General features: G+C 40.0%; 2 protein-coding genes across 2 annotated transcripts; both read right to left on the bottom strand.

The window, feature by feature from the left end:
- Positions 1-24,252: 24,252 nt before the first annotated feature.
- On the bottom strand, positions 24,253-179,701 carry mdga1 (MAM domain containing glycosylphosphatidylinositol anchor 1). The gene is made up of 17 exons (XM_079217279.1): positions 179,617-179,701; positions 136,574-136,713; positions 115,108-115,282; positions 83,792-83,988; positions 82,417-82,549; positions 70,827-71,096; positions 68,307-68,636; positions 67,390-67,689; positions 60,964-61,230; positions 60,645-60,793; positions 52,311-52,491; positions 52,185-52,208; positions 50,210-50,362; positions 49,892-50,053; positions 44,540-44,670; positions 30,437-30,554; positions 24,253-24,345 (listed from the first exon to the last, which is right to left on the bottom strand). Exons 1-17 carry the CDS (start codon positions 179,681-179,683, stop codon positions 24,260-24,262), a joined length of 2,883 nt encoding a protein of 960 aa, XP_079073405.1. The 5' UTR covers positions 179,684-179,701; the 3' UTR covers positions 24,253-24,259.
- A 30,657-nt stretch (positions 179,702-210,358) lies between these two features.
- Positions 210,359-223,657, bottom strand: LOC306735551 (AN1-type zinc finger protein 3 homolog; the record flags this gene model as incomplete). Its single annotated transcript, XM_079217035.1, has 6 exons — positions 210,359-210,513; positions 212,971-213,186; positions 215,009-215,074; positions 217,863-218,051; positions 218,437-218,477; positions 223,575-223,657. The coding sequence occupies 6 exons, from the start codon at positions 223,655-223,657 to the stop codon at positions 210,359-210,361; spliced, it is 750 nt and encodes a 249-aa protein (XP_079073161.1).
- Positions 223,658-234,427: the final 10,770 nt, after the last annotated feature.

The raw sequence follows: 234,427 nt of genomic DNA, 5'->3' as shown, positions 1-234,427 counted from the left end.
TACTTCATTATAATACACACCCTTCAGTGTTTTCATTAGTAATCAAACCTATCTGTAATAATGTAGGATGTATGTGAGAGATGGCAACTATCATGTATATACTCAAACACAACAGTAACAAAAACAGACACTGCAGGGTTTCCATAATTTAAAAGAGTTTCAGACATTTGAGATGAATTTAACATTTGTACAGTGTGATGTCTAATTACTCTTGATATCATCTAATGTCATTACTCTTGTAATGTCCAGTGAACACTCCCTTGCACACTGCTCTGTTTATTTTTCATTTACTTGTTTTGCTCTCTATCATGAGTGTATTATACTGCCACTCTCAAGAATTCATGGTGAAGATAGTAGGGGGAGGATATTCTTACTAACTCCCCTATTCCCAACTTGGTTTAGACGTTAACAGAGTGTGCCTGAGACTGAGTGGGTTTGTGTGTGACTGCTCTATCAGCTCAGGCTACAGTGAGACACAATACCATTACTCAGTTAAGTCCACAGCTCTCAGCCTGAAACAACCAACCCACCAGGAATTATTCCAATCCTTCTGATAACCGCTCTGTCATTGCTGATCATTACATCCTGCACTAACATCCTGTCCCAACAGGAAATACATATAGAAAGAAAACATCGTAGTGCCTTTAACTGTTCTCAGTGTGATCAAGCTAGTTATTGTTCAGCTCATGATGTTCAATGTATGTGAGAAGTTCATGTAACTTGCCATAGAATATCTTTCCAGTATCTATTTTACCAACAATTGTCTCTGACGGTGTTGAGCACTGAAAAGCTAATATTTATATAGCATGAAGCCTTTACCTCAAAACAAACTGTGATTGCTTCATATTATTCTAATCACCAAGACATGACATCACCACATATGTGTTTGTTTAGAGAGTAGATATCATAATTGAAGAAATAAAAGAAAACAGGGAAAATGTGATATTATTTAAACAAAACAATGCACATTTGCTGATCACTATAACCTCATTGTGGTTGAAAAACATGAAGATGAAGTTCAGAAATAAGCTGAATTGACTTTGTATCATACATTCCATGATTCTTAAACATGGTTTTGAGCCTGAATGGACTATGTGCTACTTTATCTCCCCAAAAATGAGCTACCTCGACCAACTGTTTTTTTCTGATTTTAGACCTGCAATGTAGTTCCTCTGACTCTCTGAGGAGGTACGCAAGCCTTTGATATCAGACAAACATATTGATTGATTGATTGACTTGTGTATTGATAACTGTTGCCTGACCTGACTGAATGAAGCACTAAGTGTAGAGTAAATACAGACCCATTGGGTATCCTATCTGCTGGATCATGAGCCCAAATGGGATCTGATGCTTGTCAATGCCAGCAAGCAGCAGTATGACTGCAGGGAACAGGGTGAGAGTTCTCCTTCACTTGGGCTCCAGGCAAAAAATGATGAATCCATTCCTATGTACAGTACCCCACAGTACCAGACATGTTTTAGAGCAAGAGAATAGCATGTTGAGTACAGAGAAAAAAACGAAAAAATATTGTCAGAACAAATCAAATTGCATGCATGCAGCCACACCGGGTACACTAGTACTTTGTTATTGTTTCTTTAGCTTTTACTTGTCTGTAAATCGTTCAAACAAAAATCTCATTTATAGTCCAGCAGTGGCATGCTGGTCCGGGCCTCGCTGTGTAGAGATGGCTTTGCTTTCCGTGCGGCACTCACGTCAAGGCTCTGCTTTAGTTGCAGTCGTGTTTCTCGGTGGATGACACCATTTCCAATTCATTAAGCCACGCTTTGTTTGAGAGGGCCTACAAATTAAAGTACCAGGTTTAGTTTTTTTCACCCTCTCGCTACCCTCCATCTCTTCCACAGCAGAGTGCTGACGCGAGCATGACTTTGTCTCTGATCCTTTAATATACAGCCAGGGTCCTCTGTGCTCACCACTGTGTGTGTGTGTGTTTGTGTTCTGTTGGCGTCCTCGCCGCTCTGCCACAGAAACGCAGCCCAACTGAGTTCTTTCAATTTATTAGCTCCCCACCAATGTACCCTGCTAAAACAAGCAGAAGCGGCATTCCCTGACAATACACAACAGACTTAATAAACAATCTGATTTCGCACAAAGTATTTTATCTTTGATATCCTGCATGTGCTGCACACCTTATGAATTGGTTATTAAAGCAATGGAGTCAGATAGGACAATTTCTGACGGAATTGTGTTTTTGTCTTTCTCTTCCATAATCCTGTTTTCATTCTATATTACTATTTCAGAACAGCTTCTAATTTTCAGATTTGTCGAGCTAACTATTGTATAGCATTTGAACATTTAAAACATGGCATTTAGGATATTAAGATATTTGTGACTCAGAGTATGTTTCAAGTTACTGTATAATTAACAAGACTAAGTCATGATATTAGTGCCGTACTAATGTACCTGTTAACATGCTGATGTTTAGCAGGCATAGTGGTTATCATGTTCACCATTTTATTTTAAGTGTATTAGCATACTAGCGTTTGTTCATCATCACTTAACACAAAGTAGCCTAAAGCTGAATGTTTTTGCATGAATTTGGTAAAAAAAAAACATTTTTGGGAAATGCAATGCAATATAGTAGATGTTGAGATATTTCACTGGATGAGTGCCTATTGTTGGCACAAGAGGACAAGCCACGGCATTTCCAACCTCGGAATGCGCTTCATCCTCTGATGGAAATGTTTGCATTTTGTTGCATGACACGCTATCCAATAGTCATTGATATTTTATGTATGCATGTTAGTCCATAGTATATTTTGATTAATGTCACAGGGAAATCCAAAATAAATAATCTTGTTTCCACTTTTCAGACAGAGATCTAGAGCATATTGAATGATTTATTGCTTTTTCCAAATGTTTTACAGCATGGCCCTGAGCTACAGGTAAGAATAATCTTTTTAATATCACCTCCAGCTCTTTTCACCACCCCACCATTTCCCTCAATAAAGTTGTACAAACCACTCAATTCAGAAACTCAAACAATATTGTTCAAAGTTCCACAGAGAAAGGGTAGGCAATATAATAGGAACATTAACTCAGCTATGTTTGTTTTACACTCTGTCTACAAAAACGTTTTTATCTCCATCCAAAAAGAGTCACAAAGTCTTGCTAAGCACAGAGTGAGTAACACACAGATCATTTTACCAATGCAATGATGCAGTGGTATCCACTAACCCAAACTCTGGGGTCTTGTTAGGGATCCAATTCCTCATCAGCCTTTAGCATCTTCACCATCTCCAATGTTTCACTCGTTGCCATTGATGGAATTGTGTTGCTGTAGTTCAACAGTAGAGGCGGAAGCAGACAGCGTTTTAGTGAAGTGGACACAGAGGTGATACCACAATGCCTCTCTATGAAATGCACGTCAGGTCTAGCCAGTGTTGTGCTCTGGCAGAGGACATCTCACCTAATAAAGTTCTGATAAAGGAAGACATGAAAGACAGAGAGGGAGAGAGAAACAGAGAAAGCATGAGGCCGAGAGAGAAAGCATGATGCCGAGAGAGAGAAAGCATGACGCCGAGAGAGAGAGAGGCCGAGAGAGAGAAAGCATGAGGCCGAGAGAGAGAGAGGCACACAGGGAAAGAGCGAAACAAAAAAAATAGAGTTTGGGTTTCGTCCAGAAAGGCTATTTTGTATCATGCTGTTTTTCTGAAATTTTATGATTTTATTGTATGAGCATTTTTACTTGAATGTTGTATTCTCTGCTGTTGACTTTCTGGTGATCACAAACGCAACAGCTTAGCTGTCAAACTTTTCCAACAACTTTTCAATGACAGCTGAAAGATAAGAAAGTCACATTGTTGATTGTATTAACTGTTATCTAGCTGTTAGCACCATTGGAGAGCAAACATACTTAGTGCAATGTTCTCTATCTGGTCTATGCTGATTTTGACTACACAGTTTATACTGATTGTGCGTGTGTGTGCGTGTGTGTGTGTGTGTGTGTGTGTAGGGGGGGGGGGGAGGGGGGGCATGAGCACATTTACGCAGAGAGTGTACAAACACAGGAACAGATAAGCTGGCAATTCAGTGAGAGTGGGTATAAGACTAATTGGCCAGTAATAAAACCACTGGCTTAATTACTCACATATATTTAGCTTGTCTTCAGCAGAAATCAGAGTATTGGAAACATCTGTACAAGGTCAGCCATGTAGCAACTCTGCAGTTTGACTACATCTAACCTCCATCCGTCTTCCTATCTTTCCATCTGTCGGTATATCTATCCATTTGTTGTTAAAGCTGCATTAGTCTATTTTCGAGCCACTTATAGACAGCACACCACAACAAGGTACAAACAACATGTTTGACATATTTTGGACTTGTAAGGTTAATATGGGTGATCCCTCAGAAATGTGACAATATCAGCTTTCATTTGAGGCCAACTTTCACTATCCTTTAAACTATGTTTTGGTGTGGTTCTTTAGTTGCTCTATGGTCCGGTGTGTCCCGAGTCCGGTTTGTATCTGTGATTTTGGGCTACATTAAATAAACTGAATAGGACAGTCACTGCTTAATCTTTCCCTCAGTCATCTTTTACCATTTTAAAAAACTATTTCTGCTGGATATTCTCGAGATGACCCAATCGCATAAAGCCAAAAGCCTAAAAGGATTCTTCATCTCAAAAAATAACTTGCCCTTGCTTATGAAGAATTTGTCATTGAACAATTTGCTGAGATAAATAAAGGTTAATAAAGAATAAACTAGTACTGCAGCCATCTCAAGCTGCTTATATATTCTCTGAGTACATTACAAATTACTTTACATTACAAAGTAAGTACTTCACAGTGAATTAACACAGCATGTGATCAGGAGTTGTTTTTCCTCTCATTAAAAGAACATTCAATATCCTGCCTGCTGAGAATACGTACAATTTAGAAACTTGCTTTTATAGTGCATCTCAGAGAATCTATAATAGTTTTTAAACTATTTCAAATTAATTTGTAATCACTAATATTCTCTCGTCTGGAGTGGCTACAGGCCACATAAAGGGCAGACTGGATAAAAGGAAATAGAACTGAGTAAAAAATATGAAGCATTAGGTGGCTTTAAAAAAAGAAAAACTGGATTAATGTGTCATTCAGTGCCTGTCCTGGTTTTCTACGGCTTTATTCAACAGGGAAAATGTAGTTTTGGGAATTTGGGATGAGCCAATAAAGACACCTCTGGGAATAGATGTGCTCCACGGCCTCCAACCTCTGGCTGTCTCACCACATCCTCTTAAACACACACACAAACAGTAAACATAATGATCAACAGACCATTCAAAGATCACGTGATATCAGATACATGTGATGATGGTCTATGCACCATTACTTTGCACGGAGCTCAATAGGTCAACTGTCATATAAGTAAACAGCACAAATAATCCAAAACAAGTTTTAGTATAATACCATTTTAAAATATATATTTAAAATATCTGGAAATTCGAACAAACTTGAAAATGTGATGTGACTCGAAGGTTTCAAAAGAAAGTAACAACCTTTACAATTATTTCTGAGTCAATCAGATGAACAACTTCTTCCTTTTCGCACCAGGACTGAATGCTTCTTTGCCCCTTGGGAGAGGCCACTATGGGAAACTAGACTCATATTTCATATGTTGGAGATCCTTTATCCTAATGTTGGTATAAATTAATGGATTTATGGATGCAATGTTTAGTGAATTGAAATCAGGATTGCTCAACAGCAACCTTGGTTTCCTGTTGACCGTGAGCAGTCTTGTCGATTTTTGTGAAATTTAAGATGTCTAATATTCACAGACTGCAGCGCTCAGGGAATTTAAAATGTCTGTATACATTCCAAAACATAACACTAATATAAATAAAAAATGGATTGGTATTGTCTTGTAAATTCAAATATGGTTAAACCTACTTCCTGTACTGCATCCATTTTTGTCTCTGTTGTTCTTAGTCGGAGAGTTCACGCTTGACCTTGCCCAAGCGGACGGACTAATCGATAGCTGCTATTATTACAGCAATGTGAGTCACTTTAATTCCAGCTAGATGCCTAGGAGAATCAGTATTCAGGACAGCATGGCATTTTCCAATTTCAAATAAAATTGTGCTAAATTATCAAACCCTTTCTATCTATCTACCCTTCTGTCTGTTTGTCACTCGACAACGACTGATGTTCATACAATAAACAGTTTGAACACACAATAACAATTGTCACATAATAACACAATGGCTCCAACTGTCAGTTTTAGACCTAACGCAGTTGTCATTTTCACGTCCAGTGCCCCTGTTGTCTAAGTAGTAAATGTAATTGTTACCATCTGTGCAACCATATGTGCATTACTATCTTGAGACAGCAGAAAATCTTTCCTGCTATTTGAAGGGCCCATTACTCAGATAGTAAGATGCAAGGAGTCAATGCCTCCAGCAACAACGTGGTGTACACTGCTTGTTACACACACAAGGATGTGCTTTCCTCAATTAAACAGGTTATTGGTACATTTGCTCATATGCAGTCAAATGGAGTTGTTGGTGGGACAGAGGATTGGAAGACGGCGGAGGCAGAGAGTCCACTAGCCAAGGACCATATACCTGTCCCTTCTGCCTTAGTTTGATATGACACAGTAAATGTGTCAATGTAAATTGACAAATTTACATTGACTCAAGTAGATTTTTTTACTACTTTTGGTCCCAGTCTAAATAGAGTAAAATCTACATGATGATAATTTGGATTCAACTCATATATATATATATATATATATATATATATATATTCATTCAAGTCTACATATAATTGGAGTGGTCCTTACTGGCTTGACCCTGGAGACGTGGAAGGTAGGGTGGGCCCGCATGGCTCTGGGGAGTCTTAACCGGACTGCCGCAGGGTTGATTACCCTGGAGATAGGAAAGGGACCAACAAACCTGGGCATAAGCTTGCGTGACTCCCCACAAAGGGGAAGATCCTTTGTGGACAGCCAGACCCTCTGTCCCACCCGGTAGCGAGGAGCTGGGGTACGGTGTCTATCGGCTGCCCTCTTGTAGTTGTCCGACGTCCGAAGCAGCGCCGCTCTCGCCCTCCTCCATGTACGATGACATCGCTGCACCAGCGCCTGTGCGGATGGAACCGCAATCTCTCCCTCGAGGTCTGGAAACAAAGGGGGTAAGTACCCATAAACACATTGGAATGGGGAGAGACCTGTGGCAGAGACTGGAAGAGAATTATGGGCGTACTCCACCCAGCCTAGTTGTTGGCTCCAGGAGGTGGGATTCTGAGAGGCCATACAACGGAGTCCTGTCTCCATCTCCTGGTTGTACTGCTCGGTCTGGCCATTAGACTGGGGATGGAACCCGGAAGAGAGGCTGGCAGTAGCCCCCATCTTGCGGCAGAACTCCCTCCAGAACCCGGCCGAGAACTGGGGCCCACTGTCGGAGACTACATCCTGTGGGAGACCATGAAGGCGAAAAACCTGGGAGAGCATGATCTCTGCTGTTTGTTTGGCAGAGGGGAGCTTGGGCAGGGGAACAAAGTGAGCCATCTTGGAGAACCGGTCAACAATGGTGACAATGACAGAGTTACCTTCGGATGGGGACAGGCCGGTGACGAAGTCCAGAGATACGTGAGACCAAGGTCGCCGTGGCACAGGAAGAGGGTGTAGGAGCCCTGATGGGCGCTGGCGGGAGGTCTTATTCTGGGCGCAGACCTGACAGGCGGCCACAAACTCCCCGGTATCCACCAGTGATGGCCACCAGAACCGTTGCCTGAGGAAGCTGACCGTCCGCCTCACACCAGGGTGGCAGCTGAGTCTGGAGGAATGTCCCCACTGCAGGACCTTAGAGCGGAGGTTTGCAGGGACAAAGAGGCGGTTCGGAGGGCAGTCGTTAGGAGGCTGTGCCCCGTTGGTGGCTCGTCTTACCTCGCTCTCAACGACCCAGGTCACCGCACCCACCACACAGGAAGGGGGTAGAATGGAAGTAGGGTCCCTGAGGGCATCCTCGGGCTCGAACTGGTGGGAGAGAGCATCCGGCTTCACGTTCCTAGAGCCTGGACGGTAAGACAAGGTGAAGTCAAAACAGTTAAAGAACAGTGCCCACCTGGCCTGTCTGGAGTTCAGCCTCTTTGCTGTCCTGATGTACTCCAGGTTATTGTGGTCGGTCCACGCTAGGAACGGTTGTCCAGCCCCCTCCAACCAGTGTCTCCACTCCTCTAGCACCAGCTTGAGGGCCAACAGCTCCCGGTTGCCCACATCGTAGTTCCTCTCTGCTGGGGACAACCTCCTTGAGAAGAAGGCACATGGGTGGACCTTGTTGTCCTTGGGGGAGCGCTACGAGAGGACCCCTCCTACCCTCACATCGGAGGAGTCAACCTCGACGATGAACTGGAGTTCAGGGTCAGGCAGTGCGAGGATGGGGGCAGAGGTGAACCGCTTCTTGAGGGCTTGGAATGCCTCTCCTGCTTGAGGGTTCCACAGGAACGTGGTGCCTGGAGAGGTGAGAGCATGGAGGGGGGCTGCCACAGAACTATAGCTCCTAATAAAGCGTCTGTAGAAGTTGGCAAATCCCAAAAACCTCTGTAGCTGCTTTCGGTCCGATGGGACTGGCCAGTCAGAAACTGCACTAACCTTGGCCCCCTCCATCTGGATACTCCCTGGTGCCACAATGAAGCCTAGGAAGGGGACGGAGCGTTGGTGGAACTTGCACTTCTCCGCCTTGACAAACAGCTTATTTTCTAGCAGCCGCTGTAAAACCCTCCGGACATGCTGTTCATGTTCCTTCTTATCCTTGGAAAAAAAAAAATCAAAATGTCATCCAGGTACACAAACACATTCAACATGTCCCTAAGGACATCATTGACCAGGGCCTGAAACACGGCTGGGGCGTTAGTGAGCCCAAAAGGCATGACAAGGTACTCATAATGGCCGCTGGGGGTATTGAACGCCGTCTTCCACTCATCCCCCTCCCTGATTCTGACAAGGTGATAGGCGTTTCTTAAATCGAGCTTCGTAAAGATGGTAGCTCCTTGCAACAGTTCGAAAGCAGAGGAAATGAGTGGGAAGGGGTACCTATTCTTGACAGTGATGTTGTTGAGGCCTCGGCAGTCGATGCAGGGGCGTAGTGACTTGTCTTTCTTGCTCACAAAGAAGAAACCAGCACCTGCTGGGGAAGAGGATGGACGAATGATACCCGCAGCCATGGAGCTCTTGATGTACTGGCTCATCGCCTCCGTCTCCGGGGCAGATAGAGTAAAGGCGTCCCTTGGGGGCCCCTGCGAGAAGGTCGATGGCGCAGTCGTAGGGACGGTGAGGGGGGAGGTGGGTGGCATGGGTCTTGTCAAACACCTCCCTGAGGTCTTGGTATATGGGGGGAACCCAAGAGACGTCCGCTGCATCTGTAACGGGGCCCGAAGGCTTGGAAGAAGTATTAGGAGAGGCAGATCGGAGACAAGATGAGTGACAATGGGTGCTCCACCCCACTATGGACCCTGTAAGCCAGTCAATGTTTGGGTTATGTTCCACTAACCAGGGGTAACCAAGAATGACGGGTGACAGAGGCGAGTCAATGACATGGAAGATGTGCTGTTCAGAGTGGTTACCTGACATGAGGAGGCCTAGGGGTGGAGTATGGTGAGCCACACGACAAAGCAGACTGCCGTCCAAGGCGTTGGCATGCAGGGGAGCCTCAAGGGGTTCCAACCGTAGCTGGAGTTGTTCTGCCAGCCCCCGGTCGATGAAGCTCTCGTCTGCGCCGGAATCGATGAATACCGCCAGTTCCAGGGAAACAGCAGGAGACGACAGGAGAGCGTGCGTCAGGGATCTGGAGGTAGGTGGGGAGGAAGGGATTTGGCTCACCAGTAACCCTCCTTCTACTGGCGAGCCCGGCCTTTTGCTGGACACTTTGCCAAGAGGTGTCCCGACCTCCCGCAGAAGAAGCACCTCCCCTCCACTAATCGGCGCTGGCGCTCCTCTGGAGAGAGGTGAGTGCGGCCCAGCTGCATGGGCTCCTCCCCTCCACTATGGGGTGCTGAGGAGCTGGCGTGGCGGTTCCAACCGGGGCTCGGGTGTAGGTCTGGCTGATGTGGTGGAGAAAACTGCCTGCAGGAACTGGGAGGTCCCCCCTCGGCCTGGCGTCTCTCCCTCCTTCTCTCGTGCAGCCGGTTATCAATCTTGGTCGCCAAAGCAACCAAAGCCTCGAGGTCTGTGGGTAGGTCGAGAGGTGCCAACTGGTCCTTAATCTCCTCAGAAAGCCCCCCAAAAAAGGCATCTGAGAGAGAGGGATCCTTCCACTGACTGTCCACTGCTAGGGTGCGGAAGCGGATTGCATAATCAGCCACCCGACTGCTCCCCTGCCGGAGAGTCAGAAGTTCCCGGGCCGCCTCTCTGCCCGGGGTCCGGTGGTCGAACACCCTTCTTAGGGCCCCGGAAAAGTCCAAAACAGAGTGGCAAATAACTGACTGATGATCCCACTCAGCTGTGGCCCACTGCCGTGCCCTCCCTGTGAGGTTGGTAATGATGAACGCCACTCTGGACCGTTCAGTGGGGTAGGACGAGGGTTGGAGGTCAAAGGTGAGGGAGCATAGTGAGAGAAAGAAGCAACACGTTGCAGCGTCGCACCTCTCAATTTGTGGGACTCTGGGCTCCGGGTGCGAGTTGGGTGAAGGCCCCGGGGCCAGCGGGACCGGTGGACCAGACGGGGCTGGTACCGCTGGAGGTGGAGAACCGAGGCTGGAGAGCACCTGCTGCATCTGGAGGCCTAGAGCCTGCAGCTGGCCTGTCATATCATCCTGAAACGAACCTTGGCGAGTGTGAAGTTCCCGGAGCCCGCCCTCCAAACCAGAGAGCAACTGTTCATGGTTGTACAACCGTTCTCCTTGCTTCCGGAGAGCTGAATGCATGGGGCTCTCCTCTGCTGAGTCAGTCATGGTCGGTTTGTCCTGTCACGCCCCGGGTGTGTGGTGCGGAGACTCAGGTGCAAAGGAAGAGACCGGAAGCAGGTTTGAGGGAGGGGAAAAATCCAAAACGTTCTTTACTTCAAAAAAAGTCGAAAACAAAACTAGGAAAAGGTGGCACAGGACGTGGAGCACATGAACACACGTGAACAAAGAAACAAAGACAAACCGACAGGGGACAAGGGAAGGTGGGGGAGTATATATAGGGGAGGGGAAACACAGGTGAAGGGAATGATAATTAGGGGACACCCATGAGTGGCTGAGGGCAGGTGAAGGGAATGACAATCAGGAGACACACAAACACACCCACACACAATCAACCAGGTGTTACATATATAGACTACTTTAATTCTATATAGACTTGGATTACATTCAATATAGAATTCTGTTTTACTCCAATAGATTTTATTCTGAATATTTGCTCCTACTCTACTGGCTACGGCTAGTAATTACGCTCCAAAATGATGAAATATTACTCTTTTAGAGGAAAATAATAGTAAATCCAGAAAAATTACTCCCCCGTTTTTTTTCTGTGTAGCAAAGCCAGTTGGGCACAGTCATGGGACCATTCTTATTGTGTGTCTATGTTGAGCTCAATTTACATTTTGTCACAGCAACAATAATTCAGCACTCCCGTCAAATGACAGCAACCAATGGAGTGCCCTCATAATCATTACGTCTATGGCTGTCCCGAATAGTTGGAAGCTTTGAACCTTCATGCATAACATTGCTATGTTCATTTGTTTGAATGCTGTGCAGCTTTTTTTGACATGCCTATTGATTCTGTTTAAACCTAGTATCTCTGCACACTAGTCGATAAAGATCAGGCAACACTAATATTATTAGCAATATCCTATTAAAAGTACAACTGAAGCTGAGAGGAACATCATTAGCTTCTGAGCAGGCATGAATGTCTGTACCAAATTTCACACTAATCAATCCGATAGCCGAGACCCATTACATTTCAATTTAAGTGGTGATGTTTCAGGAAAAAATCACAAAAAAACAAAGTCATCATAGACTGGGAGCCGTAAATGTTTGCACAACACTTAAGGAGATGTTAATATAATGACTGGATGAGGGACATCCTTGACCTGATAATGGCACTATTTGAAATGTCAGGGGATCACCGAAGTTGTAGAAGGAAGGATCAGGCCATCAACCTCGGGATGTTAAATGTACAGTTTGGAAAATTAACATTTTTAAGATTGTAGAGCGTCAGCACAAATATTTCCGCTCACAACGGAAAGTCGACACTTGCTATCTTGCGTGATGGGTTTGTCGGATTACAATCTTCCTCCTCCTAATTAAGCCTCAACCATGTTGGATAACCACAATTATATTGCTTTTGTCTAATATTTGAACCGATATTTGATCATGACTATGATTTATGGCTGCAATTTGTAGAAATCGGTGGTTAAATGTGTGATGATCAGACTTTACAAGGTCAGTTATGAGTTTTTAAAGCTAGGCGTTTCCAGCTTTTACAAGTATAGACAGACATACTGTTCAACTGTTGAGGCAGTAAGCTGTTACTGTTCAATAACACAAATCCTTATCAATCCTGCAAATTGCGACCTTTTCTCAGTTCAGGAGGTTATGAAAAAAAGTGCAGTGCAGTAAGAACAACACTGACACTCTTTGTCCTCAAACTAAACGCTCATATTTTCAAGGAGCTCCTCTGATCCCATCTACACTGCATAACATACCCTTTGTTGGCTTTGCTGTAATTGCTCTCAGAACATCCCAAACTCTCTCTAATTTGTCTCTTACAGTAATTAATTTAAGATCATAAACTTCAAAGGAAATTCCACCTCTTGCAAACATAAATAAGGCGCAAATAATATGTAACACCCGTCCCATGTATCTATATAATATTATCTGAATCGGCTCTGTGTTGTAGTACTATGGGCGGGGTCCTGGGTACAGTTTTAAATATGGCGCTATTACCTGTTTTTTATAAATTAATATTATGGTTCCTACAACCGTTACTCTCTAATTATGAAAACTGAATTAACTGGCGGTGCCTCCAATAGAATTTAGATAGTAAAATAAAAGGTCTGTGTCTCTTATTTAGTCCTTTAATCTGGTGTTGAAATTGCATTTTATCCCTTTGTAAACAGTTGTGGATATTAAATTAATTAATTAATTACAAGCATCTTTAAACATGTTAAACTCTCTCTCTCTCTCTCTCTCTCTTTCTCTCTTTCTCTCTCTCTCTCTCTCTCACTCACTCACTCACTCACTCACTCACTCACACACACACACACACACACACACACACACACACACACACACACACACACACAATAACAAAACCCCTGTTGCAGGCCTGAGTCGTAGCTTGGGAGCGTAGAGGCCTAAAACGATAATGGCCGCTTCACTTGTCCACACAAGCATTAAACAAAAAGGGCACGTGCACGGTTTGTTATTACTCACGAATCCAAGGAGTATTATGAGGGGGAGGTGAGGAAAGCGGGGTGATGGTCAGCAGCAGAGCGCAGAAGAAACAGCAGCAACAGTCTACAGCAGCACACGCGGGAAACAGTTATATAGCATAGTGGTCCACAAGAGCTTTCCCGATCCTTCCTCTTAGTCACAAACGTCCGTCTCCTTGTGTAGATCACATAAGTGCAAACCATGGGATAACTGGTCGTCAGCCATTAAGTTATGAACATTATGTTCTCATACAACACTTCCAGGTTCACTCAACGGTGGTAATTAGCTTCTGCCGTCCACTATCATGCGATACCTCTAAATCCGCTTAAGTCCCACCCCTCTATCTGAGACGTAGATTGGATTGGCTGTTAGTCTCAGGATAACTCAATAAACACACAGAAAAACAAAGATTGACAGATCATTTTGTAAAACAAGTCAGGATGTTAGAAAGCACATGCTGAATCATGTACACATCATATGAACTATGCTCATTTGCATGAACTCTAACTTTTGAACTGTAAAGATCCCTCACAAATTATTGCTATGCTTATCTACTTTTAACTTAATGTTTTAGAAAACTATTTACATCCTGATGTCTAAATGATATTTCTAGACATGGCTACAAATAGACACATACAAACATACATGCATAGATATATGCTGTACATACATACAGTACAAAATATACTGCAAAAACATTATCTGCTTTTTATTTTCAGTTTGGAATGATACTCATAAAAGCTCATAGTGCTCAACACAACCGCTGCTATGCAGAGTACTCCTCATCTTGTTAATTACTTTTTTGTTGTTGCTCCGACATTGAGATGATGGTTACTGCGTATTCAGTTGACTGTCCATCCAGTCTGTGTGTTTCCATAGTGATACCCAGCTTTCTCTTTATTTAGATGGGGAGATTTATGAGCAGGATATGTTGAGCTGTTTTTCAAATCGGATTTTACTCTAAATACAGTTTCTATAGTTCTCCATTACATAAAATACCGTAAGCAATCAAACACAGTCAAAAAACTGTTGTAATAGGAAGAAGTGGAAGATGTGACCTTTGTTGGATATGCAGGTCGTTCAGAGTCCTTTATAGTAAATTGTTCTCGTGAGACCCTTAAACATTTATCTGAACAATTCAACATTTTACCTTCAGATTTATGCCACTGAGGAAGCATTTTAAGAAGCCACAGAAGAACAGTGTTTGATGAATAATGTAAAGAGGACAGTTGTAAGGATGCAACATTTTTCCTTCCTTCTATACTCAGAGCGTCTAAGATAAAGCACAGAAGATCTCCAGTGACTGAATATGAAACAAATGGAATTCACTCTTCAAGCATAACAGAACGTTTTCTTTTTTTTTCACTAAGTTTGTCACTCCTTTGAGAGCAATGCGCGTGTTAAGGTGTGTGTTTAACACAAAGCTCTCATCCATGAGATGCTTTGGCATTCTCTGGAGTAAAAGAAGGATGGAGGTAAGGAGAAACAGAGAAGGGAAGGAAGACTCTTTTAAGTTGGTAACTGACCCCATATTTCCACATATAAGTATATGTCTAAATGTGGGGCTAGATGATGATGGACAAGACAATATCTATTTTTATCTTATGGACTGTGCATCCACAATTAAGGTATATAGAAATGTATTGAAATTATTGAAAAATGCTGTAGTAACTACTAGTTGATATTGTATTGCAATATCAGATAGTTTGGCAGTGAAACCAATAAATTACATTGTGAATGAAAATGTTGCTGATATGCTCAGTATCACCATTTTGGGACTTGCTAGATATATTAATTAACAACAGTTCCTCATTATTTAACTGACGGTAATCCATGCAGCATTATATGTTCTTGACAATCTATTTGCAAATTAGTTGTATATAAATGTAATGTTCTGTAGACAGGAACAATGTAAACGTGGAGTGTTCGGGGCACTTGCTGAAAGAGACGATTCTGTTCTAGGTAGGACCGTCTCAGTATTTAAATGTTATTAACAGAAAATGCCCTCAAGAACGTGCTTTATTAGAATCAAAACTTTACTTGGGTATACCAGCTAAGTTGCTTTGTGCACATGGATGTATTTTGATTCTGGGTAAGCATCTAAACGTTATAGAGATTTCTCAAAAGCAAAGCTTGGGCCTATCAGTAATGAACCTGGAGTAATCTTTGAATCAACAGGCGCAGCAGCAAATCCCTTCTCCCCTCTTTGTACAAGTGTGAGACAACTGGAGTCACAGGCTCAATAAGAAATCCCACCTCCCCAGTGTCAAAGACAACAAATGAAGGAGAACAGCGCAGCTCTGAGCCATTCAGCCCAAACCCCTCCACACTGCACTCCACTAAGAGGCGTCTCAGAGTAGAAAGCACACATTAATTAGACTTCTATCTGTACATCTCTGCTTCGCTGAATTGAGAGAGAGGAGAGAGTGAGAGTGTGAAAAGAGAGGAGATGGGAAGGGTGAAAGAGGAAAAGAGCTGGGTATAAGCACGTCTCTCACGTCTGATACTGCATGTAAGCCAATAGGCACTTATTTATTTTTTTCTCCTATTTTTCCATTTTCTCTGATTTAGCTATGCCTTGTGAGAAAGACTTAAAAGAGAAAAATGTAATATATAAAACAATATATATATATATATATATATATATATATATATATATATATATATACATATATATATATATATATATATATATTGTTTTTATGTATACATTACATACATGTATTTTGTGTTTTTGTTTTATATATTACATTTAAAAAAATAATGATATATATATATATATATATATATATATATATATATATATATATATATATATATATATATATATATGAAGACATAGAGAGCAGAGTCTTAGCTAGACTTTTGAGAGAGGAGAAAGCTCTCTTGTGATAAGTCAAAACTCACAACAACAAACTTGAGCAATATATAGTTGAAAACTATACACTCTCCAGCTCTCTAGACTGAAGTAAGCAAGCTATATAGGCACAGCCTGTTACAAGAAGGTCAAAACCAGACAGGTTATTTATACTTACTGTATCTACTTTAGTTGTGATGGAACAGAAATGGGAGATGGTGAAGAAAAAATAAACGTGAGAAACAGAAAGCAATTGCTAAACACATTTAGAGACAGTGATCATGTCAACACAAGTGAGAAGATAATCACACGCCCTTGGAGTGTAAATGAATTCCGATTACTGTATTCGTTGTGATGGTATGACTTTGTGGTGACATCTTACGCTGAGGTGCTGAGAGATGTGAGAAAGCCATTGGTGTGAGTTAATTTACATACAGCTTACAAATTAGACATGCATGAGCTGGCAGCCTTGGCAGTAAAGTCATTAACCAGCAAGTGCTGAAATTAGTTTAGCAATGTATTCATTCCTGAGGATTCTCATTAGTTGTTGTGGATGTTGCATCTACGACATGTGCGATTTATCATGTCCACTCTGAACCCAAAGCACTGTCCAGTCAGGACAGTGCCTTTTTTTCATGAGAAATGTGTTTTTTCAAAACTAAAACTCTGCTATCTCATCATCTACAGTTCCGATCTAATTCATTTAAATTGCTAAAGTGTTGTAACCCTTGTGAGAAGATACGTGGTGGTTTACATTAAACAAAACATTTTAATAATTCCTTAAGCTCCTCGGCATGACTAAGCAATTGTAACGTTTTACTAAAACACTCATAAGTACCGCTAACAACGGCAGATTTCACTCAAAGTATTAATCACATACCATGTGTGATAAAGTCTGTGTAGTAATTCCTATCTTTAGGAACCTGAACACTTCTGTAGTCAACCCCCTGCTGTTGTGATGCATTTTCTAGTAATACAGGTTGCACCAGGCAGAGTACAAGCACTGATGTGAAACACTTTGCCAGTAGTAAATCATACATTCCCAAGAGCTACTTAATCTTTCTATGTGATTCAATTCAACCATGAGATGGTCTTTCTGGCTAAAAGGTACTTGAAACAACTACTTGAACTCCATTTCAAAGCCAAGACTAGGATCCACCATTGCAGCCTGTGACTCGATCTGAAGTCTTTAAGATGTGACATTAGCATCACAGGTTTTGGTTTTTTAACCTGTTGAATGCACTATCATTTACAGTGAGCAGCAAGCAGCCAGGTAGCTTGAAGTCTGCACTTAGGGGAAAACCCTTGGCTGGCTCTGTTTGAGGATCGCAAACTTGGCCTACCAGCAACTCTTTCAGTGAGCTCAATGACGTTAATGTGTGTAATAGAGACTTATCAAGAGTTTGAAAAGGAAACATGTCAAGTGTGTGTGTGTGTATTTATCTTTTTCTCTTTTTTTTTACGTATATACATACTTTTAATTGGATTATTGTCCACTGATTGATTAGTTTTTCTGCAAATGTTGTGTGCTTCTTGTTTTTATATTTTTTTTGTTGTTATATTTTTTATAAATTATGTTAGCTTAGTTTCCTTTTTTCATTATCATTTATTTCTTAGTCTTAAGTGTGTGCAAATAAAATAAAATGAAATATTTCTGGATGAAGACAATATTACAGAAATGTACCACAACCGGCCAATCAATTGTCCCACACAACCTTCCATAAAGCAGCATTTTGTGTTTTTACAATTTGTGTTTTTACACATTTTACACAAATTTGTTTACATAACACATTTATTAGTGAGCAGAGGTGCTGAGTTGCTGGTAGGCCAATTTTGCCATATATATACAGTAAGGCCAGCTGTTTATCTTGTCTCCAGTTTAAATGAATCCTCAGAGTAGCTTCATACATAGTGTACAGACACAAGAGTGGTATTGCTCTTCTCATTTATCTCTTTGCCAGAGAAGGAATACATGTATTACCCAAAAGTATATTCCCTTTTCTTACAAGAGCAACTGCTACAACAAACGATAATAACTAAACTTTTTTGTTTCATTAATGTTTATTTATACCTTTCAGAGTCATATTTCAAATATATTTTCTTCTAAAATACTTTAGTACATGGCAGAGATATACAACACTCAGCACTGTTTGATAACTCTCTCCCTTTTCTTCCCATTAAAGGTGAATTTCACATATTTTGAGTATGCTGTAAAACCTTAGTCAGTACTATCACTGTGACCAATACACTGTTTCCCAAAACGTCATCAATCTGTAGACAATGCTAGTCACAGTGAGTTACAATCCTAAAAAGTTATTCACTTTTAATCCCACAAAACATGCAGAGAAACATTGTCATGTGTGTTCTTCATATGTCAAAAAGTCCACTGGAGCATTCAGTTACTTGACTTGCAACATGAGTGCCACACATTAATCAAAAGGGAGTATTTACTTCTTTTGTTTACTCAATCTAGAATCCTATTGAAATACGTTTTAGTGGAATCAGGACAAGGGTCACAGCGTTTTGTGGAAAAAGTAATTCCTGCCTGTAAACCAAGACTGTAATACCCTCATAAGGGTTTAAGTAACATTACAGAAAGCATTACGGTTACCAGCACTTAGACACTGACTGTTACACATTGTCTTATTTCCCATGAAAAAAAATACTTTTGAACATGTACCTCCTTTTATTACTGTTGTATGGAGAGAACAGAGGCGGAGGAGTACCAGACAGTCTCTTGCAGGTCAACTCAATATGTTTAAGACAGTGAAGAAGACAGTATACAGTGTGTGGACAATTAACAGTCAGTTTGTCATTCCAGCAGTGGCGGGCAATCAGGGCCTGCTAAGCCTTCTCTGCTGGCCTGAACAGAATCACAAAGTTATAGTTATTTTATAATTAAAATTTTAATTTATTTATTTTTATAATTAAAAGTTATATCTAATTTATATATATTTTTTTTCTTCTTACAAATACAGTACATGTATTATAATTATTTTTCCCTATTAGCTTATGTTCTCATTGACCAGCTCCTGTCTTGTCTGTTTTTCCTGCATTGTCTGTCTGCTTCTGGCCAGCGCGCTGGTGCAGCTTGGTGCTACTTAAGCGCTCTGCTTAACGCTCTTGTCCAATTACATTTCACCTCTGTTTCTCTCTATGATAGAGAAGCCGGTTAATCTACATGGTGACAGCCAGCTAGATGGGTTCTCACACTCCGGTACAGCAGCTAGCGCAGGTAGAAAATCCACGACCCGCCACTGCATTCTAGTCATTGTTATCTATATGTATTGTATGTGTTTAGGTCCAACACGATCTCATGGACGTTTGTGAAATAGTCACGAAATGCGATCTATTGGTTTCGTAAAGAGTTATACGAATAATCACCCGGGATGACATTATGCTCGAAAACAAGACAAGAAAAGAAAGCAAGACAACTCATAATAGTTGGGCTTAAAATAACTGCTTACATTTAGGTTTAGGCAACACAATTAATGTTAGGTTTAGGCACCGAAATCACATAGTTAGGTTCTGGAAAAACTTCACCAATGCGTCAATTCACTACAACACTTTGGGACACACAGTGCTGAACACCGGTCGTGTGATTGTAAGTCCTGTGTTTGTTGGACCCATCCACTGATCCGCCTGCCCACCGTAAGTGGTCCTACTAATTTTCTAAATCTAGCTCGGACTGTTGCATTGTTATGTTTAATTTGTGTGTCCACCACGTAAAAGGATCCCAATTGATAGTGAATTGTTTTCGTGCTGAGCTACATAGAAAAAAAGCTTTTTTACTTTTTAGTATGACACCACAGAGCCCTGATGTTTTACTGACTTAACCTACCTTAGAGAATTCCAACTGAAATAGATAGGCCTAAATATAACATTATGGAATAGACTCATCTTTAGATAATAAGTAGATTTCTGCTGGCCTGAACTGATAACTGTTAAGGTAATTTTCATGACTAATTTATGTGGTAAACTTTTAAGTAGTTGTCTTGTCTTTGGTTTGTCTTCATTAACATAATTTGAAACTGGATTGAAAATCATATAAATGAAATCTGGAGGCGCTTTCATAGAACCAATGTACAGCAAGGTTTTTTTTAATTTTCTTTCCCTTTGGACGATCCATTGCATTACAGAATGGTTATTGGTTAGGAAAGGATTTTTACTTTTTTTGTTTAATCAGTGTGTTTTGATGGACCTTCAACCTCCTTTTACACTCAAAAGTATCAGTCAGATTCGATACATTTCTGTTGTATGCTAACTGACAGTTGTGATCTACACGTCTAAGATATTTGTTTGTTTGCCACCAAAAGCACGTCACCTAAGAAATATATTCTTAATATTGACCATAGCTTTTAATTTATTGGATTTTTGTTTTATTCACAGATGTTATTTGAAACAAATGAAGCACATGATTCTTTTTTCTTTTTTTTACTGAAATAACACATAGCAATTGAATTATAAGTGATGCCTTCAGCATGGGATTTTACTATGAAAGATATATGCAAACCTCACTTTTGTCCAAGTTACGGCACAAGCAAAATGAAGTGTTGCTACAGGTGTGATTACACTTTAAATATTGTAAAATGGCAAATACAAAAAACATATTTAAAATGGTTTGTAGCAAAAAAACTGAAAATGACAATTCGCTTGATCTACGTTCTCTTGAATAGTCCATTAGGACGGTCATACTGGGACTCAAGCACCGCTGTTACTCTGTCATGTAGGAGTCAATGGATACATGACTAGTTACTTTCCCGCCATGCAATATTGCCACATATGTTAATACTCATTGGTAAATAAAAAAAATAAAAAGGACAATGTGTTGCTTAAACAGTCAACACAATGGTAATAGGAAAGCTTAGCAATGGGTTGGTGTATGTTATGCTTTGATATTCTGTTCTTGCGTTGGTGAAATAATGCAATGTCTTTCATTATGAACTTGAGCTATAAATTGTCATACAAAGCCAAAACCCAACCAAAGTGTGTTTGCGTGTCATTTTGGGAAATAGAACAAAGGTTACAGAAAATGCATCTCAAGATTTCCACAGTATTCTGTCTGTTGATTTGCAGCTGTCACATGTCCAAGTGCAAGGATTACAATGGTAGGTTTGTACTGCCATTGAAATATGGGGCAATATGAGGGATGGTTTGACAATAAGCACAATGAAATGCCTTACACATTAATGCTTCATGATATTTCTGAAATGTATTTATTACGACATGGCACCCACAGTGTGCTGCTTTAGAGCTGAATAATGCGTATGATACTGTACAACTTAAGCTGATATAAATACCACATGTAGCCAATTCCCTGTAGCCAAATAAGCAGGTGGGATTGGAGGTGTTGCAAGGAATGCCTAAACACACTTTTTGCAGAGTTGTGTTTTTAGGGAATGACAGGCATTTTGATGATATTATAAAAAAGCTGAAAATATGTTCAGCTTTAGAGTAGATGATTGCAGACCAAGCTACATTACAGGAAAGCATGTCACTCAAATTGTGAAAACTTCTAAAATAGTTTGTATCATTCAGGTACAACCGGTCATCAGGTGCACTCGTCGTGCCAAAGCAAATTTATGATGACAGAGATAAAGCGAAGATACAGGAATATGGAGAGTTGGCCTTCAGTAGGCTTTAAATGGCTTCCATATTATTATACTACACTACTGTCAGTGGAGCTTAAGAGATTTGTCCAACATGCCTTACACAGCTTCGTGTGAACTAATAGCTGGCAACGATATGGTATGATGTTCTACACACACAATAGTAAACATCAGTGCCAGCTTAACATAGAAATTGCCACTCATAGCCGACTGGGAAAGTCAAATAGGCACATTATTTCTGCATGTTATGTACTATTTATAATTATAAAATCAATAATACAATTTGTACCGACCACAATGAAGAAACAAAAATAACCCCCAAAAATAAGTGCAATGAACAAATCAACTTGACATGACAAAAGTACATAAGGTGTTCACATAATTCACATGTAATGCACATGGTAATAAAGCAGATTATTATACACAAGTTACTGGAGCAGGGTGACTGGTGAATGGGGAGCTTTCTAGAGATGCGTTGACGCATGATGCAGCAAAATGCAAACATGCTATCTACCAACTGAATGACGAAAATAGCTACAGCTTTAATTTATATTAATAAGAAAACAAAACTGACAAATGTGGAGAAATACCCATTACAATGTGCTTTGGACAAGATGGTGTTTTTGCCGACTGAACTGCCATCTTAAACGTAATCATAAACTATAGATCTCTAGATATGAGTATTGTTTAACTTTAACAATCATATCTATATGATTATGAAAACAAGGTTACACTATAGACATTCAACGCTAAATAAACAATGACAGAGAAACTGATATGAAATCCACGCTGCACACCCGCCAGATACTGACAATCTTTTCCATCTTTCACTCATGTGAAAGAAGTTTATGGGAATTTCATACATGACATTCAATCGCCTGTGGAGAAAGAAGTATTCGAATGAACTCCCTCTAGGCTCTTTTCTGTACCACACCATGTGTTTCTCTTTATTAGAGACATGTCCAGCTACTCTGGTGTGGTTGATCAATCCGAGTCATGATGTCCAGTGATGAGAAGTTTGTGGCAAGGGAGCAGAAATGTGAAAGTTGCATCTACCATTCATGGTTTTTCTTATAAATGTGTCATTCACAGGCGAGACATGTATTTGACGCAGCGGCTGATCTGAGGGCTGTGATGTCAGCAAGGAAAACTGTGTGTTCATACGTGTGTGTGTGTGTGTGTGTGTGTGTGTGTGTGTGTGTGTGTGTGTGTGTGTGTGTGTGTGTGTGTCTGTGTGTGTGTTCAGTTTCTATCCAGGTGGTTTGGGTCATCATCCCCTTTCTCTCCTCAATTCTTGCTCAATTCAGGTTCTGGATCACAAATCATCTTCTCTCCTTCTCATAAATATTAATATAATACTTTATTACCCATTGCCGTTGACCCTTAAACAAAACAAGAAAGCAAAATATAAAAAACATTGAATAGGTCTCACAAATTGCAACATCACATATTAAGTAGAATAAAACCAAAAGGAACAGCAGAGGTTGTATAAACGTTGTGCTTCTTTAATTTCACTTTGTAAAGTCCTCCACTGTCCTAGTTGTATTTTAGTTTAAACTTTGTTATATTTATTATATATAGAGATAAATGTACACGTATATTCCGTACTGAGGTTTGTCTCTTGTGGCAAGCAGAGGGCAAGCAGAGAGGCTACCAGGAGCACCCTTCTTTTTCCTCTGTTTCTGGTTCGTCCTTTACTCAGAATTCATTTGTTTATTCATTCATTCATTGAACAGTTCTTCTTAGTGTGTCTCTTTGTCATTCAGTTGCTCCCATGGTCCCAAAGGTCGGGACGGAAGGGAGACGGTCTTTGTGACAAAGAAGGATTTTACCCACTCTCTCTCTCTCTCTGTCTCTCTCTCTCTCTCTTTTACTTTCTTCCTGGAATCCCTGTTCCCTCGTTTTATTCCCTCAGGTCCTTTGTCATCTTTGGTTGAGTGTCCGACACTTTGGTGTGTCTGGGGAATAGGGTGGTGGGGACGTTGGGGATTGCGGTTCGAGGGAGCGGCGATACACGAGAGGGTCCTTATATAAATGAAGGTTGACGAAGGAGAGGAAAAGGTGACAAAGTGAGACGCTGACATGGATCATGTGAATCTAATCAAATTGAGAGAGATTGTGAATTTCTACTGTAAAGATCACTAAGTATGTTCACCTTAAATACATTATGCGCGTCAGTTGGTTATACTGAGTGTCTGGGGTGAAATGTTGAAAGAAAGCAGAGGAGAAGACACTAGACGAAAACTTTGTGTGACCACTTATCTAAGCAAGAAGGATGAAATGGATGCCAGGACAGAAATACATTGAGTTGAGAAGGACAGACAGGGATACAAGTGAGTAGAGGTACAGACAGGGAGAAAGGGAGAGAGAGAAGTATAAGGGCGCGAGTAAGGGCAGTGTCTGTCACTTTAGACAGGTGGTGTTGCAGGAAGTGCTCATCATCTGTAGAGTAGCGACACGACACAGGAGAGGCCAACGGTCAGCCAGCTGGCCAATGGGAGCGAGTGTGATCCACCGATCAGAACTATGGAAACAGACACAAAAAAAGTACAGAGTTGTCTTGTTATTTTCCACACATAAATACTTACAGACACCTTGTTGCCAGGCAATGCTTTGTATTCATGACTGTAAAATGCTTTATACCAAAGTTCCTGCAGAACAGTGAAGATGGCTCACCGGACAACTATCACCCCTATCATACTGCATCACTGCACTATAAAACCCACTGTATAACCAAACAATAAAATGTATGAACAAAGGTCATCAACGAAGGTCCTCTATTTGACATTTAGCAGGAAACAACTATTTTCTATGTAAAGACCTAGTGGCGTAATGTAACTATAGTGCACAAAAAACTGAGGAAAAAACTCAGCAGAAAACTGAGCAGAAAAGGAAGTCGCTCTCCCTCTGGGTGTGTTGTAATCCGAGCTTCTCTGTGCATTTGTCCGTGAATGCTTGTAAGTGCATATTTGTGCATGTGAGCGTGTCTGACTGACTCGCTAATAGCTGCCGTTCTGCACTGCACTAATGCGGTGGTTACAGCTAATAACGCCACACCGATCAACAGCGTTGTGGAGAAACTGAGATCCCACTTCTCAGGTAAACACTGTTACCTCTGTCAGCACTTCTGCTGTTGTTTGAAATGCTAGAGTTGTTAGCACCGTAAGCCACTGCCATGTTGAGAGTCGTGGGGAAGCAATTCCTTTGCTCTGAATATCGATAACTTAAAAGCTTATTTTAAAATGTCTACATGGGGCTTTGCAAGACACCAACACACTAAATGGTAACTGTTGCATTGCATTATCAGCCTGTTACGGAGCACCGTTAATGCTTTTAATTGAGAGATAAAATGATTGCTTAAAGAGAACCAACATTGTTCTCCTGCCTATAACCCAGTAGATATCCGTATTGTGTATGTTTTGTATGTGTTTGTGGATGAATTTCCTTTTCTAGTGAGATGGTTGCAGACTGCAACCAAATTAATACCTCTTTGCTCACTCCTCTCTTTCCAAGACTGTGATAATAAGTGCAACACTGTGGTAATGCTGTTCCTTATAGCTGAAAGGCCATATTCATCATATTAACACTAGTTTGGGGCAAAATGACCTCACACAGTGGCTGTCAATATCACGGTTTTGCACTCTGCAGCTCCCGTTACCACAGTTTCTCAAGTTTTCCAGAAAACTACAGTGGCAAGTATCGCAAACACACAGACGATTCTCTCAGAGCCAGTGTTTGGTTTGTCTGTTTTGGGCTACAGTAGATACAAAGCGATGCTACACATCAGGCTCTGTAAAAGGACCCGCTTTATATGTAGTTATGCAGGGTTCATTCTAATCTAATGAAATATTCCAATTCTGCTAAAATAAACTCAGAAATGCTACACACTGACACAGTTACCTTTTTGTAAAGCCTCCTGTAGACAGGTGTTAGCAAGAAATTCATTCACATTTCTAAAATATGTGGACATTTAATATAATTGTTTTGACCAATTGTCTAACAATAAAAATAATGTAACATACATACGAATCATCAAAGTAAAAATTACTTTGTTCCCCTTATGAAATACACTCAAATTAAAAGGTGTAAATGTTACATGTCATTTTTTTTGTAAACTGTCATAAATAACCGGCTAACCTTGACATTACATTAACCACAGGCTAAGTAGATAACTGCATGAATACATTTATCACTTTGGTCTACGGCTGAGACATGTGCAATGAAAAAGCCCTGGTGTGTAGAAAAATGTAGCGTTATTTTTGTGTGAAGAAAGCACGAGAAGGATTGTAGAAAAATGGATCTGTGTTTTATGATTTACGTGGAGGAAAGTGAGAGATTGTCAGGGAAGAAAGAAAGAGTTGAGTGGAAATGGAAATACGTGGAGGGAGACAGAACCACGAATGAGGGGGCGGATGAGTAAACAAGAAAGAGAAACAGAGATTCACCATTGAGATCTTACACCATGACAGCTTTGAGATTTTAATGAGAAAAATAAGTTACAATTGATGTCATCATCTCCAATATGTGATGGATTGTTTTTCTTCGATTTTTCCCCCAGCAGGTTGTTATTATTTATGCACCGTTATAAGATGCAGTACACACATCTTCAATGTGGTGTGATTGTATTTGTTCAGAACCTTTTTACTGATAAGACTAACCTGCCAGTTAGACGCATGAGACCATCAAAGATTTCCTATTTATTTTCATTTGTTATAATCTTACTCTCACGCACAAAAGCAAAAATACATTCTCTTCTTTTGCATACAATGCTCATTTATACACAGCAGCATTACATTGCAAAACATGCAGCAACAAAATATACATGCATACTGCTCAAAGACATAATTTCATAAATAAAAAGTAGGTATTGTATAAAAAAGATCAATATGATTGCATATCAAGGGTCCGTCCTCCAGGCAGGAAATCAATATTTATAATAAAGCTTTGATCCGCAGGTAGCCCCCCCCGCCCCCCACACACCTTCCAATAGTATATTTCGTGCCAACAGATTGAATTGTGACCTGGTGTTTTACATCTCTGTCTTTCCTTCTCACACAAGGTCTTGAAAAAGAGCAGGCATGTGTATTTCAGTCATTGTGTGGAAATGATCATGGTCTATACATTATACATCTATGTGATCTGTCAGGAAATTTAAATGGCGTTACAAAGATAATGGATTACTGTGGGAGTATCCAATGTATTTGTGTACAGCAGAGGCATTTTAATCCACTCACATAAATCTGAGCCTATAAACCTGCTTCTTTTGTTCTTCAACCATCAAAAAGGTTACCAATATCCAAACAATCACAGGTAGCAATACATTTAAAATGACTACCCAAACTGTCAATGTAAATGCCCACAAGATCTCGCTGAGCTACATCCTGGTGTCAACTTGAACTGTTCATGTGTAAACAAAGACAGGAAGCAAGTTAATTTGAATTAGTTCTGGTTTTGCACAATTCCCACATGTCCACAATATGATGCAGGGAATCCATGTTATAGAAGAGCAATACAGAGATGAGAAGGGAACTCCTTAAATGGTCAAAAGAAAATACAGTAGAAAGTTAAACTGTAAGAGACAAGCTAACTTTCCACCATCTCCTCTCTGAAAACACACAACCGAGCCAGGTAGATCTCTGTAATTTATGCAGGCGGAGTTGCACCAAACATGTCAGAGGCAATCATCCTTCATCTGTGGAGGACCGTAGGATAACAGTCCCCTATGCGTGCATATAGTTAACCTGAAGCAAATGTGTGTGAGAATGAGTCGTCAAATGTGTGTATTTGTGAGCATCCCCGTGCCCGCGGTTGGGTAGAAACTGGTTCCATGTAATTGGGATTTCAAAAAATAATGTACTATAATCTGCCCTGATGTGCAATCATACTGTATTACATTTCTGATGTCTGTAAATGCTGAATATACAAAATGCAGACAAAGAGAACCCATCGGCTATCGGTCTGACGAGAAATAAGCCTCTGGGGGCAAGGGGCTATATTTCTGGGTTCTGTTGTAGCCAGCAGATATCCGGCCCAACATTTCCTTTTATTTTGTGTTGGCTGCTCATTGTTTACATGTACAATTTGATTGTGTCACAAGTAGCCAGTTTACAAGGTAATTTAAACCAATAAAAAGTTTTGAGAAGGCATTCCGGGATACTTATCTGCATTCAACCAAAGCCTGCTCAAACGTGATTGTTTACAAATCTCAGATTACTAATAGAAACCAGTATGCTTCCAGAACCAACATATTCTTTCTTTGTCTAAATCTATATGCATATGAATACAGAATCAGTTTTTAAAGATTTATTTTGAAGATTAGATTAGATTTTTTTATTTTTTTATTCAATGGATTACTTTACTAATTGCAAAAATTGCAATGTACTTTGTATTCAGTAACCTACCCAACCTGAGTTAAATGTAATCTTTCTCCAATCCTTATTATACTGCACGTCTGTAATCTGTACTCAAGACACATGCATTTGTGTTTCTTTCAGTGGCAAAGACTCTTCAGTCGCTTGCCTGATTATTATTACCCATCTGCCACTGTATGTGTTTGCCTGCACAAAACCTGCGGGACACACATATGCGCATACTCTGAGAGCTGCGCTCGAGAGCTTTCCTCTTCCTGTTTACACCTTCATTCATTATTCACCCCATCCGCCAATGGCTTTACAGGCGCACATGTGCACGATTGCACACATAGGCAGACGTATCACAACTGGGGGTTTGAGAAGGTAAAAGCAGGATGTTAATAATTCACTCTCTCATTTGTTGCTGTTTTGTGGTGTTTCCACTCTAATGTCTTCCTTGTAGTCGGTCTGAATAACAGAAAAAGTGAACAAGACCATTCAGGTTCCCACCACATGTTGCTGCATAAAATCCTTCTTATCGTACTAAAATTGTGTTCATACATCTATTGCATGTCTGCTATTTCTAGAAGTGGGTCCCTCCTACCCAAATTGAGGGTGTTGTATGCTGTTCATATACAGTAGTCAAGTCTTTTCAGGGATTTGTCATGTTGGGATGTATGAACAAAACATTGAAATTGTTTGATTAAAACTACAATTACTCAAACTAATACTAAGAATACTTTTCAGTCAAACTAAGTACAGTATACAGTTACGAATGCTCAAATAACATGAAGTTAAATTAATTGTTATGACAACAATTAAAAGATCAGTTGTGTTTTCTACCATAGTAATGAACATGACTTAAAGTACACACATTCTGATTCTTGATGAGAGTGTCCCTATTTCACCGAAGAGCAATGGCAGAGTGCAATAAGAGAACGGTGCAAACTAGCTGTTGTGTTGCAAGTCTGTAGACAGAGAGAATGCAATGAAGGCTATTATGAGAATTTAATGATGTTTATGTGCCTGTGTGTGTGCGTGCGTGCGTGCGTGTGTGCGTGTGTGTGTGTGTGTGTGTGTGTGCGTGCGTGTTTGCATTTGTGTCTTGGCAGCTCTTACTGCAGCTAAACTGCTGGCAGGTTTTAGTTTCATATTCTCTTTCTTCTTTTAGTTCTTGGACCAGTTTCTCTCTCCCCCCACACCCCTCTCGCTCACACACACACACACACACACACACACACACACACACACACACACACACACACACACACACTCACACTCACATCTACTTTTGGTCACTCTCTGTCTTTGACCTTTTCTCTGCCTCCATCTCCTCTCCACACCCTTACCCTTTAGGCTATTTGAGTCTCTCTCCACACGCTTACATGGACATGCACTCATTCCCTGTAACGGACTTGTTATTCTCTCTCACCCTTAAGGCAGAGCCGACCAACAATATTTATAAGTCGCAACGTTATATTTTGCTATTCTATTTATGGGCAGATCGCTTGGTTTGACTTGTCGAGCATGTCAGCATGAGGGGTGTGGAGAAATTGTGGTCAGTTTATGGAGTGAAACAACTCTCCTGGTGGACTGATGCTTAGCCACTGTCTGATCCAGGGGTTTCATTATTTCCCTCACTGCACAGAGATTCCTGTCTATCTCATTCTCCTTCCCTCATGCTCATTTTCTCTCAAAATCTGTATCATAACACACTTTTCTCTAAGTAACAGAACATGTCAACGATCAAAAGCAATGAGAGGTATACGGATGATGAAGGGTAGATGGCTTATAGAAAACATAAGGTAAGAGGGAAAGACACAGGAGATAATAATGCTGGGTGAGGAGGAGACAGCGGGCGGTGGTGTGGAAACTTACAGGATGGAAAGTAAAGGGGAATGTGAAGTAAATAGAGCCATAGAGGCAGAGGAGGGAAAGCAAATGATGACGAGGCTTCCATGCTGGTGCCCTGTGATGTCCACTTGTCATCGTACAGCCCCCACATCAACAACAGTTTCTCTCTGCGCCAAATTCCCACACCTCCCGAACACTAAAGATGAAGTTCAGTTCTCTTTCTCTTGTTCCTTTGGAAACCATGTCTCTACATTAATTCCCTTCTCTGCTGATCTTTTAGACAAAAAAAAATCATGTTGCCTTCCTTATTAAATTCCGAATGCAACTGCATTCACAAAAAATGTGTGTGGATGGCGGCAGTTAATCACATTTGCTTCTTTGGGTTTCTCTGGGTTTTTATGTCTATCTTACCTGTCTTACCTGCGCTGGCGACAGTGTTCTCCTGCTTGCACTTCCCAATGGTGATGGACACGTCATCAATGGCAATATCCCCCTCGAAACTCGGGCCTCGAATTCCTTCAAACACAATCTGTTTTTTCGGGTAAAAGACAAATAGACAGACGGGTGCTGGGTGAGTAGACCGTTTATGACATACAGCATATCTAGTGAGTCGAAAACACAGGCAGGGCCATGCTCGAACAAACTTGACTTAAATTAATATGTAGTGAGTTTTTTTTTTAAGTAATAAATACATTGTTTTTTTCACTGTTTGTTTTTTCTAAATATCTAAATAAGAAGTGTGATGATGAAACATACATTGAACATATAAGAGCTCAAACTGTTCAAATTAATGCATTATATGGCACTAGCTTTGAAAAAGGACAAACAGAGTAAATAAGCAGTGCAGATAACAATATGCAGGTAGAAGAATCCATCAGTATGAAGTATTTACAAGTTGCATTCGTATCCCATTATCATTTATGGACCCACAACAACAAAACCATCTGAAAACTTTCCAGGCCCCATCTTAGCCACCAGCCATCTGGTTTTGACTGACAGCCTAATTACAGTGGTGTACCAAGGCACCCAGCTAATCAAAAACCAAGCGTATTCTGTGTGGAATACGAGGAGGAAAAGAGCAAACAAACAATGGAAGTTTCCAGCACCAAAATAACAACAAAAACAACTCTCACGACTGACCTTGTTATTGGTTTAACTGCAGACTTTGGCACTGTTTCATTTTAAATATGATATTCAAAATGCTTGCAGTGTAATAATTTTTTGGGGGATTTCCACTGCAACATTAATAAGGGATCATTTGATCTGTTTAGTGTTTTTTATTTCTTTTACAGAAATGTGCTCCATGCACAAATTGTTGGATGGGCTCACAAATATAGCAATATTCACCACAACATCTACCATCTAGCCCCTGAGCAAGGCACTGCACCCTCAAGGTTATTCCAGTCACGTTCAGGATCAGGTGTGAATGTGTGTTTGAATTTGATGCTGATGGAAATACTGCCTGCATATACTGTATACCCGTATAGATACTTGTACAATATAGCTAGCAGGTGCATACATAGAGGGGTGCCAAATATGCATGAGTGGCCGCACTTCCAGACCTCCATCTGTTAACACCAATGAGCTGGGCTACAGTATCAACAGAGTATTTAACGTGATAAACAGGCAGAGCAGGCCTGCTGTTAACTTGTGTGTAAATATACCAAGCAGAAAAGCCTGACCCAACCCCATATATGTTCCAAGTAAATAAAACGTGGGGAATGCTGCATTCTCACACTGCTGGGGCATTCCATTACCTGTGTTTTAATCTGGAAGTGTTGCAGCAAACAGCGCCATCAGTTTGAAGTATCAAACAGAAATTCATGAGGCAGATACCAATAACCTATTCATTGCCACGGACAAGGAGAAGCATGACTGTGTGCATGTGAAGTAATATCTCCAGTTCATCCGTGCAGTGTTATCACGAAAAGTCAAGTTCAAGGTGAAAGAAGACAGACAGTGGAAATTGATGATTCCTTAAATGTCCGTCACCTAGTTGGCTCGGTTATTGTAGCTCTTACTCAAGAATCCATGGAAGTGTGTATAAAAGAAACCAAAATAATTTTCCCACTGTTTCTCTCTTTGCGTCTTGCAATTTCCTCCAAATAGAGAGCTCAATCAATTACATTCATAAAGGGGAGGGAAACACAAGAGCAACACCACCTCTTTCCCACTTGCTTTCCAATTTACTCCCTGAGCGAGAGATCTTCTTTGAATGTATAAATAAAAATAATTAGGAGAACCTTGAAACTGATTGGGCTGTGTGGACGGAGAAAGAAAAGAAGTGCAGCAGCACAGGCTGGATGGGTTTGGCTGGTCGGCTCATTTGTGCAAAAAGGCTTATTTATTCACTCGGCAGAAGGTAGCTGTGAGGGAAACTACGGGGTAGTAGAGGGAAGAGGATAATTGGTCAAAAGGCCATGGTCATCTAATTTATAACTGGCTGTGTCTGTGGTTAACACTTTGTTTTATTTATGTACTTTCTTCCTCAAGTCCTGTTTTTTATGTAAACAAATAGAACCAGCCGAGCAAACTGCCTGCCTCTGCGCACCTGTAAGCACGTCTGCACTAAACGGGTTGTAGCAGAGGCACCAGATTGTTGTATTATCACAAGATGAGAAAGATAATTGGGAGAGGGAAGCCAAGAGACTAACACCGGCATTGACACATATGCAGAGAACAACAGCATAAATAACCATTCTACCATAAGACAACGCTGCACAATCATTTTCTCCATGTCAAACTGAATGGCACGGAACAAGGCGATGCCATCAAGTGTATATGGGACTATAATCATTATGTATTATCTTAACTTCACTTAAAAGTAGCCAAGTGAGGCTTTTCTAAAATAAACTTGATAACTTGGACAACTCTGGAATTGGGTGATGAGATTATGGAATGCAAAAATGGGTTCATGGGCCATAAAAGGCTGCTGCTATATCTAGTGTGCCTGATATTTAACTTTGACATTTACCAAATACTCAAGAATCATCACACCGTTTACGAAAAGTAGACTGTACAATCTCTTCTTAAAAAAAGTAGAATCCTCTAAATTCCCATTTCTTGTCATAACAGTGCTCTCTGAAGAACCCAAAGTGAGATAGACAGCTTGTGTGTGTGTGTGTGTGTGTGTGTGTGTGTGTGTGTGTGTGTGTGTGTGTGTGTGTGTGTGCGTATGTAACTGCAGGATCAAAGAGTGTCAGGTTGGAGTTGTGAATGTGTCGTTTTGTCGAGCCTTGTAACCTCTAATGTTCCCATTGACGTGCTGTTCATATACCAGAGGGGACAGAGAGAGAGCGAGAGAGAGAGAGAGCGAGAGAGAGAGAGCGAGAGAGAGAGAGCGAGATAGAGAGAGCGAGAGAAAGAGAGAGATATGTACAGAGCTAGCTTTGAAATACCGCTGCAGAAGAGAGTCCGTGCAATGTGAGGCACACAAATGTGGGTTGGCCTGGTTTCCAAAAAGCCATCCAGGTACCAAACACTGCAAGGAACACAGATGGCCTCTGGGTAATCCACAGAGGAGTGAGTGGGGACACAAATAATCTACAACAACATGTTACCTCTTTTTTTGTAACTCGATTGATTTTATGGGTACATGTAGTTTGTGCTTTAAACATCTCAGTGAACAACCAACTTCAAGGCCAATTCACTCTTGTTATTTTAGATTTGAAAAAGGAACGGGATTGGCAAGCTTGCCCAAGTGAGACAGACGGCGGTTCCATGGAACAATAAAAACATTCAGCAACAGCAATCGCTACAGACATAATGATTGACAATGTAATTCTGAAAATGCTTTTTGTGTATGGGCGGCTCAAACAACAATGTTTTGTTTCTTAAATATTCAATGAACCCAAATCAAGACCAGAGAAGCTCATACAGTGGCAGTTGGCATTTCACGAGTTCACAACTTGAATATACACAGAGAGTAATCATGGCCAGCAGGCAGTAAACTATATCAATTATAATGCTTCCTTATCGGTTGACTTTTTTTGTAAATATTTATCACTGTACAGTCAAAGCCTTGTATTAATGCAAGCCATTGGCTAGGGTACAACTCTTTTACAGAGGCAGGAAGGGAAGCAGTTCTCAAAGACATCCTTACTTTTGTTGGACGGAGGACAAAGAGAGCGGAAATGCAGAGACGAGTGGCAGCACCTCAAAGGCCTTCGGTGTATGCAGTCAGTGAGCTGTGCACCGGACTAGAAAGTTTTTGTTCTTCATGGACATGCTCTCAACATGAAGCAGAAATTAAACAAGCATAAATATGCAGCCACTCCTGCACTCTGTGGAACAAAATGACATTTGTTTCACATAGCAATCTCCTGAGAATTCAACAGAATTAGAAAATCAGAAGAATATTGTTCAAAGGCAAAATTTGAGACAATAGACACAACAAGGCTATCACTCTTTGTGTCTTTCTTGTTAATTAAAGGTAATGGTTTCTATAAATGTAGACAAAAAGAAAAACATTAAACTGTAAAGCACGGTACTCAATCTCTGGAGTATTCAGCTCAGGGCCAGTTAATAGTGGCTGATTCGGCAAATTGCATCCAATTAATGTGATCACATTGCAGTAAACCCTATTTTAGTCGATCTGAACACATGTCACCCATATGTGGCAACCAGACGTGACAAAAGAGTCTGGTACAACTAAACGCAATAAGATTCTTTTAGGCAACCAAAATGGTTACAATTAAACTTTATTAACTGAAAACACACTGTGAAAGGGTTAAAGATGTCAGACGAAAACACCAGACAACTTCATGATAGCGGCCTATCAATCAGAAGGTAGCCACGCCCTAAAGCACAACCTGCTCTATCGACCTATTTTATTATAATGAACATCATGCTGTATTGAAGAAGACTTGAAACTAGCGGTTGAGACCATGAACTCGTGTTAAGAATGTTTATTGTAATAAATCAGGTGAGAAGGGCCATTTTCTCATAGACTTCTATACAATTTTCTTTTTGCAAACAGAGAAGTCAACTATCAGAAAGAATGCCAGTTTAAGGCACTTTCACATTGGCTTCACTTTTCAGACCTGGAGGTTGCTGCCTGGATACCCAACCAGGACTCACAGACCTCCTCTGGACCCTGGTAAAGACAGTAGACAAATTTGACAAACAGGCCTTTGACATGAGAAATTAATGTAATATAACTTCCTAACTTCTATGCAAAAGATCTAAAAAGGAAACATTAAGGCAGATTTAGCATGTAGAGTGGGTGAAACTCGCCAAATGATACTGCTATTTCACTGATCAAAGGGAGAACCACTACCTGTGAAAGTTGATGTATTGTCTTCTGTGGTTCTGGAGTGGAACTTTGTTTAGCCTGAGAAAAAAACCTCTGATGATGTCATAAGTGGTACTGTATGTTGGCTTGGACGCAACAAAAGCTTGTCATAAAAAGCTGAGGCATAGAATTCAATTCACAGGTGTTTACCAGGCAGGGAGGGGGTAATCAAAGATACAATTGAGCTGCATTATAAGAAATGTAGGATCCAATGTTTTTGTAGCTTGAACTATGCTCGGGTAAGGTCATCTCTGCTGAAAGCTTCTGCTACATTGATTTTGGCCTATTTTCTGGTATATCTTTTGCTAGTTTCCTAACGTTATGAAATTGCAATACTATCATCCTATTTCTATTGTATTATAATGTATGTAAAAAAGCAATGCAAATTGAAAATGTTCAGATGTTGCAAAAGCATTGTCAAAAGTACCAAGCCTTGCATCATTTACTTGGGAAAACACAGCAATGACTAACCCAATCCTAAACCTCCCAGCAGCCAAATCCCTGGTCCTCTTGAACAGGCATCTCATCCTCCATAAACATCACTACCAAGAGGCACAGCAATTGACAAAATAAACCGAATATAACCATTCTTTGCAATTTCAACTTGTAGAAAAGAAGCTAAACAGCAACAACAACAAGTGTGTCAGGTTATTCCCATTGTCAACAGCAGACAGCTCAATCATTATTATTGATTGAGAGGAAACCAGCCCTCACCGGAGACAGAGAGAAGAGAGGGGAAGAGTGAGAGACAGATAGAAAATGGGGGCGCTGGATGAACAACAGCAACAAAGGGTGATGGTGGAGAGGCAGCGAAGACAGTTGAAAAAGAGTGAGGACGACGGGTCGAGGGAGAAAACTCAAGAGAGATAGACAGGTATATAGTACATAGATAAATGGGGGTTCATCCTCCTTATTTTATTTTGTAAAGCCCTCAGAGAGCTCTATTCATAACATAAAGTAGTAAGAAAGAAGGAAAAGTCAAAGGAGGGGGAGAGAAAGAGAGTAACAAAGAATGTTTATCAGCTCCTCTCCTCTGGCTGATGCTGGGATCAAGGCTGTATGTTCTCTACATTATTTAACTCCATTTGTTACACAGCAGCGGTGTGTGTGTGTGTGTGTGTGTGTGTGTGTGTGTGTGTGTGTGTGTGTGTGTGTGTCTGTGTGTGTGTGTGTGTGTGAGAGAGAGAGAGAGAGAGAGTGAGAGAGAGAGAGAGATGGAGTGTTAAACAGATAGAGCAAACTGAAGAACTGAAATACCTCTGAAAGTTGTTGTGTAAAAAACATGAATTAATTTCAATGACTAAACCTAAAGTACATTTAATGAATTTAATGATCTCAGTGTGTTACCTAAACTCTGGAAGATTATCTTTTATATATGTTCTGTCATTGGATCATATATGTTAAGGGTGGTGTAGGTTGATAAGAAAGAAGAGGGTAAAATGATGTTGTAACAAACAATTGTAAACCAAATCTGAACAAAGTATGTTCTAAACATATTTGCTGAGTATATGACAATACTGTTGGCATGCTGAGATCCAGTTTACTTAATACTGTGATTTCCATACGGCCCTTAGTGGTTTTAAATATTGTGCCATCATAACAAGATAATAAAGGTTGACTTGCAAGAGCAGGAAAAGCACAGGTGATACACACATTGTTAACTATTCCTCTATGGATAGTGGGGTATGGTTCATCCATTCATATGGAATTTTATAACATAGCTTTTGAAATTAATAAGCTAGCACGGCACTGGACAATTTATGAATCTAGTCCTGGGTAAAGATAAAGGGGCTACTGGCACCGCCATCTCAGGTTATGGACTCGTTACCACAAAAACACATAACAAAACCGATAGAGCAAATACATATTTTACAACACTCTCAGTGGGCATGGGTAAGAGCATATAACATTCTGGTGATTTCTCAATATAAGCAAAGCCTTCATTTGGAATGACATTCTCATCTGTTTAGGTAAAAAAATATGTTCATGGCAAAAAAGGAAAACATCAAGTCAAAGATCCCTACAGAGATGATTCATTTATGTAATTCAAGGACCATCCTAAATGTTTCCCGTACCCTACACACTGCCTCAATATTCCACAGAAAAATGCCAAATATTCAAACTGGAACGTGCGAAGGCCGGGGACTGATATGGCAACAAGATCTTGGCAATGAGATTAGGATGTATGCTTGGATTTAAGGGAATGCAAGAAGCAAGTTTATCCATTACAAAATAGGCTTAATGCAGGATAATGTATGTTGGAAATGTAACAAATAAATGGTCACTTTTCTCCACACTCTTTTTGGAAGGTGAAGAACCTAGAAGTCAATATAACAAGATTGAAAACTTCTATATTATATAATACAGAAGACAAATTTCCTGGACAAACTTGGTCAAGGACACACAAATATGTTATGAACATATGATTTATATAATACATATATTAAACGTACAGTATGTCTGCACAAATCTGAGAGAGGAGGAGAATCATAAAAAAACACACTCATACACCCCTGTGATGGAGTGGACAAACGGGACAGTTTGCATGCAGACATGATAAAGACCACACAAAAGAGAGAGAGAGATATGTGAATAACAGTCATGTATAAAGTAACTGTCAGTTGCCAAGGAGACAACCCCTCTCTTGCATGCGTCCTTCCTCATTTATCCGTCATGCCACTCCTGTCTTTACCCAAGTCACGATACAACCAGGGAGATGAATATTTAAGATGCATTAAGTGCTTTATTGATGAGACAACACAACCTCACATGGCTCATTCCCTAAAGCTCACACCCTATCTTTGTGTGTCTCTAAAACACCTCCTACTTTGCTCACAGAAAACATGTGCAGCACACAGTTCTCTTTGCTGTAGTCTTCTCGACTGTATAATTTATATCTATTACCAGCAGATTGTGATATCTGGACCAATTAGGCTGCCTGCTTTGACACTGCATAGCTACACCGTGGAAAGGACGCGGCTCTCCCTGGCGTCTGCCTCCCCTGGCACAGTATGTGCATAAAGTACACTGCATGTCTGTTGTAAGTGGTGTTTCTGATTCTATTTTCATCCGTGTCATGTGTGCGTCTATCAGCACATATGTTCACTCTGCTGTGTTGAGCGAAAGGTTCTGATTCTCGCTCTCAGAGGCGATACCTTCAGACCGGCCGTGGTTTATGCACATTTTTCCCATTTGGTTCCAAATTGATTTGTTTTCTCGGACGGATAAAGTGCACCTTGTGGTAGAGAAAGCTGACAGATGCATAGAGGTTATGATGCATTCAAGTTCAGGTCAATTCAGTTGACATTTGATATGTTTAAGTTACTAACAAATAACTAGCATCGATAAGCATATGATATGTGTACATGGTGAAAGGATTTTGCAGTAACTAAGAAACTACAATAATGTTATCATTACTGTATGTTCTGCTTTATTAGCCACCATACTGATGTTAGCTATGTGTACTCTTAAATTACTGACAACTGGGTTCATATGCTGCCCTCAATTAAGTGCTATCCTGTCAAACTAGAGCTTTCGTGTACATCGGAGGATGTATCTATGATGCCACTCTAAGGCAGTCTGAAGTGTTTATAAAGTATATGTGGTCAGGTTATGTCTGTGGGGGAGAGATGGTGGTGTGTGAAATGGGGGACTGAGTCACCAGAGAAGACCGCCGTCAGTAAAGGTTCAAATGCAGGTTAAGTAGTAGACTAGTGGCGGCACAAAACAGATGTAGGGCTCTGGCAGGCCTTAAATCACACATACGAACACACACAATGTTGCATTATTTCATCCACCAGCATTGCTATTTATCTGAAATATGATTTTCTTTTCTACCTGGGCTGCCCACTCCGTAGATAAACCGCATGTCCACGGTTATAAATGCAATCCACGCAGCACTGGTGTGTGTGGACGTAGAGACACTGAGGAAGTGGGCGGAGCCAGTTGATCTGCATGACATGCATAGCTGCTTCTGCCTGGCTGTCGGGCTCACGCAGCAGGAGTAGCTAACAACACTACACCAAAACGGTACGGTATAAAGTGAAGGACAGTCTCACAACCACACTGCCACAAGATTTCAGAACTACTGGTTTATCGACTAATGCAGATGAGAGCAGGGACCACACAAAACACAATGCCCCATCCCACATGGTCAGCGTTAGCCATATGTGCAGGAGAACAAAGATTGTACTGTATGTGTGTGTGCAGCACCTTAAGACTTTTGTCTAAGAGACTCCTTAACATGCAAATACGATAACATCTGCACTATCCTACATCACAGAGGAGCCCTAAAACACACAGTAGGCCCACTGTTTCCGACTTAATTTTCCCTTTAATGGTGAGAGGAACATGGTGTTCCAGAGGCATAGTTAATGAAGAGCAAATGCAGCCCCTAGCTAAGGCCTTCAGCCCACATTCATCATGGATTCAATTTCCCCCATGCACGTACAGAGAGTATCTGGAATCATTACAACACAACTAGCAGGCATCCCCTGCTCATAAATAAGCATGTTAATTGACCTGTCATAGATAATTGCTGCAGGGGATAGGAGACTAGTGTAAGTGTGTTTAAAAAAAAAAGTGTTTGGCTGAATGTGTGCATGTGTTTGGATCTATCAGTGTTTATGCATGTTTAAAATAAGGTAGACAGATATATTGAAAGAGCAAGTGTGTGTGTAGGGGTGAATGTTGGGTGTGTTTCAGAGCTATTAGTCTTCAGTCTTGAGAGAGCTGTGTGTGTGTGTGTGTGTGTGTGTGTGTGTGTGTGTGTGTGTGTGTGTGCGCGCGCGCGCGAAGTGGACCAGGGCAAGAATCGACCCAACTGGTCCTCCTGTCCCAGCACAGGGGTCCAGAGAGAAAAATAAGCAGAGAGAGAAAAAAACAGAAGCAGAAAGAGATCGAGAAACACACACAAGAGGATAGAGGCACGCAAAACAAAACCCATCATCATTTTTTGCCCTCATTTTTTAGCCCCCTCTGTTGGGTTGTAAACTCACTGAAGTACACACACACACACACACACACACGCACACACACACACGCACACACACACACACACACACACACACCCACACACACACACACACACACACACACACACACATACAAATAGACACAGTGGATAATAAAATGAGTGAGAGAGGAAGCATCTTGCCCATTCAGAAAGGAGGACTGAGTCATAAAGTTTACTCGGCCACATCCCAACAGGGAAGAGCTAACTGCAAGCGCAGCTGCCATAGAGCCGAAGGGACCTCAATGATGTGTCAACAGACACTGCTCAAATACAGGCGTCGCCTCTGTTATTTCTCTCAGATCATCTTCTTCCACTATTGACTAAAAGTGTACAGTGAACCTAAACTACAGGTGAACTTAAACAAGGAAAACTTCCAGTTCAGCTCAAACTAGGGAAGGTTGTGCCCCATAAGCTTGATATGAACTTGGTCAGAATGCTATGGATCAGTTCCAAATCCCATGAAACTCTTTGAAGGGAGCAACATAAGTAATACCATATCCTTGCTGTCCTAATTATCTTGTTGTTCAATCAAAAACATTTTCTTACAGTACATTGGGTCCCTGTATTCATAGCAAAATGTAGTTTAACCTACGGAATCCCTTTTATCCCTCCCGGCAGTGATTCTGATACTAAACTCAAATTCATCGATACAGAGTATATATCTGATACTAGTGCCCTCTTTTTCTTTTCACTTGAAAACCTGTATACTTCTCTGAGTGGACATAACTGGGATCATTCTTTCTTTTTGTCAGGTAATGCTGTAATTAAACATCTCTTTTTAAAAAACAACTTAACACCCCTGTTCATCTTCCTTCATACATTATTTGATATTACTATTATATTACATTTTCATGACTGTATAGCTACAGATGCATGCTATTTGGATCTTTCAAATCGGTGTGAAACCTTGTATTATGCCCTGAGATCAGCACATTCTTGATGAAGCGAATAATCCTCTGGTTACCATGTGGATAGGCTTGCTGCTGACATTCAGCAGAAAATGAGCTGAATGTTCACTCAGAGGCTCTTATTTATCAATACTCCCCTCAGTACTAAAATGTTGAAATGCTGTACCCACATTTATTCAATAAAAAAATATGCACCCAAGCCTCTCATTTAAAAGCTTGCGTTTAATTTATATGCATCATATTTTGCAATGCATTCATTCGTGTTACTATTTTCACAAATTTGTATGGCTTAATAAATACTAATTAATTCAAGTGGGGAAACTCTCTCATTGCTCACATCCTGAGACTCAGGCGTTGGCAGGGTCACAAATGGGGAAGATGCTCACCAACAAATTATTTGAGTATCTTTTCAATATGATAATTGATCAATATTGTGATGAAATCATATATCGAGAATTCCATAGTCTGTATTGATACATTCTTAATTAAATGAGAAATTACTCAGTACTTTGCATTTTTAAAGTATTTAATTTACACAAGCGGATCCAGAGGTATGTGGTTAATTCATGTACCGGTAGTGTACATGTTTAAGACACCAAGCGCAAGAAGCCCCCCGCGCCTATTATCGGACAAAAAAACCCTGTTTCCTTATTTATGTCCAGAACCACATCGTTGTTTAACTTCATTTAAATTGCTTCAATACCACAACCCTTTTGGAGACTTGTCGTGTAAAAAATAATTAAAGTAACCGTTAAGTTTAACCTTTTAAGCCCCGAATGGACCTATTTAGGTCCTTTTTTAAAATTTTAATTAAACTGTGTAAAACATTACAATAATCATGAACAAATATATTGATGCTACACATCAAATTAAACAAGAGAACCTGGGCTACAATAATCAGTCAGCCATTTCAACACAACTCAAACACCAACTAAAATAATTATTAAAATAAAATAGTTATAATTTTGTCACAAGTCAGCCCACTCTGCATGTTTCCGGAACTAGCAGCCCGTAGCTTGGTGCTATCAGAAAAAGACAAATAGCAAAAAAAGCAAGACAATTCCACACAGATTCCAAATCTATTCACCAAATCCCTCTGCTGCAAAGCATCACCGAGATACGAACCAAAGAACACAGCAACATAAATCGCTGAGTCAGCACATTTTGAATTTTTTTTTGTTGTTGAAAAAATGCATTTCCCCCAGTAAATCCACACTGATACAAGTTTATTTAACACCATAAGTCACATGAAAGTGAAATATAAGGTTTGCTACATGAAAAAATTAAAATGTCACAGATGCGCGAAAATATGCGCAAATGTGCCGAAATGCAAATTTTGGAAACCTCGCCTGAATTCTCTCTGTACTTTACCCAATCTGACTTTGTTCTGCTTCACTTTTTCAAGTGAAAACAGTGCAGAGAGACTGTTCACATATTGTGCGATGATTTGGGAGAGCTTCAGGGCTTAGTGAAGCATCATTTCAAGGAGATAATCATCCTGAAAGTGCTTTTTTCTATAGGCGGACCTGGAACTTCTATTTGTTCTGTGTTTCAATCTTTATTTACTTTTAGCCAGCAACATATATACTAATATTTACACATCTGACCAAAAGCTCACAAGGGTTGCCTTTATTATAACACCAAAATTATTCAAATAGCTCTTGTGGTTGCAGAGATACACCCTTTTTAGTTTGGGTATACTATTTCGAGCTAAATCCTAAAAAATGCCTTGGGGCTCCGTCAGCTCCGTCAACTTCTACGGCGGACCGTAAGGTTTTACTAAATCCTTAATAAGTACCCCTTATAACATTGGATTTCACTAACAAACACATCTCCGTGACCCTACGGGCTTGTGGGAGTCTAAAAATAAAATATAAGCATTCATCCACGCCTGAAAAATCACAACACGGCCAGAGTATTTTCTTTTCTTCCTGCGTCTCACGTTTCCTCGCCCTCAAGGCTTCCTGTTGTGCTCACGCTCCTAAAACCACGTCATACAGCAAGTGCGGAAGCAGACGGAAATTTGAAGTCCCAGCATGCACCATTTAGACAACGTTTTGGTATAAAATAAGTACTTTTTCAATTTTTTTACTGAACGACACAGTTTTTTTGGGTCTTCTTTGGGTCCTAATCTTTCCAAAAAGGTGTCTTGTTAGTATGTGGAATGTTGTTAAGGCCCTGAACCATACAGTTCGGTGACCGCTCGAGAAGTCATTTTTGGGAAATCTGGCTCATATCATGCTGGAAGATCATATATGTTATACAAGTTATTTTTTGAAAAAAACAAAAATTTTCACAAATAAATTCTGAAAAAGATTATATACGACTTGTATCATAAGTCATACGACTACTTGAACTACTTGAACACGAGAAAAAAGAGGTACAGACCCCCATGGGGGTCTACGGTCTATGATTAACCAGAAAACTGCTATATCATGATATGCATACTGTTATTGTAATAGGAAACTACCGATATCGTAATAAAGTATGTGGCTATGTCCCAGTTCTACATTCACTGAGGAACAGAAAAGAGATGTTGGATGTGCTAACTTTGACATTGTTGTAAATATTAGGTGGGAATAATTCTGGGGGCTCAAACATAAATCTAAATGTGATGGCTGTATCTGGCTCTTTAGAGTTTCAAATGTCACTGTGGAGAATTTCCTGTGAAAAATTAATCAAATTACAACCAGCGTTCCAAGCCTAATTCTACTGGAATTCCCTTGATTCATGAAAGCCACCCGAGTATAAAACCCTGCCCTGTTCTATCTCAGCTGCAGTGGAGGCTTTCCTCTTCGGGAAAGAAGCAGTATAGGAAATGTCTTGGAGATAAGAGATAAATACAGTGAATATATAATCATATAATTCTATTTTGTTTCTTCTTCTTAGAGAAAGACAAAGCAGACCTGACAATGCTGTCGGCACGTGGTGGAAATTAACCCTCAAGAGGCGAGCGCTGGAGGCTGATTTCAATTCAGAGGTTGAGTTCTTTCAACATCAAGCAAACAGTTGTCAACTGCCAACAGTTGACCGAGTCTTATGCCTTTAAGCCAAATTATACAATATATATATCAGCTGCTTAGTGCAAGTGTGCTTCTTTAAGAAGCACAAGCTCTTAGGTTTCATCCTCTGGTCTGTTTTACGCATACTTTTCTTTATAACGAAAGACATATTCATAAAATATTATTCTGCTGGTTTACTGTATTCTGCAGTGAAGTACAAGTACAAGTACTTCACTGCTATTTCATTGTTTTTATGATTGTCTTTGTTGGGAAGAAAAGTAATTGCCAAGTCATTACCTGGAAGGGTCCACTGGGGCTGATGTCGAAGAATGCTTTCCTCCAGTCCGGGCCCTGATGACCAGACTTCGACCACACTACCGAGTCCACAGAGGCAATGCTCCGCACTCTAAGAAGCACATTGAGAGTGCCTGTGAAAACACATACACACACACACAGAGAGAGAGAGCAGATCATTAGAAACTGCGGGTGAACTGTCAATGAGCAAAGACTGAACACTGCGTTGGGTATGGCTGGGAACACAACTTGTATCGCAAATAGGCTGTGATCTGAGTTGTGTCTGATCAATTCAAATGCCACAATCCGAACAGCAAATGGCCTAACAATCATGTGTGCCCACCACTTTATCCGCTGGATTAAGACAAGTGATCACCTAAAGATAGCTTCCACCGTACCTACAATTAATGTAACTGATAATTTACGGTCACGCGAGCAATGGAAGGTAGTTGGTTGTCACCACTGCTTTCATCCCAGAGAAACTGATTCATGTCCTACAGCCCTGCAAGCTCTGTTCTGTCATCGTCATTTGCATACATTCAAACAACGTCACCAAATATCTAGCTGCTGTCAAGTTGTCACCATTAAATGACTGAAAACAATTTGAGAATTTATTTTCCACAAAATCTAAGAGACAAACTCTAAGCAACAAAACACACAGCTAGACTTATGTTTGAGCTCCATATATTTTAACTTGCATACTTCTATGAGCAAAAACATAGTTGTGATGTGTACCACACCTAATTTATATAGGAAGTGTAAACAACTGTGTTGCAAAGTGCATATGCTAGGGGGAAGCTCGAAGGTCAGGTGTCAGTGGATGACATTTAGGTGGAAATTAAATGTGTGAGGCTCCTTGGATGAGTGGTGATATGTATTGAAATCTACATCGACAGTCTAAGGGAAAGTTTTATTTTGCACAATGGAGCAAAAAGACAGCAGCGAAGAGGGAGGAATATAGAAAGTCAGACAGAGGTAATGATGGAGAGAGGTTGAGGAAAATAATGTTTCCTTTAATCTAAAGTATTTACATAGCTGCCACAGGACGTTTGGTTTAAATACAAAAATTATAAATAAAACAACATTGTAAAGCACTGTGGAAACAAATCAATTGTCCTAAATCCTGAAAAAAATAAGCTGGAGAGAATTACATCATTGAGGCCATAAGGAAGTGATCCAAATAGTCAGTCTCTCTCTCTCTCTCTCTCTCTCTCTCTCTCTCTCTCTCTCTCTCTCTGGTCTCTAAGGTGTGAGAGAGCCATTTATCTTCTTAACGATCCTCAGCCAGCCCCTAATTGGAACATTAACCAACCACCAGTCTCTTAAACAAATACGCAGGCAGGGGGCACGGTGTCCATGTGTTATACACTGTTTGTGTGTGTAGATGTATCCTTGCGTATGAAATGTTTGTCATTCTGTTGTGTGTGTGTGTGTGTGTGTGTGTGTGTGTGTGTGTGTGTGTGTGTGTGTGTGTGTGTGTGTTTTTGAGCTCACATTCTTCAAACTTTGAAATAAGCAGCAGGCTGGCACTAATTAACTTCCTGCTCTGTCCTTTAAAAGGTGTGGGGTCAAACAGGGAAGTTATATAACATGTAGGGGGTATCTGTATGTGGTGAAGAGAAAGAAGCAGTGTGAAGCAAACTGTTGATTCAGTTATGAACATTCATCTTAATTAGCGTTTGACCATTTATATATTCACAAAGAAAAAGTTTCACACTTCTGATTTCCAATGTAAATGCACACTGGTTTATTGAAACATCAAATACATTTATCAATTGAAAGATGTGCAGCTAAATGTATCAATTGAAAGATATGCTTGGATCTAAATCAGATTTGTCAAAATCAATGGATTTCAGGTTATTTTTTCTATTGCGATCGACACTGTGGGAAATACACTCTTTCACGTCTTTACTGAGAGTTGTAGGTCTGCTGAATAGCATTTGGGGCTCTTGTATATCACTATGAGGTTGCCAACCAACAAAGCCTCCAGGAAGTCAGTCTGCCTGGCCAAGAAATAGTCCTGTACATATTTTCTTGTAAACCCAGATATAATGAGTTAATTATTGTTGATTACAGGTTCTGGTCTGTGGATTTAGTTACAAACGCAGGTAAGCTGTTTCTCATTGTTCCCAGTCTATATGCTGAGCTATGTGAACTGATACAGATACATGAGATTTGGATTGATCTCATCTAACTCTCCGGAAGAAGCAAATACACGTGTTTCCCCAAAATGTCAGACCATGGCTTTAACAGCAGGATTATTTTTGTAAGATTGTCCACTTTTCGGGTCATGCAAGTACAAATAAAAGAATGCTTGTGGTAAAAAATGATGCACTAATATTGCTGCTGGAATAGCCACATAAAAGCGTCACATGCAACTAACTGTTCAGCACATTCAATTTGAAAGGACACTGTAGTTATATAATGGAGAGAAACATTGGCTAATGCTGGTGTAGCCCACTTTCACCTGTTCAGCCCACTCTCTCATTCTATCTCCACAAATCTGAGCCTTGTTGTCTCTTTCCTCACTCACCATCCATTTTCACTCTTCTCCTATCTCTGTTGCACCCTCACCACCTACACACGCACACACGCACGCACGCTCGCACACACACACACGCAGCAGAGGGAAGAGGACTCTGATAAGCAGTCTATTGATTGGATGTAAAGCTGAGTGTGTTGGTAGGAGTGACACAGAGGCAGAGGAGAAGGCACAGGTTTATCAAGGCTACTTGTCTGTAGAATTGTGAGTTGAATTTTTTCCCGAAAAGATTCGAAAGAGGAGATAATAAAAACCTAGTAGGAAGACACTTCTCAAAGAGTAGGTAGCATCAACAAAACTAACTGGTCACATAAGCACAACATTCCTCTTCCACACAGACCTGTAAATACCCATATCCATTTATATATATATATATATATATATATATATATATATATATATATATATATATATATATATATATATATATATATATTTACTGTGTGTGTATATATAAATATACACACAGTAAATACATATTATAGTCTGTTCCAACACTCTGAACTGAAAATAATCCAGTCATTCCAAGTAAGCTTGCCAGTGGCACTCTGCAAACCTGAGCTCGTCTAAAATACTACCCAATGCCAAGCAAAACTAATTAAATGTTGTTTATTGTTGCTGCCAGCAAGCCCAAAGAGAAACACATTAAGGTGAACAACACAGCACATCACATGGGAAGGTCTTCATTTGCACACCTAAAATCCAAACAAGTTGACGAGCTTTGTGCTTCTTTCCTCAGTTTGCAAAAATCCTCAAAAGATACTTTAATGTTTCATATTCACGTAACCTCATGATTATAAAACAGCTAGTGGACTATATATGTGGGTCGGAAAAGAGCAACATTTCAACAGCATTTCTTTGTGTCAAAGTATCTAAATGCTTTCAGCATATAAAGCCCCTTTAACACTTTACAGTACTTTAACACTATACGGTTGAGTACATTGAAACTAGCTAGAGTGCTTCAGCATAAAGTACTACTACCTCTTGCATCCTCTCACTACTTCTGAACATTAACAAGTTGATGGCCTCTCTTGCAGCTCTCTGTTCTAGTCTCTTTTTTCAACCTCCTTTATTCTTCCTCTCATCATACTGTTTGCTTGCACTTCCTTTCAGTCCGTCTCTTTTTCCTACTATTCTCTTTGCTCTCTCTCTATTCATTGAGCCTCCCTTTTTCTTTCCAAGGCTGGCCCATCCTCCCCTCACTCTCCCTGTTTCATCTCGGCTCTCACTGACCCCCTCTGCCTTATCCTTATCTCGTCTCTTTTCGTCATTAAGAGCCACATTGTGTCTCCCTTGCAGGAGTGTGAGCTCTGCCAAGGTAAAGCAATTAAAGTGACAACAGATTGGAACAGACTGGGACAACAGCAGAGTAAATTGAGGGGGGGCTTGTAGCAAAGCTGGGCATGACTGGTAGCAGAATGTGCTAATCGTAAGCAAGCACTGTGTGACTGATGTATTCTATCATTGTTTTGCTATGAAACAACAACAAAATATGGTATACCAAAGGTTACATAGCCATCCATCCATCCATTATCTGTCACCGCTTATCCTATTCAGGGGGCTGGAGTCAATCCCAGCTGACATTGGGCTAAGGCAAGGTACACCATGGATAGGTCACCAGGCTATCACAGCTGACATAGAGTCATGACCATTCACGCTCACACCTACAGGGAATTTAGACTCATCAATTAAGCTAAGCCTCATGTGTGTGGACTGTTGGAAAAATGGAGAACCTGAAACAGAAAGAACTCGGCCTTCAGCTGCAAACTCAACACTGAAAGCCAGCCAGCCCAGAATTGAACCCACACCCTTCTTGCAGCAGTGAGGGGTGCCACTAACGTAGTGGTTAGTACCGCCATCCTATGACATACATACACAGTAGAGCCATACAGCCTCTATTCAACCCTTTAGGGGTGGCTGTAGCTCAGGGGGACGAGTGGTCGTCCAGCAACCACAAGGTAGCCGGCTCGATTCCCAGTCCCCCCCATAGCCCACATGTCGAAGTGTCCCTGAGCAAGACACTGAACCCCTCCTTAACCAAGGATGGGTCAAATGCAGAGAAGAATTTCCCCAAGGGGATAAGCAAAGGATAATTTCTTCTTTCTTTAGTTGTTAGAATCTATCATCTAGGGACCTGTGATATATATACTGTAAAGTATATATGTAAATATAATGGTAATTCATCTAGTAGTTGTCCAGATAAGCATGTGTGGATAAAATGTGTGTGTGTGCCTTTGTGTATTTGTAACTTTTACTATGTTTTTTTGTGTGGGAATCCAGGCATGTGTATACAGTATGCATGTGTGTGTGTGTGTGTGTGTGTGTGTGTTAAGGTTTGTGTGCAGGTGTGTGGACAAGATGTATGCATTCTGGTTGTGTGATAGAGCATATTATGATGAACAGCTCCCCCAAATGACTGATTGTGTCGTGCCACTGCCATAAATCACACACCCACTGCCCCCTTCAGCCACCTCCAAACACACACTAAGGCACAAGGAGAAACATACAAACAGAACTTTGATAACACCCCACCTTCTATGTCTCACTCTCTCACACACACACACACACACACACACACACACACACACACACACACACACACACACACAATGTTGTGTCCGACAAGCTCTACAGGCGAGGGTCAAACACAGAGTTCAGCTTTTGAAAGAAGCCCAGCAACATGAGAATCTCGACAGTATCGAGTGCGAGCATGCTCTCTACTGTATATCCATGTGTGTCATTTTGTTTCTATAGACTCATTAGGGAGATGAAATTGTTTCTTTATGAGTAATATTCTCTGCTGGAGTACTCACCAATATGTTTGCCTTTCATGTGGTAGAAGAAAGAGACACAATATGGGACTCTGCCGGAGCCCTTGGGGCCCCTCACTGAGGTCACATTAAAAAGTGGAGAAAGCAGACGCGACTTGTCCCCCGGAACACGCGGCCGCGATGCTTCAATGTACATGTAGTACCCTGAAACAACAACACTCTATTGTCATGAATGCAACACATCAAAAAATTGATTATGATGTTGTGCAAATGTGTATTCTACAATATACACTGCAATGCTATGACTACCATACACAGAACTGAACCTGGACATAAAATGATTCCTCAGGATTTCCTCACCTTCCTTGGTTCCACTGCGGTCAGTCTCGGGGCCGGTGTTGGCAGATCGCTTGGGATTCTGCGTCAGGTGATTCTGTCTCGTCCAATCAAAGATATCACTCCGGTCTTGAGAGAAACCACAAATCCTGTTATCCTCAAAACCACACACATGGTCTAGAATGTGTGTGTGTTGGGAGAAAAAAAAGAGAGGACAAGAGAAATGTCAGGCAGCTGACGTTACAAACTACAGGTGACTATTTTTTTTACCCCCTTTTACTGGAAAATGAATGGCGACAATATAGCTGTATGACAGCCTCTGCAATATGCACTTCAAATGTGAAGATCAGACAGTCGGGCAATTACTGACAAAGTGATAGGCACAATGTAGGAGGCAGGGTGTATAATGTGAAACTTTAAGTGGATTTAACATACAGTATTATGCATATTCTTATGCATGACTCCCACATGCAGAACATTTTAAGGGTATCAATGATTAGGTCAGGCTGTGTCAAATGGAAAAAAGAGAACAAAGTATTTAAAAAAACACTTTTCACCAAAGGTTTCACTGACTTCTGAAAAAGCAAGGCTCAATGCCTGGATATATTTTGGTGAACAGAAATACACAGTGGAGCACAAGTATCAGGGGAAGAGCTGAAGACCTACTGAACCCTGGTTTACACTATAGGTTGTTTCTTAGCCTTTTTTGACACTTTTCAGGAAGTAAGAAAAATACTACTACTACCGCTGATAAAGACACAAGAGTTTTACAACTTATCCAAACAGGGACATTAGGGCTTACATGGGTATGTACGGGAGGTGTATGAATCTTGTATGGTGTATCTCTTTTCAAGAAGCATTTGTGAGAAACCCATCAAAAAGTGAGACATCTGAAGTCTGAGAACATTTTTCCTGAATGAACCTCTTCAGAATGAGAGCGCTGAGACTTATCTTTACAGTTGTAGAGGAAGGTGTCTCAACTAGCTGTTGAATATTTGTGCATCATTCTCACAACAAAGCTTTGATTAAATGCAGCCTCACACGACAAAACATTTTCCCCCATCCATGCTGCCGTCCCCTTCATTAGCCCATCAGGAGGACATCGTTATCAGAGGCGCAACAAACAAAGGAAAACTTGAGGCAAGCTAATACAGCCACAGCTATCGAAAGCCATCCAAGCTGACAGATTCTGCGAAAGCTTCCTGGACACTCACACACTCCGCTGCAGATTCATATGGCTCACGCTACCCATGAGGATGTTGTGTGTGTGCTTCGTTGTTTCAGGGAGCTAATCTATTACTATTCACACCCTGCTCCACTACATGCGCTCCTTTCAATTTGCACTGTTGTTCTCGCAGTCTGTTCCAATCTGGTGTTGTTTTAATTGCCTCACCCTGGCGGAGCCAACTGCCACTCCTGCCAGAAAAATGCAGCGTGTCTGTTAATGAAGAAAATAGACAAGATGCAATTGACTGAGAAAGAGAGGAATGGAGAGAGCAGGAGGTAGTACAAGAGAGTGAGACAAAGAGATGTAGGGCTAATGGAGAGAAAAAGGAGGCACATATTTAAGGTGATATATTGATGGTAAAGAAGTATTAATATAGTGTCCTCAAGTGACTTTCAAATATTTGCCCATAAACCCTAAAACTGATCCCATTTGATGAACCAGTTTCATGTCCTCAAATCATGGGCACTCTTTGACGCAATTTAAAATGTCATGGACCTGCCCCCAGCCTTCACTTGCATTCTCTCATCCTACTGCTACCCCTCTCTCATTCCGAGCAATAAGATTTAATCAAGGCCAAGGCTGGTTCACGACAAACTTTGCCTTGACAAGCTTGTGCTGACATGGCTTGCAGTGTACAAGCTGCAATTAGCTCACATCAAAATTCAACGGGCCTTCCAACCTCCAGCACCCTGTCATCAATATCAGGTCACAACACTGTAAAATGTAGAAATGTTGAAGAGCAGAGGAAGGTAGTTAAAAGAGATGTCTCACCTGAAGGCCTTGGATATGTATAGGCTGTAAGACAAGAATGTTGATACACTCAGATGTGCACAATCCACTTATACATCTTTTGTACAATGTTCTGAATATGTTTGATACATTTGAAATAAGACTCACGTTCTGAGTACTGTATGATGCGACTGACGTAGTCCCCAGTGCTGTAGGTGGTGATAGGGGCCAGTCGGACCTCGTAGGACAAAGGGATTTTCAGGTCTGATATAGCGTGGGATATCAGCACACCCTTCTCTGGCTCCTTGCCTTTGAGGTTGATCTGCTTCGACAGCACATTCTGATTGTTCTAGATTGGCACAGGTGAACACACACAAAAGCAGGGAACATGACATGTTCAATTGTATACTCACAGATATACATAAACTTACTAAAAAAATAGATACAGTACACAACAAAAAGATGATCACTACCAGAAAAAGCTGAACATCTGCCAAGAGGGTACACATGGTATTGTCATCTTTTCTCCTTTCTTTATATCATCCACAACCTCATCTTTATGCTCAGGTATTAAAACTCAGTAACAGTGAGGCACTGAGGCTGGATGTTTTTGCTTTTATTTGAATGGCCAAGATCATATATATATAATAGTTATTACCAACATGTTACACTAATTTACAGGCATTGGCCACTAATAAATATCATAATTTCCCAAGCAAAAAATACAGTCTGCTTAGATTTGGAAAGCATGTACTAAACCACTGATCACAGATATTTGTTTTGTGTTGTAGAAGCAACAATAATTGCTTTACACACAGCCTATTAAGCACTATATCATCATATACATTTACGTTTTCATATCTGTGCAAGTTTCCATTGTCAATATAATTTATCTTTGGCATAGTTCTGGGCGTATAGCCAGTCAACCTCAAGACTGGGATTGTACCTTTCTTGGACTGCATGCATTGCCAATCTCATCTTTTATCCAAAGCTACACAGCTGTCAAAAGAATAATTTCCACCCATCTCTTTTCAGGAAATACCTCAAAGGCAAGCATAGGCTCTGTTAGTCTCAATACAAAGGTGGTGTCCACTCTTATTGTTCAGTGTTATTGTGCTCATAACACTGGACAAGTTGGACCAGTGCCCATTGTACTAAGTAAGTCGTGTTTGTAAGTCATTTACAACACAATGTATCATTGCCCACCAGTACCGCAACACAGACTCAAGTATTATTGTAATTGTAGAAATTAAATTAAATTAAACCTATTTATTTCACTGCACAACCCATTGAATTTGTGAAAAGTGACTTTGAAATACATGTAAATGCTGTGAATTATAGGAACTAATTTAAAATGAAATTGCTTATGATGTTAATCTAGTCCAATTTTTCTATTATTCTTAAATGTTGTGTATGAACATCAGATTATTTCACAGAACAGAAAGCTAGCTGACCATGATGAGATAGTTGCTGAATTTGACAAAAAGTGTATTTCATTCAAATTGCTTACTGCACCTTTAAGTTAGTTTTTTGTTAGCACCATTTTTAATAGAGCTATTGCTGTGTTATTCCACCCACGGAGAGAAGGATCCATTAGCTGTGTATCTGCCTCTGATCCCAGCTACTTAAAGACCTGACAGTGAGCTCAATCTAATGCATTAGGTCAGCCACTCCAGAATAACACCTTAGTACACCCACAGCATGCCATTATCAGGTAATGCATGCAGCAGAAGTGTACTGTGTGTGTGTGTGTGTGTGTGTGTGTGTGTGTGTGTGTGTGTGTGTGTGTGTGTGTGTGTGTGTGTGTGTGTGTGTGTGTGTGTGTGTGTGAGTGAGAGAGACACACTGAAACAGAGGGAATGCAGTGTCTGCCAGCTTGTGTGTGTGGTAAATGTCTACAGCACAGTGAAAGTTGAATACAAAAGCTACAAAATTAAATATTGGCCCAAAACAATTTGTCTGTTCCAATTTTGTAGGATAAGTATTATAGAAACTAACAAAACGATGTATATGAGGCTCAAATGTGCATGCTTGATGTTCTGTGCTTGATACTCTGAGTCTGGCAGTCCCGTTAGTCATAGAGGAATATGCATTAGTCAATGCATCCCATCACCAATGCATCCCATCATTTTCCCTAGAATTGCTTCAGTACTGTATGCTCTCACATCACCTCGGTGAAATCTGTTTTTCCTTCTCTCTTGTGACACTCAAGTTGAGGTGTGCTATTCCCATTGTATTTATACTAATTACCAGAAATTCACACTCAGCTAGACTGAGCTGATCATTTCTATTGACAAAACCATGGTAACTTCTGCCCGGGCTGCAAAGAATTTGGTATGACTCCAATTATTGTGCGAGTCCCATATGGCAGGCAGCCACAGCCTGATCCCTGTAAGTTTTTGCTGGGCAACATACTTGGAATCAAATATTTCCTTCCTTCACTTCCTATGCCACTAATCGCTGGTGCATCTTCTTTTCTCAGTGCCATTCTATCTGTTTCCATTTTTCAGTTTCTCCAACTTTTCACCCTCTCTTGCGAGTCATGGAACATCCTTTTCACGGCTTGCACAACAGCAGGTACCTTTCAATGCAGGCAAAATTATCTGGAAAAGTTTGGTCAATCTAGTATTGCACCAACTGAATGATTACTCTGGTTAGGGTCATCAGGTAACTCGGAGTCCAGAGAGAAGAGACTCATTAAAGGACTTTGTGTCAGCGTGTTGTATAACAGGATACTGCATCTTTCAATGAAAAGGCAGCAAATCGACCTTTTGGTTTAAGAGACCATCGCTTCAAGAAAAGGTCACAGGTTTCGATTTCTCCAACAGCAATGTGTCTTGATGAGTAAGGTCCTGGACCCCTAACTGGTAAATTGTTAAAGGTCCTGATAATGTTTTTAGTTACATGTGTAGTATTCGTGGAAAATTGAGCTTTTGAACAAATAACAATTTGGGTGGAATAGTATTCACTCTAACCCGGTTAGAGCTAGTTTAAAGACTGTGGACACACACACACACACACACACACACACACACACACACACACACACACACACACACACACACATTAGGGCCTACTTTGTAGAAGTTGTAAAACTTTGTAGAAGTGGTAAAACATTCTTTTTTATTTGAAAGCTTCCTGCTTTTCATTTTCATCTTAGTGTTTAGGTAATTTCAGGTTAATGAAACGAATGCTTCCAGTGTATCTGCATTGTAAGACATTAGCTAAGATATTTGCTCAGTGTTGACCTTAACTGACGACATAAACTTAGACACTATCATATGGTGTATAATATTGTGCATGTATCGTGCCCTTTTAACACCCATTTACGCTCACATTCATCCATATAAACATTTGCACACTGCTTGTACAGCATATGCATAATTATGTGAAATATAGCAAAAAAGAAGAGCCATGCTCATGTAATATGTATTGAGTGTGTGTTAGCAGGGAGAGACAAGTTAATATTGCTGAAGAGCCAGAGCTTTAGATGCAAGCAGAATGAGAGAGAATGGGATTCTTCATGAGTGGACAGGGTCTGCGAACACACACACACACACACACACGCACACACGCACACACGCACACACTTGCTCTGGTCGTGGTTACAGTGTGTGATATATAATCGATCGACTGAAAGCATACACAAACACACAATGTGTTGTGGACCCCAAAACACACTGGATAATTGAGGTGCTGAAGTGTGACAATGAGATAGTCAAAAGTGACCGGGGTGAGTGAGTGACATAATTTAAGAGGCAAAAAGGTGGTTGATAGACTGATCTGGTAGTCCATATGCCTCTCTCGCTGTGCGTGTCTGTGCCATACGCTTTCAATAATTTCTGTGTTTTCAGGTGTCTCCATCAGTCAACAAAGAGACACCAAAACAATGAATGTGTGAAAGAGGGTGAGAGCAAAGGAGCAGCCGTGAGATAGAAACACAGAGTGATGCGTGTGCGTGAAATCTGGACCAACAGTGTGTGAGCGGGCGGCCTCATAAAACACGTTCATTATCCTCTAATAATGGACCTTTTATGACTGATCCACAATTCCCTGATATTGGGTGTGTGCATGTTAACAAGTCATGTTGCACTGTGTCTGTAGGTACGAGTATCTATGCTTGCATAAGCTTATGTGCTCTCTTTGTGGATAAACAAGTATATATGCATAGTGGCGGTGGTTATGTACATCAATTATTCATACATTTGATTTAATGTACAACTCTAATTCATCATGAATATTTTTTAATTTCTCATATATATGATAATGGCGATGTGTGTTTGCAGAGGAGTGTGTGTGACTGTGTCGCAGTACAGAAAGAACCTTGGCGTTCAGATCTGTAGCTAAGACCTGAAGCCAGGTCAGCTGTCTGCCACACGACTTCAGTGATATACTAAATACACAACACCATGGCTGCAGGCAGACGAGCGGTCGATATAGTGATGAGGTAGAAAGATTGAGAGACGGGAGGAGAAAGGTGTGCAAAAGCAATAAGGATGGCACAATACAGAAGAAGAAGAATACAAACTGCAGAAGCGATATGAAATTTGGGATTAAAAGAAACACAAATGTATACTGTATGTATATTGTGGCATGGTAGTTCTCTGATATGAGTGTCTCTGCAGTATTTAAGTACATAATGTGTATGCTATGGTACATGCTGTGTGTGTCTAATGTTTATAACCATTCATTTCAAATGCAGTATATTGTAGAGAATGAAAAGATTAGAAACCTCTAATGAGAAAATGTCAAAGCATTCACCAAAGCCACAATATGGATATCAATTACTCATAAAATGATGATAAATGTTTTATACATACAATTGTTAAATAAATCCTGTCGGGGTCATTAAACAGACAGGCTCAGATGGTACACAAGGTGAATTTTAGTGTCGGTGAGATTGCATGAAAAATGAAAGGAAAGATGTGATTAGGTGCAAATTCGCCCAGTGAAGGATGCATAGATAAAAAACAAAAACATATTGTGCTTAAACCAGGGCTTTATTAATCTCCTTTATAACTCTAAAGAGGCAAAATATGGAGGAAAAATAATAAATAAAAAGTCACAGGCTGAACTGACACACACGGATAAACACACGCTCAGACACAGTGCATTCTTTACTAGCCAGAGATCATTTGTACAGTTGGTATTCTGGCTGTTTGGGGGAAATCAACAAGGACTGCACAAACAGCCTGGCAGTCAAATCCGCGCAGATGATGTGAGGCGACAATTCTGCCACGCACTCACACCTTCATAAAATTATATCAGATTTATTATTGGCTACTGCACACTTTTTACTTTCAAGCTGCTGTCTTTTTTGTGTTTGAACGGATACATTTAAGGCTAACTGGTCCACTGTTTGGTGTTGGTCTGATGTTAACATGTTTTCTATTCCAGACAGGTTATCTAAATTCCATCCTTCCTATACACAACCTTCATTGTGTCTAGGGAATAGGGTTGTGTATAGGGTTTGAGTAAAAGAGCCCAATCTGCATATATTTTTTAGAGCAGCATTTATAAATGCATATGCATGAGATAAGTGCACTGGATGAATACATTAGGTGCAACTCTAAAGACAGATAACTTCCTATGACAGGGCACCTATGTCATAGAAAGAAAAGGGTGTAAAATGACCAACAAAAGGCCGAGAAAATCTGTCTCTTTTGTTGCAAAAAGGTAAAATCAACACTTGCTAATTATCTCTCATGAATCAAAGTTCTCGTTTGAGAAACCGTAGCGGTAGAAGTTGGGGGTGAAGAAAAGGGGTGTGAGGACAGCTTGATGAAACAAAGAGGGCCTGCCAACGTTGTTAATTCCGACACAGGGAAACCCCCTGCAGGGAGAACAAAACTAAATGAAGAAGTGTAAATGGGGATTTCACAGCCTGGCAATGAGTCATGGAGCAAATCATGTAGTCTGTCAAGCCCGCACACACACACACACACAAACACACACACACACACACACACGCACACACACACACACACACACACACACACACACACACACACAAACACACACACACACACACACACGCACACACACACACACACACACACACACACACACACACACACACACACACAAACACACACACACACACACACACGCACACACACACACACACACACACACACACACACACACACACACGCACACGCACACGCACACACACACACACACACACACACACACACACACACACACACACACACACATAAATTAGCATATGCTCTACACATAGGTGAATACAAATTAGAGACCATCATATATATGTACAGACTCAAAGCCCCATTAGTATACACTAGGATATTAGAAACACACCCATTTACACAGCAATTAAAAGCAAATTAACTCACTTTCTGCATTGAGCAAAAGCCATAGGCATGTACAATGAGGAACACTGCTCTACATGAACTGATCTGTCTCCTTTATTCCCCTCTGTGTCTGCATGTCTCTCCCGAGACCCTCTACATTATTTCGTAGGTGCTAAAAAGATGGCGTTGAGGCGTTAAGAGGATGAGCTAGAGAGGGTGTTGCAGAAATAGATGGGTTGTGAAATTGAGATGGTATTACATTTGAATGTTCTCATACTCTCTTTAATAGTCGAGAGGACCAGTGAGATTCACTGTTTTTGTTTAATTTGCATCTCATTTCTTAAGTCCTTGCTCTCACCTTTTGCTTTTCCTTTGGTTTTCATACTCCTTTTTTGTCTACATTTGAGCTGCTCTGTAACGCATTCATAAACATATGCAGGTAAAAAACCTTGAAATTAAATTAAAGTTTAACAACATTTAAGAAGTCCTAAACGGCCACTTATTGCAATTCATTATTTGAACACTGTCAGCATTACAACTCGCAGCGGCTATTTATCAGCGCTATTTCAATTGCCACGGTTGACCCAACATTAAATGCCATTAAGTCTGCACTCATAACACAATTACTCAGTGCGGGAAAAACTAAAAGGAGCGAGGGGAAGCGAGAGAGAGATGAGCACAAATGGAATCAAGAAATACTTGGAAAGGGAAAGAAAGATGAAGAAATAGGGAAGGAGGGGACAAGATGCTGTGTGTGAAAGATACTGGACAGAGAGCTGAGGCATGCAATCAAATGTGCTTCTTAGGAAGGCCGGTGCTAATTTTCTGTCTCCCTGCAGTCTTATTTAATGAGGTAAGCAGCCAAGTCTTAAAGTAGGAGGGGAGTTAGCTATTCATCCACACAAAAGCAAGCTGGCAGACACTGCATTCCCTCTGTTTCAGTGTGTCTCTCTCACTCACACACACACACAACACACACACACACACACACACACACACACACACACACACACACACACACACACGCCAGTTGTGTATCATTCACTATTATCCTTCCTGTCTTCTGACTTAAAGCCAGTAATCTATGAATAGATGTTTTAAAAAAACAAGAGGTTGGCCTGAGGTTGCTCTCCTACTGTGGACAAAGGTTTCCAACTTCATTCAGGGACGCACTGAAAGAGCTCCAAAACTGTTAATAGGGCAGGTTTGGTTGGAGAAACCACTAAAGCCTTCGGTTTTCTGGAACCTATAAATCTGTCATAATATTGGTCATTACTGATAGTAGTAGTCTGTAGATTTTTAGACAATGTATTTATTTTTTAATGGAATAACCATCAGTGCATGGTATTTGTTACAAATGTACTATATCCCCCAGAGCATATATTCTATCTCCAGATTTTTTTTTGCAAGGTAAAGCCAGAATAATTTGTAAAAAGTCACCATCATATCCTATTAGACATTTGTGTGAAATTGTCATAATTAGCATGTACTCATGAGTTATGGCCAAAAACAGGTTTTGTGAGGTCAAAGGGACTTTGACCTTTCAAAAGTAAGGGTCTCTGGACTGAATTCTGGGTAAAGTGAGAGATGTTGGCAGGTTGGCACATCATTGTCTGTGTGGCACTGAAAAGCTAGAATCCTGGAGTGAGAGTAAAGTAATCATAAGAAGACAGTTAGAAATGAGGGTTAAGCATTGTAACCTTAGTTATGTGAACAAAGATGCAACCCCCTTTTTGGAGCTGACCACTCAAATTTCTATCCATTTTGTTTAATTGAAAGCATTTTGAGATGTGCACGCTGCAAGAGGACTTTGTTTACCGTGAACAGCGATCCTCTTTCAAATGCATGGGAACAAGAAATCTGGGTAGGAATTGCACCAGAGATATCTGTTTATCTAAAGAAACTGGGTTATTTTTTTAGTAAAAACAGGTAATGAACCAAAATGATGAGCCACACAAATGGTGAGAGGAGAGGAGAGGAGAGGCTGTGACATTGTTGTAATTCAGTCCAGGTCTCCATTGACTGACTTCACACATCCCATTTTACTGAGCATATACACGTCTACCTGCCTGTTGAGATCAAGTACAGTACATGAAAGTGTGTATGCATATACATGTGTGCAATGTGCATGTGCTGATGGGGTGTGGAATGCATTCTTTCAAATAATTGTGCAGTATTAGCATACCTTTCGGACATTAACCCAGTAGCCTATGATACGATCCGTGGTCTCCGGATCTCTCTGTGTCCACTGCAGGTTGTAGGAATAGTTGTTTCCTTTTAGAATTCGCACTGGATTGGGTGTGTCGAAGTAGAACTCTGCATTGTAAGGTTGTGCTGTGAGATGGGGGAGGAGACAGAGAGCAAAATGTCACTGGTAAGTGATACCGAAGGGGAGATAACTGCCTGTGTTGAAAATGACTATAAGTTTGATAAATGGTTGAATAATAGATGAATGCCTTTCCACAAATAGATTACAAAGCATAGTCTCCAGTTTGTTCTCTCACCAGAGACATTAAATGTGCATGTTGATGTCCCTGCACTATTGCTGACTCTGCACTCATAAGAGCCATTGTTGGTGGGTTCCAGCTTAAACTTCAGCTCCGGCGTCTCCTTCAAGTCTGGCATGGGCATGCGGACGAACTCGCCGTTACGGAACCAGCGGATGTCTGTTAGGCGTGGCGGGTTTGACCGGATGATGGTACACCTTAGGGTCACCATCTGATAGTTCCTTGAACGTGCATCTTGGAAGACTGGATCCAGTATGGGAGGATCTGTGGACACAACAGATTTGAGCACAAGCCCATTTAAAATACTTGTTAATTTAAGTTGTTAGATATTGTTTAGCATGCCATGACAATTCAAATAATGTTATGAGGTGCAGAGGAAAATCATGTCAGTTGGAACTGGTTTCAGCTCGTAATCTATTTTGTACTTTAGGACCACCAGCGTTGTGCCGTCAGAGCCTGCTAAGCCTTCACTGCTGGCCTAAACAGAATAACAAAGTTATAGCTATTTTATAATTTAATTGTTTTTCACAAATACACTACATGTATTATAATTATTGTTCCCTATCAGCTTATTTCCTCATTGCACAGCTCCTTGTCTTCCTCTGTTGCACTGCCTGCAGCCTTCAGCCTGCAGGCAGTGCAGCTTGTTTTAAGGAGAAGCTTTCATCCAATCACATGTTTTCTCTCCTGTGTCTCTATGTCAGCAAAGCAGTTTAAGCAGGCCTTTGCAGATTAAAGTACACAGAGAGTGGACGTTTTGGTTGATTGTCATGGACTTCAACAAATCAGATATTTAGTTTGACAAGCGATTATTTGGACAACATGCATTGTTGTTGACCCGACGGGGTTGGGCTGTTTTTTTTTTCAGATTGGGGGGCGCGGGTGCGCGCCGTGCCAGCTGTTTATTATCTGATAGAGTGATTTGAAGGCGGAGGTCTGAAAACCAAAGACCACTATGCCTTTTCTCCCATGATCATATATACTGACTGTACAGCATAGTTGGGACACCTACTCTGTGATTAAGCATAGTGATGAGGTGTAACCATGTATAAGCCATTATCCATTAATTGTTTTCCATTTTAAAATCTATTTCCATCATAAAGGAGGACATGGAGATAAACTGAACATTTTGAGAAAGATAATTCAGTTTAGAGATGTGGACAATGAAAAATGGACTGCAATACTGCAATGGTGTAAGTATATTACCACCATCCATGTCTAATTTCCCTTGCATTATCGTTTTGTTCTCTGCAGTGTAAATTTATTCACAGCATCAGAAAACACAAGTTCTGACAAATAATCTGACACAGAGCAACTGTAAGTGCCACAAGGGACGAGGAATTTATACGAGGCACAGTCCCATCCCTGCTGCTAACCCACCCTAAGCAGCTGTAATTAACCTGCCAGCAGCAGTGTGTTGCTCTGCAGCTAATGACTGACTAGCTGTTGTTGCCCCGGGGTCAGCCAGGACACAAGACAGCCAAATGACTCTGCCACAAATCACCAGCCAGCTAGTCCACCCCTGGCTAATCATGTAGATAATAGACAAGATGCTAATGGTGGTATTGCCGTACTAACAGTGATGAGATCGGGTGTTTAGGATCCTGGAGGTGAGGCAGCGCGACTAGAGTCCCTTATGAATCAAGTTTATCACACACAGATGTGTAATTACAGTCTAATCTGTGTTATGCTTGTAATTTAGATGGGCAGGCCCACATATGAGCTATAGTCAGGAGGAGAGAAAGAAACACAGACAGACAGAAAGATAACACAAGGAGCAGGGAAGAACACTGCAACTGAGTGACTGGATTGTAACCATACCAGGAGCAATGGCAGTAAAAGACAGAAAGACATTCAACTAAAGACAAAAGCGTTGATATCTTTAAACATAAATATAAAATCTACCACTTTAGCGCTGCTTTTTGTAAAAATGTTGTATGCCCCTTATATTATATATACATACACATTTATTGTATTATAAAATCAGCGTATCACTCTTTGAAGCCCTTTCAATTGCAATAGGCTATATGAAAGACACTTCACAAATTAAATTGAATTGACTGATTATCATCCTTCTCTTTATATATTCATTCATCTTAAAAAAACAAAACAACAACAAAAATGTTTGGCTTCCATAAATAATTAATAAAAACCCAACAACTGTAACTCATAACATACTACTTAACACAGCAGGCATTGAATCTCCTTTGACATCAAAAGCTCATCTGTTCTCTCTTTCAGTAAGGCTTATTATTATTTTTCATATATTTTTTGCAATAGGTATAGGTATACACTGCCAAACTTGTTTGAATTCATGGTTTACCATTCTGTGCTGGCACTGCAGTCAGAGGAACATGAGTAAGCACCTGCATGCTAAAAAGAAACCACCAGACTTCTCAGCTTCTGTGTTGTTTTTAGTCTCGACTCGAAACATATGGATGCGCCATACTTGCAGCTTCCAACTTTCTTAATTTGTAGAACGTGAATTGAAATTTACCCCTCTGTGCCCCATCATTAGCATGTCTCCTGTCCTGCAGATACTTTCTGCACTTATCACAGAATCATGTGATAGAGCTGAGGAACGGGTGAGCGGTCAAAGGTCATATCGCAATTCTATGGACTGATTAGTGTATGGTCACAAACCCTGCTCCTGTTTATAGACACACTTATGCATTATACCTGTCTGACTTTGGAAACAGGTGTCAAGGGTAAAGAAGAGCACGTAAACTGTGGAGCGATGGTGATAGAGAAGTAGGTAGGAGGGATGGAAAGAGGAGGAGGTGTGTTGTGAGCTGGTTTGTGAGCAGTTTATAAATCATTCCATCCCCAGTACAATTTGGTAATTATTACAATCCCCTCACCTGACCTCAAGTATTAATTTTAATAATTAAGTAAGTTTCATAGCAGTGGGGTTACTGTCTTCCTCTGTTGCACTGCCTGCAGCCTTCAGCCTGCAGGCACCAGCATTTAAAAATCTCTGGATTATTGTTTTTGCATTTATTTGCTACTCGTTTGGGACCCACAGCACCACACTGCAATGTTTCATACTCAGAAGACCATAATCCATGTAAACACAACATCGCTATCTGTCTTATCGAATGCAAAATGGATTCCATCCAGGAATGCAACACTGACCAAGCCAAACATTTACAGTCCACAAAGAGAAAATCAATTTACATGAGACTGAGAGAGGGATGAGGTGAACGTGGGAGTAAAGTGGGATGAAGGGGAAGAAAACAGCACTTAAAAGCAGAAGACAATGAGGAAGACAAATGATAAGGAAAGTGTGATGTGAAAGTGAGAGAAGCTGATGATTGAGTATGAGAGCTTGGGAGAGAATGAGAGAATGCAGGATGCAGAAAGGGAATGACAAGACAGAGAGAGGTCCTCTCTCATGGCCAGTGGTTAGCTGATTGATGACGATGAGAATGGTAGTAAGGAAGAACAGCTACCTCTCTTGGAGGGAAAGTGGGCAAATAAAGAAGCGGTGCAAGGCAAAAAGAGGAAGTGGAAGGGTGTGTGTGTGTCAAGAATCTGCATATCCTCTTAATAATGTCCGCCATAATAAATGATGGTATCCTTCCCTCACATTGATCAACAGTGCTAAATGGTAGGAAGCTAAACAAGCAAAGTGAAATGTGAGTGGGGCAAAAAGAGGGACAGTGGAAGAAGAAGAGAGGAAAGATCTGTTTTAACACACGTTTTGGGCTGGTGCTAAACATTCTTTTATGCTGTCTCTCTTTCTGCCAATTTTTTTCCATCTCCCAATCGCACCATTTTTTTCTTAGCACCTTGCCATCCCTAACCTTGTTTCAAGCTCTCTCTTAACCCTTCTCTCTCTTCTCTCGGTCCTGCTCGTGTATCTGTCTCATCTCTCTGTTTCCAGAGTGGGGTGGCCACCTGGTCCATTAATCAGACTTGGCCAGTGTGGACGGCAGAGCTCACAGAGTGTTGCCCTTCCGCCCCGCCTGCATTAGCAAGTCCTGTAAATCCTTCTGAAGAGACGGGGAGGAGAGGAGACTGATTCGGGTGAGTTTTCATCAAGTACGTCAAAAGAGTGGTAGGGAAATTGGTCCTACTGTGCCAAGTACTCTCGGACAAACAAATTGTTGATTCTGCTTTTAAGCAAAGATTTTTCTTAAAAGTCAATGAAAAAGTCAGATTGTTGTACATGTAAAGGCACAGGCCTTTCATTTTTTTTCTCTTTTGAGTCTTCAGATCTATTGCTCTTTCTTTTTGTATCCTCTTGTTTTTCTGATCTCTTGAACAGTTCATAACTTTAATTAATGGTGCCTTTTACCTTGACCTATTATACAGAGCACAAAGGAGGTTGCTGAAGGTGATTTACACACTGAATTCTTATTCACAAAACATTTCTGAATTAAACCGAGCACTTACTAATGCCACGATACACTGCTGTTCAAAGGAGTAGACTTCAACCTATAAAGTACATTATAGACTCATATAATAACATTTTAAACTAATTAATTATGTATGTTCATTATTAAATCTGCTAAAAATGTTGTTTTTCTTTGAAGTTATTAAAAAAACATGGGCCCACAACAACAGATAGACGTCCTTCAATTGCTCAGAACTAATAAAAGCTTCCTAATTCAGCTTCCATACTTCAATTTTTGTTTCCTTAATTGTTCAGAGTAAGATGATGGTGTCATGGTGAAGTTCAGCTTCAATCAATTACCCTGTAAGGATTATTTTCAGTCATTTATTATGTTGGATTTTACCCATTGGTTACGATGCTAAATGGAGCACATCCATTTTAAAGATGGGTCAAAGTACACACTTGTAACCTCTAGCTATGCAATTATACACCGCTTTTCTGGAAGCATTGGGATTTTGTTATAAAATACATATTATAATGTTATAAAAAACGATTTAAAGCTGGAAAAAACAGCTACTGGACTGCATGCACATGCATCTTTGTGTGACAAGTGTATGGTTTGATATAGATGGTAAATGATATCCATATAAATTGATAGTTTCCAGAAAAGTCTAAATCAAAAATCTTCGCTATCTCAACAGTCAAAAGGGCCACTGCTTGGAAACGATGAATGCTGGCACAATTCAAGAATTGTAAAAGTGAGTACAAGTGTGTAACCTCTTGGGATGTGAGAAGGTGTTGAAATGATGTGTTATTTTATCGAGAAAGATCCTCCTCCTTCCTCCAGGAGATTTATAAAGACAGTCCCCACTGGATTGCTCACAAATGGGAATGGGTAGGTATAGAAAACAGCCTTTTAGCCAGAGAGGTGCGTCTTCATTTTTTTTCTTTTGCTCTCCTTTTTACACTCTTTACATTACCATACATTTCCTTATCTGTCTTTAGGGTCCACAATATTGAGCAAAGTGTGAAGTTAATGGCATTATTTTGTGTGGGGCAAACGGAGCACAGTGGTTTAATAGATCTCTGATATTACCATAGTAGGAAGACAAATTGTTTTTTGTGGCCTATGGAGGTTTTCGCACAAGACTGTATTTAAAGACTGAACACCATCACACAGAGTGTTTAAACGTTCATGGAGAATGATGTCTACCGAATATTTTCTCTCTACTAAAACTACCACTGTGACTGTTATATCCTTTACTTTTTACTACTTTATTTTAAACATCGCTACTGAACATATTCTAGTTCTGGAGCTGTATTTTGGATATTGCAGACATTATTACAAGTAATTCCGTTTGCGGCTACCCCAGGGATCATTACAGTTTCATATCATCCTGTCTTATCTTGACAAGATGGACCAATAAAAGTATGTGAATGTGGTCATAACAAATCTGGATTTTTTTTTTTACACCAAACAGCACCACGAGAGAAATATTTTAACAAGTTACCTCAACCTCCTGCTGCCTAATCTAATCTAATCTAAGCAAGAAGGACCGTTACAGGAGAACATTCCTGCCGACAGCTATACGGCTTTACAACAAGTCACCGCTTGCTAGTTCCTCCGTGGATTAGTTCATCACTGTACCATATATACTTTGCATTTTGCACTTCGCACTATCTGTTTATCTAATTTACTTATTTACTTAATTAATGAATACACTCTTCAGCTGTAAATATAAATATATTTCATTCCAGTTAGTTGTATTCTATTCTATTGTATTGTGTGTACATATATATATATATATATATATATATATATATATATATATATATATATATATATATATATATATATATATATATTACTTTATTTTAATTTGTATATATCTTTCATCCCTGTTGCTTCTTTATATATTTTATCTTTTATCTTGTGTGTTTGTATTTCAAGTGTTAAGGCGCTACTGATGACGACAAAAAAATTTCCCCTTGGGGATTAATAAAGTATATATTCATTCATTCAATGATGTTACACGTTGTTGTAGTTTGGTTTCTTGGGGGGAAATCATCTCATCTACACTTACACTGCACATTGAGTTGGACCTGTGCCTCCCTTCGTTTGATGTTAAGCCCGTTGTATGGAGCAGTCTGGCACCGGTACGCCCCCATCATGTCCCGACTGACGTTCTTCAGTCTCAAGCGGCCATCAGGGGTCTCCATTATGGTCCTCCCTGATGGCATTAGCAGGTCCTTTTCTACCCGTGACCAGAGGATAGGCGGGCGTGGTTTGCCATCTACCACCAAGCACACCAGGTCAACGTTAGCTCCCTCTCGCGCATTGATCACCTGACCTCCTGGTGGAACCGACAGCACTGGAGGAGAGACTGGAGGGAAGGAGAGAAGGTGAGAAGAAAAGGAATAGAAAGAATATGTTTAAGTGTAGTATCTTACCTCCACATACATGGACACAAACATGAATAATGTGTTTGAAATTGTTTTACTTTCTTTACAATGGTACAAACTGCTGCAATAGGAAAACAATAATCATACAATTTTCATTACATTGGTCGCGTCACAAAAAAGCGAAAAGAAAATTGTTATATTGAAGCATGTAAGTATCTACTGGCTATGTGGATAAACATAGTATAATTTCAGAATGAACAATATAGAGTACAAACTAGTACAACGGAATGGAAAAGAAGGGGGATTTGTTATATAATACTAGAGGACATGACTTTAAAATTACAGATGGTGGGAACAGAAAAACTGGATAACAGAGACAGGAGGAGGAGAATAACATCGGAACATTAGAAAAGATAACTGCTAAGGAATTAAGTGCTAATAGTAGAGTTACAAAGTCCTAAAACTTGACATATTGTTTCTTAAACAATCAGCTTCTAACAAACCTCTAATCAGTATTTTTGCAACCAAATAGACTGTACATGCACATGCATATTTGTCAGAGATATAAAATTAAAAAGATTAAAAGGCAAAACCTCACCACTGTTCTGAGTGATGTTGACATCCACACGGAGCTCCAGACCCCTGCTGCCTAGGAAGTTGGCCACACAGCTGTAGGTAGCCAAGTCTCTGAACTTCATGTCCACAATCTCCAAGCTACTGGTGCCGGGTGCCATGTCGGGGTCACTGCGCAGCAAGATCAGGCTATCCGAGTTGAAGACAGGTGCACCGTTCTTGTACCAGGTGTAGTTCACCTTGTCCTGTGGGGTGGCATCAACGTGGCACGACAGCTTGAGGTCCCGACCCATCTGGATGGTCTCGCTGTCCTTGTTTGAGTCTGGTGTAATCTGGAAGGTCAGGTTGCTCATTGCTGTGTGGTTTTGGTAGGTTGAAGAATAAAGACAACATTTAAAAAGGGTTAAATAGGAGGTACAGAGTCAGATTAACTGTGGTGCAGTCTTGAAAACAGTGAATGGGGAGGGACTTTTTTCAAATACTCACAAAGAAATGCCAGAACCCCCACAACTATATTTTCTTCTCCTGATATTTAGGCCTTGTCTCTTTAATCTTTCACTTTCAGCCTGAATTAAATGTTACAAATGAAGCATCTCATGGTTTTTACTCAAATTCACTCACTCACTGTGAGTGAATTTGTTTCACAAGTTCTACACACAACCGCTGCTAACTGTTGAGTCGCTATTGTTAGTATACAGTTAGGCTATTACAATCAACAAATAACATATATACTGTACATGCATTTGTAAAATGAATGTACAAGTATACAAAAGGGGTCATCTGTTGTGCGTTTTATTGCCATTATAAAAATGTATAAACAAACCAACACATAAAAAAAAGAATTAAAAAAAAAGAAAGCATCTTGCCAAATTCTTAATACATAAATGAACCGGTAACTCATGCAGTGGTGCACTTAAACATTGATTATGTATGAGTAATGCTTGGCATTGATGAACATATGTGTCAATTAATGTCATAGCAATAAACTTTTAAAAATGTTTTATTTGTTGAATATAAATCCCATTTAATGAATGGAGGAGGCAGAAAATAGCTGATGCAAGCTTTGAATAAGTAACCTCCTCAGAAATCCAGTTTGTGGTGTGTATGGTGCTAATGTTTTTTTATGTTTGTATAATTTTGTATAATTCTGTATTTCTTACTTGTTTGTGCTATGTATGCCTCTACTGTGGAGTAGAACGTCATCCCCCAGGACAAATAATACACTATCTGTCTATCTAATATGTAACGGTAGACAAGTTTGCGACGAGTGTGAAAAGAAACCAAAGGGAAAAGTAAATTGAAGAAGAAGAGAGAGAGAGAGAGAGAGAGAGAGAGAAAGAGAGCGAGAGAGAGAGCGAGAGAGAGAGAGAGAGAGAGAGAGGCAAATTGTGAAGGATAAGAATAAGAAGGGGATAAGGAGGGGGGGAAACAAAATCAAGGACAAAGAGTAACTCTCACACTGTCACATTTAATTTTCCATTTCAAAGGCTGTGTTTCCCCAACAGATTTCCATGTTGAATACAAAACAGCTCTCTGTTTCTCCACTAACAGGAGAGACAGGCGGCAGGGAGGAGAGTAGAGCTTGGTTTAAACTCATTTCGAGCTTGTTAACAAGATGCTTGGGTGGAGCCATGTGTTTGAAGCAGTGACCATATGTTCATCATGCTCCTGCAACTATACCTGGTGAGTGTGGAGGCAATGTTGTGTGTGCATGTGATGTGGGAGTCTGTGGCTGTGCATCCATGTACATTTTCAACTTGGTTGCCTCCCTACCAGACCTCTATCTCCCTGCACTTTCATTGATCTTGCGAGAGAGAGAGAGTGTGTGTGTGTGTGTGTGTGTGTGTGTGTGTGTGTGTGTGTGTCATGTTCACCATCTTGCCACCTGTGCTCGTGTGACGATGCGTTCAAGCCCATTAAGCTGACAAGATAAACCCATCCAGCATACGTTCTCTACAGTGTTAACTAACAGAAGAGACTGTTGCTAATTGCCTGCACTCCAGTCTAACTAATTGGAGTGAATAAAGATGATTAAAGGGGCTAAAAATAGCCGGTGGCGAAGGAGATTGGAAGGCTTGTTTTAACACCAGGAAAAAGCGCAATACTTAGTCTGCCTACTCTGACAAGATTTACATCAGCTCTCTCTAATGATGGATTCACTGCAGGTGTGTCACACTCAACACAGAAACCTACAGTGCACACAAATTAATACATTTTCACACAATCACACACTACAGTCAAATAATAAAGCTAACGAGGACTGGACAGATGGCACTTTTTATTTTCAGTCAGGGAAAATATTTCAAATTTAAAGAGATGAAAAGTAAAAAATAAAAAATTTAGTTAATTCATATTTTCAAAAATACTAATATTTTTCAGGTGTGCGGTTTTGCTTGTTGAAAAACAACTCAGTTGTATACTATTCCCTCAGCTATTCCCAAAGCTATCACTTGATAGTTTCAAAGCTTGTAAATACGGAACATCGTTGCTGGATGAATGAACACATGAATCATGTCAAGTAAGGACCAAGCACCCACATACTTACTCCTGACAACAAGATTGACGTTCTTGCGTGCGGGGTTGCCCACATTGTTGACAGCCGTGCAGTTGTAGAAACCTGCATCAGCCGGGGTGACAGCACGCAGAATCAGCGTTGGCCCTCGAACTTGGGCGCTGAGGGGCAGTGGGCTGGGGTAACGTGACCACACCACAGTGGGGAGGGGAAAACCGGCTATCACCTCACAAGTTAGGAGCACATCCTGCCCGGGATCCACCACCACCGTGTCGTTCACTGACAGCCGGATCATTGGGGGAGCTGAGGGAGGAAAGAGTAGAAAAGATAACAGGGAGAGAAAATCACTTCTTGTGATTTGCAATTGTTGTACAAGATTGATAGTTTATTGACATCTAGATATTGTAAATAATGATAACACTTCTGCACCTGCAATAGGCTACATAGTTTCAAATGAAGGTAGGATTGCAGGATGGTTACAGGGTTTTGCATGTAGGTGATGACATCAAGCAAGATTCTCCGTCTCACATATCTCGAAAACCGTTCATTCAATCTACTTCATACTGGGTGGGTGTATCGATGGGGACCCAAGGATATGCAGTGTTAAAGTTAGTTCAATAATCAATATGGACAGGCAACACACACTATTATCAATAAATAATAAACAAACAAGCAATATCGCTCTGTGAAGCAGCAGGGGGCTTAAGGGCTCTGCAGGCTGTGGAGCATGTTGTCTGCAGCGAGCCTTTACAGGCTGCTGCAGCTCATTGACTAAAGTTCACCTTTTCTGCTGGATGCTTGATATACACTAGCGTTATAAACAAACTCTTGACTTCCCTGGTGTCAATGAGCGAGGAGCGGTTGTCGACAACGCTTTAAGCAGCAAATACCGGGAGCCAAGAAATCAGGTCATATCATGCATGCCCACCTAAAGCCTCGTTTATACTTTCTGCAAGAACGGTTGCGGTAAACAGACATTCTCAAAGCTCCTTAAAGTTCTCCATGTTCTCCGCCCATATGCGTCTGCTTACTTAGAAAGTGTTGGATGTGCACGGACAGGTGAAAACCTGCCACACGGAACCCCGCTAAGGGGCCGAGTGGCCATCACAGATCCGGCAAAATAAATCACGTCACGGCACTGCACAAGCTTTTTAAAAGTGAAAATGGGAGTATGTGTTCTGTAATTCTGTGAGTGTGTGCATATATCATAATGTACATAACATTATCTTAAAAGGATCAATGATTCTTTCAACTCCTTGAAGGCTCTGCTCCTCAAAAGCAAATTCTATGAATTTGTGGTTTGGCATACTGGTCTTTATATACCTCAGTAACTGTTATTCAATTTATCAGCAGGTTACTGGAAATCCATTTCCTTGGTATCAAACTCAAGCCTTGCTTTATTGGCTAAAGTAAAAATCTGGAAGAACTGGTACCTGTGGACCGGACATACACTTGTATAAATAAATCTTGAGCAGCAATTGACTCCCAAAACCTGACCTCCAACCAGATCAGCAAACAGCTGTTTGTACATTTGCATAAATATGTGCCTGAGTGTATTTGTTGTTATTTATTTTATTTATTTTTTTGTGTGTGTGTGTCTGTGAGCCATTGTGCATTATGTAACAGTGTGTGAGTTTCCAGCCCTTCGTCAGTATTCACCAATCAGTAAAACAAACTTAATTAATGTCTTGTTCCCATAATAGCATATTGCCCAAATCTTCCCCAAGCCATTGACTGACCTAACAGGAAAAATAAGGGATGACCCAAAATGCAACTGCAGTGGGGGAAATCCTGTTGCCAGACAGAGATCGATTGGACCCCAGCAGTTTCAAAATACCAAAAAAGGGCAGAGCAGCAGGAGCACACACGACAAGGTACAGTACTGAACAACTGACGAGGAGGAAGAGAATAAATGGCAGGATGAAGCAGCAGAGGGCTAAAAAAAAGAGGGACCTACAGTGAAAGTGAATGAAAATGTACACACACACACACAAACACACACCTTGATAACTAAATGGCATCCTCTCGTGTATATTATCTGCACAATTACCAAATAGTAGTAAAATGCAGAGATAATTTTGATAATAGTATACTCATAAGACAGTTTTTCAAGAGATCCACTGATAGTACAGTGCATATACATATAAGAGTATAGTGCCTAAAAAAAAAGGACATAACTTTGGTAATCTTAACACATACCAAATGTGCCAACTGATGGCTCAGTGGCGTCAATTAGGCTAAGGATGCCACAGGTTGTTCCTATCTGCGCAAGTACTTTTTCATTGGGTTTATGAAATCCACTGCTGATACTGTGTGGAAGCTTGTATCTACATCTTATCTGCCAAGTGTAAAACAGTGTGTGTTTGAGTCCCCTTGTCATAAATCCAGCAGTGTAGTGTTATTGACTCTCAGGCTTTCTCTCTCAGCAGGTAATGTCACTGGTGGTTTTGTGTGTGTGTGTGTGTGTGTGTGTAACTGTGCCAGCTGGTGAGAGATGTGCACAGCATAGGTTGTCCTGCACAACTGTGGCAAACGACTCATGGAATCCATGGAATTGTTATCAATTGGAGCAAGTGCATATAACGTATTCAGTGCTAAGCTGGTCATATAAAGCTTGTGCAATCAGCAAACAAGCTATCTTGTCGTTAAAATAAGTTAATCATTCCTCCATGCAACACATATTATAATAATAATATAACATAATTATCATCTTCTAATAAAATACATTTGTGTGCATGGACTTTATCTGTGGTTATGGAAACCACATGCTCTTGGTTCAAGGCTCTGGTTTCGCTGCCCGCTTCTTCTCTGACTCACGTACTATTCCGACTGTTCGGCTCTCCAATGTGTTTATATCTATATATATATATATATATATATATATATATATATATATATATATATATATATATATATATATATATATATATATATATATATATATGTGTGTAATAGACATCGCGTGATAGGATTTACAAATGCAATTGGTCATTGTGTTTCTTGGACCGCTGAACGATAGCCGTAAATGCTGGAAAAGCTGGTTAAAATAGAAGCGCTCCGTCAAAATTGAATAATTCTCACTTATTTATCCGTTATAAGTCCGGCGTCTGGGTAGTAGTAGTGACCTCTGGCATACAGTAACTTTAGCCTGTCTGTCCTTTGGTTTCTGAGTTATTCTGCCCCTAGTGGCCCAAAATCAGGCAGGCTAATGCAGCAGGTTCTGTTTGGTAAAAGAAGAAAACAACATGGGTATCATGAGAAGACACAAGTTGAAGGTTGATCCAATTAAATAGTTTATTATTGTTTTCTTTTTTAAACTGACTGACATTGATTAACTCAATTGCAGGGCTTTTGCAGCAAACACATGTTGTCTATTTGTTTGCTTCCACGGAATAAATGGTCTCTAGCAAGTGGCAGCGGGGAGTTGTGGTTTTGTTCATGCAAAACCACTAAATCGTTGTTTAGTGACTACTTTGTACATGTTCATTTCAGCAAATTGTGTATGCTGTCAAAAACTCTTTGTAAAATTAAATCAAATCAAAATGTATATAATTGCACTTTATATAAGAGTGTCAAACAGGGTTTCCTACATCCTAGCATTGGCAAAACCCGTGTTTCATGTGGTTAATCTAAAACTGACCACTTTATAAAGCATTCCAAATGCTCTACATCACGTAGGTGACAGTCCTGTCTGCAACATCTTGCGAATGATCTTTGCATATCTCGCCACAGGGTGTAAATGGGGTGACAGCAGGCAAACGTTGAGGCAAATGAGCTTGTGACCAAAATGTCACCTGTTTAAATCCCTCGAGTGGCTACGAAATGTTTTGATGGAGTAATATAAAAAGGTCTCCTCCTCCCCTTATCAACAGCAGTAAAAACTCCCTGGGGCGAAGCAGTCAGGTCCCAATGTACTGGAGCTGCTTCACTGGCCACAAGTTACTAATCTGTGCTGGTGCAGTTGAGATCTCTGGTGTGACTTTGTGTCTGTGCGTGTAACTCTGCCTCTCTGTGTGAGTATTTAGCAGCAAAAAAAAGAAGAAAAACAAGGTCATTGTATTCTGTTTAAAATCTGCTCAGTCAACCTGTCTCTTTAATTTATGTATGTATTCTCTATTAAGCTGCCATGTCACATGGGATGATAATGTTTGTGTTTCTATAGCGCCCTGTAAGACATCATGCAGCAGGGGATAACTGTATTGATTCACATAGGGAGGCATAATCATGCATTACTCTAAGGAAATGTTTCCTGGTTCCTTTTGGAGCCAGCAAAACACTTGGTCACTGAACTTGTTGCATACATTTATCCCAATTACTTTGTATATGAATACATTTGCTTAATATAAAACTAAAGCAGTCACAAATTATGTGTGTGGGTCCTAAAATATCTAAGTCTTGGATCAATGGTTTGAGTACCCCTGTAGTCAGCAGATAGGCCGGACGCTCAAAGGTCAATTGCTGATCCTTCATAAAAACAGGTGTGAGATCATCATAGAGGCATTTATCCATCAACACATATTTGTCTCAATTCTACCTGACCACATTTTTTAAGGTCCACAATATTTTTATTTGAGCATTTTATTGGAGTGCACTCCAGACGGGTCTTCTAAATGGCAAGATGGAGGAGAATCCAGGCTTATCGAGCTGAGAGAGAGTTAATCCTCAGTGAGAGTGAGACCGACCCCACAGAGCACAGGAAGCAATTCATTCCTCTAATAGACTTTATGCAGTACATCCTCTCATCTAATCTCTTTTTTAACAGATTGCAATCGCCGTAATGAAAGAGGTGCACGGAGGCTCAACAAACTAGTTTACCGACGGATGTTTCTAGTATTACAAGAACACACGCATGCCGTGCACACACACAGACGGGTTTGTAGACTCTGGGAGACATGGGTGACAAAAAAGTGCATGCAAAATCACACACTAATGGGACTTCTCTCAAAAGTGATGGTCCTCAAACTGACAAGACATTTCACTGGTGTAACAACTGCAATCAGCACATAAATAGCACTGTCCACTTCCATTGTATCAAATCACAACACTAAGAAAGTAAACGCCTGCGAGCCTGAAGAGCCTTTCAAGTATTCCATGAACCTCCGTGGAAACTGTTTGTACAGTTACAGTATAATGGAGTATCAGCGCAATTGGGGATATATATATATATATTACTGTGTGTTGTCAGTATTGATTATACTGGCATGTTAAGGTTGAATAGTCAAATAGTTTATCTATGCTGCTCATGTGGTTTCCCTCTGAGTGCATTGCTGCCCTGCATGAATTTAAAAGATGTGCAAGTCAGGTTTATGGACTATAAATGAGCTCTAGGTAAACGTTAATGTAAACTAGTGTTACCAATTAACAAATTGCTGAACAAATGAAAAGAACAGATACAATGCCATAGTATTGCTCACAAAAGTCTGAGAAGAAGACAAAATGAGAGAGAACACTATGCGAAGGAAGGAGGGAGGAAGTGAGGATTTGAGAATTATAGCTTCAATTTCCTGGGGATGCGTGGGTGACAGCAAGGGTGGGATCAGCCTGCGCTCTTCCCAAAGTAATGGGATTTATGTGCAGCACAGCGGTTTACAACCAGGTAACAAATGCCTCTCTCTACCGCGTTCACACTATCCAACTCCCTCTCTCGCCTTTTCCCTCTATCAGTTTTTCACTTCTGTATCTTCAATATCGGTCGCTTTACTTTCCCTTGTCTCTAAACCTGGTTCTCATTCTTTCTGCATTGTTTGTTCCCTGTATTCTCTCCATGACTTGCTGTCTAACTCACTGCCACGATTTGGAGGATTTAATGAGTTTACGAGGTAAATGCAGGTGGGTTCTTGGGGGCCAAATCAGCTGGAAATAGAAGCTTAAAGGTTTGAGGTGTATGCTGATAAGTGCTGTATGTGTGTGTTTTGTACCTGAGAACAGTGGGTGACATCTTTACGTCAGTCAAAAATATTGTGAGGCGCCATAACGAAAAGGTCTATCTTGATCCCCGGTGCCAAGAAAGAGGAAATGTTCCAGGTGTGTGTTTGGGAAATGGAGAATCGGCGGTTATTACCTCCATACAGATAAAATACTCTGAAGCAAGGTGAGAAAATAAACCCAGAGTATTTTAATGGTGACCAACCCCAATCATACCCTTAAAGTATTATATTTATCTAGGAATGATATGTTGTTTATGATCATTAGAAAATGTAGGACATTGTTCGTAACCTTTTAAGCCCTAACTTAAAAAAACAAAAACATACTCTAATACCATCACTCAAAACCAATTTCACCCTTAATCCTACCCCACCAGCAGCCAGGTGGACTCTGAGAGGTTAACTTTTAGGAAATAATTTAAAGATTCGGACCAGAATGTTGCCATTTTAAGTTCCAACACTGCAATTGATATCTTACATTTGAAGAGTGTACTGTAGGTCATGGGTGTGAGCATGAGTGTGAAGCAGAGCACTGTTGAAAGGAGGCTGCATGCTAACTTGTATAATTAAAGCAATATTTTTTGAAAATGGAAAGGTCAAACAAAGAGGGAACATAACATAAATTCTGAGATTCTTAAAGCCCTCTCCAGTAACTTCACAAAAAAATATGAGAGCAGCCTTCCAAGCAGATTGATTCAGCCATATATATATATATATAGTCCAAAGCACCAGACACACATGATCTGTTAGACATATAGCGATATACGTTTGTATCAAAATAAACAAATCAAAAGTATAAACAAAGAGGAATTATTGTACCATCTGACCACTTTAAATACATAAACCCGTTAAGATTATGTCAAAAGTGTACTTTTTTTCTTCTCCCTCTCATTTTTCTATTATTTTCCTGATTATCTCTCTCTTCCACATGAACACTCTCAGACATGGATTATGGACTCTCATAAAACTGACTGCACGGATGCAGTACATTGTCCTCTCGCAGAGGTTTTACAGTACTAAGGGTTATTGCAGATTGCCCATCGATCCTTAACTTTTCAAGGGGGAATTTATACACAACAGGATTTGCCACCTATTGATCTCACACACTTGCACGACTGTCATTTTATTGTGAAGGTATATTGTAGTAAGAGTTACAGTAATCAATTAAAGACTGAATCAACTCTCCCATCGTTTAGATTTACAGTCCGCACAGAGGTTGGTAACAGCAGTGTGTACGTGTGTTTCTTTCTTCCGTCCAACACATGCAACAACATGTGGAGCTGAAAAGTGACGCCAATGAGGTAGTGCCTTGAACTTGCATTCTTTCTAATAGCCAGCATCTCCTCTGGTAGCAAAAATAAGTTGGATTGTGTAGAAGTCTATGACAAATGTACATAAACTTACATTTTGTTTATTATCTTAGTACACATTGTAAACATTGAACACACATTCATAACCTCAATTACTAGTTTCAAGTCTTGAAACATGGTGTTCATTTAGTAAATTATGATCCCATTGAGGGTAAAATGTACGATAAAGCAGGGTATGCTTTAGGGCTGGTGATTAGCAGGTCACTACCATGGTGTTATCCTGTCTGTAAATTGTCTGCGTTTTTTGTAAAAAAAAAAATTGCATCACTATTTCTTTTCTGTGATTGGGCATTTTGTCAAACAGTACAGGATGACTATTCCACTGCAGTGACTATACTTAAACATGTATTTCCCAGACACCTGACTTCTTTATAATTTTGCTATTATTATACATAGACCTCCACAGGTGCTCATTACTAGAAAACATGTCAGGTCAGATTAATAATTTACCTTATGGTGGAAATTGGTAAAATAAATGATTGCCATCTTCTTTCTATTTGTTCTGTTCTACAATTGTTTCACATTAGCTACTTTTAAAAATTGCAGGCCATATGCGGTGGTGGTAGTCAGTGTGAAAGCGGGAAAATTAATCATGTGCTTGGTGGCTGATGTTCTTTAAGAACTTTTAAATATGCTGTAGTAGTTTGTGCCATTGCAACTGATTGGTTAAGTTGTGACTTTTCTTTACTTCTCTCTATTTATTTTAAACAAACAATATGTGACAAAATAAAAAATTCACATTCAGTTATGGTGAAAATCAATCTAATACAATCTACTGTCTTGCTCCATCCCTCCACATGTCCAGGCCTTGTTCCATTACCCCCTTCACCCCTTTTCTACATCACTTTAAATAACATGACGAGCACCGGTGCATTGCCCCTGTGTTCTTTTTATGAGAGGCAAGGGAAGAGGATTTACCCGCTGTCAGCAGTTGCTGGAGGGCAGAAGCCCCGTACTCAAATCCCAGGCTGGGATTATGATATAAAAATCAATCAATCCCCTTGTCCCAGCGCAGTGAATCAGCGGTGATGGCTTGACCTAGTTGGATAAATCTAATCTAAGCAGTGACTGACGCCACAAGGACAAAAAGGAGCTCAGCGGGGAATAACAAAATACGCTCATTAGATAAATATTATAGAGGATAAAAAACAAAACCGCAAGTCGCTGTTTGTTTTCCTCTTTTACAATCTCTCTTTGTCATATGCCCTTCTGTCTGTCTATCTCTCTCCAACTCTTTGCCCTCTGTGTATCTATTTTATTATCTCTGCTCTCTATTTGTAATTTTTTCTGTCCTGTGTTTCCCCCTTTGTCTCTCTTGTTGTTTCAGTTATTTTGGAGATCCAAATTGAAATTTTCTGAGATAATATTAATATGTTTATTGTCATTTGTCTTCTGTAGGTGGAGCAATTATAAACTGGACAACTTTTGCCTATTTTTCATTTTAGTGCGTTTATTGTAATGATAACATTCTATGTGAGGTCTCGGGCAATGGGTGTAAGGTTGTGGAAACATCTTAATGAAGTTGGGAGGGACTTATTTGGGGATTTATTTTAAGAAATGTGTCTCAGACGTGCACATTCCTTATCATAGACTCAAAACGATAGCAAAAAACTGTTTAACCAATACATTGTATTTTCCAGAAATGCAGCCACTCACACACACACACACGCACACGCACGCACACAAACACTAAGCAGTGTGTTTTCTGTCACTCTGTGAGACTGTGAGGCCCAGACAGATTGGCTGTTTTGTCAGGCTTTTGCCACCTTATGCCAGCACCAGGCAGATATTTATTGTTATGTTGGCTACACATTGATATGAGGGCTAATTAACCAACAATCTGCAAGGGATAGCACCACTGACTGCCCAATTCTTATACCTTTTGAGTAGTATTTAAAACAAATATTTGTACAATCAAAAGCTATTCATGTGTTCAACTAAATCAGAACCATGACACAGTAAATCTGCCTTAATCTTTATTCAGACTTAACGTCCGAAAATGTATTAAAATCTTGATTATTGAAACATTATATATTTAATTATGTCACAATTTTTGTATGTGATTGTTTGAGATCTTTTATTTTGTTTTTGTTCTGTAGCAGCCTTTTTGACCAGGTTGTCATTGTGAATGAGAAATGGTTCTCAAATGACTTATCTGGTTAAATAAGGTAAAATAAATTAAAATAATTGTTTCATTTTGGTCACTCTGTTTTCTCTTTTATTATAATCCATAATTTATCATCTCTGGTCCTATGTGTTGTCTACTATAATGGATGGCATGTCTCACTCACCGGAGGCTGATTCATTAATATCACTCTGTTTTTCCGGAGCATTTCAGCAAGCCACGTCCATCTGTCATTTTCTGTCTGATTCACTCTCAGTCCTTCATTTCCTCCTTTTTCTCCAACTCTTTTCTCACACACAGTCTTAAACAGAGACTCTGTTTTCTTACCTCTTAACTTCATCATAGAGTTTTAAAAAAAAATCTTTCCCACCTTAAGCTCACTTTAGGAGACTCCTGGGAACATTTATCTCTTATCTGAAAGAGGCCTTATTGCTCAATTGATAAACTCTCCTTCAGAGCAAAGTCTGTAAACAAAAAGTAAAAAATCATGGAGACTAGTGGCCATCATAAAAACGTAGCAAAAAGACACCTTCTTCTCTTTACTCTTCATTGTGAAACATTTTCTTTCAACCATATTTAATTAAAGCAACATTCATATTCGATACAGATGAGAGGTACGATTAATAAATTATGGTTTTACAGATCTATTGCCGGACATCTTTGCCGTTTCTTTTTCAGACCTTCTGAAAAAAAAAAATATCTACTCATTTGCCTTTTTTCTGCATCACATTCAGCTATTATTCCCAACACGAGAACTGAACAGCACAGAGCATCAACTATCTTCTAAACAGGTGTGGTTTACTGTCTTGCTCAAGAGCAATTTGATACTTTTTCTAACAGACACAATTATTTGATTTCTTGCAGACAGCTATCATACATAGACAACGTGTTGATTTAAAATGTAAAATTATTGCATTAAGAGAGTATCAATCTTTCATTTTTTTCAAGTTTGGAGATTTTAGGAGTATGTTTTGGTCAAAAGGCTGCTTTTCTAACACTTTCAGTTGAAGAAAACACTACAACTTTGCTATATCCACATTTTCAGTGCATATCTATTCAGGCCCTCTGACTGGATTAAGATAAGAAGCCTTGAACAGTCTTCAAATATATCTTCAAATGGCTCTTGAGCATGTGGGATGCATTTGAACAATTTGACAACAAAATGCATCTGAATGAAAACAGGAAAGTGATCCTCAAGGCACTCCAAAATAGAAGGAACTATTAAATAGCCTTTATTATAGTGGTTGAATCATCAAAAGAGCCAAAACGTCTCAGCCACTAGGCCTTTGTCAGGGCATTTAACAAATATACAATGAAGTTCAATTAAATGCCCTGACAAAATCCGAGAGACATGTTGGCTCTTTTCATGATAAGGCCACTATAATAAAGGCTATTTAATAGTTCTTTCTTCATTTGTTAAAATATTGTGGCATCCCTGCTTTGCTTTCCTGTTTATCCTGAGTTTTCCCCCCACGTTTTTCAAGAGCCCCCAACACATTTTGATTTACGGTTGAATACATAGAGCAACCAGTACTTAACCTATATAAAACAGTATACCAAATTGTATGCAAGATTTGCCAAAAGACTGTCTGACATTTAGAAAACAAGGTCAGAAAAAAGGGAGAGAAGAAGATAAAATAAACACAACAGAAAAAGAAAGGGGATTTTCCTTTGTTCTGTATCAGTGTGACAAACATGACAGGGTTGTCAACGTCAACAATGTTGTCGTAAGTAACAGAGTTGCCGAGCGGTGGCGTGGAGATGGACAGAGCAGTGTAGAGTGAATTGGAGATAACAGGGAGGGTGACAACTGAATTACAGCTGACGGCCCTGAGATGAGCTCTCAGCAACAGAGCAACAAGACAGATGGGCAATATGGCACATTGGGAGGCAGGCGACGAGGTAGAGGGACTCGAAAAATGTGAGAGCCAAAGGGTAAAACTCAGGGGAGAGAGAGATAGAGAGAGATTAAAGTACGTAGGAAAATGAGAGGGCGAAAGGAGAATACTTTACACATAAAGATGGGGGACATTGTAACAATGAGAGTGAGAGAAACAGACAGCAAAAGAGACAACGAGCAGCCAGTGCAAAAATCAAAGCATGAAATTGAAAGCGGAGGAGAACATCTTTGTGAAGGCATGTACAAGGCACGGACGTTAATTTGTCTTCAAAGTGTTTTCCAAAGAAACAATAAAAAAACTTACATGTGGCATTTGTGAGCCTGAAGGTGACCGACTTGTCCTCGATGTTGCACACATTGCGGACAGACACCTGGCACGCGTAATCGGCAAAGTCCTTGGGTCTGAGGTTTTTCAGCTTCAGCACCTTGGTCTCACCCTAGATGGGATGAAGCAAACACACAAAACAACAACACGTATATAAACATGGAGCTAAAGATAAATTGAATATTACCACATTTATATTATAACACACAACATTACATCAATGAGAAAGCTCAGGTTTTCTAAACTGGGCTATAATCTTGTGTAAAAGTCACTTAAATTTTTGATGAGCCGCACTGTAATAAACAGGGTCAAAGACACACTTAGATAAACACACACACACACACACACACACACACACACACACACACACACACACACACACACACACTGTGTTTCTATGACATGCCCTGATTATCAACTGAAGCGTCTCAAATCTACATACAGAGTAATATGAAGGATGAACTTCTAACGGCTTTCACAAGGGACCACTAGGGAAATGAAAATGATCTGATTGTCAGTGCAAAAATAAAAAATAAAACCATCCATCCACTCCCCGACCATTCTTAAAACAATATCACTCACTGCTCCAGTAGATCTCTTTGTACCACTCATGTAGACACACACACACACACACACACACACACACACACACACACACACACACACACACACACACACACACACACTCACTTGGACACACAGAAGCAATCACACATCTCTTTTAACATCACTGATCATTTTTCAGATCAAGAAGCTGTGTGGGATACTGTATAACTGTCTCTCTGCTCCAGTGGGTGATGGGCCAACATTGTCTGAGGCAGCCCCGGGAACAGCTCTGCTGGCTGGCTAATTGAACTAGAGGGGCACTGCTTTGTGGCAGACTGATGCTTTGATAAGTGGAGAAAAAGGCAGCAGTTGTGCTAACGATTGATACAGATTAGCCCTTTTTGTATTTTCAAGCATTACGTTTCACTTTTAACATCACAACAGAAAAGGTTTTTAGGATGAGTACTATGTGTTTGGATGGACATAGCATAATATCAAATAGCGAGTTTGGCTGAGGTTGATAGACTTGCACAATCGAATAAATATCAGTGCTAATGTTACCCTAACTCTGACTTAGCATCTACACAGTGGTGAAGCACTACACAGACGATGGATGTGTCTACTGAACAGGCCTTTTTCTAAAAGTTAACTGGTCACAAGCCAACCACAGTGTGTGTACACCATTAATGTTAGAAAGTTGGAGGAAGAGAGAGATTTAGGGAGAATGACCTGAGGGCTGAGAGGAGAGCGGAAAGCAGGACGTGAAGTTAAACCCGGCCGTGTGTCTCTGCACTGTGTCCGCATGTACCTGAGTGTAAAGCGGTTCGTAGATGTCCACTCCGTTGTCCTTGCTCTGTTCAATGAGCATGCTCCCACGTTTCCAGATGAATCGGGCGGGAGGGTTGGAATTGACGGTGCAGCGCAGGAACACCGTCTTCTCCTGGTAGTAACTGCCACGCACATCGCTGATGGTCTGGTGCACCGTCAGAACAGGTATGTCAAGGTCTGCGAAACACAGCAAAGGAGCAAAAGATAAAGTCGTGAGGAGTCATGCATTGTTACAAGGGCTACAGATTATTGGTTATTTCACACCAGAAGCGTGTTCATTAAGGCCTTTTTGTGCCACACAGAAAAATCAAAAGCAACCTGGTTCGTTATATGAAATCACAAGTTCTTCAGCGTTTGCACAGTTAAAATAACCTTCAGCTTTTATGCTGCTGTCGCCTTTGCTGTGCAAAACATTGACCATTTTTTGTGAGGCAGGGATGAGATTGGGTAACTGGGACACTACTGTAAATAAGGGCAAACAAGTTATGTTTGTTGGCTGAATTGTCCACCCACACTGACCAAAAAGCATCCAAACAGTTGCCTATTGATCATGGCTTCTAACGAGCACGAATGCCTAAACAATCTGTGTTTTGCCATTTCCCTCTCCGGCTGTGACGCTCTCACACATTATTTGTATATATATTTATTTTGCCATTTTTATCTCTTTCTCCCCACTTGCCTCGTTTCCCTGTGCATTTCCTTCATGGGAGTGTCATCTCCCTTTTCCTCCAGTGAATAGGATTTCAGCTGCTGTCACAAGCATGTAGGCTGCTCTCCCCTGGTTTCTGCCATCTCTCCAAAAGTCACTGCCACTTTCACTCCTCATCACTATCCCTCCCTCTCTATCCCCTCCTCCTCGCTCCTTGCCTCTATCTCTTACAGGGCAGAGTTTGTGTGTGTGTGTGTGTGTGTGTGTGTGTGTGTGTGTGTGTGTGTGTGTGTGTGTGTGTGTGTGTGTGTGTGTGTGTGTGTGTGTAATCCTGATTCTTTGCAGCCCAATTGGAATGTTGCGGACTTCAAACATCATGGAAACAATTTCTGCCAACAGCAGGGTAGCCTTTTCCCCACTTTTCCTGCCTTTCTATTTTACCGCTCTCCTTCCCATGTTTCTCTTCTCTGCCCCTGTCCTTTACTTCCTTTCTCCTGTGTCAACCATGCTGCACCCTATCAAGAAGGTATGATGCAAGCTATAGAAAAGAGGTGAGCTGGTAGTACAGCTATTATGTCCAGCCGGGTCCCACGTGATCCAGGAAGGAGGGAAGTATTTGTCTTTAACACATATTTGGTTGCGACGTTTGAGAGGTTTGTGTGGATAAGAATGCTTGATTTTTTAGTTCCGTTGAAAAGGGCACAGCTGTCAAACGAGGGCTGTGTAACATACACAGGCACATGCATACACACACACACACACATTCACATCTGGACCTCCATGTAAGTGTGTGTGTGTGAAGCCTCAGCACAGCATCAGAGCATTGTGGTAGAAGGTGAAAGCTCCGGGTAAAAAAACTTGAACTCGTTCAGGTGATTTTTGTGACTTCAGCTTTCTTTCTCTAATAAAAGGTGAGTCACAAGGGCATGGCAAGACTGTCACATTCTTGCATGCCTTAAAGCTAGGTACAATGTGCAGAAACGTTGCCTAAATGTGACGGGAACGAAGCGTGAGCCAGAATGGGTACGACACTGAAGCTATCATGTGAACATTTGCGTCTACAGATGTTTTTATCAAATCATCTTCACAATAGTTTAACAAAAAAAAATCAAAGCTGCACAATTTTCTGAAGGGCTTTCACGTTATATTTGTTATGTATTCTTTGCATTTGAGTATTCTGACTGTGTTTGCTGCGATACCTGAGCTCAGAACTAAGCAATATATGATGTATATGCAATTTCAAACATATTAGACCTTCAATGACCTGCATCAGAAACTGATGGTTTTAGAATTCCATTACAATGTTAGATATTAAATGTGGCTAACATTTTACATCTTTACCTTTTAAAAGAAGTTGTAAAATAGAACAAAATGCATGCTACAGTCATTATTCAGTATTTCAGCATTTGAAAAACATCAAATTTGAGCTTTCTATACTGCGTCTGACCTGGCTAAGCTGCTTACTCTAATGCACTGAAGCATTTGTGCGCCTCTGTTATTAGATATTTTCTCAGTGATTCATTGCTCTGCTTTGTGAAGTGCTCACCTGCTTCCATTCCTTTCATCTCCCCGTGGACACCCTCATATATAAGACTACAAACCACAGAATGAGACAAAGGACCCAGCAGGAAACTTAACGCTGAGCAACCACCAGCCTCTATAAAAGCCAGCTCTGCGAGCAACAGGCCATCAAATCTGGGCAGCTGTCAAAGATATCTGCCTCTTGATATCGACCACGTGTTCACATGTGTGAAAGAGATCTGGCAAAAGAGCAAGCACCTTGCTTCAATTTGTGAATATGTGCGTGTTTGTTTGTGAGTATTTGTCCAAGACATAAACAGGATTTCTGTCTGATTTTCACAGATCATTTGCAGCGCATGGGGAATCATAGCTGACTAATGCCCCGATAGGATGTGTGTGTGTGTGTGTGTGTCAGAGTGAGCGAGAGTGACTGTCTGCTGTCATTCTGTCTGTTTCCTGACACTACGAATGTGAAGAATGTGGAGAAAGGGGAAAAGTGACAGATTGACACAGACAGAAGCGGATACAGACAAGTAGATTTCCAAGCACATCACTTAACTTTAAATGGACAAACACCTTTGTGTCCCTCAGTCCACATTGTGTAATCATAAACGGCAAAAATAGTGTATTATTAGCAAACATTGAAAAACATAATTTATTCATACTGTTAGTATCAACTCAATTCATACAGTATATGTGCAGTGCAGAAACTAAACTAATATTAAAAGATTCCCATTGGAACACACACACACACACACATTCACAAATTCCTCCTGCTGCCGTGATATTAAAATGGTCAAGGATAAAACGAAGACGAGCCCTCGACAGCCTTATTTTCACATGACAATTGTGTTGTTTCACAATCCGAGCTCCCAGGGTAAGTCTAACTTTACTCAGGTTGGGCCCTTAAGTAAATAGAGACGCAAGATGAAACTGCAAGTGTACAGAAACAGAATATGAAACTTTAATGAAGCTTCTGATTTCCCCAATGTTCTGCCTTTGCAAACAGCTTAGATCAGTTGCACTATGCTGCTTTTGTCTGCCCCAGCTTTTAATGTACTGCACATCCAAGCGTCCAAATATCAGGCTGCAATGAGGGTCTGGCATTGTTTTCCACATAGACACCACACAGTGGAGCTGACACAAAGACATGTTAGTTCCTTTGGAGTGTGGCCCTTAGCTTCGACGAATACATGTGGAGAGAGCACAAAATCAAATGTATTTTATAAAGGGAATACTGTGTGATTAGAAGTGACCTCAGCCCTCTTCAACCCAATGATAGCTACTAGGAATATATGATCATTTCTTATTCATGTTTGTCCTCCCAGACACGCCATTACATGTTTGCTCTGCTTTATATCATCGTTTTAAAATCTGTTGATTTGGGGTATTCAGGGGGACATGTCTTAATAAAAAAATATCTTCACGCTACTTTTCTTGCTAAATTATCTATGACTAAAATATTCATTGAACAATGTTTGTGTTGTATTTTTTACAGAAATACACAGTTTCTTTTCCACTACAAACAGCAACTTATTCGCAGGAACTGACCAGTAGTATCTTCAGTTATTTCTGATTTTTTTACACAATAGTGTGCAGCATTTGAACATATTTTCCTTTCACGGTTCTTGTGCTTTATTGTATTGCTGTTTACATTAGGAGAGACTGGAAGGATGTGAAATAAAAACAATACTGTATTACACAACGAAAGACTCAGAGTGGACTCAAATCTACAAGGTCACCTGAGTTACCTAAGTTACTTGGATCTTTGGGTGTTATTTTCAACATATGGTCAGACAGCAGCTAGAAACTGGAACACTGTACCGGTTGTCATTTTACCTCTCTAACACTGTTAATAATGGCAATCACACAAACTTCATGAATGTTTTTGACTGCTTCATTTATTTATGTTTTATACATATAAGAAAAAGGTATATCTCCAGCATGGTGTCTTATCTGACTGACAACACATATATTCAAACGGGGAAACACTGTGTTTCATACAGTCTTGATCAGGCAACCAGATCAGCTGCCTCTTGAAATGAAATCCCTTAATCATAAGAGATAAACACTGTCAAGTATAATACTTGCATTTGCTTAGAATATAATGAGGTCTCAGTTCATCTCAATTATATAAAAAGTATATAATATAAACAGATGCCGCAAACCTCTTATGGCAGCAAGTGCTCCAAAATTACCAGTTATTCCCTGAATGGTTAGACAGAGTGCAATTTTGATCAGGTATTCCAATTGTTTGCTCTTGAAAATGATGTATGTTGCTTTGATGCAAACTTCAAGGCACACTGACTAGCAGAAACTCTCGTCCAGACGTTGTTTGCTTGTTATCTGAGGAATCAGATGATCAGAATTGTGATCAGACTTACAAACTCTGGATGTGTAGTGACTACGCCGCTAGTGAATGCAATTAGTGAGAATGCATGGCAAAAGGAACAAAAAAATGTCATAACCCTGTTTATTTCATAACCCTATTCCAAACATCTAAACCCTGATGTGTAGATTCAATCTTGACTGACAATGTGAAGGAATTAAAAAAGCTGATGATTTAATATATATATATATATATATATATATATATATATATATATATATATATATATATATATATATATATAGACATACATATATATGTAAATATATTACATATATATATATATATGTATATTTTTATTTTTATATATACAGTATATTTTATAGACTCCCGGTATTATGACTGCATGCCATCAGTTCCTTCAAAATCATTCTTCAAAAATTGCTCCGAAATAACCAGAGTAACTATGGTGAGGCTGGAAACAGATTTACTCAGAAGCAATCCATCTGAGCGGTCAGGGTTGACCGAGTGTGTTTTTGTAACAAGTTGACCTCTGCTGGGTGCTTTCCCCGGCAGTAGGACGCCCTGGTCTCCAAATCCTCTTTGATTTCCAATAACATGTCCTGTACTCTAATAGCTCTCTACGAGTATACGGCCATTAGGGGACCAACGAGAAGATGACAGGTTCAATTGAGTGTGAGTGTGCAATGGAGGAGAATAAGGTGTGGTGGTCCGCGTGTGTGTGGACGGTTGGGTGGGGAGATGTGAGTGAGGATTGCTTTGTTTCGTAAATTCTGATACGAAACAGGTATTATGGTTCCCATGTTTATTAATCTACCAAGATAGCCAGCTAACATTTGCCAATTAGCACAGACCCACAAAGTACAGCTAGGGTTTTGGAAGTATTTGGTCATAAACCAAAATATTGGACAAATTGTGAGTTTGACATGACGATGGCACGAGATAAAAAGTCAAGTTTGACATCAGCCAAAATTCATGAGAAATCCAGACTGTAGGCAGGGCCACCAATGACCTCAATACATCTTTTATTTAGTATCCATTGTCAGGGACTGACTTCAAATAATAACATGTCCAAATCTATCCAAAGCACCTATTTTTCTTCACTGCTAGATTAGAATGATATTCTCAGTCTAGGTAGGATATATAGATATGTAGATTTGTTGCCACTGTATTGTTATTATCAGCATGTTTGAACACGGATGGCCAAAAACAACAGCTGACTGATGTTAAATACATTTGTAAAAAGCATTAAAGATAAATCCATAGCTTTTGTGACAGGGACAATAAAGGAAATGTATTCTGATGGATAGTTTGGACGAAATAAAAACGGGTGCTAAACAGCTCTACAATTATTGAGTTCATCATTTAGAAAGCAGCTGAAAATCTGTTTCTACAGACAAGTCCAAACATATTTCATGTCTGCAGTAATAAGCGATCATCACACCAACTACAGGAAAAAAACAACCAACTCTTTCTCGCTTCTTTTTTATGCACGCACGCACACGCACACACACACACACACACACACACACACACACACACACACACACACACACACACACACACACACAGAGTTGTCTTATAGGCTATCCACCACACAAACACGCATGCGTGCACAAAGCCACACGCACAGAGAACAGCATGTGCACACAGAGAGGCACAAACAGAAGCAGACTTTCCGTTTGATCCAGCTTCGCGTCTCGTCAATTATTCAGCATTCTGCTCATAGACATCCCCTTAAAGAGGACATAAAACATGCACAAGGCCCACATTTGGAAATAATGAGAACATTGCCTGTATTTAACATGCAATGTTGAGAAGTAAAGATTGATTTTGGCAGATTCTCTGCTCTGTGTTTTTTAACTACAATATGTATTTATATAGCTTTTTTATATTTTGAACTCCTGCTAATCATGGGTCGCGAAATTCTAAAATTTGAAATTAGCCCAAAACTCAGCATTATTACTATATTTGGAACTATCAGAGATAGATTATAGTGAAGAAGAAAAAAAGCTGAATAGAGTAATAAATAAAAGCAGAATATCAAGAGAAGAATATGTACAATTATAAAGGAATTCATAAGAAACATTGTAGACACAAGTGTTGACATGAAATAACAGACAGAAAACATAGAGAAGACTGAAAAAAATAGTTGGTGACATGATGTTTGCAAAAAATAAATACAATCAGTGTCTTTATTGTAGAGTTGAAAACCTTTCTTGAGCAATATGACTTTATTTTGGCTATCGTCCTTTAATTTCCTTGACAATTACAAAGAATATGAACATCATTCCCCCTATGAATTCACGGTCACATCTTGTGCTACACCCTGCATTGTTAGGTTTAACAGCAAGACACGGCAGCCTGTGTGAAGAAGAATTACACGGTAAGTCATTCCCGAAACTCACATTCGTGAATTTGCTGAAAATGGCGCATTTTCGTTGAGCCAGCGCATTATGTACAAGCCTTAATTATGCTTTTGTCAGCAAAGAGCCTGGGAAAAGGTATTAAACATTCATGATGGTGTGACTATTATTTTAGGCCATAAAAAGACTAATTTGGGTATGGCTATTTAGTGTGACAGTGTAGCTGCACAGCGCTGGTGACAGCAAAGAGGGTGTTAAGGGACAAAGAGGCATAGTTCACTCGCTCAGCCTGTGGGCTAAAATAACACATATACACAAACGCAAAGCACACATGAAAAACGTGCACTTTGTTATGCAATAATATAGGCGCATGCATCCAGGCATGCAGATGCCTACACACAAGTATGCGCTCCCTGACAAACACAAACAACACACTCCTCTCGGCCAAAATAACACATGAATCTCAGCAGCCCCAGAGGGCAAAAACAAGAAAGTCCTTCCGTGTCCCTGTAAGTGCCTTCTGAAGTGATCTATGGGCAGCAGAGTGGATAAAGGATACCCTTCTTACTTCTTCTGTGGTCATATGGACGCCTGGGTCATAGGGTAACAGCTGGGATCCATGCATCATCAGTGTGAACACTTTTTTGATGCCAGATTTAAGAAACACAGCATGATGATGTCAAGAGTCATGGGTGGCTGCCCCTTTAAAGGTGGCAAAAGAAACACACAATATATTTTACACTTAAATCAGCGCTTACTCTCTCTCTCACACACACACACACACACACACACACACACACACACACACACACACACGCACACACAGACAGACAGACAGACAGACAGACACACACACACACACACACCACAGATTTGGGGGCACAACCAGATGACGCACGTACAATTTGAAATATTAAAATAGGCTTCAAATAAGCCCATTTGGCTTTTCGTCTCTTCCTGCACTATGATATTATTTTTCTGTTATGATTGTTTATTTGACTGTTTAAATTTTGCAAAATGAATAAATAAATAGTGCCCAACCCATTGGCTTGCTGTGTATTTATTTTGAGGCATGCAGGGCACTGTGGACCACAGCAAAAGAGCATTTTGAAAACACAACTAGATACACATGCAGTGGTATTAAAACCACGGTAGACCATTTATGTTGATTTCTGCTCAGATACTGAAGTTTATTCTGGCACAACATCACATTCATTGTCTGCTGGTTAACAAGAGACAGTGTGCATAAACAAACAAGAGCTTGGTAACTCCCAAAAGAGCAACAGGCTGGAAAACACAGAATGCACCAATCTGATCACTGGCCTCAGTGAGAAGTTTTAATTTGTTTTCTTTTAGTCGTTACAAACTGTAACTAAATTAAACTTTACAGTCATGCTGAAGTATTTTTGTGGGTAGATATATGGTAGAAGAACATCACATTGCTTTAAAAATCTGCCAGAACTCATTTGTACAGTACATTTATACAACATTTGTGATCGCATTCCCTTGGGTATTGAACAAGTATAAGAGGAAATATGATCACCTTCAAACACTATTGATCATCTGTACTCTCAGAGAGTCAATGTGAATTTCATAAGCAGAGTTTCTTGTGGTATTTTCTTTACCAGAGCTATAAATTGGCTGTACAAGGGCACCAAAATGTAACCATCCATTTACTAATTTTCCATCATTTATATCCATTTTCTCATTTTCAGTGAAGTAGTGTCCCAAAACATGTTTATATTGTTTATGGTTTTAGATCTGTTTGCCAGATCTCATGTCATGTCTTTCTAATTCTGTTTATTTTCTATTTCCATGCACAAAAGCCCATTGATTAACCGTCAGATGTTAAATTAGGAAGATTGTTTCTAGGAGGAGTTTAATAGTCAAAAGTGACATTTGAAACATTGTGTATAAAAAGAAAAATGGCCACAGCTTCACTCTGATGGAAATGTTTCCAAAATAATATTATCATTTGAGTTGTGAAACTCGGTTAAATTCCAGCCAATCCAGTATCATGACACAGTGGTAATTGTAGAATAGAATGACAGGTCAGTGGAGGTCAGTCAATATCACCTACATAGCTGGTGGACACAAATACTATTGGAGTTGTGCTAATAAAAAGAGACACCACCGTTACACATGTGGTAATACTGGGCAGCAACCATTGCTATAAATATAACTCAATGACCAATACTGTCATCCGTTCACAATTAGAGCTTCCAGACCTCGAGCAACAGTATTACCCACTATCTTTACCATCTCATAACCGGAAGGTCAAAGGTTCAGCCGCTCTCAGTGGCAGCTAATAACGAATCTGACCAAAATGCCCTTGAGCACAACACTGTTAACCCAGCTGCTTACTCGATAATTGTAAAGATAACACTGGAATTTTTTAGACAACAGGGATAAAGCAGTATTAACTTTAAAAAATATCATATATCTACCTTTTTTCTACTCTAAAAAACAAAAAATAGAGTAAATAACATTTCAGGAGAAATCCGAGGTCATGTTATATGATATTTGTGACCTGAGTCGTCGAGTTGTCATTAGGGAGAGAGGAAGCAACACTAACGGTTTATGTATTCTGGACATAAGAGGATTCGACACATGGCCCTTCTGACCATCACAATGCTTCATTGGGTCAAAGATCGCAGGGAAGTCTGAGTTTCTCAATGTAATACAATATTCTGACGTCAGCAGCGGATGCTTGTGTCAGAGTACAATTCAATTTACTTGACAAATACCTGTGAAATATTGTATATAAATTGGTGCAATATACAACAAGGACACTCATAGCTGGATGAGTAAATAAACAAATATCATTACATTTGATGAAACGATGACATTAAAAGCTACTGAAACACCCATCATAACTCATCATACACACACACATACGTGCACGCGCACACACACACACACACATGATCTTTTGTATTTCCAGTTCTATTGTTCACGCTTTTGTCTTTGTACATGTCTGCTCGAAATTAAAACACAATACGCTAATTTTACGATTACACCTTGACTGGTGTCTGGGGTCCTTATTGTCGAGGATAAAAAAGTTAAGATAGGACAGCACTCCAATTTAACTTTTTAACATAGCTTAATTACCAGAATACACTCAGAAGCAGGGCGTCCTGCCCGGAATGTCCCTGTGGCAATATAAAATATTCAGACCTTTAACAAGGAGTGCTCTCCTAGTCCTTCCTCTTTGTTACTTGTCTGTAAGTCAATGTTCACAAATGCTATAGCTTGAATTGTTTTTCTTTTGTGATAGAGTCCAGCTTGCCCATATTTTTTTACATAATGATATGAGTCAAGACATGTGTTTGTCCAACCAGGTAAGAGCACAAATACAAAGGACAGAGTTTTGGAGGATCTAAGTGTGAGCTGACAGAAGCCAATCCATGAAGGATGTACTCACAGCCTAAATATGACATTTCAGACCTCCAACAGTCCTTCAAGTGTCACTTTGGAAACTGCCCACAGGGCAGAGCTAACGCTTTGAGAGATTAAGCCCACCTGCCTGTGGCTGTGGTGGTTATTGCCTTCTCTGCAGACTGATTTGTGTGGTACTCGCCACCACCAGCTCTGCCAGCGCTCACAAAATGCTGAGCGAGCTCCCTTTGAACACACTTTGACACTTTGGATTATTGGTAGTGTACCCACCGGATATCCTTTCAGATTTTTTCTGGTTTTATTTTCTGGTTTATTTTTCTAGCTTTCTTTACATTTCTATCTGTTAGAGTATCTTCCAGTTGTTCTGTCCTTCCCCATGTTTTTCTACAGACACTGAGATTAATTTCAGACTGGAGCTTTACTGGTTTGTTTAGAACAGATTTGAGGTGAGGGAGTAAAAGTGTTGTGTCATTCATTTAGTTTGGACTAAGGTTAAAAGCTTTATTTTATTGTGTTTTATTGTGCATCATAAAACACATTGCTGCATTATACAGAATAATATGTTTGTTAGTTTAATTTAAAAAGGCATGTTGCATTTTCAGTAGATTATCACATTCAGTACAATAATTTGACTGCGTGTTTCGGTGCAGTTTACGACATACGACGTAGTGCAGGTGTATCAAGTGAAGTGCTTTACACTGCCATAAACAAAGACCAGTGAGTAGCCCTTTCACAGACAACTCCCCTTTCCCAACCAACTCACTATACATTATTCTCTGTATCCCAGTTCTTTTATTTCTTTTAAGTTTCCTTGCTTTCTTTCCCCTCTTCACTTCTAATAGATGAGGCACAAAGGCGGTCACATAAGGAAAAACATTCACAAACCAGCTATGACTTTCTTCCTGTAATATTTTTCATATGTTTCTAATCTTGGATCTTTTCTATGTTTCATGGCAGTTGTTGGAGGGAATTGTTTATGTAATCACAGAGCTACACATTAATTATAGGAAGATGCTTTATCCACAGCGGGGTAGAAGAAGGGGTAAAATCTCAGAGAACAACAGCCGAGCCACAGCTGCAATAACACGCAGGCCGCTTACGTAACCGAAATGGTCCCCTCTGAGCACCATACTTGGTTTTGGCAAAAACTAAGCCGATCTGGAAAAGTTACTGCAGGCCTGGATAACATCAGGCACTAACAACTGGGAGTTGAGTGGAGGAATATAGTCAACAACAGGATGAGAGGTTGGGGGCCACAGGTCACGTTGCAAGAAAACGTTAGTTAGTAAGTGATCAGGCATTGGTCATGTTGTTAGAGGAAAGACAGTTGGTTCTGGCTCAAGTGTCAAGGAGGGACTGATGACGCACAATTGGGTGATTATGACTAGGTGATTTCGGGGAGCACGAGTCAGTTGGGGCATTGCAGAACGATGGGGAACCTATACTCTTTTTATCTGTTGCCAGCCAGAAACAACCGTTTGTTCATAAACTTGCTGTTTGTGAATAAATTGACGTGGAACACTTCATCGACCTGTCTCTGTTCGTCTTTGAGTCCTGGGGATTTCCTGAGTGAGCCATCTGTAATCTGAGACCTGGTAGTTACTCAGATTTGAGAGCGTTACACACACCGGCCGGGTGGGGCCTTTTATCAGCAAAATAGACATTTAATTAACTACTTCACAGTCTAATCCTCTAGTCTCTGTTTCCATCCTCGTCCTATTTCTATGTGCCCATACACAGGCTGTGAGCCTGCCTGGAGGCACCTCCCATACTTTATAACACTGCCTTCATTACCCAGCCGCTGTAGCCAGTCATAAATGAAAAACTGGAGATGTGGGAGGAGGGAAGTAAAGGAGAGGAATGGGTCAAATGCACAGGATGAGTCAATTGTGAAAGAGATAGTAAAGGTAGAAATGGCACATGAGAGACTGAGAGAGTGAGCATGAGAAAAAGCAAGGTACAGTATTCAGAGAAAAAAAGTGAGGAAGAGTACAGCCATGAAATCGAACTTGGAAGTTATTGGAGACTGGCTGGGAAAAAATACCACCGCCATAAAATAATATTACAATTTGTCTGGCCGTATGGCATTAATGAATACAGATGCTGCCCAGTGGGCTGTTTGTCCTGGGAGAGGCTAATTTGAACAGCCATCCCACCTGAGAGGGCAGTAAAAATTATATGAAAGGTTTACCCTCAGTGGTTTATTTTATAGATCCACATTTCCATCTCATAGCAGGTTACAGGTGTCAGAGAGACATCCCACTTGCTACTGTAATAGCCACCAGCGGGGGAGTTAGCTATATGTGCAGGATTTACTGTTAATTTCCCTAAAATGAACTATAACCCAGAGTAGAAATAGACCTGCTGCAGCTTTAAACAAATAAAACGCATGACAAGAATTCAAACCTGCTATCATCCTTGCTACTGAAATCAGAGCTTGTTTTACCCTCATTCCAACACATCGGCAATAATCGGCCCGAAGGGGCCGTGGGTGCGGACAAATTTATGACAGCTGAGTGCAAAGGGACTAGCTAAAATTCGGATGAGCTTTATTGACTGGATGATTGTTAAAAAAAATTGCTAGACGTCTTAATCACTGCAACGTCATGGAAATGCCACATTTGAATATGATTTAATGAAGGCCATCAGCAAACCGTGAGGTCCTTTTAATAACAGGGGAAGTGAGTCATACAGAAATATTCTCTTAATGCCTCTTAACAAAGATCAAGGGTACAATCTCTGCAGAGATGACGAAAATTAATAAATTATGAGATGTAGTTGATTTGATTCTTATGAATTTGCACTATTATTGTTATGCCAGGCATATAATAAAAATACAGATGTGCAATGTTTACAATCTACAACTGACTACTAATACTACAGCACATACTAATGTAAAATGTCTCCAGTCTTACACATCTTCCCTTCACTTCCTTTCTTTTACGTTGCCAGCCCAACAGTACACCCACCATCAGACACTTGAGTTATGCCCCATTCCAGTGTAATGGTTATTTTCCCTGAAAAAATATCATTGTGTACTACAGGGGCCTGTGGTAAGGTCAAGATAATTTCAAGCCTACACTGCCTGGTGTAACCTTCATAGAAGAGAGAGTCAATAAATAAGGGATGAAAAAACTAAGCTGAAGGGAGAGAGCGAAAAGAAAAACACTTTAGATAACTTAAGATAAAGCTGACCAAACGATGGCGACATGTGGAGTGGTCGTATCTCCTCATGGACTATAGGACAGCCTATAACCAAACCACACTCCCACCTATTGTGTATGTGTTCATGTGTGCACTCTCTCCGGGCCTCGTATGATGGTCCTGCTACTAAATGCTTCAATCCCCTTTCAGTGACACAAATTCAGAACAGATTATTTATGAGGCAAATAAAAGGAAAAATAGATTTAAGATATGAAAAAAAAAATCCAAGATTCCAATAATGTTCTTGTGGATTTAATACATTTCCACAGTGTCAGAATATCTCTTCCACATATATTCTTTTAAATCCCCCTCTCTCTATCAATGTCTGACAGTCAGCCTTTTTGATCAGTACAAAAGTTTTCTTTTCTCGCAAAATTATATAAAAGCCTCACCTTACTTGACTATGTATGAGACATTGGAAAATTGCCAAATAAATCCACATTTCTTGGCCAATTTTAATGTCACTATGGTGTGTTTATGTAACATCATAATTGCTGTAAATTATTATTATTATTATTATTTTACCTCTTCGCAACTATGCTTTACATTTATTTCACTGTTTTGCTGGGCTTCCTGTCCTTTCTCTTCTCCTCTTCATTTATACAACCTCTCTTCCTTCTCTCCTCTTCCTCTCTTTCCTTCCGTACTCGCTGTTTTACGTCTCTCCGACTTCACACTGTACTTTTTGTCTTTGTCAAACACACTTTATGTTGAACAAATCAAAGTAGCTCTGCTTTTAAAGGGGTTAGCCGTGATGTATTACCTCTGTGTGGAGGGGTGAGGACATAGGTGACCCCAAACTGTCATGAAAACCCATGTCAGATGATATCAGTGACTCACCACACACTCAACCGCTCACTGGGAACTCTGGGTAAGGAAACTTGCAGTGGGAAACACACATTGGTGTCTTAGTATGCATATATACACAGTCACTTAAACTCATTCTATCAAAACCTCATAAGTTTACACATTCATGTAGGGAGGCAAATACACACACACAAGATACAAAGACACACACACACACACACACACACACACACACACACACACACACACACACACACACACACACACACACACACAGTGACTGCAGGTCACCCATATACTATACTCACAAAGCAACCGTCTTGCCTCTGTTCTAATTTCAAGGGTGCAGTCCTTTGGAGTTGTATTTGTGGACGGGTAGATTTTGACAAGAATCTCTAAGGTATTTTAGGAAAAAAACATAATTTGTATGTTGATCCACTTCTGAGCATGCTCCACGAAAGGAGGCTCTAAGTCTGCACCAAGAGGATGGGGAAAATATAGCTATCACACAGCAATGATTGGACAAAAGGGAAACCTCTATGAGCATGGCTTCTGTCAGGGTATGAATATAGCTTTCTGCGTCATTGATAGTATCACATATATTAACTGCTTTTTGTTTGAAAATAAATAACATCCAAACAATGCCCCCAATGAGATTATGTGACTCTGGTTCAGGGTTTCTGTAACAGTGGAAATTGAATGCGCTTATGATCGTGGATGGTTTAAGCAGATATGTGTGGTGTTTTTTAAAACGTAAAGCAGGAAAATCTTTGAGACATTTCACAGACTGTGATTACAATTCTTAAACTGCACTTAAGAGAGGCTGGTAAAGCGATCAAAACGATATCTTAAACTTGTATCTGTTAGATACTGCTGTGTCAAAGCAATCTGACACAGCTAGATGGTGGCTGATGTATTTGGATGAATGAGGCTCTGTTGTGACAGTGAACTTGTAACAAATCATATAAAGCATATGTCTGGGAAGTAATGGCAGGCTGATTGTGGTCTGTGCTCATCACCTCCATCTGCTCATCCTTCTGTCTTTACAAATACAGCTTATGTAAACTATGACACTTTTCAAGTCGCACTAATTGGTGACCTTTGATAAGGCTGTGTTAAAATGGCCTAATTAATTATGTGACACAATGCTGATTGTCAATAGTCACATCGTAGCGAACCTTTTTTTAAATAAATGCCTACTTTAATGAACCTGCACTGCTTATTTTGATAACTCTGCAGTAGTAACATCCCATAGGTTCAATGTGATGGCCCTCTAAAACAGCTTCTAGACAAACTTAAATCAACTAGGATCAGATTTCTATCGCAGCTGTGCCTCAAATTGCCTGACGCAAGTGAATGTTTTTGTGCATGCAGTAGAATAACCAGTCGAAACACTGGTATCTCTTGTGACACTTTCACCCAGGAGCTGATGCAAACCTTAATGATCGTAATGGGAGATAGTGATACTGTAAACACTTTACGTCAGCCATTTTATTGAGGAAATGGCACCAAGTTAATTACAATAGCGTCTGCATGCCTGTCACGGGCTGATTTTAAGCTGCTCACACCCACCCTGTCAGAGGTGAATCAATACAGATCAATACACACAAGAGTTATATATAACCTCGGCTAAAGTGACAATAAAAGGTATCTTAGAGCAGTAGCTGTCAATATTTAAATCTTTAAAACTATGAAAACATATGGCCATCTGCTGCTTTCAAAATGGTGTTTACGATTCAAGCGGAAAATGTTGTTTTGGATCATTTGAACTATTAACTCCTCCCCAAAACCAATACAATTAACCCAATCTCAAACATTCCAGCACACAATTCAGAAAAACACCTGCCAGGTGTGGTAGCTGCGCCCCTGGTACTTCTCATCCTGTCTATTCCTCACTAAAGCCCTGTGTGACTTACTGCTGTATAATTGTCCCAGCTGAATGGTTCTCTGGGGAAACCAAATGACCTCTCACAATAGAAAGAGATGAGGGCTAGAGCAGGAGAGAGGACGTCATTCCTGCATAATGAACTAAGTAATTGGTCCAGAGCAACAGCACTGATGTGTAAGTAACGAAGACAGATGTTAGATACACTTTGGGTCAATGGGATGACATTTTTCTCAGTGCTTGTTCATTTGAAGCACTTCACCTGGGAGACCAATTCTTTAAAATGACTCTAAGACATTTCATCTGGTTATGAAACAATCTCATTCTGATAATGATGACTAAATCTCCTACATATGTTAACGAGACTATCAGCGAGGAGATCTGACATTTCTATATAGATATTCTTAATGCGTGTAATTGGTGCCACTGGGTCGGATTCAACGCAAAGTCAGATGACATCCTGTAGGGCCTCTGGAAGCGACCAGCCAGTCATGGACAGACCCAGAAACAGCATCCCTGCCACCTTCGACCTGCAGTCGGAAGCTCCAGTGGAAGTAGAGTCCAGGAGCAAAGCTTCACCTTGGTGCCAACACAGACTCCACGGTCGAGGAGGCCCAGACTGTTTTGCACGGGAGAACCAGAACCACGACTGAGTAGGGCTGACTATCAGAACCTGACAGAAAAAGGTTTTCTAAAGGGATCTGGTACTCGGAAACACTACAGTTTTTGACCTTTTCATCGTTTGATAAATGTGAAACCTATGAAGGCCAACAGCACTTCAGTTTAAGTTACTAAATGCATATATCTTGGACACTTATAAAACGGTGGCACTGCCTCCTGGTATTTTATTTAGTGCAGTACAAAAAGTGAGATACACATCCACTACTTAGCAAGTTCAGGGCTTAATGGGCTGGCTTTAAAATATGCATCAGTACTAAATAATGCCGAAAGATAATTAACAAACAAGAGTGTTTGTTGCAATTGAAGAGAATCAAGCCCATTTTGAGAGATTAGAGAAGCCCCCATGGAAATGAAATCGACAGTGTACCTTGAAAGGTCAGACTTATAACAGCCCATTATGTAAATCAGTGTGATTTGTAAACATAGCTTTATGCAAGTAGCAGGTTTTATGATAGCCACATTACACTGTAAGAATTAGTGCCTTTAAAAGATGAACAAGTCTGACCTGTAATTATATCACACCTATCAGACAAATTACTATATATAAAATGCATCATTTCATAAAAAAATAAGTTTGACATGTGGAGTATCATCGGAGCTATCACATTTGACGCATAGTGACATTCTTCGCCTTATGTGGGACTATTACTGATGAATAATACAACTATGAATTTTAAAAAAAATTGAAAGCATTGCAAATAGAAGGTGCAATATTTGCAGCATAATGGCTGAGGACTTCTCACCCGTGTACGAATGTTTCTCAAGGCTGACGGTGGTTTTATTATGTGAGTGAGAGCTTCCTCTTTCACAGACATCTTTGATGAATATTTGATCTCAAAAGCATTTAGTTAAACGTTGCTCTCGAGAGGAACTTATAGTAAAATAACTTATTTCTTTTTTTTGTAAGTGTCACAAACTGTAACACGACACAAAATGACAGTACTAATGTGATACAATGAGCAAGACAAAATATCTCACACAAGATCAGACCTTGTGAGGTTATAAAAAGCAGAGAGGATTAAAAAAGAAAAATCTGTTCTCTTTGCTGATCAAAAGATTTGTGGGATTCATTAAGTGCTTTTTGCTGTTTGATTTGATCCATATCCCCTCTAAGACACAGAAAACTATTATCTGCAGATGTGGCTTCCTTGATATCTCAGTATGTTCCTGCATCAAGGTGACACCAACTGACTTGAAGAAGATGTCAGGTTGTAAAAGATGTTTTTTGGTTGAAGTCAATGGCTAATAATCAATCCATCTCTCTTTCTCTCTCTCTCTCTCTCTCTTTCTCTCTCTCTCTCTCTCTCTCTCTCTTTCTCTCTCGCTCACTCTCTTTCCCCCTCCCCCCTTCTCTCGTACTGTACTACATGCACACACAGTGCCTGGCAGCAGAAGAAAATAATTAGGCCAGGGTGGCTGTCTGAAGCATAAATATTCATTAGTAACAGAGCTTATACATTACATGCTGTCTTTACAAAGGTAACTGGGGACTGATGAGTAGGGTAAAGAGAAACCATAGATCTCAGGAGGAACGTGCTCCTCTTTCACCTACAATGTATTTACAGCAGTTAGCGAACATAGAGGACCGCTAGCAGCGTCAATACATGTTGGCATGCATACAGCACAAATGGAAGTAGTTTTTTGAAGAAAAGGATGGCTTCCCTTTTAAAGACTCACCAGTTTCTACATATGGTGCGCCCACACCTGCTAACAATTACCAAGAATGACTGAATCAGGGTGCATTTTCGAGGTGGCTAAACTGAAATTCAAAAACAATTTATCAGCTATATATTTCCACTGGCAATTTCAACATTGTACACTGAAAATGAAACACAAAAAAACTGAAAACTGAAAAGTTATGTTTTCCCCCTTACCGGTCAATGTTCACCATCTTACAACAACACTGGAATTTGTACTAATTTGTATTTTTATAGAAAAACATCCTGGCTTTTAAAGATAAATCCCTGAAAACATTTCAAATTAATCATATTGAATTATATGTTGAAACAGGATTATGGTCAATGTGTCACATGCAGTTATAACAGAGAAATGTATGTTTTAAATTTAAAAAACACCACCACAATCCATGGTCGCAGTAATATCAAAATTACATTATTTCATATTTAGTTTCATTAGGAGACAAACTATTTTTGAGGGAACTGTAAACATTGTAATTACTATTCACAACGGTTTAAAACTACTTAAAGAAAAGCCAAAAAAAATAACTCATGCTATACTTTTTCCCAATGTTAAAATGTACAATCAGTAATTTATATATACTGTAATGCTAGTAGTGTAACTATATACATTATTTGTAATCAAGCTGTTCTCATAATTGAACCCAACATCGTGCAATCCAATCTACCCACACAGTGCAACCGTGTGACTGCATGCACACATAAACAGAACCGTGCAAAACAAAATGGAATGGATATTCTTATTATAAACACACCTAGGAGAGGGCTGCCTTTGCCTTGTGAGCACTGAAAATAACTCCAAGGTCAGTGAGCTTCCATTAGGGATTTATACCATAGCAAATTGCTAATTAATTAGGCCTAATGTGAGACAATGGTCGGATTTTTGGCTTGCTCCCTTGGAGATACAATGCAATGCACTGCTGGTCTTTTAGAGGCTATTTCAGATTAAGGGAAAGCCTGTTTTTGCCTCAATTTAGCCGGCAAGCTTTGTCAACTACGCATGCTTCTTCAGCAATGCTCTAATACACGTGGCCAGCTCAGCCACATTAGCACTGAGCAGCTTTTCTGAAGAGCTTTCCTAAAGTGCCTCACACAGCTGTCTGATAAGAAAAGTTGGTGTTGTAATACACACTTGTGACACTGGCAACAGAAGGTAACTGGCAATACCACGGCTGTAACAATGCCGCTGACATTTTGCTTTATAGGCTCCTGTCATATTCTCAGGTGAAGAACGAATTCTTGGGAAATGAAAGAATTCCGTAATTATCAAAACACATCCACAGCAGACACAACATAAAATGCTTTGTATGACAACAGAACAAAGACTGGAATCTAGTACAGCTCGATGAAGAGAATTATGATATGTGATCATTACACAGATACCATTTGACAGCTGGTCCATTAAAAGGACTAAGGATATGTTCATTTACTATGAATCGCAAGTGCTTCGCAACAAACATTTTCAGATCATGGTACAGTCTTTATGTTTTTGTATGTGTTTTATCTATCTTCTATTGGTTTTCATAGATTTCTGTACAGTACGGAGATACAGATATATAAGATTGAACAACATCCCTGCTTTTATATTACATCATTGTTGTGTGGCTGTCCAATCACTAGGGAAAAATGTTGGTACGTTTCTAAAAACCACGGATATGTTGTGTGGGATGTTTTTGCCCGATAAGAGGCATGTGGAAGGGCAGGTGGATGGCTCAAAGAAACACAAGACTTTCAACCAGGAAACTGTTGTTGGTTTCCCATGTAAAACCAAAAGTAACCTTCAGTTTACTCTTATTACAAAAGTATGCTATGGACATTTGTTATGTATTGATGAACACAAACAATTACCTTGTTTATAACCTTAACCAAGTAGATGTGTTGCCTAAATCTAAGTTATAGTCCCACAATGTTAAACAAGGGCTTTTTTGCAACTGGATATGAGATTAATATGAAATGTATTTTTGATTCAGAAACGCATATTTTCAATGTTTCCGTGGTTTGCAGAAATGCAACATGTTTGTGTTACACATACTAATGCATAAGCAAAATATTAACTTAACTTTGACTAAAATAAAGGAATACACTTGGTTGATAACCTCACTGGGTCTAATCGTCACACTCCTCACATATTTCTTAAACATTTCCTATTATGCATTCTATGTCAAGGAAATTGATATATTACTCTACACACTATATTAAGTCTCTCCTGATTGATGGAAATGATTGTAACACAGCTCCCTGGAAAGCAGGTTAACACATTCACAATTCTCAAAGACTATATCTTGCTTTGGAAAACCAACAGCTGTATGAAAAAAGCAATTAAAGCAAATCAACAAGTGTTGTATTTTAGGATATTGAAACATAATTAATATGCATTCTCCATATATAGACTATAGGGCTGGGTGATATGTCCAAAATATTCTATCCTGATACATGCAATTGTGTATCTTGAAAACGATATATATCATGATATAGCATTTTTCTGGTAATTATATCAATAAATAGTTAAATGAAATAATCACACGTTTTGTATACTCGTGTGAAACATAGTACTGACTGTATTCTCATATAATTAAGAATGTTAAGTGCAAAATAATCGGATTTTCTGAGAATTTGGCATTACGCTATCTCAATATATGATTTCATCAGGATATGATTACATTGAAAGACAATACATGATCATATGGAAATATGGACTAGCCCTAGTAGAATAATATAAAATATTATAATAATGTGTGGGCAAAGATCAGAACAAAGTACAGAAAACAAAAACTAAACCAGTGTAATTATAGATCTATCATATGATTGGTATGAATTGGTATACTGTGCACTGCACCATCATGTTGACACAAGGGGCAAAACAGATAAACAGTGAGCTAAATAATTAACTTCCTCATAAAGCAGATATGAGAGACCTTGAAGCTGAATGCTGCATGGGAACAAAACCTCTCTCCTTCAGTTTTATCCAAAGGACTTTAGATATCAGATGAACTTAATCAAAAATAGGTTTTCATGAGGAACAGGACAATAGTTTCCTCACCTTTCATATCTCCCTGCTGCCCTATATCTATGGAACATCTTTTAGCTGTTCAGTCATAAAAATATGATGCACTGTGGGACTAAATTAGATTGTATAGAAAGAGAGGTGTATTATTTTCTCCTGTTGCTGCTTTGCATACACACGTCAGGCACATATTTTAAACACACTCACTTGAACACATTGTACTAATTCATTTTTCTCTGAAATACACACAGCCTCCTTTTTCTCATAAAACACACAAAGATGCACACAAACATACACATTCAGCATCTTCAAGTCCGTTCATCTGAAAGAGACTGTATATGTGAGTGTTAATGGAATCCACCTTCGTATTCCATCATATTCATTCTGAACTGGACCCAACAATGGTATGATAATAATCTGGTAACAGTGGAGATGATAATAATCATATTATCTCTTTACGAAGATCAAATGAGAACTCAGAGAAGCTGGCTCCACATATGGTGCAGGTATTTTTTTTTAAGTCATATTGTGAGTCAAATGATCTCATTTACATATTTGACTGGAGGTGAGATAGTAGTAATGAGAAAATGTTAGATGCACAGAGTGAGGAAAGAACATGACCGATAGGCCTCTCTATTCCGGTGCATATTCTACCACTTAATGTAGAATACATTGCACAGCTCTCCCTTGAATGTTGCTACCTTTACTTTTCTATCAACTCGTTACCTTCCTAAAATAATGGCCCAAGTCATTTTTTCTGTTTTTTTTTAGAAAAGACAACAAAATTGGCCAAATGTAATAGGGGTGCACAAGCTGCCTCTAGACACTGCACAACAGGCATACTGTAATATCGGTCAAATTATGTTATGATTACTAATATTATGTTCGAGTGAGATTTTCATTGACAAAAATGCTCGCAAAAATGTTAATTACGTTGCTAGCTTAAATGCTAGCTTCAAAAAGTCAGATTGTCTTTTGACTTAGGAAAAATAAAATGGCCTAAGTCAGACTCTTGACATATAATAGGCCGTTATACGACAGGGATAGAATCGCATGATCTGTTCAACTGAGGATGTAGGCAATTGTACCAGAGGTGGCCAGTATCATGAGAAGATGATTTAGGCAAGAACATCATTTTTGTCAAAAAATGACATAGGCCATTATTTTAGGAAGGTGACGAACTGCTATCTGGGGTTCATGGGAACTTCATGGACAACTATCAGTATATTTTTAAAATAACAATAGTAAGGAGACATGAGTAAAACCAGTGTTCAGTGACATTCAGTAGTCAGTTTACTGAGCTGCCATACAATGCCATACAATCTTTTCTGAAGGAGAGAGCCTTGACGAAGCGATGCTGGTGTATGATAAGTGTAACAAATCTACGCTGAGTCGTGAACCTCAAAGTTCAAGTAAAACAGTTGTGTGTGTGTGTGTGTGTGTGTGTGTGTGTGTGTGTGTGTGTGTGTGTGTGTGTGTGTGTGTGTGTGTGTGTGTGTTGCAAGCAAGTGGTGTTCAGGTGAAGAACATTGTTTTGTGCTTCTGTTTATTGACAATGCTTCTTTTACTTTTAGGCTCAAGTACATTGGAGCAGGATACAGTTGCAACAGAGGTATTTACCATGGGCGTTTAAAAAGGATCATCTAGTATTTCTAAAAGTCACATAATTTGTGCTTCAACAGTGTGTCAATGTAACACTAGCACCTCCCCTCCTGCAGAAAGCAAAACTAGATGTATGTCATGTTACTACCCCACCCAGTGGGACCTAAACCCCTATCCATGACAATGTGCACCATATTAAACTCACTGAGCTCCAGTACAGCAGCACCATAATTATCACTCAAGTGGAGCATTTTTACTTTTAAGCATCTAGCCTTTGGAACTGACTGCCCCAGATAGCTACTGACAGCCCCACAATGCGTGTGTATGCTCTAAAGCTGGGATTTGTTTATTTCAGAACAACTCTGTCTTCTACAGAAAAACATTTCCATACAACTATACTGCATTCTTGTACTGTACTATAGTATTGGACAATACATATTCAATATCTATTACCTTTTATGCTCTTCTGTATTCTCAAGAGGTCACCCAGAGACAACTTTTCTTTGGAGTTTAAAGACACGTTGTCATTATTTCTTCATGCCATAAAACATGCAATCAATAATTTTAAGGTTGTCTTTTTCAAACATTATCACTGTCCTTACACTCTGTTCTCTTTCACGTCAGCTCCATCAAATTGCTACGGTAGATTGTATTTATCACTGAAGAAACTTGTACCAAATGCAAACTTATCCTGCTAAACTAACACGTAGACAAACATAGTGTCCAATTCTCCTGTGTTCTTCAGTGGGAGGACATCCAAATGACCATGGGCAGAACATAAGGGCTCCAGCTGGGTTCAGATACAGCCTTCTTACTGTGAGGTGCTAACCCCTGAGCCAATGTGCCATCTTAATCCATTTGACACTGTTATGAAATTATCATGGTTTACTTAAGTTTTTCCTTCTGTTAAAGGCAACAACAATAATGGAGGAGAGAGAAAGATGAAACTTGGCAGGGTTTTTTTTTAGGGGAAAGATAGTTTACAAGTTGGACTAGAAAACAGCTGTTATTTCCTACTCATTGTGTGTAGCAGCATGTGCCCACACTAGACTTCCAGGTAATGGAGGTGAGTGTGATGAGATCTTGAAAAGAAATGTTCACTCTCTATTCCAAGCCCACTTATCAAATGCAATACATTTGATAAGGCTTATACTATTATATTTGAAAGATGTCACAGATGAATGTCAGACGTTTTACATGGCAAGGGTTTTCATAGACAAGGCAAGCTTTTTGTTCTTCTCTTGTTGGAAGCATAACATCAAACACTCCTTTGGGATTCCTCTGATGTAGATCAATACATGAGATCACTCAAGCAGCTATTACACACAATTGCTGCCACAAAGCTGACTAATGAAAATGCTCTGGGTTTTTTCTTATATGTTCTGAAATAAGAGTAATTCATATGTCCATTTTACTGTCACTATACTATGGAGTCATAAGAGTATATACTCCCTGTGATTCTATCAATACATACATACCTCTATATTCATGCAGACACACACACACACACACACACACACACACACACACACACACACACACACACACACAACATATCAGACAGAGTTTGTCTGGGAGTAGCATGAAATAACATAGTGTCATGGCAGAGCAGAGCAGCCGATAAAACAGGACACACTGTTGAAGGCAAGCGTCACAACACTTTATCTTACATACTAGAGTGAAGAAATGCGGGTTTCTCTCCTTAATGATGGAAAATATTTACCTTAATGGTTATTATATAGCTAATGTAATCATACAATGCACACCATGTCTAGTGAGTCAATAATGTGAAGTCAGATTTGGTTGGGAGTAAATTAATAAAAGACTACATCTAATGTAGGACCAGATATATTAAAAGTACAAACCACATTTGTTTTATTTTTCCAATAAATCTATGTTGCATTATTACATTAACTAACACACACTACAATAGTTATTCCAATAATGACTAGTTCATGAAAGGTTATTAAAACATTTTAAACATCTATCCTGCTGCACATACTGTTGTTTTCTGGATTTCCTCCAGCAAAAATAGAAGTTTGTTTCTAATAAAGTGGATGTTCAGTATCAATGATGACCACAGCGATTAAACAGACAAAACAAAGGGAGATTCTCACATTAACATATACAAGAAAATCTACACAAGACAAAAGATCGCATTGCTTCGAGGCAAGCAAGCAGCTGTATACCAGAGTAGATGTCAAAGAGACGACAGAGAGATGCAGATATTGCATGGTTTTCTCTTTTGAATGGCACTGTATTCCATTGTAGTCTACAGATAATGTCTTTACTGTACATTTGGACACATATTATAATTAATGAATGTACAAAACATACAATTAATATGCTTTCCTCAAAGCTACCAGACTCCTGTCAGACAGCATCAATTTTAACTGGCTGATCTTCGTAAAACACACTTCAACAAACCAAATAAACCAAATTAAACTCATCAATGCCATCTTGTTAGTCTTTCCACTGTTCCAAAAATCACTGAGTCTGTTTGAGAGTTTGAAAGAGAGACTGAATAAGTAACAAATATAACTATAGAAGAAACCATTGTAAGATTTTCAGTCTATCGTCTATTTTTAACACTTCTTTCAATGTTTCAAAAACCCTCATATACACACTGATTTTGATAAGAAAACGGTATCAGTGCTCTCTTTCATTTTATTTTGAGGAATTCATGGTTATTAACAAAGAATGCTGTCTCAAATTGAGTTTTAACCAGTAAGGGTTATTTCAAAAGCAGCACATATATATTCATTTGAGATTGTTTTCAATTGTTGAGAATACCGTGCAAACAAGGCCCTCGGTCACATAAAAAATGCTTTTGAATGTGTCTGAAAATGAACAGAACATACTGCCTTTGCCATTGCCAAGGAGAGTTTCCAGATTATTAGGAATTTGACTTCATCTGTTACACACCTCTCCAATAACAGTCCATCATGGGAACATCTACCATTCCTTCATAGACAGACAGAATAAGAAAAGCGGACAGGGGATAACACTAACAAAAGAAAATAGAAGAGACATCCTACAGAGACGAGACTGAACGACGAATAAAACAGAACCAGACCAAGGAAATCACAAAGAAGCATGGACAAGCATGAATATATATTGAAAGAGCATTGTGTGCCACAGAGAGGAAGATAAACAGGTAATGTAAGGAAAGGAGAAACACGTGGAATGAGATGATGAGCACAGTGAAGAAAGTTTGAGAATCTTTGCAACTCTGCTTGAACCAGACAGTAATATGGTGGCCCAGGGATTCTCCATGCTTCTTTAAAAAAGAAGAACGCTACTCTCTTTTTCTACCTGTCTATTGTACACGTTTACTTGCTATTTGTGTCAAAGTTTGTGTGTTTATGCAGCTTTACTGAACATATGTTTAGTGTGTAAGCGTGTGTGTGTTTATGCATCCGGTCAGTATGAGCAGCGGCCCCACCCATTCCTGCTCCAGCCAGCACAGAGCCTGTGTTGTGACAGACGATTCGGGGCAACACGGATAGACTAAAGTGTGTTCGTGTGTTTGTGTACGTGCTGTCAAAAGCAACAATTCTAGAGGACTATTTTACTGTTTTCTTTTTCCTAATGTCACACTGCTGGAATAACAGATTACATATTATTCTATTGACTCTCATAGCCAGTGACAGTTGGGATGACAACTGCCAAAGCTATGAAAGGGCTTGTGTACATTTGGAGATTCATATACTCCATTACCCCATTGACAAATGCAGTGATTACTGACAAAGGGGTTATTGCCAGTTACTTTAAAGAAATCAAAAGCTGGAAAATCTGCTGGACAATCGCTTCATCAAAGAAGAAAAAAAAACTAAAACCAGAACGAAACAATCCTTACAGGGCAACAGCATCATCATCTTCATCAATGATGTCACAATATTCCCATCAACGCTAACATAATCAGCATCAATATTATCATCATTATCACATCCCCAAATACTTTCCACTTACCTGTTTGTGTCCTGAAGGAATTAACATATCCACAGAGAGGATTTGGTTTGAACTGACCTCAGCCAATTAATATGCTAAAGTATCATTGGTTGGGTTTCTGAACCAAGTCCATCCCATCAGTAGAGGCTACTCAAAGTTAAACCCCGCCAGCTCACTGCACCACTGCCTCAGTGGTTAGTGTGCCAGGTCATTGGTCAGCTGGTTGATACAGGTGACCCCCATGTAATGGAGGTCTAACAGGGAAAGAAGGTTGTTTGCAGAAATGGTTGACAGGTTGATGAAGTGTTGTTGAGTGAAAAGCATCAGTGAAGCCAGTCTAAGTGGCTGTAGATTAATGGAAAGGTCGCTGTATGTGCTCTTTGTGGAATTGGAAAAGGACAGATTGACAGAGGGAGCTTCACCTGCATTTGCTCATTAAGTACGCACTGCAGACTTTATAATGTTTTGGCTGAAGGTCTTGCAAGTCCATTATATGGAAAACAAGTTGGCTGGTATCAACTATTCTGTGCTAACTTATTTTTTCAAATAGCCCTAGGGTTTTAAGTAAGTAAATGCATGTTAAGTTAATAACTGATTCACAGGCTTGATTTAAAGTACAGGAATAAAACAAGGAGTCTAAAGAATTCAAAAAGGAGAGAGGAAAAGTTGCTGCATGCGAGTTGTGAAAAAACAACAACTAAAGGATGCTATGTCTGGATGCAGATGAAAAGACAAAATGAAGAAAAGGAATGGGATATAAGGATACAGGGATATAAAAAAAAACTGTAGGTGACGTTTGCTGTATTTTGCTATTCAAAGCAGAATATTGATTATGCACCTTTTCTTTAATCCTGAAACTCATTTTCTCTGCTTTGCTTCTGCTCCGTCTTTTCAGTTTCAACCTGTCTGTCACTCGCTCCGTCTTCATTCTTCCTTACTGTTCCTCTTGTTCTCATACATTGCACTTTGAAGTGTGAGAATGTGCTTTTGGACGTATTTGAGCATGTGTGCATACTTGAAAGTGCGTCCCTACACACTGCATCGGTATGCAAGGGCATCTATGTAAAGGCGAAAGATGTGTGCACGCTACCTGTGAGTGAAGAGCAAGACATTTGGTTTGTATCTGCGCCTGCATGATGTTTGCACGCCTGCTTGCATCCATGTGTTTGTATGAAAGCAAAGTTAAAGCCGCACGCACGGCCGATGACCTAAAGACAGACACCTGCTGTGTTTGGTTGAGCCTCACAGCTGAGAGGAGAGACCCCAGCTGACTCACTACACACACACAAAATAACACAATGCTTCATTACGCATTAGCGTGTGTGGTGCAGAGAGGATGGCAGGAAGGAAGAAGAAAGAAAAGAAAGAAGTAAAAAGAAAGAAAGAAGTAAGAATGAGAGAAGTAGAATGGGGAAATAAAGAGTGAATAAAAAGTGCAGTATGTGGACAATTCAGATAAAAAAAGCTGAAACATAGAAAAAACATACATTGTGTGGTTGAGAGAACTAAAGCTTGTTTGCATCCTGTGCAGGTAACAACATGTTCTGCCCTCTAGTCCAATAACTGGTCTGGTGGATGCATCCAAATTGAAAAGCATATGAGTGCATCTACCTCATTAAGTGCATCTCTCTCTCTCTCTCTCTCTCCCTCTTCTCTTCCCTCCCCAAATTCCATTTCTCGTTCTCACTGTCTTCATTTTTACTTTTGTATCTCCCTCCATCTGCCCTATTCTTCTCCATCTTCTTGTTTTGCTTCTCATCACTCACACATCATTTGAGTGCCATTCCACCATTATTTTCTGTTTCAACCTTTCCCTCTGTTTAGCCTGGAAAGGTAGAGTGCTCTTTAGGTAATTACAACCTGACCTGCTCATCCAACAATACTGTATGATCAGTTTATTTATTTAAGTAACATTTTCTTTTCGCCCATTTCCTCCTGCTCTTTCCCTTTTTCTTGTACTATCTCTGTAGAAAAACATGGACATATCATCTGTGATGTCTCCCATTGGCTTTTGACAGGGCTTTTTGGAGCCAGGAGTTTGGGTTTACCACTTGCTGCCTGCTGCCATTTTGTCAGCTGTTAAGAGCCAGAAAAGCCACATTTTGGCCACTCAGTAGAGTCTGGATGGAGCAGATTTTGGTCAAACAGGCAGCAATCACAATGACTGAGAATTCAGACCTGTCAATCAAGCAAACAGGACTGGCAGCAGCTACCACACCGGGTTTACTGGACGGTTTGATGAGAATACAAACTGAACTATATGCCCCAACATAGCAATCAAACACAAATGATCAATTGGAGATTTGTGAGCTACTTCCCAAATTCAGTTGGAGAATCTATGCCAGGAATTTAGAAGCTTTTGTTCTTTTAATTTGTCTTCCATGTGTACATTAATAGACATAAAGTACATATCCTTGGTTCTGTACTTCTCAAGAGAATTGGGTTGTCTTTCCAGCTGGCCTCCTGTTCAAACTATCTACAAGGAAACTCAGCCGTGGCGGTTACTACTTGTTCCTTCCCTGCTTACAAGCCCTCTTTCTTTACTCTCCAATCCATCTTTCGCTTCACTTTAATTTCTCTCTCTCTCTCTCTCTCTCTCTCTCTCTCTCTCTCTCTCTCTCTCTCTCTTTTTATGTGGTATAGCTCGGGCTAATTGTTCCATCGCTCTAGAACCGAAGTCACCCTGTGTAGGAAGCGTGGCCGATCGCTGCTGGGTCTAACACGGCATGTGGGATGGGGAATTGAACAAGCATTGGCCGTCAGAGCTGGTTAGCTTCACAGAGCTCCTGTCACAACTACACTCACAGTACAACCTGTTTACTACACAGGCCCCCTGCAATTACCAGCTCCCCAGCAGTGGCCAAGCTAGCGCCTGGGGAGAACTAACTCAAATCAGCAGAAAGGGAGGAGGAAGAAAGAGGGGGGTGCCCATTAAGAGGCTGAGGCAGGGTGGTGGTGTAAGTGACAAATCCTAGAGGGACAAGCATGGAGCGAGCATGTGTGTGTGTGTGTGTGTGTGTGTGTGTGTGTGTGTGTGTGTGTGTGTGTGTGTGTGTGTGTGTGTATGCTTAAGATGTGAAATCAGGGGAGGCAGACCATGGTTTTGTACAAAGCAGAGCAGAAGAGATGAATTTAGCAAAAGAAAGGTAGGTAATGGATGTATAGTGTTATAGGACCCTTGGAAAATCAACCTTTTTCTATTAGTATATAAACCTACCATTAAAATGATTGAATCAATGAAGAAAGGAACTATCTATGCAATAAACCGGCGTAACGGATGTGGAAGATTTTACGGTGCTGGGAATTAAATGAAACTGTATAAAAGTATTGATGTGCTGGGTATATAGTTGCATGTGCGTCAACCTGTCGCCATGACCTGGCCCCTGACTCACAGGGACAGTGGGGCAGTGAAACAAGCAGCAGCACGGGGCCCCTACAACACAACACTGCTTCTCAACTGTTTGTCTGTATCAGAAACATTACAATTAGATCCATTATAGAGCCCCAGACTGCAGAGACAGTTCAAAGGATGTGTAACAAGGTGTGAAAAGAAAGGGTAATATCTTAATTAACAGCAGATTAGTAATCAACTAATTGCTACTTGTGATCGAGCTAAACAGCAAGAAATAATAAGGATCAGTCTAAACAGCTAATAACAAGATTTTGTGGTTGTGATTTTTCCCCTTTTTTTTACTAGAGTAGTGGGACCTGGGTTAGTTGAGAAATAGTGCGTTAGGGAGCCCGTACCACCTGGACCAACTGATATAAAACTCTTGATATGTCCCACAGACTTCACTTTTTATCCAGGAGTATCTGACAACACTTTTTTTGCAATTACCCTTATTGGTGGAGAACACACGGCTGCATTATCCATACAATAAACCAAGGGCAAAACATTGACATGTTAATTTTGAAAGTGTTGCACCATATTATCTATACCCTCCAATACTCCTACCATGCTTTTCATCCTTTCCACCATAAGTCATCAGATACTCCTGGAAGCCATTCCCACTTGGAATCTCACCATCAATCTGTCTTTCATTTTTCCTCCTCCAATATTTCCATCTCTCCGCATCTCTCTTCTCTAACAGTGGGAATAGCTGTAGTGATAGTTAGCTGTGGTACAGAAGTGGAAGGAGTTTTTTGTATTTTTTTCTCATCTTTCTCCCTGCCCACTTACACTGCACATCTACACGGATGGACTTGATGGCAGCCACCCCCACCCCGTTGTCGGCCTTGCAGTAGTAGCGACCCCCCTGCACCCTGTGGATGCCCTCGATGCGCAGCGTCTCGTTGTAGATGGATGTTTCCTGGAACTTGTCTGATGCACTGCCAGCCGTCTTTGTCCATCGTACCTGAAGAGAGCAGGGAAGGAGAGAAAACGTTGAGTTGACGAAGATGCTGTCGGTGAAAGCAAGGTGTAGCAAGGACAGAATCAGTCAAAGTGTAATATAAGAAAGTTAAAACGGGGACAGAAAGAAAGACGAGGAGGGCAGGCTTTGACATTTGATTTCCCAAAAACTTTTCAGATACAGTATAAACACAAATATAAACACAACGAACCAATGAAAGCAAAATTAAATAGTGATATTCTGTTCTCGTTTCCAATCAAGAAAACCATGTGACATATAATTCTTCAATAGACAATGTATATACTTCGTTGATGATTAAAAGCAGAGTCACTGCACTCTCTGGTGGAAAATGTTGAGGCTGTTTCTCGTTTGCATCTGTAACCAAATCCAACAGTGATGTCATAGTGTACTGAGACATCACGGCAGCAAGTTCAGAAGATAAAGCCAACTGACTTCACCAGAAAGACAGCATCAGTCATTTTCCTCCGATTTTTATGGTCAGTTGGCTGGAGGAGCTATGACTCGTTCATTTGGAATTTAGTGTGACTGTGCTATAGAGCTACACAGTCCGCATAGGGAGGTTGGGGTGGTTGTCTTTGCTAGTTTCTTCAAACTATGACCACAGTAGTTCAGCAAAGGTCCTCAAATCCTAACAATTGTTTCCTTATCAATAACCAAGCAGTCATTCCAATCCAAACTATGATCTTTCCTTGTTTTTGATCCTAGACCCAACCAAATCTTAACGTTTGCGTGTTCACATCCAAGTTATATTTTTGCAGCTGTGGCACACAAATTACATCATCCTTGTGCTCATAGTGTCACCTGAAACGTGGTTGAACCGTATGTCTACATAAATCAAATTCCGTGACCTAGAACGAGTCTGAATAATTGGTGAAAATGTTTTCCCTCAGTGATAACATCTCTGTCTGTTCAATAGCATGGAAGTTAATGACACTAAGCGCTGTACTCATGATGTCCATGATGCTAAACTAAGACCATTAAGAGTTTTGACAAACTCTATATGGCTTTTTTCCGCCTCAATTATCCCATCAAGCCGTGGGAATGCTGCACGGCTGACAGCAACATGATACAATCACTAGATTAATCAAGTGCAAAAACATACTCACACGCGCACACAAACACACATACTTCAGAGATACATGAAAGCCGGAAAGTCATCAGCTCTGAAATGTTATTTTCACTCTTGTGTGTGTGTGCAACTGTGTGTGTACAGTCCATTAATCGCTATTAACCCGTCTGTTCGTTATCAACCTCGACGAGACTATCAGCCATGTCCTGTTGAGGAGGTCAGAGAGGATAATGGGCAAAAGTCACTGATACAGAGAGAGTGTGTGTGTGTGTGTGTGTGTGTGTGTGTGTATGTGTGTGTGCATGCAAATGTTTGTGTGTAGAATTATGTGTATCCAGCTTTCATGCACAGTACCTGGATATGTACTCTAGCGGTGTACATATTCACTCCTGCGTGCATGCGTGGGAGTGCATGAGAGTGAGTGTGTTGGTTCGAAAGCAGGTTATATGGATTAGCAGATTATCAGGGCCTGTGTAAACGCTCCCTGCCTGTTTATTCAGCTCTGTTTGTGGGAAGGATTTGGAGGAGGCAGACTGCCATTGATCAAACCAGCCAAGGTGAGCAATGAACCGAACCCTGTCTCTCCATGGTTCAGTGACTGCAGTTTGCATGTGTGTGTGTGTGTGTGTGTGTGTGTGTGTGTGTGTGTGTGTGTGTGCGCAGAGCATTGTGAGAGAGTGAAAGTGAGCATGAAGTGTGTCTGTGTTTTTCCTGCTTTTATCCTTTATATTCAAGGATTAAAAGATGAGCGAAGAATTTTACAAATAACAGACATTTTGTTTGCACTCGCTTTGAAGAGTAATTCATAGGATTATAGTTCAGGAACATTAAGATAAGTTTCAAGTTCAGAATCATTGTAATGGAAGATTATGTGAAAGGGGCTTTGTGAGTAAAATAAAATAAGAATATGTTTCAGTTCAAATCAGTTACTGTATGCTTATTGTCGTGTGTACATAAAGAAACTTTGTGTGCGTGTTTGTGTAAAGAGAAAGTGTTAAGCATGAAATCAGGATGATGTATCGCACTCTAAAGATTACAGAAAGTCAACGGAAGTGGGGGTAACATGTGAGCTTATAATGATACTGCAAAGAGTATTGTTGTATTGGGACATCCTGGGGTAAAGTATGTACGGAAACAGAGAGACAAAGTGTGAGGGAAGAAAAACAGCTGGAATCGGGGAGGAATATTGCCGGCAAGGAGAGGGTAGGCATGAAAAAAAAAAAAAGATTGCATGTGTAAGTGAGAGGTTTCTTTCCAGCGAGTGAGAGGGAATGACATATACAGTATCACTGGCAGCTGTGTGACGGAGAGAGAAATGGTGCATCACATTCAGAGTTGCTACACCGGGGAGGCAGATGAAGCAAAATAGAGAGAGGTGATACTGTGAACAAAGGGGACATTGTGTGCGATGCAGATGACAGGCAGGCGGCAGAAGAGCCTATATCTGCCTGTGACACCAGCAGCTTAAAACCATCACCTGCGCTCTCTTTCTCTGACCTCGTTCGCTCTCCCTCCACACCTTGTTCTTCTCTCTTCCCTCAATAGACGTGTGACGCTGTTCTATTTTTTACACTCAGGTCCCGACGGATTGGTCTATATCTTTCTCCCTGTCCTTTTCTCGCTCCCTCATCTTATCCCTGTCTGACTGCTTTTCTCTTCCCATCTTTTGTATCTTTTACCTGAAAGCTGAAAGCTGACTTGCGATCAGATAGTGTGTCTAAATGCACATCCGTTTATACACATGAAACACACACATAAACACTCCCCCCCCTGCAGATTCACACACATGCTGGGAAATGAAGATGCATTTGTTGAGTCAGAGCCTTTTGTAATAATAGCTTTTACATTTGGTTAGAAGTGTAATGTGAAGGGAAGGTTTGGGATCCCCTGGGATCCAGCTAGACATGAAATGCAGCAGGTTTTGTTCGCCGTCTCTGTATTCAGCTGGGGGAGCTGTATGCTGTCTAAGACATAGATGTTTCAACAGGAGAACAGAAACAGTGTGGAGAACAGTCTCGTCAGAGAATTGCGAGGAGGCAGTTTGTGGTTTTATGGGAGGGGGGGCGGATGGCGCTATCAGGCCCTATTCAAACTGCGGTAATTGAAGAGTGCACTAAAATACTGACCCGAGCCAAGTGGGCTAGTAAACGTTCCATTAGTGGCCACATGCTGTGTGGTCATCATTCGCAATAATCCCCCTGAATGTGATGTTTGTTTCCAACCAAAGCATTGCAGTTTATGCATCGTTAAAACCTTAATGGTAATAAATCTATCACGCTTACGTTTACAATGATGTGGAATGAGCAAAGTGAATTGATGTTTGCATGTGTGTCTGTTTGAGTATAAATCTGGTACCCCCTATTTGGGGTTTTAAAGTAAATTTTGAAATTATTCGGTTACCGTGTCTTTGAAATTCCAATGATCAAACCCAGAAAGTGAAGTCAATATTGTTCGGTGAGCTTTTTCCATTTAAGGCTTTAAGCGCATTCAGCACCAGTCCTCTTGAGGGGCGTTCACACAGCAGCAGAGATGTTTTTGACGAGTTGTTGTGAAGTGTATTGTGAACTTAATCAGATAAACAGACTTTATTGGCATTGTCAACCATGTTGCGACCTGACAAGCAAGTAAACATTTTCTTAGCAGTTGCTCACAGCATCTCAAGCCACAGTAAATCTGCTGCACTCCATGATAGCAATGGATATTTTTACAATACACCCGGGTGGCCAGTTTATTAGTCACATACACCTTGCTAAATCCACTGCAATCCAATACAACAGCCCTGCAATAAAACCTAACTTTATAAAGCTTATAATGTTCAGTTTTCGTTGAGACAGCTGACTAAATATTAGATACTCCTTTCAATGCTTGGCCAGCAAAATTATAGAGTTGAATCAACACCTCTCCGCCACAACAAAAAGTAACAATATGAGCTTTCTAACGTGGGATTTATTGCAGAGCTCTTGTATTGCATTGGATCTAGGTGTTCGTACAGTGGCAATGGAGTCCAGCTTCAAATCAGTAAATTTGTGTGTGACTTGAGAAAGAATGACAGCTAATGAGGCATGATGAATATGGATCAGAAACATTGAAGGTAGAGAAGAGAAAGAGTGAAAGGTGTGCTCAGGTGGTCAGGGAGAAGAAGGCTAATGTGTGTCAACCATACTGACAGGTCAGTTGCCTGCAGCTGTCTGCCAAAACACCTCTCTCCCGCCTCTCACTCTCTTTCTATGTGTGTGTGTGCGGTATTGTACCTTTCTTCTGATCTTCCTCTTTCTGTCTCTCTCTCTCTCTCTTTTTCCCTCCGTCTATTCTGTCTCGACAAGTCTAAAGTTGCTTTTCTTTAACATTTCTTATATATCTTGCCTCCAATTCTCTCTCTCTCTCTCTCTCTCTCTCTCTCTCTCTCACACACACTCACACACACACACACACACACACACACACACACACACACACACACACACACACACACACACACACACACACACACACACACACACACTCCCCTCCCTTTCTGATCTGTCTCTGAGCCTCTAACTTCTCTCCCCAGAGTGACACATCTCAACAGGATCCAGCAGACAGGGTCCGATGGCTGTCGGACCCTTTTGCCCCGCTGTCTTAACTAAAACTGTCAACATTACACAACAATACAGAAGAGACTTTAATACTGAGTTAGCATTTAGCCAAGAAAAAGGAGGTTGAGATTGTTGCTCCAACTTTGCTCTTTATGTTAATGTATTATCATTATGCAGCACAGCTGTCACAAATAATAAAAACAATATAGACCGAGTGTCCTAATATGATCCTGAATTATTATAATGCAGCTAACGCACTGGACAGGTCAACTGTCAATTGTCTCACACTTAAACATTTACATTTCTGCCTGAGACAAAAAATAGAAAATAATACCCACATTGGTAACACTTGGCAGTACATGAACTATCATGAATTAAACTATATATGCCCTAATACAAGACCAATAATTAATAATTAATTAATAATAATTAATAGTTAATGAATACACTAAACATTTATTAAGTATTTCAATCATCATGATTTCTGAGATATTAATGTTATTCATGTCTAAAATGCCCCTTAATACACTAAATCAGAAATCATGAAATACCTTCGACAGTTGATGAAACAAGGTGGTATTTTCAACAGTGTTGCTTTCTATGCTAAACATGTGTATATATAATATATATTGTAAAATATGGAATCAAACTCCAGCCTTAAACATAAAATCAGCTAATATCTTTTCACCGTAATAGTTTAAAAAGTTAGAAGTTATTTTTTACAGTAACCACAGCTGCCAGTTTTTAACCTGCTTTTGGATACAATTTATTGTTTAAGGTTACCCCTCCATCTTCCTGTTTTGTGGGCCTAATTAACAGAGTTCAAATTCAATGTGGTTGTTACGGATCAGGCTGGGGCTGACACATAAGGTTTATGTGCTTTCTCCCCTCCGGCCTTTCTTTCTCTCTCCATCCCTTGTTTTCACTTCAGGTGCCAATAAGATGATTGGTTGCCGCCTGTGCAGGCCGGTCGTGCTCTTCCTCGGTTTCCACAGAGTTCAAGCTGGCCAATCAGCAGAGCGGGGCCACGCATAGAGGAGGACGCCCGTGGGGTTCACTCTCTTTGTTTTGTTGTATGCCTGTTTAAACTAACACTGATGTTGTGGTGGTTTGTGGTGGGAGGTTGAGGACCGTTGGGGAGTTTGGGGTACCCCTTACCTTTGGACAAATATGTAGTTATTTTTTGTCAAGACACATTAGGTGTATTGGTCGGTGCCCCCTTTGTATTTGTTTTTGGTAATGAATTGTTTTCGAGAAGCATGTGAAGAAGACATTTTGTTTGTTTTGTTTCCAGAGATAGTTAGCCAGGCCTAGTTTTATTCTATTGATTTTGATTTGTTTGGCACGACCACACCTGTCTCATCCGCTCCCACTTTGATTGAGAACCGTTTTGTTTGAATATTTTTAAAAACTTGTCAAAAATGTTACTTCCTACTTTTGACGTTTTCACATTCTTTGGTTGTCATGTGCTGGTCCCCACTTATGCCCTAAACTACGTAGACATAAGGAGACGTAATAGTAGTTTACTATCGTCTACTGAGGAAAATATAGCTGTGACAGGTTAAGTCCCTCCTTGTTTGACATCGCTGTCAGTAATGCTTAGCTTGCAAAGCTTCCCCCCTTCTAAACCACTGCTGCTTCCTGGGGTGTTACAGGGTTTCAATCCGTTACATTCCCTCTCAGTAGCTCACACTTGCTTGCTAGGCCTGCCTTCTACAATTTCTCTAACTCTTTTTTTTATGTAACACCAGCTGAGTCAACGAAACAGTGCTTTATCCATCCAACTGGCTCACTTACCGTGAATAGGCTTAAGATGGTAATCCTGTTATCGGGGAATACTACTTGGCACGGACGCATAACCACACACACTGTGAGGCGCTCAGACACACACAAACACAAAGTGTGAGGGAAAGTGTGGGAGAGGAAGAGAAAAGACAGGCCGACATGGCAAAACAACTGAGAGAAATAAAGAGTATAGCAGGTTGATAATGGCAGCTTGAACCGACACTGAGAAGTAATCGCTCGCACTTTGCTTTACAAGCGCTGTCTAAATTGAAAAAGAAAAGTGACATGGTGTGGATGACATACAGTATAAGACTAAATAAACTTGCACATGGAAATATCCATTCTAATTATCTGTCACTGGGAGGAGATATGGAGGGTGAGAGTGAAGCAATGGAGAGAAGAGGAAGAATAAATGGATGGTTAAAAGAGTAAGAGACTAGAGCGAGGAATAAATATAATTTCAAGCATCACCGCCTGAATGGACGTTGCTTTGCTGATTCATGGCATCACATGTTGGGAAGCTCAGGGGAAGAGAGCGAAGAACGAGAGATGTGTGGGAACAAGTGAGTACAACAAAGAGGGCAGATAGTTTAACTTAAAAAACATTTGGGAGAATACAAGGGGTATACAGGAGAGAAGAAAACAGCAGTGAAAAGTGAAAAGTAAAGAAGGTGGTGCAGATACAATTATGAAAATTATATTACATAAGGTGAAACATATTTGGAGAAATAAAAGTGTGGTCAGTGATGGTGAAAAATAAAACAAAGACTGGACCAGGAGATACAAGAAAATATGAAGACATTTTAAAAAGAGGAAGATGAGGTGAAAAGATGATATATGTTTTTCTTTATGTCAAGTTAAAATACATTATGAAATCTCCATGTAAGCAGCTGCCTGTTTACATGTGCAATCAATAGCCTACTGTAAGTAATTGGCAAGAGCATACACAAGTAAAATAAATGGATTATTGTCAATATGAACATAACTAACTTCACATCAATAAGTTCTTACACAAGCCATTCAATGTAGTCACCTGTATCTGAATAAAGCTGAGCAACAGTTGCCATCAGGGGGTGTTACACACATATCAGAGTGAAACACCTTCCAACCCTTCGTGCAGAGATAATTTCCTCAAAGTCCAATAAAACTGACTCATTGATATTAAATACACCCTCCCTCACTCTAACCTTGACATACAATACGAATGGCTTTATCGCTCTTTCTGCCTGTGCAATATGAGACCAAGGCTGCGATAAAATTACCGGAGGCAGGGGAATCATCAGCATTTACGATAATGTCGTGGTCTCTGAAAAAAATATATATAGAGTGTGTATATATATATATATATACATATATATATATGATGATGGTGAAAGATAATATGACACTGTAGCTCAACACCTGATTTTTAGACATATTCAGATTATCATAATCCCATATGCAAAACAACATTCATATAATACATTTTTTATTTGGAGCATTTCACTCTCCATCAGATTGCTTGAGTCAGAGGGGAACAAAGCAAAGCGGACAGAATCAGCAGACGTGAGCATCTCTCTCCAAACGGCATGTATGTACACAGCCATCAGCAGCAGTGTCAGCAGCTAACTCACACGCTCCGCCCATGTTGGACGTGTTTGTTGTAACGAGCGACGGCTAATTAGCACAAGCATGGCATGAGATGGAGACATTTGAGCTCTCTCTTTTTTGTGTATGTGCGTCTGTGTGTGTAGAGCAGATGATCTCATTGCTGAGTGCCATGATGATGCTGAAATAAAGAGAGATGGAAGTAAATAAAAGCTTGACAGATACATTATGTATCTGTCTCACGTATGATACAGATACAAATGACCTCACAAAAGCTTTTCATAAACTATGCATATCCACCCTGAGCTTGGTAGCAGCTAAAACTGATAAAAAGAGCAACGCCCTGGACAAACAAAGTCACTCGGACTCTTAAAAGAGTGTACGGCAAGGCTAAAAGAAGGCTGAAATCAAGTAAATTAGAAGTCGCTGTCATTCATCAAAATATGTATTACAACGTTAAATAACAAAGTGAAGAACACTTTTTACACTTAATCTCTTTTTATGAGCATGATCCTGGCACATTATTCAATACCATCAATCTCTCACAAACAACCACAACCGCCTTGTCTCCAGCGGGGTGTGAAACATTTATTCTTTATTAATAAGACATAACATTTGTGCACATGAAACTCCTGCTGCAACATATGTCATTTTCCCTGGCACTCATTTGGAATTATTGAATGGTTTTGTTCAAATTTCAGGATCTTCTCGCGAACCTTTTTCCAACTAAACTTTTACAGGCACTATGCAACAGTAACATCTTTGAACCAGTGTCACTGCCTTGCAGTTATATGCCTCTGCCAATCAGTCAAGTTGCAGTTTACATCCATGTCTGTCATGTCATCACTGAATTGTCTTACTTAGCGTATGAATATTTGAGATAACAATAATATTTGGGAGGTCACAGTGACCTTGACTTTTGACCACCAACATATAATTCTTTCATCCTGCTAAGTTTAAAGAAATTCCCTTCAGGCTTTCCTGAAATATTGAGTTTACGGAAATGGTCCGAATGGACAGACATCCCAAAAACATAATGCCTCTGGCCACGGCTATTCCCAGCGTGGAGGCATAACAATTCCAGTGTTTTTTTTTCGAAAGCTGCACAGTACAGAAACACAGCGCTCCTTCGTGTGACAAATGACTTATTACTGGCTGTGGTCTCCGGACACTGCTTTGTCATGCTGCTGCTGGCCTTAAGTGCAGCCTACAGCACCATAGAGCATAGCATTCTTATTGAGAGACTGAGGAATAAGTAGGAATCATTGGAGTTTCACTCGAGTGTTTCTCCTCTTACCTGGACAACAGGACATGTCTCCATCCAGGATGTTTGAATCAACAACAGCTAGCATCATATGTGGTCTGCCCCAAGGATCTATTCTTGTACCAATTGTATTCTCACTGTACATGTTGGCTCTTGGACACATCATTCTGCAACACAGTGCTGCACTGATGATACACAGTTAACAATACTGCACTCTGTGCATCCATGATTCTCAGTGACTGGATGGCAGCTAATGTCCTACAATTAAATAGCAATAAAACAGAGGCTTTCATCTTTGGTAAAAAAAAAACAATAAACTACTTACTGCCAATGTTATGTCTGTGGCAAAGAACCTCAGGGTAACTTTTAATAGCCACTCTAAGAAGCATAACAGAAATATCACCCAAGCTTGTTTCTATCAATTCAGAAACATTTTAATGATAGAAAAAAAACACGATTTCATATCATCCCACCTGGGATTTTGTCCCTCTCTTTTTACCTGTTTAAACTCCCACTCAGTCTCACCGCAGCCAGATAAATAACTAAATATAGGAGGTCCTGTCATATCACTCTAATTCTGAGTATAACAGTACTGATTAACCATTACATTTAAAATACATTTTTAAATTGCATTAATTATTTACAAGGCCAATCATGCTCCAGATTATGTGAAAGCACTATTTACCCCTTACTTCCTCTCAGAGTGAGATCAGCAGACTCCACTGGAGCTATTAGGAGTGTTTTGTTACAATTGTTAAATCAGAATGTTATACGTTTTATTTTTAAACACGTTTTATTTTGAAACAGGAAATGTACTGTAACTTGTCAGGTGACTTATAATCAGGAAGTGAATAAGTGAGAACATGGCTCATAACTGCTGTTTTCGGTAGTTTTCCAATCCAGTTGAGTCTGCCTGCATCTTATGCCTTTTGATGGTATCATTGGTATGTATTAATTTGTTTTATTGTTACTTATGATCGCAGGTGATTATTTTTGTGACTGTTTAGTTTTGGGAAGTTTTATGCACAAAGTCCATCGAGTCATTAATCTGCTATGACTGTTGGTAAAGTTCATATGACAGAATAAATACAAGTAAATATGAATAAATAGTTGATGATATGTTAAAATACAGTGGTTTATAGGAACATATGTAAGTAAATCACCAGTGAATACATAAAAAGTAGCGGTTAAAAACAAAGCAATGTATGTCACTGAAGAATCAGTATATTGACATTGTGTATGTGTAAGGTTAATGAGAAAGCATTTGATTTGTATTCATTATGCCTTTTGTGTGTTTTAGTTTTACTCTTTCTTACGTCAATAAACCTGTGGACAACGAACAACTGTCTTCAGAGTCGTGATGTCAAGAAGGAGTTTGTCTAACTGCCAAGGTGTATCACAGCACATATACTGAGGGCAGCATAAGGAGCCTCCTTAAAACTAAGAGTAGGTTGGGTTGCCTGGACTATACCATAATACAGACGGTATATTTCTACTATTCCAGTAAAAGGATATATCAGACATGAAAATCCCTCACCTTTCGGCGAAATTCGCCGTTTGAAACAGAAATAGGTAACCTACGTGAATGGTGTAGATCCGAAGAGTTTTTGTTTTTGGGAGAGAGGGGCGTCAACTGTCCGCCGTTTCTGAGATTGGAGTGGGACACAGAAAAAAACTGAGGTCGTGATCATCTTAGCAATAGAAGACCTTTGACGTGTCGAGTCTTGGCCAATCCGCGTTAAGAAGTCTACAGCGGCTTTATTTCCCTCCCACCAGTTTTTTAATGGCAAACTAGTCACCTTGCTAACACGTTAGCTAACGTTGTTGGAGAGACAGAGTGAGATTACTGGCAGCGGAGAGTCCGTGGCAGCGTGTGACGTCAGACAGGAGAGCGGAGAGTCAGCGGCGCTGTTAGTTCTACCTACCGACCCCTCACTACATACGGTATAAGGAGAGGACAATGGAGATTTTATCCAACTTTTATTTTAATAAAAAAAACTAAATGAGTTTCCTCCGTAGGGTGGCCGGGCTACTGTTTATATTTAAGGGTTTAAGATCTACGTGTAGGAAAAAGTGTATCCTCTAGTTAATTATAATCTATAGAGTTATGCGGTTATAATCACTGTCACACAGAGAGAGGTGTGCATGTTCAGGTTTACCTGGTGGAAACATTATTCAGTGTTCTAGACTAACAGTGATGTCTCCTCAAAGTAAAGTGGTATAACAGTATGACATAATATGGTCAAATAAAAAGGCTGGTACATTATACATATTATGGCATATAAGTGTAATATTATGAAGTGAAATGTAGTAGTAGCAAAACAATATTCAGTATAGTATAGCAGTATAGTATTTTCAAAGAAAAGCACTGTTTTTTAGATAACATTACATTAATTAGTAATTAAATACATTGGTAATGTGGTAAATGACTATTCTAGGTGGAAACATCTGGTTGTTAATGAAATATCTACATAGGTGTATAGAGGCCCCTTTCCAGCAACTATCACTCCAGTGTTCTAATGGTACATTGTGTTTGCTCATCGCATAGAAGACTAATGGATGATTAGAAAACCCTTGTGCAATTATGTTAGCACAACTTAAAACAGTTATGCTGGTGAGAGAAGCTTTACATCTGGCTTTCCTATGCATAGCATCACATTCCATTATACTCTCAAAATGGCCAGAAAAAGAGAACTTTCATGTGAAACTCGCCAGTTTGTTCTTGTTCTTAGAAATGAAGACTATTCCATGTGAGAAATTGCGAAGAAACTGAACATTTGTCTGGGCGACCCCAAACTTTTGAACGGTAGTGTGTGTATGTATATACAGTATATGTACACTTGGTTATTGACAAAAGAAGAATTAAAACCCATAATGATCATTGTTTGTCAGCTTCTCGACGAGTGACGCTGTTTGGCACTGACTCGCCCGTCACTGCCCTCCCGCCCCGCTGGTGTCACCTTTTTCACCCCTTATGTGTTGTTTGCAGGTCTGACTGTAAATGTTAGACCCAGTGACAGCATGAAATGGCTTGCATAATACTTAGTAAGGAGGCCATAATAATTTGACTCATGGCTGAAGTTAAGTTTCTCCAGCTCTCCCCAGGTTGGCAAAAAATGCATCTCAAAATGCATCAGATTGATGCTTTAAAATATGGAACATTACAATTTTTCTTACGGGGGAGCATGCCCCCGGATCCCCCCAGAGGGGTAATATCCTTCTCACCTTTTTCATCCCTGACCCGTTTTCATGCCTGATATACATTCTGCTGATTGTGCAGTTAAGGTGGACTACACTTAACTGTGCTTTATTTTTCCACTATTACTTAATATTTCCTCTTTATATTACAGTGATTTATTGTAACTTTATTGTCATTATATATTTAAATTGTTCTTGTTTTTTATATGCACTTCCATGCATATTTTGCACTTTGATCTGTTTTGGATTCTGCTTGAGATGACTTCACCACTTATATTTGCATTGTATTTGTTTATACATGTGATTATTTCCTTTACTTACATTCCACAGTTCCATCTGTTTATGTATGTGCTCAGTGCTGCTTGATTCATGTGCTTACATGAGATACACTTATGGGCTTACATGAGTTTCTGATATTTTATATTCTTTGAATCTTTTAAGCTGCAAAACACTTGGCACTTACGCTTGAAAAGTGTGATTTGAAACATTATTATTTGTATTATCTCCCTTCAATATCTAATAAGGGATTCAATATTAATCAATATTTATGATAATATGTATATGGAAACCAATTTTCCAACCACTGATCGGACAATATCAGGCCGACAGCTGATCAAATATCAGGCCGACACTGACTTAAACTCATATTTCAAAAGTTCAGAAACAGTGTTCATTAAAAACTGAAATCACACACTGCCTGTCAGTCTGTGTATCCATCTCTGTCCAGCCCCTATACAATATCGAGAGTCTACTTCCCCACCATTTCATTTAACTTGAGCACAGACATACAGACATTTAGACATCACCTTTATTATTCTTAGCCTCAGAGAGGGGCTTGTCTGAAAAATACAGTGCGTTGCCACGGCAGCAGACACTCCAGAGACACCATACAGACAAGGTATAGAGGAGCACTGGATCGTGCCCCCAGACTCATCACAAGCAATATTATGTTTTTTGTTTTGTTTTTGCTTGGAGATCTAATTTGATTTTTGTCTTTGTTCTCTTGTTTCTCAACGTCTCAAGTAGTCAAGGACACAAATGCAAAGACTCGCTAGCGCACACACTCGTCTAAAGTAGTTTGGTTCAGTTGGGTTTCTAATTTGTCTTTGAACTTAAGTGTGAAGTAAAGAGATATGCAGACACGGTACAAAAGTTACATTTTAAAGTTGCCTTCATCAAGTGTTGGATAAGTGATTGCTTTACTGAATGTATCCAGACAGGCTTTCATGATGCCACAGGTACAGCCACAGTGTCACCTCAAACTACAGCAAGTGGCAACAATTTTATCTCAGTCTATGACACATTTTGCTTTATCTACTGATATAAAAATGCCTGTATGTACATTATAGCTTAACAACAGAATTACTTTTGTGTGCACAGATGTATTGGTTATTCTTTCGGAAGCTTTACATTCCTGGAAAGCCCTTCTTGGTAAATGTCATGGATTAATTTTAGTCTGTTTATATGTTTCATCTACATTTGCCAGCTCATCCTCATGTCTTAAACGGGCCTTTTTTTAACCAGTCTGTTTTTATTTTGTTTTCTCGCTTTGTCTCTTTCTACATCTTTCACTTCAGTGTATTCTGTTCTTATTCACACTGTAAAACACATTTGATATACCCAACCGCATGATTGTGGGTTTAACATTAGGTGGTTGTATTTAAGGTGGTATGAAACTTTTGATGTTTTAAAAGGCGCTAAATCATCAAAGAGTCAAAGGTCTTTCTGCCTTCTCTTTCTCAAATATTAAATACACAGACTTGTGTGCTCCTCTTGGTTTTACTCCATCAACATACTGCATTCTCGTGTTGCATCTCCTCACCACACTTTCTTTCTAAATGTATACTGTTCCCCACTGTTCCTTCTTCATTTTGCTGCCATCGACCTCTGCTTTCAATCTGTCTCTTAACCCCCCTCCCCTTAACCTTTTTCTACCCATCTTCATCTTCTTCTACTCTATCCTTCCTCTTCTTTGTGTCCCTCCGTCCAGTTAGGGGTCGTGCAGTGACCTTGTTTGTGTCTAGGTCGTGTTCCCTCTGAGTGCCTGTGCAGCCTCGTGCTGCCACCCGATCAGCCTTGCTTTCAGCCTCACTATTGATCGCCTTCCACTCACCCCTCAAGGACGGAAATCCAAACCCATATTCCAGCCCGCAGCCCCATCTCCCTCCCTCCACTCCCCAATTCTTTCTTTTCCCTGCCTCTCCACTTTTCTCTGCTATGGCTCTCTCCACCTTTTCCTCTCTTAAAGAATTCATCACCCACACATACACGCACACGCACACACAAGCCGGTCTCAAGGTTGCAATGACCAGCAGACCCATGAATAAATAATAAGTAGGTAGGAATCACTTTCAGAAAAACCATTTACTCTCCTATTGTGTTCTTGAAGAGGGTGTGTGTGTGTGTGTGTGTGTGTGTGTGTGTGTGTGTGTGTGTGTGTGTGTGTGTGTGTGTGTGTGTGTGTGTGTGTGAGAGAGAGAGACAAGAAAAGCTTTGTGAACGAGACTACAGTGCTTTGTTAACTGAAAGCCCCGTCGTCCCTGGAGTTAACTTGAACGGTGCTACAAGCACCTTCTCGGTGACCTCTAACACTAAAGGTTTTTTTCCTTGTTTTCTTCTTTCTAGAAGTATTCAGATAAATAATCAATGGGCTTGACATGACAATATAGGAGGATTACCTCACCCTCTGCCTGCTGTCTTCAAACTCTGCACTAAAATGTTTTAAATTTGTTGAAATGGTCGAACGTATAATACTTAACACAAAACAGGGGCAAAACTGTGTTTCAGTTTGAAAGAGTGGCTTTTTCCCCAAAAAAATATGAACACAAAATTGACTTTTCTCAAGCCAAGCTGCTCCTTCAGGTGAACAAACCATTTCTGACTTGATGTATGGCTTGTTGCAGCTGGTCTGAAGTCTAGAGAGGATAGAGGAGAGAGAAAGTCTAAAAGGGATGCAGGAAATAGGAGAGCTGGCAGGGACAGAAATGAGGAGGACAAGGTCAGTTGGAAGGGTGAAAGAAGAGCAGATATAACAGTCATTTGGGGAGATAAGGTGAGGGATAGGAAGTGAGAAAGACAAAATAAGTGAGAAGAACAAAAAATAGGACGAAAGAAAGCAAGACAGAGAAAAATGATGAGATTCCTCTCTCCTCTGTATGGATCAGGGCGAAAGCTCTCTTTTCAATCCAATCAAGCTCAGGCAAAGGTAAACAATCAGTCTTGGTAAAGGATTGGATAAATCCTCAATCAGACTCATTCTCAGTAAAGCAGCTATTTATTGGGCTGGCCTCACATGGCTAAACTGGATCCTCCTCCTTCTGAGAGAGGTGAAGAGAGAGAAAAAGGCTGAGAGTCTACATTATCTCAGTCCAAGATGGCATCGATTCAAGTTTTGGGAGCAAAATAGTCTTTGCATTACAACATGATACACAGTATAAAAGTATTTCCCAGTAATACATCTGGACGGAAAATGCAAAATAAACCCCACTGCATATAAGGCATAAATCATATTCCTATGATCTTAAAAGGACCCATCAAAATATGGGACACAAGCAGCTCTCTCCCAAAGCTCAAAACCAGCGATAGATACAATATTTTAAAGTGCTTTAAAACAGCTCTTCTGATTTATAAAATATTAAGCTATGATGTCTTTAAAGACTTTGCGTTGCAGTGGGCCTGTTTATCTATAAATGTAGTAAAAATGTTGTCGGCACAAATTTGTAAGTGTATTGTTTCTCTAAAGGGTGTATAGAGAGAGCATTATGAGGACATTCCTGCTAAACTGGAGTACATTCATAAATAATAACAAAGCAGCCAGAAGACTTGAACATCCTGTGTGTGTGTGTGTGTGTGTGTGTGTGTGTGTGTGTGTGTGTGTGTGTGTGTGTGTGTGCGCGTGCGCGTGTGCGTCTGTCTGTCTGTCTGTCTGTGTGTCTGCCAATACCTAGAGGCAAATACAAACTTCTGGGTGAGGACGGAAAAGAAGGAGACATGTTTCACTTTGGTAGCTGTTTGGTTGCTGTATTCCTTTTACTTATTCCTGAGGAGAATCCACGAGCACCTGAAAGAATAAGGGAGTCTTGTTCCAAAATAAGATGAAAACTACTCTTACATCATTGCTGAAAGTATAACACTAGAGCATTACAAAAAATGTTTTGGTTACAGTTTATTTAGTTATCCCCTCTACTTCGAAAATACTGACAAGTAGAACGAACCAACAAAAATAAATAAAAAATAAACTCTGTAAGCAAGAATTTGCTTATCAAATAATATTGAGCATGGCAAACCCCTTGAAATGGGTTAGTGTTATATATATAGACGGCCATTCTGCAGATTAACTATACAACGCAGGCAATATGTCTATTTACAAGGCTATGATATATGTTATGTATTCCTCTGCAGTAGCCAAGATGACCACAGCACTTCTACTTTAACACAGAAATCTTTGGATTTGAGGCACCCGCGAATTACCAACAGCATCGCATATTTCACTACACTAGATGTGAGCCCTGTGATTATTATTAAGGGTGCAGGATTTCAGAAGCTGATGCATATTTGGGAGCCAAGGTACACTGACCCTAAAACAGACTCTGTAATGCTTGCAGTGATGGCAAAATATGGCAGAATGAGAGAGGTGGTCACCGAGTAAATTAAGCAAAGTGCAGCAGTAAGTTTCACCGCACACATTTGGATGTCACAGCAAATGGAGGTTTTACATGAAAGTGATTTTATTAGTGATTTTTATTTTATCACAGATGACTGGAGTTGTGGATTTGAAACAAACGAGACAGGAGAGAGTCACGTCGTAGAAGTCATGGATGAATTGATGTAAACTCCTTGAGGTCAATGTCACGGAATATTTTTATCCCAAGGCTCCCTGAACTGTCTGCTTTGGGTACTTTGTCTCCATTCTATTGGGGCAGCAAGTATCAGTAAAATGCTTTACGGTGTTCTTTTGCTCACAATGACAGAAGATATAGTACAGATTACATTAAAAAAACAACAAGTTTGTGCAAAAACAGTCCATGTTTGTAAAGAAGGGTCTGGAAAGATGTAAGGATGGATGAAGGAGAGCTGGGGTGAGAGGGATCAGGTTATCGATACAGCCGATAGAACGCAGTGGAAACTCTGTAAGCCCAATGGGACCAAGTGCAGAATGCCGCAGTGTGCTACTCCAGCAGAATGCACTGGGACAGAGGTCACACCCACTGTTCACTTCTACTCGAGTCTGATTGAATCCGAGCTTGCAGACTAAGAATGCTTGTCTGACTTCTCTGGTTATTGTGAGTGATTGTTGTTTACTCATATCTGGCAAATTTGGACAATGCGTGTCTTTTTAGATTCTACCCTTTGGAGGGTGACAACAGAAATGGGTGACAGAAAGGGGATGACATGTGACAAAGGTTGGCCCATCAAACTCTCATTGTGTGCATGCAACAGCTTCTAAGATGTCAAATTAAAATCAGATCTCTATTTGTTCTCCCCTACACAACGATAAAACATGCATGTTTTGTGTTTGCTTGCACGGCATGTAATTATAGAAATAATGCATAAGCTGTGCAAGTTGAGACAAATAAACACATGCAGGCAGGCATGATTATCTTGACGTTAAATCGTTCAACCCTCTTTATCACAATAAGCATCACCATTTTTTCCCTTATCTCTTATTCCCGTATCTTTCTTCATTCCTTCAATGTCCTTCCACTGTTTGATCATGTCTCGTCATTATCTGATCTCTCTCTCTCTCTCTCTCTCTCTCTCTCTCTCTATCTCTCTCTCTTCCTGCTTGTGTGGACATGCGTACATATGCAACCTTTCACTCGACAGCCCCGTCCTTGTAAACACGTCGCCAATATGTGATGCATTCAAGAATAGAAAGTCATGTTATGTTTACATGTGTTGACACAAGTTTGTTTGTGTTTCATTTACAGGCAGTTTGACCCTGACACTGAAGTTTCATATTTGCATTGCGGTGGTGCGACACAAAACTGTGGGCTAACATTTTTGTGAAATCAGTGAAGAGGAATTATCAGAAATAACCTTTTTCCATCACTATGGTGATATTTAGGTACCAATTATGTTGTTGAATAATATATGTTTGCCTTATATTGTTGCTTCCCTTCCTTACAGCAGTCAAGGTCACCATTGGTTGAGGAAGTATTTCAATGACACAGTTAATAATAATATATAGAAAACTGAGAAAATAATCTTAACTCAAGTTCCACTGACGAGTTGTTGTTTCTGTCTTCATCAGCAAATTCAATTGAATCTCATGTAGTCAGATGACAGCTAAGCCAGTGTCATTGGCTAACGAAGGAAGGCTTTGAGATGTGGATGAAAGCTCAGTAAACAAAGAGTCAATGGACCACGAGTTTGGATTAGTTTATCAATTATACTAATCCCTCAAAGAGTCAAGAATGTATTTATTTGTGCAAAATACATCCAGGTAGTGATTTCAAGAAAGTTCTTCCACAATGTCAAGTCGCAGTGACACGTGAGGAGTATCACAAACTCTTGACTTGATTCCACACACTGTCCATCACTTACATTCCAGCCTTCATCTTACAGAGGTCAGATACAGTATGTCGTCTCAACCTCAGTGTTCCTGTCCGAGGGCATTAAGCTACTGTAATGTTTTCACTGCTGCAGCTCATTGCCTTAGTCTGTTATCTGTTTATTTGTCTCTGTCTGCCTTTGTTTGTTAGTGTGTGTCTACACACACATTTTCTCTCTCTCTTACACACTCACTCACCCAAACAATGTATCTTTGCTGGAGGCAGTGTAAGTCTTGCTTGTGCAACCAGTATACAGTATACTGTGCATTTTACATTCTGACAATGCGACCAATGTGATCATTATTCAAAATACACTACCACATCCGACCCAGAGAACAAGCAATCACTGACGCAATTTCCTACATCTGTGAACTGCTCCAGGGGAATGAACTTGTGTAGTATGTGTTTTTCAGAGAACGTTTTTATATAGATTATTATTCCGGCACTGGTGAAAGCAAAAGTTGTATTTAAAGTTGGTCAGTATTTATTTGGGGATGAGAGAGAGAGAGAGAGAGAGAGAGAGAGAGAGAGAGAGAGAGAGAGATATCAAGGGGGAATGACAGCCCAGTCAGTATATGCAGGTTAGGTCAACAGGCATGTGATTAGATATTGCAACTACGTACAAATGATTTGTTTGCATCTGCAGGGTCACATAAAAAAGCAGCCTCGCACACGCACACACACACACACACACACACACACACACACACACACACACACAAACAAACAGAAGAAAACAAGGCGTAGACACAGGCACTGTTTTATTCATGTTGATGTGATGCCAGTGGACATTCACCCGTGAGGAACACTGCTTTTCTCACCTCACACACTCCCACACACAAAACACACAACCCCTCTGCAGTCACCTCAGTTCATTTTACATCTAGCTCTGTAGGCTCACACATATGCACACGCACATACATACACACACATGGTCCAACATATTTTGCTGGAGTTCAACCCAGGAAACCATGTGTCAACTATTGGACGCATCTACTGCTCTCTGTGTGTGTGTGTGTGTGTGTGTGTGTGTGTGTGTGTGTGTGTGTGTGTGCGCGCGCGTGTGTGTGCGTGCGCGTGCGTGCGTGAGTGTGTGTGTTTGTCTTTGCTTAAACGCTCTCAAAATATATTGATTTATGGAAAAATAAAGGTTATGCCCTTTTTTTCACCAACTAATGGGCTGCACTCCAAACGCAGCATGTGCAACCCCGTCTCAGCTGTTGTATAACAGCATTGTTGATTCTTCCCTTCTTTCTATAGCTAAAAAGTGCAGAAGGAATTTCAGTGGTACAATGTAGTGAACAGCAAATAATAAAAGTTATACTGGGATTTTTTTAATTAATGTATTGTGTATTTATCTTAACATATACTATCCCTCTTGTATGTTGTCCAATATTTCTATATGTCATGTAAAATCCACTGGTGCAGCTGCATAATTAGCTTTGCTAAAAGACAAGTTAATTGTGACTAACTTTAAATGACAAGCATATTCTCTAAATCCTGAGCTACTGCCGGGCTTATTCATCAAAACAACATACTGAATGTGTCACGAACAACAGAGATTATTCATGTAAGTGCCAACGGATATCAATGTCGACCTGCAAACACTGAAGCAAGGCATGGTTTTAGTTGGTGCCACTGTGAGGCAAATGAGGAAGGAGATTATGTGACTCAGCACAAACAGTGGCACAGTGACACTATAAGCACAACAAATGACTCATGGATATGTCTTATCATTTGTGCTCGCAAGGGCAGGGAATGTTTTTTAACTGATGCTCGTCATAGAATGTGTCCTCATCGCCTGATTGTCTGGAGAATAGATGGGTGTTATTTTCTGATAAATGCACAGCACTGATGTAGCATATTAATCATCTACATAAATATGGAGATAAGTATCTATCTTGACAATGATGTTGATTATTCTATTTTACTAGTTAGTTGAGAAAACCACGATGGTTTTATATTTACTGTACCAAAAACGCATGTTTCTCAGATATCTTTATGACACCGGTCTGAATAAAGCATTTCATTAAAAAAAATTGGAAAAGCTTCATTAATACATTCAGACATCAGTTGTCATATTAATCTAATCCAATGTGGTATCCAACAGTCTCAACACCTACTTGCTCACTCTGTGAACATCACCCTGGATAACAGAATTAGCATCATCATGCATGGCACACAGTCCATTAACAAATATTCTGGCACACACCTTTCTCTACGGGTGGCTTGGGCGCTTACCTGTGGTCGTGGGTGCCCTTTAACAATACACTGAAGCACTAGTGTGTCTCCTTCTTTGATGGTGTAGATTCTCTCACTGATGTTATCATCCTTGACGTTACATGCTGCGCCTGAGTGCACGATCTGGGCGTTGGCTGGAGCTGTGAGTGAACGCATGGACACACACACACATGCAGACACAGGCATGTAGCCATGGGGACATACACACATTCACACACACACAAACACAGAGGGAGAGAAACCACATTACATATTTAGTAACATCTCTGAAGGAGAAAAAAAGGTCATTGTCTTATGGGTGCATGTGTAATACTCGTGCTGGTATTGATGACTCAGATAAATAAATGATCACATTACTCTGCATCTGCATGAACAAAGCCTTTTGAAAAAATGCTGGAGTGTTACGTGTGTCATCGTTTGATGAGAGAGGAGGGCATTTATTGGAAAACGTTGGGCTCCATTAGAAGGTCAAAAGGTTGATTCTTCACTGGGACAGTGCTGTTGTCACTCTCTCTACAGTAAGGTGTGCCATAGCAATGTTCACAAGATGGGTTTAAATAAGTCTTGGTTTACATCTGCATGCTTTTGTCAGACTGTGTGATATCAGTTTTGAAGAATGTCAGATGGTGGGGCCGCCGAAGAAAGGGTCACATTTGCAGCAACGTTATGCTAACTTGCCATTTTATTCTGCGTCATTTCAGATTGTATTCAGACTTGGCTGCAAAGTAAACTTGGGCTGTAGTAACAGTCACTTTAGGCAGCCCAAGAGTGTGTTCTGGAAATTCACATATGAGAACCAAACATTGGGGAGTAAATTGTATTGTTCACTCTACTCATTTTACTATGTTTTGTTATAACCAATAATCCAGGTGAGATCCTCTCAAATCCTCATATTGAAACGATATCAACCGATTGCCTAAAGCTCCATACCTCCACACCTCGTCTTTACAACAGTAAAGAAACAACAGTGGCGGGCCGTGGATAGTCTCGATCAGCTGTTCAACAAATGAATGATAGATGCACGATGGAAGCTCTTTACAGCGGAGACAACTACATTGTTGGAGTGTGCCAAAGATGACCCACGAGGAGGGTTGGCTTGCGTGCAAGAAGCCTCAGATGGCTTCACCTCCCAGATGATGAAGGGAGACAGGAGCGCGGAGGGGAGAGACAGAGACAGAGTGAGAGAAACAGCGGGTGAAAAGGAAAAGGCCAAAGAGAAGTGTGAAACCCCAGAGAGAGGAGAGTGGGACGGGGGAAGCACAATGATGTGATTAGCATCGATTCACAGGGGGAACACATTTTCACTCTGCTCTGCAACTGTTATCATTGAAGAGACAGGAAGCGAGTGGGCGGCCCTTTCACCTTAAACATCAACTCGATCAGACGTTACAACGCACAGCGCAATCACGAGCCAGAAATCAAGTTCAAAATAAAAGAAACTCTCTGACTCTGTCGCTGCATATTTTATGATATGTAACACGCTGGAGATGTTAATAGCTTAAGGTATTGGGACAAAGCAAGTGTGCCTGTCCACTTATTTCGGTACATTTTAGTGACATTGTCACTTTACTACAAAACAATGAGACAAGAAAAAAGACTGTTGGTCAAATTCCCTCGTGGTAGCAAACCTACGCTATTGCCTTTTAGCTGCATACAATTTTTTATTTTTACTTACAAAACACTGCGTACTACATACTTACAAAATTGTCTGCTAAAGTCTGGAGTATAATATAAAAAATTAGCCTCATTGTATAAAATAGGCATTTTGAAGATCTTAAGAAAATACCACTTCATATCTGCACCTGACTGTAAGTGACGACTGAAAACAGTCCGCTCCATTATTACCCTCAGCCATCATCTCTTTTGTTCGCATTTTCTGAAAGTGGATGTTTTGGGGAATAAGATAGAAAGCAACTGCAAGTGTGTGGTATGATTCCCACAATGCCTACTGCAGTCTATGTTTGCGTTCCTGTTCGTGTGTATTTGAATGAGTATGTGTCAGTGTCAGTGTGTATGTGTGTGTGTGTGTGTGTGTGTGTGTGTGTGTGTGTGTGTGTGTGTGTACACTGTAGAAATGCCTGTTTTAATATAATACTTAATGTTCTGCACTGTTGTTTGTGGAGCTCATCAACAGAGCAGTCTATCATTCACTCCTTCAGACTTTACATTATTATTTCAAAGACCTCTTTAACATACCACAGACATTTCTTTACCAAAGTAGCATAATACACGTTCATGCAAATATGCTCATAAAACAGGCCTGCTCCTGCACACATGTAGCTCCACGTTTACGCCTCACTACAGTGGCAGCAGCGCTCTACATTTAAAAAAGCTGTTTGTTAAGCTCTCTGCTTCTTGCTCTGTTGCCCTTCTCTATCCTCCGTCTTACCCTCAGTTACTCTCTGTCTCACAGCACATGGTGTCTGACTCAAAGGAGAAGAATAAATCAAGTGGAAAAAAGTGCACTTGATGAAAAACATCAAAACACTTTCAAAAATTGTGAATATGAGTTTGATTTTCCAGGAAGAAGATTGGAGATTTCAACTGATGTAGTTTAACCCTTTAAAGGAAAAATGTACTCTTTTTAATTAAGACTGGTTGTCTGAATTCCTTTTTCAGCAAGCACTCAGCTTCAGATTCATACAGTTTATGTTTATATTCACACACATGGACTGCCCAGTATAATTACACTAAACACTGAGCAGATCCAGTGGAGCAGTTGGGAGTCAAGTGTCCCGCTGAAGAGCATGTCAATAGCAGTTGATGTGAGATGGAAGATCATGTCTTTTTATTTATATTCCTTGCTTCCAGATTTTCTCAGTTATGTTTATTGTTGACCAATGATCTTCCAGTAACAAGCAACCTCGAGGCCAACGTTTGGCTGGAGCAAATCTCTATGAATCAAAATATAACCAATGAAGGGATAATAATATTAAAAACACTATGTGGAGTTCCAGAGGTGTGCCGTACTAACTCAGAAAGACGGAGAGCTGATATAAATGGTGAATAATTGTCTCCTTACAGCTTATTGGCGTGTCGGCATTAGTTTGCCTCTCCGGAGAGGGAGAGAGGTCGAACAGAGCGGCTCCTCTGTCTGCTTTCGCCTTCGGCAGCTTGGCTGCTTCAACTGTCTGATCGAGTAGGGAAAGGGAAGCCGAGAGAGAGGACGAAGGAGAAAGGCAAAAGAGAGAGGAGGAGGAAAGAAAGGCAAGATAGAGAAGACGTGGAGAGAGAGAGAGAGAGAGAGAGAGCAAAAAAGGGGAGAGAAACAGAAAAACAACAGACAAGTACAGAAAGAGGGAAGAAACTAAGAGAAAAGAGAGAATACAGAAAAGCAGAGAGGCAACAAAAAAAGCAACGCTGAAGTGGAGACAAACAGTAGAGGCAAAGAGAGACTGAGAACGGGAAATAGGGCCAGAGAGACAAATGTATGTATAGAAATGTGAGAAAAAGTGTTCAATTGGAATGGGTACATGAAGTGAAAGAAATAAACATTGAGAATAGAAGTAGATAGTAATAATAATCCTAAAACAGAGAAAGGAGTAGGGTGAGTAGAGACTGACAGCGAGGCCAGAGAAGGGGCTTGATGGAGGCTGCTCACCAGGGCACTGCAGTCAAAAGCAAAACAAAGAACGTGGACTCAAAGTGTTATACAACTGAAAATTTCCCTCAATCTTCTATTTGCACTCACAGTAACAATCAATCACAGCATTGCAAAAACAAACTGCCAGTGTACCTCACCAACTAACTGACATTTAATCACTTTGTAACTTTTGCAAATATCCGCGAAAGCCACAGGGAACCAAGGGAAAATGTAAGAAACAAACATAAAAAAATAGTGCTACAACTTTTTCCAGGCAATCCTCTCTTTCTGTTATCAGTTTGTCTGCTTCCTCAACAGGTAATGTAAAAAATGGAGGGAGGACATGTGTGAGTACATACCTCTCTGTGTTTACAACCAATCAATGAGTTCTTCTCAGAATGAGAATGATGAGTTAATTCCAAGTTCACAACTTGGAATGTATCCCCACATGTACATAATCTTTAATATATAAACTGTAATATATATATTTCTCAGTTGCTTAGCAACACAACATACACATCACAGGTGAGTTTACACACTTGGTGACTAACTTAGCACAAAGCAGCAAGATTGTCAATTAAAACAACTAAAATAACTACTAAAAAAAAAAATGTGCATGCCGTTTAATTGGTAGCCATGAACTAGAAGGCACCTAAATAGAATAGGAGCAGAACTGACAATTAACTGTTTTCTGTGGTAATTTAGTCGTCCAAAAGTAAATGCAGATTGTTGTTAGCCTGCTGTTCGGCTCATTCTCTGCCACCGGTGTGGCATTCATTTCCTGATTCTGATTCTGATTCCATTTTAAATGTTCGTTCTACTCTTATTATATGTATGTCTTGGTAGGCTTCTGTGTAGGTCTATTAGGCTTCAAAATACAGAACATCCAAATACATTAATTCCATGAAGCACATTAATATCTTAGGAATCACTATGATTCTGAAGAAATCTGATGATGCTGCAACATCTGTGAGATTTTTCTTTTTTTTTTACTGCAAATATCAACAGCAAAAACAAAACATCCTAACAGGGTAACGAAATAGCAAATGAATCAACTGTCTAAATCCAGCCAAAGCCTGAAGCAGAAGAAAAAACACTCGCCCGATGTTGTGTCCAGAGGTGCATCAATTCAGTTTGTGTGGAAGACGATCATCAGTCATAGAAAGCTGCTGTTTTGACAGCAATCTATCTGACTCTGATGATTCATCGATCAAAACGGTTCCAGGGAATGCTGATTGAAAGTGTTGTCCATGCATTATTGGAAACTTTCTGAGACATTCAATGCACATTAGTTGTAAGTGAAACATAACTATCGGCAAATGCCTCGTCTGATTAATTGATTCGTCACCGCCTGCCATGTTTGTTTTTGTTGAGGGGACAGGACATCTCTCACTAAAACTAATGATGAGGCAAGAGAGCTGGTGTCAAACAGCAGTGACTGCTTGACGGAGTGCTGAGCAGCGCGTGTGTGGTTGAAAGAGTGAACAAGAGTGGATGTGCGCGTGCCGTTGATATGTGAGCGCATTTACAGACATGTGTCAATGTCTGTGTGTGTTTCTATGAGCGTTATACTGTATCTTGCCGGAGGAATCCCACAGAAGGTCATGAATCCTGTCGAACATGAAGACACGCAGAGCATGATTGATATACGTAGTTACTTTATGGGAGTTGCTCATGCATGCCGATGAGCTCTATCTCCGTTCACTTCATTTAGAAGAGACCATTTAGATGCGTTGGCCCTTCCCCTGCCATCACAAGTAGGCTACAAAAGAAAGGAAAGGAAAAGGAAAGCGGGAGGAGATAGGAATAGTGGAGAGTGGGTACCCAAGGGAAAAGTCACAGACTTTATTGATTAACTGCAATAGAGGGAAGTGTTCATCTGGCCCAAAGAAAGACTAATCACACACACACACACACACACACACACACACACACACACACACACACACACACACACACACACACACACACACATACACACAAACAGCCTTATGACCAAAAGCCCGAGTGACTCACATTGCCTCATCCTTTTTATCAGGATTTTTCTCTGCAGGCAGGACAGTGAGAGATCAAGCGGTTGATGTCATGGCCCCGTCCTTTTCATTTTAGCTCGATTGGAGCTCCAGATATCAAAATGCGTCCGGAACATTGATTTAACTTTTGACCTAACCGTTAAATGGCCGTTATAAATGAAAAGACTTAACCTTCAGTAAGCTTTTTGGTGGATTCAATTAACTGTAAATTGATGTTTCCCTGCTTACGCTCATACAAACACACGCAATGAAAGAATAAATACATACATTTTTTATGTTTCTGCATATGCTTCAATGAGTCCGCTTCACACTGTTTTCCAGAGTATTTTTAGAAAGTCACACAGATATTTCCCTCTGCCACTAAATAGGTACAACCTCCCTCAAGGCAGTGTTGTGTCTTTTATACAAACATGGATTGTATTAATGATGAATTCAGTGGCAGGTTTCCAAACTCAGACCTGGATGAAATAGGCAAGCAGCCATTTTTTTCCCCGGCCTTCCGTGTAATTCGATTCTGGTTTTTGGAGACACCTTCCTTTTTTTTTACCCTTTCTCCTTTAGGCAGATTCAAAGGTTAAAAAATAAACCGGAGGAATAACTGATATTACTGATATCCATTAACATGCCCATTTTAATACTGAAGTCCAGATACTGTAAATGGAGAGAGATATTCAAACACAAGAACATTTTGTGATGAGACTTATTACAAAGAGCCATGACTTAAGCTATATTTAATATCACAGCAGTTTTATGTATAGCTTTTCAAAGTTGGGGGAGTGGTGGTTGAGAGTTTAGGGCCTTTTTGAATTGGGAGAAAGATGGGCGATGACTGAAAACACCCAAGGTTCTAGAAACCTGCAGGAGGTCAGCAGATCTGAGGCGTTGGGAAGGGGCATGCTGATGGAGGAGGTCGGACAGGTGGTGGTGAATCTTTATCCTGTTTTGAACCGGGAGCCAATGGAGGTCATGAAGGACAGGGGTGATGCGATACCTTGAGTGGGCATAGCTCCGTACATACTGGAGTTTATTAAGGACTTTGTTAGTGGCACTAGAGGATACAAAGGCAGTCGTCAAGCTGTTACAAATGTGTTAATGAGTGTTTCTACAACAGTAAGTGACAGTGAGGATCGGAGGAAGGTAATGTTACAGAGGTGGAGGGAGGCTGCTTTGATGATGTGGTTGACATGGTGCAGAATGAGAGGATGTGGTTCAGAAAAATTTCAGGGTTGGAAGGTAGTCTGTGCCGATGATTAGGATTCCTGACTTACTGCAGTTGAGTTTCCAAAAGTTTCTTTGCATCTATGTTTTATTATTTATTAAGCCATTGATGATTACAATTATGTTTTAACTAGCTACCATTTGGAGTAATACAATGAGCCCTATTTAGCATGTCCAACTCCCCTTTAATGAATTAAATGGCATATGATCTAGGTGTTTAAGGGGCAAAAGGGTTGTATTTAGTCTGTTAATTATTCATAGGTGTGTTTTAGGCGTAACATGAATTAAAACAATCAGTGTCATCTTCCATTACCTTTAAAAGCCAGGTGTGCACCTGGCCCATTGTTATTTAAATGTAGGATTCTGCAAACTGGAGAAGCAAATGGTTTCCTGCAGTAAAAATGTAGTTTCTGAAAGGTTAAAAGACAACTAATGAGGATTGAAGCAGAATATTTCATGAGCTAAAACATGTTGTGCATTTTGGAAATGATTACATTGTTATCTAGTATTATATATTTTTCAATAAGTTTTGACTTTTGGACTTTGTAGCAGCCAGTCAAAAAAGAGCTGTCTGTTTCTTTAGTGCCGGCACAGGATTGCTGACAACTGTGAGAGTGGGTGTGGCCCAGCGGAAGAGAGGATGATAATTGCTGACACCTGAAGAGAGATGAGGACAGACACATTGCAGGGAAGAGTAGCAGGACTTCAAAGCGAGTGTTCGAGCCAAATCTAAATATCAAGTACAGCAAGCTTAAAATCAAGCTGCTGGCAACCACAAAGAGCTGGGCTTGATTGTTTCTCTCTATTTGATTGGAAATGCTTGATCATTGGACCATTATATTGTTGGATCCTCTTCCAGAATCGGTGACACTCTCTTGGCTTCTAAACCAAGAAATGTTCTTCTTTTCTCCTAATTACCGCTCAACTAAGACAATAAACCCCTTTGGCTCTCACTTTAAGGACAAAGAACTGCCACTGTTGGACCCCTTACCCCAAACCTGGATTTACATCAGTAAATATACAGTATATTGTATATTTGGACTATTGACGTCGAAGAGACTGAGAATTGTTATGTCGGAATGAGTAATGGGATATTGTAATTATTTGCGCGGATAAAATTAGTTTTCTTTTTAAATGTGAACCAACTAAAGTGTGTAAGGGAGTGAAAACAATCTGTTTATTTTCTTCTTTATGAGATTATTCCTTTGAATTATCTTTACAATCTAAATTTATTTTGAATTATGGGTTAAAAGAAGAAGTTCACTCTAAACTGCACCCTTGAGATACTAATTGCATGTCTGGCACCCAGGTGTTAATTGTGTTCACAATAATACCTTCCTTAAATCCCGCTAATTTGAATAGCTTCACACTCGTCGGAGACAATCCTACGCAGCCATCCACTGAAATGTAATTCTACAATCATGTAATACTAATGATATTATTACAGCCTGATCTGTACTTGTAGCATAAATACCAGGTTTAAACTCACATATAAGGGGGGGCAAAAATGCTAATGATGATAATGATGATATCAAGAATACACAAACCAAGCTGACTTTTCTGCTCCATTAGTGCTGAAAGAGGGCTTTCCATCTAGTTGAGCCATATAGCCCAATCGACCAGAAAGAGATTGTGCATATTTCCAAAAATGTCAATAACTATTTATTATGAAAAAAAGTGAATTGAGATGCTTGGTGCCTGTCGAAAAGTGAGACTAGAAAAAGGAAGGAAGCTGCCTCAGGGCAGTGAAAAATAGATATCACCTGATCACACAACACGCTAAGAGCTATTGATTAAATGACCACTGTGAAGGAAGGGACAATAAGCCAACAGTAGCATGTGAATCAATTACACACACACAAACACACACGCACCAATCATCACTTCCCTGAGGGAAGCTTAAGGCAGAAAGCAAAAAGAAGAAACACATTCACAGAGAAAAGGTGATAAAACAGACAGATGAGGAAAAGCAGCAGATTATTTTTCCAATAGAATAGTATTCAGTGTATCACATAATAAATATCCAGAGAATTCAGTATGTGTTCATGCATTTCTCAAATTGTGGCTTACATGTTGTTTTATCCACACCAATGGAGGGCTTTTCTAGGGTCATGAAATTGACGTGTCAGGGTGTGTTTGACAGTGTGTATGTGATACATGCCGTGATACCTAGCGTCTGTGTCGTGTGTGTTCCTGTGTTTGTCCGTGAGTGACTGTGTATTTTCCACCAACAATCACTGTAAGTGGAGGAAGAGATTGTGCGCTCAACAAAAGTATCAGTTGACAGATGTAGCTAATAAAGGGGGATCACTAGAAAGCAGAGGGTAGATTGGAAGGGCAGGGAGGTGGAGAAACAAAAAAAACTGTAATGGAAAAGAGAGAGAGCCAGAGAGAGGAAAGAAGAGCAGCAGTTTCCTGGCAGCACTGCAGACTTCATATCCGAGGTCAGTGACTCTTCTCTTTGAAATATTGTTCAATATAGATTATTGACATGCACAGAAAATGCAATTCAAGAGGAAAGGCAGGAAAGATTAAAAAAATCTAAAGATATATGCTTTTTCCATAATTGAGCTTTTTTTTCTCAATAGAAGATTGGGTCTATTTTCTCGTATACTTTTTTCAGCAATCATGATAATTACTTTGCTTGGCCTGACCATGATCTTATTGTAAGATCCAAACATCCTATGGTATTTTGGTTTTTGCTCTTGACCAAAAAGGTCCAAATACAACTCCATTAATGTGATTAAATCTAGCAAAAGCAGCGAAGAGAAAGGTACAATTTTGCAAATCCCCGACTTAATGTCTTAAATACTTCTTGTTAGCACACAGGTCTGAGGCCACAAAAGGTCACGACCACATACACAGGTTAATTTAATATGTTAATTAAATATAGCTTTGTGAAATGTAGAGTGAAAGAAGTGGAAAAGAGACAGAGAGAAAGGACAGCCAGTCACGGATGGGGGAGTAGGGGTTGCGTCTGTTGTGAGGACTTGAGTGATGTGAAGTGATCAGGGGTTTGTGTAGCACGGGCAAACAGGACTTGTACTCCCCCATAGGTGTGTGCTTGCCGCACTTGAGCTTTCCCAGGATGAAATAATAAAGAGAGGAGATAGGGTGAGTTCTGACAAAGAGATGAAACAGCTCAGATCTTTGAAGAGACGGATGGAGGGGAGAAAGGAGGGAGAAGGGAGGGAAGGACTGAGAAGAGGAGAAACGGAAAAAAAAAGTGTGTGACTGGCATCGTCTTTGAGAGCGTTCCATTCACAAAGCCTGTCGTATCCAGTGTAGCGAAATTGACAGCCCAAGGAACAGGAGAGGAGAGAAGGCAAATGAAAATAAGAGAAGCAAACATAGACAGCTAACGGCTTTATTAGGTTTCATGAGCATAAGATGGTGTAGTTATCCAACATTTCTGCACACAAAATGCCTCAGCATTTTGCCTCATATAGCTCCACCATGAAGTTAAAATGTTGTTGTCCAATAATTTGGTTTCTGATAAAATTTCTGTAAAACATATGGAATTTGCATTCAACCTGAGTTGTATAATTAGCACATGTAAGCATGCTAATATGCTAAACTAAACTGTTGCTTAACATTAGCAAGTTAGCATTGTCATTGTGAGCCTGTCAGCAGGTAATGTTGACATTTAGCATGGCTGTAAAGTTTATGGGCAAACTGTTGATGGCTTATTGATAAATCAATGTATTATTTTAGCACTAGTGTAAACTGAAGGCTATAACTCTGAACAAGTTAATGTTTAAGTCATACACAATGAAAAGTCATGTAGTGAAAGGGTTCAAGTTATAAGACGAAAACCATCAATCACAAGGTAGCCATGCCCTGAAGCATACCCTTTAATAATTTACTATATCAACATCATGCTGTATTGAAGAAGACTTGAAACTAGCGGTTGAGACCATAAACCCATGGTTACAATGTGTACTGAGGTAATAAATTGAGTGAGATGTAGGGTCATTTTCTCATAGAATTCTATACAATTGAACATATTTTTGCAACCCAAAGGAGCCACCCGCTGCTGGCTTTTAGAAAGAGTGCAAGAGTATACGGCACTTCCGCAATGGTGTCACTTTTCAAACCAAGAAGTCGCCACCTGGCCTAAAAAAAGGAAGGTTAGGTTTTCTAAACTACGCAACATTTGCATTGCAGAACATTTGCAACAGCGGCAACTATGGAGGACGGCCTTCCTAGAAACAATCATGTTTTCAATGGCGGTAAAAGAGGATACACCAGCAAAATGTATCTGTATTCATATTTATGATAGAAAGCTTTGCAATTTGAATAATAAATACTTCTCGACATAATACACTTTTTAATATATTTTCGTGATAATTGCAAGTGATAAATATGTTTTTAGAAGATTTTTCCAGAGACTCGCAAAATGTATTTCGCATACTGATTAAAACAATTTTGCCTGTTAAATTTGACTGAATATCAGAGTCGATGTAGCCTAATGTAAAGGGAACAAGATCCTCAATTAACTCCAATTTGAAACTGAACAATACATCAGTGTGCAGTTAGAGTTACAACAGCACATATTGATATCTTCATTAGAGTTGTGCTCAGACAAAGTCGTACACAGACAAATTCCTACTCTCTCTCTCTCTCTCTCTCTCTCACACACTCACACACTCTCACACACTCACACACACACACACACACACACACACACACACACACACACACACACACACACACACACACACACATACATCGCTATGATTGGAGTTTAGTGCTGTTAAAATCAGCAGTAGCTTCCTGCCGGGGGTGGGTAAACAAATCAGATTCAGATTCAGATTCAACTTTATTGAATTCAATATATATACGTATATATATATATATATATATATATATATATATATATATATATATATATATATATATATATATATATATATATTTATATATATATATACGTATATATATATATATATATATATATACGTATATATATATATATACGTATATATATATATACGTATATATATATATTGAATATATATATTGAATTTATTAAATCATGACTTATTGTAGATTAGTTGAACAAATTAAGTACAAAGTTTGGATATTTTGATATAAAAAGAAAAAAAAATACACAATGATGTGGGGCTTTCATTCTGAGAGTCGTATGATCTTAGCTGGACACAATCTTAATAATATAATTTTGTTTTGTGTTTAACTAATACTGTAGCCTAAATGTCTCAAATCATATTAGACTTCTCTTATGGACCCACACATATCTTGCCTTCAACAACAAGCCCCCTCCTGAAGATTTTCACAAGTTATTATCACTCAAATCTTTTAATTGTGTTAGACTGAGCTTAATGGGGGCACCCTGGTGGGCAAGCTGTGAACCCCTGCTATGTAATGTGTAAACTCATCTCTTGACTGTCACAGATTATCTAGCCTCTATATGCCTGCTGTCCTACACTCCAATGAACACTTACCCCTGAATTGAATGTCTTAAAGAAATAAAATAATCTTAAGGACAGGAAAGGAACAAAAGATGAAATGTAGGCGGAGCCAATTCAGTCATGCCTTAGAAGTAAGTTATGCTTTTGGATTTGCGTTTCACACTACCTACATCATCATTCCCACCAACCTCTGGGTCTCTCAAAGCAACACAAGCATCTGTTAAGAGAGGGAAATACAATCAGAGCAACGGAAAGACAGAGAGAGAGAAACAGGCAGAGGACAGTAACAGCTGGTGAGGCTTTTTGCAGCAAAGGTTCAGCGTCTTTCATTGTTTTGTATGTGTGTTGTTTCTTTCTGTGTTTGCACAACGTATGCCACACAAACTACCTTAGGAATAATATATGGTTATTCTAGTCAATGTAGCTTAGCAAGATAGGTATGATACAGAGAGACAGGGAAAAGTGACTATCCTATCAAGTTTCTGTAATTATACTGTGATAGAGAGGATAGATGACAGAAAGTCACAAGGCAGTGAATTAAAAAAAAAGTGTGTGCATGTGAGTGCGTGCGTGTGTGTGTGTGTGTGTGTGTGTGTGTGTGTGTGTGTGTGTGTGTGTGTGTGTGTGCGTGTGTGTGTGTGTGTGCGCGTGCATGTGCATGTGCATCTCCAAGGAAACTGCAGTGGCGGAGCCGACAATGCATAGCGGTCAGTCCAGGTGAAGTGGTAGAGGAAGGTACTAAGAAAGGATGTCGATAAAGAGCAGAGCGAGAAGAAACGCTTGAATAAAAGGTCAGAGTAAGAGCTGGAGGTAAGGTACGGAGGCAGGAGCGTGTGCATTTAGAGGGGAGGAGGGGGAGGAAGCCTCACAAGTAGAGTGGAGACAAGATGTGGAAAGGCAAGATATTATGTATTCTATCTGTTTTAACGGTCATGCCAATAAAGTGACTGAAATTGGAAAATTCAATGTAACAGAGAAAAGGAGAGACACAGACGAGTCACAGACACAGAAATGCTGAGGAAGACAGAGGTAGAGACGTATTCACAGACAGAGGAAGAAAGGCAAAAGTGAGAATTTCCTACACAATGTGAAAATCATGCAGAAAGGGAGTCTAAGAAAAGGTGAACGGGATAAAGCATTACGGGCTGCTACAGACTAAAGGGTGACACCACAGAGAGAGAGAGAGAGACAAAGAGAAAAAGCATGAAAGGCAGAAATTACTTTGCAACTTCAATGAAACTTCCTTTGAGCCTGTCCAAACTGCCAGACTTCCGATATTGACATATATAGAACTACTGGATCCATTTGAATTGATACACAATGATGTATTAATGTGTCACATTTCATTTCACAAAGGCCTTTTTCAAGTGCTGGCTCACAGTAAAGGTAGGTCTCAACAACATAACACACCTAATTGTGTCATATTCATCAAGATGGATAGAAACATCTGTGAATGGAGGGATACAAAGAGGTTGATGGGGGGATTTTAAAGGATTATTTTAACTGATACAAAATGTATTGGTGGCTGGGCTGTGAACACCACAATAATCAAGTAAAAAGTCTAATTTCATGCTAATACGCATGCATCCACAGTGATCGACAACCATGATCTCAAAGGTAAGACAATCATTTCAAATGACAGGAAGTGCCACTTCGGGGATTTGGTTCCATAGCTTGCATCAAACCAGAAGAAAATGTAAAAACAATGTAACAATGTGCTGAAGAGAGAGATCAGTGTTCAAAGATGCAGAGAAGTTGTGTTTACAGAACTATCTCCCTCAGCAGAGGAACCAGGTGGAACCTTAACAAATATGTAAAAAGTTAACTTACAGTAACAACAATTTGAAGTATGACTTATTATAAAAAAATCATGAGCACAGAGCGAGCTGCATCTGGTGTTTATGCTACTTATAAGATACATGGATGAGGTAAAAACGTTCTATTTATTCTATTGAAGATGAGAATTTACATTTTACGAAGTGCTAAATATGTAATGTAAATCAGTTTTCCTCTCTAACTTTTGTATGAAGAGAGAACAGTAAAAGGTTGTTTGATAAATCTGGCAACGACAAGCCATGATAAATACAATTACTGAATTGTGTGTGTGTAGACGAGAAGAAGGGAAGAAAAAAAGAAGAGATAATAATACATGTTAACAACTGTTTTGTGAACGTGTAAATCTGTCTCATCCAAAAACAGCTGGATAATGTGCTGTTTGACCCAGCTCTTTGGCCAAAACAAACAAGGGACAAATCAAGATTACGTTTTAAGAATAGACATCTTTATCCAACCAGATTAACCCAGGTGACATGAGATGCTGGAGTTAAGCAAAACCAATCGATGAATTAGACATTTCTAGGTGACCGAAATAGTTACAATTAGCTTTCATGAACTGAAAACACACTGTAAAAGGGTTAAAGTTGGAAGACGAAAACATGGACAACTCCCAGACCAGACAACTCCATGGTAGCGACCTGTCAATCACAAGGTAGCCACGCCCTAAAGCACAACCTGCTCCATCGCCTATTTTCCTTAAAAGCGGACCATAACTTACTAAAGGAAAATCATGCTGTATTGAAGAAGACTTTAAACTAGCAATCAAGACCATCCCCTGCATGTAGCAGCAAAGCAGACAGAGGGAGACTGCTGGTAGCAGTCAGGGCTTTATAGAGTGGGAGCACCATGTCCGGTATCTGGAAAACATGATGGACAGATTGGCTGTAAAGGACAGGAGTCGTCACAATGCTGAAAAAAACTCTGCCTTCATATAAATGTTTTCTCAAGACAACTGCTATGAAAATCACGCCATGGTCAAGTGGTTTATAGTACACAACAAACACAACTTCTTAAAATATCATATCTCTTCCAACTTCTTTTGCAAGATGTCCAGAGTTTGTGAAGGCAGAGCAACAGAGAGCTGGAGAGCGAAGGAGGAGAGGCGAGGTTTAAAGGATAACTGCAAGTGAGAGACTTCTTAAGTGATGTGAGGGAGAGAGTTTTAATTCAATTTTCTGTGCTTTGGAATTTGTATTCTGGGTGATGAGTAGGACGAGAAGATGGGTTTGAATTTTTTACTGAGCACATTCACATACAGGAGTTCAAACCACACACACACACACACACACACACACACACACACACACACACACACACACACACACACACACACACACTATGCCTGACCGTAGGCTACACATTTCGTACTATGTTTTAATGCACTTCAAAAAGCTAAATAATTCAGTTACAGGAAAAAAAGTGAAAAGTGAAACTCAAAATGTTTATATAGTGTGCATGTGTGTGTGTGTGTGTGTGTGTGTGTGTGTGTGTGTGTGTGTGTGTGTGTGTGTGTGTGTGCGTGCGTGCGTGTAGCACCCAGTACCATCAGCTATGATGGATTATCAGCTATAGGGCTGCCCTGGATGAGCCCTTAGATGAAATTGGAGCAGCAAGCTGCAAGCTGCACGCTAAAACCTGACGGGGACAGCTGGCCAAGGATAACCTTCATGGGGCTATTGGGCTTGAAAGCCAAAGATGGGTACATTTTCTTTTTTTAAAAGCAGGGTCTCAGGTTAATCGTAGGAAACTTTTTTTTAACAATAAATGTGATGTTTGTTGAGAAATAAAAACTGTGCTACTACATAAGCAATGTTTAATCCATTGTTCTGTTTTCTGAACAGCTTCTCCTGTCTGGGGGCTGGAGCCAATCCCAGCATGCTTTGGGAAAGAGGCAGTGTACACGCTACTCAGGTCATCCATCGATCACAGGGCTAACAGAAACATTTACACTCACACACTTGCCGATGGTTTCTAGTTCATATGAACAGTATTTGGACTGTTACGCGGAACCTGCAGGGCATCACTCTGTTTGGGGAAACTGTGTTACAGGAACAAAGGCAAATAAGTCTATTAAGGCACATTCAAAGCCATATTAGACTACAGTGAGTTTTTACCTCACATTGTGACTGGTTGACAGGCATCTCATCTTTTCTAGTCTTCCGACTACTCAAAGCGCGTTAACACCACTTGCATGCAAGGCACCATCTGATGGCAGGACCGTCTACTTTTCACACTCATTCCCACAGCGCAGCACCAGCCTGCGGGGGCAAATGAGGGTTAAGTGTCTTGCCCAAGGACACATCAAAATGGACTAGCGGAGCCGGGGATCGAAACGCCAATCCTTTGATTGAAGGATGACCTGCTCTACCACCTGTAAAATAGCAACGCGATGACTGGCCACAAATATTTTACTGGGAGAAAAATAATACAAATGATGTTTTCAAATCTATTGTGAGTGGCGGGCCATGGATGTCAGTCTGAGTCATAGTCTCTATCAGCTGCTCAACAGAAAATATGTATATTTACCTAATAGGTAAGACATTTTATAATACATGTAGTGTATTTGTGAAAAACAATAAAATAGCTATAACAAAATAATAAATAAAATAATAAAATAGCTATAACTTTGTGATTCTGTTTAGACCACCAGAGAAGGCTTAGCAGGCCCTGACGGCCCGCCACTGTAAACTGATAAGGCCTTTCATTAGCTGTACATGGGGATGCATTATTATAATTAAGAAACGCAGTTCTACATGACTTGCAACCAGTTTGGCGTTTGGTTCATTTATTTTCTCGACACATGATCCCTTTCTTTCTCCTCTCATGAGGAATCCAGAGACTAAGTTTCTTCTCAACTCAAATTTGAAGTTGGGCTTTTCCTATATTCGGAATATTTTGTAATCTTTTTTTATTTTTTATATATATTTCTACTGATAATTAATCAGCAAAATAAGTTGGTTTTTCACACATTTTATGGGCTGAACAATTCTAGAGGAACTGCTGAACTAAAAGCATTGTAATAAAAACAATCCCCCTGATTCAGAATGTTCAGAGTTTTCGAATGTTTTAATCTCGAAAACAATCTTGCCAGCAGAGATACCTTGAAATGTCTTCAGTGAGAGTAAAGATTGTGCAACGGAGGAAAGAATCTGAACGGAATGAAGCTCTGTGCTGAAAGCCTCACACTCTTGAAAGGCATTCATGTCAGTCTGGCTGTCTTTTGTTGGCATGTTAGATCTCTTTATATGTGATAAGACCTCTGTCCTCTATGACATATTTGATGTAATATATATCAGCCAAACTGCAATCTCACACAGGCAGAAAAAACACTGAGGGCGGAAACAGATCCCAATGGATTATCTTCCAACTCAGGATGCATCAGATACTGATTTAGCAAACAAGAATGAACAGTGAGCCCCAAAATTCATTGCAAGAGCAAGGCATCATATCCAAATAGTGTTTGTAGTCACTATATGCAGCCAGTGGAAACTCAAGGTAAAAATAGACATCTGTATTTCTACGTTTCTCGCTCTTTTTCGTAAGCATGCCCTGTCCATTACGAACAAAGTGAAAGAGGCAAAGTATACCAAATATTACTGCAGTGTATTTTTATATACCATCGGTGGGGGAAACTGCGCCCGGAGGGTCCCGGTAGCTTGAAAAGGCTGCTGACATGTTTCTTCCGGGGCATTTTATTTTTTTTAAAGGATGACACAATATTTCCCAAATTTTTTATTCAAGCCAGACAAAACCGATACACTAAATGTGTCTGAATGAGGGGCACACTCATCAACAATGTGTTATTTAACAGCAGATTAACTATTAACTTGCAGCTGAGAACAGTCAGACTCAAAACCCCTGAGGAGGGTGGATAGTCAGACAATAACAGATTGACAAAGAGAGAAAATGTGAACGAGAGAGGCAGAGAAATGCATTGAAAGGACAACTGCACAAATGGCAAAATAACAAAAAAACAAGACGCAGAAAGAAAAAAAAAAGGCAAAAAGAGAAAGAAAATACAAATAGAGAGTGTCTGGAGTCACACAGCATCTAAAGAAAGGACCTGCTTTCCTGCCCTGACCACCACCTAACGTCACATCACCCAATAGTATGTACCTCAAGTCAAACTGACTGCTTATTGTGAATTTAAACTTTTATTTGTTTAAACCATTCTATCATTAAAGATTAATAACAGGAATCATGACATCATGTTCTTAATGACTCTTCAAAGAGGAAGTGGGGAACTCTGAAGGGAAAATCATATCCTTAAATAGGGTAGTAATGAACTAAAAAAAATGTCATGGGAGAGTAATTGTGTACTTTCAACATAAAATTATAGTATTTAATCAACATGTTTAACAGAGTATCAGGCCGTGGTGTAACAAACGTGAGAAAACAATACGTGTCCGCTTGAGTGGCTTCAACATTTAGAGTGTTGGTTGTGTTTGTGTGTGTCAGTTAAATACAGAAATGAACATACAAACACATTAACATTAACCATCCTTTCAGTTCACTTTTTTGCAGACACACAAAGCGCCAGGCCTTTGAGCTCTCTGTGTTGTCATCCCGGCACCTCTGTAGTTTCACTCTGGGCTTCAGAAAGAGAACAATGAGGGGGAGAAAAAACAAGACAACAGAATCTTTTGAAGTCTCCCCTCCCCTGGTGTGTCAAATAACTTTGACAAGGGTGGAGGAGGAGCGTTGATGAGAACAAGAGGAGATGGCTCCTAATTGGCTGCATGAAGAAAGGGAGGACAAGGCCAAGGAGGCTTCCTAATAAACACTCAAGGGTGTGAGTGGCAGCATGCAAGTGTGTGTGTGTATGGTGACAACACACTTCTGGGCAAGTACTCCACACTACACACACCTGTACCCCCTCTTTGCCAACCTGCCAGCTCACGAAAGGCTATCACACCAGCCTTTTGTTATTTTACGTGTGAATCCACACTAATTTTTTGCATTGAGTTCGACCTGCCATTTGACCAACAGCAAGCCATCTTGACAGAGCTGACCTTTTCAGGAAAAGAGAGCTAGAAAGTCCAAATGTAGGGAGCTATCCTAGAGTATTCAGTTGTGATCCACCATTCACTTTTATTTAACCTCCTCTGTCAGAATATAAACAGCTCCTTAAATAGTTTGCAGACTGATGTAAGACAGGAGTCAATGGTTCAAACATCTTTTAAATAAACTGAATGAAAATGTTGTTCTATTAGGATTTGCACTCATAATGCAGCGGTAATGAAGGACAGATTTAGGACAGGAGCAGGATGGGGGATTTGTATAATGGCAGTTACTATATGTGTTGCTCAGAAGAATGCTAGCATTCAGCAACATCTTGCTGAACAACACTGTAATGAGTATGAGATACAGCAGCAACAAAGCTTTTCTTCTACTTTTCTCATACACTGTATGTACAGCAGACAATGCAGGGCTTTAGATGTTCTGGCAATTCTGTCAAACAGAGGATTCTGTCACATCTCAACAACATCAGAACAATATGGGTCATTATGGAAGAAGTTGAGAAATATATGTCACAATAAAAACGCACACACAACTCATTGAGAAAATTCCCAGATGGTGTTTGAGTCTCACTTTTCAACACAACTATTAGAAGCTACGAAGAGTGGAGGATGATATGGACATAAAGAGACATGGAGAAAAAGAGGGGCTGGGAGAGAAAAAGTATATTAGTAAGTCAAGAAAGAAAGGGAGCAGAAAGAGAACAGAAAGAAAATAAAACCGAGTAACAAGAGGAAGTGAAGAGGAAGAAACTGTTAAAAAAGAAAGGAAAGAGAAAGTGAGAAAGACAGAGCTCAAAAAAGGAGAGAAATGATGATGACAAAGACATGGGGAGAGTAGAGAAAGAGAAAGTAGAGAGCAAGCAATGTGCTGCCACTGAGTGAAATGCCACCAGGCCTGTCACATATCTCTACAATATTAATTACATTGTGCCATGCTTCTGAATAATGGAACAGCCCTATTTAACCAGACTGAATTATTTAGCAGTTACTTGGCCTATAGTGTATATAACAAGATCGATAAGCATTGAGTACAGGTAATGAAATTCCAAAGGGAACCTCAAGGAGGAAAGTTGAGTTCACCTGCACTCAGTTAGAGCCCATTCAGATGTGAGTGTGTAAAGGTTATGTTGTGTCTATTTACTGCACTAAGTGTACTTAAGAATATAGTCCCTTGAGAAGCGTGGGTGCTTGTGTCAGCTTGCACTCACAAATGATGTATTTATGCAAATGTTTTAGAGTTCCAAAGTGAAGCCTTTTGTGTGTGTGCAATTCTTAAATAAGATGCAAAAAAGACAAGACAGAATTTGTCTCACTTGTTAATTTTGTAACCAAACCTTGTGTTTGCTCTGATGCTGGATAGTCAGTGGTTACCCGAGTGAGGCACCCATTTAAGGCATTTTATGCTTACAAAGTTCTGTATCGGATGAACTTTAAAGAATATGACACCCACCTGAGGGAAAGTGAATTTCTCAGCAAGACATCTCAACCTTTATTCATCAAAGATTGCTGCCCTCAGAGAAAAGCTATCTTTCTACAGAAACCCCCAGTACACACACTGACACATTGGATGTTGCTGAGCACAACCAAGTCATCCCAAGGACCAGGACAGCGTCCTGCCACAAGTGTCAGAGAGTGTTGCTTAACTTGAACATCTGTGACACACAGTATGATGTCATGTTATCAGGGAAAACCTTGTGTGTGCTGCCACAATGATATGTATAACACTCATTAGTGCATACTTGACATATTCTACAGATACAGTAGAGATATATTTTGATACAAATACTGCTCAGTGGAGAAGTAAGAAAAAAACATTCAGATCAGCCAGTCCCTGTGAAGGAAGTCAGCTCTCCTGGAACATGGTTGAAGCACTGTGTGAACTTTGGTCTCTTGGGTTATATAGCACTGTGCACACACACATGTGAGTGAGTGTCTATGCAATATCTTGAAGTAGCCTGTCTGTGTGTGTACGCGTGTGTACGTGTGTGTACGTGTGTGCGTGTGTGTGTGTGTCCATGGCAACCCTCTTCACAATTAATCAGCCCTGCCACCCCCCCTCCCTGGGAAATAGATGTAAGAAAAAACGTAAAAGACTTAATTCATAAATGAATCACACAGTAAATAATAGGTGTTTGTGTTGCCTGCTACAGTAGACAAGCCTGTGTGTAAGCCAAGGGAGGTGGAAGATTTACTTTCACACGCTGCACATGCTGCATGAGGCAAGACCGCTGAAGACAATAAATATGCATTACTGGTGGCTGGTAGTGAATACAACAGGTGCAAAAGAGCTAAGAATAAGGAAAGAATGGAGGAGATGGATCAGAAGAGGGTAGAAAGGAGGAGGGGTAGGATGCTGAAAGAGAAGGAGACATGAGGGAATCATGAAAGACGTAGGTAGGGAACAAAAAGGACATGAAGCGAATGAGAAGGTGTGCGGAAGCAGAAGGAGAGAAAGTACTATGGTAGTAGAGATGATGAGGTGCGGTGGAGATGAGGAAAAGAAAGGTAGTTGAGCAGAGAGACGACGAAGGGGAGTGAGTAAGACAGCGCGAGAGAGATGTTTTTGTCGGTTCGATATAGCAGCATTTCAAAATATCAGCAGATAAAAAGACTTTGGGTTGATGGTTGTAAATCGCCCTGGAGACGACTAAAAAGCTAATTGCTGTGTTTACACAAATTGTTCTGCTGAAAAAAAACGAGGTATTTATTATTAATTCAAATGTCACAAAAACACATGTTAAAGAGCAGCAGCTTAATTACAAACCTGCAGGATAAAATCAGATAGTCATTATTTTGACCGGCAGAATGCAAACCCTTTAAATCATTCCTTGATTGCATGTAATGACAGCTCAGCAAAGAACTGCACCCCAGCAGAGAAGACTCTTTTTAGTAATGCATTCAGCCTGGACATTCAGGTATTTCTTGTTTAATGTTAGTGCTGTTTAAAAATAAGCAACATAAAGTGTTGAACTGAAGGCAGACAACGCAGCAAGAAGCACAGGCGCCATTGTCACTGTTTTACTTTTTAAACACACTTACTCACAACACATGCTTAACACGCCATGAAACTATGAAATATTCAAACGCAAAGAGAGAGAGAGATAATAACATGCATACAATCTACTTGCTCAAGCATATATATTCTAGTGGCCATGAATCCTTACGGGCACTGAGCCGTAGCCTACAGAGTTATAACACCTCCACATCCTCTCACTCGCTCCCTGTATTTAAATTCTTTCATTGGTTGTCTCTTTCTCGCTCGAACATAATCAGCTGATTCTCAAGCTCAGTTTCTCTCCCAAGTCATCTGGAAAACACACCCATCGCTGAGGTCATTGTCTCTCAATGAATAGCCATTACTTATGGGATAAAACACACTTCAGAACACTGCTTGGAGCTATAACAACCTTGTGTCCGTTAGCTGGCTGCCTTTTGTCGGCATTTAAATTGGTCAAGGTAGAATTCTAATGGAAAGTGGTGAAGCCTGATGCCTGAATAGCTAAAAAGCTATCAGCATGTGGTAATATGCTGTGTTATGCCAAATTATGTACGATCATTTCCTTTTCATTTAAATTATTTGCAATATGCAATAAGTAGATTGGGATGTATATATATGATATTGTCCAAATAAGGAACATACATAATGTGTTAAATACCTGTACAGTACACAAATATAACTTCACAATTTGAAGTGAAAAGAAGAGAAAAGAATACATTAATCCTTCCTTGTCCTCTATTTTCAGTGTCTTATCTGGAATGATGGATGTGCTGTCAGGTTGCTTTTTCATATTGGGTTTAAGCCTCCGGTCACAATCCCTCAGTCTTTTAAACTGTAAATAACCAGATGCCTCCAAAATGTGGTTCTGTAAAACAACCTGTGATATGTTTAAACCCTCAGATGCATTTTAAAGGCTTGTTTTAACACTTTTGACTAATCCTCTCTATTTTCCAATTGTCTTTTAAATGCCCTGTTGTTCGTTTGTGAAGGGGCACACCAACTGAATCAATGCTCTTACATGGTGTAGTTAAATAGTCTTTAACAGAGTCTTTAACTACACCGTCTAGGTTTTGTAACTTTTGTGGTCGGACAGATGCTCTATATCTTGCTATTCCAATTGTATTTTGGGTTCTTTTCACACAAATGCACAAGTGTATCCCTCCTCCCATCAGAGCATGCATTTTCCTCAATGACTTTCATTTCATTACTTGGAATCTATTTAAAGTGTTAATTAGCTGAGATGCTCTGCTGTGGATATCTATATGTTGAATAAGGTCAAGACAACAATGATGAGACCATCAGGAGTCTTTGGGAGCTACTCACAAGTTTAGACTGACAATACAAGCCCCTTTTTTTCCATGGGACAAGTCAATTTATTTTGATTCTAGAATGAATAGTGGCAGAAATGAAAGAAGCAACCTGCACAAAACAGACTTTCTGCCAGTAGTCTGAGTACTGCTCTAACAAGACTGTCCCGACCAGAACAATGGCTGCATTTGAAGTTTGTTTGGACTCTTAATAAAACTCTTGTTATGTTTCGCGGCAGCAAAGGCCATAGTGTCAGCGTTACAGCTTGAGATCCCCAGATCCCCCTTCAATCTGGAGATCTCCTATTACTGATCAGGGCGATCCCTCGTAAATTCTCGTTAACTATTTCATGAAATTCTATGGTAAGTTGCTTCCTAATTGTACACATTTGTTTCTACCTTTTTTGTGTTTTATAGCAAGTAGTCATGATTATTTTGAACCTAAAAGAGAATGAATATGGAACTTACTCTGCCGTATGTGTAAATAAGTTCACAAGTTCAACACCTCAACTTAAAAGGTGATAATATGCCATGGTTGTGTGTCTTTTTTTTCTTCTGCTGTTCCAAAGTGGCCATGATCAGTTGTTGCATGTTTAAGGTTGATTTGGAGCAATTCATATATGGTATTTTAGGAGGGTGCTGGAGGATATGTATTAAATATGTGTGTATGAGTTTGTACTGTGTGTGTGTGCTTGTGCATGTGTGTATAATAGGTTCTGGTTGTACCCCTTTTGGCTTAGCTGAGTGTATAAGCAGTGCACACCGATGAATAATGAGGCTATTACAACCACAGCGCAGACTACAAAGTACCGCCTGCTCTCATTCAATAGTGCATGTGTGTGTGTGTGTGTGTGTGTGTGTGTGTGTGTGTGTGTGTGTGTGTGTGTGTGTGTGTGTGTGTGTGTGTGTGTGTGTGTGTGTGTGTGTGTGTGTGTGTGCTAGTTAGTCAATATGCGTGATGGACCCTCGCTCTATATTTTATTTCTATGAAACACTCCTGCTGGAGCATCACGGAGTTATTCAATATTCAGTTTATGAAATGAGTCCTGTGGAGAATTGGTAAACTTGTGTGTGTGTGTGTGTGTGTGTGTGTGTGTGTGTGTGTGTGTGTGTGTGTGTGTGTGTGTGTGTGTGTGTGTGTGTGTGTGTGTGTGTGTGTGTTTGTGTTCCTTCATTCTAAAAGCCCTTTACTTTAAATTTACTCACAGATACATGCCTCGCCCTTGGCTTTACATTACCTTTCCAGAATACTATTTGGAACGTTGTCCCATAATGTAAAATATCTCCTCCCCGCTGGAGGACCAGCAACAATGCCCCGGTTGAGTCATTTTCTGAAGTGCAGCCGTATCTGTGAGGATGTCCAGACCTATGCCGGTCAAAGTACGGAATATAAATGGTCCTTTCTGGGCTATACTTGGTTAATACATAAAGACACTACTGTCCTTTAGAGTCAAAGAGAATCAGGTGTTGCCATCTGTGGTTATTGAGAAGGCTGCAGCCTTACAGTAGCATCCACATATGCCAATGAGAAATAGAATAAATAATAAGCATGTTTTTGTGAGTCTTTGTGTATGTGTGAAAGAAAAAAACAGAAACAGATTAGAATAAAATACAATACAGTAATTGGTCTGTTGGACATAAATAACCAGGCGGCAACCTCTGGGTCTGAAAAGTGAAGCCAATACGGAAGAGCCTTAAACTTTTTAAATAGCCATCAGGGGGAGACTCCTCCGGTTGCAAAAAGAAGTCAGATTGTATAGGAGTCTATGAGAAAATGACCTTACTTCTCTTCATGTATTGTCTCAGTAAATATTGAAAACATTAGTTTATGGTCTCAACCGCTAGTTTAAAGTCTTCTTAAATACAGCATGATGTTATTTTCGTAAATGATGGTCCCGTTTATGGTCAAATAGACGATAAAGCAGGGTATGCTAATGAATAAGGCTTGACTGAATTTGTTGACAGTTTTTAATCATCAGAAAGGAAAATATGAAGATGAGTCAGAGGGGAAACAAGTCCTTTAAACCTTCCTTGAAAGTGTGCTCAGTGGCATATAAGACAGCCAGGAAGACAGCACAGCTCTCCCTGACCTTGTCACCTACTGCAACTTCTGATAATAGCTGCTCTGTGATCAGTTCCCCTGTGTAAAGACATCTTTGCACCTCCCCGGTGGTTGGCTTTACATCTATTCAAGTTCAGCTCTGAGCAGTGTGAGAAGAAAGTAAAAAAAAACACCCTGACAGACAATTTACTGTGACTGACAGTTGGAGTTTTATTGGTGGGCCACTTGACTTTTCTTTGTCTCTTCAGTTTTATCAGTACTCATATTCTGTTCTTTGTTTCAAACTGCTATTACTGAATCAAAGAGGTGGGGTGTGTGGGCTGCATCCTTTAAATCCTGATGTTAAAGCCCACAACCACACAAGTGGTTTAATTTTCCCTCTGGGCCATAAGCCCGACTGTTCATCCCAAGTGTCCAACATGTAATGAAGTCTCTTCCCATTTACAGCTAAGCTCAAATAAACAATCATGTTGATCACTCAGCATTTGCAATGAGACGACAGGTCGAGAGAGATGATTCACCCACCCTGAGAGAAGATGGGGAAAGCATACAGTACATGCACGCCCGTGTGCTTTTCTGTTTGTGCAGAGTGTGCGGTTGCGAATACGCATAATCAGGTCGAAATGCAAGAGCACAAAGTTGCACAAATTACAAAGATAGAATACATACATACTGTACAAAGCTAGAGTAGGTGGTGAGCAAGTTACATTTTTACTATGGACATGATTCATTAATGCAAGATCAGATATTAACCAGTGATGGAAGACGTGTGATCATTGATTATAACTCTAATTACAGCTGGCAGAAACAGGGAGATAAGAGGCGTAGAAGGAAGGCAAAAGAGAGGGGAAAAGAGGTGTAAAATAAACACACATGTACATAAACACACTCAAGAATGTGCTCGCTTTATTTATCTTACTCAACTGATGTCCACACGCACGCACGCACACACACACACACACACACACACACACACACACACACGGAATGTGATAAAAGATTATCAGAGCGATGTAAATGCTTCAAGTGCAGCTACAAACAGACAAGAGTCCCTGACGCCTCTATGATTGGCATGGTAACAATAAGCTGATAGCATCATGTAATACTGATCTGTGTGAGAGATTTTTGCTTAGAATCATATATTATGTTCAGCTATAAACATTGTTCAAATAACAGGATGTCAGGACACTTTAGCAGGGTGAACTGAAAGTGCTACAATTAAGGAGTATCTAAGATGTAAGGAGGATTTAAATGTAAAAAATGACCAATAATGATAACCCTACCCCCCCCCCCCCACCCCACCCCACCCCCAAACATCTTAAAAGTATTCTCTTTATCAGCGTCAATAAAATACTTCATTTAAAAACCTTCATCAAGCTCAAGGACAACAGCTAAAACCAGAAATGAACCCGGGGTTTGCTCACAAACATCTGAACCAAGCCAAAGTACATTCATCAACACTCTGGCAGGGAGCCGATGCCGTTGCAAAGCGCATTTATATTGCATCAACAATTTTCAATTCAATTTGGCACCAATAAAAAACATATTTTCTTGGGCATGGATTCAAAGCATTCACTGCCAAACAAAAAGCAGCAATTAGAGAAGTGGGCATCTTAAAGGAAGATGAAAGTGCATGAAATCCCCCGGTTACCAATTACAGCATTTATATCTCTTATGGGTGAAGTATTCTCAGTCTGGTCCGGCTTTTCAATAACCCATTACATCGAGCACAGAAAATGTGATGTTTTTATGTAAATCGTTAACATAATGTCTTAAATTCCTATCACATTTCATTCTACTCTAATTTGTTTTATTACTTTTTAAACACAATACTAAAAAAGGTACACTCAGAAATAGACAATTTGTATATCAATTTCTCACCCCATGTTAACTTAAATGCTTTAAGAAAAGGTTTTCTCACATACCTCTACAGTGAACAAAAAGTCAAAAATGTAAGATAAGCGTTGATGGGGGCCATGCTTAACAACAAATATATATATCAAAGTATCTGTTTACACAACTCTTGTAATATAATCTAAGTCTCATTTTTCCAGTCGTATGTTCACTACTTTGCAAACTACGTATCTTTGCTAAAACCTATTTTTTGTCCCTCAATATTTCAAGGCAACACCTAGTGAGTAATTCATATGCAAATGCTAATTTTGTATTCTTGCAGTGTTCCAATTAAGATTTGTTTATTTTAGTTGTTTGCCCCATATGATTATTTATTTATGTGTTTCACATAATACAGAGGATTTGTTAGTGCCTGTGAATCTGTTGTGGCAGGAAACTTTGGACAGCGTTTGGATGGTCTCTCCATCTACAGCAAGCACAGAAGTTCAAATTAAATTCTGTGGATAATTTGTAATATAAAAAAAGTCAAATTTGTTGTATCTTGGCAGGGGGAAAAATAGAAAATCATAGTGCATCACTTCGGACAAACCCACACAAAATGCTGATACCAGATACTGAGCAAACCTAAAGTCTGATTATAAAGTTGAGTTATTATGTTAAACCCAAAAGTCTGATTCAAAGCTGCTGTGTCTCAATGAATTCTCCACACAAAAGACCACGTTGTGAAATAAGGTTTTAATGTGCTCAGCTGAAGCAACCTTCTTCAATGTTCTAATAATAACGTTGTAATGTATATTTACACTACTATGATGTGATTGCCTTTATGTTGACAATTATCTCACACATAAACCGTTTTGTTGATTTGTTCAGTGTAACATTCACGCACAAGATTTATCTATCTCTCTCACATCAGTGTTTTCCATCAACAGCACTTGAGGAGTCCAAGCTGTCCAAAGAGAAAATGGAGTGAATGATGGGTTAATGGTTAATGGTGGCAATGCATGAGCTGCATGCATAGCTCTGCTCTTTGGTGTACTCCAGCCCATTGTTCATTGACGTGCTTGCTAAACACATAGGGGGGTACACTTTGTGTATCAGCTTCACTACTTCTGGTCTATGGATCACGTGAGAACAATCTCCAGGTAAGAAAGTGCACTGACAACCAGTACAACCAGTTCTCCCATGGCGTATCTTATTGTGTCCTTCTTCCTATCCAGCCACCGTAGGAGATGAGAAAAGAGGAGTTGATGCACCATCTGAGTCACATTTAAATTTAAATAGTGCTCTTTTTGTTTTTCTCTTCGTAACTGTAAGATATCTCTTTTGTTTCTGATGTTATTGTAGTGCATGGTGTGTGACAATTGGACAATCACTATGGAAATTCCATTACGGATCCTTGAAATCCTCTTCAAAATTATCCTATGGGAATTGAACTCAAGCTCTATTTTGACTTTGATGAAGAGACAGCTACGGACACACAGAGGCTGTAAATCAATCAATGTGCTCCAGGCTCTTTTTTTCCCCCCGTTGGGAGTTTACTGTCATCAAACTGAGAAGCACAAAGGTTTACTAGGCATTTAAAATATTTACCTGTTTTAAGTTTTCAATATGTTACTATTTACCAGATTCACCTTAATTTGTTATTTGTGAGACTGATTGAAAAGTTACTCTTACTAGCGATCAAGACACACATGCCAAACCTACACCTTGGTGTAGTGTGCATGCTTAACAGGCTTAAAAGCAGAAATAGGATCAACTAAGTGGACTTATTTTTCCCACTGTAGATATTTCTAAAGGCATATCCAGTCCAGTTTGCCAGATGCCCTCAACAACAACATTTCGTCAGATTTTTCAAGTAAAGTTATCAAAAAATATATATTTGGGCTTGAGCAGCTTTACATTTCCCCAAAGTGTATCTTTCTTGCTTTTCATATCTAAAATAGTTGCATATGTACATTACATACTACACTATTCTGTCCCACTGTAAACTCAGTTACACATACCGTAGAGACGATGTAAACAAAACTATATTTCTCTGATGCTTTGCACACTGAGCCCCTCCTGCCTTTGTCTTTGCAAATCTATACTCTCCATTTCTTTCATCCACCCTCATTCCTCCTTCCGTTCCCTCCTTCCTCTGCGGCCCACTTCTGCATAGAGGGAATGGCAGCAGCAGCTTCAATAATTTACTTCCCCTCAGAACAGGTTGTGTTTGCATTGCAGGCTGCTGCAGGCGAGAATAGAGAGGGCGAGGAAGAAAGATTAAAAACAGGGAAGAATGAAGAATGAAGTTGAAATGGATGAAAAATGGTGGAAAAACTAAAGGAGAGAAAGAACACTAGAGAGATATAGTTGTAGAGGGACAAGTCAGCTCTTACTTGTCACATGTGTGAGAGGTGAGAAAGTTGAGAAAGGTGAGAAAGAATAAGATACTGAAAGAGAGAGAGGAGGAACATGAGGAAGTGCAGAAAGGAAAAAGGGAAGAGATGAGCAAAGTAAGACTGAAAAAAGCCAAAGCAGCAGAAAGGCAGCACCTATCACTGACACATTTTCCCTCTGCTTCCTGTCAGTACCTCACAGCTACGCAATAAGTGTGAGAGATCTGTGCCTCCAACTCTGCAAGCTCTTTTAGATCGACAGTGGTGTGTTCGCATGAGTGTTGGAAGCACTTTGCTTTATTGTTTAATCCTTAAACTTGGCTTGTTTGGGAAGACCAATGCCATTCGTCAGGTAGCCCAAAAAAATACTACTAACTCAAAATATACAGTGTAGTTTTACTTTTACTGTTGTGTGTGTATCTGTTGTTTCATAAGGTTTTATTGGTAACATTTATTAACCCTGACTTGTATATCAGCTGCTTATGCTTGAAAATAATTACATGACATGAAAAAATCTTAGTTTTATGATGAAAGTAAGAGCTGAAATGATTAGTCCATTCACTGATTAGTTAATTGACCGAATATGAATCAACCAAATTTGAAGCAATACATAACTCTTTGGACTTGAGTGGTGTTTAAACCATGGCTATGTAATTTCAAAACCTTAACTATTTGTGTATTATTGTCAACATGACAATTAAGGTCCCCTAACCAAATGCGGTCATTTTAACCCAAACAACAATATTTCCCTATTCTAAGAAAGTCATTGTTGTGCCTAAATCTAAACTAAACTAAAAGAAAGCAGTGTCAAGTCCTAAAACATATTGTTCAACAGCAATTTGCAAGTGATTTGCTTTGGGAGGCAAAGATAGATGTTGTCCTGCCTATACGGGTTCATACATATTTAGGGGACTTGTTGATATTAATATATTTTAATCCAACAAACTCAGCCGAAGTTAGTGGAATGGAAACTTAATTTCATTGTCAAATATTTGATTGAAGTCTCTTGTACCTGGCAAAAAAGGTCACACCTTCATTCCCAACTCTCTCTCTCTCCCTCTCCCTTTCTCTCCCCCTCTCCCTTTCTCTCTCTCCCTCTCTCACACTGACTCGTTCTCTGGGTTTCTTTTCTCATTTTCTGAGCCCCATGTTGGTCTAGCGCTCTATCTCTAGGGAAGCCTTCCTTCTTTTAGCTGCTCTGTATCTGGCCCTGCCCTTTTCAATGTCACTCTCGCTGTGTCTCGTTTTTAATATGAGCCGTGCGCTCTGCTCTCCTTTCATAAGCCAGATCCAAGTCATTTCACTGAATGTCCAATTCAGTTAGAATTCATCAGCATCACCTGGATGTTATAATGCCTGAAGTGGAAAGGTGTTATTGTTGATAAATCAACGAGGTGATGAATTTCAGAGAAACAGTTATCATGTCTATTCGGCATGCATAACATTTGAGGATTTGAAATGATCTAGACAAAAATCTGTTTCAAAATGTTATCTTAAAATAAGTACATCACAGCTGTTCAGAAAACCGACAGTGGCTTGTGTCTGCATTATTGCTGTCTGACTGTGAGATCAGCTGACCAATCAGAATATTGCAGAGTCTAACTCTGATTTCTGTGAAAACTGTGTAATTTACCTGATACATTATCTTGCTTAACATCACTTCCTCCTCAAATGAAATATGTGAAATTATTTTCTGTGAGATATTGAGCCACAGGCATCATAGTAAATTGAGTGTGTAATAATATTCTCATATATCCACCTGGAAATAGTAGCACTCATGTGTTTTTCCCCTGTCCTCACTGAACTTGTTTCCTTAATCTGGCTCCAGCGAAAACTCCTATTCACATTTCCACAAATGAATACTTGAATCGCCTCCATCCCTTGAGATTTTGATTAGAAAATACTTGAATTAACTACAGATGATTACAGTTTCCCAACCAGGGGTACATGTGCCCAAGGAAGTTCAAGGACAGATTGAAGCCATGATCAACTAAGCAACATAATGACTGTGATATGGGAAAGAAATATTACAACCATGTATGTTTTTAGGTAAGAAATAAACTCACATTTATGATTACCAACGACCAGCTGCAATAAACCAACGATAGACACAGACTTCCTGTAACACTTTAAATTACAGATGTAACATTGCACTCTTGTAACATTGTTGGAATCATGATGGACAGTTTTTAAGTATCAAAATCGATGCCACAGAACCGGAGATATTGTATTTTATAGTCCATGCATTAACCTGCCACCTACATTACAATGCAACTGCACCAACAACAGCCAGAGCTTTGTGTTTGTTATTACAGCTAATGTAGCCTCAAGTTGCTGGCCTCAAGCAAAAATGAGGAGCGGGCTACAGAGGTCTGAAGAAGTTCACGTCTTTATAACTACAAACCAGATAACACCCACTGAACTTTACATTTTTTTTCATTTTTATACTCCCCAACCACACTGCCTCAAGTGCCGCGGCTCCTCCTAGAGCCACACAATTTTTTTTTTTTATTTCTGCAGTAATTTCTAAGACCTGTACAATCAGTGTAGCTCCAATTGCACAAACAAAACAGTCAGCAAGCGAAAAGAGAAGTCAAAGATTGCTCTAAGCAATCTAGCTTTTTCCACTTTAAGTGGTAGTACAAGGAAAACAAATAAACAAAAAGAGACAAGTTCCAGGATCTATTTGTATGACATTGTTGTAACAATATGCCGTTTCATTTCGCTCATAGTATGAAAAAAAACAACAGAGAGAGCTGTTTTGGATTCACTCTTAAGGAACATTGCAACCACTGGGTCTTAATAAGGATTTTGACAAAAATGTTGTGCTGAATAAACAACAATAACATTGATATGTTCTGAAGCATGATGTTTACATAGAATGTATCAATATAGTTGTTTATTCTAGCTTGTTGTATATATTGTGTATTCTGTACATTCAATTCAGCTACAGAAATTGGTCTTTTCTCAACATGCGCTCTTGTCTGTACTTGTGTTCTCGTGGACTTGTGCAACGTCATAAGACGCAGACCGGGTACTGTTCCAATACAAAAGTCTGCTTCTCGCAACCACGGTCCAAATGCCCAGATGTGACTTGCTCCGCCCATTTTACCGAGGATGCACCGGAGGTGACTTGTCTTTACTTAAGACAGCCAAATATCCCAGAATGCATTTTGCACTTTCAACAGGGAACAATGGCGGAAGAGAAAACACACAAATGAAAGTTGACATTTTTGAAATGCTACTGTTGAGTCAAGGAATGTCATTGTAGAAATTATTTAGGCCAGAAATTAGTTGTTTAAGCATAAAATCTGTGGTCGGTTTGTCAAGATTCAGCCTCCTTCAAAATATGCTCCGACAATTTTGGAGATGTGATGTCCTCTAGCGTGACCAGTAAAACCTTGCTATAACTCATGGTACCTTTTTTATTATTATTCGCTGGCTCTGATGTCTTTGTAGTGGTTAAACATGATATATAATTTGGGTGGATCTAACAAGCAATCTTTGGTCTCAGAGTTTATTATTTGTTCCCAGGTCTATAGTTCTCGCACCTACGCTTAGTCTGATATCGGGTGCGCAGTATGTTCTTTTCTATAGCTAATATTCTAAAATAACATATGGTTTAAAAAACAATCTAATGCACTTTTGTAGAGCTGTGGCGGTGTGTCAGTCAAAAAAGGTGTCATTCACACTCAGCTAGGCTCTGTGCGAGCTGGGCAGCGAGGTTTGCATAAAAATACAGTAAATGTATTTGGATTCGTCTGTAACTGTCAAATTCCCGCCAAGGTTAAAACGTCACTTCTCTTCATCCAACATAACAAGAATTGTATTTAATTCACAACGTAAACAATTGTTACAGTTCAGTTTCCTGTTTGTGTCACCTACCTTTGCCCAAATCAAACCACCTTTCCTCATGATACACCTTTCCCTCTGCTCTCATTTCCTGAGGTGGCTACTAGCCCTGGCTGCCTGCATGCTCCCCACTGTCAGCCCGCCACCCTGCTTCCCAAAGCCTGTCTCCAGCTTTCAATGACAGTGTGCGCTATGTCCTATATATGCAGTAAGTGGAGAGGTGGGTGGATGCTTGCCACCGAATCGCTGGATGATAGCGAGAAGATGACAGGGCTTTGGAGGAGAGGTGCTGGGTGTAAAGAAAAGGAATTTATGGTGAGGTGAGCGGGGGGAAGAACGCAAGGAAGGAAAGTGAGTGTAAGGGATGTATCTGTTGAAAGGCCTTCGATGAAGGGAGAGAATTAGGATGGAATGAGGATGTAACGTACAGAAAGTGTGAATTTTATCCCATTTTGACATGTCAAGGGTAGCTATATGGATGGATGGGAAGGAAAAGAGGATCAGAGAGAAAAGAGAAGGGACAGGAGGAAGATGACAGGAACATCTTTCTTGACAAGTAAAAGTTTAGAAGATGGGTAAAGTCAGAATGAGGCTGGAGGAGGAGGAGAGGCATCAGAAAGTTTAGCTGGTGGCAGGTAAATTGCTACACTGACAACATGTGGGCTTTTAACATATCCGACAGATTATACCCCATCTCCTCTGAGCCAGCTGAGATGCATGGAGAAAGACAGGAACGCGTGAGAGCAGCAAGGTAAAATTTCAAACATTTAAGGTGCCAGAACATTTTTACTGAAACCGTCATGCGCAGGGAAGGAGGCGGGGGGAGAGTAGTTTGTTGCTGAGGGAGAGCAGTTTGAGAGTGAGAACTAGAGAAAGAGAGGGCAAGATCTCCAAGCAGCATGCATCGCTGAATTATTGAGGCTAGACGTGTGTAGGAGCAGAAGATAGATTTCCAGTGTTGATCCCTTCCTGCTGTCAGAAAGTTTAGTTGAACACGACCAACTCCAGCAGTTGTGGTTGTTTTGATGTTGTTCGGGGTTTTCAGAGCACACCGCAGGGAGAGGCAGAGCATATGTGGGCGGAGCAGCCTCAAAAAGTGTGTTTTGAGCAGAGTGTGTGTGCTTCCTGGCACTCTTTAAGTCGGAGCATATCTGTATGATAAGGTTTCCCAGGCAGTCAGTGGCTGTGCAGGTTTCCTATGAAGTGACAGATCAATATATGTCTGTGCGGAAGGTGCGACAGGCGGCGAGAATGGCTGCCTGTATGCATAGCATTATGCACCCTGTGAAACCCCACCATTTGCTCAGTGTGAGTCAACAATAATATAAAGCTCCTTGAGGAGATTCACACATACTGCAAAGACTGGCACAGTGTACTGATGCCAACAGATATGGGCTGCCAATTTTTTCTTAAGATAACCAAACAAAATCCCATTCACCCTTATGTAGTATATTCTAACCCAGCTTCCAAAGAAATACGGTTTTGTACAATTAAGGACACATGTTTGTCAAACAAACTAAAAAAGTGTTCACATGTTTTGCTTATTTTTACTTTACTTGCATGTTTGATCTTCACTTTCCTGAATGATGTATGTGAGTTTGATTGTATTACTTGTCAAATGTATGTAATGTATGCAATGTCCACCATAATGTCTTTTAAAAGCATGAGCATCATTTTGTGACATCACTTATAAGAGTGTGCTGTGGAAACGTGAAGCCTTCAGTGCACAGACACTGAGGATGGATTCTGGATTTGTTTTAAATGAGGCAGGAGGAGTAGGTGTAATTATACAAATTATTTAAAAGGCAATTGAACTTTTTTGCCAAAAAAAACCTTCAGAAACCCTGTGGAAATAACAAAAAAGACACTTTGGCAGACAAATGTAATACTGAAATATAAACTGCACCTATTTTCAACTAATTTGAAAGATGCTTTCATCACATCTAAAATCCAACACAACGGCTTTGAAATTACGTTAAAGACATACCCGAACACATTTCTGAATTTCAAAGTGAAACATTCAAATAAAAAGAACGACTTCAAAGACAGAAATAAGTGCTGACAAAGGACAAGTGAGGTGAAAGAGAAGGCAGTGAAGAAGAGAGAGAGTGACAGTGTCAGAGAAGTGCAGAAGGAGGCAGACGGTCTCTGATGTAAGCCATGTTCTCACCGCTGTTCACAACCGTCCTGTCGTCTTTATGAATAAATTAGATGCCAAATGTTCCCTCCCTCTCATGTCCATGCAAGCAAACGCACACACAGAAACACACACACTCACATATACACGGATACACACACGATGCACCTTATTTGCTCACTCTCAAGACATCGGGATCAGGCCCCATACACACAATTACACTTTTGTTTTAACCCAAACTAAAGCATATCCAAACATTATATTGCCCTGCATTCATAAATTGTTACAAAGACACAATCACCGACAGCTGAGCCACAAAGAGCTTGAAGCTTTATAATGTCTGACAGAGTGACAGGAGTACAGAGGAAACTGGAATTATCGCCTTCTGGTTTTATGCCTCTGCCAACCAGTCTTGTTGCAGTTTACATCCATGTCTATCCAAAATGTCATCGCGACATAATTTTTTACAAATTGACATTTGTGTGAAATTGTCATTAATTGTCATAATCAGCAAGAAAACATTGAGTCATTGATAACGTGTTTTGTGAGGTCACAGTAACGTTCAGCCACCAAAATGTAATCAGTTCATCCTTGAGTCCAGGTGAACGTATGTGTCCGATTTGAAGAAATTCCTCCAGGGTGTTCTTGAGATATCACGTTCATGAGAATAGGATGGGCTAACGCATGTACAACCCGAAAACACGGAGCCATGAACAGTGAAGTCTTACTGACAGTTTTTCCTACTCACAGGGCACCCACGTCATTCTGTTAACGCTCTGGACCACTCTCATCCAAAAAAGTAGGCCCGTATGTTAGTGTGTGTGTGTGTGTGTGTGTGTGTGTGTGTGTGTGTGTGTGTGTGTGTGTGTGTGTGTGTGTGTGTGTGTGTGTGTGTGTGACTAACACTGACTAACATCCAGTACAGAGGGATGAGAGTGGGTGAGAGTGAAGTGATCTATGGGTTCAGCAAAAGGTAAATGCAGTGAGAGATGTTTGTGCACATGCATGTTAATATTGTGCATGTGTGATTGAGCGTGAATGTGATCTGCATGAAGAAGAACATAATCATCCGAGAGAGTGGAATACAAAGAAAGAAAAAAAGAAAGAAAAATGAACAGATAGAGGAGGGTTACGCGACGATCTTTGAGCAAAAAATGATAATAATTCTGCCAACTCTTCAGTACAGATGCAAGCTGCTAGAGCCTGCAGTGATTCTCAACATTTCACTCTTTCTCGACATACCTCTATCTGTGATTTCTTCTCATAACTTAGAAAAAGCAGAAATATCTTCAGGAAGTATAGATAAAAAAATATCCAATCAATCTGTCTATCTGTATTTATTAATACACACTCATTGCATAGTACATTGAATAACTCAAGGTCTAGCCCAGGGGTCGGCAACCCGCGGCTCCGGAGCCGCATGCGGCTCTTTAGCCCGTCTGTTGCGGCTCCCTGAGGCTTTGACAAATAAAAAAAAAATAAAAAAAATAGAAAACTTTTTTTTTTTTTGCCCAGTGGAAAAACTTTCAAAGGGAATTCCTCTTATCTTGGAGTTTTAGGTGATATTGGGTCAGTGAAAATAAAAATAAATGTTTAAATATTTCTTTCACTAAAATGTGCATCACGTCGCTGTCAAGCCTCCGCTCCTGCAGCTGCTACTCGTGATTCAGAGCCCCGCCCTCACGTGCAGATGAGTGCAGAAGAGCGATTCCTCAACTGCTGCAGCAAACTGAGTAAAGTAGATCTACTTTCAGGAAGTGGATCACATCTCCAAACTCCACTACTGCTGCTGGTTCTGTGTCAGCTCATGAGACAGTGAGGCGTCCGTTAGTAAAAACGGATCCGTCCTCCGTTTGCGGTCCTCTAGTGAGGAGGACGCTCAGTGTAAACGTAGCAAAAGATATGCGTTTAAAATGTAAAACTCAGTGAAGAGGACAGGTATTGAACCTGCTACCTTGCAGTTACAGGGCAAACACTCTATCACATGAGCCACAAATATAGATAGTACTGAAGGTCTGCATAGTTGTGTTTTTAATTAACCTTAATGTAGCCGACACATGACTATTTTTTGTTTGATAGTTATGAACAGGTAAAATAGCAATACAATGTAAAAACATGTCTTTATTCTTGTTCTATAATTTCATAAATACAACAAACTATAGTTTTTTGTATATATAATATGACTATATATAAAACTTCAGAAGCTGTGATATCAAATCATTTTTGCGGCTCCAGACAAATTTTTTTTGGTGGAAAAAGGTCAAAATGGCTCTTTGGATACGAAAGGTTGCTGACCCCTGGTCTAGCCATTAGTTCGATCAAATGTTCTCTCCATCTCCCTGACTCTTATGCATTAGGTCTGGTGGAAGGAGCCATCCCCTGCCCACCACATTAACTTGAACTATTTATTTATGTATTAGACAAATGCAGGCAGACAGCTTACACTTGGTGTTATCCTATACATACACATATATTACGTCACATTACTTGCCCGAATGTGCTTTTTAAGGAGATATATTACTATCTCACCTTACTCTGGGACTAGACTGCCCACCTTAACCTGCTGCGTTGTGCCCACCCAGGGCTCAGAGTGTAACTGGTGATAAATTAGACCTCCCAAGACGTTGTCTTAGCACCCTTATCCTTTAGCCCCAGGTAGCAAGGCTAGTGTAAACCACAGTCAACATATCACTTTGGCCATGGGCCTATGGCTCTACTGCTGACCTGTAGGTTAATAGAAATGTTGACAGGCTCTAATATCCAGTCACCCATAAAGGAAAGTAGGAGAGGAGAGGAGGGTAGTGTGGAAGGAGGAGAGGAGGGAATGAAAGAATCAAGGGCAGAAATGTGGCAAAGAATGAGCTGACTAAGCATAAAAATAAAGAGGCTACATAGTGTATTGTGTATATGAATGTTCTCAAGGTATGTCCTTTTTAATATTAAGGCAGCAAGGGCTACACTGCTACACAATAGACCTAGTTAACATGACGAAAAAATGGGAGCAAGACGAGACAATTAAAGCACCACGTGCACTAAAATAATTAGCAGAAGTATGGGATCAGATGAACTGACAGAGATGAGTGGAAACAGACAGAAAGAGAGAGAGAGAGAGAGAGAGAGAGAGAGAGAGAGAGAGAGGGATGATAGACAAAGAGAGAGAGAGCAGACAAATACCACCCCTCCTGTCTAATAGGTAAAGAGGTTTGCATCGAAAATGTTAATTCTTAGTTGTGGTGAATAATGGAAAAGATAAACACTACAAACAATAAAGACACTTGCCAACATCAGCTCTTCCAACCCGTTATCTCCTTTCTGTTCTGTGCAAAGAAAAGCTCCTAATAGTCAACAACACGATCAAGCTTCCTCAAAAGACAAACCATGAGATAATTCCAGTTGGGAAAAAATTGTTTGAGCGCCTCTAACTACATTCCAAGGACTTTAATCACACCAAATAGAGAGGGAAAGGTCATCCAACAATTGTTGACATTACTGTTCACATTCATGAGATGTGTGTGTGTGAGAGAGAGAGAGAGAGAGAGAGAGAGAGAGAGAGAGAGAGAGAGAGAGAGAGAGTGAGAGAGTGCGTGCGTGCGTGCGTGCGCCTTGGAGCACAGTGAACAGAAATAAAGCAAAGAGGTAAAGAGTAGGAGGAGGATAGTAGGTGTCAGATTGTGGGAGGTAAGAGATTATTACCAGCTCTGCCTTAATGCTTCAGTCTCTTTCTATCACCGTCTCCCCTCTCCTCCTCCATTGCCTCAGAGCCACCAATAAATTATGGATGCTTATTAGAAAAGGGCAATATTCAGCATCCAAAATAAACTCAGCATAAAGAGACATAAAAGAGAGAGACGCAAACAAAAAGTGCTGATGTGAAGAGCGGAAGAGTTAAAGTCACAGGGGAGCCAGTCACCAGGCCAGTTAAACCTGGAATGATCTCTTTCTAGGTCACTGGCTTTCAACCCATGTGCCATGGCAAGCAAACAAACAGCAGCAAGTAAAGCGCTACCTTGCGATTATGCTCAAATGTTGGGTGCACACACACACACACACACACACACACACACACACACACACACACACACACACACACACACACACAAGAGAGGGAGCGAGAGAGAAACAGCAAATAAAAAAAATAGCAATGTGTTCCAAGCCCTTCATTCTTCCTTGGGCAACATCTTCAAAGTGATGTTAAATTTGTGCGCAATGTCGGCATATTAAACTTTTTAACTTTCTGCCTCTCTTGTAGTGCTTTGTTCTATTGGCTAGTGGCAAGGCCTCAGCCATCATGCTTGCTGCAAGGGCCTTGCTCAAATACAAAAAATTAAAAACAATGTTAAGCTAAATCATTGATTTAAGTTCATTAAATTTCCTGTTAACAAGCACATAATGAAGCATCATATTGCAGGCTAATGCAGTTTGGATTCCATCTACAGCACAAGCTAATGGTTCTGTGTGACTTTGTCGAGCAATCAATAATTTGGTGTCCCTGTGAACTCTGTTGCCTCGCTGAGTGTGATGTGATGCAGCACCACAAAGATGGAGAAACACTTTTCTGGTACACTTTGTCTGAATTGATGTCGTAACTGCTGAGTCCTTCAGATGATGAGACACATCCTGTCTTAAAATGTTCTGAACCTCCCCTAATCCTTGAGTATGTGGCGAGTCACCGCATGTGGATGCCACATCATGCTTGTAATGCCCTGCATTACAGGATATACAGATTAAATTCAACTTGAAAATGTATATGTATGCAGGGGTGTTTGGAGTGTGGAGATGCATATGAAAAGCTTATTACAAAAAAACTGGAGGAAAGAGGAGCGGCCACCAGTAAAAAGTGCATACTATAACATGATCTTAATAAATGTGCTTAATGTGAAAGAAACATATGGTCTGCAGCTTTTCCTGTCATAAAGCATTGTGTTTCCTTGGTGCACTTGTCTGTCCAATTCCTATTTGAGAGACAGGTGTTACAGGCTTTTTGACAGCCTATCAAAATCCACAGAAGTACAATCAATACTACACTGCTGCAAGAGAAGCAGTAACTGATCCACAAGTCCCTACTGTGCCAGCAAACTGTTGCAGTGGGAAGAAAAGTGTGTCTGCTGCACAAACACATCCACACACACACACACACACACACACACACACACACACACACACACACACACACACACACACACACACACACACACAGGTTTGTGGGCTCACACACTGCATTTGGCACGCAAACTCACATTCACACTCACGAGCACCGACACCTGCACGCAACAGACTCTCAGGCGTGAGCTGACAAAAACGCACGCATCCAAACAGACCCCAGAGAAGGCTACAGTAAATGAAGCTCACAGCCTTCCAAAGCGCTGACATCAATCAGGCACGCTTACACCGTTCGGCTCCCGACGGACAACGAGTCGCATCTGTCTGCTTGAGCAAGTGCTAAACAATTCCAGAGTGAGGGAAACCATTTTATGCATATCTGCATACACAGCGAGCGAGCCAAACTCATTGGCTCTCTTCCCGATCTTCCCGACTCGTGTTCTTCGCTGCAATTGTGCAAATTGTGAAGCTATTTGTTCTTTCTGGAGGACTCTTTTTAATGATGATGATGTACCTATACATGAAACAGTTGTTGCGCAGGTGCGTGCTGCTGAGCAACACCACGCAAGCCACCTGGGAATCTGGGCCTGCGAACGCTGGCCAGCATGATTCCCACAAAGCTTTGGGACTTGTTTTTGTCCCTCAGCAGAGACTGAAAGGTTGCTGTTCATAAGACAAATAACCCATTAAACTGGGAAAAACAAAATATCATTGCAGCCTCTACTATTGGCACTGACTGCATACCTTTCTGCTTCGACCCACTGCTCATTTGTGACAGAGCCCATGAGGCACGGATGCACGCGTTCTTCATAACAATCAGTGTATTACCCTGTAGAAAAGCCCAAACTGTTTCATACAGTTATTGGGGAAGAAATAAATGAGGACAAGAATGCACCAGGGCAAACTGGAGATGTGAGGACAACGTAAGTAGATCAGAAAAGTCACTCCAAGAGGAGGCAACTTGTTTGAAAAAATGAAGACATACTCCTACAAAATGATTGCTAGCAATAAAAGTAACTCTGTAAACCATATATTGTTGTAACCTTTACCAATATATATATGCTCTGTATCAAATATTTTTGAACGGAGTGTAAAAGATTTATGGTAAAGCTGGCTTTATCAAAGCGGGTAAAATAAATGATCCCACATAGGTATATGTGATGTCACTAAAGCATACATTATCTTTTATTGCAAAGCCATGTTTAATGTTTACTCTAAAAATAGAAAGAAAATACCTATTTTGAAAAAAATCTCAGTATAATAAGGCATTGGTATAATTCTTCAACCGGTGGTCAAAACTAAATACATATAGAGAAGTTAGTGAGCAGGATACGACATGGGCCTACATGCTTCAGAAAATGACAGTTTGCCAGCATCCCTCGGTGTGACAGCAGGCTGCGGGATTGCTTATGACAACAGCACTCCATGCTACTAAACAGACCTTGTTTTCAATGGCTGCCACATGCCTTCAAACATCAAAATCAGTATTAAAGCTGACAGATCAGTTTGTGTGTTTGCCTTGCCCAAAGGGACAGGAGGATGCATATCTGGCCTGTAGCTGAAGAAACTGAGCCTCTGTAGTACAAATTGTAGTACAGCAAGACGGTCTTGAGAGAGAACAAATCTCCACTTTATCCTGAAAAGCACAGCACGACTGTTCTGTTTAACCTGACAAAGGCAGCCACGTCTCATCCTCCTGTGAGTGCAGTACGCATGGGGAAATATGGTGGGAAGTTAAATAGTAGCCATTCAGTAATAACCATAAACCTTGATAATTTAAAGTTTGATGGTACTTTGTGTAATAAAGCATAAATTGGTGAGCCTAATGTGGATTTTTGACTTCAAAAAGATGGCAAAAATCAGCATAAAGATGGAATTAGAATGGATTTGCAGTAGGCGGGTTTCCCCACCACTACATTGCTGGATATTTTCCCAGCCACCTCCTGTCCTGCGTCTTCTAAGAAGCAATGTCTCCCTTTCTAGTTAATTTACTGTCAATCTCCCTGAAGTCATTCTCACAGTACTTTAAACGGCAGTTATTATGCTGCCTTCTATTAGCGCATTGCACTAAAACACACACAATATGGGACACAGAGAGGTCCTTAATTAAGGTTATGGACTAATAATTGGAGAAATTACTGTCGCTGCTGCAATGGAGCTCAGTCAGCCTGCACTAATAAAGTATGTATTGATGTGGTAATGGGAATACATTTGTAAATATCAAGTTCTTACCGTAAACTCCTTGGCCCCAGGAAAGAGGATAGACACTAGAAAATAACAAAATCCAGAAAAGCTCCATGTTCAGCTCAGTTCCGTCATAACCTATAAAGAGAGGGACACAGAGAGAGAAAGACTTGACGCTTTGGCAATACTTTCTTTCTTACACTCGTGCCAATAAAGCATATTGAATTAAGAGGTGAAAACAGAGACTTGGAGGGCAACAGCCGGCAGATGTAGCTTTGACAAACAAGAGGCGACAGCTGAGTGATTGTTATCAAAAAAGAAAGAACAGGGACTTTCAATTGCTTTTTTGTGTTCAACTGTGTCTCCTTCAACCCCTTAAGCCGTGGAAATAATATCCCAGAGCAATTTGGCTCCTGGCAGCACAGCCTACATCGTTTTATTCAACTTAAAGGACGAGTAATTCAATCACAAATCGTGGATTATACAAAGTTTACAAGCAGAGCTGTGTGTGAGAGATTTGGAGATTGACAGGATTGTTAAACGTAACTAAACATCCTCTACACGGAAGGGGGTGAGGGGTGGTAGATGTTTTCATGACAGGAGAAGACTAGGGATCAGTCTATTCATAAAGGATTAACTACAACAAGTGGGGTCATGAACATTGACCCCCTAAACAGCTACACATACACACACTGTCTTTGCTTCAGATCAATAAACTAGAATAATTCCAACAATGTTTCTGCAGCAGCAAGAGGATATGTCTACTTCTATAGAAGAAGAAAAAACATTGTTGTGTATCTCTATATTTAAACCTGCTCGTGTTTCTCTGAACAATTTAGAACCTGTTGGAAAACCTGAAGAAAAAGGATGAAGGTGGAGTCAGGGGCTGGCGGACCCTCTGATGTGACTCCTCTCACCGAACATGAGCATTCCCTCCGACGACTGTCCCTCACATTTGTTTCATGACTGAGCCGGATGGAAAGTTTTATTATACTGCTTGTGAGTTAATACCCTGCATGAATGCCAGGATGCACTGAACGAGACTTGCGGACACTGACATGTAGTCGAGCAGATCGCTATACTGCCTGTTTAAAAATAAATGATGCACATTTAAGAAAGGCGAGGATGAAGACCAATAATTTGAATGTCACATAATAAGTGCTATCAGAGCAAACCTGTGATAGTGATGTAGAACAGAGTTAAATCAAATAGCCTATTGCCTAATTTAAGATGTTCACAAATATGTGCACACTATATTCTTAAAAATGTACACATACGTGATGAAAAGTCAATCAATAAAACATATAACCATGACACAAATTAATCATGTAGTCTCCGTGCAGGCTTGTACTCGCTGTCGCGTCTCTACCTTGTCTTAGAGGTGCCGTCCTTTGGGTCAATCTGCTTCCCGGCGCCGCGCGCACTCCTCCCGACTCAGCGAAGAGGACTCCTCGGCTCTCCGTAAGACCAACCAGCCTTCGTATCTACCCACAAAAAGTTATATATCCTCCTCCAGCGGGCGTCCGGTGTGAGCTTTACAATTCCCGCGAAGTGTAATGGAGAGTTTTCTGAGCTCCCAGACCTCTCAAATGATCTCCTTGATGTGCGAAACTTTTATTTTACGCAAGGAGAGAAGCGGGCAGAGGAATCTTACCGCGGATCGGATTCCCCAAGAGAGTCCCTCTTCCCAAAAAAACACTTTCCTTTTGAAAAACTCAAGAAAGGCTAGTTTGGCAAAAATCCTATAACCCGCGTCTCTTCTTTTGTGGGTTATTTACTTTTAAAGGCGTGGTTGAAATGGCTTATCTGTGTGTGTCTCTCTCTCTCTCTCTCTCTCTCTCTCTCTCTCTCTCTCTCTCTCTCTCTCTCTCTCTCCTACAGTGACAGACAGTCTAGTGAAGCCCTTCTAACACAATCATGCGCTCTGAAAATGAGCTTCCCTCCGCTCGTTCAATCAGCGCTCTGTCTGTGGACTCCAAGTGATGCTGGCCAAGTGGAATATGTGCGCAGACTGAGAACGACCGCCCCTGTCTGAGAAGGGAGAGAGAGGGATGAAGAGAGGGGAGGGAGGACAGAGGCTTCCACATAGATGCGTTCGAGCTTCACAGCTCCGCACAGAACAGGTTGTCAAAAGAACAGCATCGCTCCCCCTCTCTCTTATGTCCTCGCCTCCCGGTCTCCCATTCACTCCGCGAAAGGTTTTCTAACCTGTTGGGTGCCACAGGACGTGTGTAAGAGCCGAGGGTGGCAGCAGCGGTTTTTGTGTGTTTGTGAGTCTACCAGCTGCGGTGCCACCAATACTCGGTGCCAATTATAAGTGATAGGCGCTCCGAAAGTTTTTCTGCCTAATGGAGGACCCCTTAACACCATCACCCCTCCCCGTGGACCAATTATTTATGAGAGTAAAAATAGACTGAACCCCCCATATACACATTGTATTTTTCTCACACACACACACACACACACACACACACACACACACACACACACACACACACACACACACACACACACACACACACACACACAAGAGGCACCAACACCCACATCGACTCCCCTCTTCTCCACTCATTGTGCCAGTGGGTTTTTACTTCTCAACGTGGCCACAGGGGGGCGTGTTTCATCTCATGTAAACCCCTGCTTGCACGTGCGCGTACATGCAGCGTATGTGCGTGTGCGTGCGTGCGTGTGTGTGTGTGTGTGTGTGTGTGTGTGTGTGTGTGTGTGTGTGTGTGTGTGTGAGAGAGAGAGAGAGAGATGGGGTCTAAAAGAGTCCTGTGTAAAGGGCCCTTGGATTCCTAGCCTCCCCACTGTTGGTTTATCACAAAGCAGTGTCTCTGTGTGCAGCTGGAGTGAAATAAATATACACTTTAAATATCAAGCAGCCTGCTTATAAGAGTGGAGCAAGAAATCGGTCACTGAATAAAAGGACTATTCAATTGCAGTGTCTTTATTCTTACAGTGCAGCAGGTCAGTGTCATCAGCAGGCTTAGCCTGTATGTAAATGAGAGCCTGAAAACACAGAGATATATAACTGTCCAGTTTTGATGTTTCCAACTCATTTATAATGTAACTATTAGTGCTCCTTAGTCAAATCATTCTGCAGGACAAAGAAATGCATCTACGTTTTGACCTAGAGGATTTACTGCAGATGAATATCTATTTGGTGAATGTTTGCTCTCGTCCGCTTTAAGTACTGAGGGGGTGGATTCTGCAGTTACAGAATAATGACCATGTTGGAAAGTTCATATTACTAAATATCATGTGGTTGTAATCCATTGTACTGCATAATCTCAGCACATAATGCAACATGAATATCCCACAGAGATTTCACCTTTGACAGTTTAGCAAAGCGGGAGAGACTGTGAGTATCTAACTATTTTAATCTTCCATTAGTTAGAGAAACATTATCGTATGTAATATGATCTGAAATCAAATGTAAGACTGGTGTCACCTGCAGTTTGGGCTGTGTTGTTCCTAATTTGACGACTAAAGTTTCCTTAAATTCTGCACTGATCACAATCGCATGTGTAGTCAACTGGAGGCGACTGTGGCTCAGTGGTTAGCCTGCCCGTCTTTCAATCCCCGGCCCCTCTGGTCCATGTCATTGTGTCCTTGACACTTAACCCCTAACTGGTCCCTGTTGCTGTGTCTACGGTGTATAGAGCAAACATATAAGTCGCTTTGGATAAAAGCGTCAGCTAAATGAAATGTAATGTAATGTACTTAGATTGTGTTTGATCTTAAGCATTTTTTTTTCTTTCTGGAACTTAATTAGTAAGTGACTACATGTACACACACACACACACACACACACACACACACACACACACACACACACACACACACACACACACACACACACACACACACACACACACACACACAGTAGTATCACCCATGACTCAACCCTCCCAGTCAAATGTCCATCTGTCTTTTCCGCAGTCATGTACTAAACACCTTCAATCTCCTGACAATTTGAAACCGGTTAACGAGAATTACATTTCTACAAATAGGTCCCCTTGCACCAGTGCATTAATCCTGTGAAGTGGGAGACTTGTTGTTGATGTTGGCATTACCAAAATAAATGATTTGTTCCTCATTCTAGTCATAATAACCGAACACATTTAGAGTATTCAAACTATTTTATTGTCCTACTGAATCATAATCATGACCCATGGGAACAAAGTTTTTGGCAGGTTGCTTTGTGCCTATCATAGCAAGAACATTTGTACACTTCAATCTGGGAAACAGTGAGCAGTAGACATTCAGGGTTTGTATCTGACATTCCTAAATAGAATCAAGACACTCAGTAATTACTTAGCTCTCTCAAACCAAATCATTTTTTTTTTAGAGTAAACAAAATCATGGGATCTGGCTCAAGTATCCGTTTCTTTCCTTCTCTCCCTTTTACTTTATGCCCCTCATATTGGGTTGTAGCCAGCAGTCTTGGCATGTGTCGCTGAGAGCGCGTCATCCCCGCTTAAGGCAATGAATCTCAAAAGACAACATGGAGGAACAACCTTGGGTGGCAGCCACACAAACACACACACTATCATCCCACGACACAAAACCATGTCTTTGCAAAGAACCGCAGAAGGCTTCTGAGAGAAGCAATAATTGCCGCGGATGCAGTGAGTAAACAAAGAGATGAACACAACAACAAAATACTACACCAGCCAAATTCACTGTTCAACTCTGCTGCACACTCACACAGATGCACTTCTCATCTCTGAGTTGCTTGATGGAGCTGCATGGTCACTGTGACAAGGACATCCTTCCTACATGTATTCAAAGTAAGAATTCACCTCACGGTTAAGTACTCTGTTGTTTTGTGCATCACTTCAGCTGTTAGCAAGTTCTATTATCATTATTATTTTTAGGTTACTTTAAAAATATATATTATATTTCTCTGATTTTATATCTTTCTCGTTATGGACACACTCATATTTCAGATTAAAGGTGCTCTGTGGAGTTTACTTGTTAACAAAAAATATGTTAACATTCAATGTCACTCACAAAAACAAACTATGTGTATCTTTGCACTGACAAATTAATTTATTTTCTCACAACACGTACGTATGTAAAGCTGATTTTGAAGTGTTCAAAATCTGCAATGTTTACTAGCCAGCAGCCTTCTTAACTGCCTTTCTTGGTACATTGTAGTATTTCTGAGCATTTTACTGCCACCTGTTGATCAGTGGAATAGGTGAAGTGTGTGTCAGGGATGTGCGTTACGCAAAAGGGATCTGCTGCAAACCACAATGTATGAATGAAATGAAAGAATTTTGATTCAAGAGACGTGGGATGATCCTGTTGGTTAAAAATATAAATATGACATTCCTCCATGATCTTCCATTAAATTATCATTTTCTTAAAACATCTGGGCATTACAGAGTAAGGGATATACAACGGTACAATCTATCTGCAGACACTGAGGAAACTGCATTAGGGGAGATGCATTTAAAGATAACCAGCCAATGAAAAGTAGCTGTACAGCTGTAAGTGTTCTAGCATCAAGTAAAAAAGACATAATGTTTTATATTACAGCCTGAAAATTGCTTCTGGGAAACAACAACATATTTAACTGTCCGTATTGCTGCAAACATGCAGGTATAAGTGAAGAGGTCAAGACCACAGAATGATTGGGTTTTGCCTTTTGGGATGTAGAGATTTTTAAAGAGTACTTGTGATTTAATTTATTTGGAATTTACTGTACTCTCCATTTGTTGTAGAGTAATAGGCAGGAGAGCTAGGACATATTATAAATAGTATTCAATATTTAAAAACAAACAGGATTTAAATATGGAATAATCGTTAAATACTTTGAGGTATTATAAATTTCACAGATTAAAGCCGAATGAGTCTCGTGGCTTTTACCAGTCATAATTAACATCAAGATAAATAAAATCCCTGTTGCTCTCTTTGAATGCACTATGTCTCGAGGCCAGAATGTTATTTGTGCAGCCCATCAGAGCACTGCAGACTGTAATGGGATCTGAGTTGCTTGGTCAAAAAAAAATTCTGGTACCATGCTCAATAATTGATGTTCCCATCAGTGTAATTCAATCAGAGCCTAAAGTGCTGTATATCAGCACCAAGTACTTCCGCACATAGAAACAGTTAAATGGACAGAAAAGATACACTTGAGACTGCTGATAATTTCATTTTGTGTGTGTGTGTGTGTGTGTGTGTGTGTGTGTGTGTGTGTGTGTGTGTGTGTGTGTGTGTGTGTGTGTGTGTGTGTGTGTGTGTGTGGCAGAGACACTGGAAAAAAGAAAAGCTATATAACTCGGTTAAACAAAGATGTGATAACAGGCATCTCAACACGTCGATACGCAGACGAGAAGAGAAAGTGGACGAAGCAAAAGGCTGAGAGGATTTGGAATCCCGGAGAGAGATAAAAGACTGACATCTGACAATGGAAAGACGAAGTGAGTCCAGTGGGTGACAGGGTTTTATTTTCTAAATACACAAAGCAAAGATGATGCACTGTTATCCAGTTCATATGAGCAACTCTTATTGACTTTAGGAGACGTTTGCATACATTCTTTCAGACATTGAGGATAATTTTACCAACACTACCCAGAACAAGCAGCATAAGCATCCGCAGAACTGTTAAGATAGCAACGGGTTAAGACAGCAACGGGTATAGTTAGAAGGCGCTTCACTGAGGTGATCACCCAAGGCCCCACTGCACAACGGACACAAAGTTAAAGACTTGCCGAACAAAACTAATTGGCCGACAGAGTATACCACAACCTGCAGTGTCTCAAGGGGGAAACACAGCCCACCACACATGAATGTCCAGATAGAGATGAGGATGAAGCATTTATCAGTCATAACTGTAACCCATAACAGTTAGCCGCCACCATTTCACCTTGCAGGGAGATGAAACCCCCAAGGATAACACATCAGTGAGACTGGGACAGGATGGGCAACAGCGATGGACCCTCCTTAACCCAGTGGCGGGCCATGGATTTTCTACCTGCGCAAGCTGTTCGCGGCGCGAAATAATTATAATAGATGTAGTGTATTTGTGAAAAACATTGACATTATAAAATAGATATCATTTTTAATTATAAAAAAAGGCCAGCAGAGAAGGCTTAGCAGGCCCTAACAGCCCGCCACTGCCTTAACGACAAGTCATCATCTCATTTATTGTGCTGCTGTCTCAGTCACTGAGAGAAAAAACAGAAGCCTGTTTACGATATAAAAGCTTTTTTTTTTTTTCTGCCGTTATCTTAGTGCATATGCATTTTCTTCATTTTGTGTTTTTTTGTGTGTACGGCAAGTAAACACAAAACACTGATGTTGCTGCAAACCCCAGATTACATCAATTACATTCACATGTATACATCCTCACTACACTGAGCTAAATCAGTGGAACACTGTTGGATTTAATGCAAATTGCGTCCATACTTGTCCAGTGTGAACATAATTTGCAGGAGACTGGTGTTATGTGCATTTCTAGTTTGCTCAGTTTCCTTTTCAAATACAATGTATTTCTTCAGGGCAATTTGACAAACTGGCAGCCATCTCTCATTGGCAGTTTTTAAGATGAATTTACTTTGAAGATATGAATAATGTTTCTTTTGCCTGAGTGAACCAAACTGCAAAGGGTAGCAAAATGTGCAGAGATGATTAACAGGCCGGTTACAGTATAGAAAGGTGGATCATTGACAGATGGCTAATAACCGATGGCTATCAAAAACTATGTTCTTGTTGCACCAGTAAAACTGCTTTCCATAGCGTACAGGAACAGAAATCCTGTTGTCCTCTTAAGTTGATGGATAATTTGCTGCATCTACACAGCAAAACAATGATCCCCATCAGTCACAGTATACAGCCTTATTTAAGTAAGTGTGCATGTGTAGGAAAGACAAACAGAAAGACAGACAGAGGAGGCATACGTAGCTGTCCACGAGAATGTGACACAAGCCGGCCCTTGTCAACCTCCCCACCCTCTCCATAAACACACAAACACCTGGACGCAGACACACATTTACGTCCGAGAGAGGGTCATTTTTCACTGGGTAATTGGCAGAGAGGCACATTGCCCTTGGGATTCGATAATTCATAACCTCCTCCCGTCCAATATCGGATAGCGGGTAGAAATGGGCTGAGACAAGGGGTGGTGTGCGCAGAGAGGAAAGGGAGGGGGCGGCTGCATCATTAGAGAAGAGAGGTAATGGCTCTTATTGATTCTGCCCCGCCAGGCCCCCCTCACCATTTCATGTTTAAAACAACACTGATCCTCATTACCCAGGCAGCCTCCATCGCCCTGATAAGGAAAAGAGGAAAGAGTGAGAGAGATGAGGTGAGAGGAGAGAAGGGGAAAAGACAGCTTTCGCAGGGAAAAGAAAGAAGGGAGGGAAAGGAGAGAGGTGCAAGGCGGAAAGACAGACAGATGGTGAAAAGGAGGAAACAATGAGGGAGGAAAAGGAAGAAAGTGGGTGCACAGCTTGCATTTTGCTGTCTTAATGCCTTAGTTTGAGTAGTATAAGTAATTACTGTCACCCTTTAATGCGTGTAATGCAGTATTACTTGTTTAAATGTCTCTCCCTCCTTCCCCCTTCTCCCACACCCCCTGCAGTGTATAATAAGGCTAAAGAATTGACTCAAACACAGACTGCAAGGATCTGTCTAATAATTCTCTGTGCCATTATCCTCTCTTTGCTGCTAACACACAACTCTCTCTCTCTCTGTTTGGCCACAGGCAAACACTATCATTACAGCAACAGCGATATAAGCCCAGCTTGAATGTCTCTCTCTCTCTCTCTCTCTCTCTCTCTCTCTCTCTCTCTTTCTCCAAATTTGAGATTTATTAGAAGGAGGTAATTTGCCAGCTCAACTTGCTAACTGTATGATCAAATATATTACTCATTTCCAATTCTGTATTTGCTGGTATTTCAGGACTAACTTCTTTGTTTTTGTTTTGCCTATTAGTCGGTCATGCACGCAGCTGAACTATAGATCCAATTATAAGATGCCTCTTGGATTGAATGTGTGCGTGATTATATGTCTGTCTGTGCTTTCTTGGAGGACTTGGGAGGTCTTCATCGCACATATAGTCATCCTCATCAAATTTTAGGACCAAGTAATTTCCTTCTTTAATTTGTATCATGTTAACATCAATATGAAGTGTTCCCAGCTACCTGAAGTTTAAAATAGCTAAGCAAAGTGTCATAGCAACCTTACTGTGAGCAAAATTTGTATGATAACACGTAATCCAAAATGATATTTATGTTCTTCACAGTAAAGCTACAGTATATTGATATTATCATTCCACAACTGCTCATGAAATTTGGCATGGTTGTATTATTAGTACAGAATTAAAATAAACATAACAGAACTATCAGAGGTACTTTAGTATTCATTTATTAGAATATGCAATGAGCATTGAACCAATGTATAAATATATGGTGAACACTGAATGTCTGTGTTGTTAATTTTTTGAACGAAGTATAATAGAGAGGTTATTCAAGACTATTTACAACACAGTATCTGTTATGCATTAAGTCACCTTCTAGCAAAGTACACACTCACATATTGTACATAATACATGTCATTATTATTTATTCGATACAAACACTTGCAAAAGTGGAATGCCTCATGCAGTTGTCCGATCCGGCAAGGGAAACATTTATGTGATCTTTATTATGAGCCAAAATTCAGTCAAAATATGCAAACCAGAGATCAACATTAATGCTCTCTAGTCGCATACGTGTTGAAATTGATTACTGAATCAGACACGTAGGTCTGTTATATTGTTATCAATTCCCGATATGCTGCTCTAAGTAATCTCTGTGACCAATAACGGAGCTAAAAGCTGTTAAACTGTTAAGTTGCATTGAGTTACATTATGGTGCATTCAAGCTCCAAACAGTAAACATTAGTATTGGATAAATTACAATATTATCATCATATGTTCAAAATGTAGTTTTGGGCGGGAAACTGGAATAAATACAGTTGTTTTAAGAAGATGTTTTCACAATATAAAATAGATATTAGAGAGGGAATTATGACCCACTGGCTCTAAGCAGCTTATAGACAATATTAAAACTACTAATGCCCCATTAAATGATACAATGATGACTGGGTCCGCCCACTTACTCTCTAAAAGAACAAAATAATACTACGCCAAATAAGCTATGAGCATTTTTTGTTTACAATATACCCCAAAATGTAGAGAACTAATGAACGACAAAAGACTCAATATCATTTGATATTAAAACAAACTTAAAAACTAAAAAGGCATGTTGTGAAGTTATAAGAAGTGTCCATTAGTATAATTTCTAAGCGGTTTTATTAATACACTTTGGGTAGTGATTACCTCAGAAAGTATAAGTCACACTGGATCTAAATGTGTACCATGTCAGTATGTTGAGACTACGCACCACTCACACCTCTCTGACAAGCTCAGAGCTAAAACCTGCATTCTTGACGCATGGTAGACAATACAAAAAATTACAAATGATAACCTGCATCTGTGAAAGCATATCAATATGTCACTCTCTGATGTTTTTCAATCTTATATTATAAATCTATAATACTAACACTAGAATGTATTGGGTATTACCAAAGAAAGTCCACTGTAAATCAAAATATTGTATGTATTGTATATGCATGTCTTCTTCTGCGCACTTTTTTTCAGATTAATGCATCCTTTGAAATCTGAATGACGAGTGTTCTTCAGGTACATTTTTCAGTCAAGAAAACCACAAATAGCATCCATAAGAAGTCCCCCATTTAGCATTAGATCATTTATCCTGCATTATTGTAACCATTACAAAGAGAGATCCCACTGAGAAAACTCTAATTTATTAGCCACTGGTTATCATAACATCTATTGTTATCTATGACATAATGGCATATCCATCCATTTGATCTGCATATCCAGGGCAGGGTTGCTGTGATAGCAAGCCACATGTCCCTCTCCCCAACAACATTGTCCGGCATCTCCTGGGGGATCTAAAGGCATTGTCAGGCTAGATGAGATATATAATCCCTCCAGTGTGTTCTGTCTACTCTGGGATCCCCTACCAGTTGGAAGAACCCAGAAAACCTTTCAAGGGAGACGTCTAGTAGGCATCCTGATCAGATGCCTGAACCACCTCTGCTGGCTTCTTTCAACAGGAAGGAGCAGCAGCTCTACTATGAGCTCCTTACGGAAGTGTGAGCAACTCATTATATCTCTACGGGTGAGCCCGGCTACCGTCAGGAGAAAACTCATTTTGGTTGCTTATATGAGCAATCTCATTCTTTGGATCACTAACCAAAGCTCATGACCACAGGTGAGGGTCGGAAGGTATAGATCAACTTGTAAATCAAGACCTTTGCCTTCTGGCTTAGCTCCCTCTTTGCGGAGGGTCCTGTGCAATGCCCGCATTAGGCCACACCAATCCGCCTGTCGATCTCATCCTTCATGTTCTCATGGCAGAGGATCAGAAAGCTATTCAATCAGATCATCTTTGCAGCAAGGGTGTACTGTAGAGCAATAAACAGTGTTGAATGCAGAATGGTAGGTCTCTCAAAAGAACTTTCACATATGGATGATTTGTTCTCGATAACAGATATTATTAGGAAACCGTCAGCTTCAGCTCAAATTGCTTCTCTTAAACCCTACATTGCAAGCAGAGGAGTCTGGGCTACCAAAGCAGTTAGTGGTCTCCCTCCCCGTACCCTCACCCCTGCCTTCTCTCTAACGCCCTCTTACTCTGCCCTTGTTCCCTGACAACAAACAAGCAGTCGACACCCTCCACTCTCTTTCAATTACGGGTCCTTTCTGATGTTCGCTATCGCCATACAGACCAGAAGGAAGAGAAAAGGCAGTAAATTGGAGAGGTCGGCCCCTGAGAGGATAATGCTTGATCTGTGTGTGGCATGTTGAGGATCAGCTGTTTGCATCCTGCATAGAAGATTAGCACAGCATTAGTAAGGAATCAGAGAGATTGATTATTCTGATTAGCTATGCATTCTTCATCCATCTAACCTAGTACAAAGCAGCTATCTACACAACGCTACACAGAGCCTGGCCAACCAGCCAGCAGATCCTGACATAAGCTAGATTCGGGGCAAGGTGTCCACGAAGCAGAATGCATACAGAAGATCATCAGCAGACAGGCATGTCAGTACTCGTCTTTTGACCTCACAGATGAACCACTAACTGTATCAACTCAGTCACAGCCTGAAAAGCCATCATGCCACCAAAGCAGCACGGCTGCTTCTACATGAAGTGCTGTCTGTGTGACTCCAGCATTCATTCATAATGATTTGCCACAAAGAGTCTGTCTATGTCTTGGCATTCCGATCTCTTGGATGTGCAATCGCCATCACCCCCCGTCTGTGTGTGTGGTTACTAGTGGAGACATACTTTCTGCAAAATGCCTCTATTGATGGTAGTCAAGTCAATGGCATTCTTGCAATAGTCATCCACACAGTCAATTACCTCACAGAAAGACGGGTTATCTCCCAGATAGTCTGAGCTGGAGCTGGCAGTGTGCCCAGAATGTCTGTTAGGCATGAATGTATTTTGAAAAAGCTCCTCTTTGAGGAAATAATATGAATTCAAATATTGGGCCTGTCTGCAATATACACTGAAACGTGCAGAGAAACTGAAGTCAAGTGAGGAGAACAGTTTTTATTTTATGCCTGGACCAAATCAAATCTCATATGTAGCTTGGGTTGTGTATAGGTTAGTTATCTCATCATCATCTTTGGTATTGGTTAAGCAGATTTGACCCTGCATGTAGTTGTGAGGCAGGTTAGAGGCACTGGCTTTAATCTCTCCACATCCAGTTGACACTATAACCCAGGGGTTGTCATACATCCACAGACTGGAGCTCCAAATTAGTTTTTTAATCTTGCTCCGGCAATGTGGCTCTTTAAGTATTCTAGTAGCCTGATGATGTGGGGATGAGACAGAAACTGGACTGCAGCAATGCCAGAATTATCCCCTTATAGACACAATAGGGGTTTCCATCTGCTACATTTGATGTACCTTAAGAATGCATTTGATAGCAACTTAGTTGAAAAATTTATAAATGCATTACTTTACCAATTACGCATCAGCACGGCTCCATCAGTGATGCTTCTCCAAAATAGTGCATAGGCATTGAAAACAAGGCATTAAGATTTATAAACCCCCAGCTTGGAGGCATTTACTGACCATCAACTGACCAGCAAGCTGAGCCCTGGTGACTGAACGCAGCGCAATCCATTAAATAGTTGATGATAGATTTGGACCAGAGTGGTGGATCGGCTGACCAACCAACCAACATAGCCATCCCTAGAGTCGTGCTGCTAGCAGCCTGAGAAACAGCTTCCCAGGGGATCAGAATGGACCTACATTAATTCATATTATATATTGCAAGTATATTAAGGCACATTCTTGAACATGTCATCGGCTTTTTAGCTTTCATTTTCTTTGTGACCTGACAAAACAAAAACAACTGTTTAGTATATACCATAGCTAATAGCTTGTTTTCCCGCAAAAAAAAACAACCCTTAGAGACTACAACATAAAAAAATGTGTTCTTTGAGCAATTATTGGAAACCAGCAAGATAGAGAGGTGTAAAACAAAGATGAGACTAGCTAGATATAAGAGAGGGATAAAGAGCCTATTTGAACACAACAGATTTAAACCACCCAGGAGTTTGTAGCTATGTGTTAATTGAGCGCTACAATGAATAAGCACACACCAGATGAGACCTTCCTATTCAGGCGTTGATCAGCTATGGGAGAGTGATGAGAATCGACTGAGAGTCTCAATTTCCAATAGCAATCACAGTGTGACATCTCTGTCTCCAATTAGTACTGGAGAGGAGAGATGACTCCAGTGGGAGCTGGTGTTGCTTTTAATAAGTTGTTGCTTACTTTAATAGTCTCTCTCCACCCTTCTCTGACCTGTAAATTATTTGGACACTGTTAACCCATGCACACGTTCTGACAGCAGCTATTGTGTGCTGCTGGGAGAATTACTTTCCACATATGGTGTTACTTCCAAACAACTCTTTTATTTTCTTGACTTGAACTGTAAGCAATGTGGCTTTATAGGAAGCGCAAGTCATCCATGAAGGCTAAATTTGTTCTGGCGAAGGCAGGAAGCATGTCTGTGCTTAAAAACTAAATCATTTACGGAAGGGAAACACAATTGCAAGTTAGATCTGTTCCACTAACACGTTCATGGTAACCACAGAGACCATAAAAGCCACCAAGAAAATGTAAGAAAGTTGGTGGCAAAAGCCACCACTAGTAGCCATATGTATGGGGCACCTAGTGTGTCTTCTATGTTTTTACACTTTTTTATCAAATTTGCTTTATCAGCTTTGTACGTTATTTTCTATAAAGTGTGCCATTGTACTGGGAATATTTTGTATGAATGCAAAAGAGAACAACTGTATATATATATATATATATATATATATATATATATATATATATATATATATATATATAAGTCACTAATATGAGTGAGTCTTATTCCTACAACATATTATTCCTGACAAAATAAATTATATAAAAGTTGTATTCATTTTTGCTTAACGCATTTATTTATGCAAGTATGCTGTACATGTATCAGTAACAACAGCATCCATTCTATTCCCAAACCTATGTATTCCTTTAAGTGACTCTTACATGGAATAAAATGACCACCTACTGTATAATTAAGTTGATCCGACAAAATGACAAAGCTGTACCCAAAGGTAAGATATTAACACCTTATGCAAACGTGAAATATGGCTTTATATGAAAATGGAACCTGTGAGAAATATGTTCAGATCCTGGGAGGTGCTGGGAAATGAGGTCCGGGATCCGAAAGAATTATAGTATAAGTATATTTAATAAAAAATGATAGACAGCTTATGCTACCGCACGGGCCCTTTAAATCCACGACGCACTTCAGGACACCGGTCCGAACAGTCCGCTGGGCAGAGGAAAAGAGACCGAGCTCTCGCGCAACAGTTAGTTTTCAACTCATTCGTGGGACAAAGTTCTTCCTGTTAGTTTAAAGTTTTATTACTTTCCTAAACATTTTACTGGCTCCGCCGTATTCAGGGGCGGAAATACTACGTCCTCTTCTTCTTCTTCTTCTTCTTCTTCTGTCTTCTTAAAAGGTAGTGTCCAATGTCTCAAAAGTCAATATTCGGCTCCGCCCCCTCAGGCCATCAAGAGAACTACATCTCCTAAAACACTAGTCAATATATCATGCAGCATGCAGTATTTGTCTACATTCATTCACACATCAATCATTCTACAGTAATATAAGTGACCTTCATATGCATACAATTACAAATCCCTCATAATAATATCCCTTATTAATTATCATATGTCATGCATTGTAATTTACACACAAACAACTCATTTTATATAGATGTGCAAGTCACATGTGACAAACTAAGCTTAAAAAACACTACAAACCGTACTTGTATCGCGCTTTTCTAGTCTTCTGACCACTCAAAGCGCTTTAACACTACATGACATCATTCACACACTGATGAGGAGCTACCATGCAAGGTGCCACATTAATTATCAATCATTCATACACCGTAGGCGCAGCTACGGGAGCAATTTAGGGTAAAGTGTCTTGCTCAAGGACACATCAACATGGGCTAGTGGAGCCGGGGATCGAGCCGCCGATCCTCTGATTGAAGGACGACCCTGCTCACCACTGAGCCAAAGTCGCCCATTATATGTCAGCTGCTTACCATGTCATCTTATTATAGCTAATTAGCACATGGCAGCACGTGTTTAAACAAGCACTGTAAAGATTCACAGGTGTTTACATATTTCCTTTTGGATAGTTGTTATAATAAGTATCGCAAACCTATATATAATTAGCTTTCTGCTTGAGATTTGTTTTTAGCTGCAGAGTTACAACATGCAAAGTAACAAGATAAAATGAAGCTTAATGGATCACCAGTGAGAAAAAAAAATTAAATATGGATGCAGTAAATCATAGTGTTAAAGCTATAAAAAAATAAGAGATACGTGAATTCTTCTATGAAGAGAAATACACCAAAGCTGGAGAGATAGCCAACGGTTAAAGGTATAAGCAGTGTACCCAGTATATGATATGGGATAATTGTTGCACACTTTTATTTTTGTTTGTCTTTGCCGTAGGGATGGCAATATATGTCTGTCGGACAGTCGATCCACCACATTTGTGTAACATATGTCGACAATTATTGGATTGTGCCCAAACATTCACAGTCTCGAGAGGATGAATACCAGCTTTGGTTTTCTTCTGACTTTTTCTTTTCATCAGTAAGTCACAGTTTACATTTATTTAGGCAAACTAAGGCAGTGCCCGTTTAAAACATGCCTGTTCAGAATAGACCAAAGGCTCGGCCTGCTATTTGGAGAACCCTACTACAAACAACTTCACTTGACATAACTCTGAGGTCCTGAGCAATACACCTTCCACGAGATAGTTGAGTCACACACCCAAGGCCTAGTAATTCAGAAATACTTGTGAAATACACTCTGGTTCATGAAATGTAACCACTCAAACGCACGCATTCATTAAACTATCCAGCATTATAGAATTGAAAGCTCAACCTTGAAAAAAAAGACGTTAACATACATTTAAGTATGGTTACATTGCAGATTTAGCTGATAATGCCTCTCTTTTACTCTCCACCTGAAGTAAACTTTTGAATGCATGATTTTTAACGTACTATGCGGTATTAATAGTTGTACTATTAATAGTTGTACTATTAATAATGAATAGTGTTTAATAGGCTTTTTTATTCTCCCACTGACAATAGAAACATTTCAAGTTAGTGAGAGGATGAAAAGTAAAGCAAGACGACGTTTGACTGGTGCTCCTAAATCACTAAATCTGCCCCTGGAAAAAAAACACACACTTGAGGTCACTGCGGTCACAACCATCGTTGAAATACACTGATCGGATGTAGTGTAATTTCCCAATAGGCTATTAGTCCCATGCGTTGGGCATTAGCACTGTGGCTAGAAAGTGGAGCATGGATTTAATTGACGGTGGTATTTTGCTGGTGGTAACTTAATTAGTGTTGTAAATTTGTGTCATACACAGGAAAAAGAGTTGTACTCACATAGGGGAAATACAAGCGAGAAGCAGATCGGAAACCCCGTTGGAACACGCTGGTTCCCCTCTTCTTCCAGTTGACTCCAGGCAGGTGTGGAGGAGTCCGGCTGTAATGTCCATGCAGCAAAAGTATGTGGAGCAAAAACATGGAACTGTATTGCAATAACAACCCTGTCTCTTAAAAATTACGTTCCCCCAGAACTAATCCGCATTCTCAATTACGTTTGACCAGAAACGTATCTCCTCCCTGATTATGTTTGTGTTTGACGTATTACAAATACGTTGATTCACGTATACGTTGATTATACACGTATTTTTGTTTTATTGTTTTTATGCCTCACTCTTATGTGATAGATCCTTTAAAAACAGACAAGAGCAGACTGTCTACTCCACTCCTTTATCTTTTATCTACAGTAAAAGGCAGCAAAGAGGCTTGGTTGGTGTTTCCATTAGTGGTTAAAAAGCAGCAACTCACTCCCTGCTGACTGTACACTCACAGCAACACGTTGACATACAGGTGTGTGCGTGTGTGTGTGTGTGTGTGTGTGTGTGTGTGTGTGTGTGTGTGTGTGTGTGTGTGTGTGTGTGTGTGTGTGCGTGTGTTCACTGTGTACAAAAGGAAAAAAAAACGACACTATTTGAAAAGGCACACAGAACAGAGTAATAGAGTGACATGCAGGTTCACAGCAGTAGGTAGAAAGCCTGTTTTCTTTTTTGGGCAGTCATTTAGATTTCAAGGTTGCTTTAAACATGTTTTCCCTTCAAATCTAGACGTCACCAAAAGGTGCCTCAGTGGCCGGTGAAGGTGACTAATTCAGATCTCATAAGTGTGTGCACCAAATGTGTAGCTCCTCAGAGAGAGGTCTATTGTTTCTTGAACAGCATTTCCCAATAAAAAGTCATTACAAAAGTGTGCCACCATCAAAACAACGGGATAAAAAACTTGAGCCAACACCTATTCATCAGTGCTAATCAATAAAAACGGTTTTCAACATGTAAAATACACAGTAGACAGTGTGTTCATTCTTTACCGTGTGGAATTTAAGCAGTAATGCTACTACATAGCTCTTAACCTTTTAAGCCCCGCATGGACCTATATAGGTCCTTTTTTTAAATTTTAATTAAACTGTGTAAAACATTACAATAATCATGAACAAATATATTGATGCTACACATGCAAATTAAACAAGAGAACCTGGGCTACAATAATTAGTCAGCCATTTCAACACTACTCAAACACCAACTAAAATAATTATTAAAATAAAATAGTTATAATTTTGTCACGAGTCAGCCCACTCTGCATGTTTCCGGAACTAGCAGCCCGTAGCTTGGTGCTATCAGAAAAAGACAAATAGCAAAAAGCAAGACAATTCCACACAGATTCCAAATATATTCACCAAATCCCTCTGCTGCAAAGCATCACCGAGATACGAACCAAAGAACACAGCAACATAAATCGCTGAGTTAGCACATTTTGAAACTTTATTTTTTTGTTGTTGAAAAAATGCATTTCCCCCAGTCAATCCACACTGATACAAGTTTATTTAACACCATAAGTCATATGAAAGTGAAATATAAGGTTTGCTACATGAAAAAATTCAAATGTCACAGATGCGCGAAAATATGCCGAAATGAAAATTTTGGAAACCTCGCCTGAATTCTCTTTGTACTTTACCCAATCTGACTTTGTTCTGCTTCACTTTTTCAAGTGAAAACATTGCAGAGAGACTGTTCACATATTGTGGTATGATTTGGGAGAGCTTCAGGGCTTAGTGAAGCATCATTTCAAGGAGATAATCATCCTGAAAGTGCTTTTTTCTATAGGCGGACCTGGAACTTCTATTTGTTCTGTTTCAATCTTTATTTACTCTTAGCCAGCAACATATATACTAATATTTACACATCTAACCAAAAGCTCACAAGGGTTGCCTTTATTATAACACCAAAATTATTCAAATAGCCCTTGTGGTTGCAGAGATACACCCTTTTTAGTTTGGGTATGCTATTTCGAGCTAAATCCTAAAAAATGCCTTGGTGCTTAACGCGGCTTAAAAGGTTTTAATAAACAATCAAATTACAAAGTCAGGTTTGCCAACATTTCTTGCTTGACTGGTGAGTTGGCTTTCTGTTCACGCACAATTCCTTCATGGCAAAATGCTGTCAAATTAACTGTAACAGCTGCATTATGTGAAATCGCCTGGTGGGCACTACACTGTTTGTTTGCTTGGAATTAACTTTTAAATTGGTGTAGCTGTCTATCCCATGAGCAACGACTAGAAAGGTAATGCTGCAGTGGTCAACAGCAGACTGAACACCTGCCACTTTATTTTAATATGGGCGAGCAGCAAGAGTGTGTGCTCAGTAATTTCTCCAGGATCAATAAAGGTTTATGAGACTTTGAAAGTGTATAGTTTAATTTGATCACACACATCCTGTAATCACTGCTTGTCTTCATGATGATTTGCACATATATTTTAAGTTCCAAGCTACTAAAAGGTAATTTTTTTTAGACTGATATCTCACACACATACACACATACACACACACACGCACGCACGCACGCACGCACGCACGCACACACACACACACACACACACACACACACACAGGAATGTGTCTAATATCATGGATCACTCTGGATAAATAAATTTGCTTTCCCACTTCCTCCGAACTCAATCCTGTCTACACACACACCATAGGCCTCTGCAAATTGTTAGCACCTGCTGCCAGTAATGTGATATTACAACAATTAGAAATTAGACACTTTAACACATTGGAACATTGAATTTATGTTTCTGTCTGGGCCTTTTGCAGATGCGATGGTGCTGGGTGTCATTGGGAAATGTTATCACTGCTTGGGTAATGGAATCGGTGAGGGAGGTGGGAGGGGTCTGAGAGATTGTGTTGTCAGGGATTACTGACTGACGAGCTGAGCCGCCCAATCCCTATTCCTTTAAATTCCATTTTAATGTAATGAGCATTAATGGTATGAAAGTTCACAAACAATAACATACAATTTACATGTTGAGATACTGATTAGACCTTTTAAAAGTGCACACTTGTGGATGTTTGTGTTTGGAAGTGTATAGCAGAAGAATTAAATAATAAGAACATTCAAATGGGGATAGCAACACAACAAGAAAAAAAACAAATGGGCAGATAATGAGGAGAATAGTCACAGCTTCATGTGTTGATCAAATGGCTTTCTCTCTGGCTCTGAATGCACCAATATATCTTTCTGTCTCCAGGGCACTGGAGGTTTTCTCTCTTAAGTTTCTTGATCATTAATTGTTCTGAGGATATATGTATTACTGTAAGTAAAGAACCTCATTATCGGATTGCTTTTCTACAGTAGAGTAGAAAATATTCCTCTCTATCTAGAACTTGACAGTCAGAATTGACACAGGCACCTTTAGGCAGCCAGGGATGCTTGAGTCTATAATAAGGTTGTGGTTATTGAGTCTACATAGTTAATATTTTCTCAGTTTAAATTGTCAGCTACTTGAAGGTGAAGTAGTCTGCTAGATTGTAGGCTACTTGAAGGTGAATAGTACTGACATTTTCTATGAGTCATTGTTCATTGATTGTCTTTGATTATTATTTGGTTGAGGCAGCTTGTCTGAGGGTTGTTAGTGGAGGTGGACTGTGGAGTGTCCACCACCGTCCAGTCATAAGGACAACTCAAATATAACTGTCACTGTCTAATTAACAGTTTAATAATAACAATGTATAAAATGGCAGCGCTCTAATAGCGTCACCAGACATCGCAATGTTAAAGCACATATGAAAAGCCAAGTTATGTCAATAATCATGATCAATGAGGAATCAGTATGGTTGATCAGTATATTCACTTATCTGCCGGAGACCATCTAAACGTTTGGCAAATGAGACATGACAAGAAAGTCATTGCTCAAACACAGACCTAAATAGCCATATCAAGAATAGTATTAATCAGCAATGGTTCTTTTTTTTCAGTCAAATGTGTCTGTATGCTAACTTGATGAACTATGTTGAGATGGAACATGCTTTCACAGCTGCAGAAGCAGAAACATGAATTGCTATGACAATGTTGGTGGAGCCACACAATATTCATGAAAGAACATGTAATGATGCAGTCCAAACATTCCATATCACATTGAACCATTGGTATAACTGCTGGATATGTAACTAAGTAACTAATTGCCATATCAACTCGTTAAAGTTGCACTTATAACTTATTAATGTTGCGAGGCAAAAAGTTATGCAGGTTTAAATCATTATATTTAGGTCATCCACATCAGACTTTCAAAATAGCCCAGAGTGTAATCTGCAATGAAAATGATTGCCAATGGCATATTGCCAAAGCACATTATTATGCTTTGGCGATGGTTGAGGGTCATAAATGTTACCTGCTCAGCAAAGCTGAGTAATTCCTGGGGTGAGTACTGGGGTATTATTATTTATGGTGACCCTCAATCATTCTTGTGCAGGCAGCTGATAGCAGAAAAATAGGTCAATGTCGACACCTGTTTTGTGTGATCAGCCATAGTGAAACACAAAAAAGGCATCACAGAGCCTCAGAGGCTACAGAGTGATGGCTTAACATCACTGGAAAAAACTCACCCAGGCTGACATTTACCATTTTAGTAGTCCACACATACACACACGCGGATGCACTCATATAGACTGAGACATATAGACATATAGACAGACACACACACACACACACACACACACACACACACACACACACACACACACACACACACACACACACACACACACAGGGGTTTATCCTGAGGTACCTGCGATCCCATTTCAGGAGATGGGCATCTGCTTGGATTGGTTTCCCACTTTGGAGAGCGAGAGATGGAAATGGATTGTAGAGCTGTCCTCCGATTGATAAACCATGTATTTGGTTTCCACAGCTAGCCCTCTCTCTCTCTCTTTGTGTGTGTGTGTGTGTGCGTAAAATGTATTTTAGATAAAGCTGATACTGAAGGACTGTTGATGTGATGTTATGAGTGTGTGTGTGTGTGTGCATACTGGTGTAAGTTTATATACTTATTTCATTCAGCACTTGAGTAACTTCCTTGATCTCAAGTAGTAGTAAAAGCAGCAATGCCACGCTGTTGTGTCTTGCATGTCAAACAAGGACATTAAGTCACAAGAGTTTTCTTTTCTAAATGGATTTTCTGTCTCTGAGCTGTTACCCTGTCATAGATCACACAGCACAAATACACAGCTTTGTGTGACTCTACATGAATCAACATGCCAGTGGAGCAATAATTAGTTCTGTTCTCTTAGTATTAGTATTTTAATTCAAAATGTGTGCTCAAAGAACAGAAAGAAAGAAAGGATAAAAAGCGAAAAGTGAGTTTTATAGTTGTATGTGCTTGACATTTATGGGAATGGATCAGGAGCACATCTCAGAAAGGACTGTATAGAAACAGTAAGATACAAAAGATTTGTTTTTAGGGCACAGACAATGATTTAAGCTAGGAGCATTTGAAGGCATGCAATAGTCCCAGATTCCTACAGAAATCAAGAAAGATTTGTTTCTTGAGCCCCATCAGAGTCAGCAGGGTAACTCAGGACATACAGTATCTAAACTGCAGGTATTTTGAGGCCACTTTCATAACACACACCAGCTGTGCGCAGTTCAGTGAGAACAATAAAACCAATACACTTTTAGGAGACTTGAATTTAACGCAATCAAAAGCTAAGTTAATGAAAAGTGAAATGTCTCTGATTTGATGTGCAATGCACAAAAATGCAACAAGGACATTTCAACAAGAGTAAACACTCACAAAATTGCCAGCACCATTCAAGACCCATATATTTTAAATGGGAATTGAAGTGAACAGCATTTGGTAACATTTTGAGGGATGAGAGCAACTAAACATGCACTATATGTTCCCCGGAGCACATGAAGTGTGATACAGACAGGGATGATCATGGACGATGAAAAATCACTACAATAAAATCATACCAGTAGGACAATGCCAAATTACAGTTTATGTTCAGCGTCAGTGGATGTTCAATGGCTACCAGAGGGACACTTACAGACAGAAGATGTGACAATCCAATAAGCGAATTGTGTCACCCAGTGCTGATATTTGGACAAAATATATGGCAGTTCAGATCAGATCCAATATAGAGAACTCTCTTTTGTATGTCTGTAAAGTACAGTTGCACAATCTTGAGGGAAGGGTTTTTAGCACTTTAAAAGTTTTAAAAAAAGAAGAAGAGATCTATTATCAAAAGCCATGGTATTGTGTTCTGCACTATAGGCAGATAAAGTGACTGAGAAATATAATATGTTCATCCAGCAGCTGCTCTGCTCAGGTGCTAATGGAGGAGGATTGTGACTCAGCTGGATAGAGGTAGTACCCATGGCTGCTGGCTTTCCATGAAAAAAACAGCATGCTTTCTTGAAAATATATATATTGCAAATGAGAAATAGCTTTCAAAATCTTTTTTCTTTTTTCATACAGTGAACTGATCCCGAATCTGGAGGACCTTAGGCGACCATAACTGGGTAGGGTGCAAAGCAATATTTATAAAAAATCATATTGTTATATGATCCAAAAACGCAATACTAAGAAAGTATTACTCTTACTCCACTGTTGCAGCTTGTGAATTGCAAATATTGATCACAGATGGATGCTCACACAGAGTACCACCATACAAAATAATAGTAATAGTAAAAGTTGGTATCATTTTATGATGCACAAACGAATAATGTAATAAAGACACATGCATAATGCATTTTAACACGTCAAGAATCGATGTAATAAATTCTTTGTTGCACATTATGAGCTCTTAATAAAATAAGTCTTAAAGCCTTGCAGTTAACAAATATTGCCTCTATTTGCTTATTTTTCTTCTTAAAATGTAGCCTGCTTGATCAAATGAAAACTGCAATCCATTGTTTGAACAATTACACACATTCAGTTGTTTCAATAAACTGGTAAGCATTGAAGCTCATGAAGTTTACTACACAGTGGCGATTGTCAAGATTTACACATGCACAGATCCTTATCAAAATTAATTCTATTTGGCTGTAGAAATATGAGCGAAAGCAGATTTAGTGACCAGTTGCAGTGAGAAACACTCTTCCATTCATTGACATTCATCCATGTATTTTCTGATGTTATTTTTGAGACCTCCAAGAATGTGGGGTCTGTGGGTACAGTATTTCAGTCAGTTGGTGATGTTCTTTTAGCATCTCTGTGAAGGCTGTACTTGTGCACTTTCTCTTTGAATGTCTGTCATGCTCTCCCTAGGTTATGAATGTTGACTGTGTCGTTGGGATCAACAAACAGCATGATTTGTGTCCAGTCCTTGTAAGAACCTTACAGAAAAGTGTGTCACTCACCGCCTGTGTGTGTTGTTATCCGAGCTTCCCTGTTCTTTGTTGACATAGACGGGATGGCTGCAGGTGCTTGTGGAGCATGTTTGTGCATACGAGTTGCTCTGCACGGCTCTCATATGGCGATTGCAGCTGATAATACCGGCTTCATCGTGGAAGCATAGCAAGCATCCTGTGGTTCCCCCTCAGGTAAACACTCCCAATCTCATAATATTGCAAAATTGTTAAAGCAGAGGCTAGGACATCCTGACTTTTAGTCATGGGTCAAGCTCCAAAAAATGTTTGAAACCATTCCCTAACATTACCGTAATGCTACTTCGTGGCCTATTCTGCTCGACCCTCCGTGCCTGGTAAATGTGTATATCCTTTAAAATCCACACCTCAAGTCTGCAACGCAGGGTTTCTGATATAAATACCAAGTCTAATGTCAAATCAAAGGATCGGATGACCTAATTAGGCTCAGTAGTGTTATTCAAATGGAGTTAATATTTTGCATGCTATTTTGTCATTTTCATTGCATGGAAACACTGAAGCACATGTAGTATTTACTGGATATACGTGGCACTAACTACTAACAGGGATGCATTACAGCTACCAATTTCAAAAAGTTGACAAAAGAGGATATTTTTCCCCAAAAAAGCCAATGTGATTGTTTAAATCCGCTGAAGCACAACACAGTATGTTTTGCTGCTTGTTATGCTGCAACTGTCAAATCTGCTTCTTTGGTCCAAACTGGATTCACATTTTGTAACCTCTGGGTCTCGGGAACAGACCATGGATACAGTACCAGCCACAGAAGTAGAGCAGAACATTACACCAATGAGTAAGAAAGAGCGGAAAGCTAAGAGAGGACAGTTGAGAGATAAAGCTTTGAAAGACGAAGGATAGGTGAGAAAGTCAGGGGAAGAGAGAGGCAGAGAGAAAGAGAGAGAGGAGAGATCCATACAAGCTGCACAGTTTGGCTTCTGTTTAGAGAATTGAGAAACAGGAAATCAATAGAGGCAGCCACCCAGACAGCCAAATAGTGGAGGCTTTACATTGGCACACAGCAAACGATAACTACACATTAATAAGGAAACTGCTATTTGGGGGGGAAATGAGACGCCATCGTTGGTTTGGGCCTTGTTGTGGAATGAGAAATAGACACAGAGTGCTGCAAAAATGAAATGCAATGCAAACACATCTAAGCAAAAAATGCTGCTGTTGATGATGGTTCTCCTTTTTTGTGCAAGTAATTAAAACATGACAGCGTGCTGTTTATCCTAGCTTTACCTCAGTGGTCTAATGTGAAATCAATATTACTATGTGCAAGATTGAACAGCAGAAAACGTTGCAAAGAAAACATTAACGGTTGGACAGAAGGCCTTCAAGATATCTGCAACCAGTACAGAGTGAAGGGTGAACTTAGATTATTCTAGCAGAGATGTTTTGAATGTTATTGACTGTGGGGATTGTTTAACCTTCAGCTTCCTTAAACTATAATGTGTGAAGCAGGTCAATGAATCAGGTAAATACAGGCTGGTGATATCATCAGCCTCTCCCTCTCTGCTTAACAGTTTAATTGCAAAATTGACATAAAATCAAAGCAGAAAAGTATACACACAACCGTTAACGCTTAAGATCAATACAGCTTTGTGAAACTGAGCTCATCCTTTTGCATTTAGAAACCTCTAGCCTTCTCTCTTTGCATCCTATAGATCCCACTGTAATGCAGACATCCCAGTTTGTTAGTAATTCCTCATTATAGTCTCACCCTTTCAACTGGTTTAGCTCATTCTGTTAAAGCCATTCTAAAATTTAAGAGAAGTGTACAGTCAGCGTCCTCCTTAAAGGTCACATGGAAAAAAAATGTCAGACTGACAGTAATGGCTGCACTGGGATTGGATCTTCCACCACCGCTGTTCATTTCCTCTTAAACCTGACCAAATGTCAGCAGCATGCCTGTTTGAGGTTGCTGCAGCATAGTGTCAGTTTGTGGTGGTTAAAGGCGATAATAAATGGTGCTGGAGTCATTAGCTATGGTTTTGAGAAGGGATTATGTCGTACATGTCTTTGAATATAGTCACACTCAAAGAATATTAACAAATGCATCTAAACTCATAATGCATGTCAACAATAGGTGGGCATCCAAGGTAACATCCGCAGGAATGCGTGGCGATTAATGAATATCAAAGTGACTATTTCATGATATAGTTAGAATATTTATTTTTTCTTTACAAGTTAAGAGTTTACTGTGTGCCAAGTTTAAATAATACATTTGTATCCACTATTGGCAGCAAAAAGAAAAACATGAACACCTTTATGGTAAACTTATTAAAGCAAATAGTGGCGAATTAAACATCCAACCCATACAGAAGAACATCATCATTAATTTGGAGTTGTGATTCTGGATACTTAATGAATGCAAGTCCAATATTCACTCTCTTTTAGTTTGGAAGGAAAATTGTCGGCGCCGATGCTGCTAAATGCTCCACTGTGTTCAACATAACTGTGTCTGCTGGGCAGTTAGTGGACCATTGGTTTCCAGCATCAGACCTAAAAACAGCTGCTGACTGCACCTGAACACGCCAATGAGAGCAGCGAGTGTGGGGAAAGAAACAAGTTGTTGGTTTTGGTGTCATTTAAGCAGGAATTTAGACCGTTATCTTGTCTTATAATTTCATGATTCATTTTCTCTTCAGCTGCTTTGTAACTAACTCTTGAATCGATTAAGTAAAATTTAACCACAGCCTTTTACTCCTATGGTATACTGGTATATTCATGGCTAGATCCTATTATGAACACATTTAAAGCATAGTATTATTATATAACTCAATATGCTCTGTTATGAAGATCTGATTTCTGTTGTTTGTGTCGCTTATTTGCATAATAAATGAGGAAGGAACATCATCCGAGTTAAAGTGGATATAATGAACGTAATTACAGACAGTGTGCAACTAATTTATTAAGACTAATAAGTGACTTCACCATTACACTGAGTAAGATCAGCGCTGCCTGGAAATAAGAGGCTGACACACAACAGTGAAACTGATCTTGTGAATACTTTGGACACCGTTACCTTCCATTGCGTTGACTGTATATCTGAGATCACTCTCTCACTAAAGTAGGATCCAAACTGGCGCCTTCTTTTTTAAGTAAAACACCAGTACTTTTCTCACTGGTGTTTACTCACACAAATTACTGGTTTTAGCAGTGGAGACCTGAAGTTACAGATAGATTAGCAAGATAGACATAGTGTTTAAAAAAGCCAAATCCAATACAAGGATGGCGGATATAACTAATGTTAGCCGATCAAGGCAGTAAGAATGGCAGGCGTCCTTGTTAGTTGAGCTGTAAGAAGATTACTTACCACTGGCCACAGCATCTTATCCCCCAAATCCCACTCTAAAACTAGGCAGCCTCCAGCAAGCATGCTTCTTGTTCCAACCCAAGCTTGGCACTGTGCATCATCCTATGTGTCAGGCTATAATAAAAGGCAACATAAAACACAAGAGAGCGCAACCAAAACCAAGAGAGGGCTTGAAAAAGACAGAGGGGGTTTAAGATTATACGAAACCCCAATGTATTCCAGCCAAATTCAAAAGAATAAAAAGCAGGTCCATATCGACTTCATTAGAAATAATTGGGAGTCGGGTCAGAAAGAAATATCAGCATCGAGACAAGTTCTGGATGTCAACATATGGCGTACTTGTGTACAAATAAGAGCACAGAGGGAGCCCCAAATTGATCATATAGAATATATATATATTTTTTAAAGTCAAAAATGTATCAAACAAATATCTTTGAGATCTCTTCCGATACTGTCTGCATGTTAAATAACCCAGTGAAGGGTCCAACACCAAGGCTGAGAAACTTTAGAGGAAAGATTGACACGGATGTAAAATGAGAATGACATAAGGACACACCTTTCAACCACCTTGACAAAGGAGAAACTTCCCATTTAGGTGCCAACTTCCTGAGTTTTGGCACAGTTTAGGCAAGGAGGGTGAGAGATTACGCTCAGGCCACGATCAAAAAGCATCTTCAAATATTTGAAGATGCTTTTTGATCGTGGCCACATGTTTTCTTTTCCCACATCATCAATTAGTGCAGCCGGCCCACAGGGCTCATTGCTGGCGTCAGAACGGTCTGTAGTCAAAATTCTCCAAGAGCGAGCACACATGTTCACATGCAAGCACACGCACGAAGAGATATGTCCAGTAAATGCGAGTAGGTTCATAGAAACCCTCTGTGAGCATTAAACAGTTGTTTACATCATTTTAAAAGGAATTGGCCGGACATCAGAGAGCCAGCAGAGAGCCAGCAACATGTTGCAAGGCTTCAACTCTTTACCAACCTCAACTCACATGCATTACAAATGCAGAAAATGTGGATATAAGCTCATCCCACTCCTACATTTCCTCTTGCCGAGTGTGACTGCAGCTTCCAACCCGAGTGGCTCCAAAAAGATGAAACTCTTCTCCCAAAAAATCCTTTATCTTTTAGTCCATCATGTCAATAAGCACACTAGAGATGTTCACACTTTGTCTAATCCAGTTTATTCTTTCTCAGTAAAAGAAAAAGTTGGAAAGGGGAAAGCATAAAGTAAAACAATGGAAACAAAAATATAGAATTTTCCACGTTCATCTTCCCATTTTATAACCACATTACAACCAAAAGAAAAAGCAGTTCTACACTAAAGTGTAAGTGAAAAGCAAAAATGGGTTAAATAAGGTTTTCTTTAAGATACAGAATATTCATTCATTATGCATGTTCTGTTCATTCCTTCCATAATCCACCAGGAAAACATTTGGAAAGTAATTATTTGCAGCGCACTGCTCACCCCAGTCCCCCCACCCCCTCCTCTACAGCAGGGAAGAGGGACTTACGGAAAAAGTAGAGCAATCAATAAGGTGAAAGATGAGATATGAAAAGTGAAAGGCAGGAGGAGGAGAATGCATGTGAGCTCATTGTGCTAGCTGGAAATGAAAACATGGGGGCCTAAAAGGAAGGAGGGAAATTAAAGTACTGTAGTTTCGTATCAAATAACCTTTAAATGTGGATAATAGAAATGAAGGCCTAAGACATTATGCGAAACCTGAACTATAACAACCAACACACATCTTAACCAGGAACCTCTGAGTGGCGCTCTGCCATCTCAGCTTCAGTCCGAACTCAACAGCAATGTCTGATCTTGCCTGCTTGTGCTCAATGTGAACAACAGTCGAGCACATAAAACAACAAAGGTGTGAGAAAGAGTGCGTATTTGTAAAAGTATAGAGATGTGTGGACGTACACAACGCAGACATTTCAGGTCCAGTCCTAATCCACACGTAATCCACATGTTGTTAAAAACAGACGCGTGGCGAGGACATGTCTTTGTGCAGGAGGGCTGTGGGGAATAGGGAGATGAAGACTGAGACAAAAAAAGGAAGACAGAGAAAATCTGCGAAAAAATTAAGTCTCGATCAATCACATCCCAACGTTGTTGACAGATCAGTGTGCAATCCAAGGACAACCAGCTCACTTCCACCAGTGTAAATTCTGAATTTGGACTTGCAATATCACCCCAGTTTAATTGTCCACAATGGCCTCCTCAAAAGAGCAGAAAACACCTTTTGTATAATCTTAAAACAAACAAAAGGAGTAAACAGGTGTCCTGTGGAGGAAAGAAGAAGGATGCAAATTGGAGAGGGGAGGGGTGAAGATTGGGCTTTGATATCCTGAGGTGGTTGATTAACAGATGTTTTGCAGTAGTGGGTGGCCGGGGGGTAAGACACGGACTTCAACTGAGGCTGGCTTGCTTTGTTTGCTTCACAAAGTCCATGCTTGGCGCAGAGTACAAATCAGCTCGGTCTGATTTTGAGGTAAAGAGCACAGTCTATAAACAGCGCCAAAGCAGAAGTGTACGCAAAGGGTGTCCATCCTTTTTTCTCCTCCTCCTTCTCTTCGTCGTCGTCAATCTTTCTTTTATTTTTTGAGGTAAAGAGTATAGTCTTAAACTGGCTTCCGGGACAAACATTTGTATAAAGCATTGTATTTCTTTTCGTCATCTTACTCTGCTCACACTTGTGTAGTCAGCAGCTTGCAACAAAGTGAAGAAATTGTATATTTCCTTTGCTTTTTATTGTTCCGTCATTCCTGGGTTGGGATTTTCCAAAAGGCATCTTAGCAGCAGGGATATGATCAAGCCAACAGAAGCAGAAAACAATGGGGATATGGGTAAAAGAGCGAGCATAATTTAAAAGAAAGGGTGGAGGTTTGTATCCAAAAAACCTGCAAGAATCTTGAAAAACTAAATGAGAAGAAAACAAAATGAAAAATCAAATCCCTGTCAGTGCTAAGACACCGTCTGAACACTGAGATTCTTCGAAGGGAACGGCGCTCAGGAGCACTCTTCTCCGATGCGCTGGCATGAGCGGCCCACTTTGCGGTCGAGCTTGACCATCTTCAGGACCGCCTCCTGGCGACCACGGCCCAGGTGGTCAAACAGACACTCGTGTTGCTCTGGAAGCCGATGGAGCATACAGAAGACATAACCTGGAGGAGGGTCGAGGGGTATGGGTATAAAAGAGGGGGGAGTGGTTAATTTTCCAAGTTCAGCAAATATACAAATATTACTTTGCCTGTACTTCAACAAACAGAACGCAAAATAATATTGTAGGATATATAAATAGTGCATTAAACATGCTTTTCTGCATACAGCCAAATTATGTGAAAATGTTTCAAACTCATGCAATTTATACAGAAGGTAAAAATAAAAAAAAGCAACATTGTAGATGCCAGTACAGGTTGACAAACATCTGCATTATACAAGTCTTAGCGATAGACAGATAATATTTACTGCGCTACAACCGTGCCTTTGTAAAAGGTCCGGTTACCAGAGAAGACATTCTGGTTGATAGCTTCCTCCTTTGACTCCATTCTACAAAGGCAGACAACCCTCATCTGTCTCACGGACTCTCTGCGTCTACTGTAGCACTCGCAACAAAAGCCACTGCTGTAGGAGGCTCGTTAAGCTCAGAGAAGCTCGTTAGCTCTCGTCACCTTAAATTCATTCATTAATACACATAATAACACTGCTGGCATTCAATGAGTGGTGATTAAAAACCCAGTTTGACAGCTGGTTGCTATGCAATTAAAACCTATGTGATTACAGCGCACATAAATGGAGTGAAAGGGAGGAAGTTGTGTAACAGTTGAGACTTTTAAAAAGGGGATGGGCTGCTGGACATGTCGCTTTACTGCGATGAAAGGACCAAAAAATGCTTTGATGACGAGTGTAAAGGGCCAATGGGAGACACTTTTACAGCATATACATATCACTCTATTTTAAAAGGCAAAACCAACACAAATACAAACGATCCCTTAAGGTAATTATTTTCAGCTCCCTGAAAAAAGAATCTATGTGTGTTACGATGGATTTCCATTACATCATTTGTACCAGATTTAACTACACCAACTGAGCTATGTCTGACTTTTTATTACCCTATTTTTTAAGCTAGAGAAACCATACTTATTTTGTTATTCTCTTATCGGAAACTCCCAAAAGTTTCCACCAAGCACTGCAGGTGTTTTTGCAACTGAAGAGTGAATTGAGATGAGTTTTTAAAACATCAATGAGCTGGGAGGAAATTTAGATTTTCAAAGTTTTTATTGCATAAAATCCAAGCTGTCTTAAATATTTATTCCACCTAAGGTAGAAATGAAAAAAAGCAAATTCACGAGTGGCTCACACTCTCTCCCTCACACTTAGTGTGTAAGTGGGAGAGAGAGAGAGGTAACCCAGTTAAGATATTAATTTAAAGGATAATTATCATATTAAACGTTTATTTACAATTCCTGCTGATGCACAACACACAAGGCCAAATTGATTGCAGCCATTGTGTGAATATAATGTACCGTATGACTGAATCCGATTACTTAAGTTTTAGTAAATTAAGAATACCACAGCTTATCTTCACATAATGGACTCATTATCAAAGGTTACTGGTTATGGAAAAGCTGCTTTTCTAACTTTAGGACCATTGCGTGCGAAGTGAAAGACAAGGGGCCGTATCAGTCAGGAATGAGGTCCCGCTTCGCTTCGATCTCAGATGAGAACCTGTATGATCTAATTAGCTTTTTAAGCTCTGTTTCATATTTAGACCTAGTCAGATGAATGTTATAGCCACTGCGTAACAGCAGAAGTCTACCGAGTGTGACAACATTGGATCAGATAGTCCCACCAGAGATTTATTTTCTTCCCCCATTCACTATCTGAAAAGCGTCCGTGCTTTCAACTCATTATCAGACCGTCTTGGCTTACAATGAGAAACATTTTGCAGAAGCATTAGCAAAGTAACCTGCAATTAAAGCAATAGTCAGATATCACCATAATTGCCACAATTTCCCCTTCAGTCTGTAAAAGCATGTTTTCATAGTGAGCATTGAACCATTAAGGATGGATGGCCCATGCATTAAGCAGCGCCTGCTGGAAAAAAGGCAAGTCAATTTCCAATTTAGAAATTGTTGCGTGGATTTAAGCAGAGGGTCTTTAAGTAGCAAAGAGCTGTGACTGTTTAAGTACTTTAATTTGTATGCAAACAAGTTGATTAGCAAGCCAAGTATTGCTTTTAACTGCATTAGTGTTCGAGGTAATTGGCTTATGTTTTATGTGCAATGTGAAACATTCAGGCTTTCTGTAATGATGCCCTCAAGGCACTCCTCTGATCATCGACATTTCCGTCAACACAAAAACACATGGTAAAGTAGGAGATGCATTTCACTGCACTCGATGTAAAATTAACCAACATGTAATTATGTATTTAGGAGGCCAATATTACCCACTGAAAGAATGCACGTGCAATGTCTTTAATAATAGCTACCACTGCTTAATATTTATGCTCTTGTGTGTGAGTTAACCTGTGCATGTATAGGATTAGCATGCACCTGGTCATGCGTTAAAATATGTGTGTGCCCATGCATGTTTATGTGTGTAGACTTGTATCATCGTACCACAGCGACAGAAACCCAGTTCTTGCTGAACCAGCTCCAGTTTGGTTTGGCAGTGATGGCAACGTTTGCGGCTCCGCTGTTTAGAGCCACCGCGAGACGAGGATGATGATGATGATGATGATGCAGACAAAGATGACGATGAAGACTCTTCACCCTCTGGCATGTCACCCACTCTTGCTCTCTTCTCGGGTGAAACATCACTTTCCGACTCCGAGGCTGGAGGAAAAAAAGAAGAGGTCTTTAACTGTAACGGCATTAATTATTTTTTATATTTAAAATTTTGGATTTGCCACAATAGTAATTACAGCAGAGGTTTCAGTATAGACTATTTATGCTGTGGACATCCATAAGTTTGTAACAAAATGTAAATGAATAATCAAGCCTTGATTGTTAATTTTTTTTTCATTTCTATTGGGTTAAAACTTGACTATGCAATGCAACAAAACATCCCCATCTTGTTTATACTGTACTGATCATAGGTTTGACTGTGGCTCAGTGGTTAGCATGCCCGTCTTTCAATGAGAGGATCGGCGGTTCGAACCCCGGCTCCGCTAGTCAAAGTCCATGTGTCCTTGAAAGCGTCAGCTAAATGTAATGTAATGATCAGGTAATAATGGCAACTTAAATTATTGTATTTTGTTTTCTGTGGTTGTCGGATACAAAGCATGTCAAGGTTAATCAATCTGAAATCTGGTTTTGAATCAGATCTACCGATTTAACGATACACTTAAAATCAAACCATCTCATCTTTTATTAGTACCACAGAATAATCCAAAGAAGCATTAATCTCCTGAGTGTCAAGAACATCAGCTTTGACTAGAATTTCAAAAGAAAATATCCAATGATAAACTCCATCACAATTTTCATGTACTATAAACTGTGAGACTTGCTGGAACAAAAACACCTCTATGTGTTTAATAAAAAGGTGCTTTGGAGATGAATGATTATCCTGCATTAGAAGACGTTCCACCCAACACCTGAGACGGGGAGAGCATGTCGCGACTTTCTCTGGTCGGCTGGAATTTCAACTCAGCTTTTTCTCATCAATCCTCCAGACTTTTTCTGTGGCCCGGCCGAATACTGATCAGCGCTCAATAAATCTCTGAGAACTAGGCCAAGCTGAGCAGCCAGATCCCCATAGCTAGCCCCATCGATCCCCAAATGTGCTAGAGCATGTGTGTCTGTACATGTGCAAGTGCATGTTGTGCCAGCCTTTCGTTATACTGGTAAATCTCTGTGGCCAATTTAAGAGAATAAGAAGCAAAGGCATTTGAACGATGAACATATTTAAGTTGAGTTATAGTTTGCACTAAAGTGTATCCAGGCTTTAAACCATAACACATTTAGAGAGACAGTAAAAAGTGAAACGTCAACTCAGCCACATCACAAGGTTTAAATGATGCTGCGTGTGCATGTGTGTGCTCGCATGATCCCGCCGCATTAGACAAGGGATCAACATGTTCACACACCACTGCTAAGCCTTGCCTGCTCTGCAGTTGTCTTAAGTCATGTGCTAGTTTTCACGTGTGTTAGCGTAGCAGGTAGTGTGAAAGAATAGTGAAGCGAAACTGACACTAGAAGTTGCACTGTTTAGACATCCGCCTTGTTTAACTTATTTTAATAAATAATAATGCTCCAGCTCCATGCATCCTCCATGTTTGAGCTGTCAGAAGAGCGTCGTTGCAACTGTCTCCTCACTTTCTATTTCATCATGCTATTTCTTAAATTGGTATAATCAAACACAGAACCTTCCTGTTGTGATGTGACAGTGATTTAGAAGTATATTACACACACATATAGCCAGCATTCACACTAGCATAATAAGCACTATACATTTGCACCCTCTTGCAGATACATTGCATCCCCAATATCCTTCCCTCTGCTATTTCCACTGGAAGTACAATTAACCTGGCTATTTAGGATCAATCCAATGCCGTTTATGCTAATGGTTCCCCCATTCCAATACCCTAAGTGGACATGACAAGAGCACAGAGAAAAACACAATAATGGACATTGTAATGGCAAAGCTGAGGCATACCTGACTCAAAGGAGCGTTTTGTGGGAGTGGAGAGTGAATTGAAGACTGCGTCTGTGCTGGATACTTCTAAAAGAGATGTAGTGAGAAAAGGGGAGAAGATAAGAAAACTAAATGGAAAAAAGAGAGGACATAAAGGCACTAGTTTCTTGTAAGACTTTGTTGTAATTTCCCTCATTTAAGTGTAAAACAAAATCAAATGTCTTCTGGCTATATTGATTTAGAACAGAGCGATAAATAATTCCACAATAAATCATCTAAAAACAGAAAATACTGGGGTACAATTTTCTACAAGGTAGCGAGATTTTTTTTAAATCCTTTAATATGCCTTGAGCTTTTTTTCTTTCAGAAAAAGACTGTGATATATATCTGGGGGGAAGGGGGGCGCAGTGTGCTTGTGTGCATAGCTTCAGTTTACAATAATATAAAAGAGAAAAGACAAATGAAAAGCTAGAACCATTGAGCTGTTACCATTACTTAAACAACTAATGAATTATCAAAACAATTGCAGATTTCAGCTGTAGTAACAAGTAATAACTCAGCATCAGGCTCAAGGTACAGCTAAGAATGATGTGTAGTCAGCCCTTCATTCTATACGGCTCTTTACTCAACGTTCTATAGGGTTCTTTACTCAACGTATATGTTGGGACTGAAGTGCAACATTTAACTTGTTGATGGTGCATGAATAAGTGACCATGAATGAATGAGTTTGTCAGTTTGTGAATAAATAGAGTGCTGCAGAAATGAGTCCTGAAGCCCAGAAATAAGTGAGCATTTTTGCACTCTTTTCCTTGTCCCGAAGTCGATGGGTTTTTGGTTAGATGCCTGAAAAAATATTTATAGGTAACGCAACCTTAAGAGATTTTAACTATTTTTTTCTATGATATAAAATAAGTCAGTAAATACCCATCTCATGATTTCTGAAGCTTTTACCTAAAAAAAAAAAGTGGCTTTTACATTGTAAATTGTAACCTGGACCATATCCAGAAGTGGCTAAATGAGGCTCAAAAACGTCATCAAGTAGACTAGCCTGCCTCTACAGCCTTGGTGTGTATATATATGTACACATTAATATCCTAGTGTTAGCTTTTTTACTTCTGGCATTGTACTTCAAAGATAGTTAAAGTGATTTGTGAAGATTATCTTGCTTAACAAATCATGCAAGTATCATAAACTAAGCTTTTGCCACAGAGTTTATTTTCTGCGATAATCCACAATCCAGAAATTGCATTGGCTTTTTGTCAAGGGAATAAGAGCGATGCTAACTTCCGGGGTTGGTCAATAAAAATCTGTCATCCCTGCAGCACTCCATTACTATGAGGGGCTTTTCTTTTTATCAGCTATAATCATGTACTGCTGTAACAGAGGACAACGTTAGTGTGGGAACATGTTTTTACAAGTTCATCTATTCTGGAACTATTTTATTGTCGTGTCCTGGATCGGCCTCAACAAATAACATTGCCACTGTATAGCAATGACCGATGAACTGGCAATTGTAGGTGTCCTCTTAAAACCGTCACTTCTAAATGGATACCCTTTGCTATCATTCTCTCTCTCTGTGCCATGAGGACAAATATAGCCGGGACAGGGGCACTGCAGCTGCAGCTGGTAGGAACTAGTAGCTGTCTTCTGCAGAGATGCCCTGGACTATGAGCTGCAACACTCTGGTTTTGACCGCTAGAATTAGAGAGTATGCATTAAAACTAGGGCTGGGCAAAGTTGAAAAAAATTAACTGATTAATCGCATGATTTTTCTGTGATTAACTGCGATTAATCTCATTCTGCACCAAATTCAATAATGAATGAAAAACTTGTGTATTGCACGCTTTTATTTTAAAGTAATGTTATCATAACTATATAACGGGCACTCTCGAAGCAACAGCAAGTTAACAACAGTATATAAATCAGTTTGCTTTCTTTTTTCTGAACAGGTACCAGAAGAAACATTTTATATTATCAGTGAACAGTATAAACAGTCTGTTCAGTAGTAAAGGTCCCTGTTAGAGGGACAAGCGAATCCTTCTTTTGTCTATGTTCAAACAGTAACGTTCAAAAAAATTCAGAAACAGTCAAAGCATGTGAAGCAGCACCCACAGTTCAGCAATATAATGACCTGTGTAAGTAACTCCATGTGTTCTGAAGTTAGAAACGGCTTGTCAATCAATTTCGTTGTTTTTGTTGCATGTTTTTTGTCTGCCGTAAGCAAAATGTATCTAGTTTCCTGTTTTGAGATAAGGTGCTTTTATTTTGAAGGCGAAAAACAGAGTTCAAACGGATGTCACATAGTGCGCCGTTTAACGGCTAAAGCTACAGTCTTCAAAGACCATCTGTCGGAGGGGTACGCTACAAACTCCGAGATAACTGTGGGTACTACAGTGATGTCCAGTAGTCTCAGTGAGAGCAACAGTTGGTGCACGTTGTATACATGCACGTTTATACAACTTGTGTATTCTCTTGACGACGGTGCGTCTGGAGGCTCATACGTGCCATCATTCGTTGCGATTCTAAGGATGCTGGTGGCTGCATCAATGCTGTGTAACGTTAAGCCCCTCCCAATGAAAAAAAAAACTGCGGTTAACGCATGATAAAATAATTGGCGGCGTTAACGGATTGCTGCGTTAATGCGTTTATAACGCATTAACATGCCCAGCCCTAATTAAAACGCATTAATAAGTTTGTAGGCCATTAGGCATACTACTTCAATGTGTACTGCAAGCATTACAAACTAAAATGACCACTTCACATAGACTTTGAGTTCTATGCTTCAAAGTGGGTGTGCTCTATAGATTCATGGAAAAAGGGAGCAAGAATGTAGTCACTCATCTGAAATAATAAAGAGGATAAACTGCCGTCATACCGTCCTGAGCAGGTAGAGATGGCGCTCCCGTCTCTCCTTGCGAAGGGTCCTCTGACGCTTTAGGCATCGACATCAGCGACTGACTAATGCTGCTGTTTGTTTCAGTACAGAAGATGTCTGCTTGCTTGCTGCTGGAGCTTGAGGAGGCCTTTGGGGCACAATCGTCATCTGGCTGTTTCTTCTGAATATCTATGGAAAAAAGGTAAATGGTGAGACATTTGTGTTCATCTGTGAAACATGTTTGAATACATATATCAGATTTGGGGGTATGCAGAGGTTGTTAACTTGGGCAGCAGGCCAAACAAGTGTGGCATAGTGGGAACTCGGGTGCATCTTTGGATGGTGTTTAATATAATTTAGAATACTGCGGTACACTGACATAGTTCTGTTTGAATCATATTTAAATGGCTTTAGTTTTCTACTCGTATCTCTGAGAGGGGACAAAATACTCCCTTAAGACTTGAGCAAAATCTCCAGACTTGACGGCTTCTAAAGAGTATTGAATTAAGAAGGCTTGGGTGAACCTAGCACACACAAGGTATGCCAACAAGCACACAGCCGAACAAGGACTTACCTGCAAAACATTGTGAACAGAGATTCATGGTTTTGCTCGATCTGAGGAAAAAGAGGAGAAAGAGAAAACAAATGTGTTCATCAAATAGCTTGTACAACATGTTTCCACAATCCTCAAGCCCCTTGATAAGACATTATTTCTAACCCTACAGCAATCAGTTCTTACACAGATCAACTCTTGTACTTGAAAATGTAGAGAATGGATAGGAAAAAATAAAAAATAAAACCGGTGATAAACAAAACAATAAACAGATTGAATGTGACGGGGTAGATTGTTCCAAACTCTGGGTTCCAGGACAAAAAAGAGCAATCGTCTTCGGTTGTACGTTTGGCAGGCGGTACATCCAATCGGCTTTGGTTGGAAGAGCTAAGTGGACCCTCGGTGGTGGAAGGTATTATTAGCTTGTAGATGTAGGCAGGGGCTGGCCATGGAGTGCCTTTTTACGTGTGAAAAAATCTTAAAATCAACCCTGAACTTTCCCAGGAGCCAATGCAGTGAGGCTAAAATAGGAGTGATGACAGATGTACAAGCAGTCATCGTCTAGAGATCCAAAGGAAGATCTACAGGAGTTGGTTGACCAGACTAGCAACTAAATACTTTATATTCATCAGGTGGCCAGAACCACCACTTCAATTAGATGTCTATGTGCCATGTCTGCTGGTAGAAAGGCCAAGTGAGCCGAGTTTGTTAACATGGTAACCACAGAAACTTGATGAAGCAATATTGAGTCTGAGCTGCGTTTCTGTGCGTTTTAACTTTTCGAAACCCAGACTCTTCGGAGAATGTGCTTTGGAATCTCTTTCCTTCTAGTTTTAAAACGATCAGAATAAAATTCCCCTAATTATATAAATAAAACGGTTATATTAATGTACGGTTACACTCCCCTTTATCATTGTTGTAACCTTTTACATACATATGTCAGGAGTTCAACTTTATCAGCATTAGTGAATATATAATAATCAAATAGTTATATGGTTGAGCTCAATGGTCAGTTGTGTCTGACTCAAACATTGATTCTGTACAAGGCAGTCACAGTATGGTAGTATCAGTATGATGGAACAAGTTAGTATAATCTTGAAAGCAAACAGTTGATTTCAAATGAAAATTATAGGACCTCTCATCTGTGTTGGCAATGCACACAACTGGTTTGATGAAGGTGAGCAAGAGGCGTAAATGGAGAACATTACAAACCTCATTAACTTGCCCTTGTTTACAAGCCACAAACGCTTCTAAACATACTTTTCCCTTCCAAATCATGGCTACATATATGAAATGGCTGTTGTTATGGGGTTGATTACTGAAGCCATGCTGATTTCAGTGGCACAACTCTATCACAACAGATGGCTCTAGCTTTCCTCTGAGAGGACTCCTCTCATTTCCTCCCCAGTCCTCGTCCTTACTGTCTGCGCATTGAGCGTGACGGTCGCTGCCATCAGTCACATTCTATTTATTTTGGGTGCTTTGTTGCACACCTTTGTCCTCATTTCTAAATGTAGGGTCAGCTGCAGTCGACCTGAGGGTTGTCTGTCAGTCTGCTGGTGTATGGTATTGGGTATAAAACAGAGAGGAGGAAGCAAGGGGTAAGAATAGAGGAGAAAAATAATCATGAGACGCCGGCAGGGAGGAAGTCGGTACAGAGTGAACAACAAGTCATATCCTGTTGTCACCATTATAAATCAGAGGTAATCAACTCACGGATTAATTAAGGAACCAAAAGGGGTGAGAAAGGATGAGGAGAAAAAAACATGCAGGAAAGATGCTTGTTATACTGAGTGGAGTTTGAACAGACAACACAATTGGCCCACTGCTGTTACTAATGAGAATATCTGATTGGAACAGACAGGAAGATGGACTCGGTTGCCTGGTGATGCAGCTTGAGTGACACAAAGGAGCAAAGGCTTGGATGGTTGATAAATGTTTTGAAGGAATAGGTAAAGTACAAAATAACTTCAGAAATACAGGTCGAAGTCTGTTAATAGAGAGTACATTTTATTGCTTGTGTGCATGATGTAATTAATTAGACAATGTCAAATATATATATGGGGAATAAAACAGCGACAGAGAAAGGCTCAGCTGTGATTTATGTTCCAAGGGGAGGAGAGATTAGACGTTATAGTTCTACATTGTAACCTGGACCAAATCCAGAAGTTTTGCTTTGCCGATGGGCCCTTCAATAAAAACTGGACAGGCAGCACAAGCCCAACATGTCCATCAAGGATTAAAAAAGCATGCATTCAATACTTTTGTTAATCCAAATCACTTTTGTTATCAATAGAAATGTAGGGCTAATTAATAAACTAATTCCAAATGCAATTGCTTGACAAATCCAGCAATTTGCTATAGCCTTGGCAACAGCAATCTCATTACTTATCAGTGCTATAAATGTGTTGTGCTTATATGAAATCACTACAATAGGTTGCTACTGTAGTAGTATGGATTGAGGAATGTATTTATTTCTCATGTGTCCCTGTATCAGAGTAGCCTAGCAGCAACTAACAGAAGCTGTGTCATTAGCCATGTTTTTTATTGTTTATTATACCAAAAAAAAGAAGAAAAAAAAAAGAGTGCTTGGACATGACAAAGGACTACGTTCAACTTACTATGTCAGTGGTTCTCGAACTGTGGGGCGCGACCCTCTAGTGGGGCGTGGAGGTATTACAGGTGGGGCGCAGGGGGGGTGATGCCGTTTTTTTTTATATATATTTTTTTTTTAAAAGACATTTTTATTTATATAATCCTTTATTAATCCCACAATGGGGAAATTATTCTCTGCATTTTACCTATCCTTAGTAATTAAGAAGCAGTGTGCTGCTGTGAAGCACTTGCTTCAAAGTCTTGCTCAAGGACATGAAACTATGGGGAGAACAGGGATGAACCGCTACCTTGTGGTTTCAGGACGAACATCCCCATGAACATGATAACTTTACATAGTACAAAAGTAGAACGTACACGGAGATAAAACATCATTAATAAATACATGGAGAAATGCCTGTACTTTCATGTAAATGTTTACGTTACGCCGTTAACAGGTTACGCTACGCATGCGCGACTCGCCGATTCTTAGCGTTTTGCTAAAAGCCTCCGTGAGATCTCCGTGAGGTCTTTTCTGCTGTTGCGTCTCTCAAAACAGAATTTAGATCCAAGCTCAACATTAAGCATGATGAGCGGCCGTATCAACTCTACAACCCCGTTTTAAAAATATTCGTAGAGGAAAGCAGCTCACTACAGCCACTAATACTGATAAAATGTGATGCTCACACATCTGCACTCATTTTGTTTTGCACAGGTTGAATGTTATTGTTATTATCTTTGTAAATATATTCAGTGCAAAACAGGTTATTTGCAGCCACAATAAGTATTTTTTTTTGCCAAATATTAGTAATTTTTTGCACAGATTGAACTTTATTTGCAATGTTCTAACAAAATGATTGCACATGTTATTAGTTTTTGTCTAATGCAGGAATCTGGTTTACTTGAAAGGGATTGCAATTTTCTTTATTCTATTATTTGAAAAAGCACGGATGGAGGAGTCACAAAAAGTTGGACCATTTTGTTACAATTTTGTTGAGGCGGTGGGGCCCGAACATTTTTCTTCCTCCAAAGTGGGGCGTGACAGAAAAAGTTTGAGAACCACTGTACTTGCCGACCTTGACAAGGAGCTACACACACATGCACAAAACTAACAGACCAACACAAACTATCTACACCTGCAACCAAAACAAATCCAACAAAAATACTTGAAAAAAAAAGGGACCGAAAATTAAATAATTAGGGTACATATCTCAGTGACCTTCTGTAAAATGGGCTGCTAAATTATGCAAAAACGTACAGTGTTATAAACATATGTATGTTAATAATGTGGAGGACGTTTAATGCAGAAATATCAAAGCTTGTAAGCAAGCGTGGAACTGTTAGTGCTATTTGTAATACTGTAACAAGACGCAGAGATGGCATGATTTTGGTGCAGAGTGCAGACTCAAAAATGTTGAACACAGGTGAACTCTGATCAGGTGGGTCCCCACAATTTAATCTCTGGTTTTAAGATCCTAACCCTGATGCACATAACTTTTGTTTCCTTCATTGACCTGGTTGCTTCCACTCTTTACAACTAAGCTGAAAATTGAAGACTGTAAAAACATATATAATTTCTTTTTTTTTTAATGTAGAATTAATGAGGAAATACCTCATTGAGATTAAAACACTTCCTGAACAAGACAGCAGTACTGCATATAACAGTTACAGCCAATTGCATTTATCATCTTAATTCTCTCATTAGACCCCCAATGTGTAATGTTACAAACATAGTTCAGCGAGCAAGCCATATCTAAAGTGGGATCTTTGTACCAAACTTAGGTCAAGATATAATTTAGGTTTCCCTCCAAATCCAAATAATAACATATATTTAAATGACTCTAAATGTAAAGTACCATTGTGTATATATCCTCTGTCTGATACTTGGTAGGTGCTATTTAAAATAGTGTTTATCACTGCAAATATACATATGGTATACGTATCAATTAAGCTCACATTTCGGCAGACTAAAATGGCTTTGATTGGTGTCAGGAACACTTGCAGATACTGAAACGTGAACAATCATGTGAATTGAACGTCAATATGTGTCTCAAAAACTTCAGGATATCTTGGGCTCATGTGTCCCAACACAGTAGACATGATAAGACGTCCTCATGATGATTCATGTGCTTCGGGGAAACTAAAACAAACGCACTGTGTCAATGTGTGCAACTATGAGTCACTATATTAGCACATATCCTGCTTAACAGCAAATTTAAACTGATGGAAACCACCAATGGCTAGTTTTCCACCCAAGTCCAGTTGATGTGTGATATCTCTAAATAGCTGCTTCCTTCATGAACTGAACACTTTAAAACCAGCTAGTTTCTTCACGCTGTCACAATACCTGGAGGGCTTATCCCCTGCGCCCACCTGTACGGGAGAAGGTTAGCGAGGCCAGCTGGTGTTAGCTCGCAGTTCATGCTACAAAACAATGGGGAGGGGGTGATAACAAGAAGGGCAGCTCATCCCTGTGTGAGCTGCTAACGCTAATGGCTAGCAACTCTGCTAGCTCAGAGAAAGAAAACATCTTGCAATCGAGACATTTGAGAGGTATTTCGCCTTACCCCCAGAAACCACAGGGGCAGCGCGGGGGTACGACGTTCACGTTACTCGGTGGACTGCTGCCCTCGCTCCCCGTGTCCCCCATGTCGGTCTTTCGCGTGAGGCTGTTCCGCGTAGCAGGTGAATCCGGGGTTGGAGTGAGGGCCTCGTATTTGTGTTCAGATATTCCCTGGCTGTGACAAAGTACAGGGTAAATACCCCCGGGCCAGATTATCGTTTAACGTTTCACTGGACGAGGAACGGTCTGCCGACACGAGCGGCCACGGCTTCCGTAGAATTATAACAGCTTAAATCGCCGTTGAAAAACTGGAGCCGTCAAAGCCGACGACGGGCAGAGCCACCGGGGGAATCCTGGGCCGATCAGCTGGAGTGAGGCGCAAACCATTGCCATAGAGGGGTGGCGTGTCGGTAAAGAGACGGCGAAACGTTGCTGGGATTGGATAGAAAATGAAAAAAAAATAATACGGTTGTAATATTGTATATAGTGTCCATGCTTACCATGTAAATGATTCATTTTAAAGGTTTCATTTATAAAGGTAATTGCGTTAATATGGTATGATCCGTACCAAACTATCTTCCTACAACTCGAAAGCCCTCAACACCATGTTACAGTATTCTCTGCTGTTTCAGCCACATTTCATGTCGGAAAATATTTAGATTTTAGTCTATATTTCGTTCACTTGCCTAAAAAACATCTGCTGTTGTTGAACTGAACCCACATTTTAGTTGTAATGACATGCCACACCTGTCATTGTGCCTGTGTCCGTTGCTTTTTGAAACGCATGAAGCTTTAAAAATCATGTTTTCTGCTTCCTAAAAGCAGAATTATGGTGAAAATGTGCAATATACCTGAATGTTGTTTCATTGTATACAGGCTGAGCACAATGTTTTAGTTTTGACTTAGTCTTTGTCATATAACATGCACATGTAAATCACAGAGTTCACAATGACCAATTTCCATTTAGCTGCATTGTTTTCAGAATTCTGGTATTTTGCATGTTGGCTGACTGTGACAGTGTTATAGTTTAGCTACACATTCAGGCACAACTTGACAACAGCCATTCTGAAACCCATCATTTCCAATGGCTTGCACAGTGGAACGACGGCTTTTCACTTTATCAAAGCAAAGTGTGATGTGTGCTGAACCCGGTACAATAACTGCCTTCGGAAATATCACGGTATTCTATCATTGTTATTATTATCAATATTATTAATATTATCATTGCTACTATTGCAAGTAGTTTATGAAAGGTTATTTTTAATTAAAATGACCATTACCAAACCTTGAAAGATGTCCTAATCCGTTTTTATCCTTGTTGGCTATAAGATGGCAAGGTCTGCCGGTCATTGGGGATGTCCTTTAGTCTGTTGGTTCAGCCCTTTCTTAAACAGAGTAAATTCATTTAACAGCTATTGAATGAATGCCTTTGAAATGTGTCTTTTCACCTGATGTTATGGTCCTACAAGGATGAATCCCAATAAGTAGCTAGTGGTGACCCCTGAAACTTAAAACTTAACATCAACTGGTCAGAATTTCCACACGCCCCAAACAGTTTATGACAAGTTACATCTAAATCTAAAGATCAAATTCTTCTCAGCTGTAGGCCGACTGTAGGCCTAGTAGCAGCCGATACATTCAAACACCATATGCTAAACATCCAAATTTAACATCCATTAGGCCTCTCGCATTTTGACTCATCGGGTAGATGCAGTGTAGTCATACTCAATTTAGGTCTTTATCTTCTGGGTGATGAATGTGTTTGTGCCTGTTTTTTTATCAGCATCAGCTGACAGGAAGTGAACATGGACCTTAGCTGTTGCCTGTAGCAATGCAATTCCGTTGAAATGGTGCATACATTAGTGGTGCATGGCAATGGGGATTTCAAAATGCCTAATGAAGATCTGAAAGATCAAATAAAATAGCTGCGAACTAATACAACGCATATCTTTTGTTTAAATCTTGCCTCACTGACATGGCTTACTTATATAATTGAATTGAGACATTATTATTGGTGTTAGTTCCAGCTGCTGTATGCTATATTTTTCACTTATTTTCAGTTGCATGCATCTTTGTCCAACACTTAACCCACTCTTGTGCATCTCTAACAGTAGAGATGGCTAACAAATCTTCGGACAGCATGTGTTTCATTTGACACAAAGTAAATATGAAACCTCAATTCTGCGAAGATGTGTATGTCAATTACTACATTTTTTGGTCAACCAAAACTGGAGAGTCAATAGGCTTGTACTTCTTAAATCCTCACCACTCAATAGGTCGTTAAAATGTGAGCTAAAGCTCGAGAAATAATGTATTCCACAAAACGTTTGCAATTTGTAATGGCTAAAGAATCCAGATTTAGTATTTTGCTGACATGACAGATGATTAAAGCTGTCTGCTTTCCTGCTTGGGAATGGAGTTGTTTCATATGCACAAATATTGATGGTGATGTCTGCGACAACAGAAATAGCATCAATGAATCCTGTGTTCACCTCAAAATGACTTTGAGAAGATTGCAACACTTTTCTTTAGAGACAGGAGGTTTGGATTCCCCTCAGTAAAACCTGCCAAGAAGTAGCTTCTGTCTGCAGGGAAGGACAAGTGGGCCCTGGGTGGAATGCAGATAGATAGCTGATAGTTCATTAGCTAGTTAGACACAGGGAAGGGGTATACCACAGAGGATTACAGAAACTCATTTTTTAGTGTTGCTGAGAGCCCATATTCCAGTGCAGGGCCAAACAATGCTAGCAAAGGCGTAGTTGTTGTTTTCCTCTGAATCTCAATCAAAGTAGAGTTTTCTACATTGACCTATTGCTGCTTTAATACTTTGTATTTTGGATGGGATATTGTTTCAATTAAATAGATAATGGTAATTTAGAGTAGAAAACATGGCCATGGCTAGCCCCAATTTTGGCCCGTAGTGGAAAAGTGTTTTTTGCTTTTCTCCCCACAGTCCAGCCTCGGGCTGGTTATCCTCTAGAGATTTGCAGGACACCACTTCAAAGACAGATCCCCTCTCCCCTCATACCGTATACCCTCTCTCCCCTCCCCTGCTATAAACACAAGAACTTAAGGAATTAATTAGACACTGGATCAAACACGGGTTAGTAAATTCAGCTCACTGAAGATACCAGGAGTAGTGTAATCACATGTTGAATTTCCCTTGCCGTGCAGGGTATCTTTGAAATGTACGTGGACGCCTGTATTTCATTTCAGATCCAGCAGGACAGTTTACACTGGCAGTCTCTTGACCCCTCTCTTCACTGAGGAATACAGTGAGGGATATTTTGCAGACTTTGCTCCTCACATTGAAAGACAGCACCACTGCTCTGTAAACATGCAATGAAAAATGTCCTAGATACAGCAACTGCTCCTGGAAGGCCTAATCTCTAAAGAGACTGTTGGTCACAATGGGAGCTCCCAAATACATTTTTGCCATGGCTCACATCAAAAAAGCACAAGTTCTGAAAATCTGTGGAAAATTATAAATGCCTGTTTATGTTAAATCAGAATCAGAATCAATATCAGCTTTATTGGCCATGTGTGTGTACACATACATGGAATCTGACTCTGGTTACACGCTGCTCTCGTCGTACATATGTACATATAATATACAATAAACAAGATAAATATAAAAAAGACACTAAAGACAACAAGTAGTGCAGATCGAAGTGTCAGATAAATTGTTCATCAGAGTAGCGGCCAGTGTAAATAAGGTGTTCCTGTGTCTAGTGGTTTTGGCATACAGTGCTCTGTAGCGCCTACCAGAGGGGAAGAGTTGGAACAGCTTGTCTCCAGGGTGTTAGAAGTCTGCAGTGATCTTTCCAGCCTGCTTCCTGACTCTGGAGGTGTACAAGTCCAGAATGGAGGGCAGGCTGGAACCTGACTATCCGTTGTAGGTGAAGAGGTGTTCGTTGTTGGTCTAATAATCTCTATCCAAGGTGTTACTTCAGCTCCATTTAACCCCCGGTGTAACCAATATAATATCTTTATTTATGGGTAAAGTAACCGATCGCAGCCTGCACCGTGCATGCTGATTACCCAGCTACACTTGCATGACTACATGTGTCGATAAAGAGAGTTGATTCATGCCTGCTAATATGATAGGCGAGCTCTCTACAACAAGCTATAGATGGATCGAATGGGAAATCTATGTGAACACATTTGCCCATGAATTAAAGTATTTCTTATCTTTTAATGCCATCCCGCGATAGGCATGCTGTGTGTTATTGACTGGAGGAAAAGCAACATGTCAGAGCTTGTAGATGTGTTCTGATGGGGTATATGAGAAAACAGGATGACCAGTTTAGTCGGATAACTGGAAACACTGTATTATTGATTTGAATAAGTGGGCTGAATATGTGGACTGTGGACTGTGGATACTGGTCCTTCAGTATATCTAACAGTGATATTCACTCATGGTCAAGTTTTAGGGATAATTAATCATATCAAAATGATTTATGAACAGACGGCTGATGCAGTCTGTCTTAAATCATTAGTTATGTTCAGTATCTCTTGTCATTCCTCTCGCTACATTTTTGCAACACACTTGGCAATGCAGCGTAATGTATTGCACTTTCTGTGTTTTTTATTGATCTCAGTCGAATGATGCTAAGTGCAAATGCCTTTTTAATCAATGTGACATTTTCGGCTACACAAATTCTTCATTGACAGATGAGGAAAAACATATTTGACAAGGAGGTGAGAGATCATAACTTGGCTGTGAGGCAGCAGTGGCAGTTGGTACTGTTTAGAAGTACAAGCAGGCAGAATAAACATCAGAGAGGACCCTGCCTGCAGCCAGAAAGCCCCCCACACCCCCTTCACCACAATTTATTTCGTAACCTATTTGTGCCTATTAACCTCTTCCTCTTTCTTTTTCTGTCTCTCTTTCCCTCTTTTAAACACACAAACAAACATAAGAACACACACACACACACACACACACACACACACACACACACACACACACTGTCCAGCCCCCCACTGTGCAGAAAGTGTAGTGAAGCCACCCATGCATCAGGCGGGGGAGCCAGCATAACCAGCCTCGCTCCATCTCAGTATCTGCTGATCAAAGAGCCGCTAAACAGCTAGAAAGTACAGCGGGTGCAAGACTGGAGCATGCACAGCAACACAATTAGCAAGCACCACTTTTTTAATTTATTTATTTAATTTCCTAACTCGGTCCCTGACATTTTTTTCACACACAAATACAGGCGTGCATATATGTGCATACAAATTTGGGATATATAAACAACAAACATGCAAATACTTCTACTTGTATGACATCATTTTTACATACACACTTGCTCTATTGCAACCGCACGCACGCACACACACACACGTATGTGAGAGGAAGATGAACTGAGGTTTCACCTGAGAGTGACTGTTCACGATGGCATCCACTGATCTCTAAGTTGCTCAATTAAAGTTAGTGAAGAGCCCTAACAGGGCGAGGATAGGGTAGGAGGAGGAAGATCAAAGGGAATACAGAGAAAATCTTGGCAGAAGAAAGAGCGAGAGAGAGAGGAAGAGAAATGTGTGAGAGAAAGCACAGGGAGATGGGTGTAAGTGAGCGAAAGGCAGGGAGAGATGAAGATGAAGACAGTGAAAGAGATGGATAGTAAGACAGACTGAATGTGTACTGAAAGAGAGAGAGAGAGAGAGAGAGAGGGAGGGAGGGAGAGGGAGAGGTGTGGAAGCCCTGATATTCAGGTTTCTGTTGTAAATAATTGTCTCTGATGTAGGAGTCATTGCCAAAGTCATTTTTATTGTAAAACCCCAGAAGCTGGAGAAAACAGTGGTCAAATCATGTAATTAACAGCAGCAGTATCCAACGCCTTGGGCGTAACTCTTCCACACTTGGGAATGGGGGAAACATGAGGGCAAGTGAACAAATCCACATTTTAAGATTGGTGATCAACTGGGGTTTGTGTGTTAGAAAGAGAGAGAGAGAGAGAGAGAGAGAGAGAGAGAGAGAGAGAGAGAAAATGCAATGCAAGGTGCCAAAATGAAACGGTTGATGAATGATTAATTAATAAATTAAATCAATATGGCTCCCACACAATGCTTGATTGAAGCAAGACTACGTGAGTTTGCAACACAAAAGAACTGTTACGCCCAGACCTTCTGGGTAGTTCTGTGTTCACTGTCTGTTTCTGTTGTGTTGTCTCTGTCACTCACCTTGTCTCTCGTTTCAGACTCCTCCCTCCTCGTGTGCCGCCCTCCTGTGTGATTGCAAGCCCCGCCCTCATTGTTTCCACCTGTGCTTCGTTCCCCTGTTTAGTCTGCATCAACCCCTTGTTCTGTGCCAGTTTGTCTCTAAATGTTTTGTGAGCAGACCAGCGTTTTTCCTCGTGTTGCTTTCCTCGTGTATGACCCTTTTGGTTCTCTCGTGAGTTTGCCCGCCGATTTTGATGCCCTTGCCTCCCCGGATGGATTACCTGTGTACCGAACCCTGACCGGATTAAACACTTTGTTTTTTTACACCTGACTCCCTTGCCTCAGAGTCTGCTTGTGAGACCTGCCCACCATGGTACCAGTTCCTTAACAAGAACACATTCATTCATTCTTCAGAATCAATAAAACATGTTAGCTACCAATAGCAAACTTTAAATACAAATTGCTGTGTAACTGACATTACTGAGTTGAATTTAAGACTCTTTTCAACTTGTGCTACTGTTCTACAACATTTTAACAATCAACATTATCCAATAAATGCCAGTGACAATATTCAGCAAACTTTACATAATTGCCTGCAGTTTTTTCCATCTGGCTGGAAAGAAAGAAAGACAAACAGGCATTCACAGTGGCAAGAGGAAGGCTGTCAAAGTTAATAATGAAACATTTGTGAGAGAACAGTCATTTGAAACATAATAATTCAAATAAAGAGCATTTTTTCATCATGTTCTTAACACTAAAGGCAATGCCAGAACATTTCTGGGAGTAGTGCCAGGTGGGGGTGAGCCACAAATCTGGGGAATGTGTCTTGCAGAAGTGGATGTGGAGCCTCTAATGTAAAAGGATCACAGTGTACATGAAATGGCTCTGGCTCGCTTCACTGCCACTGCTTATTCAAGTGTGCCCTCCAATGGAGGAAAACAGGTCATGTTGACAAAATAGACTCCTCTGCTGGATGTTTAAGTGATACTTGGTTATTTTTCCCCACCTGTGTTAGGGCTCTGTGGAAATGTTATTTCTCACTGTGAGACTTAATTCACCCTCAGATGCCAAAGTCAGTGAGCTAAGTGCATTCAGTTGATCTCTGAAAGCCACAGGCACTTCTAACCATTACGTCTAAATTAATAAAACAAAATACTCAATGGAGCAAACGGTGTATAAGTCAAATATCAGATACGGAAGGATGTCAGATACATCCAGAGTTACTGTAGCCCAGAAAATTACAAACCCAAACTTTTGCATTTGGAATAATTTTTTCTTTAGGTATTATTTCTGATAATTCAGAAACAATCAGAACAAGTGCAGACTTCATTTGTAGCATATGTATATTACTGACACATTATAATGCAGTTTTTTGGAAAGGTCGCTGAATGATTGTAGGGTTCCAAATGCTAATTCAGTAACTGATTGGAAAAATGCAGTAATGTGATGATAATAATATGCAGATGAGTCCTCATCAGAGCTGTCTATCCATTAATGAGATGATTTTTGAATGTTGTGTGTGTGTGTGTGTGTGTGTGTGTGTGTGTGTGTGTGTGTGTGTGTGTGTGTGTGTGTGTGTGTGTGTGTGTGTGTGTGTGTGTGCCTCCATTTAGGCAAGGCCACATGCTTATCTACAGAAAGTGTGTGTGTATATTCGAGTGCACATTCACTTTCATCAGAATATTTAGCGTATTAATGTTCAATCAATCTACCACTGCACTAATGCAAAGTTTGATTAGGACAGGCCATAGTTGGAAATAAAGAGAGAGGAAACAACTGAATTTGATTGTTCTGATACAATCAAGTTCAGTTGTTTCCAACCAGCTTACATGACCAGTTCATCTCCTTTTAGGAAAGTTATTCAGCCGGGGGAACTTTGAAGAATGTTGTATGTTTAGAATAGGTTGTAATGCAGGTCAGTGTTAGATACTGTATCTGTTTTTGATGATCTCCTTTTTTCGGGGAAAAAAATATTGCTGGTACATATTAAGGTACAATATTCCGTCACATTGTCAGTTGCTGACAGCATTCAAAATCTGCCCCTCCTCTCCGGCCCAAATAAACACATCCACGCCTCCTCAAACCTGTGGGAAGGTGCTGGATTTTTAATGAATGCAACCCAAGGCACACTTCGTCCTACTGTGTCCTGTCTGTTCTCCCTCTTTGTCTGTCTGTGTCAGGCCTGTGAGGTCTTTGAGTCTCAGTACACCGAGGGGTGGGACAAAGCAGCATTGTTTGACCTGGGAATGAGAGCAGGCTGCAAACCAAGCTTATTGGGTCTGGGTTACAGCTGCACATGGGGTCCAAATGCTCTTTGCTGATGTCCAGAAGAGTCCCAAACACATGCAGCGAAATGAGAAGATACAGGCAGAGGGCAGAGTCTCTGTAGATACAAACACAAGCCACACATTTCTAGTGGGTCAAGTGATGATTGTAATATTTTTGTATCAGTCTATACAATGTTTTTAGGGATATTATTACAATGTAAACATTAAAACAAAATGTCTGAATGTGAATTCATAGCAATGGTAGAAAGTTACTAAATAGGCTTACTCAAGACCTGTATTTGAATTGATAATAGAGTATTAAAATGTCTTTGAAGTCACTATCTATCGCCAAATAAGGTGACACAAGGGTGAGCCTTTATGGCCCACTGATGAAAGCGCCTGCATTTGCAGTATTACAAAATGGGTGTCTGTGGCGACATTTGGGGATGCCAGAAAGATTTGTGTGCTTTTTTTCTGATGGGTGACAATGTCAAACCCGTAAAACATAATTTGTATGCACCTGATTAATGTAGCAGGCCTGCATTCAAGATATTGAGCTAAGCAGTAAACTGCTTCATCTGCCGGGCCCCACACCATCAGCAGTGGGATGAATGATGCCTTATAGTGTCAAGCTCACTGAGTCATTTGTGACAATTCACACATATCCTCCACTTCCCTGTGATCTAAGTGAGTTTAGTGTGTATCAATGAACATGAATAATTATATTTCACAACCACAAAAAGGTTGTTTTGTAATTGTTCTTTAATGCCATCAAACCCCTGTACTCCATTGACACTGAATGGATAATGGTCTTGCATCATCTCAAAAGCACCAACACCACAAAGACACACAAGCATTACGTTTTTTGTAAATTCAGAACGATTTGACTTTTTTTTTCCCAAATGAAAAATGTTTTTTCTTTCATCCTGGGACCCAATGCCCATTAAAGAGTGATGAAATGCAATGCAACAGCTCGGCTCTGTTCAGTGCAACATTTCAAAAAGCCCCAAAATATAAGAGGAGGAGACATAATAGAGTAAGCCAGGGTATTTATGTTACAGCCACTGTATGTGCACTGAATTACAACTCAATCTTTGAGCTGGCCATTGCCTAGTCCAGCAATCTTCTCAACACGTACTCAGCCTTCATGTTCGACCTGTTGCAGGACAACTGCATTCCTTAACAAAAGCTCCATGGACTTTTGAATGGAGCCAAATGCAACAGGCTACATCACCAACATGCTGCTTCCCTAAACAGTTCCAACCAGATTTTTTTTGCAACTGTCCTTTTCATTCAGCACAGCCAATGCAGATTTAATGTCACCTACTGTAGAAATGCCTCACTTTTAAACCCCTGGATTGCAAATAAGAGATCCTAGTAGAGGGCACTAGAGGGCAACAAAGACCAAATGCAGTTTCTGCAAAGGTCTGTGTCCTTTATGAAACTACACAGTGTTTAACCTATAATGTGTACTAACTAGATACATATTACCTTTACTTAGATCTCCTCACCCTGCCATCCAAGGTGGGATTTATATATTATGACAATATTGACAGATCCCCATCTTCAGCCTTTGAATACTATTACAGCTTCCACTACCATTAATAACTTTACACATTATTTGAAATATTAAATATCCATATATTACTTCAAAATATAGTACTATTACTACTGTATAAATACGATAATGAAAGCACATTATCAACAGCAGGATTTTGCAGTTCTGTTTAACAATGCTGTACTGACATCTGGTGGACAATTTGGACCTTGGTAAAGTAACATCACTCATTGTATTGCTCCTAATTATAACTGTGGCCATGAACATAGTCAGCCAGTCTTTTCCATGAGCAAAGATCTGAAAGTTCCCTGCATCAAGCATCACACATAGCCCACAAATCCATGAATTCATATGAATAGACCATAAGAGCTATTTGCATTTTTTGTCAACTTGGTGAAGTTCTTTATGGTTAGACTATCAGAAGTAGAGTTCCACATATTTTTAGAGAGACAGTGTTTGGTGTCTAGTCAAAAACATACATATCTTATAATACTTCTTAATCACACACTATGTGACTGTATTGTTAGTGACCTTATACCCTACAATAGAAAGAATGCCAGTTTTGCAAAGGATATTGAGCTAGCAGTCACGTCAGGAAAACACAGTCAAGATATTTGCTCGAATTTTTTCAATCTCCACTTTATGCTCAACACGATTGATACATTTAATAACCACCACAGCTTACACAATGCAGCATTGTTCCAGTATATTACAGTGTGAAAGCTTTATTAAATAATGCGCAAACATCCTTAAAGAAACTCTGATGTTTCAGTTTACAACCACAGAAGCAACATAACCACAAAAGCTTCCACATTTTGTTGCATGATCGGCTAAACCTTCATGTGGTCTTCACAATTCATTTATGATGTT

This window comes from Taurulus bubalis, assembly GCF_910589615.1.
Source record: "Taurulus bubalis genome assembly, chromosome: 4".
Taxonomy (NCBI): domain Eukaryota; kingdom Metazoa; phylum Chordata; class Actinopteri; order Perciformes; family Cottidae; genus Taurulus; species Taurulus bubalis.
Note: the sequence above shows the minus strand (reverse complement) of the source record. Positions and strands in the feature narration are given on the sequence as shown.

Bases quoted from the DNA above. Each gene is read 5' to 3' on its own strand.
- mdga1 (XM_079217279.1), bottom strand. From the start codon at position 179,683: ATGGAGCTTTTCTGGATTTTGTTATTTTCTAGTGTCTATCCTCTTTCC. The intron at 115,283-136,573 runs GTAAGCGCCCAA...TGCTCTCTTCAG, and splicing joins AAGGGCACCCACGACCACAG to GTACGATGGACAAAGACGGC. The intron at 50,363-52,184 runs GTGAGACATCTC...CACACATTCTAG, and splicing joins TACATATCCAAGGCCTTCAG to ACCATGTGTGTGGTTTTGAG.